Here is a 288,358-nt window from a genome sequence, read left to right on the forward strand (position 1 = left end):
TTCATTCATCTGCTCATACAGCAAAGTTTAATGGATGTTCTGCGAAAATTGTGGTATTATTAAGCCATCGATTAGACTTTCTTTTCTATAATATGGCTTCCACTGAGTCAATATAACAAACTACTGGGCCTTTAGTGGACGAATGCACGTCACAGAAAAAAAAATCTGATTATTGGTGTGATAAGCAAAGGGCAGAAGTAATAATAACAAAACAATTTGAATACTTTTGCATTTATTGGGTATGTATGAGGAACCTTTCTGGTCAACATAAGCTACAACGGGCATTCTCTGTTTACAGTATATTTACAAAATTCAGTATCATATATCATTATATAATTCATAACTAGGTCTAGGGTAATGCTTGGATTAAATTACTGTATATTCACAATAATCAAGACCTAACATCATCTATACACATAGCGTTGTACAAAATACTATTCTATAGCGAAAATAGTCACTCTATCAGCCGGCTATTCCTTCAGTTCATTTCTGCCCGATCCTTTCATAGTCCTTGCATTTATTAACACACATCAGTCGTCAGACATTTTGTTCGGTTCTTTAATTATAAACAGTGAAGCTAGTATTAAATACAGCAATTATTTAACTTATATTTTTAGCTATATTCCGCGTTACATACGTTCGCTATGTCTGTGCACGGACTAAGGAGTTCCCTTACATCACATTCGTTCATATGTACATCATTCCCTACACACGAATCTATTACAACTTGTACTATATACAAACAATTTAATTATTAAAAAAATACATTGTTAAATTGCTATAACTTCTATTTTATTCATCGATATAGGATTGGAATAAAAATAGTTTTTTTTTTCAGTTTCAGCGTGCAAAATTGACTAAAGCCAGCAATCGCACGAGCTCACAATCTCGCAACGATTCTAATCTATATATCATGAGTTTTCAGTAAACGTTAAACATCAACATACATTCTGATGTTATTTATATAAACAATAACATGTAATTAAATGATAAAAACTAAACGAAACATCACACAACACTTTCAGAACAATCAACAGATCATTATTAAATATTTCCAAGGACAAAACTCGCAATTTTATGTTATACAGTATTGAAAATAGATAAATAACTTAATTACATATACAAAGAAATAGAGAAAATAAATTAACACACAGTCATTGTTCAATGCGAAATATTATATTCAACTCTATTACATTCATTTTAATCACACGTCTTACAGAATATATCTTAAATGGAATAATATCTGGATAGCGATACCTAACTTTAAACTGAATAAAAAAATACGACAACGTACATTGAAACGCTAAAAGACTCGTTGCCGAGATGCGTAGCAAAAGCATGGCAGTTAGCACGAAGTTCTGCACCCTAAATTATAATAACAGAATATAGGTATACGTCTATGAATCCGAAGCATAATATAGAAGTCTCGCGCGTCGTCGATCCCGCCCCGCTCCACATTAGAGCGGCAAGTGGAGCGGGAAGCGGCCGGGCGCGGAGCGGTGATACTAACTAGACACTTGTGTGATTTATCGTGCGGTCGCGCGGAGTCCCTCGGCGCTCGACCGTGTACTTTCCACTCGTTCTTGTTAACCTACGAATTAACATAGCACAGCCATAGTGACTCCCTGGGTCCCGCGAGCAGCATGCGGCTGCGGCCAGGGTCGCGCGCCGAGGGGGGAGGCTGTGAACCTCGGGGCCGGCCAGTGCCGGCGGGCGGTATCAGCAGCGCCGGCGCGGCGGTCTACGACACCGGCGGCTGGGGGCCCTGCGTCTGCGGCGGCGGCCGAGCGCCGGCCGCCGGCAGCTGCGCCAGCGTGTCTTGGCTGGCGTGCGCTCGCAGGAATGTGTTCTCTACTTCGAGCTGATTGATCCTCTCCATTAGTTCGGCGATGCGCTCCTTCAGGACTTCTACCTCCTCGCGCACCGCGAACATCAAGTGGCTTTTAACCAGATCCTGAAACAAGGAAAAAATTGCCTTTAAAACCTGACACGCTTCTTAATAATAAGGATAGTTACACTTAAACCTAATTAAAAGTTTAAATTAAAATAATTTAATTTAAACATAATAATATAACATCCGATTTTTACTAAATCATTTACATCTGTATGACACCTAAAATGTTGTCAATTATATTAAAGATAAAATTAATTGGGATTAATGATAAAATATCCTCAATAAATTAAGAAAAACTACAGAAAATTCGATAAACCGCAACGTCGAAACAACATTTACGAAACAGCAACCACATTCAAGAAAAGATAAAATGAGAACAACAAGAAACGTACGTTCGTGTCAGGAACCACAACGTAGCAGGGCTCCTTCTGGCCCTTTTGCCGGATCTCATAAAGGCAGCCATCTCTGGGCTGTTGCACAACGTCAATCATGTTTGAGCGGTGAACTAGTTTTTCAGGGTCACAAATCGTATGTGTATAGCTGGCGGCGACTGAAGCGCGACTGGCGATAACGAGTTACTGGGGACAAGTATCGCTTGTGCGAGCGAACAGGCGACTGATGGTCTGCGCGCGAGCACCGTCCTATTTAAAATGGCGGCGCACACGTCACCGCCACGCATGCCGCCCGTGCACCCTGAACTCAACAACACAACCTACATCGATATCACCAACTCTGCCTTATCAATTTTGTTTGCCAAAAGACATCAAAAACATGCGTACAAATACCTAAAACCTTAACCTATAGGGACAAAAACGAGTCAAACCACTCATCGTTGCATTAGGAATTGTTAAAAGGAAATCGACCAAAAGAAGTTAACGATGCAGTTGGTATAATGATAGAAATTCCTGATTTCAAAATAAGTAATCCACAATTGAACATAATTGCTTTATATACGTTAGTTTCAGCATCATAAAGCATGCGGATGCGCACGAAGTAATTGATTGGCTCTCCGTTAAATTAGAGCAAATAAAAAGTCTACTGCGAGATCTTCATGTAACTCCAATTATCACAGATCTGAGAAGTTCCATAGAAGCCTCACAAAATAAAAAGAACTAACATAGCGATGGAAAAATAAGCTAATAATAAAAAGAACAAACATGGGACTTATATAAATCCAAGGTTCGTCCAAGGTTAAAAACTAATAATGGTTATGATATTTTCATAGATCGGCAGATGTTTACAACATATACCTAACGACTTAAGCTATTGACACATTGTTATAAATTTTAAATATGAGCTTTTTGATGATGATATTATAAGACAAAACAATTAGAACAAAATTCCTTAATGATTTTAAAAAAAATTAAGACGTACCTAGGACACACAATGGAAGTTACAGTTGATCAGAACAAAGAGTAAAGCGAATGCTCACAATTACTATTATGGCATTTATTTATATGAACGCGGATATCAAATCAATAGCAAAACTATTCTAAAAATCTCTATCGACGTCGGCATCGATAAATAACTGCATTCAATAAGGATGGTAACAATTCTTGGATTAATGCATTTTTATTAGAAATTATTGTTACAGCTACTTGTGTATTCGATGTAATAAAACAATAAACAACAAACCATTAAACATTTGACTGTCATTTTCACTCAACGCCTACAAACTGAGCGAAAAAATAGCTAAGATTTTTTAAATTCATATTTTATGACTCAACCTCACAAAAACAGAGCGTCCACTTAGGAGAGTGGCTAAAACTGGTCAGAGAAGATTGTGTGATATATAATTGGTGCAATCTTAAATTAGAATAAGATTTTATTAGCACGCTTAAAAGCGAGTGGGTGTCCCGGCCTTCAATTAGTGGAATCCATTATGGTTTAATCACACCGGTGCACACTGGATCTCGTTGATGGAATTGAGCTGACGCCTGCGTAAAAGCTGCAGATAGATTGACGGGGCGCCAATGAAACACTGAGATATTGATTCTCAATTGAGTATGGTTCTGCGACGCTAGTGATTGCGGCGCTTAGAGACATTTCATCTGTTTACACTGGCATTTGTTAAATTTGACAACGTCATATCAAAACAAACAGTGCATATCAGATGTGCAAATGTTTTCGTGTCAGTGGGTAAATTAGATAACAACAGAGACTGTGTCAAGTTTCGTGAACAATCAAGTGCTGCTAATAAATATGATATATATTTTTTTGTAAATATGAATATTGGGGCGTGGTAACAGGCAGTGCCGTGTGGTTTTCAGCAAAAGAATAGGACCCCTCCATCTCTTTAAGCGATAGGCTTATAAACTTATGATACTTTGAACTTCTTGAACATTATCATTAAGCCTAACAGCTAAACGCTACGCCTATCAGTCTTTTCAGGACTGCTGGCTCTGTCTACCCCGCAAGTGATACATACGTGATTATATGAATGAATGAATGTAACAGGCGTAAAGTTATTGTTATTAATGCAATGGTTTCATTTGAGGTGCAGTGAACCTTAGCAGACGCGACCAAATACAGCGCGGCCGGTGACATAACGCGTACAAGGGCGGCCGATAAAACCTGTCTAATTGTTTTTAACGATAACCAGATAAAACTGGTTGATAATGCGGTATCTACACGTGTTGTTTATTAGTGTAGGTAAGCCTTGTGATACACCGAATCTGTATATCTTGGAAGATCTAACCAGGGTCACATCAACGCCTATGAAAAAAAAATTTAGTCTTATCAAAATAAAAACAGTCCTATCAAGCTGTATATACACTAAAAACAGAACTTATCTCATTAAGATGATTTTTTATAATGTTTATTATAAGGTTCACGTGGTATTGATTTTCATATCAGCAATAGTCATTTGACTGATAATAAACAAAATATTTATATAACTTAATTATATCTCTAAATACATTAAATGCGATCACATCCTGTTGACAACAAAAATAAAAAAACAACAAGAGTGAATATCTACGAGTATCTATATTTATAAAAAACGATTTGCAATTCAAACATTAACTCTCTTGAAAAAAAAAACAAGTCGTAATACTGAATATGTAAATGGCTTGTGATTCAAAACAATGAGCAAAAGGTCCGTAGAATTTAATTATAAAATTTTAGTATGACATCACCCATATATTATGGTTCCATCGTGCCTAGTGTCGTTTTCGCCACGTACTATTAACGTGCCAAAATAAACAAAAAAGTTATTTTTTCATACATTGAGTGAAAAGCAGAAAACTGTATATGTAAATTGATGTTTAAAATTTACTCATTAATTGATAGGAATTTTAAACCCAATTTTATGTCATACTACTAGTGCAGATACTAATACTTATAATTTTATATCTGCACTAAAGAGCATTCTTTATAAGCCAAATTTAAGCTTTCAAAGATTTAGTTACATTATTGCCAACTAGGCACAAAAAAAAAACTTAGTTTCTTTATTTATCAATTTTAGAAGCACGTTATCACTTATTGGCATTTTCTACCTATAGTCCAAAGGTTGTATAGGTCCACAGTTACCAAAATAAAGTATTTTCTCTCAAAAACTACATACATACATAAAGTCACGTCTAATCCCTTGCGGAGTAGACAGAGCCAGTTTCAGCTGTGGGGTTTTATGATGGAATCGAGATTCAAATGGTGATAGCTTGTTTATAAGCCGCCTCTATCCCTCCATAAAATCTCAAACACTACTTTCAATAATATTAATTATTAATGTTTTTAACTTACAGATGTTTTCCTAATCTATGTAAATGTTTTGTAAATATCTATATTTTTTTTACAACACGTGTATTTAACGTACATGTATTTACACTATAATGTGCTACTGCGCATTTTACGTTCTTACTCGAATTTCCTACTTGTAAGTATAACACCAGTGAGGAAACAATAAGTACAAACGATGCAAATAAATTTAAATTAACATTAAACAAACACATCATTCTTTGTACAGTGACTAAAGTAAAAGTTATTTTTTTATATATCGCAATATGTTACCAGCAATGACATTACAGTTATTGGCAAAAGTAAATAAAAGAAGAAGTACTGCGCATCGAATGGATTTGAAAAGCAGCTGTTCTAACATATAACATTGTATTTTTGATGCTTGTGGAATCAATAATTACTCAGGTGAAAACGGCGGGCACACACAACATAATATTTTAAAAATAAACATGATATCATTCCATATAAATGTAATACTGTGAGATGGAAATGTTTTAAATGAGCTCCCTCTTATAATAATTTACCAGTAACTTCATTAAGCTAATAAGAAATATATAGTAGATCCGCATAAAAAATAGCACCTTCGTGTCCAAGATACGTATCGAAGCGGTTTATTTTCTCTATGGCATAATATGAGTAATAAAAATATTTTGAAGGCAGGCTTTCATAAATCAAATGTGGTACAGTATATCGAACAACAGGTAAAACAAATATAATATAATGCGATACTAAAAGCGTCTGGGTTACGTAATAATAGAATATAGAAGGATGTGATCATAGCTAGCGTGTATAGAATGAAATATCCGGGACATTGTTTTGTAAGACTGCTGAGAGAAACTCAAAATTCCCAAATAAGTATAAACAGAAAACGTCACAAAAACAAATGAGAAGAATTACGATAAAACTTCTCATGTTATAAAAAATACATCAGCTCTCCAGACTTTGAGACCTCGAGACGATAATGAGACTGATTAATGTAATAAAAAAAATGAAAATAAATGTAAACACGGATTGACGTAATTGAGTTATCACAGAGATAATGTCAAAACAAAACAAACGTAATCATTAGTTCTCGAAGCACGACCCCAGTGTGATGATGTCACCCCACACATGATGAGTCTACTTAGTGGTTATAAATTTAGATATTATACCGCTGAAGCCTCATAAGTATAGGTAAACAATATGATTCTGAACGATAATTATCCTAACAAGTTTGCGGCTAGCGAGCAAATTTGTCATCGCAGTAAAGTATAAAATATAACAAATTTGTATAAGTGATGGTGAGCTCATAACACGAGCTTACAAATGTATTGAAAACTTAACAGCAAATGCGAAATTTTATTCTTGTTAACATGAGCAACTAAATTATCAAACATTCTTCAGAATCGGAACATTAACTATAAAACAGATGAAAAGTTACTGAAGATGACGACTGATATTTAAAGAGATAAAAATATCAGAAAATAGGAAAAAAACAAAGACATAACACAGACATGACAGCAAATACACGCAAAGTTGGTAGAAGCAAATCAAGTCAAAAATCAGTTTTAAGCAAGAAATCAGGTACATAGGCATCATATATTTCCATTCCAGCAAAGAAGCATTTAAATGAATAAAAACGCTAAAGAGTAACTATAATTGAATCAAGGAAAGAAAATCTTAAGAGTTGATGCACTAAAATTTAATGTGTAACTATAGGCAGCGAAAGCAAGACACTAGGTACTCTACTCCTATCAGTCATACAATATACATAATTCATAAAATATTTAGAGCATATTTTTCTGCTATCTTTGCAGGTCACACATGTTTTGATCGGATGAAATAAAATGGGTGACACAGAAACGTTATCAATGTAAACACCTTTTGTTTTTCGCATCAGCATCTGTCCCATAACTAAGCAAAAATTCAAATTTACATATAACGAGTATCATCGTTATAAAATTACATAAGTTAGCTAGACCTATTGACGCGGTTGAATAATATTTGATATGTATATCTTGACTAATTAAGGACAGCTGTATTAATTGAGATAAATTATGATGTAGATGTTTAAAATCGAATGAAAAATGGACTAAATATTTTAATGTGTTACTACATAAACGCTTCAATAAACCATTAGCCGGATAAAAATAAAGTATTTTTATTTTACGCAAATGAAAGGTGTTATGTGAATTTAATTTTTTCTGAAGTAAGATATTAGGTAGAAACGTTTCGGGAAATCCCATAAAAATAACGTCACTGAAGTGAATTGACGAATTACATTAGTTAACTTGTGTTATGGTGACAGTACATTTATAAATACAATAGGTACCAAAAACATACAAACTGTTGCTGTCGAACAAAGTTCTCGATGCGAAGCAAACAGCAAGAAGTGACATCATGTGCCGTGTATGGACTGCTATTATAATAGCAACACAAAAAATAACAAAGCGTTTTTCATTAAAGATTTTGAATAATATTATGGTAAGTGTAAACACACGCCACACCCGGCTCTGTTTTATCTGGTTCAAAAACATCATCTTGCGACGATAACAAATTTGCATCTGTTCCAAACTAAAAAGAAGGTCGGTTCAAAAGTATCAAAACACCTTCCATAAATAAGCCACCGCCTAGCAATATTCCACAGATAAAGGTGTAATCTCAATTATTCCGGCTTCGGGTAGATTTCCGCCAGCTATCTTGTTATTCGACTTTAAGTACTTACATTGAAAAAATAAACACTGACATTCACAAACATAGTGATAGGTACGCATTTGAAATTCTTGTTTATTTTTACTTTATAGATTTTTATTGATATTTAAGACTGCTTGCCATGTGCAACACGTAGATTTGTTAGATAATTTAACCTTGCGTGAATGACTATAATTACCATAACGTTGGTAAGTACATCCAAAAATCCAAACTAGTATAGGAATACACAAACAAAACTGCACAGTGAATAGACTCCATATAAAGAACGCGACGGCTTCATTACACAGGTTTATATTCCAAGAAAACTTCAGTATTTCCTGGCTTAGAATGGTTTCGTGCTGCGATTTCGATCTGGCGCGTGCGCTCGAGCTACTCTCGGTTGCAAATTAGTTTTACTCGTCGTAAGATCTCGATTCGCGACCAATTCGTGTGACCTCCTGACGTCTCCTGGTATTTATTCCTCGGTGCTTAGAAATACTCTGTGAATCGGCTGTATAATCTGGAGAGCGCGTGTCTCCATGAACCGACTTTCTTTCCGGGTCTATTCTTGGTCAGCCGAGCCCTACGGGTCACGCTTGGCTCACGCCAATCACGTACTCAATGAGGGAATTAGTATTCAGAGGCGCTTGAGGCATAAGAAATTTCAAACAGTTTTCTAACAAGTATCTAAAGACGGCTAAGCTTTTGATCAGTCAAAAAACTGATGTCGTAATGGTCACACCAAAATAACTTCCACAACCAAAGGAATCAAATAAACGAATGTATGAACAGATGCATGAAACTAGGTCAGTAGTGTAAGCCCAGCTGCTTACAACATTTAGTTGTCTGATAAACATATCTACTGTTACGTAAGATTAAGGAATAATAATAATAATCTGGGGAACTCTTGTGATTTAAGTTTTGAACCAAAATCCAGAACTTATTTAATGATAAGTGTAGAAGAAAAATTATCTGGTTATGTTTAACGAAGGGAATCTATAATGAATGTTATTAGATAACGTAGGTTGGGAAATGTAACGAAATAATTTTAGAGTAATTATGACTGAAATTCTGTATTCCAGATATATGTACAATTCGAATAAATAAGAACAAAGCAATCTAAATTGCTACTACTTAAGTCTTAAGCTTTAGATTAAACATCGTAAGTATAGCATTATTATGATTTTAAAAACGATTACGATGATAATACGGGTAGGAATAGAATTGAAGATAATTTCAATGGAAAATATATTTATATCCTAGATAATAAGACAAATACGATGACGATATAGAAAATAAATATGATAGGAAATGATGTGGATATGATAACAATATGTAACGATAATAAATTTGATGTGAAGCTCCCATATAAGGAGCCGCGTGAATTACTCGAGCGTGTAGAGGGAGTGATAAAAATAGTATGATGCGTTGTAGGCATGAGGGCTGAATTGGGGTCAATCGTATGAGGCCATCTGCAGATGCTAATTATAGTTGATGTCGGATGAGCCCAATAGTTCATAGCAAATAACAACAAGAATGAACTCTTTAAGGCAAAAAATGTTATATAACCATGTAAGTGTAATAAAAAAGGCAATGATAATGAAAATACTAACAACATAACCTAATCAGTTGAAACTGGTTTAATATTTATATAAAAGTTTGCACAGTTGTGTTGTTAAGCGCATATGTTTCGTCGGTCGGAATTTTACAAGTTTAGAGGTGCTAGTTTTCCAATAGTAGTAGTTATAAAGAAGATGAGTCTCACCAAAAGCTTTCACTAATTTATGTTTAACGCCTGTAGGACAAAATAGGACGTTTCCTGGTCATTAAAAAGAGGAAGTCGTTACACATTCTACAGTGTCTCTGATCTAAATAACGGTGTTATGTAGCTGACCATTTTATTATTATAATAAGCCTCACGGGATATTGCATCTTCACGCAACTAAAATGTCAGTGTATATATATGCGTTATATATGCCTTATTCTGTATCATGTTCCATGCTCGCTTTTACTGGGGTCCATTGTCTTTTAGAATTATCCGATATTGTCCGAGATGAGTTCTTCCGGCACTATTTTATTTCCTAAATCTCTATAGCTATAATTAAAATATGTCTTAAATCGTGAGAGTTAAGAATTATTATTCTCATAATCAAAACAATATTATATCAGAAATTTTTCAGTATTTGAAATAACATTTGTTGTTATAATTGTTTTCAATAATTTATCAGTCATTGGTATCGTTTGTCCGATATTTAGTGCGGAAACAGTAACAATTTTAATTGAAATCTATCCACAACTAATTTGAGTTCATTGCAATTTGCGTCGTTTTATAAGATCGTTTAATCTCAATATAAGTTATTAAGAAATTGTAAAGAGGATGCGGTCCTTCAAAGAGATATTCAAGTTCGTAGAATTCATCGCATTGAGCACAAGCGGAATCTATGCGGCCGACTGACACGACAGAGATGGTACAGCTGCAAACATCGTTAGTGTTCCATAATTCGAAGTAAAACCTTTACCGAAGACTACCTTTACTTACTTGGAATTATATACTTGAGAAAATGTGATTTGATGTGAAAAGTAAGAAAGAGATTTTAATTCTAGTTAAATTGAAAAGTATGTAACACGACAGTGGATAATTTATTATTCCCCAGGTACTAAGTGGCGGAAGGTGCAACTGGGAACATGAAAAGATAAGACCAGATAGATGGTTGATAATAATTGGAGTAATTATGAAAAAAAAATAGGCTGACCGCTGGCAAGTAGGGCTGTACCTCACTGGACTGGATGGTAGAATGATTGCTAATTGATTCTACATGTCTCTCTGTCGTGGACGTGTTTGATGTTTCTGAAGTAATTTATTACATACGATTTCCTCTATTTACGCTCAATTATGATAATATGTGGCGGCTTACACAAAGGAAGTTTTAGCGCACAAGTCACGTACGCACTCTGAAGCGATAGTGTTAGAAAATATAGTCATTGTGTATTGTTATTTTATTAGAAAGCGGGTCTTTTTAGATGTATTCCAATACTTTAAACGAAAATGAGTTCAAAATGGGAAGAGAAACCAATATTTTGAAGTGGATTAAACTTGGACGGCCGGCCTAATTCAAACAAATGGATATTTTTGAAATAAAACTGTCACTTCAACAAAAAGTAAGCAAAAATACCAGTAGTAAAACACACCAGTGCGTGCTGCACGTTTTGATTTATGGTATAGAAAACACAACCAAGGAAGTGATGATAAGGTTGGTTATGGCGTAGAGGGTGATGGAGAGAAAAATAGTAAATGTCTGTTGTGGACATATAGCAAAGTCACTAAAATAGCACAACCCAGTTGGAGTAGGCATTACATACAGTGAAAAAAGCGGACTCGTACAGAAGACTCAAATGGATACCTTAGGAAAGAAAGCGGTCAGACGTCATTGACAAAATAGAGGGCAGCAGTTGGACCTTAATTGCCAAAATGGGAAAAGTGGTGGGACCTGAAGGACGCCTACCCAAACATTTGAAAAGGAGAAAGAAAATGTGCCATTTCTATTTCAGAACCGTGAACCGGTGAATTAGATATTATAGATAATGAATGTTTGACTAATAAAAGTTTTATTTTATTACAATATAAAAATGATGAAATTCTATTCAAAAAGAATGAAAACAAATGATTACTCACCATAGCTTGCTCGATCTTGTTGTCGATGGCCACCGCGCTTGTGCCCGATGCGCTGTAACAAAAAAATAAGATATTAGATGAATTGTTTATAAATTCGTTAAAATTATAACAGTTATGGGCCAGCATATTTATAAGTGGTGACATAAATTTTACAGTTGCAAGATGTTCCATGTGGTGGTATTTCATGGAGAACCACAAATTGAATTTGAGTTTTTGCTTATAATAAACTAACCTGAAAAGAAACTACTAAGCCCTGGCAAATATTATTACATCATGTAAGTAGTATCACTTGCATGCTGTCTAACAGACCCCGACCTTAGATTTCGACATCTTAAATTATACATTCAGTTAGGTAAAATACAATAACATTGTTTTCCGCAATATTCAAATGTTTGTTCCAATCGAATTAGAAGTCGGAATCAAGGAATAAATCACCTATCGGAAGTGTTCATGTAAAATCGGTCATGAAATATGAACGCTTTTTTAAATTAAATAATGTAATAGTGTCGAAAACGGGTTATATACTTTATGTACAAAGTGAGTTTATGAATAACAATAAACCGGCAATTTTGCCAAAAGCTTCCGTTCGCGGCGGATGATTACGGTAGCACGGCCGTTGTGGATAAATATTGCTGAAATGGCGACCACACCGATAATCGGCCCTTGTAATAGTAACAAAAGGAACAATAGACCGTGTGCTGACCAATAATATATTAGAATCAGTTATATGATACACATTTTTATTATTTATCTACTATTAACAATAATATAACAACTCTGATATATAAAATAAGTCTCTAAAACATTTAGATTATTACCCTACACTTTGGCTAAAGACACCGAATTTTCACGCATGTAGGTTAGAATCTAGAGATGAAATTTTTGGTCATGAACCTTTCATAAGTTTAGATTTATAACATTAGGACTACATAAGGACAAATAAAACAGTTATAAGGCTTCGTACCGCATCAACGAAGTGAATACAATGTGTAAAGATGAGATAAAATCATTTGAGCAGTGAAGTGATCGATGCAGCATCGGATCGATTCGGACCGGTCTTACGCTAACTCGATGCAACAGATCTTCGAGTCTCTGTAGCATTTGCGGCCATTACGCAATGTAAATAATACATGAAGCGCGATGCCTTTATAACATACAAACCAATCTTCATCGGTCATTATACGAGTAACAATGAAATAAAAAAGAAGTTACTTTCTCTAGACGGAACTGGACAAAACAAGTTTAAGAATTCCTTCTATGAACGATTACGCAAGTGAGTTGACAAAATTACACGCGTTGACGAGCATATGAAAATCTTGAAACAGGCCAGCCTACAGTAGAGAAAGTACTTGTCTAAATAATTTACACATTTCGCACTGTAACATGAACAAAAAAAAGTGACAGAAATTAACTATAAAGAGTTTGAAAGTGGATTAAGAATAAATAAGTTACTCGTCAAATGTCTTCTATATTGTGACGATCTGATAATTCTGGCGTCATCAGCCGAGAAGTTACAGGAGATGGTAAACTGTGCGAGTATTATTATCAAGATTTTTCTAAAGTTCATTGCACGGTTTTCAAGCAGGCATTTTTGCGTGATTTTTTTGCAAATAATATCCAAAAGATGAGTTGATGCCAAATATACCAGTTAGATTCACACTTTGAAATTGAAAACCTGGCAACGAAGAAAATTTTGCCAAGTAGACATTCAGTCACCGTTAAAAATAAAATTGTTATTTTCATATTTAAGAATAAGACATTTTAGTTATAACTTGCTTTAAGGAAATTTTACTTTGCAAGCTTTTATAATCTTTTGAATAAAAGGCTACCTTAGTTGAATATTCTTCCAGTATCTACGCGTCTACATCACGGGGTCTTCAACTCAATTCAAAGTACAAAATTCTTACAAACATCTAGGCACTTAAAATTCACAAAAAGAAGGTGAACAGTATTTTCGAGCTTTTTATGTACAAAAAAGCTACTGATGAGATTAAGACTAAGCTATATATATAAGGCCATATTGTTATGCTTGCATTTGAAGAGATGTCAAGTATACACACATACGAGTATGAAGAGAAAATATAAACTTCTCAACGCACATGTTATATATTTGCGTACATGTTTCTTAGGCTTAGGAACAATGATTCAACATAACCAAAGCCTTTTCAAGTTAATAAAGGAAACTAGCTACAACCTCTTTGTTGAAAACAAAAACAAATATACCTATATTGAAGAAGTTTTATTTATTCCGTGGCCGTCATCGTTGTGACAAAAATAGCATCTGCCGAATATACCGATGTAAATTACTAAAGTGAACTCTCAAACCGGTTTTAGATGGAAATCTTTTGTTAAGACACATAGTTCGCATTCATGTAACGTAGCCTCCTTCAAGGCAAGCGAATCATTGAGAAAGAAAAAGCCTTATAAAATTATTATGAAAAAATTATTTGGACACCCACAAAGTTGCACTTAAAACTAGGCGGGTACACAAGGTAACACAATATCAGTAGACAAGTTAATGATTCACGCATTTCCGTATTTCATTGTTTGAATTGAAATTGTAAGACAATAAAGCGTAGAAAACAAAGGTCGCATCGCGGTGAAATGATATGCAGAGACGCATGAAAATTCATGTATTAGTCACAAACTAAAGTGCAGCAACAGCAATTGGCGCCTTCGGCCATCGACAATAACTATTAATTGCAACGATGGAACATTCTGGTCGACAATTATTACACCAAATTGCTTACCAAATGAATTGTAGCTTTTATTAGCTGTTATTGGGATTGTTGCAAACATTAAATTACAGAATGACTCACGTGTTGATTTTAATGCTGTTGTAGCATAGTGACATAGAGTAAATAAGATTAAAGCATGAAAATAGTAGTTTAAAAATCGTGTTGTATTCTGCATTTACAGTGTTGGTATCGTGTGGAGAGTGGTCGGCGTTCATACAAGGTCATTGAAGGGAAATCGACGTGTCATGTCGTCATGGCGGCGGCGGCGCTAGCAGCCCTGCACCGGCGTTATAACTCAATCTCACTACTTATTTTACGCATTTCGTTAAGTGATAAATTTTGAATATAAACAATTTGTTGATCATTGAAAAACAATTAAGGTTACTGTTTTCTATCCATATGTAGAATTCATGGAATAGAACTTGGTTCTTTTATTTGACGACCAGGAATAAGGACAATAAAATAAATCGTACACAAAGGACATTAGTAGGACACTTGGCGAGCATTATTAATAGAAGCAGTTTGTAGTGGTCACGCGAAATCGTCACGCAATGGTGCCTTTCCCTAGGGTTTCACAAAACTGTAGCTTTTATGAATGACCCACGAATCATAATCAAATTCTAACGATATTTAAAGAACGCCTTGTCAGCAATATAATAACATAATCCAGGAAATGAAATAGTTAACAAGAAAGCTACATTTTGAATTCTTTTCCTTTTTATTCAAGAACATAAGGGAATAAGCTGAACGAAAATGGCCATCACAAACATAACAAAGCGATATAAATAACATGATGGGCAAACTGTAATGTAAGTGAATGTTATCAGTGCATCGGATCAATACGTAGCAATTTGACCCTAGACCCAATAGGCGGCGCTGACGTCGGCGAAAAGAAACGGTTTGTTTGGCTGCAGCTGGCCACGTTGCCGAAGAACCTTCACCGACTTAACTAGTCTGTAATTAGTTAAGGAGTGTGGGAACCTTCATACTAAGCACCACGGAGACTTAAACAAATGACGGTTTTAGTGCCTACGACACTGTGGTGTTCGAGACATTGGACTTAAATAGAGTACTCACACTGGATAAAAGTAGTCGATGTACTTGACGACCACTTCTCTCAGAAGATCTTGCTTGTTCATGATGGACGAGTAGTTTGCACTTATTAGTTTAGTTTGCATGGCTCCCACGTCACCCAATGATTCTGGGCAGCGGGACCTTGACGTGCCACCAACAAACTCGAGGTGGTGCCTTGATTTTTGGGAATTTGTGCTGGATTTTTTGTGCGTTTTTGGTGAAAGATGATGTTAAAACAGATGGCGCGCGAGCAACCGGACCGACGCGTTGCGGCAAACTGGGATCGGGGCCGGTCGCAGTGAGGAGTAGAGGGGGGAGAGAGGGACCGGAGCAAGTGGCGCGCGCACCGCTCTACCTACTACGGGCTACGATGATGGTGCTTCGAAACACCTAGGCAACGCTTTTGCGACACACCCGTTGCGCTTCAATATGAGAATGAACTGAAGTGCCGTCGCAGCACCAGGATTTGATTTATGCATTTGATTGAACCGATACAGTCGCTTAGGTTCAAGGCTGACTCGTTTATAGAGTGGGATATTGTTTTTGTGCTTAGCCAAAATTATATAAATACGTAATTGCAAAAAGTAAGGAGCTGAAAATGTACGGTTTAATCACAATTATAACTTAGTAAATTTAAAAGTGGAATTTAGAACAAAAAATCTAGGCAATTAGTATTCAAAATTAACTTTTCGTTAAGTTTATATTAAGATTTTCTATATTCATTGCAACTAAAAACCATAACGGTGTACAAATTTAAAATAAAACCTTTTAGAAAAATGCAATAAACTTATATTTAGATAATTAAGAACTAATAATCAGTTTGTTTATACGCCAATCATTATGGTCACTGATATGATTAGACGTATTCACTTGTCATCCAATAATGAAGGACGAGTGTTTTGATGGAAAGATTTAGTCTTAGTAACTATACGTTTTTATCCCTTTTATCCCAAAATAGTTTTAATTTTCGTCATCGATGGAAAACAATACAAGTAGTAACTTGAATATGAACATATAAACATAATGTAGGTATATAATTTTAAATTCGATAAGAGGTAAACAAAAGGAAATTGTGAAGATATAACTGAGCGTTCATTTGCATAGAGCGAAGGCCACAACAACCTGTGACCAATGAGCACATCCAGAAGTTACAAAGCTTGTCTTGGCGAGGATTCAAAGCACTCCTACATCGGTCACACTATCAATCCTCTAGTAAATCACAAAAACTAATTTTGCAATATTTATTATGACATTACGATTCAAACGCATATTTATTTCGAAACCATTACATGACTTTAAGCTGTAAGATAGTCAATTGCACAATGCGACGGTGAGTTTTTTTAAATAAATAAATCATAATATGGTCATTTCATTGCAGTGAATAGTATTACAGCGGCTACCGTTACAATTAAAAGTTGCACGACGCTATTATTACCAACAATTAAGAGTGCGGGTGGAATTAACACAACTAGATCGTATTTTATTTCAAATGATGTAAACAGATACATTATTAACCTTGAGTTTGTCATTGCAGGTTATGTAATTACCTTAAAATAGTTTCAATATTATTATGCTGTTTTGTTGATGAATATTCATACAACTCGTATGGATACGCTCTGTGATCATATACTGAATATTTTCATAGAGCATGATAGTATTGTTTATGATGCAGTAACAAAAGTGCAATTTTTGTGTCGAGATCGAATGAAAACAAAAAATGAAAGGGACGGCACGAGGAATAGAAAAGCTCCATTGTATAACCGAAAACCATCGTTCATACATGCTACCTACTTAAGAAAAAACTATATAGGAATACTATATTACATGCATACTATGAATATATGTAGAAAGAATTCCACTGCGTCCAAACTTAGTACGTAGCATAATAAGAAACTAAGTCGTGACAAACTTTCGACAAACACATAGACGGTGAAAAGATTTCCTGAAATTCCAACGGATGTAAAGATCCGGGCAATAGCTGCACCAGGGTTTGGCCAGTTTTAACTGTCCAGTGTACCGGTTTAGACTCATTAAGCGATGAGACAGTACAGTGGCCGTGGGCAGTGAGGCGATGTCGACTTTGTTCCCAAACGCCAAAATTCCAATACAACAAGGTTTATGACGTACTAAAGAATATAAGTATCATCTTAGTCATAGGAAGTAAAAAGCCAAAAATAATCGCTGCTCGACTGTTGGTAGTCGCTAAAGGTCGTTATTATGCATTACAAAATCAATATTCTATCTTAAAGCCAAATAGCTGAACGTGGCCTATCAGTCCGCTCAGGACAGTTGGCTCTGTCTACCCCGCAAGGGATATAGACGTGATTATATGTATGTATGTACAAAATCAACATAAGTGAATTAGAAAAATCTAATGGTTTCTTTTATTTGTGTATGTTTGCCTGATGGAAAGCAAGATGTGGAGGCCTGGTCTTATATAAATTCTTAATATTGACCTTGTTTTATAGTGACCAAGGCAAGCGATGCCTTGAAATTTCTAAAGTTCACGATAACGAGAAACAGAACGTAGATTAAAAAAAGAAACACTTTTTTTTTCAAGACTGTTATTCTGATTGGAAAATTGGCGAAGAGCATTAAAAGTGAGCATTTTGGATAGACTTAAAGAGACAGAGAGAGTGCAGAAAGGTTAAAAAAAGTCAAACTAGTAGATATATCTAGCTTCAAACCAGAAAAACTAAAACGTATATCCATCTCATGTACTCAACCTTAATGAATTCAATAATGACAATCAACGACATGTCAGGCAAAACCGCATATTTAAGAGTCTTGCCGTCTACAATAGTGCAATTATAATTATTGAAGTAATCTTCTTTGTTCTATGTTGACAGACATACAATACATATACTGAATATAAAATTACTGCTTCCGTGGCCCAGTAGATACAGGGAATATCTATGAATCGTAGGTCATGGGTTTCAATCCGGAATGGCCAAATCTCAATAGTTGTGGCATCTGATGAAGAATTTGTGAGATATGTCCGAGATATGTGTATCACACACAACCCTTAACAATGCCTACGGCGGAGATCAATGTACAAAGTTTTATAAGGCATGTCTGTTCTACACTTGCTCTATCGTCGGGATGAGTAAACATAAAAATGTTTTGAAAACAGTAAAAGAAACTTCAATGGATAATAAGACCGTAACTAAAGACCATTTCCAAGCACATTGAATGCATAAAATTAAATTATTAATTAAAAATGACCGTCTGTGATATATTATGACGTTAACTGTTATCACTGTTCTCGAATCTAGTCAACAATAATTAAATTCGTATGTAATATCGTAAGGAAACATTGACTTCAGACTAAATATCTAAAATATTGTAACGGGGATTGACAGAGGCAACCTCAAGTGACAGGATCTGATTCATAATAATATCATAGCCTTAATAGGGTTTAAGTTGAACAAATTGAAATTTCCGTTAGTTCCATAACTATTCTACAGATCACAAATACTTACTGTTATGCTTGTGCAATGTGCACTTTACATTATGCAGCATATTGCAAAAATATACAATTAATAATACAAATATAGCAAGAATATATAGATGAAGCAATGCATAAATATTAAGTACGTAGTCTTGCGAATTGATTGTACGACGCACGTATAATAGGTAGTAAGAAGTACATCATTAAGTTATCAAAGACGACGGAATAACTACTTAATAATATGACTTTATTTATTATCTATTACGTAACAAAATAAGGCTGTACAAAAAATCTGATGGATACCAAAATAGGTAGAAGCTGCTTTAAAATTGATGACGTTCATCACATAAATATGATTTTATTAAGCATTAGACCAAGGAGATGATGGACTGTTCATAAGATGTGGCCTAATAACGAGCTCAAGGTCTAGTAATTGGTCGTCGCAATCGATAAGTCAAAGGAAAGTTTCGCAATAAATTTAGAAGATTTTGCTGAATGTTAAGCCATATTGATATATTTTATGTCAACATAACATACAAAAATCATATCAATGAATCGAAAAAGTATGAAATAGAAACAAACATGTTGAAAACACTTGACTTTAAATCATAGAAACAATCACGAACAAAGACCGATAAGAGCAGGTAAAGATAAAACATGAAAATGATAATGAAGCTAAACACGATAACTGCACAAATAAATGTTTCACAAACGAAAATTTAGTTTTATTGACGCGTCTGCCAAAGTATGAAGCGAAAGATTCTGATGATCGTGAATTGCAGAACTATAGCTTTCAATGTCAAACTTACGAGCACCACGTGTTCCGCCGAGCGAACGGTGATCGTGGTTGTTCGGTAGAAGTCGTTTTCGGTTGTACTTCTGGCGCAAGGCTCAATTTGAAGCTCGCAATAGACTTTCGTCGCTTCGCAGCAATCGCACGAGACGCCAGGTCGGAGTCGTGCACCTGTTCCGGTAAGGAAGAGGCGTGGGAGCATGTCTTCATGTGCGCCTGCGCAGTGGCCACCTGAAGCAGTTTGCTCGATAGGCTTCGACGTCCGAGGGCGTCACACGTAGCACAGCGTCCCTCTTCCATTGAGTTCATCGTGCGTCCGAGCCGGCCACGCCGCGGACACTGAGCGCGTATTGTTTCCAACGGACGTGGTGGCTTAACTGATGTCATCCGCCAGCCGATATATGCGCGACCGCTCTCGTTCGCCACACGAAAATTTCAAGCCATCGTTTTACGCCGAGGGCAGAACCGATCGATCCGTCATCGAAATAGGTTTAATGCGATAATGAGAGCACGATAAGGTATACACGCGAATAAGAGTGTTGACCTAATCCAAGCACAAAACGGCTTCTGTGTGGCCTCGGGGCGGCTGTGCGCGGGCGGCTCGGCGCATACGACTGCGGTCAACGACGAAGCACCCCTCGCCGCCCGCCGTAATCCGAACATTAGCGATCATATCGATGTTGCGGTGAATTATACAATTAATACGTGGACGTCGTACTACTAAAAGAATCGAATCGCCACGATTAGACTGACGTGCCACGCCATTCCGGCATTCCTCTGGAAACGATCCAGGTGAGCAATATAAATAATATCTACCATAAGAATATTCCTATAAAACACAGGGTCCATAACTCTTTGTCAAGTGGTACGAGCATGAAGACATTTATAAATTAAAAAAATATATTTTCTTGTGCGAATGTTGGCTCAAAATAATTTTCACTTCGTCTAATTTTTGGTATTGCTTCGTCTATATTTGCTATCATATCATCATTAGCAGCTTTCGACAACCCACTGCTGAGCATGTTTAGTTTTTAGCAATTTTATATTCTTAATTCAGTTTATATCGATTGTGCATCACTCTGTCATGGATAGATTCTATTTAGTGTTACAAAGATTATTTTCATTAACGAATTCATTTTTACTTCTAACCTATTCTATTCCATAAAAGATCTCAACCAAAATTGTAGGTGTTTCATTTGTATACTATTCATGAAAGCCTAATATAATTGTGTGCTTTCTTGGCATATTCTAAAATCACGTATGTGGCAATTATGTGGTGTCGTTTGAGTTTACTAATAATGTACATTAGAGTGGCACTTCATAAATTTTAAATCATTCATTGAGTACAAGGCCAGTCTCTCTTTCTGGATAACTATTAATCATTGAATTCAAAATAAAATGTAAGTATTACAATTTTTTTTACACAATCTTATTTTTAATTTAACACTTATTTTCGTGACATTTTCTAAATAGTATAACGCTTGATAATTTTATACCAAATTCTTATGTTTTTTTTTGACAAAGAGACACTTAAAAAAATAATTAATTTTGACAAATATCTGTCACATACAATATTACAGCGTACTCTATTATCATCGCTTGTACACGCGTCTCAAGAGATATATGGGCCATCTCCCGTACACCAATCAAGGCGAGGTGGCACAGGTATCTTCTGAGCCGACCGTACTGCCTTGTTTAAGGAAGCGTGTAATTATTTCCCTCTCCATTCCCCCCTCTCGAACAGTCGTCGATATAATGATGACATAAACACATCAGCTGCCAACTGTTCGACACATTTCGACATACATCAATCGCAAATAACGCGAATATTGGCCATCGTAACGTTCTCGTGACAATTTTCGATTAATTGGACAAATCACCAAATGTAAACATGTGAATTGGTGTCAATCGATAGTAATAACAAAATAAATATGTCAATTGTATGTTGAGATTTTAAGGAAATATTTATACTAACAAATAGTGAGTACATACGAAGTCTTGACCAAAAAACTTGTAGTTGTTAAATAGATAATGTATTGTCCACAAATAATAAATATTCCACAGGTACAAAATGTAAAAAGCTCTAATTGAACGCTAGTTCGTGCTACCGGCTATTAATTTTGTATAGCACGGACAAAGAGAATCGCTGCGGATATATTGATTTCACAACACTTGCAGTCGAACATAGATTATGAGATTCGATCGCAATGAGCTTTGTTAACGTTAGGACTTACTTTGTTTTGGAGTTTTGCCCGTTTATTATTACATATATATAAAATTAGGTTAAATGTACTTATATGTTTAAATTTAAATAGTTTTGAATCATGTGATTTACTTGGTTCACTTAAATGAAAAAATAAGCTAATTTTTTAATAATACCGAACGTCCAATCACCAGGTAACGTGTACCCTATATTAAACCAAAATACATGAAGGGATTATCCTAAAATAAATTGAGATAAAATATAGCCGGAGCCTTTTATAAAACAACAAGAATAGGTTTTTTAGCTTGCTTATTATTGCTCGTTTTGCCATGCTTAGTAACATCAGCAGTTATATACTACAGTTGTAAAAAAAACAGAATGTTACGCGTCAGCACGCAAGCATTGTAATTTAATTGCAATTGTTAAAATTATGCGTATTCCGAAATATTTTGTGTTATACTTGATGAGCCATTTTATATTACTGATTTACAGAAAATTTATTGGAAAATTGAAAGATTGCGTATTGTATCCATTTGCTGTGCTTCTATCAGATTGCTCTTGCAACATATGATTCACTTTGTAAAGTAAGTAATGTGTATGTAGGAGTCAACTTTGTTATAAAGATTTTAATGTGTTCCAGCAGCATCATAATGTCGTGAGTCGTGAGATATATTTACGTAAATACACACAGTTTGAAAGAATTCTTACAAATCATTAAATCAAAATGTTTCCACAAAAAAAAAAATACTGAAAAGCTAAGCAGAGACATGAGAAAGTTTATACATATTTACATAGTTAGTATTTTTTACAATTGCGGTATAGCCGCAATCCACAATCGCAGTGTTTGTTTCAAGTAGCTTTCGCCCCTTCATGCACATATGTGACCGCAAATAATGACATCGACTATTGTTAGAGATGATTACTTCAGTCGAGTTGTCTCTGCCTTTGGCAACGAGCCCTATTCAAGGATTCGCCATGTCGTAAATTGTCATACAATACTCATTACATCTGTTTGTTTTGAATAGGTATTGTGGATTATAAAGCTTAAAACGTAAATTTTCAACGGCAATCTTTTGTTTCTAATTTTGTATTTTTGTCTTTCCCTACCCCGAATGCGTGACTAAAATGGTAGAGATAAAAATTTACTACATTTTTATATTAATGCTTCAATTATTTTCTTAATAAAAGATCAATAACATCGGAAATTTTTCATCCTATTTTACTGAATATTTACCAATATACCGGCTAAATAAAAACAGCTATTTTTCACTATGTTTCCGCATTGGCGTGAGAAGTTTCCTATCCATCACTCTATCGATGTGGTCATGAACGCTTTCGTCGATGTCAACAGTGACATTGGGCAGCTCATGCCCTTCAATTATAAAGGGCATAGGTATTGGCTATCAACATTCTTGTTGATTTTCATATATACTTATCCAAATTTATGTAAATACAGCTTTATACCCTTGATGGACTAACCACTTTACATTTCAGTTTAGTTAAATTTGAAAGATATAATTAGAAGCTACACATACAATTTCTCATTCATGATTGTTTAAACAAAGTTCATGTTGGCCTGCCTTTATAAATATCTCTAACACAACAGTTTTGCGTCGTCACTGCCGTGCTATAAACATGAGTTAAGAGAATACTTTACTAAGATTAACAGGATCTCTATTACAGCAGCACATAATTTATAACTATCATCATCATCATCTAGCTCAATCATTTCAATCGCCGGAGCGTGGATGACGTAGTAAAGTTAATACGTATAAGTAATGTTGACAGTTCAAAGTTTTGAGCTGCCACATCACAACTAACCTGTCTAATACGATACTCATGTGCCTATGAAGGTTAGCCTTCAGATCCTTGCGTGTGTACTGTTGTTGCTGCAGAAGTGGAGGGGGCGGTGCGGGGGGAGCCGTCACCGGCGGCCCGACCGGCGGCGCTCGCTTCCCTATGAGCACCTTCAACTCCGCCATCAACTTTTGCACCATGCGGACACGACTTTACAACACAGCGCGTGGCAATCTTCTGAAGAATACACCTCAATGAATTGGCGTCGACTTGCCAAGAACCATTGGCTCTGTTGTTGCATCGGAGTTTTACGTCACTGATGCACGTGATAATAAATGAAACATCGATTTCAATAGAGGCGTCGTATCAGGGCGCGTGCGGGCTCCGCACTGTCAGCCCGCGAACGCTTTGACCTCGCCGCTGCTTTTTATAAGTGCCCGATGAGAGCGCAAGGTGCTGTATGTGAGACAGAATAAATTTCATGTTTATATTTAGGCTACAAAGCTAAAAACGTACGATACGTTGTAAACTATGGCTTCCGAAACTTTTGTGTATAAACGAAAGTGGATTAGTAGTTTTCCTTGAAATGATAATGAAATGATAAAAAATTAAAACTTTAGATATCTTCGGATCACAATGGAGAAATGAAATGGGTCACACGAGCATTGTGCTGGTTCAAACGTAGAGTTTGGTTAGATAGAACACGCCTCAGCTTCCAACGCGAAATGGATCAAGGACATGTTCAAGGTAATTTGCATATTTGCGTCACACACATTAGCCTTGGATATTCCTAAACTAGTTTCAGAATAAATATCAGTGATTTTCTGTTTTAAATTTAAAATACCAAACTTTGAACGTGAATTCAAACAAAACAGGTTCATGGAGAGATAGAAATAGAATCACCTGATACTGATGCACACAGGAAGTGCGGCTTTCACACTGCAGCAGATGAACGACTTAAGTATTGTCCATTTCAATGTTGTCAAAGATTGTTTTGGTCTATTGGTTTGACTTATTATTGAAAACCATATAGCAATGGTGTTTGAGAATAAAACTTCTAAAGTCCAGGGTTACTTTAATATTTTCAGTTAATTTTACAGCACGGTACAAAAAGTTATGACCACCATATTCGCTCAACAACTTTCATCATCAAAAGTCGTATTGCAGCCAGTCTGGTTTTTCGACCATAAACTTTGTCCTTCTCTCTCTCACTCGAAAGTGACCGTTTGTAGAATTTTTACGAGTGCGTGTTATGTATTTATTTTCGGAGGGGGCGACAGCTGCCGCGAACATCGAGAGCAGCACGGGTAAAGTATGTGTGGTTTTCGTAACAAACGCACGAGCGGTGCAAGTTACGTCGGCAGAAACAAATGCAAGTATGTTTGTACGTAATAAATGCATCGGTAATGCACTGTTTAGTAATACAACTTGAGACACCATCGTTAAGTATGATCATTGAGAAAATACTGTTGAATTTACAACTGATCAAAATCTGTTGGTCGGTTTGTAAATTGATAGGAAATTACTTCTGGAAGTTACTTGTAAGGAACGTAATGAGTATAGATCCAAAGCCACAATTATAAACTTTCTACACAAGACAAATGAGATTCGATCGATTTATCTGGACGTAATCGACCAACGCACTGTTGTGCTTCCGATTGCACTACAATCGTGAACAGAAAAGAGGAAGTGAAGGAGAAACTACGAAGGCAATAAGCAGTATTGAAGACCAGACCAGAGATCGACGAACTCGATGCAAATTTTTTCACATTTCTTTGCATGAAAAGTGAAGAAAACTTCAATTCATCCAATATCAAAAACTAGAATGACCAATAATTATTCATTCCACATATATCGATAATAGTATTTTTGTGTTGTATTTTGATATATTATGAATGCTTCTAATTTACGCTTAAAATTATTATAAAGATTAATACCTCGCTATGTTTCTCAAAACATAGATGATATTGTGATTGAACAATGAATTAGTCCACATTTCCAACCACGCCCGATAGTGTCAGAAAGTACCTAATGCAGCGTTCAATAACTGCAATGGGTGAGGCTTCTCTCATTCAGATCATTGTTTCATACATTTAAAAGAAACCTTATTACTGTGGATTTTCAATGTTGATACTTTAACTCCTCCAGAAATTAGACCTCCGGGAATTGAATAAGATTTTTTACGATTATAATAATAAAATTCTTCAAGACTCATTGAAGACAATTCGATACCAAAGTCAAGTCTAATATTATTATTTTCAATTATCAATTATATTCTATATAGCCACAGAAATTAAAAAAGAAACAAATGATTTACTTGAAATAGTTACAAAAGTGGAATTACAAACACGAAAACAACACACCCATTCATAAATAAAAAAACCTTGCAAGCCGCGCCGAGGACACGGAAGAGTGACCTAGTTTGTTTAGTGTACAGTTAGAAGCTCAAAAACATATATTAGTACTTACAAGTGATGCTTCAATGAGTCCTCCAGGGCACTTGTTGATATTTTTTATTTAAGGGATAACAATTGTTCAATATCGCGGGTTGGCCTGGATTAAAATGGGGTGCAAATGCGTCCTCCCCGCGCGGTGAATTTGTACACACTGAAAGTGAATAGCAAGCGAGAGTGGTGGGTATGCGCGCGTCCCTATTCCCGACGGCCTTGAGTACAGGGCGTTTTGGTAGGGTGGCACCATGAAACGTCAAGGCGACGTCAATCAATATACGGGATGAGATCCTGGTTTGATGGTTCAAATGATAAACGCTTGGCTAACTATGTTGCTATCATCGAATTTTTATTTATTTTATCATTACGAAAAGAACAATGGCAGATGCCCATACATAAAAATAGTTGAATCTAACCGGCAGCGTCTTAGCATCAAAAATACCTTAAAATATTGTCCGTCACTTACTGAATAAATCTCTTAAAGATATTCGTCTTAAAAAAGCCGGAAAAAAAAAGATTTTTCGATTTGAACTTTTAGATTTTTTGAGGTTATCTGTCATTGTCAACTGTCAATAACAAATACTGGAGGATACTTGTCTTCTATCAGTACCTACGAATCTAGTTTTTTGTAATGAAAATATCTTCGACTAAAGATTATAAGAATGTTTTATTTAGTACTTAATCAATAATTCTATTTAGACGAATCTGGCAAATTGTTCCATACAGCGTGTACTAATACATGTGCGTAAAATACCGAGGAACGACTACGCTCTGCGTCCCCGCAACATTACTTCTTACTATAACAAGCCCTACTTGAGCCGTCATCAATCCTTCTTAATTGTAATTCAAGTGACTCAAACCAACAATTATCTTAACGGGAGTGGAACCCACGGCAATCACAAAACAAAAGACTGCTAGAAACTGAGGGAGTCAAAAAAGAACTGAGATTCTTATCTCAGTTCTTATTATGGGTATTTTTTAAATAAGACATTTCCATATTTTTATCTTTTTTTATTCTTCCTCATCATCTTATCTTATAATTATACGATCTAAGAATTCAGCTGGTGCAGTTATATTGTTTTCATGTCTGGCCCATCCTAAATACCATACCACAGTCATAACATGAGCACAACATCAATTAGCACACCGGATTCGAGTATTTCTATGACGAAATGCCATGTTCATTGATCTAAAACGGCAACAAATTCAAAATCCAAGAAGCGATGGCACAGTCAAACAATTAGGAGGCAAAATCGAAATCCTTAAAGCAAGCACAGGTCACACAAAGAAATATCAGAGTCCATAGGCAATCCAAATCGAAGAAATGAATAAAAACAACACATAAAACAATTCCAAACACAACCGACACAAAAAGCACGGGGGCATTTGTGATTGACACACAGCGACCTTTGAGTGTTGTCATTACAATAAAATCAAACAGCTCGGCAAAAATAGTTTACAGGCATTTTAAAAATGCATAAAAACATAATTATTTTTGACTAAGTAGGTAAGTAGTATATACTTTTTTAATTATTGAATGATTACAAGTATCCAATTAGTTAAAGAAATAGTTTATATTCGTAGTCGCTAAAATAAAACCAGACGAATTTTATTGGGTGGTAACACCATAGTGTACGAAAAATAAGAAAGTACAGGAAATCAAGTTAGATTTTTATTAAATGTGTTGTTTTTTCTACGGGTTCAATAAAAATTGAGTTATTTACGTAAATAAATAAAAAAATATTTTAATAAGTTGTACCTAAGTAACATTTTTAGACGCTCATTTTATTTTCAACTATTTTTCTGCCATTGTTCTTTCTACTAAATACCTAGATGTTATGCTGCAATAATATAATACCAGTAAGATCCCTGAAGACTTTAAGCAAGTCGAGATTTATAGTCCCTGCAATGCTTTGTTATGTAAAATATGAAAAAACTTAATACTAGCAATAAAGTGATATAACGCAGTATTTTGTGCGTTGAAAATCTAAACATCGTCTGTTATGCAACATAAGTTTCATTGCGTGCGTTGCCGTTACACGCACAATCTCTTATCAAATCAAAACGCATGGTTAACTAATCAGACAGGTGACTGACAATGACAACATCAAATGTAATGAAAACATTGAAATAAGGAAAATATTTAAGCAATAAAGAAGAAATTATGAGAAAATAAAAATAAAATATTTTAACAGAAAACCGGAACAGATATCAACGAAGTGTGAAAAGTAGTAAAATGTATTCTGGGGAACAACACAAAATGAAGGATGTCACGAATGAATCAAGATCTAAGCGCGGACCACTAATGAGAACATTTGTTAGATTGTAGAACATTGATAAACAAAGATACGGTTGACACATATTAATTAAGGATAAAGAAAAATAAATGACAAAAGAGCAAATGAGATTTATACCAAACATACTATGAAATGAGCTATATAGTGCATGTTAACCGAGAGATTGATTCTGAGATAAACATTCACGCAATATCGAATCGATTCGAACAATTGTTGCGCAAATTTATATGCTAGTTGAAGTTACATAATTAGTAAGAAAATTTATCGAAAGTTTATAAATTAATAACAAACCACAACAAAAATAGTAAGATTGGAGAAATTTTAAATTGCCTGGTAAGGAGGGAAATCGTTAACTATTAGTGTAAAGCTATAAGTGTGAAATGAAATAAACAAGAAGAATCAGTGCTGCTCAATAAGCTAGTTAATCTGACCACAAGGGACCGGGCCAGGCGCCACACGGACTTTCCCTTTTCTTCTTGTGAAAGTGATGATGCCCAGGCTCAGTGCAACAAAGCAATATCTTGCATATAAATTCAATCAGCAAGTCTTGTTTGAGCATATATCTCGTTACACAACTAAAACATTCGTAGAATATCCATGTTCATAAGCTATGAGGTCGTCTAAGACCACGTGAGTGCGAATAGCAACAAATTCTGTTGAGGAAAAATTGAATTTCATAGCAACGTAGAACACGTGCGCTGATTCAATACAATGCATTCGACCAAGAATGTTTATGGTAAATAGAACATCAATGTGTTTAGTACTGCAAAACAAAAAGTTAAACAATGTGAATTGCAAATGAATTAATAAACTTGAAAAGTAGCAATTAGATATTTAATTTGTAAGTCAAGTACATACTTACATAAGAGATTTAGCGGAACCACAGTGAATTATCGGGCATGCTTATCTAATGGGTTTGGTGTTTATCTAGCAAGTAGGTACCAAGGGCCACAACATCTGGGCATGAAAACAAAACAAAGCGTACTTTCTAAACGAAGACTTTCTCTTAGGTTTTGTAACATTCGCCCTTATTGTTGTCAGTTGCACTAATTACAGTAAACGACTAAAATATTGAAAGAAGACTATTCTACAACATAGCAGGTAATACTTATCAAACGTTAGCCAAGCGTTTCTCATGCGATAAAAGGGGTAAACATAGTTGTGGGCATTTGTATTGGTTTGGAATACTCAAGGTTTAGCTCAGTCAAATTGTTGTGGCTTGATAATAATATGAATTGCATATACACACGAATAATTATTATTACTTATTTAGGTATCGAATTTGATTGTAGATTTAATTAGCACACGTGCATGTATGTTGTACACACTGTATGTGGTGGTATTAATATGGTCCTGACATTGCTAACCTAACAAAAATAATTCATATTTAAAAATGTTCCAGACAGTACGAAGAATACAAAGATACCTTTACTAGCCGACAAAAACAAATAATAACAACAGAGGAAAGATATTCAGCAAAATTTTTGTCATGTTAACTTTAACAAAATTAGGAAAAGGTAAATAAATTAACCGAAAATAAATCTTCAGATAAATTGATAAAACGATGTTAAAGAGTACGGCGCAAATAGGTGATTAATAGACGCACTATGATTCCTAAAGCGTCTGGGAGGCTAGCATGAGTTCCTATGACGGAACTAATATGATTAGGTATAATTATCCAAATTAATGTTTATGGCAAAACAAACATTTGTAATAAATTTTATTTTTGCTCATTACGTAAATTGGCGACACATTAGATTTCGACACAATCACCTTGACCAATTACTAGATAAATTGCCCCTTCCTAATATAAAATCTTAAATCATAAAATAGCCTTGCAATAATTTATTGTGCTGTATTAGTTAAGAGGCTAGGAACCAATTAACGTGTTCTTTAAAATGTCATTATTTGCCCTTGTATAATAGCATGGGGTAGCTCAAATAACTATAAGTATTCATTTTTCTTTATGGTAGAATAGAATCCATTAATAATTATGGTCAAATTGGTCTCATTTAGGACAAAAAGTGGCCAAAGAGTTGATGGATTAAGTGATCTACTATAGTGGCTTTATGTTATTGATGCGTGCTCTTGTTGATGTTGCTCTGGAGCCTGAAAGAGAATCATCCACTACTCACCCAATGAAATTCTTGATGAAGCAATATACTGCAAAAAGCGTCGCATCGTTGAGGCCGAGGTCAGGCTTGATCCTGGGCAAGGCGACATGCAACGAAGCAGCGTCTGGCTGAACGCCGCGGACGTCCGGCGTGGCCGCGCTCATGGCGGGCGCGCCGCGCGGCCGCGTGCCCGACGCGTGCGGAGCGATCGTGGCGGCCGGCTAGGCTGGCTCAGCGGTCCCGGCAGAGGCACTCGCCCCACATAACACCACCGGCGCTCCCGGCACGCGGCACCCCGCTCGCACCGTCGCCGGAGCGCGCCAACACCACCCGCGTGTTAGCTCGCGCGACGCACGGCTCACACCGACCCGCAGGCTGAAACTACGGCGGCGTATCGATCGCGACGCCGCGCCTGCGCTCTCAACAACCGATACTACAGACGATGCCGACGACGCCGGCTCACACGTCCAGCATCAAAAATCCCAAATAGATCACGAGGAAGAACCAAGGGCAGACGAGATACATGCAAACGGACATCATCGGTGTAACAAAAAGGGAAGAGATCGAGTTCCAAAAAATGCAAAGTTCTGTGATGGATTGGATGTGAACGTATATTGCTTGCACGTGCAGGTCGTGCGTGCGTCTGGTGGCGCGGCGGCACTCTGACTGGGCGCGCTCGCGCTGCGGCCGCGTGCTCGCCGCCCGCCCGATATCCGCTCACCGCTATCTATACTATACCTACATAGGCATAGCCTGACAACCTGCACACCTTGATTTGCGTACACCATTTGTGATAGCCATACCATGCCTTAAAGGAAGTCCAAAGCTTTCTTTGCCGTTATGAAACGTCAAAGAAGCAACAACCCTAACGGGAATAGATAAGGATTTTGATTGAAACCAAAGATAAGGTTATCAATCACATATTTTTTAAGTGAAAAATCTAAGTTTAGCGAGATAAAGGTTTGCATCAAAACTAATAAGAGTTGTAACTGATAATATTTATTTTATACACCACAAAGTTACTGATTTACGTAAAAAACCATATATCACTCAATAATGAATTCATATATTTTCGGTATGCAAAAACATTGTTGTTCAGAAATTTCAAACAAAAACTTCGACGAACAATCATCACTCATCTTGTTCTTTGCAAACTTACTAAATCAAGCGACACCAAAATTCTGAATAATGTTTTATTAGAATCGATAAAATTATTGATTCCTCGGTGTAACAGTGTTATAAATACAAAGAAGACAAAATGCAATAAAAAAGTAAATTCATGCGTGTGGTAGAAATACATTTGTAGTAACCAAACACCCTGAATAGTAGAAGCACGGTCAATGTCCGCGTGACGGACCGACGGATAGAGCGTTCCGACAAGTGATCATGAAAAAAATCTCCCACCATCATTGGAGACGTAGCGAAATGCGGAATGAAATGACGCAAACGTTTTTTGCCATAGCTACAAGTTGTGGAAGCTGGAATTCGTCTAATGAACACCCAGTATGTGACCTCTTTAAAGCAGCACTAGGAGCTGATGAGCATCAAAGACCTATCCGATTTCTTTGCGGCGGGTGTTGAGTACGTCGATCCGCAGTTCGATGATCTATTGCTGGCTAACTCCAGCAATGGCTTTGGGTCACAAATTTCTGAACGGCAATGATGCGGCAATATTAGTGTAGGAGTGTTTTAATAATGCCCATTGAAAAAGAACAATTTGTTGGTCGATTGACGAAAATTAGGTACATTTTGTGAACAGGGATCGTGGCAAGTGGAAAGAGGTAGTCTCTGCCTACCCCTCCGGGAAAGAGGCGAGATTTTATGTATGTATGTATGTTTGTGACAATTATAGCGCATTGTGATGTGACCACACTAGTTATTCATTATATTCAGTAGAATCATAATAAACTTATAGTGCATTGTTGACAGTTAAGCCGCAAAAATAACCACATTGAGCTGATTCCCGATGATCTTTTTGTCGAACATGAAGGATAACAACATCTTGCAAAGATTCTGAGAACTGGCTCCCAACTGCCGTCTGTGGAAATCTTCCAAGAAAATGTTGGCTGGGACGAATAGCTATAAGGTATCTTTGTTACTTGTTACAATTTGTCGCATACAAATTATTTAAGTATGTTTTTAATATAGAAATAACATTGGTCTATATATATAAAAAAAAGCATGGCCTGATACTATAATGTCCAAGAAAGTTCTAGTAAATAAAAAATATGTGGATGTATGTAAGGATCGTGGCAGTGTCTCAATTTAGTATCTGCCTACCTCCACTGAAGAGATGTGTGATATGAATAAAATAATATCTATAACACTTTTCTCATCAAATAGATTTGTTAGGCGTTAAGGGTATTATTTTCTGAAAATTGACAATAATCAAGACACGAACAGAAGTGGCATAGCAATAACGAGTAATTGTCTAATCAATAATGTTAGTAGTAGTGAGTTTCTAGTAAACTGCAATGCTGCAGTCAGGATAAATCAAACAGCAACATTTCAATACGTTGCTTGTTTAATTATTATGTCTGCGAACATAAATTATAGAGCGTTCGAGCTACTAAACACATGCAATGGGAAACTTATGCAAGGAAAATTGATGAGGTGCAAATTTTCGCTGCTTTAATGCAATTAATTTAAATTGCCTGTAATTTAGCTTTGCTTTATTAATAAACAAAATATTTGTTTAGTTTAAGAAGTGTAAGTCAATCGAGTTAAGTTTTTGTTCTCACTCAATAATGTCATCTGCTCTATAATTTTTAGACTTGTCCAACATAATCTTCCATTAACAATAATACAAAAATATCTTTCTTATAACAATTAATAACTACTTTAACTATTGGTTCTTAAAATGGTGTCCTCGATTCAGTCTAAGTTTTCAAAGTGCATGCTTCATCGTCATGCGAAGATTACATAGTTGGATTGCGATGCCAACGCCATGCACCATGGTGTCTACATTCGCGTGCACACTTCTATTGATGCAATGCGACCCAATTGATTATTTTATGAAATATTACCTGTACAGTAAAGTAGTTATATTGTGAACCATTGAATTGCATGGATTTCGTATACATAAATAAAACACGCCTCTTTCCCTGGGGGATAGACAGGGACTACATCTATCCACTTGCCAGGATCTCTGCATACTTCTTTCGCTTCATCCACATTCATAAGTCTTTTCGTACAAGCTCGTTCCGGATATTTCTGGGTTGACCTTTTGTCAGGAAATTCCTAATTTGCTCAAGTTACATTCGTCTAGACCTTTCCACACCACGGTTACCATTCACAGTCTTCTTGTACATTTGTTTAATCAAGTTTTCATTCATCCTCTCCACAAGAACAAACCATCTAAGCATTTTCTATTCCTGTCATTATAGCTGTATAAGTACAGTTTGGATATCCTTTTTTTAATATTTTCAAACAGAAGATTTATATATTAATTTGTCGTACATTAGTATTGTTTCAGCGGCAAGATTTAACGTCTGCTACGAAGCTAATTGGCAACATTAAACTATCGAAACGAAGTGATAAAACTTATCATTTGAACGATGTTATATCATGCAACATTTGCAATTGAAATCCTGGAACTGCTTATGTTATATTTCATAACCGACGTGGCTTAGTGGAAGATTATTATAGATAGTGATAAAGTATTACAAAATGTAACATTTATGTCAGAAACATTATTAAACGTGTGATCAAATTATATCACTTGAGGTGAAAGCTGATGCACATTACAAGGCGTCGAGAATAAAATATTAATAGACAAAATTATCGATAAACGTAAAGTTGCGGCCAGTTCTGTACGATCTCAATATAGTAAATCTTATTAGGATAAGATTACCAGTGGCTTTATTTGCGCAAGTAAGCGATTTTCCGCTATCGGCAAGCTGCGCACGCGTTTAGCTTGGATCTATGGCGCAAGCTTCTATCATTATTCTCATTACGAGCGTGTTTGTTGCGGAATACCTTGGCGGCGTGGCAAATGGTGACATGTCAATTTTACTTGTTTCTGAGAACATTTCATTAATTATTTTCATATGTAATCGATGTGCATATTTAAAGAATAAAAATTGCTGGTAATAAAACAACCATGTCTATAATTTTTAGGACTAGCTCCAGCTATAATAAACATATTGTCGGCTAAAATTCGAATGTTTATATATGTATGGGATAAAGACGTGATTATGTAAGAACCAGTACAAAACAACGCGATAACTCATCAATTAAGAACCGTATCAGTCGCGCCGCTGACATCGTGTTATACGGTAATTAGACGCTATTTACACGTAATTCAAACGAAAGCAAATACATATATTAGCAATTATAAAGAATTGAATAAATTACTTACTACCTGTCGGCAAGTAAATTTCATTGCATAATGTTAAAGTCGCGAATACCAAGCGAAAATGTATAATCGTTAAGAAGATACATGGAAAAGTGAACCACAATTACCCAATACTTATAGATATTTGCAATTGTTGTCTACTACTACTCTATCTATTTAAAAAAAAGGCATATCCCAGGCTCCTCTTCATAGTGGTGAGAAGCTTATAAAGAGGAAAAAAATTAGTTTTTGTATGAAAATCTATTAGAAAATAAAATGTACTGGACCAATTACAATGACATAAGGCTATTTTTTTCTGGATATTCCCACAGGAGAGGAAAAGCTAGTATGCTAGAATCCTTGACGATTAAGGTTTGCAAATAAAATTTGGTCCAGTCCAGAATGAATATTTAACAAAATGATTACTTAAATAAACCGAAGACTAGAATATCATAGGAATACACCTACTCTACTTGTTTAATAACAGGAATGAATGCGGATGAAGCGAAAGAAGTATACAGGGATCGTGGCAAGTGGAAAGATGCAGTCTCTACCTAACCCTCCTGGAAAGATGCGTGATTTTATTTATGTGCATGTACGACTTGTGACGATACTTAAGATGAGAAGCAGGACGGGGAATACCCGTGAGAACCTGTCTATGAATTATAACGATTCGTGGGCGAATTCCCACGCCTCACTTCTTATCATTGCAATTATAACAATATCGCCATCACAGAATTCTCAGAAAAGATAATGTCTATGCTATTCTGATGAATTCTAAAGCTCGTCTAAATTCTCGCTTGTGTTTTGACCTTGAGCTGGAAAACATATTAAATGCTTTGAATTCATTTATTGACATTGAATGTGATATTATATCGATAAAAAAGTGACGATAATTTAGGTAAATTATAAATCTGTTTATCTCGCTAACTGATTTTTATAAAAAATAATTCACAATAACGTTTCCTAATTTCTACACTTAAATGCCTGCTGTAATAGATTTCATTTGAAATAAGCTGCACTTTTGTGATATGTTCCTTTTCTTTGCATTTTTGTCATTATTGAAGTTTTTGTGTATCAAGTTAGTATAATTCAAGACTTTATTACCTCAATTTTTTTTGATTAGGCAGATAACATCGGCTTCATTTTCTTCCATTCTTTCCGAGCTAACACAACCAAAATGCATCACGAATAAACGTTAACCTTGCTCATCCATCATAATGTCATCTAATCATCCACGACTTTCCCTTGCACTAGGCCTATTATCTTAATCTTATCTTTGTTCCATCCGGTCTGATTATGTCGGAACTGACATTGAGAAAAAACCACCTCAAACGAGTTATTCATTTTAGTGCAATGAATTTTCAATGCACAGGTAAATGTCGCAAGACTTTATAAATCTACTAGCGTCCCGTAATAGACATCGACTTGTAATATAAACCTTCGATATAACTTTACCTTTTTTGTCAGAAAGCCTTTTTTCCAATATTTCCACATTTTTGTTGGGTCTAAAGACTTGAAATTTTGCATATTGGTTCTTTATGTGGTCTAAGGGTGCACTAAGAGAGGAATACCCAAAATTTTCACGGGATGGAATGGAAGTTAACGGGATTTTTCATTTTACGCCGACGGGGCAGCAGGCGCTTGTGATATCAGAATACTAAAGGCGAGATTGTAAGTGTTAGGGCATTGTTTAAATTTAAACTCTCGTCTCAAATGATTATGTCCGTGGATAATTAATCACAAGACCGCACTCATGTATCGCAGACACCGCGGTCATTAGTTACAATTCGCAACAGTTGCATTGCTATTTCCAGATAATGACTAAGTTTGACCCTTGAGGACTCGAGCAAAAGCAGTTCAAAATATACTTTTATACATATAGTCACGTCTTTATTGCTTACGAGGTAGATATAAGCAACTCAAAGGCACGTTCAACTGTATGGCACAATGATGGCATTGAGATTCAAAATAGTGACAGGTAGCTAGCCCATCGATTAAAAGAATCCAAATTTTATTAGTCTCTGCCTTGATTGGCTTTTAAATCAATCGGGAAGAGAAGCAGCTGGCACACTATGTTTTTTCTTCTCTACAAGACCAGCAATTGCTGCTTGCATTAGATGTAATGTGCGCTTATTTTCTTAGTCGCGACAACCATAGGATAGTTGGGAGTGGTCCTAGTGTGCCTGAAACCACACCGCACTAGCATAAATAAAAAAATAAATAAAAAAACATATTAGTGTTGTCACTAAGAAATGTACATAATCCGCTCTGAAAACACCTACCTGCCAGAAGCAAGCCAAAAATTACAGTTTCGAGTTCGAGTTATCTCTAATAACAGCGACTTCAGTGCCAAAGGGAAAACGCGCTTCGGAGAATTAAGACGGCCGTCATTTACGAAGGAAGCAATTGTAATTGTTGGACGGGGATAACCGGGAGCAAATTGTTACATCTTGATTTCGTAGAACATGTTAGTGTCGCGTACAATGCACAATACATAACAGTGATTTTAAACGGAAATTATTATGAAGTAATTAAAGGAAGCTCGGGGGTTCGCTTCCGTGTGAATTTTGGGATCTAAATATAGTCCATTTTGCGTTAAACAGTTACAAGCCCACATCCACACAAACTTTCCCATTTTTAATATAATTATGAAGTAGGACAATGACATAAAAACAATGCGATAACTATTTCTCGTAGACTGACATTGAAAGTAAACATTGAAAAAAAAATTATATATAACTCGAGTAATGGCTAGGTATTGTTGACTGAAACGCATACATTGAACAGCTGTAATTATAATAATCTAAATATAAAAGCTTATTAAAGTAGTTAAGAAATTAAAGATAACATCTTTCAAAATACAAAATATGACAACTTCTTTCAACCAAAGCTTTTGTTTTTAAACAAAACACAAAGCAAAGATAGCGATGCCGGATATTCATTAATATCCATCCATACAAAACACGACAACGTTACGGTATCGCGTATCTGTCACGGCGGCAGCAACATTTTGCGACAGCCACAGGGCATGGCCCTCTACAGTCCAAGCAATTAGCGGCCATGTCACATGGAGAGAATCCGTCGAGATCTTCTTTGATCAGACGTCGTGCAAAATGAGATTCAATACCGAAATAACAGTTTAGCCGCTCAGGGAGGTTGTTAGCATTGAGAGAAGAAAAAAAAGTAGCTAAGAATACTAGGACTGAATGTGTGTCAACATCTATAAAGACCGTAACTTTAAACCTTAATGCGACAGGAAGTCCCAATTAAACCCAACGAATGCGCGACTATAAACCTCGATTTCTTCAAAATAGACGAATTTCGCAGTAAGCTGTCGTTCAGTTGAGATTATATATCATGCCGTGGTGCAAGCGGCATAAGTAATAAAATAATATAGTAACCATAGTAAGTCCTAAGCAAAATTTGCATGGAAGTTATAATGTACTCGTATACCGTACTTCAGATTTAGATGAATTGTCATTGATTGTGATAAAAGGAATAATTGAAAGATATGTGTAATTTCATTCATTCACTATTACTGCGTTAGATACTCAGTTGTGAGTTATAGAATAGAATGAAATTTTTTTATTCAGAAGTAACAATTGAAGAAGCCGGACTTAATGTAGTTTATTTACCAATACATTTGCGAAAATATGCCACTGATATACCTGAAACAAAATAATAATAAGATAAAAAGATGCTTTGTACGAGAAGTCTCTTGTAAGGAATTGATTCCTAACTTAACCCAGTTACAATAAAAGAAATAAAAAAGAAACACGCAAGACAATCACACCGTTTTTAAAGATTTACGGAGAAGATTGATATAATTTAGGATAAAGTTGATCCAAAATCATATCAAAATGCAATATGCGGCTAAACACTTACTTAGTTATGAGATTTAGATATAAAGATTCTTCTACGAAACTAGTAAACTATTCTGAAACGGCTGGATAAAATAAACAACTGCACTTTAAGCCATACTAAGTACTTAGGTACTTAAAATCTAACTGAATAAAGAGTGTGCTAAAAGGAAATCAGTTTATTAATTTATGCATTCGTTCCATAAAACGTAATGAATTATAGATACAATGATGTCTTGTTCCAAACTTAAGCAGATAAGATTTGCTAGCGATAGCATTTACCGTTGTACACAAAATTAAAATAGTAGATTACAAGATTGCGCATAAATGCAATGCCAATTCAATGAAAGTTTTATGATAAGAGAGATTAAGATTATTGTATCGTTAAAATAACTGTTTTTATTTTAAACCTTAATTTACGTAGAAATGATTATACAAGGAAACATTTTACTTTTGTTTTTTGTTAATTAATTCATAACCAACCAGCGTCTGGATCCGGTTTAGATTGCTGGCAAGCGGGAGATATTTTTTTCCAATCTTACAATTAGATGTAGCACCTGCAAATACATTTTGCAAACTCATTGTAGAAAATTGAAACTGTGACCTTCGCTCTTTGCTAGCTGCAAAATATCTATAAGTCGAATTAAATAAAACAAAAACAATTTCGGGCGTGGCGTAGCAACTACTTTCGTTTCGCATTCAAATCAATGTCGTTCAGTTTGGGGTACTTAAATTGAGAAGAATATAGAACACAAGAGATCTGAATAGGTTCTAGGTAAAACAAAGAAAACCACCATATAATTAATTTCGTAAGCAAAGTGTCTTCCCGCGTGTGTCCCTATGTTTGTATGTATGCTTAGATCTTCAGAACTAAACAACGGATTTTGTTGTAGTTTTTATATGTCTCAATGGTAACAGTGCGAAGCCGCCGAAGATCGCTATGTAACAAATAATCATTTGCTCGCAATTACAATTTTAGAGGAAAATTAACACAGCGAAAGCTGAAGATCGGTGGCATTGGTGGCACAAAAACATTTATAGAAATGAGATAAATTTCCGGGAGAAAAATTAGAAATGTTACTGTCCCGTTTAGGGACTATACGAAATTTTATACGGAGATTAACGGTTCAAACTATGTATACTCCTGGCCCTCGGCTAGACAATCTCGATATTGTAATATATTTGGCTTAACACCTAGGCAAATATCCGAAATAACATGCTATTAGGAGAAAAATACTACTTAGATACCGAGTACTAAATATCCACTATCCGTTAAATGTTTCTCATCAACAAATTACACGAATTAATGTGTCTGAAGGCATGGCGAGGCATCACGGCGCAACGCAAGCTACAATCTCGACGAGCACTGCAATTATCCAACTGAAAAATGCTAATGCCTCTTTTATTACAGAGTCTGGCAATTTGAGAGCTAAAGGCAAAAACCAAATTATACTCAAGTGTTCTTTACGTATATTAACATGAATTTGTGAAAAGACTAACTAATTCATTCACAGATCATGGTCAAAATCTGTTACTAGTATTGTAAAATTATACATTAACAAAACCCACACTGAAAATTCTTCTTAAAAAAAGAAAAAAAAAAAAACGATTTTACTGGGAACAATTAAACGTTAAACATATTATTTGAAAAATGTATAAGGCAATCAATAAAAAAAAATTTAGCAACGCCAGTCGTCACCAAATGCCGATCATATGTCGTAGGTGTTCTGACTAAACATAAAGAAGATTCTTATTTAAGACGAATATGGAAAAGGAAGACGACTGGCATCGTAGGCGTACTTCAAGTACTCAAGGAAGTCATAAAGGCAAAAATTATTGCGGCCAAGAATATGATAGTAACTTGGATTACGTAAAACTTGACCACAATATGTACATTAATGTATACCATCTGCGATTTCTAAAACTGCCTGGTTTAGAGGGGCCGTGTCATTAATCAACTGATTCTCCGGTTTCGATGGCGCCTGCATCTGCATCATATTTGTTAATATCCATTTGTTTTTTTTAATATTCTTTTTTTCATAGATAGGATAGGACCTACAAAAATTTCAGGATGCGCAGCAAGATCGCACAAATGTCGCTCAATTGGGAGTCTGGTCATATAGCAAGAAGACCAATTCTTGGTGCAAACGGTTGCAAGATTGGACCATGGGATCAAAAGCAACCCAGAGGAAGGACGATGGATGGATGACATCAGATTGTGGTGGGCAGCAAATGGACCAATGGATCTACGTACGTTATTACTGTGACTAGTATGTTTGAAATCACCAACAAAAAGATATTGTATTAATTTTTATATTGGAGATCATTTTTTTTTCTTACACTCTTTGAAATCAGCAAGTTGTTATACCTGCACCATTATAAATAATGGTTAAATTTTGCCAGGCGTGTTTCAAAGTAATTTCGGTTCAGCCAAAACTTGATGAGCAATATATTTTGACCAGCAAACATGGCACGGGTAATTTCAATCATTTATTTGATGGATTTCAATTCTTCAAATAATGCAGATGACGGAGAATAATTACAGTCAGGTGGATACACTCAAATTACGCCTCTTAATGACATAATTAGTCTTATGTTTAATTGAGGATTTTTATTAGAAAGAACAGAATAAGACAAATAAATAACAATTAACAGCTTGATTGTTATATTTACATATGAATAAAACAGAAAAATCTTTTAATTTATTCTCGTAAATGAGTTTTTTCCTGAATTTGGTATGCACGTTAATTAAATAAATTACAATACAAATTTGCTAATTCTGCAACATGTATGGGAGGGTAAAACTTAATGATTGGCTCCGAGAGATTCCTCAGGACGCTAACGCATGTGCGTGCCGAATTGCGAAACGACCGGTTCTGTTACGCGATTTCTATAAGGTTGTTTCAATAACTAAACAGCCAGTATTTTACATAGCTCAGAGGAAACCAGAAACGGGGTTAATTACTGCAAGTGCTTATTTGGCTTATACAATCATGTTAATTTGAAATCCTACTATTGCTATGAGAAAAAATAAACAAAAACGTTATATTGATAATGACATCGACAATCTGAATGATTAATTAGCCATTGAATTACAATGTAACAACATGACAAATACAGGTTTCAATTAACGTGAATCTCTCATGAAAAACTGTGCGGCTAAAACATAAACCTTCATTGAATCAAGTCAAAAAATTGTTTGTGCTCGTGAAATGCTGCGGGCAACACAGCGGTCATTAAAGGTCTGACATCATCGCCAGAGTTGGAGCGGGCATTGTTATTGTTGCCTCGCACTGAGCGAAAGGAGATGTGTTATCGTTAGGCGGTGCGAATATTAAAATTATCGCGACGCCATTGTTAAGCGACATAGGTTCTTGCTGAGAATTTGGAAGGTCAATGCTACGGGCGTTCGGTTGCAATTTGATAGTTGATTCAATCGCCGACGTATTTGCACGTATTGTTTTAAGTGATACAATTTTACAATAATTAAATACTGATTTTAACATTTAATCCAGAATGTTAAAATCTGTATATATTAATTTTAATATCGTTTGGTCGACAAAATTAAATTAAAAAAGTCAGATGCTTTGAGAAGTTTGATTTTTCAAATTTTAAAACTCGTTTGGGTTTGCAAAGTAGATAATTACAGGGCTTTTGACTTTAAAATGAAATTCCAGTGAAGGTCATAATTTACTTAAAAACTTAACCGTAGGCTTTAATTTAAAACGCTCTATTCAAAGCATGACGATGGATTAAAGCCGAATCTTCACCATGAAAAATTTCTTACAAAAAACGGACCTGTTTATTCTGTTTCGTTCCACCGTTGTTCGTGCGGGCAAGGAAAAAAGGCAACAAAAAAGTCGCGGGATGAATTGCGCGTTGCTTGTGCGTGAGCAAAAACAGACATTTCTTCTGTTACGTCGCTTTTCCTCACGAATTTCTTAAACAAAGAAATAAAGGAACTAACCTCATTGAAATTGATTACGGATTTCGAACAGCAATGTTCTTACATACTTTTCTCTACAAGTTTGAAGTCGTGTATTTGGTAACGATTACTATAATTTCTGCAAGCTACGTCAGCGTTTCAAAAGAAACGTGACTTGGAAAATTGTAAATTGAATGTGCTGCGGCATCATGTTACATTTGAGCAATTTGACTGATCGTTCCATATAATGACAGAAGCTTTAATAGCCTATTGTCTCAAACAATAACTAAAATTTGTTCTCGAATGTGCTATGACATCAATATCCGCTTGATTTAAATTTAAAGAACGTAAAAAAAAACGCGGTACTACTTATACAAGTAATTGCTCGGCGAATAGAACTAACTTTGACATTTAGGTCGATGTAGTGGTAATTTTAACTGTAGTTACAGCGATTAAATTTGGTATCAATCTGTTGCCTAGCAGACCGGTTGTAGACACGCTGCCGCCTTCTACTTCAAAAATATGTACTTACTATACCGAAGTCAAAATAAGCGCAATGATGTCATTATTTTTTGTCAGCATACCGTGGTATTAATGCGAGATAAATTGCTTTTTTGTTCGCGGTTAAGAGATGGTTAGCCTATATACATTATACATATACGTATACTTGTTTACTTATATACCTACTTTAGAACGGTTCGTTTGCTTTGGAACTTATTTTATATAGAATGCATTAGTATCTTTTACTACATTAAATCAGTAAATTTAACAAGCCCGATAAACTACTGTTTGCTGTTAATAATTTTGAAGTGTATACTAATATATGTATATGTATTATTATAAGATTTGTAAGATATTAATGGAATAGAAAAAGTAGCACGGTGAAATAAGCAGGAAGGCGCTCGTCAATCGACAGAAAATCACACTAAATGGTTGGAGCACGTGCTAGCGTCAAAGTTATAGATGATGACATGAAAATGACATTTACAAGTATAAATAAAGCCATAGCAAAAAGAAAAAAGAAACGAGTATTCAAAAATATACAACCAAACAATGGTGTTACCATATAACAATCAGCATTTCGTAGAATAGTGTAAATCAATCGAAATGATAGACATTGGAAGTAATAAATAATAGCCATAAAAGTGTTCGGTCGTTAAGCAACCTGTGTGACTGGCTGGTTTATTTTTAAGGGAACCCATAAAAACTATGTATAACAAAATAAATGTAAGCGACCACCGCAATGAGTCCACACCGGCGGGAAACAAAACAACATCGCCCGTGCCAACGCGGTGTCCCATAGGCGTTAATAATAATTTTCACGCACATAATCATTAGGAATATAAATCAAATAATAAGAGCAAAAGAAAATTAAAAGAAAAGTACATGGTTTGTTACTCATATGTGTATTTCAGTAAAGAACCAATAATTAATTCGATGTTTGTAAAGAACTTAGTAAAACTTGTAATGTGCATTGGAACCAATTGGTTTCCAGCAAAAAAATAAAATACATTCAGTCAGAAAAGTATCGGGAATGGATTATTTATTTATGGTTCCAAATTCAAATTTTTGTTTTTTTTGTTGTTGTTAGATTGGCACAACTGTTTTCCATTTTGGCGCGGAGTTTGAGTTGCATCTGTTGTTTACATTAAATACAGTGCTATTTTTAGTTATATCATATCTAGTGTGTATTGCTAATTTCATAATGGATAAAAACATCGAACAAAGAGTTTGTCTTAAATTTTGCATTGCCAATGGAATATCGTGTTCGGAGTCACTGAAAATGTTACAGAAGGCTTACGGTGAATCGACTTTATCAAAAACTCGTGCTTATGAGTGGTACAAAGCGTTCAAAAGCGAGTCGAGATGTGATGGAAGATTTGCCTCGCTCTGGTAGGCCATCAACGTCTGCAACTGAAGTTAACATCGCAAAAGTGAAGGAAATAGTGACTGAAAATCCTCATTCAACTTTGAGAGAGATAGCCACCGAACTTTCTGTATCTCACGAGTCGATCCGTACCATTTTAACTAATAATTTGGGTATGAAACATGTTGCCGCTCGGCTAGTCCCAAAAGACCTGAATTTTTTTCAAAAACTCAATCGCATGAGAGTCGCTGAGGACATGCTAGAACGAGTCAATTCCGACCCAACATTCATGAAACGCATTGTTACTGGTGACGAGACGTGGGTTTACGAGTTTGACATGCAAACTAGTCAACAAGCTTCGAAGTGGCGCCTTCCAACTGAACCGAAACCGAAAAAACCACGCCAAAGTCGTTCAAAAGTCAAAGTCATGTTGACTGTTTTCTTTGACTATCGCGGTGTTGTGCACTCGGAATTCTTGCCGGAAGGTCAAACGGTAAATAAGGAATATTATTTGAGTGTTATGCGGCGTTTAAGAGAGCAAATCCGACGAAAAAGGCCAGATTTGTGGAAAGAAAATTCTTGGATTTTGCACCATGATAATGCACCTTCGCACAAGGCCATCATTGTGAACGAATTTTTAACCAAACACTCAACAAATACCATCGAGCAACCACCATATTCACCAGATATGGCTCCAGCCGACTTTTTTCTTTTTCCTAAACTCAAATTACCACTTCGTGGCACCCGTTTTCAATCGGTAGAAGACATAAAAGAGAATTCGCGGCGAGAACTGACCTCAATTCCGGAAACAGCGTTTAAAAAATGTTTTGATGATTGGATTAGTCGTTGGCGTAAGTGTATCGTTTCTAAAGGAGCATATTATGAAGGTGATAAAATAAATTTGGATGAATAACAAACAGTTTGTGTATTATTGATCTTTTCCTGCTACTTTCTTGACAGAGTAGTAAAATTATAGTAAATATAAATTTCATTAGGCTAAGAAAGAATTTCCTAATCGGTAATTTATGTTGGGATGTGATGGGAACCCGGCTCCTGAAATACAGGCATAGCTAGTTAAGGCAACAGTCTGCTACATTTAAAAAAAAGTTACTTCGATGATTTCAAAATCTTCTAAACTTAATGAGTTAGTTGCATTTGATAGAAAAATAATAAACATAAACTTTAGTGCAATTCATATTAATTGAAATATATACTAACTAGTGATTAGAATATGTCCGGAAATATATTCAAGTAAGCATAAGGATCCATTCAGTGATTACAGTTGGTTATTTAATAGTCAACATCCTATTTCGTTACCTTATCAATATCGGTTCGAGCCGGTTTTTTAATTAGGCTAGAGCTAGTTGGACAAGATGTACGATATACATTCTAAGTAAATGAATGTACGTTTTCTCTGTTAGTGAATGTATTGATGGTATCAGTAGTCACGTCTTCCCTTCGATTGTCATTCCCAACTCGCGGAACTGCGGCGCGGTAGCCCATTTGTCACTCCGCCTCATACCTTGGCATGATGCTATCACCAATGAGATGCTAATGTATTACTTGGCACGTTCTCCTGTCGGTAAGTCGACCTATCAGATTTCTGTAACGTTACTACTAACAAAAAGCTCCCATTGTCCAAAACATTTTCATGGTCGCCTTATTTTTCTGAATAAGTTATATGGTTTCACTAGCAGAGTTGTCGTTGACCTTGATGGTTTTGGCGCACGAATCTGTTGTGGAGTTGTAACCACGGGCCTCCGCCTGAATCTTTTGTGACCATGGCCATCAATTGAAGCACAGTAAACATTGTTTCGCTAAATGAATTTTTCGTGATATTTAGTACCGGCAGGCATGGAGGTAGTTGCGTGACTTGACAAACTATATTGATAGTTTGTAGCTAGACAATAAATTTGAAATGAGAACTAGTATCAATAAATTGAGGAATTATATATCCAGTGTCCATGACCTAAGGTTTTGTTTGCTACGCGATGGACGCTCTATAGCCCCAGACGGCTTGTCGCCGCCAGTTTTAGAACGGAACGGATAGATGCACGAAGGGCGTGAGGAAGCGAGTGCGGCAACAACACAACAGACCATGGTGTGGCGCAGATATAAAAAAAACTGAGCGCTGACTGACGTATCGTGAGAGAACATAAAATGTTTTTATGATGATTGTTGGTAAATTAGAGCTCGTTTTAATTATAAAGCAGGTATTTCCATGTGTCCGTCCATCACCAGGTTACATACATATTTGATTACGCAGATTTTTTACTAAATTAAGATCTAACAAAAGTTAGCAGATTGCTAGAAAAGAAATGCCTGATATTATTTGTTTTCCTTGCTCCTAAAGGTGTTTCCGTGAGTTAGAACTCCCTTTTCTCATTATGGGAGGATATATCTGATTCTATTGACATAACTAAGGACAAGCATGAAATTATTGGTGCTTTTGTCCAATACCCATGCCCAATTAAACGTATAAAGTTACAAGGTGTCATCAAACAAATTATGAGCAATTCTGCGGTCATATGCCAAAAGGTAATTTTCATCATTATCAGTGATCAATAAAGACAAGTAATTTACGAACCATGGACTCGTAAACATTTAGCGATAAGTTGTTATAATTAACCGAACAAATGATTGTAGGCACAATACTTTATTTAACTGATAAGTGAACATTTAGTAAACCAGACATTGTAAACAAGGCCACGTTCTGCCCGCCTGATAGTAATTAATCACCATTTTTTTTTGCTAAGAAAACATACACAATGTGTTTAAATAATGACGTTCATGGTGCGATTATTACTAAATGATTAAACAAGTTTAGTAACTATGTTTGATGCAATAGCAAAGTTTTATATCAAACTCGATGTCATATTTTACAAATGGTTTCTGCTTCATCACACCGATCAGATAAACGCTTACAACAAAGAAATTGATAGCTCAACAACTACGTGAAGACATTAACTATGTCACGAGACCTTAATGTGATAACTTTAAGCTTATCCCATAATCTCTTATTATCGTCGCGTGCAGTGAAATCGCTTAAGTGCACGCGTTGCAAATTGCATGTGACGTTGGGGTCTGGCCCGGTAGACTGGACGGCAACGGGTGAATGCTAATCACATTGATTTCATAAGATATGCATATGCACCCATGTTTAGACATGGAGAAAGTTATGTTAACTTCTATTCGATAGCAAACAATCTTCTTTGGGTTCTTTTAAAGCACAAATTTAACTTAGATTTGCATTGAATTCTTCATAAAATGAATCCATGACGACACAGTTGACATCATCAACTGGTTATGCCGACATTTCTGATTCAACGCATGATGCAATTTTAAACCTACAAGTCCGGCTTTTGGATATGCAATGAAATTCTGTGGGTTTAAACTTGTTTTAACTTTCATTCGTTTGTTTTATAGATATGATGTCATGGCCTTATTTAGATGTTATTTTTTGTTTTTGTTATTCTCTTATTTTTTTTATGTGGCCTTTCAATATTTTAGATACTTTCGGCTTTGTCTACCCACTGTACAGTACACTGTAAGTACATTCGTCAGACTAGGACTAAAATATTTATGAAACATTTTTTATCCCCAATATAGAGGTCTCATAGTTGAATTTCAGAATATTGCTGCTAAAGAATACATCTGAAATTCGCAGAAGGGTTCAAGAAATAATAAGAAAAACATAATTAACGTTTATAACCACGCCTCTTTCCCGGACTAGACAGAAACTTCAAGTGTATAAATACACTTTTGGTCTCAGACGCGAATGGCTTAATTATAATTCTAAACAATATTGCAACACATGGACTACAAGCTGAGGGGGCCCAACCGAAAAAGGATGACGTTATGCGCGGATGGCATCATGTTGGTGACATCATCGCAAAACTTAACCGATTGAATTACTGAAATTATGTGTTTACAGCAAAGCTTTGATAATTACGCATTACTTATATGCCCATAAGAAAGAGGTATTTTAACTAAGTACTGGGTATATTAGACGATTAAATATCACTTTAAGTTAAAAACCAAAGGACTGGATTCCTAGTTTGTTTCAAAACCCATTTGTTAACTTTATATTGAGAGAGGAGCGAATATTTTTATATTTCTAGCTGTTTCTAGACAAGACAGTCTTTTCATAAAGATTCCTACAAAAGTTTTAAGTTTTCATCTTGTAAAACTGATCTCAGCACTAGTGGAAATGATGTTAAAACACATACATAACTTTTGTCAGACAATTTTATTACACGACTAAATGACGCGCAGTAGACAAAAATATCTCAAACTGGTTTTGACAGAATTATCCGGCCTACGCTCCTTTATTTAGAGCACTTGCACAAAAATCCAATGTGTTTATTTCTAGTAGTCGCGACTTCGATTCGTAATTACGATCTGGATAAATAAAATTGGAGAATGTCGTAAAAATGGAGCAAGGCGACTGAGCCGGGCAGAAACGTTTCCTACTTTTTCAACGGGTCATATTTGTCACATTGTTCGCAAATCATTTGAGGAAGACTAAACACACTTGTTATTATGCAATCAATGGTGGAATATCTAAAGTCTAGATTGTAAGGAAGTCGCCTGCTCTGTTTCTGACTCACATTGCGACCGAGATAAACATCAGATTGGCGTAGTACACGATTTTAACGCATGATGAATAAGTTAGTCGGTTTATATTATACAACATCGATTGAGTAGGCTGATAAATACTTCAACGGTGGCTGTAACAATTGTAACTGCTATCTTTCTACCTGAACTGAAATTATAATATGGGATAGGTTTCAAAATGGATATTAATAAATTGATTTAATAAATAAAAAAGACCAAACTTGATTTGATTCTTTTATTATTTTTATAGATTAAATATAAATACTTGACCGCCGATATGCTTATCAACTTGGTATAGAAAACGATATCAACAAATAAGTAAATATAATGAAGTCCATAAAACAAGGAAGTTTTGATATTTTTAAATTAATCTTCAAATCTAAAGCAAACAACCGGGTACTACGAAGAACTCTCAATTATTTGTAGGATTACGCAACCAAACTAGAGTGGTAAACAAAATAGTTAACTCGAAGGGCACGCAAACATTATCGATATTTGTTTCTTTGTTTATTGAAGTGAGTTTGTTGTTTACAACTTATTCGCCAAATTTATTAACCAAGCTTATATTCAACCAAGCTCAAATTGTTTGAATTTCCAATTTTTTGTCAGTATCTACTTGTTGCCTACTACAAAAAATTAAAATTAAAGCAAAAACGGCAAACATTTAGAATTTTGGAATATTTAGACTAGAGATTCTTCTGTGATGCATGATGATAAAGGAGGATGAGGTGGCAGTAAAAAGTCAAAACCATTAACATCTGGTATACCTACAGAAAGACTGACATATTACAAACTGCACTAGCTTATATGTTAAGCAAGACGACTTGTTTGTACACGAGGCTCATGATGGATCTGGCTGACAAAAGTAATAGGTGTTATATAATAAGTGTTTTGACAATTAGGTGCTACTGCTTCGAAGTAAACAAGTTTTAGTAATGTAGGTTATCGGCACAAGGCACGATGTTACCAACTGAGATAGCTCTTGACCTGAAACTATTTAAATCTATTTTTCTAGCTGTATGCCACATTATTGAAGAAATAAGTTTTTAAGGGGAAAATTATTTATGAATCGAATAAAATGAAAACTATATCGATTCACGTAACACTGACAAGGATGTTTTCTTCAAAAAGAATAATGTGTTTCACCTTTGCACTATTACATTGAATTCGTTCAACATATGATTTAAAAACCTTCATGTGTAATCTCATCAGCTGTTGAGCAATCAAGTTACAATGTTGTTTACACATAGTAACAAATTTGACGTCAATCTCGACATGACCGACCTGACACCCGCGTTTGCTGCACTTTGATGTGCAATAGGTTGACTTTGATTCATGTTTATCAGTTCCGTTTTATATAAGGGATAGGATTTACAATAATAAAAACTTTCATTAATGATTAAATATGTGGTACTCTTGGAAGATTTTTTATACTTCATGGTATTACTGTGAGGGAAGAAGACGTTCGATCAATCGTTGGCAGAACTCAGAAAAATGTATGGATTCTTCCTATAACAAAACACCCAATCATAGTCTTATGTTGCACAAATATTAGTGCTCTACAAGAATAAGGAAGCAAAGCATACGTATGAAGTTAACTCAAACTCTATTCTTAAAAACAATACCGAACAATAGTATTGCGTCACATAATTGGAAAATACCACTTTAGCTAAAATGTAGGTATACACAGTGTATGTATTAAAACCTTAATGAAGTTTCATTAACTTACACTGTCAGTATAGAGTTCTAATGTTAGTAAAAATAGCCTATACGTTTCTTGTGATTTTCCTCTAAATTGTTATCTTTGTTATATTTTCCAGCAGTTAAACTGACTAATAAATTCAAGTGAACTCTGAATCATCGTATCGTATGATTCTCGTGAATGTCATTTTTTCAGGTAAAAGTTGTGGTGCAAGTCTCATGTTATCGACTTCGGTACTACACAATATGGTGAATATCGATGGACCGGTTCCGAAAAGGCGAAGTGCTCAATCGACTCCTGGAGGTTATCTGGATCGAATGATTTTGAAAATTGGACCAATGCATTTGTTCTTAGTTATTAATATTAGTTTAATTGTTTACGCAGAGAAAACGTATTTAGATATTTAAGCAAATAGATGTGCAGCCATGACCCAAACTAGGTTTGCTCCATGAAATGGCTTTGTGTCATCCGAATTTAGAATTTTTAAGTTTACCGAAATAAGGTTTCATTTTGATTCCACGAATCAAATTTTACATTCCACGTTTATATCACGCTTCTAATCAACCGCATTTATAGCGTCAATAAATATGTACTTACGTCGTCATTCCGCATGTCTGTACGCATACATTACATTAAAATGGTTGTCACATTAAACAGTTTTTTATCTATTGAGAACGATTCTTTCTAGTAAACTAAAGTTCTTTGTCGTTGCAGATTATCACCATTTTTTTTCATTAGTTCATCATTTATATACATTTTTCTTACTCGATCCCCAATTTGCCTGTAAAGTTAGACAGTTTTGGATGATAAAAATTTAATAATGTGCCAAAACATCACATTATTACTGTTACTGGTTCAGGTGGCTTTGGCTCGGTGCCCACACATGGCGTAAACAATCTATTTCAGATCTGCAACTCAAATCATATTCTCCGACATGCCACTTCCCTCAAGACCGGTTCGTTACGGTTTAATTTTGGACATAACAATGTGTTTAATAATTAAACATGGAAAAGAGGACGGTCAAATGCGAAATTAATTCGTTAAGATAGATAGATGAAAGGAAATGAAGCAGTGACAGACAAACAATCACGTATCATCTATTCTTTTAGAATTGTCACCTCTACACCGACTAATTCGCATCATTTTAAACGCATAAGTAATAATGAATCAACACCGCGTCATATTAACCAAACACCACAAAGCCGCGATAGAACCATTAAAGTTTAAAAATCTAACTATTTTCCAAAAGTTGTGTGAACATCATCCACGCCAATATTTGCTTTGACTTGTGAGTAATCCATTCGACATTAAGTAACCGAGGTGGATGACCGGTTGTGTTTGTTCGGAACTGGTGTCCATTATTTGGACGACGTCAAGGCGAAACAAAAGTGTGGACAAATTGACGTTTAACAGACAGCTCCACGTATTTAGCACGTGAGGCCTAGCTTTTTCACGGGACAAAAAATGCGCAAAGCACGCATATCTAAAAAAAGAGTGTAAAATTTTGGAAGTTATAAATTTAGATTGTATTTTACAATAAAGTAATATATTCTATAATTCTACAATTTTAAAGAAAGCTCCGCCCGGAATATCATTCAAATGAAATAGTAAGTGCTTACTTTAAATCTTTTTATCACTATGACTAAAAGAAAACAATCCTTCCATAAAATTAACGAGTATAACTTTGGCTGTTTATTCAAGCATTCTTGGTTGCTTTTTCTGGCACAGTGTCCTCGCGATGACCCGCTGTTACCGACAGCAACTAGCCTGTATTTTTGATAGATTGCCCATATGACGTACCTTCGTCTCGAGTAAGCTGTCACCCGTTTAGAAGACATTGCCTTACCTGAAACAGAAATAAACCGTCTTAACATATTTTCATGAATCATGCTTATTTTTTATTAAGACAACGTGGATAAAATTGAAGAGAAGGTTTTTTTTTGTAACAATAGCTTTTGGATATAAGTGAATTGTAAACATCGAAATTGAATCGAAGACGATCTAGCAAGATTCGAGGAAAATTTATGGATTGCTGCCCATAAAGATCAATTTAGAACCAAAGTGCATTTTAAATATTAAACGAAATTGTTTAATATTGAAAGAGCATTTAACAAAAACCTAGTTTTTTTTTTTGATGTTAGTTAAGCCAATATTTTGAGACTCATATAATGTTCTCTAAAAAGCCGCAATAAGAACCTTAATGAAATTAATACTATAAAAAAATAACACAAATTTACATAGATGAACACAGATAATAGTATGTTGGAACATTTCTGTTTATTAATAATCGAGCACAAAATTTTCCATCGATCGCACAAGGTTGTTACAATCTTGATCGTAAACAGCTGGGACCAAACACGTGGCGTATCAAAATATACATACGTTTTTGAAATCATGAAGAATCGCCATTCGCGGGGCTGAAGGTAAAACCGTTCGTAAATAACCAAGCATTTATCCGATGACAACGTTCATAATTTACCCCATTTTTCATTCGTCTCATTTCAAAAAAATATTTTAAAAAGGTCTTTCGGCGAAAGATATATTGTGGAAATTACAAAATATACAGATCATATTAAAATTTTATGTCAAGGATTAAAAATGTTAAATCGCGAAAAATGTGACAAGGAAATAATTTGTAGGGAATTGCTTGCTGCTATGGACTGATTCGTTTGATTAGGAGTATCGGACTGTTACAGTTAAAAATTAATACAGGACTTTTCTAGAACATCTCCGATTTGACCCACCCTTTAACGTTATTCGGCTACGTACAAAGAAGACAACACCACAATTTATGCTACTAATCATGTTATTTCTTATTCTGCCATTCTCTATCATGTCCGTCTGTTGGGGTAGTATAGGTTGTATCTACTTGTGGAGATTTATGGGCTCCACCTAACTGTTCATTAATTCGTACTTCGCTATATTAATCTTCTAAACATTGTAATCTAAAATTTGTGTCTTTCAACTCCACTCTCTCAGTCAAAAGACAACACGAATGTGTCATTACAAATTTCAATATTTATAGGTATAAATAAAACTGGTATAACTTGTCTATCATTACATAATTTTTTTTTGTACTTTTGGTTTTTGCAGGATGTAATAACACCTGCAGCCCACAATGAGCCCACGTAATTTTTTGTATCGTGCCGTTTTTCTTAGACAGAAACTTGTTTTATGCAGATGATATATTTATATGACACATATTTATATACTCTTCAAGCAAAATTGTCCTATGTATGCATATATTTTTAATTTATTACATTATGTTTATTATTTGAAACCCCATCAAATATTATCAATTGATCTTATTTAAAACATCACTATTCCTAATAAGATTCTGCTCGTAACTAAGTTTTGTATGGCTTTTTAAGATCTCGTTAAAATAAAAATATATTTGTTTATTTATTTATGTACAGGAGCATTTTATACAGTAATTGAAGTAGAAAAGTGCTACTTACATCAATAGAAATCTCTTCCAGTAGACCCATGAGACATATGTTTTAGGCGATCAAAATTTTTATTAGAAGTAATTAGATAACATGCCAATTATTAGCGACCAGTTGATGACATAGAGTAGTAAATATTAACATATATAGTATTGCTATCTATAGCTTATACAACAATACGCAAGCAGACTTACGGCGCATTATAAATAGCACTTACTTTTCCGCAATCAATATAGGGTTGCAATGCCCCTTATACATTACAAGTATTAGCGCATAAAAAATTGTTTAATTGCATTTATATACTGGACGGATTAAAAATTTTATTTATATAAGATTTTGGTAGCATTAACATTTTTTTATTAATATTCATCAAAACTTTTATCTTCATCTAGTGGGTTTCAGGACGAGACGTCGTCCGTCTAGAAATTTAATCTACTGAGTCGATGATGACAATGATGGGGTTTTTTATTAAAAATCGGTAAACCTATGAATATCTAGACAGTGGTTAGATAACTTGAACAATATTGCGCTTGCGATAGTGACACTGCACGATTTTATTTTTTCTGGCCCTTTATCACTTTAATGTTCTAATATTACCATTATTTAATTGCCATGCTGTTGTTGTTTATTTGTATGACTAATTATCCAATGGAGGGTGCGGAACTGCATATACGCATAATATATTTACTACACATGCGGTTTCAAATTGATAACAAAGCATCCCCATTTCGTTTCGAATATAGTCAGAAAGCGCAAGACTGCGCAGTTAGGCGATTGTAAAATGATTTACGCCTATTTACTATTTATTGGTTTTTAGCATGGTTGTAAAGTGGCATGTGGTTGTCAGTCAGTAGGTAGGTGAAGATGTAGTCTCAGTTCACTTCCTTCGGGAAAGAAGCCCCAAGTGACCTTATTAACACCATGAAAAAAAATTAACTTTAAAGATATTTGATATTTACCAGCCCTGATTAATAACATAGCAACATGGTCATTAAAGTACAACAGTGCAAGTTACACAACCGCGTATGTGCGCTTAGAGACCGCAGAAATCACGTTGAGTCGCATGCGTTGTACACGCTACAGTCATACAATACTTCGCTTACATTTGTTATTTTCATCAATTGATGTTGTTGAATTGATTTTAATTATTTATAGGTGTATGCAGTGCAGTCATAATGAATAGGATCGCACTACCCTGTTAAAAAAAACTTTAAATCTACATATTTACATTTATATTCAAAATTTTACCTAATTTATATTCATATTACCTAACATCACACCCAATCAAAAATCAGAGTCTGTTAAAGTTAAGAATAAACCTATTTTCAGTAAACGTATATTATTTTTGAGTAACATCTAGAAGAAACTTAATGTTTCCATTACGCAATACGTATAAGGAATAAAAAACCCACGCTTTGTTCTCTTTGTTATAAACTGTTTCGTTACCATATTGCCATCGTTTGTTGCAAAATACTCTTTCGTAAGACTGACCAAAACAATAATATAAAGAATTATACCTTCCAATTTAAAATAGCTCCTCTTCTCTATATTTCTGTTTATATGGTATAAAAATGTCTGCTGAATTATCTATAGACATCTTTGAACTGAACAGTGCTGCAACTTTGGATATACTTCTTGAAAGAAGAACATACATATATGGAAACAAAAATAACAACACCCTAAATTAAATCATCGCTGCATATAATCGTCATTAGAAAAGAAGAATAGTAATCATATTAAATAGTACAATCCCAAATCAAGCGCAACTTTACGATTCTATCCTGAATCATACTTTTTAACAAGATCCGAAATTTACAATCGTTCAACCTCATACGCCCCCTCGCGATACTATACCGAATATCTAAATAACTGTACCACCCTTACCATTGTATAGAATACCGTTGGTGTCGGCCGTCAATCAGCTCGAGGCCCTGACAGATTGTAACGGTAAAAGGCAAGATCCAATGTGCCAGATATCTTATTAGCGGCCATATCTGTAGTGTGATGTCATGAAAGTAGGCAAATTTATAAATCTAGTGGTTGTCTTCGACCATCGCCCTGTGCGATCTTGAAAGAAAGTTTATTCTGTTGAGCAGAAGAGGCTTGCAGAGGCATATATGTTCTCAACAACAAATAGTAACATATATATACCGTGATTTGGTAAAATGATAGTCACCAAAATAGTTTAATTAGCTGGTTCAAAAGCAAAATGTTGTGTTTGCGTTGAGCAATCAAACTTTGAGCTTACCTTATAATTTTTATTGGTTCAGGTACAACAGTATCTTTATTGAATCAGTATTGACCAGGACGCAAATGGCCATCCTTGATCAAATTGAGGATGGTAAGAATTCTATTTACAATTAAAATCTATACTAATATTATAAAGCTGAAGAGTTTGTTTGTTTGAACGCGCTAATCTCAGGAACTACTGGTTCGAATTGAAAAAATCTTTTTGTGTTGAATAGACCATTTATCGAGGAAGGCTTTAAGCTATATAAAATCACGCTGCAACTATAAGGAGAAATACTAAACTATAAAAAAAATCGGGAAAATTATTCATCCTTGAGGGCTTCAATGATGATCAAAATAACTATTCCACGCGGACGAAGTCGCGGGCACAGCTAGTTTACTTATATTAAAGCAACATGAATGCTATTTGCGTCCCACACAGAGCACTTCATTAAAACCGCTGTCAATCACAATCTGGCCCGATCCCATGACACATTAATTGGTCCTCGTACTTTTCCAGCACGTATCGGATTCCTCCATATAAACGGTGTTGAAGAAAATGAAAATGATGCAATGGAAGTAACACTAAGTATGAGTATTGCTGCACTTTGTATAGATGACGAGCATACGATTCGCTTTTTGCGTTTTGCATCACGTGTAGGCTGAACATTTAAGAAAATTAAAATGTCATTAGCAACAAGACGATCCAGGCAATTCTTGCACTTTGATCAGTCATTAATTAATCATTTATATTTCAGTGGATACGCAAAAAATACAACATGATCAGAATTTACTCGAAGATGCGAGAAGAACATAGTTTTGAAGGGATATCTTTCTTAAGACATATTCTTATTAATTTTCATGATTGTCCAAGATTTAACAAGAACACTTTAAATGTAAAATTTACAAAGCTTGAATAGTTTTGTTTAGATAATGATGTCAAGTTCACTTAATCGCTGTAAGGTATCGTCACAATTATTTATGTCCAACTTGTATTCAATAACAAAATGAGAAATTCATGACATTGTTCAAGATATTAATAAATGTATCATAATAAAAATCAACAATATAAATACTACTGATGGTGCATCATCCCCAAAAGATCATTGAAAAAACATTGACCATAAAAGTTATTAAAGTCTAAATGTTACTTACAGCACCATTTCTCTTATCTATCCTAAGAAGCATTTATTAGTAGAGCAGACAGAACAAAACAAAAGTAACCTTAACATAGTTTCAAGAGCGCGTATTATAAAATTTCGAACGAGTGTTGGTGAATCGGTTAGTGGAATTATCCCTCTCTGGCATGTTGTTCGACAATCGCAAATACTTGGCAAATGACGCTCGAATCATTGGCACGAGAGACAAAGTCGCGCCCCCATTTACAGCACCTATAACAAGTCCTAAATGATAACTAAATGGATTTGAATTGAAAATGAGTGAGACGCATAGTGCATGATAAATGACAATGTGGATTTAAAACTATCTTGTACACTTTTGTGTAAAATTAGACTGTCAATGACTTTGGTTAAAAAAAAATATTTTTTTTTAGGACCTAGTATTTTCTTTTAATTTGGACAAAATTGCGTTTTCTTTTCATGCTTTTGTGTGACAATGCAAAGTGTTTAATTTGTTGAAGTATTACAATTTTATAAATTTACCATAGGAACAAAAATTTTAAAGGCAGTTTATATGAAGTCTGGGATCATATCAGTGAAAACTTGACTGTACTATTCGGCACGCGAGGCAAAATTCCCGGTCACAAAAATGTAATTTATCGCCACCGAAATCATTCACCTACCAGACACAGTGAATGTTAATTAAACACCGGCCTTTCTGCAAGGCTGCCTCGGGAGAGCCGGAAATGTCGCATGTTATATATAGGTCAAGTTTTGTTGCACGCAAATTAATTCCGGATAGAGTGCGAATTTTGATTGTTAATATTGTATCTTTTAATATTAATAGATAACGATAATTTTAAGATCTCTTAATAGATGGTGTTAATGTAAATATTCAACAAACACATCATAACAAATTAGCGAAATAAACGCGACTGACACATTGTAATTGATAGCCAGTATGTATAAGTAAAACACAGAACTCGTGAAAAACACATCAAATAACAAAGAAGTCACGCGCATGGTTGTCAAGTATGTATGACCTAACATCGAATGTTTAGAAAGGCTCTGCGAATCCAGAGCTACAGTATGCTAATCTGTTAGTAAATTAGTTGTATAATGCCTGATACACGTGGGAGGTTCTTGACGGCTCCGACAAACACGATGAAGTCATCGCTAAATTTGAGTAAGCAAGAACATTACTTTTTAATTTCATGCAATACAAATTTTAAATGGCTTGCAAGTTAAAAAGGTTCGCTTGTTTTAAGTCTCCTTTTGTTTTAAATTCACGTAGTAAGTATATAGTGGAGATATAGGGAAGGAATAGAAATCCTTTAGTACCTTTAATTATTCTTAAAGTTTTATTATGAGTAGTTTGCACCGCAACACAATGCGTCCAGTTGGTATCGGGGCGTTGCGTGTGCGAATTTCCTATAAAATTACTCGTTATGTATTACTTATTCAAGCTACACTAATACATTTTGAAACTTAGGCTACATTCAATCTATTTGTAGTATGTCAACTAGTTGGAGAAGAAGAAGAAGAAGAAGAGAAGCACCTCTATTTGACCAGCAAAAAAAAAAATACACGAGAAGCTCACTACATTGCATGGATATATCCATACCATATCAAACGTATGTAAGTATACAAAGTCTGGGTACTAAAGGTATCGAAGCCTTCCAAAGATGAAATGTCATTGTAAATTGAGCTCTAGATCCTCCAGAAAGAGGTGAATAATAACATACAGATGTCTGTGGTGACGTAAGCCCAAGTCCTTGCACGGTTGGGTGCTTGGACGCATCCCGTGGCTGAGGTTACAACCACTCGGGATAAGTTTCAATGTCATGACGTGTATGCGTTGTTGCTAAGGGCAAGGATAAAGCGATTAGACAGAGAACATATGATACACTCGCGTGCGTACGCGAATCTATATTGTATGTTCTGAAGTACGCTGACTGTCAGCATACATTTCAATAGTTCTGACGTAAAAGGAAACAGGAATCGCGGATGTAATATAACAGGCTGAAGTTAGAATGAATTATAATAGAATTATCAACAGAATTGGTGACAACCACATATATTAAGAATTGAAGTCATATTTTAATTCTTAATTTTGATATATCAGTACTCAATAGAGAACGACACGTAATCCGCGTTACAAGAAAAATCAAATTGTGGATAGCTCAATACGCTTATAAAAAGAAGTACACATTACACTAAATATCATTATGAGAATGATTGTATTTGTATTGATTACCCCAAAGAATCAGCGTGCCAAAAAATATATAAAATAGATGCCTAAAATATAAAATGAGGTGAATCGAGTATCTCTGATCTCTCACGATGTCAAGTTCAACAAAACCGAGTCACGCACATCATTTTTTGCGCACCTTTCTCGTACGATTCGCAGAGCCTGATCGATTTCAAAGTAATGACTATGGCCTCTCTTCTAAAATTTGGACACCATTATAGAATATCGTTACTAATAAGCCCATAATATTTATGCTATGGCTATGAATCTGAAACCATTTTTAGAAAAAATAATATTATATAGAAATGGAACAGGTGAGAAAATTTGTCATTCGTGTGACAATTGGGAATAATACACCATTTCCCGAAAAAAGACAAACAATGTTTGATGGCCTCTGTGGCGCAGCGGTAGTGCGCTTGTCTGTGTCACCGGAGGCCCCGGGTTCGAATCCCGGCCAGGGCATGATGAGAAACGAACTTTCTCTGATTGGCGTGGGTATTGGATGTTTATCTATATACGTATTTATTATAAAATATAGTATCGTTAAGTTAGTATCTCGTAACACAAGTTTCGAACTTACTTCGAGGCTAACTCAATCTGTGTAATTTGTCCCAAAAGAAAAAAAAAAAATGATTTCACTCTTACAAACTTTTATATCTAGTAAACATGCAGCGATTTTAATAATTGAAACTTCAAATTCTTTAAAATCAGCAGTCTTGAAAGACTGGAAGGCCACTTTCATGTTAGAATTGAGATTCAAATAGTGACAGCTTACTAGACCATTGCTTAAAGAAAAATCCCAAGTTTATGAGCTTATCCCTTAGTCGCTTTTAACGACATTAGCGGGAAAGAAATTTGAGTGGTCCTATTCTTTTTACATTGGTGCCGGGATCCACGCGGCACTATATTCATTTTCAATATGTATCTTTACAATTAGGAACATCGTCAGTGAATGTACAGATGATGAATTGCGAATCATGAGGTCGCAACATCGAGTGCGAAGCTTTCGCCGGGCGTCGAACCCAGTCGTGGTTGGTTGCTAAGCAGATTATAACGGACCCCAGTTAAAAAAAACCTCTTTACAAGACCCAACTGAGAAAAAGTGCTTCTAATTAGACCCATAACACAACGATGTAGGTACTTACGTAGGCTTGATTGAAAAGATATAAATCTTATGGTACCTACTTGAAATTACTAGCTTGCTAACTCCTCACGACTTCTTTAACAGTTTTTCGGGTCAGATCTTTCGAGACACTTAGTAAAATAAATATTTTGATGTAATTAAAACTAGTCTTCATCGCTGAAGGTAAAATCGCGAAAAAAAGTTAACTTTTTATTTCCGGCGCACAACAATAAGCGCTTTTCTTAAAATCAAAGTTAGAATAAGAACTGAACAAATCATTGATTCAATGAAATTCGGGGCTGAGTTAAAGGAAACGTTATTTGGATGCATTACACTGATAGTTTCCTATTACGGATGACACTGTTTGTTCGCAAAAGTTTCCCAATAAGAAGTTTCAGCTTTAAATCAAGCAATATATAGAAACTTTTTTTCTTATACACGATAAAACTTTAAACAAAAAAAAAATACTATTTCAACCCTTCCTAGTCGGTAGCTGAAGTTATAATTTACTTCTCAGCATGAAACTCTAGCTTCACAGATTTTCATTGTTAGCAACGCGCTACTTAACATCAACCCCTACCCCTTATGGTACGTGAATGGGGTAAGATATAGCGACGACGCTCAACGATCTCTATTTTCTTTGTTTACAAGTCCACAACGTAATGTTAGGAGTACCCGTAATCGTCGAATATGCATGAAAAGAGTTATAGTGAGCGTGGAGCAAGCAGGAGAGGTCTGTAAGGATCGTGGCAAGTGGAGTTTCTGCCTACCCTAATGGGAGGCAGGCGTGATGATATGTATGTGTGTAGAAGTACACAAATTGGATTTGTGATAACACATAGTGTTTTGCATTAAAATAATTGTTGAATCATGTAGGAATCTAACTTTAATATTAATTAATTCGTGCCAAATTCTAACAACAACTCACAGAAAACGTTGGGGCAGATTGCTATCACTGATTATTTCTTTTATAAGTAGATACCGAGTTTTGGCATCGATCAAGTCAAGAGATAGAGTATTGTCCATTCTTTAGTCGTTATTTGATAACTTCGCCGAACATTACCCTTTTAAATCTATTCATTCATTTCCACATGCAATTATTTGAATAATAATGAGTAGAAATTGTAAGGTTGTGTTAGGTTAGACGGTAACATACAAAATTTACAGAACAGTTATCTTTTTTTCATTAGGGTGACTTTCGTAATTGAAAAACTTACAGGACCTATGAGTATTTACGAGAAGAAAAATTAATAAAACTCAGAAATTAGGAACTAAATGTAAAAAAATTATGACAATCAGTATTCCGATGACAAATATTCTAAACTGCAAGTAAAGAGGTGACTGCCTTATCTATCCACTCCACACCCAGCAACAACCACTGAACGCTGAAATTTTGGCATACACAAAATTATAATGACGTCGGCTTTTTGCTAATGAATTTTTGAGTACTCCACACCCACATAAGCTAAACTCCGAGAAAAGCTGGTTCATGAGTATGTGTTTGTAATCCCTAAATAATTGACCACAAAATGTCCTTGCGATGACATCCAAAAAACAAGTCATCAACCTAAACAGCAAAAAATACAATACCTCCCTCCCCATTGAAAGCAACTGCGGTCTATTCTAAGAGCATGACGTAAGCCTGATTCGGGCAAGCAAAATATTAGGCTGAATACTCACTGGATGATCCTACACTAATATTTTAAATGTGAAAGTGTTTGTCAATCCATCCTTCACTACAAACTGAACTCACCAAAAACCACTGAACAGTCTCCATGAAATTTTGCAGAGTATGGAGTACAGAGAAGGACATAGGGTAATTTTGACACGGACGAAAGATAGTATATTAATAAATACATTATTTAAGTATTTTCTGCATGCTGATGTTTCATTACTACTAGTTGCCATCCATGTGAAGCATGACCTGTACTACTCTCAATATTGCGGATTTAAACTATATCGTGCTTGAACCCGCTTTTATAACTAACGTTATGGTTCTTCAAGCAATGAAGATTATCTTCGTCTTCGTGAAAGTAGTCAGTGAAGTCAGATGGAACAATAAATTGGTGTTTTCAGGTGAAGCAGTATGTCTGGCAAAGCGATGATGTATAATAAAATAAAATTCGATAAAATTCAATGTTTCTATAATCAGCCTAGGTGCGGTGATGAAAAAGAATATGATGATGTTTTAGTAACTATGTTTGGTTCTCTCATTAGTGTCTGCTATCGAAAATCTTTGAAGTTTATTAAATCAACAGTTTTGATTTTTTGTGCAACCGCTAGCTAGTCTTATTTACTCTGCCAAGCTCAGGGAACGATATAAAATAAATACTCACTGTACTTGTTAATTATATTGTTTGTCAGCTTCTGTGGAACGTAATCGGATATAATGTATTTTACTTTTCTCCTTTAGACCTTACCTTTTAGTAAAGAATACAAAGCAAAATTAAGACACTCGAAAATAAGGCCACAACACCTCAATTATTATTGGAAACAACATTAAAAAGGATAATGATATCAGCCTGATTAAATTATCAAAAATTAACAAGAAAAATAATTTAAATAATTATTTTTCTTGTTAATTTTTGATTTACGTAGTATATTACGTAGCCTTTTTAACTTTTTTCAGTGTTCATCCTGGGTAAGTGATTTACCTAAGGTATGTTTATGTAGGTTTATAATATTTATAACATATTTATGTATATTGTACGATAGAATAGGTTATAAGTTAACTCAGCGCCATCTGCTAATCTTTTCTCTGGGTGAAGTTTTATGCACAATTTACAGGTTACCTGGAAGAGATCGCTTTAAGTGATAATAAGGTCGTCTTTTGCTGCTATGTTTTTAATACATGATTGTGAATTTGCTGTAGTTAAATGTGGTGCAATAAAAGTTATTGTACTGTATTGTATTCCGGAAATAATATTCATTTGGTAAGGACTCGCAGCGGTCATTGCGCTTCATATCCTTTTAACATTTACAGGCCGCTTTATCTCCAACATTGCCGGTTTAACGAGATAATCAGCCTTATGACAAAAGATAATGAGTCGGTGGTCATTATAATTAATAGCCTCCATAAATAACATGTCAAAAACTATTTCAAAACACATGTTGCAATACTCGCACGTTGATGTTGATTGAAAAGTAAATTAAAATGTGCAAAGCACAATTACAGAAAGAGCAATAAAAAAAACGAAGACCACTGCCACCGAAACAATACAACAAATAAACATGCAAACAACAAAAATATCTTTTATAAAAAATGCACACAGGATCCACATACACAGAACTAAGTACATTTAACCAAATACCCAACACCACCGTAGACACGAAATACAGGCATTGTTTTCGATAAATTTTAAAGAAAACAAAAAAAAAATAAGTATTTCAAGTCGGGAGAAACAAAACAGCCATAGCCACAGAAGCCAAACGGTCCGAGCGTAGAGCTTGTCTACCTGGTATGCTGCTGCCTCTCGGAGGGGGGAGGTGATGCCGCGCGAGAAGAAGTCGCCGTCTGCTCCCTGGTGTCGGCCGCCGAAGGGCTCCCGGCACCGCTGCCTCCAAGCGCCAACGCCAACCCGCTGATGCTGCCGACACATCACCACGTCACCACAGCCCTAGCCTTAGCATTGCACAAATTTGGCATAGCTGCTCCAATCAATACAAAAATGACACTAATAACAATACTAAGATGGTCTTAATAATGATTGTTATGACAACATTGGAGCAGATAAGCCGTACGCCAAAAAGGGAACTCTAAACTAACTGTGTTACTACATCGGTTATCTTTTCAATAATATTATCAATTGCAAGTTACTTCGATGATATCCCGCCAAGTGTAAAGGATTTAGGCTGATTACATGAACGAGTCCGGTTACAAACAGCCGAGCAAAGCAGAGCATTCTCAGCAGGGTGAAGATACATAAGCAGTGATTATTCAGTTAGTGGCAAGGCAACTGGAGTGTCAGTAATTATGGTAAATATATTTCAAGCAAACATTCCTTATTTCAATTAACTGTCCAAGAATAAAACCATCACGTAAAATGTCATAAAAATAGTTGAGTCCAGTAACGTTTATTTTATGTTCGTAATGTGACTATATAGAAGCGTTTCGTTTAAGGTTAAATTAAATAAATCAGTCACAAGCTAGTATAGTAAGTGTAATTGACAATGATGGTTATTCAGATGCCAATCACGCCTTTGACGAAGACAAAGATTGAAGAGGAAACCGTGAGGATCACGTAGACAGTGGGCGAGAAGAAGCAATTAGCCGGGCTCAGCACGTCAACGAACCAGAAATATGTCACGGAACGCATCTAGCTAACGTATGAATGGACTATAACGTCAATAAAACGTCGGCAGTCAACCCAGCCAACTTGTCGCCACAAGATGATACATCAAGGTTGTAAATCATTGTTGAAGAAATCTAGTCAACAATTACTGTTGATTTGTAGTAATTTTCTTTTGTTATTATTCGTTATATGCATTTTGATTGTAATAACGTGGTTGATGATCCTAATTTGTTAAATGAAAAAAAATACAATTAATGTCTAGAATATTCTTTTGTCTAATTACTTGGCAACAGAGTAAATCACGTCAATAAGAAAATTTCTAGACAGTGAGACGTCTTTGAAGAAATTACATAAGTTGAAAACAAAACACACATTTGCCGATTTAGAAGAATACAGGAAAATCGGTTAAATATCTGACATTTATGAGGCTTTAACTACTAGTGAGTTCATTAAATGAGTGTTGCAATGAAACAAATGCCGTAGAAGGTTTTAATTTTAATAGAGGGTGTAAATGTATATTTTAAATGATAACAACTAAAACAATCTCATCTAAACGCCAGTGTGCATTTCCGAGTCAGAAAAGGATATAAAAATAACATATGGTAATAAAATTATGCCAGTTTCCTGGTACGATATTTAAGTAAGTTTTATTTTATTACTTACGGCATTAACCGCAGTTGGAAGATTTTGGCAAGGACAATGACTTAAATTTTAATGTTAGTTGATTAAGGGACCACAGCGATGTGTTTCTCGTCATATTTTTAAACAACACAACACTTAGTCAGAAGATTAACAACAACAGAATTCATCATGTTTTTTCATAAATCATAATCCATTATGTTGGCATTTGGGTCTCCATAGCACTCTGCTTGAGTAGGACCCAGTACGATGATCACGATCCAAGAGTGAAAAGAACACTTGAGTAACTGCAGTTTGACCAAATTCCCTTTGGATAAGAATGTAAACCTAAACTAATTTTGTGTACTTATGAGCGATGCTATTAGGTATGCTACCTCAGTGCGTAAATAAAAAAAGTGAAATGCGGTGTCAATTTAAAAATAACGATTCACTTCTTAGAAAGAAAAAATATGTTATGTCATGCAGGAAATATCCTAGTAATGCAACCTCACCCTTGACGGTCGACAATGCAATAGCGTGAGTGCATACGATCGTATGACCTCGTCAATAGCATGCGATTGATGTGGGCACAGCTTTCCGAAATGATTGCGCCTAAGCCCTCGCAAAACCCTTTCACGGAATGTTTAGAGTTTGTTTTGAAATATCATGCAGCACGCCTTTTCATAAGAGTATCCGCTTGTTCTCTATCTGGCCGTTTTCCGTTGAAATTGTTGGCAAGATGTCATACAGGTGGGATAAGGAGGAAATGTCTGTTTTTGTGATTTAAATAAGTATGTGTCACATTTTGTGTTTGTCTCCGAGTGCGAGAATAACAAAGAAAATCAAAATTTTGTGATGTGGAGCGAAAAGTCTTATGATGATTAATGTATTTCATTCATAGTACAACACTTATTAAGTCTTTATCCTTTACAGAGCATATTTGTATGCTCTGTAAAGGATAAAGATAATAGCAATAAGATTCGAGCTTTAAAGCAAATTCAAGAAATCTTGAAAATAATACACAACCATGAACAACCTCTGCATTAGTATTACTTTGGGTCAACGTGAATTAAGTATAAACGAAGAAAATGGCGTGTTGATGCATTAGCGTTTGCAGTCTCAATTATGAATGACTTCGTATTTACAACCATTATGAGTCGGTGATTATCATTGCCAAGTAAAAAAGGCATTCTTGAATTAAAACATTTTAGAAGAATATGATTGATAGACAAATACATCAAGGGCTCCAAAACGTTTCACTTGGGTTCTTGTATCGATAAGTATTCAGTCAAATTGTGGCTCCATAAGAAGAAGTAAAATTCTAATTTTCTTAATGGTGTTTCAAAAGTGTTAAAATACATTCACACTACGTTTTTATCACAGTAACATTCAACCAATAAAATCTATTTAGGTCGTGACTCTAGTTATGACTAGACCCAAAGGTGCCAATTCTAGTTTTGCCACTTCGAGCTGGCAGGCAACCAAATTGGGCGATACTTCATCGGATCATGGTCTTGAAGTCTGCAAACGATCCGAATATTGTGAAATTGATTAACTCTAATTGGTTTGGTTTAGTTCGAGGGCGTAATTGGCATCTGTGTAATCAACAAGTTGTTCGATCTATAATTTCGATTTACACAGTGTGTGACTAGTGTCTTGAAACAAAATATTTAAGATTGAATCGATAGATTAAACTCTTACTTTATCAATATCCTTATCTTAATTTTTTTAACTTTATAACTTTAACCTAGATCACTACAAGATCTTTTGCATTTCGACATTTAACACAAAATGACATATGAAAATAAAGTAATAATTAAATACAATAGCGATGAATATTACTATAACGTAAGCGAAAATAGAGGAACATTAAAATCTATGTTAGGTTATGTCTTCCTAACGATAAAGGAACTTTACCTGAACTATAAGTATAAATATCAACATTCCACAAACTAAAAACGCCCTCAAATGATTTCTATGCAGACATAGTTCACTGCACTTAATCAGGGGGTAAGTATAACAGTAACTAGAAACAAAGATCAAAAACGTGACATTCCACAACAAAGGCCTGCATTGCCGACAGCGGTAAGCCAGATAACCTTCGACAAGCGTCAAATGATCCGATTGTGTAATCGTCCTGGCACAGCCAACAATGCTAACCCTTCAGAACTATAGTAGTAAATCATACAAGCGGTCGTTTGTGGCGCGTGCGCAATGCGATAATGCCGATAACAATGACGACAGACGACACAGGGTTTAGACTGAACTCTGATCTAATAGAAAAAGCAACTCTACCACAAAGTGGATTAGGTTTCTTTGTGAAAGAAAGAGAACATTCAATGCAATAGACCATGGATCCCGATAAAATAGTTAGCAACAATCGCAGTCTTTAAACACGTTTAGTTTAGAAGCGTTCAAATAAATTCGGAATAATTACTTAATAAAATTAATCTATTTTTCTTTAAAAATAATTTATTTGATAATGATGCGGTAGTTGTAGCAAAACAACCATTATAAATTAACAACATAGTAATAATACCACTATTAATTAAAATAATGTAAACATGGGATTAATCGTTACCAACTAACTTTAACGATATGTTTTCAGTTAATTTTGACCCAGTGATGATAGTAGCATGATATGTTCAGTACCTACAATAACATAATACATGCTACAAAATTGTTTAGAAAAGCAAAAATAACTTGTTATTCACGTAACCTACACTTTCCGGATATGTGTATCGGATATGTGTTTGCGATAGAACAAGAATTTTCAAACGCATTTAAATACTCTGCAATACTATTTTTGAAAAACTAACCATTTAATTGTAGCACCTCAATGTACATGACTTTAAGTAGATTCAAGATGGTTCTTAGTTCCAATTTTTAGATGTAATCAAATGAGTGAATATAGATTTGGTTCATTCTCCAGCTAAAACAAACCTTGATAAAGATGTCCTCAATAATATGTTTGATTCACCTTCACCTGTGATAGCATCCGTACAATATACAAACGTGTATTAAAACATATCGGTTTAAATCGGCTGTTTATTTTGCTCGGCTCCAGTCTGACGCCAATCTCACCTTGACCGTTGCCCGTGCCGAAATAAACCAAATTAGTTGGACCTTCCTACCCCTCTTAATTCACAGTATATATTACAAGAACACAGACAGCTAAGGAAGAACAACAGAGGTCTGAACAAATTGGTTTCCGAAAATACGGATGCCCGTAATCCTGTCGATAATTTTGTGCGAAGCTACCGGTTTTCTTGCTATGGCAGAATTTGAAACAAGTTTGGAATCTTCTATGATTAAGAAAAAATCATTTAAGCGTGTCAGTATAATGACAGCTTTAATACAATTAAACATGAAATGAAAAAAAAAAGTAATCTGTGCCTGATTATAAAAATCACCTGCACTCGAATAGAGAAATTCTAAAAGATAAAACCGCTGATCGCATGATTAAGAAAAGATGTATAGTGGCATTCGGTAAGGAAGAAGCTTTGCAAATTTTCTAGAAGGGGGAAGTTCTGGCCAATACTGTAAATATAAAACAAACCATTGATCGGATAACTTTGCAAATCTAAAAGCAACATTTACTAAAAAACATTTATATCTTGCAAATTTTCCTTGAAGCGAAGTTCTGGGCAAAAAGCAGAAAAGTAAAAGACGTGTATGATACTTCAGCAATTAAGTCGTTAATGTGATTTTAAGCTATAAATTGAGTTTTAGTACGAAAGGTGAACGCTCAAAGAAGGTCGAGTTGGTGTTGAGACCGTCTGGGGTCTAGACAGATTGTTGCACGGTGACAAACTCTGATAACCCCAGACGCAGGCGCTGCTGATTGTAAACAACATTTACACACATAAAATCACGCCGCTATACCTTACGGGGTAGATAGAGCCATCACTTAAACGAAGAATCCCGAGTTTAAAAGCCTATCCCTTAGTCGCCTTATAAGACATCCATTGGAAAGATATGGAGAAGGAGTGGGCCTATTCTTTTTTCTATTTGTGCTGGGAACCACACGGCATTAACCAGATAAGAGGTAAATTATGTTTTTGTATATTTAATTGAATACCAAGTAAAACGTTGTGTTTATGCCGATATTTTCTAGAAAGCCACAGTGAATACAATATGGGTGTTATATAAAGAATACGATGTGGTTTTGTCACTTATTAGTGTTAGACGTGAGAGATGTTTACGTCATTAATACTTTAATTTACCGTATAGATGATAAAATGTTAACAAAAAATAATCAAAAATATAGTTATAAATCAAGATGGCGTAGGTAATACACATAAATATCAAAATCTATATAAGTAAACAAGTACTGGGCAAAGTGCATCAGTTAAATGAAGCAGGTCTTCAGGTTCATCAAATGTTATGTTTAAATTTGATAAGAATATTTACAAACACTCAGATATAATATCTGATACACGAAGAAAATACTAGTAAGATATAAATTTTATTCGATCTACTACCCGGATTCTTCTAGAAAAAAATCGTAATTACATCTAGTTCTTTTCAAGACTGTTAGTTGTGTCTACCCTGCAAGGGATATAGACGTGATTAAATGTTTGTATGTACATCTTGTTAAAATTGTAATGACACCTAGTTCATCTTTCTACCCCGTAAGGGCTATAAACGTGATTATATGTATGTATGTAAATCTAGTAATAGATGATATTATAAAGAGTATTCAAATGAAAGTTAACAGTATTTTTCATATTTAAACAATAATAGCTTTCACGACGTAACAATCACGAATATTAATTCTTTAGAAGTTAATTTCGATATTATAATTTTAATCATAAAAATGAAGCAACGACCATAAACACTTGTAAAGAAAGTGACGGCCACCAAAATGAAAATCGGAATAATGCTTATACGGTAACCAAACACTAATTGAATTGGGAACTTGAGACCTGAAGAGCGCAAGGTCGTGTGTTGAACTCTGAAGGGTGGTAATAGCGGAAGAATTAGGGTAACACCACACACAACTTTTGCAGTAAATCTTTTCGTAGCTTACCCTAATGAAAAGATTTTCACGTCGATGTCAATTTTACGCGAAAAGACTAGGTATGAGAAAATTGGTTCAGAAATATATAGTTCTTAGACTCACGTTGTGACTAAATACTCCTATTATTGACGATAATAAATGTTTGTTTTGTTTGTTTTTAATAATTAAGGACGTCCTGGTAAAGGGTCAGGTCAAAAGTACCCGAAACCGCCGAGCTTGTATGAAGAGAGTTATGAATGTGGACGAAGCGAAAGAAGTATGCAGAGATCGTGGCAAGTGGAAAGAGGTAGTCTCTGCCTACCCCTCCGGGAAAGAGGCGTGATTTTATGTATGTATGTATGTATGTAATAAATGTTTGTTACTAGCTAATGGGTATGAAACCTGTACTTCGAGGCAACTGGATGTGTAACCATAATCCAATGTGGATCTAGGTTTCCCTGCAAAGCTTACGGCGGCGGCCAGATGGGAGTTCGTGTTAAAACCTGACTCACCCAATGTGGGATGCATGGTCAAGGGCGTACTCCGGGCTCCTCCCCAGAGTGGAGGATGTAACTATGATTATAGCCAAAAGCAAATTTTGTCAAAACACAACAGTAGACACAGCTTTACAACTTTAAAGTGCGTGACTAATTTTTTATTCAAAACGCTCGTGGGGTTGTCAAGGGGTCAACCCCTTGGGATTGACGAATACTTTATGTTGACCCCGAAAATTGCAATAAATATTTAATTTATTGCAATTAGATTTCGAAAGATGTGGTCTCTGCGAAGGGGAAGAGGTGCGATTTTATGTATGTGTTATTATGAAAGATTAGATAAAGTGCGTATAGTTTTAGATAAAAAGGTTATGGTTAAACGACTAGGTAAAGATAAAACAGAATTTAGTCTGAAGCGTGAGACGAAAAGAGGTTGTTGCCTAATAAAAGTTTTCTTTTTTTAATACTATCAATTCGTTATAGGTTTACCTCCAAAGCCGTCAACAAAAGTGAGAATTTATGTACCTACTCGTTTCAACAACAACAACAGATATTAAAGCCACCCTCTAACACCCTCCGTAATTTGACACCAAGGTCGGTGGGCTGAGGTCGTACGTCGAACTTTCCAGGCTTCCGGGTATGTTATGATTGATGTAACGTGCCATTAGCGGTCAACGAACTGTGTTATGAATTTTGTACAAAGTCGATAAAGAAAAGTATTTTTCTGATGTATATTGACAGAACTTTATATTGACATAAAATCAGTTTGATGATCATGAATAAAATTGAACCTTTATTTAGTGAAGTAAGAGAGAATTCAAATTAAGAAGCAAAAACTGTGATGCTTATCTCCTGTTACAAAGCTTTGGGGTATTAAAACCCATCTTAGACAAGACTGAGCCGAGTATCGAACTTTCGACACTTCCTCCATTGTGGCAGTAAAAATAGATACGATTTTAACATAGAAATAGAACTATCTGGTGGATGTTTGACGAGTTCGAATAAATATATGAGAAATGTAGAAGAGGGAATGAAAAGTTTATGATAAGGCTGGCATATTTACATACATACATATAGTCACGTTTATACATATATCCCTTGCGGGGTAGACAGAAACAACAGTTTTGAAAAGACTGAAAGGCGACGTTCAGTTGTTTGGCTCAATGATTGTATTGAGATTCAAACAGTTACAGGTTGATAACCTATCGCCTAAAAAAATTATTCCAAGTCCAATCCCTTAGTCGCCTTTTACGACAATCAATGGCAATATTCATAAAATTCTTAAAACTGACAAAGGCGTTTTAAATACAACATTTAATTTAATCAAACAATATTTTAGTTACCTCACATTCTCAAATGACTAAATAGGCCGTATGTTTGTTGCATAGGAAGCAATAAAGATACTTATATTAGCATTACAGTGCAAACAGTCAGGTACATTTTAAATGATTTATAATGGTGATCAACTTATTGTAAGCATTGCTACTGTTATCACTCTATACATATTTGCTAATGTTCCCACAATGATATCAAAATATCCGGAGAAGTGATTCACGTAAGTGGTTGATAAACATAAACAATTATAAAAAATAAAAACCATATGATGATTCAGATTACTCCGGTTAATGTAATATGACAATACAGGCTTGCCTAGTGAGGAAACCATACATTAATTAATTATAAAATGTATTCTGCAATGTATGATACATATATCTACATAAATACCAATGTACTTGTAAGCTTCTGTGTTGTTTTTCACAATTTTTCATTTTCATGATTTTCACAATTGTCGTAAAAAGTTAAAGTAAGAGATGGGCTCATAAAATTAGGATTCTTCTTTTAGGCGATGAGCTAACCACCTGTCATAATTTTAATTTAGCCATAAATCTGAAAGTGGCCTTTTAGTCTTTCCGAGACTGTAAGCTGTCTACCCCTGTAATGGATAAATATTTATATGTATGTATAGATTTTCACAAGGATGGTTTGGAAATTGTGTTAGTAGTTGCGTAGATAAACAACCTTGGACGACTTATAAATCGCCTTTGACAGAGGCTTATCTAAGCCTTAGAACTCTGTTGATAAAATTTAAGCCATCGATGTGAAAACGATTCGATGTTTAATATTTTGCAGAAACTAAAAATCGATAATCCCCTGTTAAAATATTTGAGATGTGACTTTGATATTTTAAACGTTGTATTAAATCCGAATTCCGCTAGAAGTACGTAATACGAGAAGAATACTTTCACCGGCTTTATTTGAAACCTTAGTTAAACCAATCAGGCGTATAATGAAATTAAGCTGTCAATGAGGCTTAAATGATGCGCATGGGAAAAGGTAAATTTATAAAAACAAATAAAAAAAACGTATAAAACAAGATAACAACATGTTTTTTTTTTTTGATGGACTGATATGGTCTGGTCGACATTAAAGTTCAAATCTTTTTATTTCAAAATCTGTGTATATTTTGTTGAGTATGTTTATACGAAATAGTCTGATTTAACCACACCCTTTTTCATCCTTTAGTTAAAAAGGTTCACGACCACAACAACAATTTTCTTAAACATGACATGATTTTGTGGTTTAGATGAGTTATTCCATTTCCGCAAAATGTGACGGAACTATTCGAGAAAATTGCATCCTGAGTGAGACGCAGGGCGTTCGTAACAGACAGTCGTAACGTGAACAGGCTATAAATTTCTCGCACCACGTGTAAATTGCGAACGATTGATGGCTCCGGCGACAATGGGAGTCATTTGCAGATGTCGCAAGATCCCATTTCATCAAATTTAGTTGGTATCTATGATGGGTATAACGTATGATGAGAAAAAGATACACAAATTTAAAAAAAAAAATGTGATTTCGTAGGGACAAAACAAATGAGATTGACAAACTATAAACACCGCTTTTCCAATTGTTGAAGTCTTGCTTACCGCCAACTATACTTCGGAGTCTGGGGTACGGTTTTCTACTTCTTCATTGCCCTAAGTAACCTATTATAACTTTACCCATAGTTCAAAAAGCATAAACAACGCAGGTATAGGGAATAATCAGTCCAAACTAGCAGGCTTCATAACACTATATTATTTGGACATGATTAAAAACCGACTAACATACCTAATGTATACACACCTTAATGCCATGCGTCACACTTAGCAAGTTGATGCAAATCACTTGCGAGTATAACAGTTAAGTTGCTTAGTGTCCAACTAATACTGTTGTGTGAAAATTAACAATTTTGTTCGGACAAATATTGTGAGGCTATCGTGGCAGTGAACTCGGGTGTATGACATTTATCTTGTACTTAAACAGGCGCCTTTATTGACCAAACACAACTAGCATTTATTTATCTTTATCCAACCAATAATACTTTTTTATGACAAATATCATGATTATCATCTAGTAAACATAATGGAGAACGGTCGCCTACGGAAGACCGGTATGTGATTTTCCATAAGCATTAATATATTTATACCATTTTTTTTGTTAAAACCGTTAAGCCCATAAAAAAGATAAAAAGAAACGAACAGACGTGCACAACATTATTTCCATATTGTTTATATTGGACTAGTTTAATTAATGCGCTGTTTAATAAAACATGAGATGAACACAACAATGTTATGGCGAAAAATTATAAAATTTATTAAAAATAGAACCGGTGTGATTTGGTTTAAACTAGTTAAGGATGGACAAAAATAACCAGACGAGAACCAGTGTGCGATCGGGTTTGCATATCGATCAAAAACCAAATGTGATATTAAAGTGAAAACCTGTTATGTGACGTCAATGGACTGGACAAGTCGTGGTGAGATCACCACTGCGCACAATTTGACCTTAATCACACCATGTCGTGTGGGGTAAGTTCAGGGGTAAGGGGTGAAATCATACATAAAAATAGTTATTACAGGTGCTTCCATACAATTGTGTATTTGTTTATGAGGCAACAGGGGATAGGTGTGTACGTGTGTGTACACTATTTTTGTATAGGTAGTAACTATATGAGGCTTTTATATTTTGTAAATTGTTTTTAATAAGAAATATAACGTAATCCAAAATAATTAAAAAATTTCAATATTATTCATGTCCATAATAATAACTAATATTGAAACGTCTCGAATTGTATGGAGGTTCCTCTCTCTTGTGGCCTGACCACCGACAGTAAGGGTCCTTATCTCCTGTCGATATATTAAAATTATATTTAAAAATGTTGTAATAATAAAATATGTTGAATAAAAGACTAAACTTAATTTATTAATGTCCATAATGCTCCTCATGCATTTATATATTAAACAAAACATAACTTCATCATGTACCTACTACACATTAACCAAAATACCGCATTGCGCATATTATAATAATGGAGTGTAGAAAGAAATATTTTCATCACATATCATGACTCGTCAAATATTTCAATAAACGCGGTAGCCATTACCATCAAAAGTTACATTACAATGAACGCTAGCCTAAATCGATTGTTGTGGAAAGTTCGCGAATGCGATTGCTTATATCTATACTAATATTATAAAGCTGAAGAGTTTGTTTGTTTGAACGCGCTAATCTCAGGACCTACTGGTTCAAATTGAAAAATTATTTTTGCGTTGAATAGACCATTTATCGAAGAAGGCTTTAGGCTGTATAACATCACACTGCAACTATTAGGAGAAAAAGTAATGGAAAATGTGAAAAAAAAAACGGGATGAAGTCGCGGGCACAGCTAGTGAGTAGGTACATATATATTTTTTTTCCCGGAGGGGTAGGCTTTCCACTTGCCACAATTTCTGCATACTTCATTCACATTCAAACTCTCTTCATGCAAGCTCGGCGGTTTCGGGTACTCATGACCTTACCTTTTGCCAGGACGTCTTTAATTTGATCAAGATACGTTCGTCTAGGCCTTCCTACTTCGACCTTTCCCTCCACACTCTCATTGTATATTTGCTCAGTCAGTCTGCTTTCATTCATCCTCTCCACATGACCAAACCATCTTTACATACCCTATTCTATTCGTATTACTACATCTTCTGTCACCACAAAATATTCTTTAATGTTTGAAGTTGTAGAACTTAACCAGCATACACCCTTCCTCACGAACGTTGACAAGCAATATGTCTTATCATATCTATGTTTCTATTGTAGCGACGAATAACCAGAAGTGATAGGGAGAATAGATAAGACATATGCCTAATCAAGCTCAGTACGACTACGAGAGGAAACTAGTCCAGTGCACCACACGGCACTGTCTTTAGGATTATAATTCATAACCATTTAGACGATTTTCTAACTGGGCTAGCATCCAACGCTCGGATCGTAACATATTCAAATTCGATAGTAACCTATTCGACTTTAGTATAATTATCAAAATTGACTTCACGTAACTCACTAATTGCGATCTTCAATTCGTCCATTGTAATTGCAGATGATTCACTGTTCCGGATGTTTTTTCAGGTTAAACTATGTGGGACAGCACGAGACAGGTGCCGAGGGCCATATATTATGCCTTTATCTTGTTGATAATCGTTTCATCACAACACCAATGGTTAAATATTTGAATATTGAAGATTGCAGCACACGCCATGCATGTGATTTTTTTTTTACAACCAATCCTTTGATCGGTTCACATGCTTAAACCTTTACTTTTTTTTCTGTTTCAGGGTCTTTTAATTCACGGTACACATGCCATATTTTGCTGACCAGAAAGGTATAAAATAACAAATGCACTGTATAGGTAACTATTTAAAATTATAGACCGTACCAAGTGTTTTTTCATCGTCCCTCATACTATTCCTACCTCGTTAATGCTAGCTAAGTTGTCTACCTTAATACGAAGGCAGTTTCGTTTTGGATGTAATAATAAATCAACATTGTGAAAGCAGCGATAATTCAATCAAAGATGCGTACGTTATCAGCCGTTTGTATTAACTAGTTTTACGCGTGTATTCAACAATTCAGGTCTATTGTATAACAACAGTCTAGGGTCATTTAATATTTTGTGCCACATATCAAACAGATGAAAACAGACAATAAAAAAAAAACAGTTTTAAATGACATTAAATTAATCACCGAACTGGATTTCAGGGTTGACTAAGATCAGCTTAATTTAAAGGAATCTAAATTTCCAACATCTAATAACTAAGATGAAACTTGTGGGCCAAACGATAGATACAATAAAACGAATTGAAAACGGGAGAAAACTCGTAGCAATTCTGAAATTCAATTTACTTTCACAACGATTAGTCTTGGAAAGGCGAAGGTTTAAAAGCGATTGTATTTATATACATTTATCATTTTAATGGCTAATTACGTTCCGTAACAATAAACTTACGAGCTCTAAACCTTTACAAAATCGAGAAAATATATACAGCATTTATTAAATGAGATATTAATATTTGAAATGGTTTCAATTTGTATGTAGGTAGTAAAACAGACCTAATATAAACGGTTAAAAGTATAAGAAATCAACGATCAAAGGAAGTTTCTTCGTAATTCATAGAAGTAAGAACGATTCCAGGAACGGAAATTTAAATATAACTATGTTTCTGTCACGAGGAATCTTGTAAATCCGTCTGCTGAAAGGACAAAAATAAAAACACGTTATTTCCTTTTTGATTGAACAAATTACCTACAGTCGTGTTATATTGCTCCTGACAAAAGATATTATTGATCATTACCTATTTAAAACTATCGATGAAAAATTTAATAATGAGAATGTAATTATTTATCTGATTTGATGATGATGAGAAGATCTGAGACAAATAGAAATACGGTATTTTGCTACAAGTGACGTCATGGCAAGGCATCGGCCACCCGACCTCTTTCACCGCAAACAGTAAATTCCACCGAGGTCGCAACGGGAGTAATTTTCATACTTCTAAATGTCAAAGCGGCACGTGCATTGCAACGCCGGAATTAAATAATTACAATAAATAACAATGACGTGTTTAATTTAAGCTGTTTCCTTCTGGTGGTTTAATTTCCGAATCTCCGAGAGTTCCTCGTTATTTTCCAAATGTAAAATTTTAATTTCTATCCAAGTTTAATAGTTTAGTTAGTTTTTTAATTCACTCTTACTTTAGTTAAGTTAATATTCAATGAAGAATATGCAGCAAATCTCGGCAAAATACATTGGCTTGACTCGAGTTGAAAAAATTCAATAAGTAAAGATGATTTCTTATTTTACTTAGGCTTACTCGCATGTACCGCTCTGGTAGTAAACAGTATTATAGCCTGTATCACTTTTTCAGTACCAAATCAAACTATACTGCTTTGCGAGCTAGATAACAGAAGTGTTTGCACAGGTGCACAGGGCACATATTATAATTACCTTTAAGGCTTGTAAATATAAATGATATATTAAGAAGTGTACCTATTTATAACATGGTTACAGTCAACCCCGTAAATATTATAAAACATACCCCAGGTAACGCCGGGCGTTAGTGCGTGATAAAACTAACAACTTTTTGTAATTATGCGTACAACGAATGCAAAAACGATACGCTCCACTTATCATCAGTTGTTTCACAATGAGTTTAATATTTTAATAGTCCATTTTATTCACGACTGTGCGTTATGAGGACAGGCAGCGACTGCAACGGTATAAGTTACAGAGGCAACTTGATAAGTGTTATTAGCCATTAGTTACTTGCATATCGCATTTATTGCGTGCGAAATTATAAAAACCTGTGCGGCAACCTATTGCAAGTCGGAATCTTGCACGGAAGATTCCGAATTAATCGAATCTATAAATACAGATCTTAGTAATATGATCCCATTTCAATTTAGGTACGGAAACAAAAAAATAATTTGATGCATTCAATTAAAGAACTATTAACATAGGTACGACTGATGCACTAGTTAATTGTAATAAATGGAATATTTTTTTCAAATATAGTTTTGTAGAAATTTGGCATAAAGAAAGTTATACTTGATGAGTTATGATGAAATAGGCAACGGCCTAAGACGGATTTTGGGCAGGAGACCTTCAGTTTGGCGGACCCCGGACCCCGATAACAAGTGTTTCGAAGAAGTTCGAGAGACAGACACGCCAAGAAGACGATATAAAAAGTCAGTGTTTTTATGAAAGTAGAACATAATAAAGTGTCGACTGCAATTCTAAGGGTAGGTTTACAAACTTGCCATTCTATTTTTAGGCGATGGGCTATCAACCTGTCACTATTTGAATCTCAATTCTACCATAAGGCCAAACAGCTGAACGTGGCCTGTCAGTCTTTTCAAGACTGTTGGCTCTGTTGTCTCACGTCTATACCCCGCAAGGGATATAAACGTTACTATATGTATGTATGCAATACTAAGATGTATAAGACCAATAAAGGATGAATGGAACAAATGCAGATAATAATTCACATAAATAAACCGATGGAAGTAACCGCTTATTATCCGTTTCGTGGAAACCTAGGCCGCATAGCAATCAACTTAATGTTGCTAACAACGACATACAACAAATAAATTGTCGACTGATGCAAGGCTGACGCAATTTTATCCTGTGCAGTTGGTTCATCTAGACAATGTTACGTTCTAAAGCTGAACAATACATACGTAGGTATATAAAATCACGCCTCTTTAACGGAAGATTAGATGTAGACTCTGCCAATCCCAGCAGAGACTTCATCTACGATACTTCTTAAGCTTCATCCATACATACATACATATAGTCACGTCTATATCCCTTACGGGGTAGACAGAGTCAATAGTCCCAAAAAGACTAAATGGCCACATTCAGCTGCTCGGCTTAATGATGGAATTGAGATCCAAATAGTGACAGATTGCCAGCCCATCGCCTAAAAAAAGAATCACAAGTATGTAAGCATATCCCTTAGTCGCCTTTTACATCAATGGGAAAGGAATGGAGTGGTCCTATTCTTCTTTGTATTGGTGCCGGGCCGGGAACCACACGGCACCGCTTCATCCCTATGATGATGATGAACATTTTCTTTATTATCGTCTGTTTGAGACATTCTTAACTTGACCTTGATCAACTGATCTATGGTATGCTGTAACTAATATAATATTAGGGTCAGTTCTCACACCGAGACCGAGACGCGATAAGATAGTTATTTTGATATAGCGCCACTCATCTTTAACACGAAGAACTCAACAATACCTACGAAGAAAGACACGGTTCGTTCTTTTTAACCGTCTTTAAAAAACGGAGGATGTTCTCAATTCGACAGTACTTTTTTCCTGTTGTAAATTTTAATTTGATGGCGCTGGGTGTTTCGTCTCGGTATGAATTGATCCTACGGATGGTTTTCGGTAAAGTAATATAGTATCTCTTAATCTATTTTTGTGCATTTTGTAAAAAAGAAAACGGCAATAAGAAAAACAGATAAATAATAAATATATTTAAAAAAATTGATAAGTTCTATTCTAGCTTAACACATCCTAACCATTCCAGTGTAACAATGGTACAACATAGTAACGCCATCTCTCGAATCGGTGTAAAACTAAAATACTGCCATCTTGGGATCGACATCACAATCTTCAAGTAACATTGAGTGACAGCAGCATCAAACAGATTAACACCTGTACATATATGCCAAAAGATGGCGCTTTGCCTAAAAGTAATTTTTCATCAGTTTATAAACTTACAATATAAAGAATTGATTTTTAAAAATATCATTACAAAATTGGCCATAGAAATACATTTATTTTCACAACGTTAGTAAGTAAATACCTCTTCCCGAATAAAAAGAAAATATGTCTTTAAGATTTCGAATATAAATCTTTACTAGTAATATAAGAGTTAGTTTTCTTATTTTTGCCTTTTAAATAATCATGAAAATCATAAAAGGGAATACTTTTTTTTTTAATTTTAGAAAACAAAAATAATTATAGTTAAAAAAAAAGCCGCCCGAACAGGGACTTGAACCCTGGACCCTTGGATTAAAAGTCCAATGCTCTACCGACTGAGCTATCCGGGCTCATGCGGTGAGCGTTGTAAAAGTTCTATAGTTTCCAAGAGACTTATTTATAAACTTATGACGAAAAAACACCGAATTTTTTTTTTCAAATACCGTAATATTTTATTTCTTATGCCAATGGAATGGCATTTGAATGAATGAATGCCTATTCAAATCAAAAATTATTATTTCCCTCATCTGGCATAGTTAATACAAAAATAACATAACCTCAAACTTACGAAAGGTATTTTATATAGGTACCAAATTGACCTTTTACCTATTAAATAAACCTATAAGGCTGACTGCCAGCAAAAGAAGTTATGACGCCATCTATACGCAACTTGCAACATTGTTTAGTTACGCTATTCGTTCACAGATGGCTCTGTTAACAAAAGGTTAAAATGCAGAATAAGAAATAATGTGGACATTATTAGGTCAAATGACATCACAAAACACATTCTGGATAACCTTGCCAACAAACCGTGTTAGAGCTTCGAACCCTGAGGACGATCTGCTGCTCTGGAAACCATCAATCAAAGCGGGCCACACAATGTTTTTCACCTCACATAATACAATTCAATTCAGTTGAGACTTTTGGCTATCAACCGATAGATGGCGACACTTAAATTGACAACTATAAATTGAATAGTACTATGCAAGGTAGAATAAGTACTTACAAAAGTATGAAGATACTTAATTACCTACTGCAATTTACGTTGGTAATACAAAAACTATAAATAAAAGAAATAAAATGAAATCCGCCAACATACAAATTATACCCAAAAATAATAAAGGAAGGTCATTTTCCTAAAATGTCCATACTTTCAGATGCAAGATTACCTACCTAAAAGGAAATTACGTATGCTACCTACATCACTGAAAACATAGGATGATTTGAGATTTTGATTGAAGAGACATTTAGCAGTTTTTAACTTTCCAAACTTGGTTTCATAAGAGAATAAGTAGGTAGGTAGGTTTACATTGTTAATTAGCCAATAAGTCAGTCGACCCCACGGCTAGTTGCTATTGAGGTCTCAAATAAATATTTTATGTATCTTTCTCCCTATCAGTCTTTAATATCATCAAAATATAAAAAGAATATAAAATTTACCTATGATATACCTATATAACTATGACAACGATTTCTGTGGCAGTTGATAGAATTAACACGACGCTTATAGACAACGACGCAATAAAATATAAGAGATTTCTATGTAAAATTTCAACTACGATCAAATTGAATATTTCATCACATTTTTCATAATCAACAAATATGATTTGAACATTCGCATAGATGTCACAAAAAGTATATTGTGTATAGACATAGATGGCTCTTACTTTTCATAAGTTTTATAACTCTGAATGAGAATGGGACACGTCGTATAGCCGATAAGCGTCATTTTAAAGGCGGATGACTCACGGTAACGTGCGTAGTCGCAGAGTGTCATAGTACCTGCAAAAGACGAAAAGTCGGTCAGTTGGTGTGTTAATTAGATTAATACAGTAGTGAACACGCCGGCTTATAAATAATTAGCAATATAAAAGCCGGATGGTTACAGGCAGTGTCACAGAATAGGACTATCCATTCCTTTCTTGTGGAAGTTGAGGCACTTGGGTATCACAGTATCTCTTCTATGCAATGGAATTTGCTGATTCTATATAGGGTAGGGAATAGGGACTTGTCCAGCGCTCTCGAATAGCTGACTCTGGTGACGTTGACATTGAGTGGCGCTCAGCAATTACAACTCAATTTTTTTTATAATGAATGAGAATGATTTTTAGACGTAAATTATTTTTCGAACATTATAAAATATATCAAAATTGAATTTTGTATATAATGTAAATAAGTAAGTTGTACCTATGTAATAAGAATCATATCACACCTCCATCTGGTTTGTGGTCATAAACACATTATGTATGTTTGAGTTATAGTTTGAGTTGTTTTATGTTAGTTAAAGAATATGTTACACTTTCTCGGAGGGTTAGGCAGTGACTACATCTTTCCACTAGCCACTATCCCTGCATACTTCTATCGGTACATCCATATTCTTAACTTTTCGTGCAATACCAGTTTCGGGTACTTTTGACCTGACCTTTCGCCAGGACATCCCTGGTACATACGTTCGTCTAAGCATTTCCACTCCACGGTTCCTATTCACGCTCTTCTTGTATATTTGTTTAGTCAACCTGCTTTCATTCATCCTCTCTACATTTTCAAAGCATCTAAGCATTCCTTTTTTATTTCTGTCATTGTATCTTCTTTCACATCATACAAATCGCAACTTAATAACTCTAAGCGTAAAAACAAATTTTGCTGATGCAAAGGCACTTGCTTTGAAGAAAAATGTTAAATGCAAGCTTTCAACACCAAGTTTCAGAGCATTAAGGATGAAGTAAACATCATACGTTATATTTTAAGCGCCGTAATTAGTGCACTAAATATATCTATACTTACGCAGCTGTCGTTACCTGCAGCTTCCTTTAAAAAAAAAAAATAAAACAAACATTCTCTACGTACGTTTTTTAAACATCAAAATAAATGTGAAGTCGAATACCTTAAATGTACTCAGTGTAAAAAATCGTTATACACCAATTAATTACTAAATCTATTGGTGTTAGATAAATGCTTAATCGCAAAATGTCAATGTGGCTAAGGCATAACTATGTATTACTAGAGGCCGCCCGCGACTTCGTCCGCGTGGAATCGTTCCCGCGGGGACTCCGGGATAAAAAGTAGCCTGTATGTTATTCTGGGTCTTCAGTTACCTACATACCAAATTTCATCGTAATCGGTTCAGTAGTTTTTGCGTGAAAGAGTACCAAACATCCATACTGACATCCTGACATACTCACAAAATTTCGCATTTATAATATTAGTAGGATATCTTCCCTTTCCCTCGATTAACCTCTAGCGTGGAAAGAGTGGGACGACGATATGGCTATTCATTCGTGAATATCCCCGCTGAAACGTCAGTGAAATACTTATCTAATGAATGGCGGCCGTCCCGTCGACTGAATGAACTTATCACTCTCTTATCTTTGTTAAACATATATAGTAGGTCCATAGGGTCGGTAAACCAACAAAATCAAGTTAAATCTACCACAAATCATCTGAGTTTCAAGCAAATAAAAAAAAATCTGTTGGTGGTATCGGTAAATACAATTAATTCTCGCATCGCTCTTTCGACGGAAATTTAATAAGTAAATTCACAAAATAAATATTAATTTTGTTGAGACTGCTTGGCTTGGCATGACTCCTGTTCTTCTGAGAAACACCAATCTGTTTTAAAAGCTATTGCTTGTTATTTTTTCTAGGAAAATATTGCATAAGAACATCATATCTAGTTACGTTAAATATGATTTTTCTTGCAGATCATTGCTGACATTTGGGGGTTTAAAGAACATTCGTAAGCGTCAAGATTGTATGTATGTAAAGAGTGTGGTGACTGTAAACTAAAGAAACAGTAAAACTTGCAACAAAAGGCATCCAGGCAGGTCTCAACCTGACCCCTTAGGATTTAGACGAGATAGTACCTATATATAGATAGATATACCTGCTCGTGACTGAACAACATGAAGAGAAGAGAAATGAGGCATCTGAAGACAAGATGATTGCGATGATTATCATCGGACATGCGCAAGAGAAACCAGTTCAATTTGGTCATAAGCGGTACTCGATTACCATTCGGATACAGAGAAAATTAGCGATTTCATGGCCTTTGCATACTTACATATAGTCACGTCTTTATCCCTTACGGGGTAGATAGAGCGCACAGTAATATAGCAGAATGATGGAATAAAGATTCAACTAGGCTAGAAACCCATCGCTTACACGAAGAGTTCCAAATATATTAGCCTTTCCTACAGCCGTTTTTACGACACCCATAGAGAAGATATGATGTAGTCCAATTCCACAGTGCCGGTAACTACACGGCAAACATAAAATTTCATCAAAAATATTGGTCGAGTGCATTGACACTAGCAATACTTTAATGTAATTCTCTGTTACATAATTTGTAGTAAAACTGAGCACGTATATAACTTATGTAAGAGATATTTAATGTTTATTAAGTCTGATAACAATTCACCGCATGCGGTTTCATATTACATTAGAATTAGACTAGCCACGCCTTCGGACGCGCCTAGGCTAGACTGGAAGGCACTAACACAAATGTGTCTTGTTGTCGGGAATCAATAAGCTTTTAGCAAAATTTTTGTTTGAAATTTTAGAAAATAACTTCAAAAGGCAGGTATGTAACATGTTAAACATCCCATAATTAAATTATTTATGAAGAAAAACGTTTGAAAACATAGTTAAGACTTTTGTTTTCAATTTTAACTCGTACCATCAGCGTATTAGTAGTAATAATAAGGACAATGCGAAGATAAATGAAGTCATTGCATATGAAGTTAATTTGTACCTAGGACCAAAGGAAGCTTTCAAGACCGTCAAATTTTCCGCGTCCGTCCAGTGAAGAGTTTCACTTGTTTGGAGTTAGGAACGCGTCTATAACTCGTAAAACACGATTTATAGCTATATGACCACAACGTGGGCAGCCGGAACCATTACATTTTTCCATAAGGGACAACCTTGACGTCCTGGTTTGTGGTGGTAATGCGGAGGAAGCCTGTCACGGCTAAGTACTAAACAACATAATACTACGTTGCGGGAGCGTCAATTACTCCCAAGAATTTCCACGTGAACAACTACCTAGCCACTTGAACAGGTTTAGTATCACCCACGAGCGGCCTTGGGAATTATATTGACCTTCCAACTAATTACATAATTTTACACGTCACCTTAATAAAATGCGCAACTTTGGAGACGGACGAGGAATGTAAAACTTTATTGAAACTGGTATTTCTCGGAGAACCACATTTTGATTAGGTATTTGAGCCTTCCTCAAATACCAAAAGTTTAGCGGAAATCGTAACCATTAGAAATCTCTAGAAAACAAATGGTCTTTTTGGTTGATTTTATAAAAAGAAAAATCTAAACGTACGCGGAACATTTTTTAAGGAATCTTACATGAATCTTAAAATTTTTACCCTTTTTATTACTTGTATAAATAAAATATGTTAATTTAAAAATCTAATTTTTTTCTATAAATTATAAATATTGTATCTATCATATAAAATTTTCGCGGGAAAATTATGTGGAGCCGGGCGGATCATTACAAAAACAAACGTAGAACCGGATTCAGATATTCCCGGACGAAAAAAAAGTACAGGAATCAAAGCGATTTCCAAATAAAGTGGCACAGTGGAAATCTCAAATGCAGGAAACAATGTAATAACACTAAAAACTACAACGTCTATCATCCATCATGTAAGTGCAAGACAACAGGTGAAAAAAAGGGCAAGCATAACATTAATGTAACGCTCGCAATATTAATTTCATGAATGTTCTTTAAATAGATTATTGTAACAAACACTTTCCTGAAAACCGCGAGATAATTGCAGATAAACATACATGCAGGTCTAAGTGAAAACCACCTTTTTTTTTGAAGGCGGTTAAAAATGAAGCGTAGTTTGAATGGCGGTTAAAAATTAAGAGTAGGGAAAGGTGTGAGATATGAAAGGGGATGACTTGTAGATATTGAAGAGATGCTACTGAATAATAACAAACAGAAAATTTTTGACATTAAATAGTTAATGAAAATCGTAAAGGTCATTACGATATTGTCAAATCGAATAGTTATATACACCAGATTGATATGTAAAATCACGAGAAATCGTCCTGGCATGAACACTCAAAATCGCCGAGCTTGCATGAACAGAATCAGAAAGAGAATGAAGCTAAAAACGTATGCAGAGATCGTGTCAAGTGGAAAGATGTAGTCTCTGCCTACCCCTCCGAGAAAGTGGCGTGATTTTATGTATGCAGGTATGTATGAAATATGCAAATAAAGTCCTTAAAAGGAAAGCAACTATCAATGGAACGTATTAGCGAGTGAAGAAGCAACAATAAAGGCATAATGAACTACGCAACGCCTTCTTGGAAATGGACATGGTAGTGTAAATGCGTTTAATTCTAGAGTGTTTTTTTGCACGATTAAGTGTACAACTCTAGACTGTCTAGGCAATGCGGAGAACAGGTTTGGCTGTTCTTAGCTCAGTGTAAATATGTACGTGCGAGTAATATTGGAAATGTATATAATTGGTAGACAGCGCTTAGCATTCAGGCATACGTTTTGTATAAATCTGTACGATACAAAATTATGTATCACTTATTAACAGTCTACATAGAAATCCACTTCTAGTAACAGACTGCGTGGTATTTGAACGTTTACTCAACGTTAATTAACGTAGGCAATATTGCAAATTGCCTTATTTTAGTTTGTTTATGACTATCATTTCTTGATTGGTAAGAACGCCCACATAAATTTTACTTAATTACATACAGGATATGGCGCAGACTTTAATTAGAAATAGCAGTAAACATCTTTCTATATTCTTCTCTATGGTATCTAAGATTCTCATTTCCATTTTTTAAAGCAGAGATTAGCAAATACAGCTGATAGATAGATACTCTTAGATGATAAAACTACAAATTCAACTTAAATTTCTTCGAGGTGACCAAAGTGGTTAAATTTTTTGTTGCAATGTGAATGTGATTTGGGTCAGGAAAAACAGGTCATGATATCAACTGCAATTTCTCCTACCTATTGAGATAATTTTAACACTTAAATATCGCTCTATGATACAACTGTGTGCCAAAAGTGTCAATGTAATTAAAAGTGACGGCTCTGCGGGTACATGTTTTGGATATGATAATAATATAAATTTTAAATGTAAGTATCACATAAAACTAATACAGAACACAACATAGATTGATGTAGATAGCTTTAGGATTAATGATAGTGCATGAATATAAAATACAACTAAATCCAAGGTTAGTACATGCGCCGGCGCTGTTGCAGACGCCACTGAAAATGAGCGCCATTGGATAAATAAAAGAGCATTCGCTGCTGCCAAGATTTTCAGTCGAGCGCACCGCGAGTGTGAAATGGCGAACCGTCACATACGAAGACAGACCTAATTATTATAAACCATTAGTCGGGAAGCATATTATTATAGTATTAATTACAAAAAAACCACGTCGACATTATTAACGTTCTTTAAAAAATGGCCCCGTTCCAATTGGTATTGTTTCTTTGGTTGTTTCAAAAATAATGATAATGTTTTAAATTTCGCCGCTTTAACTGCATTTACAAATTCAATATCATACAGCGTTTGCAATGCACTTATATTGGGTTAATACAGTAAAGAACATAGAAGCAAAGTGTTACATAAATAAATGCTCATCATCAAATGAGATCAGTTTTAACAATATACGAAGTATCCAAATACGATGTACTGCTCATATACTGTGCATACTTCAACAAATCAACGCTATTATATTAATAGCCATTTTAGATGCAACTCGCAATGAGTAATTGATTATTTCAAGACAGCAAATGGGCTTTTTAAGAAATAAAAGAAGGTAGCATGTTTACTTTTTACACATTTTGCGCATAAAAATGAAAAATTGGAGTGTTGCGGTACGTTCTTATCATTAAAACCGCTTTTGGGTAAGCATATTTAAATTAAGTACTTTTTAGATAAAAAAAACACGAGGAGTAGTAACACTCAAAGATTCTAAATGATTAGTTTTGTTATTAAATAATAAAACTATGTTGAACGCTTTACAAATATGTCTGCTTTTGGCATAAAGTCAGAGTTTAGACGAAGCGAATGCTGTAATTACACGAAATGAATGCCTTCATGATGATTTGGTAAGAATGCCTACAAAATTTTGTATGATGACCATAGCTGATTTTGATAAATTTGGACATGAATTATCAGATAGATATCAGAGACAGAAAAGTAGGTAAAATCTTACAATACCTATTTATAAAATAAACTACAATATTTTAGTCTTTTATGAATTAGGAGAAAAACAGCAAGCAGAACGAAGGTCATCCAACAATCAACGTCTAGTCACTAAAAGATCTTTTATGAAACTTTATGAATAGCGAATGTACAAATAAATCATTTCTGAATAAGTTGCTTTTGTGACAGATTCTCATTGTGTTTTTCTTGTTATAACATCTATGGCAGAAATAGTTAGTGGTATAAGAATTTCAATTTGGTAATACACTTACCGTAGTAAAAAGTGTATTAAAATTAAGGAAATGGTTGATTAATTTCCGCCAAGTACTTCCTATAGCTAGTGCAGTTAAAAAGGGAGAGTAATTGAATCACGTAGTATATATCTGTATCGCGTCAAAAGCTACATTTAATTATTCATTTAGGAATGAGCACTTAGTAGGGCTTTTATTGATCTTAATACAAATTCATCAACAAACGTATCTAACGTTGCGTATTTTGACATGACAACTAACATCGCACTGATAAATGATAATGTACTTACGGCACATGTGTTAGAGCTCAAATAACACCAAAACAAAGCCTCCAGTGGCAGCACTCTCGTTACTTATAGTCATTACGAGGCAGTGGTGGAAAGCAGACACCGGGCAGACTGAACACAATGGCCCGACAAGAAGTGGGTTAATTGAAGACAACAGACAACAGCGCCCATTGCCTCCGGCCGATGCTGAGATTCGATCTCTGTACGGCTCTAAATTAATACTCTAATATACCATTCATTCTACATTATGGCCGTTGGGTGATTGGAATGGTATAAGCGATGTGATTTTCGATATTAAATGTGGTAATATTAAAGTGTATAAATGAGAGAAAACTAAATTAACTTACCTACGTGTCAGCAAAATGTTTGTAGCATATTAAAATGTACAATGTTACTCATGTCGAATCAGATTAAAATTCCAGTTCAAAGACTCGCCAGTATGTTTTTTTGCAATTGAAATAACAATAGGCTTTCCGAGTACGTTTACCTCATAACTTAAAAGTATCTGCAGTGCGACAATTACTTTATTCCGATTTAGAGATATTATAAAAGGACATCACTTTGAACTTTCTTAATCTATGTTAAGCGATTTGTACTGTGACATATAAAACTAATGGTATTTTTTTTTAACATTATCCATATACTGACAAACTTCTTCAGTGAAAGAAATAAAGTTTACATTGCCTTACAGCTTTCAAACGAGAATGAGTCTGGAGAGCTAATGGCATGTCGTATAAAATTCTATATGTTTAGATTTAGAAAACCAGATATAACAGAGAACGCTTATGGCATGTTCAATTTTAATGCAAAGACTTAGTTGTTGAACAATGCATTGTAACAACGGGCAAACGTAATGTAAGGTAAACGGTACAGTGCTTCCTGTTGGGTGTAGAGACATTAAGTGAATACTAAGTACGTGACTTATGGACTAAAAACTTTCATATTTTGAACAGATTTTAAGTTCAAAGATTTTTCTAAACCCGCCTTCACACAGTGAGTGAGTTGTACACCTCGAGCGATCAGTTGTTTTGGAGACGTTGAAAATAAAATCAAGTAAGAACATCAGTTTTTCTGACGTAGATATTTGATGTAAAACTTAATCACACCATTGGAACAAAAGGTACAAAAATCAACATTAAAATGTCGACTGTTAAAATTTCATCCGTCATTGTCATGTCTCATTCACATTTTGACACGCCTACACCATGCCGAAGTAGTCCAAAGTTCAATGACATGTAACTAGTGAAATCTATTCATAAAATATAGTTAGTAGATCAGTGGTGTCTTGAAAGAAAGGTAGACGAGTCACAGACACGTGTGACGTCATCGTATGAAAAGCCAATTAGGACAGAGTGGGGCCATTGCTTTTCGTGTCCATTTAGATTGATGTGTCTATTTGTTTAAAGAGTAACATTTGAGTTCATTCATTGTGATAATGGGAACACGGATAACAGGAAGGCAGTGTGGACAATCGTTCCGGGAAGCGGTCGCGACGGCAGACGTGGCGCAGACGAAGCTGACGTCACGGGTGTGTGACCAGCCAATTGGGGCAGTGGACGTAACATATCAAATTTCAATATAAAAAAACCCCTTTTTTAATAATACTAAGCCTTTAATTATACCACGTTAGCTTTAGAAACTTCGATTATTTAATGACTTTCATTTGCAGTACTCAACACGAAATTTCCTGTGTCAATATGTAAAGAAATAACAAATAAGCGGTGTTTATGAAAGCAGTCTAATCAGCAATTAAAAAAGTTTCGCGTGGCGGGAAATGTAAATGAACGAATATGTAAGCGATTAAAATTTCAAAAGCATTTAGCAGTTAATAACTGGATATTCCGAAGATAAACGAATTAGATAGACATTAAATTCAGAAATAGCAATGGAAACTAAGTCTTATAGAAAAGGAATAAGGATAATATGTAAAAAAAAAGAGTGATTGCCGGCATAACAAGTCACTGGCACTCAAAATAACAGACGAACAAAGTTGTTGACCTTGACAGGAAAAAAAAATTCGCCGCCGATAATACCATAACGCGAATGTAGCGAGCCATTGAAACGCGGGGCACCAAGGTCGTGAAGTCAACGTACAGGACACCACCTGTCTCCGGTTCCAATATGAATATACATTACAATTATGCGACAACACAATTCTCTATACCTAGACGACTTTTTAATTGTTTGCACACACTTGTTCAAAATTCATGGCGGTACTTCATGTATGACTTAGCGAATTAAGATTCAAACAGCACATTCACTTTTTCAAACAGGAATATTTGTGGTTTGTTTGATCAATGGTTTTATGGGTGGAATCAAGCAGCCAATGAAAGTTGAAGAAACAGGTGGTCAACGTATTTCATGATTTCATAAGAATCACAACGCCGAAAATGTCGCGGTGTTAGCTCAGTGCTTGCAATCAAAATGCGGGATCCTTCATACTACACTCTAAGTTTCTTGCTTTAGAAGTCCATTGTCATCCAAACAGTAACCTCTTTTGTCCATATTATCCCGTTGTTAGATATAATTACCATCCAACTGATTTCTAAACATGAATTATAATCTATACTGCATGCATATGGCTTGATAAATTCTTTGAATAGCTTGTTTGTAAGAGTTAACCATTTATATTACAATTACGAGAGACAAATTAACTCAATTTTAAGTATAGAAAAAACATATGTAGTTCGAATATAACAACGTCACAATGTAATAAAAAGCAGTGACGTTACGCCTAAATCAAGAGATGACTAAGTTGGTGAGTCGCTCTGGAGATGTGATTTAGAAAATTATTTCAGTAGGCGTAGCGGGTGAATTCGTATCCTCCAGAAATGGACACTGACTGTACTTTTATTCGATGAGGTTGTTGCACCGACTGGAATGTAAATCTAAATAGAACAAATACCAGCAGAATTCAATTTGCTTACGATGACGAAATTACTACAGAATGTAACTAACAAGATTGTGTTGGTATAATTGTTGGTCATCTTTAGTTTGAATTGATTTGATATAATGAATTCACGACACGAAGATTAAAAGCTAAAGAATAAATACACAACAGAAATTTAAAAAGATACTTCTAATTGTAAGACTACACGATGATTATAACAGATTAGTTCTTTACTACAGGAATTTAGAATATAGTCCTTTGTGTCTGTTTAAGTGTTTGTAGGATCTCTGCAACAATTTGAAATTTCAGATCAACGGTGCACGTCTTACGTAATAACATTTTCTTTAGATTTGCAATGTTTATACCCGTGTGATCTGGCATCCCGCCAATGGTGCCTTTTAATCAGTTTAATTCATTGAGAAACTGCTTATCGTCGAACGAAGCGAATCGACAAAGGCGACCTTCAGAAGGTCAAATAATCAATTTATGTGTATATTAAAAAAAAAAACTTTTAATGATTAGAGTAAACTGCTAAACAGAAAGGTTTCTTCTTATTTTCCTTGCATGTCGTAGATTATGTTGACTGTCATTATGTGAAATTCAAATATAAATAAAGAAAAGTCCAAAAAAAATAATGAGCGAACCCTAGTTACATTAACAAAAAGACGTGATCATGATGATTTTACTTATACATATCATTGTCATCTACAAATTTATTAATCGTCGTTTTTCGACGCAAAAAGGGCTTTGGATGAAGTCATCAATCACAATATAATAGTGGCGTACCTTAAAATCAATATTTTCAAAGCTGTTCCGATTACATTATCTCTACTACGCAGCGGATGATTAGTCCAAACTCATTAAACTGCCAGAAATAACAAGGCGATGCGTAATAACCTCTAACAATGCAGACAATAAGGTCAAAATTGAAGTCTATGCCTAGTTTAGAGAAGTCTAGATATGACCGATTAAAGACAAATGTTTTTTTGTTTTAGTTGACAAGTTTACAATTGAACAGTTGCGAAATTCATTCCTTTTTCGTATTCCAGGGAAAAGTGACCCGCGATAGCACTAATTAGCGACCAATTAGATGGGAACACAGAAAAAAATGATGACCGACCCATTCTGGGATCCATGATCGAAGGCTTACCGCGGGTTCCTCTACACGTGGGTGTAGTGATGAGATTGGAACAGTAACTAACGCCAGGAGGAAGAAGATCTGACAAATAAGATTGTAGTTAACTTAATAAAAGTGTGATTGATGAGTTGAGATGTAGTTCTTTCTCCGAATCGGCGTTTAATCAAAAAAATCCATTTCATGAACATATTTAAATAATAATTTTAAGAATAAAAGCGGTCACCGTCATAGACGAAAAATGAAATCAAAAATCGAAAAGAGAAAGTTTCAGACTAAAAAATAATTACGGGCTATAAAATTGAAAGTATAACAAATCGTCTAACGTTTCGGCACTTTGTTCCTGCAATCAATCATTCGTCAGTCATCAATCTTCTTACTATTGGCAAAACTATTTACCCCTTAACGTAACCAATCCTTTAGTAATTTTTGTAGCTATATTTTTAATTTGAATCTTATGAAACTTATTTATTAGATTCATATAACCAAATAAGAAATCTCCAGGACTAAGATAATCTTTTGTTCCATTATTATTATCCAGGAAAGTTTGGCAATAAACTCTACAGAAAAGCAAACGTGACCTGGCATTAGCAACTTATTAAAATTTTCATCATCGTAGTTTGTAGTGATTGAGTCCTGAGAATAAGGCGAGCAGAGCTGTTCAGTCATAAAATTACTCTGCAGTACTCTGCACCACTTTCCCTTGCGTGTTCCATTTGTCGATTCTAAACGTTAATACAAGTTTATATCTCATTGCATTTAAGTGCAGTATTTCAGTTTAATGTCGCATCTTAAACAAGCCAGCGGTAGGGCATCCGACCACTAAATCATAAGGGCCCACTGAGAGACCAGTCACTTTATTTATTGCTATCCTGCGCCCGCGCCCATTGCCTGAGCTGTGTATTGAATAGCGTAGCAGATTAGGGTTATCAGCGTATGTGACGAATTTTCTCGTTTGATTACTTTGAATCAGGTCAAAATCCGTTAAACCGTTATACATTTGTTTTAAATGATCGCTTGGAATTAAACTAGTGATATTGGAGAGGAACAACAATTATAAGTTAAAGTTTTCCAATTCAAGCCTAACAACCCTAGCTGCGATCAAACGCGTTTACGACAACAATAAAACGGCGTTTTCTTCAAATATTGTACGACGGTTGATTCCCACATTTACTAAGAAATATTAGAATATAAATAAACATCTTTGAATGCCGATGTCAATTTAGTCTATTGTTTTCCATTGTTTATAGTAACTACTTAATATATATCTATCGTAACCTCTTAACTACATATTTATATTCGCAAATAGCTTTGTTAAAATTTGTTGGATTACTTTTGTCATTGTCTCCTGATGGGAGAAAATATGAACGAAAATAAGAAGAATGCGATATTCTATATAAGACAGAGCATTAGTACTTAACACCAAGGTCTTCATCAGTTAATTACATAATACCATCACACTACGTCGAAGCTAGTACGTTAATCAGACGTGCGCCGGCGCAGTGCCCAGCGCCCACTGACCTCACACCGACGAGATAAAGGCTATTTCGAGCGCCGCGATAATATCCGATACCAATGTTCAGATACGACATTGGAGGCGCCGGAAACCAACGGATCTGTCAAAAATAAAGCTTAAACTTCCGTCCGTAGGCTGTATCTGCTTAGGGTTCTATGAATTTGACAGAAATATTTGGGAGTTTCCTTGTACGTTATTGTTATCCATTATCCAGTTCATCAGAAGGATTAATCGAAACAACGTGTTATTGATAAAGCATAGACAACAATTCTTAACAAGTTTAATGAAATGAAAGTATGTAATACCTACACAATTTATTTCAGTTGCGGTTAAGAACACTGATAAAGGAGTAAAGCATTTGCCGGATATTATGAACGTAATTGTAATATTTATATATAACGTAATTATATGTGTGGAGTTGTAGTATAAAGCAAATACTTTAAGCAAAATCATATTAAGTATAACAAAACGCAGATGCAAAGCTTCAAACAAAACTCAGTCAAGTTTGAAAGTGGTATTGACCAATAGCTATGACAAGTTAATCAAACATCTCTCATGTGTCGCTCATTTTCTTAGCTGTCTTCTTGGTCATAAATCGATTAAAATTACTCAATTGTTGACTGATAGAAAATAGTTTTATATTATGTCCGCCAATGGCACAACAGAGTATAAATTTCGTCCAATAAAGGTTTAATAAAATGTATACAGCAAGCGATGATATAAAATTTACATGAGCAATACATCACTTGGTGATGTTGGCTGTGGACTTATTCGTACACTCCTTGAACAGTCAGGTCATTTATAAAATACAGAGCTCGATTGACTGGGAGGCCTCGACCTCAAGAATCCACTTTCATACATCAAAAGGATTATTCGTCAGACAGCGATATCGTGAAAACTGTCTGCTGAATTGGGCTAATCCTCTTTAGTCTACGACGTCAGTTCTATGTGAATGCACGCCACACATACCTGATTAAACAAACATAAATAGACCCTGGCGCAAGAGCATAAAGCATAATGTACAAAGCCGTATTAAATTGAGAGCCAAATCAATAACTCCTCCGCGCGACAGCCGCAGAAAGTTAGGAAGCATAGAGGCGGCAACCGAAAAACTACCTTAACTTGGAGAGATAGAAAATATTTTCGAGTTGTGTGACTCAAATCGCGAGACAAGACGGTGAAAGCCCGTCTGCCCTTGCGATCTCTACTCCACAAGAACATAATTGCACACGTTCAGTAAAACGATTCAATGAATCAGTGACATTAACGGTCAACGAGAACTTAATGTTTTTATAGATAGAGCTTGTAAATCTCGATTAACACGATGACCACACCTGTTGTAACTGAAGCGGCTTTTTCCACGTGTTGATTGTTTCCCGATAAAGAATAGATTTATATTTACATTAGAAGATTAAAAAAAATTAAATTTTGTCAACTTTCACGCAATTATAACAAGAGCACTGCGACTGTACGCTTTACAACGGCCGGTCGTTATGCGCAAGAAACGTAAAACTCTTTAATAGGTAGTAAATTTGACAAGGGGTCATTGACCGAAAACCCTGTTCCGAGGCCTATCCTCTAATCACGAACGTAATGCTGATAAACAATTGATAGTCCTCTTTAATCATTAACATTCCACATACCAACAGATATGTTAGTTCAATGGCGGCAAAGATATGCTACCCATTTACATATATGGGTATGTAAAAAGACCTACTTAAAACTAGAGTGACGAATAATATTAACAGTAAAGAAATGTATATGTGTATACAGAAACAAAGAAAATAAGATCTAAGTAGTTTAAATATGCCTAATGTAGGCCAGCTGATGAAATATTAGAGACATATGAAATGAATGAAAGTCATCTGGCTGTGTTCATTAATCATTAAGAAAAGAAAAGTGGATAAACTAGACGTCCGTCAAATAACAATCAAAAAAATAGAGGCAGGATATTATATTTGAATCCAGCTAATACAACACAAAAGAGCGGTGAGAGTATTTTGTCAAAGATAAAGTGTTGGAAAGAGGTTACTATGTCAAATGTTACTAAATCAAATTTAATGTAACTTTGATCTTTGACATCAAAATAAACTAAAATTAATTTAAAGCTAGTAATAATCGTATCCATCTTCAATAAGCTAAAATCACTCCTTATAGTGTACCTAAAACATATGCTTATAACATTGTACAACGTAACGTTATATTATAAGTCTGGAACCGTTGTAGCAAAAATATAATTAAGCAAGTTAATTAGTATAATTATCAAAGCTGTCATACTGCAGAGACAGTGTATGAAATTAATATTGCCGAATGGAATAAAGAGAGCAGAAAGGAAGTAGGAAGGACGTTCAAGACATACTTTTAATTGGGACATTTTTGGCCCAAATATTTGTTAAGCTGCCTTATAAATTTAAGAATGCTATATATAACTTAACATTATCTAGTTAGCACAGGCAGCAGACTGAGAAAAATGTAATTGACTTTTAATGTACCTAACAAAAATAATCACAGATTAGATAAAGAAAGTACCTACCATTGATAAGCTAGGATACAGTAATGTGTAATTAACAGTACAATCTAAGAAACGCTTTCCACCAAACTCATTATCTCGAGTAATGTAAAGATAAGATTTATGGTTTGTACAACCCTGAAATCTTGTGATCTCGGTGACCTAAGGAACAAACGTATTTTAAGGATGATAAATGCAAAGCTCTTATTCATGAACATGATTGCGAATGATAAAAATACAGAACATGTTATCATATAAACTTACGCGTTGGAAGTTTATCAAACTGAAAAGCAGCGTAAAATTGTTCAAAGGATCCTGACAAAATCACACGCCAATATTATTAAAAAAAAATCTTAAACTAATTCAATCTAAAAGAACTTAATCACACATGCACACATACCACGTTGATCATGCACTTGTAAAGCAGTTCTCATATTCAACGCAGCGAGGATTTGTTTTGAAATTCTCGTTAATGTAACTAGTAGACTTGCAGCCTAATGCTCTGCCTCGGTTCGACTGCTTGCACTTAGAGCAGTGAAGTAAACAGCAATATAATATAAACGATGATCGCGTCAAGACCACCAGCCGAGTAGCGGAGCTTTACTACTATAAAATTTTATTTCTATACAAGTAATCAACTTGTAAGACAATGCATTCGTTCAACACACGTGCATTGTTAAAACAAAACAGGTGTTTTGGTGAGCAACGCTAGAAAATGATAGCGATTAGCGAATAATACGTGCTAAAATTGCAAAAGACAATAAATAATCTGATCGAAATATACCCAAAATATGCGGCAAGCGTATTTCTTAGAATTCAAATGTAAAGAATAACAGGCAAATTTGTATTATTTTTTGCTAAATCGATGCGCTATTTCTCTCTTACATGTATCGTGTAAAAATTACAGAGAAACGATAAATAGGTCAAACCGACGCACCTTGAATATTGTTCAGAAAAACGCACATTTGCAACGTCGGGCCACAGAAATACTCGTCGCTCATTACCTTGTGCTTAATTACAAAAAACTATTTTTGTAAAACTGTATAAAGTAATGGCAGCCAACAAAAACTGGCCGATAGATCAACAGGTGAGCATTTTACGATCTGCAAGCTTCATTTTATAACAAACGCATCGACGTCTAAGTCTGCGTTTTATGACCGTAGATCGGGTTCTTTAGCCGCGACGAAAACTCCCGCAGAAAAGATATTTTTTGTCATGAAAAAGAAAGAAATAAGGAATGCACATAAATCTATATCTAGTTCTGCTAAATCAAGTTACAAATCATTCAATTCAATTATAAATCACAATATTTGAATTTTTCAAAGTGCACTGTATTAGTCTCCTTCAAACGAAACTGGAAACCATATGTATTAAAACAGTAATAACGTAACCTATTTTCTTCAAGTATGCACACTATATGTATGCAAAATTTCATTACGGTCGGTTCAGTGGCATTGACGTGAAAGATAGACAAGCAAACGCACTTTCACATTTATAATATAAATATGAATGTATGGATAACGCTGGGCTAAAGTTGGATAGCTATTTATGCAGCATGCAGCGAAGAAGTTGATTAACACCTTTTGCGTGCCAACCAAAGATGGCGAAGAAATTTATAACAATTTAAACGGATGGGCAGCGTTAGTTGGAGGCATTAAGGTGAGAAATATTAATGTTCAGGAGGTGAAGATCTCTATAATATATAATATTATTTGATAGTTAATTGAAAACAGACCTTTAACTGCATAAAGCTAAAATGAAATTGATATTCGCTGAAATAAAATTATTGACAACCTAAACAGACTGCTCAAATTTTATCTCCGTCGTTTATATCGATTTCAAAGGACTGTATGACAATAAAATTGTATAAACAGCAAAGAAAATTTGCGTGGTACGAACTGGTGCGGTACCATGACCTTGTTGGCTTGTTCGTTTATGGAATGAACCTTAAACTAATCGATGGAAGACTTTTGCGTACTATTTATAAACAAAGAGGTTACGTGCGCCATGGGCCATTTAAGCCAATTTGCACCATTTAGTATTAGTCAGTCATTTTAAGATAGAAAAACTTGGCGCCCGACATGAAACTACAAAAATTGATATAATTAAATCGAGGTATTCAGGTGAAGCCGGCGAAAAAACGATTTATAGGTACTTTAAAGGCAAAATGAAGGATAAAAATGGAAACAAACCAAGTCGGAGAAGAATAAAATGAAACATTTTGCATTCATGAGGCCTCGACTACGATGCTGCATCCTACGGTGACACAGTTTATGGTAATGCTCATTGATTGCAAATAAGATCAGTTCATGTCTAACTGGCCGGATAATGAGGTGCGCCGCGCATTCGATATCAAACTACACTTCTACAAAACGATTCCTCATTGAGTAAAGCCGATGTCGATTTTTGCATTTCGTAGAACGTGGGAAAATCCTTCGTTACAATAGAGCCAAAGATATTGAAAATGTACTTAGATAGTGAAACTAAAATTGTGATAAATCGACATTTCTTATACAGGGCAAATATATTTGAAAACTAGTTTACACCAGTATGCAACGATTGTGGCAACTGGAAAGACGTAAGTATCTGACGAAGTCTTGTCGCTATCTCAGCTAGTTAAATCGCATTAAAACCACATGATTGACACATGCAATAACACAGAAAGCTAAGTGTTTTTCACTTATTCATTAATCGGATTTCATTTTTTGCAATAGCTTTTATTTGTTGAACGTCGCCGTTCATTCGCTAAAAATAGCACCAGTAGCAGACTTTCTATTTACCGAGAGGAATATCATTCACTTTTTAGGCTTGACTAGTGTGAGAGGTCCCATCGATGCCAAGAATGCAAATGAAATGTGCTTGAATGACATAGAACACATAAGGGCCGCCATGAAAAGAACATATCTACACTAGAAACAAAACGACTAAATGTTACCAACTATAAAACTTTATTGAGACCAAAGAGTTAGCCACAACGTAAATGACGGTGTTATTGACCATATGATTAGAATTTTCATTGAGCACGCCGTACAAACAAGCAATAAAGCGTTTGCATTGCTAATGCGTCTGCAAAATGTTAGGATTTAGTAGGTAAATGTGTTCCCACGCCAATTAAGTAGTTGTAATAATACGTAGGTAATGATAATATTAACAAAGATTTTTAAATCGGTGTCATCTCATATTTTATTGACCGACTGCTGGGTCAGTCCTGAAAAAGAGGCTAAATAATTATAATGAAGTCCATGCATTCAGAGATAAATAATCGAGTCTCCATTTCAGCGTCATGGGAAATAATAAATTACTAATATAAGACCGTGAGAGTTCTAGTGCGTTCACAATTGCAACTCTAACCAAAAATATTTAAAGAGAGGTAAGATATAGACATTGCGTCTTATAAATGTACTTAATAACCTTGATTTAGCTACGAATGATAACTACTTTACTTCGATTACCTTCCTTATACTATTATTTTATGCAAACTTTGATATCGTCGAAAAGCATTATGTGAGTAATGTGGATGTCTCAGCTATCAAAATTTGACAAACCAATCGGAAGATTTATTTTAAAGATTTTTTAGGTTAAATGATGTAAAGAAGATACATTCATCACGACTGGCAATGTGCCATTCCAAGGCAGGTTTCCGGCAAGCGCCAGCAAGCACCAATTCGTTCTGGCGTCGCATGAATAACAATTTGCAATTGGGTGGCGTGGCGGACGCGGCTGCACCATGCGTCATCTTGCAACGTATTTTCTATGGCTTCTACGTCACATCTACACAATAGCATACATTTATCATGAATGATATTGTGGCGGAAAGGACGATTAGTAATATTCATAACAGTCACCTTTATTGTGGACGAATTACTGCAGAGTTAACTAAGAATTTACATGTAGGATTAGCAGTATTCTGTTTTTAAATCTTTTTTCCGGTCACAGAGAGAACACTGTGCAAAACCCATGGAGGGTTTGGTTTACCCAGTTACTTGTCCACTTAATGTGACTTCATAAATATTCGTATAGGGTAAAAGTAAAAAAGCATATTTAAAAAAAATAGTCGTTGGCCGATGTGTTAACAATGCGCATAGACTGATAAAATTACGTTGAAATAGATTGCATGGTGTCTAGATTTATTCTATAGTATTCTGAAATAAAAGCAATGCTTTCGGATTGGGACTTTCACATAAGACATCCAATGAACCGAGGGACTTTTATCAAATGCAGTAATTCTATCGATATCAGAGTAGAGAGCTGTGGTAGTTGGCTGCACACGCCAACCTTATCATATCACCTTCCTACGCGTCCCCAAGCGCCATAAACACCAAAATTGAGGTGATAAGTTACATACTGCATTTACATTTCATAACATATTTTTTTGTTCTTATCCCTTACGAAGTAGAGAGAACCAACAGTCTTTTGAAAAACTGAAAGGCCTAGAAGTTAAACTGTTTGGCTTAATAAGGGAATTGAGATCCAAATAGTGACAGGCTGATAGACGCCCTAAATAAAACATTTTTTTTTGTTTCGCCCCAAGTTTTTTTTGGACAAATTACACAGATTGCGAGGCCAATTCCTCGCAGTAAGTTCGAGACTTGTGTTACGAGAACACAGGTCTCGAACTTACTGCGAGGCCTACTCTCAACGATACTATATAATAAATACTTATATAGATAAACATCCAACACCCAGGCCAATCAGAAAAAGTTATTTTCTCATCATGCCCTGGCCGGGATTCGAACCCGGGACCTCCGGTGTCACAGACAAGCGTACTACCGCTGCGCCACAAAGGCCGTCAAAAGTTTATTAGTTTATCCATTGACTTGTACAATCTATACGCGATGACAAGCAGCAGGTTGTTTGTCAGGCAGCAGTCGCTGTATTTTTTTCGCTACCAGGCCAGCATGGAAGCCTTTTCATATTTGGATTTATATTTTTATATTAATACCTAATTTATTCGTATCGTGAAATAATAGCGGATATACAATTTTATCTCAAGTATTGTGTGTTAGAGTAATAATTTTCAGAACTGGTGTGACGCGAAATGATAATCTTGCCCGGAACTGCGCTTCGGGCTTATCTTCTCAGAATAATGTTCGCTTCGAAAATTTAATAGATTCGTTTCGACATAATCATTACACATAATAATTTTTATCCCAACCCAATTTAGATTATAAATGCTTGTTTGTTACTTCTTCACAGTATAATCAATGAACCGATTTCGATAAAACTTGGTACAATTATTTTTAAGATCTGAATTTGAATCTAAATTTATTCAACAAGTGGTGATCAGTCAAGTGATCATGGGCTCATCTTGAGTGGAGATAAGTGCAGAGAGTTAATAAAGTAAACCAGACTAGCGCCAGGTGGATCATGATGATAGGCTTCATGATGATGATAGGACGCCTCGAGAAGAAACTGCACTTATAATAAATGATGTAATATAGAATAATAATTAAGAACATGTACTGGGTGCAATGTTCACAATTGATTACTTTAGGTTGTTAATGCGATAAAAATACTAAATTTGGATTGATTTGTTAACGTTAATAATAACATGTGTTACAGTTGCAGAATGTAAACAAAACAATATTAAGTACAGATGTATCACCTAGCCAATAATATTAAAGATAAATTACCAAAGTTGGTTACTAATACACAGATACATTTTCTGCATAATTCTTTCACTCTATTTTCATGTAAGTACAAAATACAGTCTGTTTAAAGTACTGTGACTACTTAAACAATTTTAAACCGCAAAATGGTACATGTGGTCGTTTTCACTGTCAAGTACGTGTCAATTTCAAACAAAGAACGATAAAGTGGTATTATTAGAAGTATTGTGTGAGTGCAGAGGTCAGTACGCGATGCATTGCAGTACAAATGGTCCTTTCAGTTCCACCGCTATTATCGGATTATTGAACCTCATGTACAAAATAATATTACTACAGAATTGACACTCCAGAGCAACGCTACTTTTGTTATGTTATAAAAGTTTTAAGCAGTGAACTATATGTTTGCATATATGGTTTACCGTTCTGCGCCCTTATTATTTTGCAGCCAAGCAACTCGCACAGGGTATGATAAGATCGCCAGGGTTCACACGTTGCGATACTATTTTTAAAACAAGCGAGATATAAATAGGCCCCTTGTGCAAAATATTTTTTACTGTCGTCCGCGTGCAAATTATCTTTGCTCATTGGACGAGTCGAGTGAAAGAAATGCATCAATAGCGTCTTTTATTTTTATAAATAATGTATTTGGGTTGTAACATTTCCGGAGAAGCTGTTATAAAAGCCGATTCTAACAAATTAGGGTCTTACAAATAAGGGGCAAATTTTAAAATGTTTATTATACGGTTATTTATAGAATCTCTTTATTACTTTGCTAATGAGTTTAACAAGAAATATTTAATTGGTTAAGTTTGTTTTCCACCCATATTTCGAGATATCATCTTATTGGCGTATAACACTACAGTGATAAGTTCTATGTAAATGTTCACTTCACACATGTTTGTCAGATTTGTACGCAATTAAACTATATTGGTGACCACGTCATTTGAAAAGAATCTAGGAAGTTGCCAGACTTTTAAAATAAATTATTTTTTGGATTCATAATTGGAAATGCATTGTAGAAATTAGTAGCTATAGTGAAAAGTAGGCCATGTGCTTGTACTCCATTTAAATTTAATGTTATGGAGATGAATTCTGTAGTTTTAACGTAAAAGGCGTACAAACGCACATATTTCCACATTCATAATATTAGTATGAAGGATTGAGGATATAATAAAGCAAACATATTGAAGCAAATTTGAGACTTACTAACAAGTCATACCAATTGCAATGAAAAGTTAATTATGAATGTATGAAAGATTTATTTGTGCTACAGCTGTCTTGCTTGCAGAATGGAACCAATCATAAAATAAATATACAATTTATGAGTTAAACGTATAAAGCGACGTATAAAATTACTGACACTGTACGTTGATAACATGCGATAAAAATGCTAAAAATATAAATCAAATTTTGTAGTCGTAATTAATGTTTAGACAACCGATAAGATTTTAGGCGTTAAAAGGCCGTTACCATCAAACATTAAACGTAATCTAACTCGATAATGAGATATATTAGTAACTTCCACAAAATACTAACTAATTGGCATTAAACATTCTAGGAATGTACGTGAGATCCTTTGGTAATTCGGCCTCTCGACAAATAGATAATTATTTGCACGAAATAGTGAATCTACAGTTTATTTTTGGCTTATTTGCCCGAAGAAACATAAGACCATTCTGTTCTTTTTAATACTTGTGTGATTCCAAGTTGTATTCCCAGTTTCTATAATATTTTCAAGCTTTCGCCCGCGACTTCGTCCGCCTTGAAATTCTATAAATTTTAATTTATTATGTTATCACAATATTTAATCATTAGTAGGTACTGAAAAGTTACATGAAAGTCCGTTTAGTAGTTTTTGCGTGTAAGAGTAACAAACACACATTCTAATCTATAATATTAGTAGGAAGTTTAACAATTATCTATTGTTTAGTATCCTATTAATTCCATCCTATTAATTTGTAGGATTATTAGGATGATAAAAAAATAACTAGTAGTCATTAAAATTGAATTTGTTAATAGGGAATTAACTAGAATAATTTATGATAAGAGAGAGATTCATCTAGCTTATTCTTACGATTCTTTACATACATATAACCATATGAATTAACTTGTGTGTATTGCACCAAAGCTATGGTTATAATTTACGTCAAATTTAACTTTAGCGATAACAATCACGGAGGCCATAGCAAAAAAAAAAATTGTTCATCTCAAAATATTATAAACAGGTGATTTGACAACTTGATGTGGTTTGGTTATCTTTTTAATAATAAAACGATGCATGCAAAAAAATACGGTCGAATTGAGAACCTCCTCCTTTTTTAAAGTTGGTTAAAAAGAGTTATGAATGTATTAAGCGAAAGACATATGTATGTAGGTATCGTGGTAATATGTAGTCTTTGCCTACCCCTCCGTGTAAGAGGCGTGATTTTATGATGTATGTACAATAACAAGGTGCAACCCACTAGTGTACTGATAATAAACTATTTTAAACCAACAAATTAACCTTTCATTGTTTTTGCAATTTTAACTTAAAGACCTTGTACTTACGTACACAACAAATACAAATTTAACATACTTAGGTACAATCGTGTTTTATCAATGCTGATAAGGCTTTGTTAGTGCACCTTCTTCCAAATAATTTATGATAACGAATAGTGCAGACATTTAGGTCAAAATACTGCATTTATTACTTACAAAGAAGTCAGTGTAGTAAAATGCTAATTTTATTTTTAGAAGAAAATTACCATGGGTACTATGGAAATCTACATGACCAACCACACTGTCAGTCTATTGTGCTTGTTTGTAATATGTGCATTTTATAGTATCGTATCGATGTTTATGTCAACAACATAGTATCTGGGTGTAACCTAGAAGTTACCGGAACAATAAAACCTACAAAGTAAAGTCACGGTTCAAAGGATTTCTTCCTCAGACAATCAATTAAACGGCCATGATTTATACCGGAAGTAGCTTCTACCCGCAGCTTCACCCGCGTGAATTTAGCGTCATCTACAAAAAGCGCAAATCCCACGGGATCTATTGTTTGTACAGGAATGAAAAGTACCCTATGTCCTTCTCAACTCTTAATTATATGTACCTACGTGATATTTCAAGAAGATAAATTCTAAGATAGGATAAATAATTAACCACCAAAGGTTATAAAAACGTTAATAAACATCACTCATAGATCTCTAGTCCGAAATTTTGTACCAAGGTTAGTACGCGTGGATATTGCGTCGTAATTCAATGTTGTCTGGTATATGATCAATAAACGAGACTTACGTCTATGGATGTAATAATGATTTTTTTATCTGTTCGCGAGATGCTTGTCGGTCATCTGACTGGCGTTACGAGTTTTTTTTCAGCCCCCTGCGTCCTTGCAAGGCGCCACTTCGTCACGCAACATCAACCTACAGCTGTTTGTTTGACAACAAACACGACATTCGTTATCACAAATTTAAAAATGGAATAATTCCGTCTCGCTTTACCCCTCATAAAACGTATCGCGCTGTCACAATCTATCACTTACGCAAAAACTAGACAATTCTAAATTTAACTCGAGAATAACACTGCGAAGCAACAATAATAATTAAAAAATAAAAACAACAGTTTCCTAATTGAATTTGGAGTAACGCAATTTGTGCATTTAGGAATTATATGAGGCAAGTGTGGATATGGATTAACTATATTAATTAAATGGCTTTTTTTTATGATCATTAGGGCTTTTGACATGACACTTGAATCTGATCAACACTCACAAGTGAGTTAATTAACATCTTTTTAGGCGCCATTAAAATAGGGTTACCAAATTTAAATCATCAATTCTAAGTATACCTTTAATCAAAGGCGTATTTTTGAAAGGTGAAGCCAATTTCCTAGCAGTGCAAGAAGAAAAATGTATTTTTACTGTAGTTTGTTTTCCACTGCCAAACTGGCAAAAAATGTCGTAGAATTAATACTGTTCAAGCACAAAACACCCTAATAGGTAACCCTAATATAGAAACGGACATAAACAACAGCGTATAGTAATGGAAAAATTCACGGCGACCGTCGTTACAATGACTTCATAACTCGTTATCGGAATGCTTTACGTGTAAGTGCATTGGCGTACGTATCAATTCATGAAAATTGTTATTCGCCCACCACCGATGTGAGACTTTGACGTAAAAGCACCCACATAAAAACGGCCCCCAGTAATAAGTACAGATAAATATACATTATGAGTTTTTCAAGCGGCAGAAAATATGTGATTACAGTGAATGGCATGAAATGTCTTCCGATGCGTTCTTCATAATAAACTTGGAATGCCACTTTACAAGTAATCACTGCGTTATTGAATTAGATTGGAACAAAATAGAAAATGTACAGCCGGTTAAGAGTCTTGTATAGAAACATGAAAACGCATTTAAAAAATGAACATACATACATATGGTCACGTCTATATCCCTTGTGGGAAAGACAGAGCCAATAATCTTGCAAAGACTGATCGGCTACGTTTAGCTATTTGACTTAATGATAGAATTGAGATTCAAATAGTGATTGGGTTGCTAGCCCATCGCCTAAAAAAAGGAATCCAAAGTTTGTAAGCCTATCCCTTAGTCGCCTTTTAGGACAAAAAAATAACTTGCTTTTTTAAAAATAAATGAACTACCAGATAAATCCTGAACTGGAGTTCGAATCTCACGCATGTTTCATAAGCATTGATAAATCGGTCCCCCAACTTGTTCCCAGTTCCTGTTTTATTTCGTCTAATCTTTGCACACTTCTTTAGAAAAAAAAAGTGACATTGGCAAAGACGTTTCGACAAAATTCCGTTGGGAGAATGAGCGGCGAAGCATTTTGTGCATCTACTTTCTCCGATGCAGGCACGCCAATAGAATGTGCGCTTAGAAAATACACGCGTACTCTTCACTTGAATTGTCAACTGTAATCTGGAATAGACAGACATGGTTGATTTCTCTGAGCAATTAATGGTGGCTGTGCTGAAGTAACTGGTTTGATATTTGATAAACTTTCTTGTGATTTTCATATTTGGAACTATAAAGAACATGCTCGTTTCACTCTGTAAGTTTCTCATGAATCTCTTATAGTAAAAAGAGAATCGCCTCCAATCGACATCCTGCTCTTTTTTGAAGTCATTAAAATATTAAAACCTTATTAGTGTATCAAAAATTTTCCTAAAAACCGCATCAAAATCGGTTCAGCAAAACGCGAGGTAATCTCGGATAAACATTCATACAAACAAGCATACAGGTCAAACTGAGAACCACACTTTTTTAAGCGGTTAAAAACAATAAACATTTGATTTTCTAGCATTTGTAACAAGCCTTTGTTCTCATCTTAACTCAATAAGTTATTGAATAAAAGTAAGAACTGGAAAAACTACTTAAAAATTTACATCAATAAACGTATTTCATCGCATAATGAGAATGGCCATTAAGGGCCACTGAAAATCGTACGCTTAATGAAGAAACTGCAGTAGTTACACAATTTAGTAGATTTTAATATCTCTGAAAAGTTTATTAGTTATTTTAATGATTTACTTAGTTAAATGTTGATATACGCAATAATAAACAAAAATTATAGATAATTCGCAGAGCATGATTGTAAAATAATTTGCATCAATATTATTATGTTTCATCCACTTCAAAGAGAGCTTAAACTTTCATCTTTAAACCAATTAGCTAAACGTTTGAGTCTTGCGACTACTAGTACTGGCAGCTGTCACTATTTGAATCTCAATTCTATCATTAAGCATAACAGCTGAGCGAGGCCTTTAAGACTGTTGGCCCTGGGGGGACCGCAAGGGATACAGACGTGACTATATTTATGTATGTGAATATTTAAATTAAATTACAAAAAGAGTGTGAATGGGAACGTTGGAAGGGGAAGGCCTAGGCGTTCTGGCGAAAGGGCAGCTATCAAGAGTTCAATACTATCCTAAACCGACAAGTATACATAGAATTATGAAAGTTAATGAAGTATGCAGGGATCGTGGCAAGTTGAAAGATGTTAGCAGTTTCTACCTTCAGGGAAGGAAGCGATTTTATGGTTGCCTGTGAGAAATCAGTCCTTTATAATTTCTACCAGCTTCACGATTAGTGTGAACATGGGCTTTTCAGCATATGAACAAGCGTATCTTGATCAAATTACGGACGTCCTGGTAAAGGGTCAGGTCAAAAGTACCCGAAACCGCCGAACTTGTATGAAGAGAGTTATGAATGTGGATGAAGCGAAGGAAGTATGCAGAGATCGTGGCAAGTGGAAAGAGGTAGTCTCTGCCTACCGGCGTGATTTTATGTATGAACAAGTGAATGATGCATGTCAGCCAATCAGAAACGGGTGTAAGGGTCAGGTTTCGTGGCCTTCGTGGATAGACTCGATTACCAGCGTCGCCGGTGACGTTGGCGGTGGCGCCAGCTCCTTTGCGGCTTAGTATCATAAATACAGGAAGTGTTTGTAATATTTAACACACCTATGATAAAAAAAAACTACGCGAATTATTCATATTCATACTGATATTATAAATGCGTAGGGAAGTTTGTTTGTTACCTCCATTCACAGTAACACCTCTGAAGCATCTCCATGGAAAATTTGCACACGTGGAGAAGGACATAGGGCATTTGAAACACGTGCGGAGCCGGAGGCGAAAGCCAGTAGAGAATAAAGAAAAATAAATTAAATTGAGAACCTCCTCCTGTTTTGAAGTCGGTTAAAATTTGTGACTAATGCGGTATATGTAGCGGTAAAATACCCCAGTTAAGCAAACGCTAGGCTTCAAAACTTAGTGGCGCAGGATGCAACTGGAAATATGCAAAAATGAGTGAGGGAAGATGCTATATATACATCACGTCCCTACACCTTGCGGGGTAGTCAGAGTCAACAGTCTTGAAAAGACTAGAAGGCCACGTTCAGCTGTTTGGCTTAATGATAGAATTGAGATTCAAATACATAGTGACAGGTTGCTAGCTCAACGCCTAAAAGAATCCTAAGTTTATAAGCCAATCCCTTAGTCGCTTTTAACGACATCCATGGGAAAGAGATGGGAGTGGTCCTTTTCTCTATTCGTGCCGGGAACCACACTTTACATAAACAAAAGAAAATGAACAATTATTACTTCAAATTTAAATTAAGTCAAACATCATCCTAATGTTCGTTCCTTTACTAACATGAACTTGTTTACGAGGGGATCCTAACCTTATTTGGGTCATAGTTTTTCCACTAAGTGAAGGTGCTTATTCCCCACAGTCGCCTCTTACGATATTGACGTAAGAAAGAGATAAAGTTTCAGTACAATACAAATCCACTTACTGCGAATTGTCCTCCTGTTATCATAACAGTGTGGCTTCGCCTTCGTGGAGTATTATAAAGAGGTTTTATATAAATAGCTGAACATTTTTGATAATCTAAGAATATTCCATTGCAATAAAATAACAGCCTGAAATCACCTGGGAATAGAGCATATGCATGATGATCAAGATCCAATTGATAAGATTATGGCATATCAATAACATCTTAATAAAACATATCATCATAAAAATTATTCGTCTATTTCTTAAACGTTTCTTTTAATATCCAGTTATCATAAGAAATATGCATAGATATAACATAACTACATTAGAGAGATAACCCGCCTAGTTGGTGCAGTCGGATAAAAGCAACGGCACTTTATCTTCCGAATCCAGTACAAGGATGAAGTTATAAATGGTATCAAAATGCAAACGTTTTGGACAATGAAGAGTATGTTCGCTTCTGTACATACAAATATAATTTGGATATAATGATATCATATCCAAAGAAAGTCTGATAAGACTGCGGATAAGAGTAAAAAATTCAATTCAAGGCGCCACATCGACTTATCTATCTTACAAATCAAACCGAATCCGTCTTATAAAAATACCTACACAAATAAAATATTCGTCTTGGTATTTTATTGCCAATTGCCATTTTTAACCCGAGGCAACAGTATCTATGTCAAAAAAACGCGCAAGCCAGACGCCGAGGAACGCAGGCTGCGCGTGAGTCACCCGGCGCATACCAGCGCGCACCATGCAGCGTGTCAACCACCTATTTATGTCGCAGGACTAAGCGCAAATAAACAGCTTCAAAGGGACGGCCGGCAATGAGCTAGTGCGAACAAAACGCAACGAAAATAAGTGCCATTGTCTACGGATGAGTTATTTTCGCAAATAGAATCCGGCAGGATCGTCGAGGACGGAGATGTCGGAAGATCGAAGATTGAGACTTGAGATACTATAAATTAGTTACATGCATATAAGTATGGTTAAGAGTTGGATTTGAAAGAGCCTGAAATCTTGCAATAAAGATCCGATGAGCAGTCCCTTTTGCACCGACACGCTACAATTTTGTGTGACTGCTGAGTAGAATATACATTTAGTACTGTAGCAATACCAACGAACTTTCGCTTTTATATCATGGAGTAGGAATTGACGTCAACAAATGCCCCTTCCTTTTGTTGACGTCAATAACTACTTAATTAGGTGTATTAAGCATAATTCATATTTCTTATTCCAAAATACTGCTATCGTTTAAATAATTCCTTCCTATATACTTCAAAATACCGAATTAAAATTTAGAAGCGAAACATAAATAACGCTATCTCCGCCACTAATTATTCGAAGTGCAACACTGTTACTTTAAATAGTCTTTAATTGCCAAATAAATATCAAGATATTCAACAAAACAAGAATTGTTCCAGAGTGGAATAATAATAGAACTCTCTTCACTAATAATTACTCTCACAGGTCTACTAATGGAAGAGTCAGTCCCTTCAAACAAACAAATTCTGGTTTGAAGTCTTGAAAATACTTACAATTGTGAAGAATTGTAGAGCAAACAAAATGGAAAGAGAAAGAAAGGAAATGGGGCCCCAGGTTCTGAAGAATATTGACAGAAACTGGGAAAACACCAAGAAGAGAGTAACCATAGCTTGAAATAAAACTTTGTTGTCGAGATGTAAGAATAATTAACCCTAACTTACATTAAAATGTTATCAAAACAAAACTAAAAAAAAATAATATTGCTGAATCAACTAACTAATGGAAACCCAAATTGAATTGGGAATTTATTTAGGCTGTTATTTCAGTTTCAGTTTTTAATATAAATAGAGAATGAATCAGGGTATAATAATAATCATGGAATTACTTTTTAAAAACTGATTACTTACCTTTCTAATTTTAAATGGATTCTATCTATATGAACAAAAGCACATATCACATTGGATTATGTCAGGACTTCTTAAATGCTTTATCATATCACAATGTTTTTCAATCATGACGTCTTAAGTGAATAATTATGACGTCAAAGCAGATTAAATTTCAGCAGTTGGTGCAATTTTATTAACCTACATTTCTCAGTAACAAGTGGCTCACCTTTCATCCTCAGCTGGTTGTGCCGGCTGCGAGTCCTCCTTCCCGTCTCCAGCATCAATCGCCACTCCGTCAGCTGGCACATCTGGACCACCACTATCACAAGCACTCACATTCACATTGCTCATAACCGCGCTACTAATCACGTGAGACACCACCGCATTCACTGGGCTGCCGAAGCCCTGATTGTCATGTCCCGGTTGCGCCGTGTTGCCCACGTACGCCGTGGTGTTGGCGGGCAAAGAAACCACCGGCGAGTTAGTCCCGGAAACGGTCGCTTCGACCGGAGCGACGCTGCTCTGAGACATCACTGGCACTACATTACCATATCCTATCCCCATATTGGTTTGGGATTGCACAACATTCGCATGCACTCCTCCACCCATACTGACAGGCATAGTCTGCTGCATTGACATGGGAATGTTCTGGTGAGCCAGCGAAACTGGCTGGTTGGCCACATACTGAACGCCGCCCATCTGGCCCTGACCGCTCACTTGCTGTGGTAACATATTCTGCTGCGCCATATGCTGTCCGACAGGCATTTGTTGCCCAACATTTGTAGGCTGCATGTATATTGGATCTGAGGCGGGTATCTGCATACTAGGCTGATTCCCGTCTAGAGTCATCTGCATATTCTGCGGAGGTGCAGCCATCATTTGCATGTTCCCTTGGGGCACATTCCCTTGTTGTTGAGTCATATTGTGCACTTGTGGTTGCTGGCTCAGACTTTGGAGATTCGCAGGTAATGTTGACCCCTGGGGTTGAGAGGCCATCGGTTGAAGATTGGAAGGTAGAGTTGCACCTTGTTGTGATGTAACAATACTCGTAAGCACCTCTTGCGGCAAGGTCTGTCCTTGCTGGCTCATTTGTTGTTGCTGTGTGTGATATTGAGGAACATTGTGTTGTTGTTGGACCATGGTCTGTTGAGAGGAAGGTATATTAGCACTGATCATAGTTTGAGTGTTGGGTTGTTGAGGCACAGCTTGGTTATACTGTGGCTGGACAGCCGACATGCCTTGTTGTGGCATCTGGGGATGCATTCCTGGTACAACTTGCTGCTGGGGCTGTGTGGGAATTTGATGCATTTGTGGTTGCATCTGTGGTATTTGTTGATTAGTTCCAGCTAGTTGTGGTGCCATCTGCATTGTTTGTATGTGATTAGGTAACTGCTGATTTTGGAGAGCTTGTATCTGAAGTTGCTGCTGAGCCCCCATGGTTTGCTGCCCCTGAAGATGCTGGCTCATGTTAGTCATTTGAGCTTGTTGAATATGCATCTGTTGAGGGTTCGGCTGTTGCTGCATCTGCTGCATTTGCATTTGTTGTATCTGTGACTGTTGGTTCGGCACTTGTGTAATCTGACCCTGAACTTGCATTTGGGGGATTTGTTGTTGCATTTGTTGAATAGGCATCTGCGCCTGAGGCATATGTTGGTTCATTTGCTGCATTTGTTGATTTTGAATAGTTTGCATCTGTTGGGGCATTTGCTGATGCATTGGAATTTGTTGCATAGCAATACCTTGTGACTGAGCGATGACTTGTTGTAGCTGATGTTGTGGAAAGCTCTGTGGTATTTGTTGCACTTGCTGTTGCTGGGGAGCTTGAGGATGATTCTGGGGTGCATTCTGCATGGTTATATGTGTCATACTTTGTGGATGTTGTTGGGCCACCTGCTGAGCCTGAGGCATATTCTGGTTTGGCATCTGTTGAGGCATCTCTAGTGGAGGTGACTGCACATTGACAGTTTGATTAACTGGCATCTGCTGCGGCACTACATTTAAAGGCTGGGTCAATGATTGCCCAGGGGAAGCCATTGGAAATTGTTTTTGAAGAGTCTGTTCTAATTGTTGCACAGTTGGAGCATTGCCTTGAATATCTTTAGGCCCTTTGTTTGTCAGATCATTAGAAATTTCATCATGCAGACTATCATTGATGACAACTCCACTATCAGGAGCAGGCAGGGTATTAGTATCTGTTACATCCAAGTTGTTGTTAGGAGGTTGAGTAGTAGTATGATCCAAGTAATCCATACATATCCACCGACCCCGACGAAATGGTTCTGTGCTTTCTATTTTCACGACTTTAAATCGTTCATTTCTAACGTGTTCTTGTATTTCTTTCATACCTTCTTGCGGTTTAGCATTTCCTATTAGATTGATGATGCCTGTTCCGGCATTTGTAACACTGACATGCATGTCCGTCACTTCAGAATTATTACTATTTGGCACTGCTCCTCCTGTTTGGTTGGTGTTAGGGTCCTGGCCGACGATCGCGAGCCCGTACTGAGAACTCGTTGGAATAACAGGCGCACAACCTAATGAAGCACTCGACGCGTTGTAAAATACATCGTCCTTTGAAAAGGTGTCTTCAGAGTAACTTGGTGTCTCATTCTCGATATCAGTCACTCTAGAGATGTCGTCGGTGTGAGATTCGTCTAGATCGTCGGCCGAATCCTCCCCAGCATCAGTGCTCACTCGAGAACCAACGGTCACACTGGTGATCTGAAATGAAGATATTTTCCGTGGGTTATGTGCACCTTGGATTGTCGTCGGATGAGTCACTCCCTTCTCCGATTCGTTCAGACGAAGAGATTCGCTCGTCGTACGATGAACAACGTTGTTATACTTGTTTTTCTCACTAGTTTTATGTGACTTTTGAATCAGATTGTCAGCCATTATGCCGTCCGAATCGAATGACTATCTAAAGAAAATTTCACTGTTTATTGGCTTCAGAGACATTTGATAGACTTTTCAATCACAACAATACATGAAATATAAAACCATTGTACACTCACAATTTCACAAGCACAGTAATTTAACTACTGAAGTCCTTAAAATTCATTAGTAAACACACAAGAGTTGCGAACATCTTTCAGACGGCAGCAACATGGCGGCCATTTATGCGCAATGCATTATGGTTGACAATTTGCAATAGACTATAGACACATCACGTAGATTTATTATGTACGTCGCTAGGTGGCGTGACTGTTTTTATATTACAAAAACATTATTGTAATAAACAGAACTATATAATTCAAATAAAGAAAACTGAAATACTTTGCTCATTCATATAATATATTATTATTTTCAAATTTGTAGATTTATCAACTGCAGTAATATTTTTTTTAAATGCTGTTGACAAGTATTCTGCTATGGAGTGAGGGCGCTGTAGGCGAAGTTTTCATTTGATGGAAAGAAAATAAAAAGTATGTATTATCTGCGATTTCTTCATTTGACTATATATATGCAATAAAAATATCTTCATACGTTTAAAAAACATTCAATGATAGAAAAACCCCGCTTATTAAAAAAAAATTCTTTTTTTGCTCGGCTGTCTGAGAAATATTCAGAAATGCAAATTTTACTTTGTGACACTCTATTAGGTACCTACTATTTAATACTCTTTTTGTTAAATATAGATTTAAATAATTTGTTTATTCATTTATAAAATTGTGTACATCATTATGATTTTATTTTGACCAAATTTTCATCAATATTAGGCTCACTTGTGTTACGGCCACTGGATGCCAGATGGCGCTAATTAATGTTTTGTGTGTTTAAGACTTAAACTGCCCAAGATATTTATTAAAAAATAAAGTAAGGTAGATTCGTTCAATCAAGGGAAGACTGGGTGCGGTCCAAGTCACATTATTACAATAACTGGTAAAGAACTGTGTAATTAGGTACTTTCTCATTACGTTTGTAGTAATGCTATTAGTTCACAGAGGGCGCTCAGCGCTTAAATTCGTTTTATCGGATGGAAAAAATAAAGAGCCAAATTTTTTTTGATTGCTGGCATCATCATAAATAAGTCCTTCACCTTCAGATTGTATCAGGTACAAGTAGCGGAATAAGCATCATGATTTCTTTTATCATTCAAGTAAGTACAAATAGCTATAGGTGGCGCTTGCTATGTAATGAAAATATGAAATAGAATAGGTACATTGTATTTCATCATCACTACAGACATACTTACTTAACCTAGTGTAACAAAGTCCTCCCCTGCTGCTTCTCTCTGTTTACGTACGCAAAAGAAAGTGAAATTTGATACAGTCTCTGTAACATATATTTAATTTTTGAAGGGAGACACGATATGTATACTATGAAGTATTTAATTATGAGGAAAATAAGGGAAGCTTATTATCAATAAAATTGGATTTGATTTAGTTTTTATTTATTCAACCCACATTTAAAATATTGCAAGTAGGTGACAATGTAGTCAATATCAATATAATGTCATATACTTTGTAATATACTCGTAAAACAGTAAAAATGTATGTGTACCTACAGTATCCGACCGACCAATATAAGTAACTACCTATATTGTCAGACTAATATGGAACTTTTTCATTTCGTGAATATAATAGTATACTTGAACTTTATTGGGTTACAATTTATCTTGAAAACTTAATGATTCTTTTTGTAAGGACAACTGCTGATCCACGCATACGAAGTCGCGGGCGACAGTTGGTAGGTTTTTGACAAACTAATATTTTCATGCAATCTGCAAAAACATAAAGATATCATACATGCCTCTATACTGGAGGTGCAGAAAGAGACGACTTTTTCCCTTATCACGATCTCTGCATACTTACTTCTGTGACTCCGTTCATTTTGACTTCTGTCTTTATGCAGGCCCGGTGATTCAAAAACCATTATATTCAGAAATCGATCAATTGATAAAAAGTCGTAATGAAATAGTGAAATACTTACTTACAAGGAGAGGAGTTGTTCGCAGCAATTCGCCAAGCACTTTGGGAACTAGCAGCGTACAGCACCCGAGTCCGACCCCAACCATTAGCGACAAGGTCTTCGAATCGCCAGCCGATTTAGCCAACATCCCCACCAATCGCCGTGACACTTCTTAAACGAAGGTAATTTGCTATTATTTGTAAATTGGTGCCTGCTCGTCCGCGCAATCTTCTCCCGCAGTCGCTCGGGAGCACGGGAACCATCCTCTCCCTCCCGGTGGCTCCAAGGAAATTATCACTCCAAAGCCATCGCGCCTAAACAAACAGCCGACTGCCACAGACGACGCTGACGATCCGCGCGTCAGTCGATAAGATATAGCATACGAATCAACTGTCTGTATGAAAATGTGAGTGTGAGCCAAAGTTATGGCCAAGTTGAACGATTCCAAGAAATACGAAGACGACACAACCATGGATGAAGACAGCGAGGAAGAGATAGGGCGCGTAGGCCGTCTGATGGTCTGGTTGCGCATCAATCCAAACCTCATTATGCTAAAAGTGACTCTCTTTGTGATGTACGGAGCCACCGCATCCCTTTTACCATATTTGACTATACATATGCAAAGCATAGGACTAACTGTTCCTGAAATTTCATTTGTGTATTTAGCGTTACCTTTCACAACCTTCCTAAGCCCTCCGATAACTGGTAAGTAAAATACAATGGCTCGTGTAATATTCTCTACAGTTGTCTGACGGGGCTGTGTTGATTCTAGGGTTTTTAGTTGATCGATTTGGGGAGTACAAGCCTGTCGTAATAACTGCCCTGATTCTAAATGCTGCTTTTCATCATTCCTTGCTCCTGATACCCCACCAGGAGACGCCAGGCGTGATGCCCTCGGCGTACGTGATGCGACATCCGATCACAAACAGCGTAGAGGTAAGTAGCAGAATATTTATAGATTTGTTTCGAAACTGGCCCCTAACGAACGGCCCTCGTTATTTAGTCACGAGATAACCAAGACTCCTCTAAGAATTTGAGCAAATCGGCTTCATCCGGCCTCAGGGCGAATTAACCAATGTCATAACGCCAGTCCGTTTGTTTGAATTAGTTAAGGGAATTAAGTGGTATTTATGCTTATTACGTTATATCTTGGCTGCACCTGAGAAATCTTGTCTAATGTTTAGTCAATTGTCAGTTAAAACAATTTTATTAGAAGTAAAAACATTCTTAACATGCATGTCAATAGTTTTATATCAATTCAAGTAGAAATAATACATTGACGAACCTTACCTGACAAATTGACAAAGAATATAAAATATGTTGTTGTCAGTAGCTACAGCTACTATAAAAGCTAGCAACTGCAATGTTAACAATGCATTACGTTGGATTAAATAATACGAGTGCATGATGTCTGGGTAAACAGTAGATATGTATATCAATCTTCATAGAAGTGTGTTCCATAGATTTGGTGGAGCCCATGTCCGAGCAGGGAATGTCCGGACGAAGATGAAACTGTTGATTTTGTTCTGGATCGTTGTGTAGATCATTGCAAACTTACGAGACCGACCGAAAGCCCTGCTATTGACCCAGCAGATGACAAAGATGACCTAGATTTTCATATAAGCCAAAAGATTCGCCCTCCAAATCTATCAAACAGCAGGTATGTCGCAAATAAAAACATGTTTATTGTTATTTCCATCATGTTTTGAAGTGTTCTAGATAAATTATATCCTGCTACTGATTCTTCAAAGATAAAAGGACCTAGTTGTTTGTATAATGAATCAGTCTAATTGTCATTACACATGCTATTTTCAGTATAATTATGTACTATTTATGCACTACGGTTGAATTTAGTAGATGAAGAGAGAAAGGTTTGAAATCGGATCAGTTGATCCATTTCATACTGCATAGGTTACTCTATGCATCATTCTGTTACGTACTTCTGCAAGGTCGTATACATTTAATTGAATTTCAAATACACAAAGGACCAAGATCCTGCATTGGTTTATCTAGCTCCAGAGGGCTTTGTACTATATTGAATTAAAAGCGAGAAATGTTTACAGCGTTTTATATTTTGAATGACATTTTATCGTGTTTATCCCTCACTTGATGATCATTTATTTTTGTATAAATATCAACCATAGATACTTAGCAATTTTCTTTTAATAGTTTTTAGATCAGGTAATAAGAATTACCTTTCATATCATTTTTAACTGTAGGTATGGATCAAAACATTTAAAAAAATATATTTAACCCAAACGAATTGAATATAATTTTACCCCTAGTGATTGCAAGACGCATATTTTATCTCTATTACAATATAATTTATAGCCATCAAAACATGACGGAGGATGATGAAGATTATAACGATGCAGCATACTTCCTCATCGCGTTACATGATGATTTAGGTGAACCCAAGGAGCAACTTGGAATTGAAATGGAGCGAGTGAGTAGAATACCTAAAAAACATAATTATAATGTGTGATGTACAATTTGTGTAGTATATGGCTGTTTTCATTTTCAAAGAAAACTATTTCTTCTTAACCCACTTTTATATGTAGGTTCAGGACTGTTTCTATGTCAGACTCCTTCTATTGATTCTGTACTAGTGATCTCATGAGATACCTACCTATTTGTTTATTTTAAATTATCCACTTCCTTTTCTAAAGCTTGCCTCTACATCATTCACAATTTCTAAAAATATTTTTTGGTCGTTTAGGATGAAAATGATCCAGTAACAGATTTTAGATCAAGATTTGGCGAGAAACTACTTATAGCTCAGGGCGTGAACATAACCGCTCTCGACAAAGAAGACTTGAGATGCGGAGGGCAAGTAATGCTGCATAATATGACAAAATTGTCGCAACAGCGATTAGAATTATTATCCGCTGATTGCATGGTTCAGAAATGTGATTTCAGGCAAGTATTATTAAAGTTGAATAATTCAAAACGAATAGAAAGCTTGATAATTTATTTTAGTTCTAATTAAATTCGATTTCGATGTTTGTTTTATTGTCTGATTTACATAATACTAGATTTTACCCGCAACTGGGCCTGCGCGTATTTAGCGCCACCTGTACGCGCAGAATTAGCGCCACCTACAAAAGAAAACAGGATTTTTGGAAATTCCATGGGAATCATAGTTTTTACCAGGATAATATGTAATATTTGCATAAATATAGGCAAACATATATGCAAAATTTTAAAAAGATTGGTTCAGTAGATATCGCGTGAAGAGAAAACAAACAAAGAAACTTACTTTCGCATTTATAATATAAGTTGTTAACAACCAGTTTTCTAATTTAAAACCACATTAATACTGAAATTTGTTCAGCATTAACAAATAACATATCCAAGGATAGTATCGTAAGCTATATACGGGCATGGCTTCTACACTGTAGGATATAAATAAGTACGAGTATGAAAAGATTTAAGTAAACCAAAATAACCAACGATAAACTTTATCTTTTATTGATTCAAACGGTCTATCTTAACTCTAAAGATATACTACTGGAATTTTACAGAAGAGGCGGTCCGGATATATGCCCACCAGATTACAAGGAAAGTGACGATAAGACATTTTACATCTACTTTTTCCTACGGTTCATGGGCACGATTATGTTGTCTGCTGGGGTCACTATCATGGATCCTATAGCTCTAACTATGATTCAAAAGTACGGTGGCGATTTCGGCAGAGAAAGATTATTTTCAAGTATTGGCATGGCAATATTCTCTCCTATCACGGGTATGCTTATAGATATGAGGAGCAAACAAGTTAGTAAGTAGTGTTTTCTACTAATCGTTATCTATTATGTCAATAATGTCTTTCCGAAGTTTAACATCATCTTATCGATTGCAGATTACACCGACTATTCAGCTGCCTTTTACACGTACGACGTGTTACTCCTGATATCAGCTATAACTGTAGCGGTCATGCCTCTCGGCGCCAAACTACCTGCTGATAATTTACTACGGGACTTAGTAAACATTATCAAAATGCCCCACATTATAGTTTTCATATTTTTCCTCTTCGCGTTGGGAAATTTTTGGGGATTCATTGAATCGTATTTATTTATATATCTTAAGGAATTAGGAGCGCCAAATTTTTTGCTAGGTAAGTTATTTCAACAGGGTTGAACTAACATACTTTTCAAATTCTTGATTTTCTGACTAAATCGATAATATCTGATTTCACATTAATTTGTAAAGAAAGTAGGTAATATAAGTTGAAACTAAGAATAGCTCAGTATATATTTAGCATGGAATACAGTCGACCTCTGAAATAACTTTATCTTTACTGTAACGTGTATTTAGGTTTAGCAATGACCATGAGTTGACAATGTGCCTCTATATAGAAAAAAGTTTATAGTTCCTAGAAATCATCTGAAGCATTTGATAAAATTATCAAATGGTGTAATATATATCTTTTAAAATTTTACTCCTACGACCAATAAGTCTACAATTTTAATACCGCAAACAAATGCAGTTTGCTATTTAAAGTACTAGGAAGTGGTTTATATTTAGCACTGCATCATTAGGTCCAGTTGTGTTTGCTTTATCTTCATCTTGTGTGCAGGTATAACCGTGACCGTGGGTACTCTGAGCAGCATCCCGTTCCTATACGGAGCGGATGCCATCACCGCCCGCATAGGACATGTCAACGTCATCATTGTAGCATTTTTCTCCCACGCTGCTAGACTGGTTGGCTACTCGTTCATCGAGTGAGTATCAGACTAATTTAGTTTTAACTTTAACGTTACATAGCCGTTATTACTTAAGTACGTGGAATTGGAGTGTAATTTTGCTTATTAACCTTGTGGAACTCTAACTACAGGATGGGATAAGGGACAGTTTTGTTTTCTGATAACTAATTCAAGAGTTGGGAAATTAACATGACCTCCAAATCTGGGCAACCGAAAGTGAGGTCTCTCATGACCCAATCCTGGTCCATAGTTTCTTGTTGCATCTCAAGTCATATATTAATAACTAGCTTTCCGCCCGCGGCTTCGCCCACGTGTAATTCGGTTATATATAGCGTTTTTTAATGATCTCGACAGTACAGACAGTTGAAGTATAGTAGTTAGGAGTTGAAAGAAAATTCTTACGAAGTTATACGTACATGTGAGGCTATTAGGTTGACCTGATAATAAAAAGTAAATCTCATTAACGTTAAGAATTTAGGTGAAAATGGATGCGGACAAATTTCGTAGCTGTTTGTATGGGTAGTGTTAACACAAAATAGGGATTTAAAGGCGTGATGTTATTAATGTTATGCATGTATGTACATAATTATGTATGTTATTATGTATGTTAAAGAGACGACTGAAAGTTGTCATACAAAGTCTTTTTTTTAAGGATGGGAAATCATCAAATGACCTCTCCTGCTCTGGGTGGAACGGAAGGGAGTGTCAGACTTTTACTGACTAAAACCCACCTCGTTCCTTCAGTTGCCCTTTGCGTTCCGGGGCCACGGTATCTCGTTAGAACTTTCCCGCAGCCCCGGCTCAGTTTATCCCGTTTCCCCCCCTTGGGGGTTGACATTTCAAAAATCCCTTCTTAGTGCTCACTTATGTTACTAAAGGAACCTCTGTTCAAAATCTGAGACTCCTATACCGAGCGGTTTCGGCTGTGCGTTAATAAATCAGTCACCCAATCGCATCCCCTAAATCACGATTGGAGGGTAGTTTGAAAAAACTTATAATGTCAAACATATTTACTTGCCTATGTACGTGTTCATGCCAAGTTTCAAGTTTATAAACCCAAGGAATAAGATTTTTCATAGAAACGTTTTTACCCCTTTTCCCCCCCTTGGGGGTTGAATTTCCAAAAATCCTTTCTTAGTGCTCCCCTACATATCCCAAGGAACCTACATTCCAAATTTCAGCTGTCTACGACCAGTAGTTTCGACTGTGCGTTGTCTGTCAGTCAGTCACTCAGTAACGGAAGAGTTTTATATATATAGATTTAGGGAAACGCGTAGGCAATAATTCTATATCTGTGAGGGGAAACGATTTTGATGTTTGTTGAGCTGGTTAATGTAAAAAAATCATAGGTAAGAACATTAAAAGATAATGCTTGCAATAAAATTAATCTGCCTAAGTGCGTTATATCATTGTTATCTAACATAAGAGGTTGGCATTGTGTCATTTTACGCAGCAGAGATGTATCTTGTCCTTTTGAATTAAAATCACATTTGCGACGTATTTACGGCGATAAAGCATTGTCAAGTTTATGAACACAATGATGTGTGTAGGTGGTTCTTATGACCAGTATCACATTGGCCAGCTGGTAATAAGTATAGTACCTAAGCAGTAATGGGTTTTCACAAGTTTAACAAATAATTAAGACAAACAAATAAGTAACATTATATTGATTTAATAACAATTTATTTGATGATAACTTTTCAGGGTCAATATATTTGGCTTCATTTATTGTAAAAAAGTAGATATTATTTAGTTAAATTTTTCTTGGTGAATTTGCGATTCATTCGGAGTGAACAAATCAGATTCATTAAATAAATACCGACCAATTTGGTAATTCAATTCCCCTTGATTATATTTTAATATTCTTCGCCAGAAACTCCTGGTGGTGTTTTCCGTTTGAAGCCATGGAATCTCTGTCAGTGCATCTGATGTGGGTAGCTGCTGCCACATACTGTGCTATGTTGGCGCCGAAGAGTTTACTAGCGACCTTGATTGGAGTCCTCGGAATGGCGCATTTTAGTTTAGGTATGATGATTTGTAGTTTTATAACGTTACTATTTTTCTTTAAAAGGTTTGTGATCAGTTTTAACAATACCATATTAAGGTCTTCATCTTACAAATTCATTGTTGTATTTTAAATTTCGTGTTTTTTACTATGTATGTTTCCCATAAACGGCAATCATTGTTAGGTAAATCAATGAAACTAGCCTTAATACTGGGCACATGTGCGGTAATGTATCGTTGGAGAAAAAACAAGATAATGCTAATGAACTTTCATCTCTGCTCAAACACTAAGAATCTATACGCGCCAGTGCCATTTACATTACGATTAAAAGGAATCCGTCGTATTTACCTGATAGCGGCGATTACGTCACAATACAAGAAATTTTGAAACAAAGTAATGTTTAGTCCTATATTTATAATAATTATAATTATAACACGGTAGATTAATAGTTTGCTCTAAATGTACTTTGACATTTTGTGGAAAACTTGTAATTACAGTGTTGTTTTTGCTATCATTATCCTAAGTCTCAAATTTGCAGAGATAAAGAGAGCATTGGTAAAGGCCAGAATATTTCGGTAATTATCATAGAATTAGGGCATAAAATCTTTATGACGGAAGATGGTGAACGCTAGTGTTATTCAATATCATAGTGATAAACCAGCAAAACAATATTAAATCCTACTGTAAAGTGACTAAGGAACTAGATGAATGGACCATCTTGTGCAGTTTTTAGCATGATCCAAGATGGGTTTGCCTGCAAAAGTTGGGAAGACACATGGGAAGACATTTCTTTTAAAATAAGTAGCACCTTTGTACTATAATAACTGTATTGTATGCTCCTGTATATCATTTTGTGTACATAAATAAATAAATAAATAAATAAAATGGGAGTCGCTTTATATAAAAACCTTACTTACAACATTCTAGGATCATAGCAAACAGGCAACCCCGGGCTTCTCTCCGAAGAAGTGAGAATGATACCGTGATTATCGCCAGGAGGAAGAAGCAGAATACTAAAGCCTATTGTAATTCTCAAGAGCATTCAAACGATTCCTAGCCAACAACTAGTAAATCATCTAGGTAAAATCATTTTCAGGAAGGGGTAGTGGCAGTTTTGGAGGTGGTCTTCTCATCGCCCAGTTAGGAACTAGGGAGGCTTTCCGTTATATGGGGCTCATGGCTTTTCTGGGAGGAGTCTTGTATGGCCTTCTTCACTACTTTTGGCTGAGGAAAATATCTATGACTGGCATTGAAGATGCTTGCGATCCTGACACGGGTGAGAATTGAAATATTTTTAATTTAAAATTAAGGTAGATAGATAGTTATAGCAAAAATAATTTGGTAGACCACTTTGCTAAGTATCTCATATTTGGCGCCCATCTCATAATAGGCATCACCTGTTTTGTTTTGCGTATTTGGTATGTAGTTGAATCACTAAGGTGATGAAATTATTTATGTGTTATCATGAGGAAGTAGCTTTTCATTCGTCGTAAAAAGATAACATCTAGTAAAATGCCAAGTAGTAGGAGATTCTAACAAGATTTTTTTATTGTAGAAAGCGGAGAAGGAGATAAATTAAACGGAGAGCCATTACGCAAAGATGCAGAAACAATGATATCCATAGAAAGACTTCATATGATTACCAGGTTCAATCCTTTGGGCTCTCTTCATTCTTTACCGAGAGGTTCTCGGTCTAGGGTAAGTTTAACGAATTCAGAGATCGACTTATTGCAAATAGATTATCTTTCATTAAGTAGACAAACAATACTTCAAAATCTTGATAAGTTTTTAACGTTATAAATTTGATAAACTAAAGTTGCGCACTTTCTATGGAAATCGTAATAATAGTTGTCTTATACTAATATTATTCCGATGGATATAGTGGAATTATTAGTATTTTTAAAAACCCTTAGGATTCTCAACTCAACCGTAGCCACTCTTACATATTTATGACATCCACAGAGGTACCTAATATAGGAATAATTAGTCTTGAATTACCCCGATTTCTCTAAATTTTCTTCGAAGTCACTTTAATAGGTACTTAAGGTTTATTTGAAGCAAGTAGGGTTAGTTTTCTTTTAATTTTAAATGAAGATATCTGTAAAAAAAATTTCAGTTTTCGCAAGGTGATATAAACGAAATCAGAAGTCGCAGTGGTAGTAACGCTCAAAGAAGAGGTAGCAACTATGAAGGTTCCGCCTCCAAGGTTGATCTGCTGAGGTCTGCGATTGAAATAAGCCATCAGAATACCAAAGGGCATATCTCGAACCCAGTTCTGTCTATAGCTACTAGACCTACAAATTATAAGGTAAGTGAAGCAATGTTTACAGATGATTTTGTATAGTACTTGCCGCAATTTCATAAACGTAGATTAAGATAAACATACACCATTTGTACTTATTTAGAATACATGACAGAATACAGACTAATCAAGTTTAAACAATTTAACTTAAAACACTAAAAAAATTAGAATATTCATCGCCAAACATTAAACCAAATTTAATTATTATTTAAAGTAAAAATTTGCAACAGATAAATGTCCTAGTCACAACAACTGGTATTTCCTCATTAATGAGATAGATATAGAACAATATTTGACTTTCAAAGCCTGCTTTAAATAATAGAACCTTGTACAAATTCCGAAAATTCTTCTATTTGCGTTGAGTATCGTGAGATATGATGACGTATTGATGCAGATTTATGACAGGGATTAAATAATGTTACCTACATCAAGAAAACGTGCAATGTCTGTGTAGATCGCATAATATAACGCAATGATTTTGAATTAATTTACGACTTATTTTGCCCTAACCTTTCTCCACCTATTTATGAAATAAATAAAAAAAAAACATTTATTTATATGTTCTTAGTTTAAAGAAATTACCAACTCAGACCTATTTTTATCAATTTTCAGCAAGCACACAGTGCCCCAAAACTGGCTTTGGTTGGTCTACCTCAAAGAAACAACATATCTCAGCCAGTCCTATCAGAATTTGATCCTCGTCGAAGGGATTCTATTCCTGAAGAAGCTGAAGAGGACCGTTTAGCAGTAACAGCTAAAGCACCAGCTAAAACAAAGAGCTACGATCTCCCACCGCCACCTACTTATGATGAAGCTACTGGTGAACACAGGAAAAGTTGGCATTCAGATGATAGCACCCCAGCTTAAGATGATGGTGATGATTGTATATAAATAGTGACTGGAAATCAAATGCTTAAAAGTATCGTTAATTCGCGCGAGGAGATGTTAAATTATTAGCATGAATGAAGATAAATACTACGATTAAAGATATTTATAAACTTGGAAAATACATTTATATAAACATCAATCCAGTACAAATTGTACAAGAATTTAAAGAATTTTTTTCATCATACACTGTATGTTCATTGGGATTGTCTTGTATCTCTGGAATCTATGCTTAAAATATTTCTACTGCCTGAAACTGATGAATAAAATTTTTGATCGAAAATCATTCTGTAAAGGCTTTAATTTATATAAGGTTAACTTAGATTTAATGAGAATATTGTAATTATTGTTATGGTCCCATTCGTAATTCGTCTTAATTGTGTTAGTTGTAATAAAACATTTGTTATTTCATTAATTTTATTTAAATGATCAAACCCATCGCTTTAACAACTAAAGTAGGGTTTGGGAATTAAAATTTGTTCGCTAATTTCGTATTTATGGCTTTTGCTGTATGCTTTTTTTCTTGTTTATGTCATTGCCATTGATATCGTAAACGGCAACTAAGGGATAGGGTTATAAATTTAGGATTCGTCTTGTAGGCGATGAGCTAGCAACCTTTCACTATTTGAAACTTAATTCCATCATGAAGCCATACAGCTGAACATGGCGTTTCAGTCTTTTCGGGACTGTTGGCTCTGTCTACCCCGCAAGGGATATAGACGTGACTTTATGTATGTTTGTTATAATTTACAAAAATATTTACGTTCTTTTACATCTTCTATTCCTTATGTCATATTTACTGTCTGCAGCGCATTCTGTGCAGGAACATGTCAGTCACCTTTTCCATTAATATAGGTATATATAGATTTTTCACTACCTAATTATACAATTAATCTTGTTTGTCCGCTTTATCTGGACAATCTGATTGGTCAGTTTTGAGGAAGAACACTCTGCTAATATTGTTTTTGTCAGCAGCGGCGTATGCGTTCTCTATCACTGAATACGGAGGCGTCCGTTCTCGAGTCAAGATCCAAGCGTTACCTGAAAAATAAATTTGAATGACGTTTCAATAGGTAAAAGATAAAGAAACATTACAAAGAAGTATGTAGGGATCGTGGCAAGTGAAATTATGTAGTCTTTGCCTGCCACTTTGGGAAATTGGCATCATTTTATGTCTGTAAACGCACATTCTACTTCAATGATTTCAGTATGTGTTTTCGATGTACATAATGGTGTGTGTAAAGTAAAACTAACTTGTGTGGAACAGTCCAAAGTCGTAACAACTCCAGACTAATGCGTAGCTGTCGTAGTCCGTATCCACCACCCAATATGGCGCTGTTATCTTGACAGGAAACGACGGGAATCGAACTGACAGCTTGCCTTCATCAGACCTGCTCACTTGGTTGGCTTCCCCGTCGATCTCAGACTGGATGCCTGTCCTGAAAATAATATGTAACATAACAATAACTATAACATTATAAGCGTAACTATTGATAGGTCAAAGGCATAGAACGGGCTCCTTTCCAGAGAGGTGAGGATGCAACCAGGACTTAAGCCAGAAGGAAGGAGGCTATTGGTAGGCAGTGAAAAGTAGTCATTTTTCTTTCTTTCTCCCTCTTATTTTATGGGATGAGTAGGATACGAATAAATAGAAAATCTCTAACAAAACAAATATCATGTACCTAATGTTGCAAAATTTCAAGTTACACAGTATCACTTACACGCACTAGATACTGATTTTCCTGTCCAGGAAAAATATTATAGAAATCCAATGTATCATTTGAAAATTAAAGTAAACCAACTTCGTGTCAATTACACCTTGTAAGGGACTTAAACTTACTAAATCCAAGAGCCCCCTTTCAAATTTTATTGTACTTATTTGATTTTATGGTTTTCTTTGCATATTTGAACTCACAGGCTGCTCAACTGTTTATTGGTGACTCCAATAACTCCGTTCTCCTTTGCGTCGTACTCAGCCGTTACGCACTTTCCACCAAATTCGAAGATGAAGAAGTATTTTGAATATTCATACCACTTTCCTACGTACTGAAAAAATAAAATAAACAATATAACATAATATTTTTAATAGTTTCAATAAAGAATAAATAAATAAACATATATCTGTGATAAATCAATATAAAAGTATTACAGACTTGAACTGTGCTCCTAGGTAAAAATAACTACCTAATATCCATACTTTCATACAAATAAAAGCAGAACGTATTAAGTAGGCCCAGAAGTAAAAGATTTTTTAGTCAGAGAAACGTGAGAAATGTTGCACATTCTAGCGTCTGGATGTGTACCAGTGTTACTTTAATGCAAACTGGCTAAGATTCCCCTGCAACGTTGTGAAGTTCAGACAGAAGTGGCTTCGTGTAAAAACTTCATTTAGATAGCAAGATAGATAAAACTCTTTATTGCACCATAAGAGTAAAACATACAAAACAGCACAAAGCGAGATGATAGTACAAAGGCGGACATATCGCTAATGCAATCTCTTCCAGTCAACTCTGGGTGGAAGGAAACCAAACAGGAGATTGGCGTTGGCGCAGAGCAAGATAAATAAATGTTTAAACTTAATAAAATACACGTAGAATATATAATATATATATATAATACATATACACCCACTTACCCACTTCTGCCCTTGTAGCGGTGTCCCGTTTCACGTCATAATAAAAAGCGAAACAGCGATAGTTTTACGCGCGATAAAAACGGCGTCGCGCTGGAACGCGACATAGCCGGTCCTCAGGCCCCATGGGGACAAACGCTATGATGATAATGATAAAAGAGTTAAGTTCTTACTCGATTTGGATCAAAATTCGTCATCGCCTGGACGTCTGGGCACGGGCCAGGAAACGCGATCTGCGCCCTGCACATCCTGAGGGAGAAGAAACCACATAGGAATACTGCTATCGCACGGAGAACTGACATCTGAAATCGAAAGAAACTCAATTTTAGTATAGAAATGATTATTTGTAGTTATTCTTCATGGAAAGCGTATGTGTGGCCGTCCCGAGAAGAACTGGCGGAGGTCTATCATTGCGGAGGAGGGAAGCAGGCAGGCAGGACCTGGAGCGAAATAAAGCGAGAAGCTCAAGACCGAACACTCCAGCTAGGAGACACAGGACCTTTATTCAAGTCAATGAATATTTTTCGTCGTTATAAATCCATACACAGATGACAATACCATTTAAAAAGTACATACATACACATATACATACACGGGACAAATTACACAGATTGAGTTAGCCTCGAAGTAAGTTCGAGGCTTGTGTTACGGATACTAACTCAACGATACTATAGTTTATAATAAATACTTAAATGGATAAACATCCAAGACAGATCAGAAAGAGTTCTTTTCTCATCCTGTCCTGGCCGGGATTCGAACCCGGGACCTCCGGTGTCACAGACAAGCGTACTACCGCTGCGGTACAGAGGCCGGCAAAAAATTAAAAAGTACACCACTTTAGTAGACTTATCGAAGATGGAACCTTTTTATACTTTTCTTTGCGGCCTTTTATTAGTCTAGGACTTTTACTCCATAAGTAAAAGTCTTAGACCAGAAATAAGTGTTAACTACAAAAGTCTATCTCAAATTTTGTAAAGATTTACGCAAACAAAGTACCGCATCGCAGAACAATCTAATTTGAAGTCGTTGTTCCCTTTTAATGATCTCTCAGCCCTGAACTATGTAATGAGTCATTATAATTATTCTGTGCAACACAATCTGGGTTTTTGCCCTTTTCTATTCAAATTAAGCATAGGAGTATAATGCAATTAACTTAATTAAAATCAGTAAAACATATCACTTATTGACAGACAAAGCAAAGCTGATCCTTACGAACATCTTTTTCTTCATTTACATTCATCAATCTGTTCATGTAAGCTTATCATTTAGGGTTAGTTTTGAGTCTTGACCGGACCTTTTACCTAAATGTCCCCAATATGATAAAGATACTAGAACAATGCAAAATGAATGAACCTGTATACCTAAAGATAATTCTTTCGTACAATACTTCATAAAATCACGAGTAAATAAGTTTGAAAGTGGATAGTGATGATCCCATTAGTATTCATACCTACGTGAGTATTGGGCCTAAGTAAATCTAGGTCAGGTCGCCAGTAGGCTAGGTCCGGGCTACGGTAAAGTCTAACGGCGTCTATTGAATTTCTATGCGAAGGGCTAGCGCATATTCTTACTTAGATAATACCTATCTGACTTTATACAACCATATGATATGTAAAATACATTTAACATATCATATGGTTTTAAAGTAATATAGATTGAATTCGTAGTGGTTCTTCAAAGCTTATTCGCTTTATCGGGCCCTATGTTGGATTAAGTCATCGTTAATTTGTTGACATGGTTATTTTAGGTAAGTCACTTCATTTGTAAAAAGAGGTTTTATCATTGAATTTATTATTTTTGTAAGTTGTGAAGCCTATAACTGAGACTATAACCGGAATATATTTTTTTTTCGCATAATTATTATTATTTTTGATACTAAGGCTATCCTTTACCCTATGGTAGTGGCTGATTTATTTGTTTTGAAGTATGCCAAATAAAAAATAAAATAGCACCAATCCATCTCGTTCCCATGGATGTCGTAAAAGGCGACTAAGGGATAGGCTTATAAACTTGGGATTCTTATTTAAGGCGATGGGCTAGCAACCTGTCACTATTTGAATCTCAATTCTATCATTAAGCCAAACAGCGTGGCCTTTTCAAGGCTGTTGGCTCGGTCTACCCCGCAAAGGATACAGACGTGATTAGATGTATGTATACTTACGTAAGTTAGTATGCCAAAACATGTTTCTAAATAAATTTTAATTAAATATCAGTGGTCATAGCCGAGTTGTATTACATTTTACTGCACCGAGCAACCTGCGCATGCTTTGCAATGAGTTCACTGACACGGCGGCGGCCGGTCACTGCCAATGTTACAGAGAAATCGTTCAAGTCCTTTCTCTGTTAGGTACTCTTTCAAGTAAATATACATATATCACGTTTTTAACCTAGACAAGGTAAACAGATCCTTAAAAGAGTCTTCAAAAGCCTCAATAACCACGTACAGCTTGTATGGCTTAGTGACATATTGCTAGCTTACCAGATGAAGAATTCCAAGTTATCTGTTCTATTGACTAATGAAATATGTGCATGAAGTACCATTACCATTTTTTTATTCCCATATTTTGTTACCATTCGGGGAATGATAATAAAATATGTGACTCAGTTGGTACAAAACTGATTATACAAGGAACGGTCAAAATGGGGAGAAAAATGAGAACATACATACATACCTACATATGGTCACGTCTACCTATCTATATCCCTTGTGAGGTAGACAGAGCCAACAGTCTTGAAAAGACTGATCGGCCACGTTCAGCTATTTGGCTTGTTAATAGTATTGAGGTCCAAATAGGTTGCCAGCCCATCGCCTAAAAAAGTTTGTAAGCCTATCCCTTAGTCACCTTTTACGACATCCATGGGAAACAGATGGAGGGGTCCTATTCTTTTTTGTATTGGTGCCATGGCTGCACCCGCGTAAACCAAAAAATCCCGTTCTCGCGGGAATATCGTGTTCATCCTAGAACTTAGTTCTCGAGATATCGGGCGTCCTCTAGTCACAATATACCTTCCGCTATATTTCTTCTTTATCGGCGTAGTAGTTTTCGAGATATCGTGATGAGTGAGTTCATGAGTGAGTGATTTTCGCTTTTTTGGTATTGTATATGTAAGCTCGTCTTTAGATGTTGTGTATTGCGCTATACACTATCATCTTCATTTAACTGAAATACAATTAAACTGAGTACATACATTATAACATCAAACACAGCCCTGTCATTGATATCTGCAAACCACAGATGACTTCTTTGTCACCTTGGTTCTTACACCTTGAGAAAAGAAAATTAATAAAATAATCTATGCGATCTAACTGCGACGTTTCAATAATAACACAGCTGAATGCATTATTAAATGCACAAGGTAAGCATAACAATCATACAGTTTATCTCCGGCTGATTGCATTAAATGTAATTATATTAACGTCATAGTAAATAAGGTATTTTGTGAGATCTAGGTCTTCCTTGGACCAAAACCGCGAGACACCTAATTTATTTGGTATTTTTTTTACGATTTGGTAAGTAACGTTTGCGGGGTCAACAGAGCCAAAAGTATTGAAAAGACTGAAGGCCAGGTTCAGCTGTATGACTTTATGATTGAATTGAGATTCATATGTATAGTGAGAGGTTGCTAGCCCGTCGCCTATAAGAGATATACCAAGATTCTTAGCCGCCCTTCCATTAGTCGTCTTTTACGACACCCATGCCGGAAACCACACGGCAAGATGTGAGGTTGATTAATCCAGATTGATTGATCTGGAAACTCAGGCGTCGGGATGTGAAAGATCAATCAATCATCAGGTTTAATCACTCACTGATGATGTGGTAAACAATACAAATAATACAAAGAGTGAACATCTAGTTTTTAAAGATTGGGTCAATACAACTGGCGTTGATAAAAAATATTATTAATCTGGCCTGATGGGGTATGGGATATACTCGTATGTACTTAATCGGAAACAGGGTAAAGTGTTCCCAGGATTTAACCATTAAAATTTGGAACCAACCATTAAAATAAAACCATTAGTGTAATCTCTGAATTACGAAAATATACATACCTATGTATAAACTTACATACATTGTACAGTCAATCGCATTTCAACTCCGGATGATCCGGTAATAGAGGCAAATTCGCAGTGAACTTGGCTAGGTTTATATGCTATTGACTGTACATTGACCATTCGTACTCCATACTCGGGAAATATTACTGACATATTTTTGCATGTGAACGACGTGTCATATATACATTAGTATACCTACCATGTATTATAAAAATGATTTACATCAAATATCCAAGGTCAGTTCAAATTTAATGTTCGGTTATATATTTTTCACGAGTATGTTAGCATACGTCAAGGCTGTATGACCAGTTGTTCTTCCTATTTCGCTTTAATGGCATTCAGTAACCAAAAATAATCAATAATCATATTCTTTTATTAGAATCGTATTGTTTATTCATATAATTAACTGGTAATCTCTTTTAATAAAAATACTATAGGTACATTTAAACTTATTTTCCTAACGTTCGGTAATGTCAGAGATTATTTAAATTATATTTTCTTGTCAGTATAAAACAACACAAACACACACTCCTTGTCTTTTTTCTTTACGACGCAGACAGAGCCGATGGTGCCAAGAATTAAAGCGTTTATATAATTATCACTAATTATAATTATCACTTTAACCCTTGCGGGGTAGACTGAGCCAAAAGTCTCGAAAAGACTGAAACTTCGAACGTTCAGCTGGAGGCTTTATGATTACATCGACTTAATCAGTGGCGATTAGAGCCAAAGGGGTAATATTTGTGATAACTAAGTAACTCTTTAAATCAATTAATATCTTACCTTTAACACTAATTGTCACTAACGGCAAACCAGTCTTGTAGCGACTGCGTCGCCTGCGCCGGTCTCACTGACTGACCATAACAAACGGCTGATCTCACCCAATACTTTGACACGTAAGGCTTCGAAGACGAGATCAAGTAATTCTAGAAGTACCGTTGTCTGGTACCGAACAGGATCATGAACTGAAAAGTTACTAAGGTATTGAAGTTAGCGAAAATACTTCTAAGGCAACTGTTTGATGGTTAAAAATACAGCTAAACGTGGCCTTTCAATGTTTTAAGACTGTTGGCTCTGTATACCCCACAAGAGATATAGACGTGGCTATATGTGTGTATATATGGTTACTACTTTATTTTATTTATGTCATAATTTTATTGTTTTTCAAGACTGTTGGCTCTGTCTACCCCGCAAGGGAGATAGACGTGACCATATGTATGTATGTATGCATAATTTTATTTGAAGATCACAACCTTCTGTTTTATTAATTTAAATTAGGTACGGTTATTATTTACGAAATACGAAAATTTATTATTTACGAAATTTTTAATATAAATAATTTGAATTTCATATAGTAAATTTTGCGTAAATAATATATTGCTCCTGATGGTTTCGTCATACCTACATTTAAAAAGTAATAATAGGAAGGCACCCGATTCGCTACAGGCTTTGTTAAAATGAAGACTAAATTAAGGTTACGACTAAATTATATAAATTCGAAAAATTATATTTTCTTATGTAGTTTGTCAATTAGAAACGTTTTAATAACATTATTTTTTATAGTGCGAGAAAAGATTATTGCAAGGATGAACTATGAGTAAAAGTGTTTGCCATTTTGCTTATAAATTTTATTATTAACTACAAACATTATAACTTAAGAAAAAAATTGAAAACGAATTAAATAAAACCACTTTGTACTTACAAATGAAAGAAATATGTCCAATGCCCTCTCAGCGTTGCTACGCATAATAAGTACAAAAGATTAAGCAACGGCATGCGTCGTTTGCAATGTGGGGTAACAGTAGTTCATAGCAGCGCCGGTAGAGGGCGCGTCCGTTAGTAAAATTATTTTATTTTTATACGAATATTTTAGCTTTATATTGATTTGGACGTATGAAAAACTTTCAGTTCTTTATTCGGACTGTTGCGTGTTAGAGTAAAAAATAATATTTGGAATTTTTATACCTTCAAATATCGTGACTGAATTTGAATGCATGCTTCTTTGTGTCAAGCGATAGTTCATTTCGCCAATCACTTCGACTGGGAGCGTGGCGTCTCCTGTAATCCGGCTACTCGGAGGTCGGAGCTGGAGGATGGTTTGAGGTCGGGAGTCCTGGTGCTGAGTGGCCCATGTTGACTGGACGTCCACACTAAGCCTGGTATTAATATGGTCCCCTCGGAGGAGTCTGAGGGGAGCAGGTTAACTAAGGAGGGGCGAACCGGGCCAGGGGGGAGACCCAGCAGCCAAAAGTCCCCGTATCGGGCAGTAGTGGGATAGCGGCCGGGAGTGGGTGCTTAGTAACAGCCCGACCAATACAACCAGACCCATCTCTTTTGCCATTTTGCACTTAACAAGTCACTTACAAACAAGTATACTTGTGCTGTTGTAGTTAGTCGATTACGTTCGTTTGGGTTTTAAAATGTGTGTTATTTTTTTAAAAACTACAAATTTGCTGTGGTGCTAATTTTTTTGGCCAGACCCATCTCTTTTGCCATTTTGCACTTAACAAGTCACTTACAAACAAGTATACTTGTGCTGTTGTAGTTAGTCGATTACGTTCGTTTGGGTTTTAAAATGTGTGTTATTTTTTTAAAAACTACAAATTTGCTGTGGTGCTAATTTTTTTGGCCAGACCCATCTCTTTTGCCATTTTGCACTTAACAAGTCACTTACAAACAAGTAAACTTGTGCTGTTGTAGTTAGTCGATTACGTTCGTGTGGGTTTTAAAATGTGTGTTATTTTTTTAAAAACTACAAATTTGCTGTGGTGCTAATTTTTTTGGGTTGCATTCATTTTAATCATAATATCTACCTATTACAAACTTTACGCGATTGTAGTAAGTATGCTTATAGTCCATTTCTTTAAATAGGTCTACTGAAATAAATCTAATCTTGATAAAAATTGTAAAATAAAGATTGTTTAATAGCAAAAGTGTGTGTTTACTTATTTTGCTTTTACTACTCTGTCAAGAAAGTAGCAGGAAAAGATCAATAATACACAAACTGTTTGTTATTCATCCAAATTTATTTTATCACCTTCAAAATATGCTCCTTTAGAAACGATACACTTACGCCAACGAATAATCCAATCATCAAAACATTTTTTAAACGCTGTTTCCGGAATTGAGGTCAGTTCTCGCCGCGAATTCTCTTTTATGTCTTCTACCGATTGAAAACGGGTGCCACGAAGTGGTAATTTGAGTTTAGGAAAAAGAAAAAAGTCGGCTGGAGCCATATCTGGTGAATATGGTGGTTGCTCGATGGTATTTGTTGAGTGTTTGGTTAAAAATTCGTTCACAATGATGGCCTTGTGCGAAGGTGCATTATCATGGTGCAAAATCCAAGAATTTTCTTTCCACAAATCTGGCCTTTTTCGTCGGATTTGCTCTCTTAAACGCCGCATAACACTCAAATAATATTCCTTATTTACCGTTTGACCTTCCGGCAAGAATTCCGAGTGCACAACACCGCGATAGTCAAAGAAAACAGTCAACATGACTTTGACTTTTGAACGACTTTGGCGTGGTTTTTTCGGTTTCGGTTCAGTTGGAAGGCGCCACTCCGAAGCTTGTTGACTAGTTTGCATGTCAAACTCGTAAACCCACGTCTCGTCACCAGTAACAATGCGTTTCATGAATGTTGGGTCGGAATTGACTCGTTCTAGCATGTCCTCAGCGACTCTCATGCGATTGAGTTTTTGAAAAAAATTCAGGTCTTTTGGGACTAGCCGAGCGGCAACATGTTTCATACCCAAATTATTAGTTAAAATGGTACGGATCGACTCGTGAGATACAGAAAGTTCGGTGGCTATCTCTCTCAAAGTTGAATGAGGATTTTCAGTCACTATTTCCTTCACTTTTGCGATGTTAACTTCAGTTGCAGACGTTGATGGCCTACCAGAGCGAGGCAAATCTTCCATCACATCTCGACCGCTTTTGAACGCTTTGTACCACTCATAAGCACGAGTTTTTGATAAAGTCGATTCACCGTAAGCCTTCTGTAACATTTTCAGTGACTCCGAACACGATATTCCATTGGCAATGCAAAATTTAAGACAAACTCTTTGTTCGATGTTTTTATCCATTATGAAATTAGCAATACACACTAGTTATGATATAACTAAAAATAGCACTGTATTTAATGTAAACAACAGATGCAACTCAAACTCCGCGCCAAAATGGAAAACAGTTGTGCCAATCTAACAACAACAAAAAAAACAAAAATTTGAATTTGGAACCATAAATAAATAATCCATTCCCGATACTTTTCTGACTGAATGTATTCTCATGGTTATAAATTAATTTAGAAGATTGTTTACTTTTATTTCAGCATCTAAAGAAATGTACTAGGTATATTTGCACATTTTTCCTTAAATTCATCCAGTTAAGGTATTTCCTATGATTTTTTCCTATATCAACGTAAGTACTTAATATAGATTTTTCTAGTAGTAGGTAATATAAGAACTCATTGGTTCAAAAGATATGACCTCCATTCCTTGATGTAAAGGCTCCTTCGCAGTGAATTGTTTTCAGGTTTAGTTCATATGAAAGAGTACCTACAGATGAAACGGTTTTTTTAATGAAACAAATAAAATTTATTTACTTTTTAATTTATTTCCAAGTTGACTTCCCTTTTTAACAATTGTAGTGACTATCGTGCTACATCTAAAAGATACAATACGTCATAAGACATATTAGTATCAAAATTCGACTCGATGTGTGAACTTATTTGGTTGAATAGCCCTATCGTGCACACAGCATCACCTATACAAATCTACGCATATACGATTAACCCTAGGGAATCAGGATAGAGTCGGCTTCTCTGGCTCCGATTCTTTTAATTTCTCTGGCGTTTCAGGCATTTCAATCTTCTCTGGCTCTTTCTCCTTCGCGTCTTCCTTTTTCTCTTCTTTCTTCTCCTCTTCAGCTAGGGGCTCTTTTGCCATGACCTTGGATTTGGGTTCTACGTTTTTCGGATCGACTGGAACTGCTTTCTCGACGGGCACTTTCCCTTGTTCAGGAACGACTTCAGATATTTTCTGTAAATTGAAATTGTGCAAAAATTTGTCTACAAAATGAATAAAAAACATAAAAAATTATACGAAGCCAATTTGAAATTTTTATAAATAAATATTACCGAATAAGTATTTTCTTTACATATACATTAAGTGGGTTCTAACCTTATTTTTAATTGATTTTATTAGTATCGTGTTAAAAATTAAGGGCACGAGTGAAAAGAAAATTTTCCATGACGTATTTAAAGGCGAAGAATTATGTTGTTTGAAGAAAAATGAACGAAATATTAATATAATCAAACCTCAACGCCTGCTTGATTAAGAATCCTATCAGCTATTGGATTAACAACGCTTCCAACAACACTCTTCGCGTCTTCAGGGAGGGCTGCTGGATCAGGTAAGATGGTGCAGTCGGCCTGGCTGGTCTTCACGAAGAAGGCGCGGGAAATCTTGTACTTATCCAGAATAGCGTACGCCATTTGCATCACGTTGGACGGCGCAAGTCTCTCACGGGTGAGCAGCCAGGCACTCTCTGTAATTATAGGAGATCGTCAACTTTCTTTTCTAACAAAATGTTTAAACTGGAAAAATATTTGGATGTGAGGACCGCTGTTGTTATTTTTTTTTAAATAAGTTCGGGTTTTCAAACATCTACAACATATGATCCTTCAAAATGTTTTTAATGTTATAGTCGGTTAGAACCTGTTTTGTTAAAAGGCTTCTGTAAACAATTTAACTTGAACTTATAAATGAATCGGTAAACAAACATAAGGGATTTCATTATCTGCTTTCATAGAAATGAGCAAGTGGAAAGTTGCACTCTGCATGCCTACGTCTTCAGCAAAAAGATGTTTGTGAGAGAAAGTCAAAAGAGTCAAATCAAAATCTTACGGGTATGTACGGGGCCGAGTCCGCTGCATGACCACATGACCGCATAGTTGTCGTAATCGGTGTCCAAGACGCTGAACTCCAAGTCGTAGGGGATAGGCAGAGAGGAGTATTTTACCAGCATGCGACCTTCGCCCTCTCGGCCAATCATCTGCAGGTGACCTTCCATCACACGCTTCACACCCGTTCTGAGAATAAGAAGATTTATATTTACGAAATTGACAGTGCAACCTACTCACTTAACTGCAATACAATAAGTGTATATAGTATCTAAATTAAAATGTCTTTGCTAAGATAAAAAAAATTGTTGAATAGTTACGTCCACGACTACGTTAGTATTCTATAGAGGACTTCACATTGCAAGAAGATTCAGAGTTTAACTTTCGATATTGACATTCTTAATATTTATGCGAGCTTGATATATCTACTGCTCATTAAAAAGTCTACCCTTTCCTTCCAAACACTTTTACTTTCATCCAATTTCTTAACTTACAAATAGTTAGTGATTTCATTGGACACGAGGATCCTTCCTTCGGGAGTGCTGATGTAATTGCTGGTGATGCACCGGCTGGCGAGTTCGCTGACCGTGAAATACCTCTCGGCTTCGTACCACGTGCCGAGGAAGTTCTTCATGTTGAAGTTGGCCATAGGCTACAAAGAGATAAATCGGTTAGAAATGTTTATAAGTACGATGAGAACTTCAAATATTTATCAGATACAGTTGAAGTCTATGATAGTTATCTAAGGTATGATTCCTTTGTGGGCGAAGACCAGGTGTTAATTGTTCTCAATAAAAATATGGATATTAATCCAATACGTACGGAATGATATATGTATATTAAGAATATGTAGATGATAAAAAGTTAATTTATCTCTCTCACACAAAAGTCACAAAACTCATCACAAAAGGTATCGTAAATAATCTAGTTACTAAAAAAACATTCTCTGAAGCAGCGTATTATGTTATCGGTTTTACTAGTCTTCGTTTAACCGTCTACATTTTAGAGCTAAATAATATCACTGTCGAACTTAGCTTTATAATAATGACAACACACACGGCGATCGAAAACGAAAGCCGTGATGTTAGCGTCATTGACCGTTTCGCGACCGGTCCCTTGGCTGTGGTCAGTGTTGGTTATATAAGTAACGGGTACCCAGGGTTCAAGGTTATTGTTATCGTGTGATTGATTGGATTTTGAAATTTACGGGAAATTGAAATTTTAATTTATTTATTTGCTTTTTTGAATTTTTTGTTTTGGTACGTGCCACAACAAACCAATAACCTTTGGGCACAGATTTTTGGTTTTCTGTTAAATTTTGGTATTGTTTTTGCGTCTTCCCCGAACTTTCATAATGCTGGACATAAGCTTCTATTTTGTTAGGCGGATGGGTTAAACTATTACAAAAAACAGTTGCACAATTTCATCCTTACATTATTGAACTATCAAGGCATATAAAAATGGAAGTCCACAAATAGCTATAGCGTCCGGTTGATGACCATTTCGCAACTGGCTTGGCTGTGGTCAGTGATACGCAATTATATAAGCCTTATAACAGGTGAATATTCAAATGTAAGAATGGTTTTTTTAGTGCCGAAGTAAGAATACATCTAACTAATACTCCATTATAGACTTAAAAATAACAAAGGAAGTAATAAAAATTATTTTTGTTTGCTTTGTTTATTTGGTGGTGTAAAGATATTCTGTCTAACATCTCAAGCTATAATAATAGGTAGGTAAGTATTAGGACAAATAATAATGGATATTGATCATAGAGGGATTAACTCCAGTTAGACCGCAGATACATAAAGAGGATGATGATGACTGAATCGGATGAAGTGTTAAAATTTAAGAAAAATCCAGGATATGTCAGCAACATAGAAAAGTTCGCTTTTTATCATACCCTGATTTAAGTTTGAACCAAAATCTTTTGTAATTTAAAAGCAAATTTTCTAATTACTTTATGATACAGAACTGAGATAGCTAAAATTGATGACCATAAACACAAGACACCCTCTTTTACTGGTCAGGTCAAATAAAGCTGCGAAACGCGGAGGGCCAAGATTCCATTTAGCGAAGATTTTGGTCTTCGCCGAAGAAGACTGATCTTCACATCACAAAATCATCAACATAAATAAAATAAATAAAATATAAAAGAAAACTTACCTGATAGTCAGGACACCACCCCAGAGATGGGATTTGGGCCGAAGCCGTCGCCACGAGAGCTAACACCAGGAGTGGCCACATGTTGCTCGTCTGTGCTAGGGTGCTGTCGACACGGGAATGCTCCTAAGAGTCCCGACTCTTGCTTTTAAACCCTCGTTTCGCGAACCGGTCCCGATCTTCAAGATGTCTAATAGAACTCCTTATCTAGCAACCATAGGCTGATTTATCGCACAACGTTGCACTCCTTGTTAGGACTCGCTGTAAGTTTCTTTGTTTGCTTTTGTATCGAAAATAGTCGGGATGCAACTTTTTTATGGTGCCTTGCGCCTGGAAACTCAATAGCTTTATCCACATGCCGATCGGTAATTGAAAACCAGAATGTTGTGGGAACGCAAAAAATTTAAGTTTTCAAATTAATTAAAAGAAATTGGTATTTATTAATGAGCAAAGAGAAAATAAAAATAAAAATTAAAGTACAGGTTCTATTGCAATTTTCAGAGACATGTCATTAAAGTTATCAAATAGGTAGGTATTCGTATGTTTTTCATGCCTTAACATATGTGTAAGTAAATTATTCGGAAAGTATGTAATGTGTATTTAAATAACTGGAAGCATCTAAAAGGGAAAGTTTTTACAAGATTTTCCATAACTCATAGCAAGATAGCTGTTATTTTCCTGTACTAGGTATACAGAGCGTAAAAGGATTTTATCCAATTTTATTATTAGATTCCAAAGTTAATCACAATAAAATTTACTGTAACATCCAAGGAAGATAATTTTAATTAAAACCAAAGATTTGGATTCATGACTTGGCAAATGTAAGGAATTTGCAAAATAGGTATGATCTTATGAATTTTTATTAAAATTTTGAGTATGTTTGACTTCAAGCGGTTAGATGGAGTGCATGCTATTACGAATACTGCCTATTTACTTTTTCCTTGATGTCCCCGAAACAAAGACGGTGAGGAAATTTCGAATTTTCCATAATAATAGATTTAGTAAATTGAAAGATGGGTTGGGTAAAGATAACAACACATGTATGGAATAGTATATATAATATGACGGGGAATCAGATTTTGCAATCGTTGGCATATTCTGCTAAGTGAAGCCTGTGAAAGACACACGCGATGTTCAAGGCTCTGCAGCCATCCAGGCATAATCAGATTTTACCAATTTTGTTTGAATTTTGTTAAAAGAAATAGATAATAACCCTTATTCGAAAATTATTTGGTAGGTATTGAAGTCGCGAACTGTTGGTTTTTGGGATTAAGCAATTAAATTTCAGTTATTTGCCACTCATAGTTAGAAATGTTGTTCGTGAGCTGCAATTGGGATTACGCAAAGTGAGAGAGACGCCATTCTTTACCACAATCTGGCTTTTTCGCCAATTCATAGTAGAATTGGTCACTCCGTCGACGTCCATCGACCCGATCAGACGTGATACCTATGTACACCTATGTTTTCGCACGAAAACCTTACCAATCGCAATTATTTAAGTTGGTAATGATAAAAGACTACAGCAAGAATGTTCCCAGCGTTGTTGAAGCAAAAAGATGTGGCCATCTGCCCTGGCTCCTACCGGTTTCAGAGCCACCATTTTCTATTTTTGCCAGACCTGTCCGCAATTGCCGTCTAGCTCGTTTTTGTAATTCATTTTGCTTGCTATCTAATTATGGGCGAGCGTTCTTACCATAAGTTCTAAATAAATATTATGGTGTATGGCAGCTCTGCACAAACATCTTTAATTTGTTTAAAGTATGAGAACGTAATGTAAGTACTTATTGTAAATAGAAGATCCTTAGAATTGTTCAAATTAATGTGACTGAACTTAGTTTGACATTATTCTGTCACAAACATAAAATTGCGTATCGCGGATTTGGAGTGAAATAGCAAACATATTCATGATTTCTTGTTATAAATCTTTAGAGAATGGGCACAGTCTTTCAGAAATTCATCTTATTACCGAATACAGAGAAAAAGTGAAAAATAAATTAAGATACCTTTAACAAGAAAAGATATCGGATATGATGTTTAGAGATACGTAGCGGGGATGATGTTTCATTGATGATACGAGAACAAAATTTGTTGTTCGTATCCTATGATTTTGGAGTGTTTGCAAAATATTCTGTGTTTAAGTGCACATGACTCGAATAAGCCTTGAACCTTGTAACAGAAACAAAAAAGTATGATGTAAGCATGCCCAACAGAAAACCCTATTCTTGACATACCTATCTAAATATAGGTATATACTTACTAAAGGTTTATCCACACATGTAAGGGCCGTTTCTGGTACGTGGCTCGTCCCGAGCATAGATTTACAGAAAATGTATGTAATTTTCTAGGATTGAAATATATGTTCTGTTGACGGCACGGGCATAGGCGTGTGTTATCGACTCCATAAATAATGTAAGCAACTAAAGTCTAATCCTTATATTGTTAGTTTGTAAGTAACGATATATTTTATTTTAGGCTACGCATGAACCACGTAACGGCTACGTTTTTGAAACGGCTCTTACATGTGTGGATAAACCCTTAGTATAGGTAGGTATGTCAAGAGTAGGGATTTCTATTGGGCTTCGTCTCTGAAACGGTCCTCGTGTGTGGTGATAGACATTTTAAAGACAAAATCATCTTACAATATAGATTCAATAGGCTTTTATACAAGGGCGCTGCGTTAGTATTCCTATTCAATTTAGTCGCTATAGGAGTCATAGAAAATACTTTAGCAAAATTTAAACGCAATAAGGTCTTATAGGACGATAAATTAAAGGCAAGAAACACAGTGAGAATCTTCTAGTTACGAAATGGGTTACGTACAAGTGGAGCACTTACCAGTCGATGAGCGAGTGAATGCAATAGGGTTTCTGGGGTGGTGGAGCGTCACGCCGCGTAATGCGATTTGTGGGGAAATCCTGAAATATTATTATCTACGCTAATGTTATAAAGAGTGCATAAATAGCGAACATAATTTTGTTTATGTAAAAGGTACTTAAAAACTTGTGACTCCATTCTTAACAGCCTCTGTGGCACAGCGGTAGTGCGCTTGTCTGTGACATAGGAGATCACGGGTTCGAATCCCGGCTAGGGTATGATGAGAAACTAACTTTCTCTGATTGCCCTGGGTCTTGGATGTACATCTACATATATAAGTATTTATTATGAATTATAGTATTGTTGGGTTAGTCTCGTGACACAAGTCAAACTTACTTCGAGGCTAACTCAATCTATGTAATGTGTCCCGTGAATATTTATTTTTCTCCTATGTGATGGGCTAGCAACCTACTTAAATCATCACTATTTAAATCGCGATTCCATGGTTAAATCATCTGGCTAAATGTGGCCTTTTAGATTTTTCGAGATCGTTGTCTTTCGCAAAAGGTAGACGAAACTAATGTATGTGTGTATATAAAAGAAGATATTTTGAGTGTCGGCGGAGAAGTAGTTGAGGTATCCACGCTCGAATTCATCTGCTTCCATGTTACGTTGGTGATACAAATCAAAAGCTTAGGGGGTCAGACTTTCCTGCAGCCGACTGTACCAATGATAATATAATAATTTAAAATATCATTGAGTGCCTATTTTGTAATAGTGTGAGGGTCCTAGTCTACTGGGAGCACCGCCACTGATCTTCAATAATAAATTGTTTAATATAATTAAGTTTTACTTTTATTAAATGAATTACTTTTCTAATAACTACACTACGTATACGCGTGAGGACCAGTGCTCAGTAACTGACCACACGCCATTCATTCGTCGCTCTCATACAAAATCGCTGACACAACATTCACACTTACAACGCGTCCCAACTTAAATTTCCGATAATGTATTTTTATTTGAATGCTATCTGATGTTCATACCACGAGGCCTACTCTAGCGATTGGATGTATAATCATAATCCAAGTCTTGTTAAGCTCCCAGTTCGCAATATTAAGAAAGTCAAGCGACTGTCACTCCGTGTAATAAAAGTTACTTATTTCCTCTTGTTATATTGTATGGAGAAAAAACCGCATTTGGAAAAATATAAAAGAATTAAGAATGAATTTTCTAGTGTGTTATCTTCACATACGGGTGTGCACGTGTACATATCACATTAGAAAATATTAAAATTTTAATAAAAACGTTGATTAAATCCTCTTCTTCTCAAGAGAGGAGCCCAGTGTGTGCCTTTTGATTACGATTCTGGATTGAGTAAGTCAAGTTTTTACACGAAGATCTCTCCCGTCCAATCTTCCCTAACTTTGCAGTGTCACCCATGTTAGATCATGATAAAAGCAGCATTAGATGAATAATATGCCTAGCCTTTGTCAAAGTCACCTTGCTTCTAAGTCGTAAGATGCCTATTATGTCATGTACATTCTCATATGAAGAAAAAGTATCATCGCAGTTCAAGAGAATAGTTTTTATTAAGAATTAATTAATATAGGTTGCAAATTAAAAAAAAAACTGAAACCGTTCATAGAAAAACCATGTGTATTGGAGAGCGTTATATTTGATGTTAATTAGAAATGGCGATGTAAATCTGCTTTGCTTTTATAATATGCTTTTATAAAACCATTATTGCCTGGAATATGACAAGGCCTGACTGTCATCGTTAATTTGATTTAGAATATTGTTGGGACCGAAGAAGATCTATAAATTAAGGTGGGCCTTATTATACTAATATCCGTGGTCGTAACAGCATTATTGGAAAAATTAAGTGTGCGAATGAAATAAACAACATGTTGTGTGTAACTAAAATATTCTCATTATTTAATTTACTAGGTAAGAACACATTTTTACAGAATGTTAATGGTCTATCTACAAAAAAAAATTGTACACTATGTGAAAACTTACAAAATAAATTTAATTTACATTAACAGAGAAAAATATTCAAGGTCAACAAGATTAAGTTAAGATTTCTTCATTAAACTTACAAGCTACGTACTTATTTTTTATTTACATTAACTCTTAACAAGGTCATGATTTTTCAAATATAAAATTGAAACAGTATTACGAAAAGCTCATTTTCAATTGCTATAGGTACACAAATTGTCATCAAATTGATAAAGATTGTGTCTTTGTTTGGCGAAAAAACTAAATTATGGTTTCCAAAAAAGATTTGTACACAATTTTGCCACAATATATTTTTGAGTCTAATGACATTTTTCTTTAAATATGATGATTGTGATTGAAAAGATTTTCACAGTTTTATTTTGTTTTATTCTGATGAACAATATATGGGAGGGAAAGTTGGGTGTGGCAGAGGAACCTACAAAAGCAGAATAAACGCGGTGGAAATGAGAGCGCTTAGGAGTATGATCGGTGTAAGATTGAGTGACAGGATAAGGAACAGCGTGAAAAGGGAATGTTGTGATAGAAATAGAGATATAATTGAAGTTAGAAAGCTTAGATGGATCGGTCATGTAGTCATATCATGAATGAAATGAAATGGAAGGGTTTATGGAAACGTTGGAGAGGGAAGGTCTAGACGAAAGTACCTCGATCAAATCGACGCCTTTCTTGCAAAAGGTCAGATGCAAGTACTCTTGTATGCAAGAGTTATGAATATGGATGAAGCTATAGAAGTATACAGGAATCGTGAAAAGTGAAAAGATGTAGTCTCTGCCTATGTATTATCTGATGAACTGATCTACTGACTAATCTGATGAACGACATGATGTACAAAATTACAAAATAGGTTTAGTTTGTTCGAGGTTAAACGTAAACGTTCTTATTTAAAGTGTTTGAGTCGCATTTCAATTTGTCATGCAAAATACTTATAATCTAATTTATTTACACAAAGAGAAAATGGAAAACGCCCCGGAAGACTGCGTCCTCATGTGCCTACTACCAACATTATCACATAAAGTAAAACTAACGATACCGCGAAATCACAATCCTTAACATTAAATTGTTCCCAATTATTAGAAGTCGAATGGACTTCAAACAACAAAAGAAAATCAGGTATAACTCAAGGTAACATTTAGGAAAACTTTAAAGCGATTTGACAATTTCATTGTTTACAGCTACGTTTTGAACAACCGTTGGTAACTTTAGTTATTAAAACTTTAACAAGATTGCATTGATCGATTGGTATCTTTAAATATATATAATTAATACGTATACTCGTAGTAAGATTTACATCCGAAGGAAGAACAGCGATTTTGTATCAAAAATGAGTATTACGGAAAATATAGATAACATCATAAAAATGTTTCAAAAACTTACGATAGTTGCATTGAAAAGTACAAGTTTTATTAAAAGGCACAGAAATATAATGGAATTAAAAAAAAGTATTCACATTTAATCGTTATGCTTAGAAATAAATGAACGTCCAGCCTTCACTAAAATAGCTTTATCATAACTGGCCACAATAATGTGTTCATTAAAAAAGTATTCGAAAATAAGTTTCGAAGGCAACGAAGCTTAATTATTGTTAAGTCATTCAAAAGTAATGCCTGGTAAGATTTTCATTAACACTAAAAAGTAGTAAATTATTCCAAAAATAGAAAGACATTCAAACACCATTCAGTATATAGTGGAATGATGGAAATGGTTATAGAAATATCAAAGTTAGTATGTAGTGCTATAGAGTTGAGATTATAAATTGGTTCCTACATACGTTAAGTTTAACAAATCATAATCATTTCAGGTCCCTTTAATTTCTTAATTGTATACACCAAAATATTTTCAATGCTTTACAAATCTTTGGTGCTCATCGACATTGCAAATCGGCACAAATGAAAGGATTCAAAGGCATAATATAAAAATAATAATAACGAACACATTCATTTTCTATACTTTAGAAGTTACATAAATGATAAAACCTAATATTGAGATTGAAACTGTCTTTAAAAAGCTGCGAAATGCCAAGTCAAAATACTCAATAATGAAACACGATTCAGGTGATTTTGATAAACAAGCAAATTTAGAAACAGCAAGGACGGCGTCAAAATTTATTGGAGTAGTGGATACACGGTTAAGTACGTTTTATAATTAAAATAAATATGGAAAAAATGAATAGTTATTTGTTTATTAACGGCAGTAAAATGTTAAGAATACTGTAAAGTATAACATGTATCTCATATCATTAATAATAATACATTTGTTACAATGACACCAATTTATTAAGACCACTGAGTTTACATTATTTATGTCTTTGTGTCTTGTCCATCCCGACTGATGGGTATGGGTTGTTACCGATTCTTTTATTGTTTTGATAATTACTAATTCGATTTGTGATATTTACGTATGGATACGACACTTGGTTCCACACCTGACTAGAAATATGACCACGCACTTTATTAAATAAAGTACTTAAAAGTCAATGCTACAGCTTTCAGCAACGCCACTGAAGTTTCATCAAGTTACTGATTTAAATAAGGAGGTAGTTTAAGTGACGTTTTCGTTTTAGGCTTCAAGACTTTCGCAACTTTTCATTGACAAACTTGTCTATTTTCTATACTTAAGGAATTAATGTGTCGGTGGCTTTTAAATATTATTTACCCTAATGAAATACATCTTTCAAATAAATACTATCTTGGAAGGTATTGGTCCCGGATTATAATTTTTAAACAAATTATAATAGTTTGGACCCATTCGGCAAACATGTGATTTTTCATATGAGTCGTAAAAACTGCACCCGCAGTGACTTATACTGAATGCCTCACTATGAGTATCGCTCTGCGATATCTCGTGTCTTATATCTAAATACTTATATTTAACTTCGCTTAAACACATATCACAATTGAACTCTCATGTTGAGAGAAAAACTTTCAAAGTCCGAAATTACGCACAGACCTGCGTCAAAGAGGCAGACGTCATTCGTGTATATTTTTGCTGAGGAGCAAACTATTGTGAGGTCCTGACAAGTGTCTTATGAGTTCTGGTAACGCCTCAAAAGTGAGTTGGCAGAAGCAACAATTGAACCTTCCCGGCGTGTTGGTCCGCCCGTCATTTTCGCTGGAAGATATCACATTTCGATGAACAGAACAGAGATGCTTCAACAAATGTGCCTTTTGCTTAAACATTGCGACACAAAGTCTACAAGCAAAAGGTTTCTCGCCTGTATGTACTCGGAGATGCGTCTTGAGATTCCACGACATACCAAATTGTTTTCCGCAGTATTCGCAACGATACTCTCTTACTGGAGTTTGTTTGCTGGAACTTTGATCATGTTCCGTAGATGGGGGATCATCTCCGCCCATTGTGGGTTGGCATAGCCATGGACCCCACGACCCAGCACTCGGCGGTCGATATTTAAGTGCATCTTCATGTGTCGCCGTTGGAGGCGTGGCACTCCTTTCGGGTAAATAAGGTGGCGCTGAGGCACTCAGTGGATGTAAAACTCCCAGTCTCGCACTGGCAGCAACCGCCGCCGCGCCAGCGCTACCTTGTTGATACCGAAGATGTGCTATTTCTTCTAAGTAGCTCGGGGGATATGATACAAATGGAGGATTTTGTGAGGGTGAGTTATGGAAACCGGGTCGTCTTTTCCGGTGAGGTGTGACCACAATATTCTCGGGTGACGAGTGAACGAGTGACATCAGGTCCGCGTCGGGTGGTTTCAAATGTGCGTAGTCTTCTAATTTCACCGTCCGTAAATCTAACTCAGGCGGCTCCAGATAGTGTGATTTTCTTTTGGCTCTTTCGATACCTCGTCCCAACCTGTCACTGAGTAGTTGTCTCCTGTATCCTGTTTCCGGGGGTGGGTCATCTTGACTGGATGATGTCGATCTTCTCCGGGATATGTTCTGAAATAGGAAAAAATAAATGTTTAACATTGTTTTTCATTATTGCTTATTAAAAACAAGTAAATAAATAAACTCCAAGTACCAATTTTTAAAAAGTAATTTGTTTCAATTAAATAAAAATAATGAGATATTATACCTTTGCCGCAACTGTTTCTACATCCACGTCTTGGGAATCGTCATGCTCACTGCCTGTATGTTCTGAGTTTCTTGCGACTGACAAATTGACAGGATTAAGTGAACTTCTCCGTCTCGATGTCAGCCGGCCACATTCCTTGTTTTCCGAATCCTGTTCTTCATCGTCTCTCTCGTCATTACTGCTGGTGGACATGTTCTCTTTCTTTATGCTCATGGATTCAGAATCGCCTTTATCTTTGCTGTAACCTGCACTAGGAGTAACTCGTTCACTTTCTGAATGAGACGAGCCAGAGGGCGCATCATGTTTACTGCTTTCATTGCTGTTGATGTCCGTCTTGAGCACTTTTGCTTTTAATCGTTCACAAGATCTGTTTCGTTCCTCTGCTTGTTGCCGTTCTTTTGTTGATTTCCACACGTCTGATTTAATTTCTAACAATTCAAAAAGCTCTTGCATATCATCGATTTCACCAGACTGAAATTAAAATTATAAAAATTAGTTCATTTCTCTTCCAATATTTTGGTACCAAAGTGATGTTTTAGTTAATAACATTAAAGTCAATATGAATCAAAATGTTTACCTCAATGTATGCTTGGCCGCTGTACAAGAAGACAAGAAGATGTCGCATAAGGGTGCTGCTGATTCCGGACATGTGGATTGTGACGGGGTTCTCAACTGACGGAGTGTCATCGAGTATTTTCCTGGAATCACAGAATGAATTGATTTAGACATAAAATGTATTCACACAGTGACGTTACATGGTTTAGAATGAGCTCTGAGCCCGTAATTAAACAACTCATAAATAAAGTTTCGAAGAAGACATAAAATAAGGCACAGAACAGTTAATGGTTATTGTTAATTAATGAATCACTTGTGTAATAAAATATTTAATATCTATTAGCCGATTCCTTTAAAACAAAAACTCTGAAAGAGTAGTTCTATCCTGTGAAGATTAGACCTGACAACCTCCTTAATAATTTACACGATAAAGGAAGATGCATGATCCTTACAAGTAGGGTTACTGTCGTGAATAGATAATTTACTTCAATAGGTACCAAAATTTTATGGCATTGTTTAACAGATTTTCTATTTAGGGTTTCGATTTGGGCAGATAATAGATTCTAAGGTGCGCGGGGGGTAGGATATCTCTAAAGTACTACAATGGGTTAAGGGCTGCTGAGGTGAGCACAGCGAAGAAGTTACCTGATAAGAGGGCTCGCTGTTGTTCGGAGTACTCTCCCCCCACCTCGTTCAAGATGCAGGCGATTGATCTTTCCATGTAGGAGTAGAACATCATCATCGACATAAAGTACGACAATGGGGGTCCCATATTCTGCTGAGCTGTTCATTTACCTGATGAGAGGGCTCGCTGCAGCCATGACGATGCGATGCGCAGCCAGGGGCACCGCGTCGTCACACACCAGCACCAGGTCGGATTACCCTCCCCCCATCCCGTTCAAGATGCAGGCGATTGATCCTTCCATGAAGGAGTAGGAGATCTATCTAAAGGACGATAGTGGGGTCCCATATTCAGCTGAGCTGTTCATTTACCTGATGAGAGGGCTCGCTGCAGCCATGACGATGCGATGCGCAGCCAGGGGCACCGCGTCGTCACACACCAGCACCAGGTCGGAGTACCGCGCCCCCCGCCACGCCGCCCCCACCTCGTTCAAGATGCAGGCGTGGTGCTTGCCGTACGTGAGTGTCAGCAGCCCTTCGCCCATCATTCCAGCACTGAAAGAAGATAATTGTGGGTCAGTCTGTATCTCGTGGTTCTTAGTCCCACTGCCGATGAAGTTCCACAATCGTGTTGGTCGAGTTTGTAAATATGAATAAAAAAGTATTAAAATATTAATTGGTTCTATGTAAGTTTTAAAGTTGTTTGAAGACTTGAGACATAAGTTTCAAAATCGAAGACATAAGGGAGGTGTTGTATCCCCTATTTTTGCCTAGTTGCACACTCGGTGCCGTGTGGTTCCCGGCACCAATACAAAAAAGAATAGGATCACTCCATCTCTTTCCCATGGATGTCGTAAAAGGCGACTAAGGGATAGGCTTAAAAACTTGTGATTCTTTTTTAGGCGATGGGCTAGCAACCTGTCACTATTTGAATCTAAATTCTATCATTAAGCCAAATAGCTGAACGTGGCCATTCAGTCTATTCGAGACTGTTGGCTCTGTCTACCTCGCAAGGAATATAGACGTGACCATATGTTTGTATGTGCACACTCGGTCTGAGGTGCATCCAGGGATTTGGGCCTTGCTTTCAACTTTTCTCTTTCCAAATTGTCCGGACTACATGCAGCGTCTTAAACAACAATTGCATATAAAGCATGTATGTAATAATATAAAAAATATCTAATATAATTTTTAAAAAAGTAGTAACGTATCAGACCATGAAACTTTATTACGACTATGAGGCCGATGACTTTGGATGTAATTCGTGAACTATGAGTTGAATATAATGTGACTTAAAAGTACAATATTTTAGTGACCTAAAAACGTGTGTACTTGATATGTTCTTAACGATTATGTGGAAATTACGAATTGCGTATAAATAGATCGTGAGTCGTGACAGTTTGTACTAGATTACTTAGACGTGACATAGTTTCTTACGGAATCGAAAAAAAAATTTGGTTATTTTTGACCCAAGTCGATCAGAATGAATAGAAATAGAATGAAATGGAACGGATATCTACCAAAGAGGCATTAAAAGAGCTATTAAGTGTTATTGCTACAAGTTTCGTATTCTAAGCTAGATATCTTAAATATCATATCAATTAACAGCGTAGGATACTTATAGTTAATTGCGTTTTTTACAATTATCTCCACTTATTACATATTTGTAAAATATTGTTGTAAATACTGCAATTTTCAATAGCATTTATATGAATATATTCTCTCCGCGTCAATTTAAACTAACTTAATTTTGATACTTATATGCATACGGCATACGAACGGAGATCGAAAATATTATAAACTAAGAAATTATAAGTTTAGTTCCATCTAAAAACTCTTTCCATTGAACTTACAAAAACAAGTGGCAATGAATTCAGGCAAAAAATAATTAGGTACCCATACATTATTTTTATAAGTCTTAACTAATTATCGTAATAAACTATTTAGAAATTCACCACAGTGCGGCAAATGAGATTTAATGGCACACTAGATGTGATTATTCTCCAGACACGAATATTGTACTACGAATAAAAATTATCTCTAAAAGTACTTAACAACAAAGCCATAAGGAAGTAGGCATAGAAATAGTTTTATATTAATACAGCGATAAAAACATGCCAATTAACTGAATCAATCGAGAACGTATGTCCACTTGTTTTTCTCGATAACATTATTTTCGTGATCCGTACCATGGATGCCTGATATTAATTAATAAAGAGGAGTATTTCATGAAAATCTTAATAAAAACAAACATTGTATGTTTCGTGTTGATAAATTAAGTCAGGACAAACAATTTTATAAGTAAGTAATGTTTAGATAAATTTAGAATTTAACAGTGAATATTCTCGGTTCAGCCCGTAGTCAGACTGAAACCACCGATGTAATGGCAGACAAGGTTGCACCTAGTCAACTGTTACGAAATTCTCAATAGGTATCAATTTATACATAAACGTACTACATACGTTTAGAATCACACAACAATGCTTCAGAATTCCACTTTTAACTAGCATTTCCCAACCAAATTAAAAAGGTTAAAAGGTGAGAAGAATTTAAATGAACTACTACCGAAAACAGATTCAGTAGCCCTATTCGCAGGTGCTAGAAAGCCTGTTGCAATGGAACCTTGGCCTGATAATCCATCGCAACACGTTATTAGAGTTGCTACAAACGCAAGATCGTTTAAAAGACGATCAACAGGCGCTTCTCTCATTGTGTGGTATTTAGCAACAGCGGGGGTCACAATCGCCAGAATAGCGACCATTGTTGTAAACTGTTGCTCTATTGTTGACTGTTTCGCCAAAAGTCATATATAATTGCGGAGACACAAAAGTGCAACGAGATTTGAGAATTCGGTGGAATGTTCCCGCAAAGATGATCTTAATCGCGACTTGTGTCACGATTTTGTAATGGCTTTTTCGTTCTCTTCTCGAGTTTGTGTTTGAAGTTTCGGAATACGAGACACAGAAACAAGTAAATATTTGCAAGCAAAAAAGACGTGTAAGTTTCCACAAACCAGATCCTGATTAGGTCAAGGAAGTGGTTTCGCTCGATGGCGATACTCCTAAAAACGAATTAGCATTTAGATGGATAGTTTTTATGATGCTAATATGTGTGGATAAAAAATTGAACAGAACAAAGAGTTAGCATTTCCTTGAGCGCGGGAAACGTGAAGTCATTCATACATGCATGTTGTGTTTGTACTCGATAAAAAATCTCATCGAGATAAACTAAGGGAACGTGATGTTGAATTTTCCTTGGGCGATGAATGTGGGCCGATCTGAGCCACTAATTGAAGGTCACACGCTAAATGTTCATGCCGTATATAGAGAACAATAAAAAATTCGTTAGTTTAAAAATTTATTATCATTTCGTTTACCATTTATGCCGTGATGAGACTTGTTGAGCGTGTTATTATATTTGTGTGATTGGGGGCGTTGGGGCAACAAGGTTTCTATTGCAATTAAGATGGAACAAAACAGATTACAATTTTTTACATGACTGGGTCTCATAGAATGGAGCAAACCATTTCAAGTGAACAAAGAGTGTTTATCTATATCCAAAAGTTCAGTCATTTAATCTCATTGTCCAAGACACCTACATTGTAGCATGACTTGATTTATATGATATCTCTTGATTTTTTCGTCGTTAACCTTGGTTGTTCTACAGTATAATTAAACTGAGGAGTAGTCAAGGTCAGCACTAAATTTCAAGTTTATCATCAATTTAACTTTCAGGCTAAAATAAGTTTCGTTAGAATTTCGCAAAAATCCTAGCGGAAGAGTGTAAGTAGATTACGACTCCGTGCCTATATAACATATTGTGTTCTAGCTGATAAAATGTCTCTACCTAGGATTTGTAACGTAAACCAAACTATTTATTTTTATGAGCTTGGTAAATTGTTGATTTAAAAACATCTTATCAAAATTTCTTCCGCAAGATTTATACAGAACGTATAGTCATTAAGTGACTATTTCTATCCAGCATTAGAAACGTAGCCTATTGGTAGTGTTCAGAGCAAAATTATAGATAGTATGGTCGCTTTCTCGTCTTTGCACATGTCTTTTGGACACGCAATCTAAAGGTAGTGTTTTAGGTGAGAATACAAAAAGTGATTGGTTGGTGTCTCATCCTTGCATATGTCTATTGAAAACGCAGCCTAAAGGTAGTGTTTCAGGCATTGCCAAGCAGCCGTGCGCATCAGGCTCGCCCGCCATTGTTCGCGTGCAGCCAATCGAGACGCTCTGCAGTTCACATGATTTGCATGCGCCGGACAGGGTTGACTTTTCCATGGCCATTTTCAATACATGTTCTGCTGGGCATAAGAATATGACGTACCATTAATTTGTTTTAATGGAAGCTGATTATGATTAGCATTTTCTACGTTCTTAAAGCAAATAAGTTTACTTGCTTTAGGAACGTATACGTACGTAACGTATTATTATTGTGTCATGTATGAGTATCAGTCTAAATTGTTAAGGGTAAGTAGTTATTAATTATAACAATATAATAGTATCAACTATATGCCAGGCTCTGCCATCTATTGAGGATTTTGTCATTCAATTTGTACTTTCTACTTCTGCTATGAAAAGATAGATGGCTGTTGCTTTCTTACTGCGCTAATCCATAGATCATTCATAGATGGCGCTAGCTGTTCCTGGAACTTACCATCGAATTGAAAGTAATTAATGAAAATCGCAGTTCTTTTTATATTTTTACTGCTGACCTTCGTGGTGTGTTTTACTTTCACCAAGTCTTTCGGTAGGTAAACAAAAATCCGGAAATCTAAGGTAAACAATCTCTTTACCTTTTACTTACCAATTTGGTAACAGAAGGTAACACGGTTGTGCAACCACTCTGAAAGTAATTAGTTACGAAAGTTACAATATAAATTGGAAATGACGATATTAACTGAAAACCATCGTGATTGAAAATTTCGAGAGATTCTTCACGAAGATAAAAATAGATTAAAGAGAATTTCGCAACCTATTTCAAATAAAAATTGTTATTAGCATACAACTAAATTATGTATTAGAAGTTTATGCCTTTCTAGGCAAAAATAAATCACATAATAATATACTAATAAAATGGTCTTATATCTCTGGGATCGTGTCAACCAGTATCATGTATTGATATATAAAACGTAAATATGTGTTTTTTTATTAAAAAGTATTTTTATATGTTAATAAAAAATAATATTTTGCTTGGTAATTCTGAAGAATTGATAAATACGAAAGATGTGTACGACTTAAGTAAAAACAATAAAATTTAATAAACTAGGAAGCGTTGTTGTTCATGAACGATAATAAAAATATCTCAATCAGTCCAAGAATCAAGTGTACAACTCAAGGTTATAAGAAGTACGGCTTACATAATTCAACCTACACTAATTAAAGTACCGACCTAGAATGTGGCTGCATGATTGTCGTTTTCTTTGCCGTTCCGATCAAATACTGCACCCTTTATTGGCTTTATGGCACCCGTGTCACTTTAATGGCGGAATAGTGGTAGCGCATGAAACAAATACTCAACAATTTAATTACTCAACACTATATTAGGAAGGACTGACGGCTACATTGTAGTGAATGTGCGTTTTGACCAGAATAGTCATGTTAGATAGATGATTGATGAAGACATTTAGAATAAACTGAGCAACTTTAATAACAATGAAAGGTTTATTAGAGTTAGCAATAGCTGTATTGACAATTTTGTAAAAAATTAAAACATGTTGTGTATTTTGATTTTCTCAATAAATTAAATGTTAGCTTTAGATAAATTCATTTCATTTCGTAATCTGGCCCCATCTAAATGTGATAGTTAAAAATCATTCGAAATCAATTTGATTTCTTATATAGTCACAAAAAATGACGTCAATTATAAATTGGGCGTATCGCCGGAAACCAAAGGCTATCAGTTAAACAGCGAATAAACCGCGTTTACGAAATATTTCGTGATATCGGTGTTGCAAGGCTAGAAATAGACAGTACCTCTGCCAAACTACTGGAGCGTAGGATTGGGAAAAAAGTTAAACTTTCTACGATTACCAAATAAATTGAAAGTTACGACAATGTCTATGTCAAATTAATTACACACGATATAACTATTAAGAAACAGTTGACTAATGATGATCAATTTAGGTTTTGCAATTTCGGCTCTTCGCAGAATTTTACAAGAATCAATTGAATCGCTTATTAAGACGGTGACACTTTGTTATGAATGTTTAATTTTAGTCACTGAGGTGTATGAGTTTAATTGTAGTTTACTAAGAATTCTTTTCATTCGCAGCTTTCGTAGTTGTGGTGTGTATGGGTTATAGCATAAACGTTGTTTATTAAAAAGGTATATTACTAGATTTTACACCTAATTATAATTTTTTACTTGAAATAAAATACCAATTTGAACTGTTCGATACAATTTTCAGTCATCAAAATGAAAATTATCCAATTAACAGATAAAATTTTAAGTTGCGATGTTTTTGTTTTTAGTCATTATTTAATTACAATGACATTCAATTTTTCTAATGAGTTGTGTAGGACAGTACGAAATAGTCGTCAAACTTGTTAAAATATTGTACTTATTCTAGTTGTAGATGTCGATATCAACATAAACTAAAGGAAAGTTCAGTGCGAAGGAAAAGTTAATGTGAATGAATTCACTGATTTCTTTCATATTCTCCATCAAAACTGGTCCTCACGTTGACATCGAAATAACAAAACCTGATCATAACCATAATTGCAACGTGATTGAAAATACAAAATTTCAAATGAAACGTAACTAATGACGTTATGTTTTTAACGTCATTATAATTTTCGTTTAATTTATAGATACCCCAGATAGATACATTCAACAGTAAGACAGCAAGGTATGCAACACAATCACACTGACATCCAGGCTAGATTACGGTATGCACCGATGCGTTTCGATTGACGTGGCCTATTCGCCCTGTTTGATCACAATCGCAGAAAATCTCATGAACTGCATTTACATGATATGCTCGAGAACTCAACAACAGTTTTCTGCTCTATTTACACAGTTAAAATGATCGTTTAAATTGTCTTTTACAATTTTAATGCTTGTTCAAATAATGCTCGACTGGACAAAGCTTTACGCTTATCAATTACAAAATTGTAATATTAAAATTATCCACGCTGGATGACTTTGTAATAACAGAACAAAAAGTGACGATTAAAATAATTTAATAATAAGGAAGCCTCGAGATTGGGAAGTGGTACACGTAATAATAATGCCGGCAGTCCGAGAGTACATGGTTTCAATGACAAACGCATTTACAAAGGTACTTAGCAACAGTCAGACCCCTTTACAAGTTTCTAACAGTCGCGCAAAGTATGACAGAAAGCGATAGTGATGTAAGTCGATAGTTGTCAAACAGGAAACCGCGGGGCGCGCGTGGCGAACGATACGCCGCACACGCTTTGTGTTGTCGGCCTTCGGACGAAATGTTTAGTGCCAGTACCAGTAACTGACTGCGCCGCACCACATACCGACCATTATGTAACAGCAAATCCACAACAAACGCCAGCTCATTCATGAGAGCCACGGTCAATTTAGTCATCTGTAGACGGGCCCATCCCGACGATTTATGTGGCATAAATGTACTATCCAAGTATTTTTCCGCGCAATTCTTTCTTCAGAGAACTTCTAGGAAGTCGTGTCTGCAGCATCTTATTTACAATAAGATACTACGTTTCATTAGGAATTTTACGTTTGTATCGATAAGCTTATCGAGTGATTATTATTTTCTTTTGCGTTGTTAAACAAGGAACTATCGAAAATTGTTGTTTTAATCAATGTCGGATTGAGTCGAATGAGATCATTGCCATTATGATAATTTATCAAAACTTCGATTTTATTAATATAATTACTGTTACGTAAAATTTTATTAACGATGGTTCCTTCTTTGTCAGAATTTAATATAAAGACACACTTAAATTGGTTGCCAGTTTCAGCTGGGCTCTGTTCTAAAGCGATTAGCTTTCAAACAGATATGGCTTTGTACGTTATGACCTACTTCTAAGCATTCATTAATAACTGCATCTTCAGATTAGACATAAACATTTCGCTTCGTTGGCAACTGACAGATGTGCTTATTTATAAACGGCATTGTACCCTTGTGCGTGAGAGTCTTGGGCTGAAAGCGCGAATGGGTTTTACCTTCGATGATGCTAAAATAGCTCCCCACTCTCACCTTGCGTTTGATTGACGATCGATCCCTTGTGCCAGATACTTGTTAACTATTACTGCAAACATATAGAACTAACGTCACCAATCACAATCTTGTTCATGACTGTAATTGGCAATGTGATCTTCTTATTGTGTACTATGAATAGTGATTTCTCCTTCATCTATTATTTGAGAAGGTAGTGATGAGAACGCAGTATAAACGGACAATTATTTTATTGTATCATCAACTGACATGAAATTATTTTCACTCAAGTAACATTCAAATTACCAGGTAATATGAAGATTTGTACGTAGTGGCATTTCCATTGAGGATCGGTATAAAATCTACGAAACGCCTCCAGCATATTTCTATATTTTCGCAACAGTTTATGTTCGGAAACAAATCGAGTTCGTGTTCGACATTTTGCGATCACTGTGGCAGTTAGATGAATATTTATAAAGAACGTGTATAAGAAAAGGTCGAATTTGATTGTTGGCAGTCATTTGAATATCTCTGGGTGCTATTACAGCAAATTATGATAAATTAAGTCGTCTATATAGAGGCAGTTCTCACGCCGCGAAATTAGTTGACCTTGACGCGCTTGGTACTTTGAACCAAACGTATGTTTAAATACCATTACTTATAATATTTTTGTTTTCGTTTAAGTACTCTATCTCTTTAAACATTATACCATTGTTTGTGACTAGAGGCGAATTATATAGCAGCAATACATCTTCATTAAATTTATATCTATTAACACCGATCTCTTCCGTTTACTCGACTGTTCTCAGCGAGCCGAGGTAAACCAGACTCGACCAAGGTCCATTTTGAAATAGGATGGCACTTGACCTTCAGGATGAAAGTCAACACTGTTGCGCAACGTATCGGCGCGCGCATACAACTCTATGCTAATAGTAATAACCAACTACGAGACATATTAGAACCTGATCATGACCCACATAGGTACTCATGTTCAAGGATTTCACATATTTGGAAGGCGATGATTTCAAAACTGTCAGAATTTTAACGTCTGTTTTAGTAGAGTGGGTCGAAGGTGAGGCGTTGAATGAAAAAGCGTAGACTTGTGTTATTCAAGATGAAGCATTTCATTTTTCTTTTGGTTTTTCCACGAAACATAGACGTTGACCGCATAAAAGGATCGGTCGTTTCGTGACTCACTGTTGTTCTGTAGAGATTCATCATCGCGTAATTTTGCCTTTGCACTTTCTGTTAGGTAAGAAAATTATCGTATTAGTCGTCTATCAATCGAAAGGCTGTAAGACCGGACTAGATTTTTCACCACTCCTTTCTACACATTCGACTGGTTCACTCACACTTGTCCGTTGTTAGTGTTAGTTCGCGGGTGTGTGCGCAGACGCACACAGAAACATGATGAGCGCGCTTGTATTGGTGGAGCGTGCGTAGATCCGAGTTGTGGTGCATAGAGGGGGAGGCAGCTCTAGCGAGCGGCTCGCGGTTTTGTAATAGCGCTTTATTTCAAGGTCACTCGAGTAGTTTTAGAAAGTTACCTCATATACTATTAACTATTAGATAAAAAGATTAGCGAGACTTTTCTTTTATTCGTTTCTAACTAAATCCAGTATTCTTTAAAGGTTTTTGATGTAATTTCCACTTTAGACGTATATATTATTCAAAAATGTATACATTAGTTAATGCCTTATTATTTATGTAGGTTATTGTAAAATGGTAAATAAACTCAAAAAAGCGTTAAAATTAGATCTAAACCAAGTCGTTAGGAAAAATGCATTTATTCAACACCTGCATAATGAGTGCGACTATAAAAGTATGAATGGCTAATATAACATTTCCCGTACATAGAGACGCAGGTTGTAATTAAATAGACCGGTTCCTAGTTTTGTTGTCTCTAAGACATTATTAATTGTCATAGTTTTACATAATTATCCTTAGCTGGTAGCAATAAATATACTAGCTATTCGTACTGAATATTTCAAGAGCACAATTAAATTAGTTCTCTTACAAGCTGTTATTAATACCTAGTAGTTACTAGAACAAGATTCGAATAAGTAAATTTTAATATTGGGTTTCATCTTTAAATTTTACCGCCAAATGATGTTTTGAATTGAAAGGCAGAATATACATTAACACTATTTTTAGCGGCATTAAACAAATCTTTATTTTTGTGAGCAATTTCAAAGCAAAACATTTCGACAATTATATAGCAAGACATGGAAGCACAGTCACATTTCTTATTTCGACATCCGCGCTCACTTCCATATACGAAGCCACGATCTTCTCTGCGTTGTCGAAATGATGAAATTTAGTCGTTGCCATTTCGTGTTGCGCAATGGTGGACGCTAAATTTTGCCCACAGAGAAAGTATACGAAAGGTTTTACGTAACTTAACTACGTAACGTGTAGCGACTCAGTTTTGATTTCCTCGCTTTTATGTCCATCACTGTTACGTGATATTTTGGTTATTTTGACTTATAACACTTCAGACGCTGGGTTGGAAAAGAAGATTCTCCTTGCTCATTAGTATTTTAGAAAACAAACGCTCCAATATGTCAGTTGTTTATTGTTTGTCACACTTCTATTTTTACTCCCACAGTTAACTTTTGAGGCGTCATATTTTTGACCTGTTTTATTTGGACTGTATCATCACGTAAATTTGAATCAATTTCTCAGAAATCATCGAACTAGTCTTTAATTTTACAAACAACATTATTACAGAATATTAAATCATTTATGGTGATCACGGAAACATTGTTGGATTCTTAAAAATGTAAAATGTCGAGACTGGTTCTCATAGACAGTGTTTATTTAGACATTTCGAGTCAGTTCAAGGCTGATGGAAAACTTCGTTGTTCGAAAACATAGCATAAGTGTAAATCATAAAGCACATTGAGGAAAACAGCATGACGTGCCTTGTGTGAATTACCGCGGTGCTAACAACGTAGTTTTCTAAAGAAACTTTCGCACATATGTTCAAGTATTTTGACTAAGGTTTTGCTATATCATGCTACGGTGAGACTTCGATTTTTGAAAATATTAAGTACATTTCCTCGAAGATTCGCTTTGATGTAAATTTGGTCCATAATAGGTAGCATGTTATTTGGAACGCAGCTACTTCTGTTGATGCTTCTAAAAGAGGTCATTATCTCATTTTGATTAATCCTCTTGATTGATATCAAATCAGTACAGTTTTCAATTTCATGACGTCTTTTTCTTAGTCAACAGTTATATTCATCTGGTAACAACAAAATTTTTCAAAAATAATATTACATTGTATTTTACACATTTCTTTTCATTACGCAAGATATTTAAGTACCTAGCAAATAAATATAAATTCAATAATTTTTAGGTCCGAGAATGGTTTAAATGTAAAAAGACAGATTTCAAGTTTGGACTAAATATCTTGTTAAACAGTAATTTTTCCACACATTCTCCACGAATTTCATCATGCATTTATTGCTTCCTCTAAAGAAATTATAAATGCAATATAATTTTATTATTGCATAAACTCACCGTATGTTTTATCTCCCAAATTATGTTTACATGTCATTAACTTTGCAAACATATGTTTCGAGAAAAAGGTCTTATTTAAAACAGCACTTTTACTTCCTCATCTTTACCAAGGTACTGCCTGGAGGTTTTTTTTCTGCGTTATATGGATGACTTTCAACCATTATTGTAGTTTTTCAATTAACTTTTTAGTTGGTTTCTAAATAAGGATTTAGTGTTGAGTCATACTTTGCGAACATTCCGTGTAAATACCAATCAAGAAAACATGTTTGTTATTTGGTTATGACGATTCGTCGAGTAGTTTTCGGAAGAGTATAATGATACATCTCCTCCTGGAGATGACGTAGTAAAAGCATTGATGACAGTAATAATTTCAGCAGGTTACAGATGGTACACAAATAATGTATGTAAATTCTGTGCTCTAAACAAGGCTTGAAAAAAAAAAACAAATAAACCGATATTGATAATATTTGGTACAGACCTATGTGTGGTCTATTCTATAATAGACCTTTAGGAATAACATAGGCCTTCTGGAAATTCACACGGGAGCGAAGCACCGCATAAAGCTACTACATTATAAAACAGAACCGATAACAACAGTATAAGACAAATTAAACGTGTTTGGTACTTTGCCTCTTGCAAATTGCATTTTGTAAGACAACAGGCTGGTTTTATAAGGTAGAACTTGCAACAACACAATCTTTGTCCCAATTGTTGTGTTATCAGCAAGCAAATACAGCGTCGGGACGGGTGTAAGAGATAAGCCTAGATTTATTTCTTGTTAGATCTCACTATCAAAATGCTTCCGGCAACGTCAATATCGTTTTTCAACGCGGAAGCAAAAAAAATCACAAATTATATATAAAATTCAGATATCACAAGAGAAACTCTTTGTTTATAGCGAGAAACGACTAAGAAAGAAATCATACATTTTTGCTTAACCCAAGAACGGTTAAAAAATAGAGTTTCATTTTAAATTATGATAAAAGCATTATAGTATTTTTTAGGCACACTACACACACTTTTACATCACATAACGGTCTAGAAAGAGTGTAATTACGAAGTTTTAGTCTCATTTCTCAGATACACAATTAGGCTTAATTAATTAATACCGGACACTCGTTATGTGAAAATTTTACGCGATTGTTATATTTTCCTTAATTAAGGCAAACGTGAGAGATTTCATAAGTGAGATGTTCATAATTTGAAGAGATAACGCATTCTTGCTCAACTGCGGTAAACGGGTCGAGGATTTGCATAGGCGCGGATTGCGCACACGCACGTATCACTTCTTTATTCCTTACGGGGTAGGCACAACTTATCATAGAAAATTGAATAGTAAATGCAACCTATACCTTCCTGAATTAATCATATCTTACATTTATCAAAATTTTCAGCTGAAAGTGGCATTTTAGTGTTTTTAAGATTGTGATTATATCTATGAATTTGTGAGCCAATTGACGTGGCTGAGTAAAAAAATCATAGAAGAGATAATAATTATGTAAGGCGCAAGCAGTTTCAGTACTTAGCATCCAGTAATAATTTCCAAATTTTCCTATTTATAAAATTATGTGTGAAGACGGCCAACGAACTGCTTGAACTCCTGCCTACAGGAAGCTGAAATATGGCATAGAAATATTGGAGGAGATTCAATGGGAAATCCAGAGAAGATTGATGAATATGAAATTACACGAGTGAGAAATGACCCTGCGATCAACTTGTTTTTGAAAAACAAAAGGTGTGTTATTGCTTAATATATTTTTTGTGTTTTTTTGCAAACAATCTTATGATCGCAGGGTCATACATATCTTACACGTGTGGATTTTTTATGAAATAACCTCCTTTGTAAATTTAAATAATTAAATGTGGAATGCGTTTTCTGATGTTTTGAAGAATAAAAAGTGATATTTTTATAACACCATTTTATAAAAGTTGAAAGTAAAAATTTACAAGCAAAAAAGTCTGCAATTATGAGAGTTTTACATGAACAGTGTAATTTAAATAAATATGTTATAATAAAAAACACGCTTTAAAAAGATCATATCGTATATACTTGTATATCTTAATTATTGTAGACGCTGATATTATAAATTTAATATAAAAATTATTAAGTATGTAATATAATAAAACGGAATTGTTTATGTAAATAGAAATACCTCTAATATATTATATATATTTATATATCCAGTGTTGTGCACATATATTATTTCAGAGCAAATGCAATAAGGAAACAAGTAGAAATAAAGAGAATTTATGGTATTATTAACTTGTTAAGATCGATTGAGTAGGTATGCAGGAAAGGTACATCGTTTTAAAGTGATTATTTCTATGTGTATGTAAGTATGGGCTATGTGGTTCCTGGCACCAATAGTAAAAAAATACGACTACTTCATCTCTTTCCCATGGATGTCGTGAAAGGCGACTAAGGAATTGGCTTATAAACTTAGGATTTTTCTTTTAGGCGATGGGCTAGCAACCTGTCACTATTTGAATCGCAATTCTATCATTGAGCCACACAGCTGAACGTGGCCTTTTCAGTCTTTTTAAGACTGTTGGCTCTGTCTACCCCGCAAGGGATATAGACGTGATGATATGTAGTAGAGCACAGTTTACATCGTAGTACAAAAAGATTAACAATTGATTTACATACACATATCATAGTATGTTTGTTTGTTTGTAAACTCTTTACTGCACATTATAAAGAAATAAAACAAATTACAAACAAGCCATTGCATTAAGAAGAATATTTTGTGAAGAATGGCGGACTTATCCTATTCAGGATTTCTTCCAGACAACCAAAATTGCTTATTTGGTATTAAGAGCCAAGAATCTAAGGCCACATTTAGCTTAACAAAAATCAATTTGAGTTCTGTGGCGTATATCATAATTATAAGTGAGAAAGTTTATAAGGATGTGTGTTTATTGCTTTTTCACGCGAAACCTTTGGGACAGATTAAGATGAAACAATTGATTGGTACAAGGGTAGAATATAACTTGGAATAACATAATAAGTACATTTTATCCCGAAATTCCCACGGGAGTCTAACACTGGGACTCCTTCTTTCACACACCCCATTTTACACGCTAACAAAGCCGCCGGTTGGTAATACCATATGCTACATCTACCGATAAACTTTTATGATAACTAAGTCCTTCATCAACTTCTTAATAGAAGTTGATACAAGTTAGTAATGAAACTGTCATGTCAAGAAAAACCTGAGATATGACACATATGTAACTAATAAATACTAAATTCTTGGTAATGTAAAATTTTCAGAGTAAATATTGTGATTCATGAAAATGGAAGAAGTAAGACCACTATCTTTTTGCGTAATAAATTTCTTAAATCTAATCGGACAACAAGTTAGCTTTTTTAATTCCTAATGATTATTGGAAATTTTCATGGGAGTGAAAGGAAAGCCTTATACATATATGTTTATTATGAAAGTATATACTGAATGTTTATAACATGAACGAACACTATCACGTTTTTATCCTTTACGGAGTTGACATAGTGAGAATATGAGATATAAGTCGGCTGCTTGCTTGTTGCCTAAAAGATGAATCTCAAGGTTATATAGTCCTTGATCGGCTTTTAATGTGCGGAAATTATTAAATTAAAATACGAAGACTACAATAACTTCGACAACACAAGCCCATTAGAACAGCCTAAAGATCATCGGTGGAAGTTCTATAACTAATTCAGGTTAAAACATTAAATAACATAACAAAATAGACAATGATCATCTTTCACTAACTTTGAGACAATTGAATCATTCTATCAATGTTAATTCGGGCTGATTCACAAACCTCATTTAGAAATCTACAAATATTGCACCTTAATATGTAAGAAGTTCCCTTCAATTTAAAAAAAAAAAAGATTCCATTTTTTATTTTGGAAAATGTTATTAGCTTATTCTGATATTTAAAGGCGCAAAGGACAAAGAGAGAGATGGAAAATGCCGAAAAAGCCAGATGAAATTGATGATAATAGTCAAACGTTACATCGTTAAGAATATAATTTGAAAGTATATGACGCAACCGCATCATTTCTGTGTAATCAACACTACATAGTATAGAATTAATTTGGTAACAATGTGTGTAGTAGTACTGACCTATCCGTGCAAAGCAATTCGCTAAAAATACATCGGAGTAAACGTGCTTCTAGTACTATTTTATATTCTGTGGTAAACATGCGATTTCGTTCACCATTGAGTTTGGCACAGCATACTCGTACATACACACCTACATAAATATCATTATGAAATAGATATTTTTTTTACTTTCTTTGAGATAAGAATAAATGCGAAGTTTGCATTTAATATAGTAGTTTTAAATAAACGGAAAATTGTTTCATAAATTAAAAATATTGCATTTTCTGAAATTTTATTTAAAACAGAAATTACATATCAAAATACATCGTTATTTTCAGTACCTAAGTAACGTAGGATATTATGAAATATTTGAATCCAAATTGTGAGATCGGAAGGTGTGGATTGCGTCGTAGGGCTTGCATGTGTTGTTCACACGTGCGCAAGAGTTCAATACGGAGGAGGGGTTTGCTGGAAATTCGCGAGAGTGTGCGTGACTCACACTACCGCCGCACTCCGGATGTGAACGCAGATTTGTTCGCTGTGAATGTGCTAGACCAAATTGATAATTCTTTGCGTTATCTAGTAACTACAACTATTCATTGTTTGTGTTCATGTGTGCGCTATTGTTTGGAAGCCTTGAGGTCTGTAACTTATTTTACAACTTGTTGCCTGCAATTGCCTATAAAATGCCGAACAATCACAATTTATAGATGACTATTTTATTACGCGTGACAATTGACTATAAATTAATTTACTAGCTCGGTCAAGGTAACCTGACATGTGAGATTCGAATAAAGTTAATCATAAACAAATTCCTAAAGGATTTAGATTGAAGAAGAATTATTTATCTGTAAATCAAGTTACTATGAGGTCGTCTCGTGAGAAATAAGGGCTATCGAAAGTGAAATAGACATATTAGACATTCAACGCAAGGGTAACTGCGTAATAAAACTAATAGTCCGAAACATTCGGCCTTTGAATCTAGTAAGGACATTAAATTTATATTATAAAAAGATTAAATCTGACGACTTTTCAATTTTATTGACTTGGCGGCCTTAGGAAAGTATGTTCATGATTTTTTGGTGCGAGAGCGGAAGTCGTTAGAAGATACACCGCACCCATCGATCGAGTGGGTTCGTGTGTTCTGAAGGTGAACTGGTACGGACGAGGAATCCAGTGAGCCGTAAAGGATGATCCCTAATTGAATCGAGCTCTCGTGTGCGTGAGCGTTTGAAAACACTATGTGTGTATGCAGGGCGTGTGTTCGAGTTGCGTGTACGCCGACTAGCCGATAACAATAAACTATTTCCGAAGTGACCCAGTTCGAACGTCCTTCGGCAATTTGTGCCGTGAACGGGAACAAGAAAGGGCTTAGAGTCATACAACTTTTATTGACGAGGTTTACAACAAACATTCATTTGTTGAGGGTTTTTTTTCTACAATCCTTTTCGTCATTTTATGACACTTCTAAAATATCAAGGCAAGCCCAACCTTGAAAAAAAATCACTTTCTATATTGGTCGTAAAATTATTACCTCCGTATTTTTCTTAAAGGTAGTTAACCTTTTGCAGATAAATATAAAAATTGAATGTCACTAAAGAAACCGCAGAATCTACTGATTCCTAATTGAATTGGAAATCGTTAAGTATGTTAATAGCCAAGCACCGGCCATCATATTCGGGTAGCAAGGATACATTAAAATGCAATTAAATAATAATTACAAATTTAGGGAAAAGATGTTAATACTTTTCATGTTGTTCGGATAGATGTTCCCGATGCTTCTGTACTTCTGCATCTTTCACACAAACTTAATATCTTAATTTATTTGTTTCATTAGAGGCTGCCCGTGACTTCGTCCGCATGGAAACCCTATCAATCCCGCGGGAACTCTGGGATTAAAAGTAGCCTATATGTTAATCTGGGTTTTCAACTACCCACATACCAAATTTTATCGTAATCGGTTCAGTAGTTTTTGCGTAAAAGAGTAACAAACATCCATACTGAGATCCTGACATACAAACTTTCGCATTCGTAATATTAGTAGGATATTAAGTTAGTATTAATAGTACTTTATTTCAATGTCAAATGTCATGGAGTTATGAAAAAATGTCGCTGATATTGGATACGCTGCACTTTTTGCACTGCTGACTGCTAAATTAGTTTTTCCGAGAACCGTTCGAAAGGAGTAAGCGGTTGTGATTGCGACAGCGCACTTACGTTTAGGAATTAGTTGTTATGTTTGTTTCTATGTTGTAAACCTAGTTTCCAAGTCTTTGTACGAATCACGTATTTGAGTACTGTTATCTTAAGCAGGGTTCATACTTCATGCAATGATTAATATGTTTGTAGAAAACATTCTAAAGTTGTAACTACGCTGTCAATGAAAATCATTGGTAAAAAGAAACATACATATTCAGCTGAGCCTTTAATCATTAATATTTTAGAAATAACCAAAATTTAATTTATTGAAATGTAAAATAAAGTGAAATTTCCTACGAAGGCTTTTATATCCCTAACTTTCTGTCGGAGCGAAGCTAAATTTCCAATAAGACTTTCAAGCTTTACATATTTTAGATAGTATATACCTCAATCGAATCATATAATACAAAATAACTAGTAAAACAATTGGAAACGCCCAAAAATCAACAGTTCTCGGAATGGCAAAGATGGTGGTAGAAAAAGATATGAACGACAAAATAAAAAGTCGCCCAGGTAATAAAGTCCACTCTGACACAAAAACAAGTAGGTATCTCGTTTTGTATTGTTTATAATAAGAGTCAAATTTAAATTCAAATAAGACTAAATCGACGTTTTCGATGATTTCTCATTTGACGTTAGTGGTTATTATAAGTATTTTTATTATTACAGAAGACAATTCTTATTAGTTTATTATAGTGTCTACCTTAAATTCAAATTTCTAATAAGATTTGAAAATCGTTTTTTAGCTATTGGTATCATATCAATTTTAATGTCAATATAACATTATTAAAACTAACTTATAAACGTGGAATTCTTCTTTTAGGCGATGGCCAAGCAACTTCTATTGTTAAGCCGAACAGCTGAACGTGGCTTATTAGTCTTTTCAAGACTGTTGGCTCTGTCTACCTCGCAAGGGATATAGACGTGATTATATGTATGTATTACATTTTTTTTTGGAAATTCTCAATAATATTAAAACCAAAACATATTTCATAAAAGAAAAATGCATCGAAAGACATTTGCAGATATTGACATGGCGGATGATTCTCTCGAACATTGATTTCCTAACAAATTAATTTCATCTCTTTTCATTGTAATTGCCTTGCAAAACAATGATGCTTGATTTGCCGCCACAACACAGAATTATTGATGACAAATTCATGGTAACAGCATAATTTTTCCTGGAAATGGACGCCGTTGACGTAGCAAGGAATAATTATACTTAGTCGCAACTATGGATCATCATAATTGTGTAATAGAATATTCTGCTGAACTTGTATACAACACGGATTAGCAAAGTAAGAAAATAAGACATCATGAGTGGTATTTACTATATATTAATCTAAATATACATACATATAATCACTTCTACATCCCTTATGGGTTAGACAGAGTCAACGTTCGTGAAAGTCTGATAGGCCACATTCAGCTGTTTGGTTTTATGATGGAATTGAGATTCTAATAGTGACAGGTTGCTAGCCCATCGCTCAAAAGAAAAATCCCTAATTTACAAGCCTATCCCTTAGTTGCCTTTTACGACACCCATGGGAAAGAGATATATAAAACGCTAATGTGACATAAAAGCACAGCCAAACCCGTTGGGTCTAGAAATTTCTCATGTAGGTTCTTAAATAGGGCGTAAAGTGCGCTAGGAGAGGACTTTGAACTTCATAATTGGTTCTTTACGCAGTCTAGGGGTGCACTAAGAGCCGTTTTCCCGGGGACGGAAATTAAAAGGATTTTCCTTTTTCACGGGCGTAGTATATGTCTAAAAATAAGGAGGTATCGTTGTGTGAGTAATTGAGAGTTTTGAATATTTTTTTATTAAGTAATATTTTCTTATTAGTTATGCCGCTCAAAAGCTAAAAAGAATTCACTACAAAATTTTCTCCCTAATCGTGTTGTTACAGACTGGAACAAGCTTCCTACGAGTGTCATAACTGCTCCTTCAGTCAATTGTTTTAAGAATCGGCTAGACAAACTTTAAAAATCTCCAAGCATCAAAATTCACACGCATCAGCTTAATGAGCTGCTAGTGTGTTTAAAGTATATAATAATAATAATAATCGAAATTAATGTAAAAAAGATATTCAAACTGTTATTTCTTAAAGGATGAAATTCAAGTAAACTGAAGTAACACTTTCACAAGTCATAAGCGCTGTTGTCAACTTGTTACAAAGGTACTCCTAACTTCTTTTTTAAATTTTCTTCAATATTTAGATCTAAAATTTTTTAAATAAGCATCTATAATGAGTAATTCTTTGAAATAATGTAACTACTTTATTTATTATACTTACTTGTTATTATTTCACTTATAAGTGTTAATAAATATGTGGTATTATTCCAAGTATAACGCACTATATCCTAGTTTGGGAAGAATTGGGTTCGCGACGCGTGTAAGCGATAAAGAGACGCTTGTTCTGGCACTAATCAAAGTTTATTGTGCTTATAATGCGAAAAGGATTAATAGGGACACAATATTTGTAGCCGATACAGAAGGTAAATAATTTTTAATAATAACGACTAGTTGGAACTGATATTATATTAAGGTAAACACAATTTTTTCCTAAGTTTAAACTAAACTTAAACGAAAATGTATGTTTTTGAAAAATTATATTTGTTTTTAGAATTAATTGTTGTATCTTAATTGCACAGAAGAACAAGAAATATTTCACACTACTTGTGAGTAAGTACTTACACTTACTCACAAGTAATTTGAAATAGTTCGAAATTACCTACTACAACAAAATGAGCTTGCGAGAGAGAAAAAAAGAGAAAAAAAGGAAAAAGAAGAATATTATAGACAGATCTAAAAATGTCTTAATACCTCTATTTGGTACCTAAGTACCTATTTCATTATTATGTTGGACACCTCTCAGTGTTTGTTTTCTGGGATTAAGATAATCGGGTGTTACAACTGGAGAAATGATAAAATAGATAAAGTGTAGTTTACACTTATCGTAAAAATCAAAATCTTATCAAAGCAGAGTAACTTGTTATCGGCGTATAGAATTCGTGTTGTTAATCAGTGAGTGAAGGTTATTACACATTTTGTGATAAAGCTGAAAATTGTTTGATTAATTTGTTAGATATTAACTATTGATATCTAGGTTGACTGCTGTTATATTTTGAGAGTATGGGTCTTTATATTAGCTATAAGAATTGTTTTGAATCCTTAATGGTTTTGCTGAATTAATATCGCATGTTATGTTACATTGCAAATGTAACTGGCATTACGGCTTCTAAAAATTTTTGTAAATATTTGAATCTAAAAGTTCTAAATGAAACGACTGATTTCGACACGAAGGTATCCTTTAATAATAATACAGAAAATTTAATAATTGAACTGTTTAAGCTTATAAAATTGTCAATTTAAAATATTTAACACCTGATTAACATTGATTCCCCAATAATGCCAGGCCAAGAAGAAAAATAAATAACCATACTTTTAGACCTTATAACTTAAATGTTATGTTTCGATTTAAGTGCTAAAATAATTCTTTATTGTATCAATTAAAAAGTATAGTATCTTATGTTTCTAAAATACTTCGGTTTAATAATAAAATTCCTATAATAAAGTTCCTATAAAGAGGTTGCATTTTTGATTACAAAGATTAAAAATATGACAATTGACACAATTCCTTTTATCTCCGCTCATAATCTAGCGATATTGTGTAATTTATCTTTTGTCATTTTTTTATCTACCAAAGTTAACTTTTTAGTGTTTTCTCCTCAATATCTCGATTGCTATTGGTTAGTTTAATAGTAACTAGGCGACCTTATTCTTTTATTGGTTTGCTGTTTTATCGGTTTTTTCTTATGTTATTTTTGGAGTAATTATCAATTTACATAAAAAACAAATATATATTAAGACAACTTGAATAAGTTTACAATTATTTTTATTGTTATCGTTTAACTCTTGTTAGTGATCAATTCTTAATATGAATTTAAATATTTCTAAGGCAACAAACAATATTTCGACTCATTTTACGAAATATGAATATTTAAGATTGATTTAATTTTTTTACTACATATGTTAAATGTGAATGAATGAAGTAGTTATATATATAAATTTCCTATTTGCGTATAAGTTTAAATTTTATAATTGACAAACAGGAAGTGGTCCTAAAAGTACCTATACTTATTATTTGGAGATAAATATTTTATTACCAAATAGTAGGTATCGCCTTATCACTTTAAAGTAAAACTAGACAAACAATATTCAAGAGGTGCTACACATTTTATTTTTTATTTCCAATACAGTCATCATCATATCATATGCGCAAAAATGCTGATATTTTTATTTTCACGGTTATCAATAATATTGTACTTAATTCGTGTGATTGTGTTAATTGCGCGCGAAACGATGCGTGGAAAAGCGCGCCCGCGCCCAGGCGCATTTCATACGCCGAGCTCGGTCGATTTCGCAAACCACCATCTAATGTGAACCTATTAACCTCTTCGAGCGAGGCCCAGAGGCGAAGGCGACAGGCGGATGAAGCGGCGAATAGTGCGTTCATTAGATACAAGGTTGGCCGGCCATCCCGCCGAACCTACACCGACCGACCTCCCACGCCACAAGAAAGGGTACAAACCAACAAAATCAAAAGTAAACAAACAACCCAACTTACCTTGCCAACTGTAGTGCACTTCTATTAGCAATCTCATTGTAGAAATTCAAAAAAACGTTGGTGTCGAACATATTAGCACTATATCACAGCCATGTTTCGCACAAAATATCTCAAGTAAACAAACAATCTGGCACCAACGATCACAGGATAATCACAACGTCCCGCCGTTCCTAGGCACGTCCGTGCGCCAGCGACGTCAAATCAAACTGGCCCGGTCAAATGACGAAAGTGAAAACATCGCACGCACAGAAAAAAAAGGTTGGCGGCGCGGTACAGTCCTTGCAGGCCAGGCCACCTCTCGCGGCGGCAGCGGCTCTAGTGACACACTGACTGCGAGGCGCGCGGATCGCCTGTCGCCTATATAATGAAGCGCTCAGAGGCTCAAACATCAAATGCCCGTGGACGGCACAAAAAGAAGATGCCTCGGTTCGGCACGGTAGCTAGGAAAGATTGAACACAAAGAATAGCGACACGTGGGCGCGTGTGCGTGCACGTGCGAATGTCGGTGTTCGCCGAGAGATAGGCGGCCGCAGGAAACTCCGTTCTCTTCCACTAGGAAAGACCTTGGATATGAATCGGCACGTTGCAATGTGTACCGCCATCGCCTACGCCGCTGTTACCTACTTGACGACTTCAACAGATTAAACGATGATTCCATACAGTATGCTTATGTTACATTCGCTCCTTGTTCAGGATGCGGCGCAAGAGGTTGCCATTGGTAGGTTGTAAACAAATTGGTTTTGTTAATTACTAAAGCAGATAACTTTTATAGTACCATGCGGTAGTCACTCGGACAATAGTATGATTACAGTGGCAACGATGATGCAACGAAAGTTGATAATGGAATTAGCAATTTGACACGTATTTAGTGTGGGTGGCCAGTGAGAAATGAAAATTATGGCGCAATTTCGGCAGCTGAAGTAGTTTGAGATAGTGTCGGAAACTAGGCCATTAGTGGGTACATTAATGGTCTATTTCTTCATCGATGAAGCAGGCCCAGAGGAATGGTAAAACATAATGGCACTGCTATAATAATCATTGTTTTGGTCGTAAAAGTTTATATGGCTGGTTCATGTTAAGTGATTTTGTTTTTAAGATTGCGAGTTTAATTTGCGTAGTTACAATATGTATAAAATAAACACAATATAAAAAACCAAACTGGTTTTATATTAAGCGAATTCAAATTGAACATTAGAACGAAATTTTTGCAAATAATAAAGTTTCAAGATGTTCTCGTTAATGAAAAAATTTTTTCGACAATTTACCAAGTACCACATACTCGTATAACAGGTTATTTGCACACACGTCACAATTCCAAGAAAAAGGAACTATTGGCTTCCTAACATTGAAAGATTAACAGTTAATTACAGAAGGGAATGGTACACATGAAAAGTTGATCATGTTGCTCAATGTAGAGTGTTTCATCTTGTTAAGCGACGCCAGCCCGTTCCGTTTCCATAACGTAACAGCATTTCACTTTCATTTCCTCAATGGCATTGTCTAATGAATGCGTTGGATAACTTGCGAATTTCATCTGAACGCCTTCTTCTCGCTTACGTAAACCAATCTGCTGTGAGAATAAGTTTATTTGCACCCTCGAACTTTAATTTAATATTTGTTATTGACACAATTTTCTGCCGTGCGGTTGATAACTCTTTTCTCAATCTTTTTTGCCTAAAGGTGATGGATAGGTTTATAAACTTGGGATTCTTCTTTTAGGCGACGGGCTAGCAACCTGTCACTATTTGAATCTAAATTTTATCACTAAGCCAAACAGCTAATCGTGGCCCTTCAGTCTTTTGATGGCACTGTCTACCCCGTAAGGGATATAGACATGATTATATGTTATGTTATGTGCCAAAACACAAAATGATATCAGTAGGAACAAGTTTATGTTTATTTTACACTACAAAGCTTCCATTTTAGGTGTCATAGAATGTAATTGTCCATTCATTATGTATAATAGTTAGCTTTTCACATTTATTGCAAAACAATGGACTGTTTAGTGCGGTAGGAGTTCGTAGTGTCGAGAAACATTTGTCAATAGGCCGATTAGATGAACACAAATCAGCAAGGAAATAATAAATTGTCTTCTTCCTACTGGCTTTAGTCCGGGTTGCATCCTCACCACTCTGGAGAGGAGCTCAAGGTATGCCTTTGACCATGGATCCTGGATTGGATGAGTCAGGTTTTTACACGAAGCCGACTTCCGTCTGATCTCCGCAACTTATGCAGGGCAACCTAACCTGTTTTGGATTGATCATGGTTACACATCCAGTTGCCTGAATGTGCAGGTTGTGGACAACCCTTATCACTAAGGGGTATGAAAAATAGATGTTGGCCGATTCTCAGACCAACTCAATATACTCACAAAATTTCATGAGAATCGGTCAAGCCGTTTCGGAGGAGTACTAATGTAATATAAGATTTGTGCGCATAAATGATTTTTTTTTTCACATGACTAATTTCTTTAGTGTAGAAATGGTGGTTGGAATGTAATGAACTAGATTTTACTACAGGATTTTTGCAGATCACACGATTATATTTACCGAGATAAAAGATAACCTTCTCAGGCTTTTATTAATATTATTATTTTATATAAAATTTCTATCAGATTGCTTCATTAAATAACGCGTGATGAGGTAATAAACGAACAAACAAATTTACTTTGGCATTTATAATATTAGTATGGATTGGGATAGAATTGGTTTTTCATTTCGGTGAGGTTACAAAGTCCGATCAAATTGTTTAATATCTTTAACCTTGATTTTTGTAGCTTCTTTCGAATGGACTTAACGTTAGTAAAAACGTTTAAGACTTAAGTTAGTAGTTAGTTTGAGCGTGAAATCAGGATGAAGTCATAAGTAAGATTTCTCATTTCTCCGCCGAAACTTTCGACTCATTTCTCTCGGTGAAAGTTATGTATGCATTGTACTTTTGTCACTACCTAATCTGTATCTTTATCATATATCATTTATCCTGACATTTAGTACGCCCACTTAAATTTTTGAGAGGTGAAACTAGATAACAACCTTATCTTGGCGAATAAGTCGACCAATCAATACCTACTTCCTAAAAGTGCGAATATATTTCTAAAGGAACACTTCACCCATACGATATAAATTTTTACCATTCATTTTTAGACTCACGAAAAGTTTTTATTGTTCTTTAAACTCGATGTTATAATCGGATCAACTAGTAAAATTTAAATGCTGGATCAATAAAAATGTTAGCAGCGATTAAATCATCGATATAGCTTCGTGTACCATTACGATTGGTCTCGGCTATCTAAATTACGTATCCGAAATTGCGTGAAAGTGTTTTGGTGGAGCGAAGGTAGATGGCAATGCATCCGCATCTGGCGTCATTGGAGCCGTCACGATCGACCGTGGCTGCCATTTATTAATATTAAACGAAAATTCGTTATCCAACTGGCCTTGGGCCATGCGCCTTTCAGTTCTACTTCTAATGATGACAGTTGCGTGAAACGTGCTGGTTGTAATGGTACCAACTCAATGACCGTAGAGCTGTGGTCACGGAGGCTGCAAGGTTCCAGCTAATACTGTGAACGCTCTCCAGGCCACTTCAACCTAAGGTTACTAACATAAAACAAAGGTTCCAGCTAATACTGTGAACGCTCTCCAGGCCACTTCAACCTAAGGTTACTAACATAAAACAAACAACTGTCTTTCAGCCAAATAGTGTTACGGAAATAATAAATGACTCTTCAAGATTTCGCAGTCTTCGTCTTCCGCCAAATCAAATCTCTATCAAACTTTCGAAAGAAAATTCGACATGCCGAAGGTTTTGTAATAACAGCGTTGAAAGCGCTCGACGAGCCTCGCTCGGCGCGCAGACGTCGAAAGTGAGACCGAGAGGTTGCGCAGGCGTTACGAAGTTTTTATTGTCGGCAGCGCGCGAAATCACTTGAAAGTTGTATTGTCCTTGGATATTTCACTTCTTTATTTGTTGCGTTTCCGACACCCGAAGCGAGCTCAGTTGCCGGTGACGCCAATTGTGCGCTATGAATGTGTTGGAAACGATAGTCCCCTTCACCGCGATATCCCTATGATTAGATTCGCACAGGATGGAATAACTGCTTGTTTGTCGTTCCCAAGCCGCAGTCCTAATTGTAGGCCGTAGCTCGAGGAAGCACTGTAATGAGAATAGAATCGGGAGCGTCCTGGAGTGAAACGCGTCTTACCACGGGGCAACGGGAGAAGAGAATCCGCTAGTCTCGCTAGGGCAATCCAGGGTGTAGGTGTGCGCAGAGGCGCACGCTCGGGCTTCCCGGCGCTTGCGCCACTTCCCCGCTTGCGACACGCTTCCTCCGGGAGAGTGCGAGGCCGCGCGCGAGTTCCGCGCGTCAGTTGCACAACGCTTATCGTTGACCCGGTTTCGACTTTCGCCGCGTTCACTGAAACTCTGTAACTCAATCCAGGGATGCACTAATAGCACTGTAATCCGGGCACAGTCACTGGCGCGGTGGTTCGCGTTGAGAGCACGGCGGGCTTCGGCGCGACGGCGCTGCGGGCCGCGGGCGCCGGGCAAGTGGCGCGCGCGTTCGCGGCGCCGCCGTCGGTTGCGCCACACTGGAAAGTAAAAGTGAGCGGCGGGCGCGGGGCGCGGCACATTTCTCCCACTTTCGCTGCAGTGATTCACTCCTCGCAACACGTCAAGGTCGCTTCCCGCCACTCCCGCGGCGTCCTCCCCGGCGCTAGCCTGCACACGTGGGCTCACATACGCCACGCTCCATTTCCGATTTTCTTTGTCAAAATTCGAAGCCCAACATTCACCAAGCATTTATCGACATAAGCGACATGCTCAAGTGTTCGATCCAACGCCATCTGTATATGGTTCTTTCACTCACCTTGTAATCTTAATAACAGTGAGAACTTCCTGAACAAACAAACAGGGTTAACATGAAACAACTTTTATAACTCCGATCGACAAGAATAACCTCCAGTCAGTATGAAATGAAAATGAAAGTGTTAAATGCAAATACACTCTCTTTCGCTCACTTATAGCTATTAATTTTATTGTTCGTGAAACAAAATTGAGTAATTAGAGCAAATTACCATTGACGTATTCAATATGCAAGAATTTGGACTTAACTTTCACAGTTAACAATCGAATAAAATGAGTGTTAATGTTGTGCTCGGGCGGTTTGTTACGTGACCGATTGGATCTAACTGCTTTGAACTGGAACACATTCCTTGGAGAATGTTTTTCTTGTTAATTACGACAACAGTGTTCTTGTCTCAAAGGAAAGGTTCTTCATTGAAAGTAACTAGTTTTTAGTTGTTTTAATTAAATTTATAATTAGCGTGAGCCAATACCTTAATATTAATTTATTTAAAACATTATTGCACACAAAATAAATTTACAAATAGCTGACTTAATGCCGTTTGGCATTCTCTACCAATCTACCAGCTGACCAAACAGAAAAACTTAAAGTTGGTGATGCGATAAAATGCACTGCACATACTTACATAATATGATTTGATAATACCCTTATATTATAGGGCATTATCAAATATAAATGAGTATGAGTTTGCTACGTTTGTAAGTAGGTATTTTTCTTCAGCGCATGATCATAGGTTTGAATCGTTATTCAAACTTGTAGCAAGTTTAAAATCGGTGGTCCTAGCATAAAAAACATCTCGCTTTCGATCAACATCCCCCTAGCTTTGATCCTGGTTACTGGATCTCCCTGGAGCCCAGGATCCTCAGGACCATCCAGCTTTTGTTTTTCCTCACCGTAACCCTCAGAACTCAGAACAGAAAGAATCATTTCCGCATGTTCGTGGTAGTCTTCCAGTCTGTGTACCTTCGAACGAGCAAGATTTTTGGCTCGGATACTCAACCACTCATTCACCGATCCACTTTCTTTATTTGTTAAGTAATTAATACTTTCTTATTCATGTAACTCCAAGTCACAATTTGACACTAGGCCTCTCCCAGGCACTTTCGCCAAGCAACACAATTGTTTATGTAACACTTCTGTAAGACTTACGTTGCTGTTGTAAGAAGAAATACAATGTTGAGCGATGAATTTCATCTTAAGAGATCGCTTTTTCATAGGCTGTGCAATTTATATGGGGATAAAAAAGAAAACATTTCAATGTGCAAAGTACTTGTATAATATTAGAAATGTTCATGTTTTTCTAAACTTCGGTTACCTATAATAACTTATTTATTAAACTCCAACCTAGGATTCTCCAATCGTGAAGAAAACTAGGAAAACTAAGCATTTAGATAACTTTACGAGTAGGTACATATTATGTGTAACCATTACACTTGTTACATACATATGGTCACGTCTATATCCCTTGCGGGGTAGACAGAGCCAACAGTTTTGAAAAGACTGAATGGCCACGTTCAGCTATTTGGCTTAATGATAGAATTATACTTGTTATGTGGGGCTATTCACAAAATTTATAACAAGCATGTTCAAGCTGCTGAATTTGTATCCGTGAGTGACTATTAGATGCCCTTGAAAAAGTTGAGGAGGTCAGACGAGAGTTGCTTCTTTTAAAAGTCTGACTTATCAAAGGTGTCAGGTCAAAGGCGCACTTCAGAGAAAAGAGGATGTAACCAGGACTTTGAAAATGAGCGGAGCTCCGGCTGAGTATTAACGTGTTTGTAGTGGCAAATTGAATGTTGAAGATATGCCATTCTAAGAAAGAGGCGTGATCATAATTCATTTCAATATAATAATGTTCATATACTTATGTTTAAAAAATATGAAAAAATAAATAAAAAGCAGCTAATAGGATGCAAAATCTGATAGAAAAATATTGTTAGTGTGCAATTAAAAAATATACATGTATATGTAGTGCAAAAAGTACATAGTATTATGCGATGATACAATCTGACGTCATTATATCCACTAGTAGTGTTTCTGCTTATACACGGTTCATTTCATCCTTTAAATATGCGGTTTAGTCAGAGCTTAGTCATGTAGTGGGCGGGTCATGACTGACAGAAGGATGGACACTCTTTTATGATAGAAATTTAATCAAATAAAATTTAATAAGCAATTTAAAATTCGTAGCATATTTTTCTGCTTCTTTTAGATTGAGTTATAAGGTGTTCTTAGTTTAAAAATTAAAATTGTTGTTATTGTCATTGGCGTTATTGGTAGGCGTTATGCCTATGTGCATATATTATTAGTAAGTAATAATATATGTAAGAACACAAGTTTCTAACTTATGTGAAGTTAGAAACTTGCGTTCTTATATTTGGTTGCTGTACCTACTGTTGATATGTTTATATTGTTGTATGTCAAATAAATAAATTGGAAATTAAAATGAAGAATTGAATGGCGTATTTTGTGAAGGTTACATTATCAAAATTTAAAAACAAATTACGTATATAAATAATGAAGTTGCCTTGCTACATTTAAAAATTATATCAATCAATATCGTTTCGTATCGATGATACATTACAGACAAACTTTTGATGATGTTCTTTTCACAATGGGGGTTAAAATAGCTGTTCTAGTGAAAACCCGATAGCTATCAGCGAATCGATCACAGCGACTAGCAGTGTAGCTAGGGTTGCCAACAGGCAGGTAAAGCTCCTAAATAGGACTTTTAATTTGTCAGCCCGGATGAAATTATAATTAAATTTTGAAATTGTTGGCTCTGTTAACCCCGTATGGGATGAAAACGTAATTGAATGCATATTAATAATTTAGCGAGCAAATAAATTAAATTATATAAAAAAAAGCGCGTTCGCAAGCTAGCGCGAATGGTAGTTTAATAAAAAAAGCATTGTTTTTTTGTTTTTATACTAAGACATACAATTCTCAACAGCTGTGGCATGTAATACAAATGCAATAAGTCGACGATTTGATGATTACTATGTTATTAATAATTAATAATGAAAAACATTTTATGTTTATTTTTAAGTTTTTCAATTATTCTTCTTACTGACGTTCAATAGGATCTCATTAGTCCCAAATCTTTAATTATTTGGACCAGATGGCAAAAAATTATTTTACTAAGTGGCAAATGGTCTCGGGTCCAGTTTTACGTTCGTGCGAGTAGTCCCGTAACCCCTGTTAGATCAATCAAACTCGCAGGTCTATCTGGCTACTAGTTTTTGACGCCTTGTCAACCCTAGTTCTAGCGACATTGAAAGTTGGCATTGTGTTACGTAACCCAAGACTGGCAGGCGAGAGTATTAAATATCTTGTGCACGTGGTCGCATGTGTGAATGTTAGTACCTATAAATATTCATTGATGTCGATTAACCGCCGGGCCCACTGAGAAATGCGACTGTATGATGTCAACTTTGTTGTGATATTCACAAGTTGGTGTTTACGTCGTAAAAAGATAATGCTGTGAAGTTCAGTTAATTAAACTTTGTTGCCCCGAAAATAAAGTTCAAAAACTTATGTTTAAACTGTGGTGTAGGTTCCACGCTGGTCGAGTGGCTTAGAAAGACATAGTTTGTTTGTTTGTTTACTATTTATTGCACATCAAAAGAAATATAACAAATTACAAATCAGCTATTGGATTTAGAAGAATATGTGCAATGGCGGAATTATCCCAATTGGGATTTCTTTCAGTCAGCCACGATATAAAGGGAAATCTGTAATCAAAAAGGCAGAGGACATAAAAAGCATTAAGGACGCTATATAATATACAAACATTAATAAAATTTATATAAACTTACATAAATATGAGTACACTCATGCTACATAGTATATACCAGCTGCTTTTCACTCCGCGTAGATCGAAGGTAAAACGGAATTAATACCTAATCACATTTGTTATTATTTTTTCTTTTTTTTTGCTCTACAATGCATACTATTTCATAAGATTGATTTTAGTAAAGGAAAAAAAAAGAAAAATTATATACATTCTGTGGAAATTTGCCTAACGAACAGAAATCACCCTGTATGTATTCGCTTCTTCCGATATCGCCAGAAATTTACAAGGAGTATATTTAGCGCTGTGTTGCCAACCACATAAATACTATTAACCTCGCTTAATTTGCCTCTTTTTAGTTAGAAGAAGATAGGCAAGTGATATTTAAATGTGGACAGAAATTTATGCCAGGACCAAATTTTGCAACATTTGCAATCTTATCAACTCATCTTTATGTGACCGCTCCAAAACGGGTTGTTTGCACTCATTTCAATGTAATACTTTAATATAAATAAATGCATGATGAAATTGTGCAAAAACTTGCAAATTTTCATATTGTAAAAGTCACATCGAAAGGATTGTTTTGCAACGAAGTCGATGAAATGTTCTCCTAAGTTATTATGTATATTAGAGATTAATTACTTAAACTTAACATAAATCAATAATATTAAATTCTACTTCATTCCTAATAACATTTTGTGAAAAGTTTGGGCCAAGTTTTTAAGGTCGACTAAACTAACCCGGCTCAGGATTTTTTGGTGGACGAAATAGCCGTGCTTTTGCCTCATATTGGCCTCCTAATTATGATAACAACTCATTTAAAAAACAATCTACGTCGTAGTGTATTAAAATTTTACTGTTTAAAACTAAATATTCAGTGACCTTTGATATTGTTCTTGTTGGTATTCCGTCCTTATCAGCGATTGCCGAATTTCAATTTCTGTGGCGACACTACGAAATTGGAGCAATAAGTTATTCCGATAACCTCTAGTATAGACTGTTTATCGCGCGCACTCTCTTTCTAATGTAGGGTAACCTAATTAGGAGTTGGTGTAAGCCGGATCAGTCGTCAAGTGGGTAAATGAGACTATTATATTCAGCAGGTCAAAGAGGTCAGGGATAAAAGAAAATACAAAGTTCAATTCACCGACGTTTAAAAGATTTCTATGTAGTTTTATATAATTAAGTTCTTTTTCTGTCTTCTGTTATGTTAGGACCATAATACGCATTAAGTGTAGGTATATCATGATTCTGATTTTATATATAAAACTACGCACCTATTTAAGTAGCATTTTAAGTACTGAATTAACTGGATTCAAAACTAAACATACCAAACGACCAGAAAAACATTTAAATATAAATATTAATAATTCGAAATCTATACATATAATAAAATTGTAGAAAAGTGCTGTCTGTACATTGAAAATAAAAATAAAAAAAATAGCAGGGGTTATTGTTATGTCGATGTCGAACCCAAAAACGTAATTAACTTTTTTTTTGTCTGTTTGTCGGTTTGTCTGTTTGTCGGTTTGTCTGTTTGTCTGTTTGTCTGTTCACGCTAATCTCAGAAACGGCTGAACCGAGTTGGATGCGGTTTTCACGAATATATTGTGGTATGCTTCAGTTATGCTTTAGTGTTTGTTTCATGTCAATCGGTTCATAAATAAAAAAGTTATGTCAAATTAAAGAATCACGTCGAACACTATTCTATGCTTATACATAGGCACCATTAATCTCCGCAACTATTTGACGGATTTGATTGAAATTTTGTACCGACATATTTTAGAGCCTGGCGCAACATAAAGACTACTTTTTACCGCGGGAAAACATCCGTTTCCCATGGGAATCGGTAGTATATTGTTTTTTTTAACGCCTGTTCCGGTCAACGAACGACGTCGATCATTGTTACTAGATAGGTAAATTACAATCTATATCTATACATCTATACATATAATAAAATTGTAGAAAAGTGCTGTCTGTACATTGAAAATAAAAATAAAAAAAATAGCAGGGGTTATTGTTATGTCGATGTCGAACCCAAAAACGTAATTAACTTTTTTTTTGTCTGTTTGTCGGTTTGTCTGTTTGTCGGTTTGTCTGTTTGTCTGTTCACGCTAATCTCAGAAACGGCTGAACCGAGTTGGATGCTGTTTTCACGAATATATTGTGGTATGCTTCAGTTATGCTTTAGTGTTTGTTTCATGTCAATCGGTTCATAAATAAAAAAGTTATGTCAAATTAAAGAATCACGTCGAACACTATTCTATGCTTATACATAGGCACCATTAATCTCCGCAACTATTTGACGGATTTGATTGAAATTTTGTACCGACATATTTTAGAGCCTGGCGCAACATAAAGACTACTTTTTACCGCGGGAAAACATCCGTTTCCCATGGGAATCGGTAGTATATTGTTTTTTTTAACGCCTGTTCCGGTCAACGAACGACGTCGATCATTGTTACTAGATAGGTAAATTACAATCTATACATATAATAAAATTGTAGAAAAGTGCTGTCTGTACATTGAAAATAAAAATAAAAAAAATAGCAGGGGTTATTGTTATGTCGATGTCGAACCCAAAAATGTAATTAACTTTTTTTTTGTCTGTTTGTCGGTTTGTCTGTTTGTCTGTTTGTCTGTTCACGCTAATCTCAGAAACGGCTGAACCGAGTTGGATGCGGTTTTCACGAGTATATTGTGGTATGCTTCAGTTATGCTTTAGTGTTTGTTTCATGTCAATCGATTCATAAATAAAAAAGTAATGTCAAATTAAAGAATCACGTCGAACACTATTCTATGCTTATACATAGGCACCATTAATCTCCGCAACTATTTGACGGATTTGGTTGAAATTTTGTACCGACATATTTTAGAGCCTGGCGCAACATAAAGACTACTTTTTACCGCGGGAAAACATCCGTTTCCCATGGGAATCGGTAGTATATTGTTTTTTTAACGCCTGTTCCGGTCAACGAACGACGTCGATCATTGTTACTAGATAGGTAAATTACAATCATTAATAGAATATGTTATAGTTACTTATTACCTTGGAATTGACTGGATTACCATGGGAAAAAAATTAAAAGGGCTCATCTAAATTCTTTCTACTTAAGTTAGTTTAGGCTGATATCTAAACTATAAGAATAATTTACCGAGGGAAATCATAGTACTCCCATGGGAATGAAAAAACATTGTTCTTTTACGGCTGAAGGTAGTTTGTAAGCTGTTGAATTTTAAGAATAATGTCGAACAGATTCCTTCCAGTTTCCCGTGGGTCTGAGATGTTATCCCGCGGTAAAAAGTAACATAAGTGTTGTTATTTCCAAGCCTAAACTAACTGTTTGCCAAATTTCATCCATATCTGTTCAGTAGTTTTTGCGAGAAAGACTAACAAATATGCGTCTATACAAAGTTTCGCGTTTATATTATTAGTAAGAGTTAATTCTATTACGAATAACTACTTTTTTTCTCTGTTAGTAGAATTTACTGAAACTTTATAATAATTTTTATTTATAATAAATATCTTTATAGAGAAGTTAAATAAAAATTATCGGTTTAGGAATCGCGGTTCAGCTTAGGATGGACGTTTGTCGGTTGCATACGACGACTGCGCGCGCGGGTAGGTATATAAAGCGCGCCGAGAACCGCGCCGCGCCATTAAAGTAGGTTTTTTAGCTACCCAAAATGACTGTGATTATCTATACATATAATAAAATTGTAGAAAAGTGCTGTCTGTACATTGAAAATAAAAATAAAAAAAATAGCAGGGGTTATTGTTATGTCGATGTCGAACCCAAAAACGTAATTAACTTTTTTTTTGTCTGTTTGTCGGTTTGTCTGTTTGTCGGTTTGTCTGTTTGTCTGTTTGTCTGTTCACGCTAATCTCAGAAACGGCTGAACCGAGTTGGATGCGGTTTTCACGAATATATTGTGGTATGCTTCAGTTATGCTTTAGTGTTTGTTTCATGTCAATCGGTTCATAAATAAAAAAGTTATGTCAAATTAAAGAATCACGTCGAACACTATTCTATGCTTATACATAGGCACCATTAATCTCCGCAACTATTTGACGGATTTGATTGAAATTTTGTACCGACATATTTTAGAGCCTGGCGCAACATAAAGACTACTTTTTACCGCGGGAAAACATCCGTTTCCCATGGGAATCGGTAGTATATTGTTTTTTTTAACGCCTGTTCCGGTCAACGAACGACGTCGATCATTGTTACTAGATAGGTAAATTACAATCTATATCTATACATCTATACATATAATAAAATTGTAGAAAAGTGCTGTCTGTACATTGAAAATAAAAATAAAAAAAATAGCAGGGGTTATTGTTATGTCGATGTCGAACCCAAAAACGTAATTAACTTTTTTTTTGTCTGTTTGTCGGTTTGTCTGTTTGTCGGTTTGTCTGTTTGTCTGTTTGTCTGTTCACGCTAATCTCAGAAACGGCTGAACCGAGTTGGATGCGGTTTTCACGAATATATTGTGGTATGCTTCAGTTATGCTTTAGTGTTTGTTTCATGTCAATCGGTTCATAAATAAAAAAGTTATGTCAAATTAAAGAATCACGTCGAACACTATTCTATGCTTATACATAGGCACCATTAATCTCCGCAACTATTTGACGGATTTGATTGAAATTTTGTACCGACATATTTTAGAGCCTGGCGCAACATAAAGACTACTTTTTACCGCGGGAAAACATCCGTTTCCCATGGGAATCGGTAGTATATTGTTTTTTTTAACGCCTGTTCCGGTCAACGAACGACGTCGATCATTGTTACTAGATAGGTAAATTACAATCTATATCTATACATCTATACATATAATAAAATTGTAGAAAAGTGCTGTCTGTACATTGAAAATAAAAATAAAAAAAATAGCAGGGGTTATTGTTATGTCGATGTCGAACCCAAAAACGTAATTAACTTTTTTTTTGTCTGTTTGTCGGTTTGTCTGTTTGTCGGTTTGTCTGTTTGTCTGTTCACGCTAATCTCAGAAACGGCTGAACCGAGTTGGATGCTGTTTTCACGAATATATTGTGGTATGCTTCAGTTATGCTTTAGTGTTTGTTTCATGTCAATCGGTTCATAAATAAAAAAGTTATGTCAAATTAAAGAATCACGTCGAACACTATTCTATGCTTATACATAGGCACCATTAATCTCCGCAACTATTTGACGGATTTGATTGAAATTTTGTACCGACATATTTTAGAGCCTGGCGCAACATAAAGACTACTTTTTACCGCGGGAAAACATCCGTTTCCCATGGGAATCGGTAGTATATTGTTTTTTTTAACGCCTGTTCCGGTCAACGAACGACGTCGATCATTGTTACTAGATAGGTAAATTACAATCTATACATATAATAAAATTGTAGAAAAGTGCTGTCTGTACATTGAAAATAAAAATAAAAAAAATAGCAGGGGTTATTGTTATGTCGATGTCGAACCCAAAAACGTAATTAACTTTTTTTTTGTCTGTTTGTCGGTTTGTCTGTTTGTCGGTTTGTCTGTTTGTCTGTTCACGCTAATCTCAGAAACGGCTGAACCGAGTTGGATGCTGTTTTCACGAATATATTGTGGTATGCTTCAGTTATGCTTCAGTTATGCTTTAGTGTTTGTTTCATGTCATCTATACATATAATAAAATTGTAGAAAAGTGCTGTCTGTACATTGAAAATAAAAATAAAAAAAATAGCAGGGGTTATTGTTATGTCGATGTCGAACCCAAAAACGTAATTAACTTTTTTTTTGTCTGTTTGTCGGTTTGTCTGTTTGTCGGTTTGTCTGTTTGTCTGTTCACGCTAATCTCAGAAACGGCTGAACCGAGTTGGATGCTGTTTTCACGAATATATTGTGGTATGCTTCAGTTATGCTTTAGTGTTTGTTTCATGTCAATCGGTTCATAAATAAAAAAGTTATGTCAAATTAAAGAATCACGTCGAACACTATTCTATGCTTATACATAGGCACCATTAATCTCCGCAACTATTTGACGGATTTGATTGAAATTTTGTACCGACATATTTTAGAGCCTGGCGCAACATAAAGACTACTTTTTACCGCGGGAAAACATCCGTTTCCCATGGGAATCGGTAGTATATTGTTTTTTTTAACGCCTGTTCCGGTCAACGAACGACGTCGATCATTGTTACTAGATAGGTAAATTACAATCTATATCTATACATCTATACATATAATAAAATTGTAGAAAAGTGCTGTCTGTACATTGAAAATAAAAATAAAAAAAATAGCAGGGGTTATTGTTATGTCGATGTCGAACCCAAAAACGTAATTAACTTTTTTTTTGTCTGTTTGTCGGTTTGTCTGTTTGTCGGTTTGTCTGTTTGTCTGTTCACGCTAATCTCAGAAACGGCTGAACCGAGTTGGATGCTGTTTTCACGAATATATTGTGGTATGCTTCAGTTATGCTTTAGTGTTTGTTTCATGTCAATCGGTTCATAAATAAAAAAGTTATGTCAAATTAAAGAATCACGTCGAACACTATTCTATGCTTATACATAGGCACCATTAATCTCCGCAACTATTTGACGGATTTGATTGAAATTTTGTACCGACATATTTTAGAGCCTGGCGCAACATAAAGACTACTTTTTACCGCGGGAAAACATCCGTTTCCCATGGGAATCGGTAGTATATTGTTTTTTTTAACGCCTGTTCCGGTCAACGAACGACGTCGATCATTGTTACTAGATAGGTAAATTACAATCTATACATATAATAAAATTGTAGAAAAGTGCTGTCTGTACATTGAAAATAAAAATAAAAAAAAATAGCAGGGGTTATTGTTATGTCGATGTCGAACCCAAAAATGTAATTAACTTTTTTTTTGTCTGTTTGTCGGTTTGTCTGTTTGTCTGTTTGTCTGTTCACGCTAATCTCAGAAACGGCTGAACCGAGTTGGATGCGGTTTTCACGAGTATATTGTGGTATGCTTCAGTTATGCTTTAGTGTTTGTTTCATGTCAATCGATTCATAAATAAAAAAGTAATGTCAAATTAAAGAATCACGTCGAACACTATTCTATGCTTATACATAGGCACCATTAATCTCCGCAACTATTTGACGGATTTGGTTGAAATTTTGTACCGACATATTTTAGAGCCTGGCGCAACATAAAGACTACTTTTTACCGCGGGAAAACATCCGTTTCCCATGGGAATCGGTAGTATATTGTTTTTTTAACGCCTGTTCCGGTCAACGAACGACGTCGATCATTGTTACTAGATAGGTAAATTACAATCATTAATAGAATATGTTATAGTTACTTATTACCTTGGAATTGACTGGATTACCATGGGAAAAAAATTAAAAGGGCTCATCTAAATTCTTTCTACTTAAGTTAGTTTAGGCTGATATCTAAACTATAAGAATAATTTACCGAGGGAAATCATAGTACTCCCATGGGAATGAAAAAACATTGTTCTTTTACGGCTGAAGGTAGTTTGTAAGCTGTTGAATTTTAAGAATAATGTCGAACAGATTCCTTCCAGTTTCCCGTGGGTCTGAGATGTTATCCCGCGGTAAAAAGTAACATAAGTGTTGTTATTTCCAAGCCTAAACTAACTGTTTGCCAAATTTCATCCATATCTGTTCAGTAGTTTTTGCGAGAAAGACTAACAAATATGCGTCTATACAAAGTTTCGCGTTTATATTATTAGTAAGAGTTAATTCTATTACGAATAACTACTTTTTTTCTCTGTTAGTAGAATTTACTGAAACTTTATAATAATTTTTATTTATAATAAATATCTTTATAGAGAAGTTAAATAAAAATTATCGGTTTAGGAATCGCGGTTCAGCTTAGGATGGACGTTTGTCGGTTGCATACGACGACTGCGCGCGCGGGTAGGTATATAAAGCGCGCCGAGAACCGCGCCGCGCCATTAAAGTAGGTTTTTTAGCTACCCAAAATGACTGTGATTATGATCCAAAATAAAAATAAGTATATATTTAAAAAAAAACGCTGCTCATAGTCACTATTCCACGCGAACGAAGTCGCGGGCACAGCTATCTATACATATAATAAAATTGTAGAAAAGTGCTGTCTGTACATTGAAAATAAAAATAAAAAAAATAGCAGGGGTTATTGTTATGTCGATGTCGAACCCAAAAACGTAATTAACTTTTTTTTTGTCTGTTTGTCGGTTTGTCTGTTTGTCGGTTTGTCTGTTTGTCTGTTCACGCTAATCTCAGAAACGGCTGAACCGAGTTGGATGCGGTTTTCACGAATATATTGTGGTATGCTTCAGTTATGCTTTAGTGTTTGTTTCATGTCAATCGGTTCATAAATAAAAAAGTTATGTCAAATTAAAGAATCACGTCGAACACTATTCTATGCTTATACATAGGCACCATTAATCTCCGCAACTATTTGACGGATTTGATTGAAATTTTGTACCGACATATTTTAGAGCCTGGCGCAACATAAAGACTACTTTTTACCGCGGGAAAACATCCGTTTCCCATGGGAATCGGTAGTATATTGTTTTTTTTAACGCCTGTTCCTGTCGACGAACGACGTCGATCATTGTTACTAGATAGGTAAATTACAATCTATATCTATCTATACATATAATAAAATTGTAGAAAAGTGCTGTCTGTACATTGAAAATAAAAATAAAAAAAATAGCAGGGGTTATTGTTATGTCGATGTCGAACCCAAAAACGTAATTAACTTTTTTTTGTCTGTTTGTCGGTTTGTCTGTTTGTCGGTTTGTCTGTTTGTCTGTTCACGCTAATTTCAGAAACGGCTGAACCGAGTTGGATGCGGTTTTCACGAATATATTGTGGTATGCTTCAGTTATGCTTTAGTGTTTGTTTCATGTCAATCGGTTCATAAATAAAAAAGTTATGTCAAATTAAAGAATCACGTCGAACACTATTCTATGCTTATACATAGGCACCATTAATCTCCGCAACTATTTGACGGATTTGATTGAAATTTTGTACCGACATATTTTAGAGCCTGGCGCAACATAAAGACTACTTTTTACCGCGGGAAAACATCCGTTTCCCATGGGAATCGGTAGTATATTGTTTTTTTTAACGCCTGTTCCGGTCAACGAACGACGTCGATCATTGTTACTAGATAGGTAAATTACAATCTATATCTATCTATACATATAATAAAATTGTAGAAAAGTGCTGTCTGTACATTGAAAATAAAAATAAAAAAAATAGCAGGGGTTATTGTTATGTCGATGTCGAACCCAAAAACGTAATTAACTTTTTTTTTGTCTGTTTGTCGGTTTGTCTGTTTGTCGGTTTGTCTGTTTGTCTGTTCACGCTAATCTCAGAAACGGCTGAACCGAGTTGGATGCTGTTTTCACGAATATATTGTGGTATGCTTCAGTTATGCTTTAGTGTTTGTTTCATGTCAATCGGTTCATAAATAAAAAAGTTATGTCAAATTAAAGAATCACGTCGAACACTATTCTATGCTTATACATAGGCACCATTAATCTCCGCAACTATTTGACGGATTTGATTGAAATTTTGTACCGACATATTTTAGAGCCTGGCGCAACATAAAGACTACTTTTTACCGCGGGAAAACATCCGTTTCCCATGGGAATCGGTAGTATATTGTTTTTTTTAACGCCTGTTCCGGTCAACGAACGACGTCGATCATTGTTACTAGATAGGTAAATTACAATCTATACATATAATAAAATTGTAGAAAAGTGCTGTCTGTACATTGAAAATAAAAATAAAAAAAATAGCAGGGGTTATTGTTATGTCGACGTCGAACCCAAAAATGTAATTAACTTTTTTTTTGTCTGTTTGTCGGTTTGTCTGTTTGTCTGTTTGTCTGTTCACGCTAATCTCAGAAACGGCTGAACCGAGTTGGATGCGGTTTTCACGAGTATATTGTGGTATGCTTCAGTTATGCTTTAGTGTTTGTTTCATGTCAATCGATTCATAAATAAAAAAGTAATGTCAAATTAAAGAATCACGTCGAACACTATTCTATGCTTATACATAGGCACCATTAATCTCCGCAACTATTTGACGGATTTGGTTGAAATTTTGTACCGACATATTTTAGAGCCTGGCGCAACATAAAGACTACTTTTTACCGCGGGAAAACATCCGTTTCCCATGGGAATCGGTAGTATATTGTTTTTTTAACGCCTGTTCCGGTCAACGAACGACGTCGATCATTGTTACTAGATAGGTAAATTACAATCATTAATAGAATATGTTATAGTTACTTATTACCTTGGAATTGACTGGATTACCATGGGAAAAAAATTAAAAGGGCTCATCTAAATTCTTTCTACTTAAGTTAGTTTAGGCTGATATCATAAACTATAAGAATAATTTACCGAGGGAAATCATAGTACTCCCATGGGAATGAAAAAACATTGTTCTTTTACGGCTGAAGGTAGTTTGTAAGCTGTTGAATTTTAAGAATAATGTCGAACAGATTCCTTCCAGTTTCCCGTGGGTCTGAGATGTTATCCCGCGGTAAAAAGTAACATAAGTGTTGTTATTTCCAAGCCTAAACTAACTGTTTGCCAAATTTCATCCATATCTGTTCAGTAGTTTTTGCGAGAAAGACTAACAAATATGCGTCTATACAAAGTTTCGCGTTTATATTATTAGTAAGAGTTAATTCTATTACGAATAACTACTTTTTTTCTCTGTTAGTAGAATTTACTGAAACTTTATAATAATTTTTATTTATAATAAATATCTTTATAGAGAAGTTAAATAAAAATTATCGGTTTAGGAATCGCGGTTCAGCTTAGGATGGACGTTTGTCGGTTGCATACGACGACTGCGCGCGCGGGTAGGTATATAAAGCGCGCCGAGAACCGCGCCGCGCCATTAAAGTAGGTTTTTTAGCTACCCAAAATGACTGTGATTATGATCCAAAATAAAAATAAGTATATATTTAAAAAAAAACGCTGCTCATAGTCACTATTCCACGCGAACGAAGTCGCGGGCACAGCTAGTAATACCTATAACCAGTTGTCAGAATCGACAACCCAAGACTTGGCGCAGAAAAGTGAGGTCTCGACCTCAAATAATGGGACCATGGACGGAAGAAGAAGATATATATTTGGATCAAAGTGGTCATTTTCATTGTACGTCTTGACTTTGTTACCTACAATCCAGTTGACTACGTCTAGAACAAATTATAAACCAAATGAAATGTTTTCCCATAGAAAAATTGCAAATAAATTAACATAAATCTATATTAAGACATCATACATTGAACAAAAAGCTCCTTGGCGGGCCGGAATAAATGATTCACATGTCAGGGACGAATAACAAATATGTTTTTCTCATAAATATTGGAGAAATATTGAGAAAAACTATAAACAAAAATGCATGGGCACGTGGGATGTGAGGTGTCAATGGTTTTGATGGCAGATCATTTGTTTTTTGATAAAAAATTATTTCATGTTGTCGTAATTTATATTTGTTTAATTGTTACTGTCTTAAACTAACATAGTTGTATTGCATTTCTCAAAATCTCTATTTGTTCAAATGATGCATACAATTTTTTCGATAAAGTTACTCCCTCGAGGGGTACCTAAGCTTCCCAAAGTGTAAAGATTAGTCAAAAAGGGAAAGCAGAAGTACGTTATGACTTTTGATTGATTTAATTTTGTCGTTATTGATTTCGACATAACAGACATCATACTTCACTTAATTATCTAGTTCCTTTATTGTTTGCCGGTTGACTGGAAGAGAATGGAAGAAATCTTCATGGGATAAGTGCGCCATTGCAAATAATTTATTTCTTTTATAACTATGTACTATTTCTTGTAACTGTATCAATTTCTGTGCAATTAAGATATAACAAACAAAGCATACTTTAGAGGATTGTCCTATTTTTAAAGCTGAGCGACTCACCCTATAGCCCGAACAAATAAAAATAATACCTATACTGAAAAAAGTCAGTGGAAAGTTTTCGATTTTCGACACTGACGTATAAAAGTTGTGTAAAAATAGTATGTCATTTTTTTAACTTTACATATAAAGTCCGTGTTTGCCTTACCACAAAAAAAGATATGTAGAAAAACCGAAATTGAAATAGGTAGTGTCATACAAATATTCCTATGAGTAATATATAAAATAAATTTACGTGCGGGATATCTTAATTATTTAAGCCAATTAAATCAAAAAAAGATTGTTGTACGCGCCTAAATTTCGATAAAGATAATATAGACTGAAGAAAAGTGTGTCACAACCTTGATGAGTTACAAATGGTTACAAAACTTTGATAACCCGGGAACAAATGGCTATCACCGACGAGATTGGGTTGCGTAACCGGAAAACGTGATACGTGAATGTACATATACATATATTGTAGTTCAAATTATTTATATACATATATGGGCGGACATTTTTACATGAATATATGAAATGTTATTTTTATTTATAACAACGTGACGCCTAGCGTGGAGACAAGAGTAGACGTCAAATAATGCTGTATAAACAAATGTCTCAGTCTGGCTCTAGTAATATAGTTGTATCATCAATTGATTCATCTTTTCTTCTCGATTGAGTGCCGTGTGATTTCCGGCACTTTAGAATACAACCACTCAATATCTTTCCTATGGATGTCGTAAAAGGCGAGTAAGGGACTCTTTTGTAAACTTGGGATTCCTCTTAAAGGCGATGGGCTAGCAACTTTTGCAGCGGATACCACGATTCTAACCTTATTGGATAATGGTATTACATCCAGTTACAATTTAGTATATAACTTAGATAATAGTCATGGTTGTTGTAGGATTTGAACCTGCATATCTAGCTTTTTAGTCGGACGGAGAGGATTTCTTCTTACAAATGAAGTCCTATTGTAAGGTTAATTTCATTAATTAAGATTAACCTATCAATGATATTCCCAAGTAGGTGACGTCCCGGGCATAAGGCTTGTTAAAACATAGGTGTTTAATTTTATTATTAACATTTAAGTGCTTCCAATCATCAATCAACTTTGTAATTTATGGTCGTAAGAGGTGTATGTCCACGTGATCAATATTTATAAGGCATTTTATAATGGGCAGTAAAGGAAAATTGTTCGCGGAGTATTTTCCTAACGGCAAAGAAAATATTGAATATTATTATTTATCTTGTATTGGTGCCGTGTGGTTCCCGGCACCAATACAAAAAAGAATGGGACCACTCCATCTCTTTCCCATGGATGTCGTAAAAGGCGACTAAGGGATAGGCTTACAAACTTGGGATTCTGACCTGTCACTATTTGAATCTCAATTCTATCATTAAGCCAAATAGCCTATGTCTACCCCGTAAGGGATATAGACGTGATGATATGTATGTATGTATCTTTATTATTATATATATATTTAATTTTGATTTTCCGGGCTCCTCTAAAGAGAGGTGAGGATGTAAACTGGAATAAACCAAGTAACAAAATTTGGTAATATACAAGATCAAAGAGTGTATGGAACGTGAATTCCAACGTGGAAAGTGATTCTAATCTATTTAAGAAAAACTTGAAGAATGTGCACATCGCGCATATGGCACCTAGAATCGACCACTCTGGCATCAATAAGGAGACCCGACTGCACGCATGTGGGATAAAAAAAAACCCTTCCTTATTATCGAAAAAGATAATACTCGTAATTACTTATCTAAGCATTTTCCCTACACGGGCTATCTTCTAGCAGATGATCTTCAGGCGACAGATCGATATCAAAAGTTGGGATTCTTCTTTCACGTAATGGGCTATAGCTTTTTTAAATCATTCCATCATAAAGTTTTTAGCAAAAATCAGGCCTTCAATTGTTATAACCCTTAGGGTAGACAGAGCCAGTAGTCATCAGTCATTGGTTAAACCAATCCGAAGCAACGGGTGTCACAAGTTTAAAACCAACTCAACACACACACATATCCGTTATATTCCTTTATAGGGTAGACAGAGTCAGAAAACATTCCGGAAGTGTGTGTGTAAGCATGTTGAGTAGGTTTCAAACTTGTGACACCCGTTGCTTCGGCTTAACGGTCGGTTTAACCACTGCGTCATGGAAGTCGTCAAAAATCTTGACAACATAATGAAAGTGAATGGCAACAATCTATACAAGGAACACATGAGAAATCCGTATTCAGGTGAACTTTATGTCAAGCGGTAACAGGAAAACTGACTACCCGATGAAGAAAGTTGGGTCTACGTGCTTCGTAGCACATATTGAAAGATTCATACAACAATTCGAAAATCAATAAGTAGTTGGGTGTATGGTTAAGTTAATGTAAGGATGTGTGCTTGTTAAAATAATATACCAAAATTCGTACGCGAGCGAAGCCCCGGGACCCAGCATGTATTGTGCTTTACTTTACACGCGCTTAGCTAGCTTTAACCAGAGGGGGTTAAAACTAGTTATTTAATATTTAATATACTTAATAAAATTACATTCAATATAAAATAATTATATTTTATATAATTGATGATGTATATATAATGTATGATATGATGTATATTTTATACAGGATTCGAGTGCTTTTAATTATTACCACACACATGTTTTTGTTTTTATAAATAACTTTCATCATTTTTATTGAGAAATAACACATGAAATTATAAAAAAAACAGAAAAATATTGGCTGACTAAAATAGTACTCCAAGGGCCTGTTCACATTAAGTAGAAGACATGTAACGTAACATTTCTTAAGAAGCGACTTACAAAACTACTTCTATGTATATCAAAATCTTTTTACATTAAAAAGGTATAAGGTATATCGATGTAAACTCACCCTAAATCTTTTATATACAGAGTGACTAAGTATGTAAGATTCGAACTGATTGCATACTTAGTAGCTTAGGATTGTTCTGACAAACATATATTTTGATAAAATGAAATATTTTTATATTGAATTAAATATCAATCAAATTCACCTGAATTGAATAGTCCTGAATAAAAAAGGGAATTCAGAAAACTTCCCGCCCAATTTTAGGGAGTATTTTTTAAATATTTTGCAGATGTATATAAATTACACGAGGTAGGTATGTACCTACTTGAAATAATATAATAGTTAATTATTGCTTTTGTGTCGGTCGTACAGGAAACGAGGCATTATCGTCAATTTCATATTACCAAATGAGGATAAAATTGCTTAGGACTTTATGCATGTAGGAATATTTATACCAACGCTTTAAACATTCATCCCTTCATTAAAGGATTTGTTAAAAGTAATAACTATTTTTAATGATAACTAAGTAGAAATGGAAAAATTCTTGGCTGTTCTGAAATAAGGCTCAAATGGTGATAGTTCGGGTGTAATAAGCTTTTTATAAATTAGATTACGATTTAAAAAAAATGTTCTCTTGCAGCGACTTCCCGGTTAAATCCTGACATGTTGGCTTAAAATCTCGGAGTCATCTCAAAATTTTACAAACCTTTTGCTGTCCAAGCAATGGTCTGTACTTTCTGGTGCTCCCAGCTCTTGACTGTAGCTTAGTACCTATATTAAAACTATATTTTTCTTTTCAACGAAAAGGTTTCGAGTCATAAATGAATTTAGAAAAAAACTTATCTTCAAAAACAGTGGCTAATTCAAGCCGCACTTACCGACCGTCGCGGTCTCAAGGTTGCGCTGATCTCACCATTTTTTTCATCAAAGTTATTACGTGACCGGTTCTAAACGTACTCGCCGATTCTCCAGACCAGGAAAAGTGATGGTTCTCAATTTGTCCGGGTAACCTCGGTCGCACGCCATCTATTGTAACATCTGATGACCAAATTTATTTTTTGATTGTTTTTTTGCGCTGTTTTTTTGTTGGCGTCACATTTTCGCGGGCGCCATTTTTCACAGGTAGGTACAGTGTACCCGAAAGGCCTCAAGGTGGATAACCGTGGGAGTATTTGATGCTTGTACTAAGTTGTTGCGTCTTACTTCTATGCTAGGCGTGACTGTGTTTATGTTACTTTGTAGCGGGTAAGTATAAGTAATTGCCTCTCACACACACTCAGGATGATAGAATAATATGTTGGGATTTGGATCTTTATCCAAGTCATAAAAAAAAAAATTTGACCAGAAACTATATTATCGTAAAATTTGATGTGATGATTACTTTTCCTTCAAAAATATTTACAGCGCTGAATTTACATAAATAAGAACTAATATAAAAAAAATATAGTCATAATTATTCATATTGATATTATTTTTTAAAGAGGTTTTAAAGGATTTATTTATATATACTTTATTGTCCAAAATAACATATTTTTTTTGATATTAAACTGTAATATGTTTTTATTGTCGGACATCGAAGAGTCGTTGGATTTAGCGTAGTGATTATATTCTTTATCTTATAAAAAACTTATCGAAAATAGTCATGATAGGCGATACCAAGGACATTAACTTTTCGTTTTTATTTATAAAAGATAAAAGAATTATATTACGATAAAAAAGTTCCATTATATCTTATATTAATAAGTATAAGCTTTTCTTTTATATATGGTATTTGTATGAAAAATCCATACAAATTTTATGTTATTGCATATTTAAAATATATTATGTATAACTCTAGATTTATATAAATTCATTGGTAAAGCAAAATTTCATGGAAATCCGACACAAAAAGCGAAAAAATATAAAATGAAAATTTTCGTTTGCATTCAATTTTAAGGAACCCTAAAATCGATGTACGGATTAACTATCAAGAAACAAGACAAAATACTTTCACAATGCCTCTACACCGGCTATCTTATCAGGCGCGATAACGCATAGTAAACATCGTAGTAAGATATTTTTACATTACTTTTGTTCAAAAGGTATTTTGTTTACGGTACAAGGTAAATGCACTATGATCGATTAGTTTAATCTATTTTAATACAACTTAGTGTAAAAAACTTTTGTTTTGTTAAGCTAGCTAGACTGTTGGCTCTGTGTAGACCGCAAGGGATATAGACGTGACCATATGTATGTATGTAACTCAGCTACCTAGCTAAATGTGATCATAGATGTGCATATTGCTGTCAACCTATTTATACCTATTTTTCATGACTGTGTCCACTACCTTTATTTAGAAAGTACTTATATAATAATAAATATAATATTTCATAGACAAAATATTACAACAGAGTACCAGATTAAGATTTTTTCACTGGCCTTTTTTTTAAACAAGAAATATGGCGACAAAAAATTAATGTGAAACGTTAATTTTTGAATTGGATTTTTACTAAAACTATTTTGACGTCAAAAAATTATGTCAGTAAATACTTACTTCGAAGTAATTAATTGTAAGTGCAGACAGACTTCGTGCGATCTTAGCTTGTTCTATAGACAAATGTAGAGATTGCAAAACATAAACTTATCAGTAGCTATTTTTTTAAGAAAATAATATTTACTTTTATACTGAATAAATTGATTCAGAAAAGTTCCAGCATATTAAACTATTTGGTTATTAGCTTTTTGCTATTTGGTTATTAGCGTTATTTCAGTTTGGTAAAATTGCTGACATTTATTTTGTGATTGGTAGATTATTTTTAAGTTTAGTTTGAGTATTTTTCGGTTAATTATTTGTTAATTAAATAAAAATATGTTTAAGACTTCGTAAGGCAAATCATTTATTGGTTTCTGCCACCATCTAGCGGTCGTGATCGTGATGTGATTGAAAAATTGTTGTGTGTAGTAATAATTAGTTGAATCTGAAATCTAAAGAAAAATACATACATTAAAGTCGTTAAAAAAATAACTGAGTGTGTTCGGCATTTTCATCATAGAAAATCGATAGTTAGTCGATCCCGTGTAATGTGTAAATAAATTATATCAACATATATAAGTAAATAAATTAAATCAATTTTCAGTTTGATCGGACGGGGATCAAATCCGGGAACTTGATAATCAGAAAACAAGTACTGCAGAGTTTGTCAATACAAGGGTGCGTAAATGTATTTAGTTTATACCTTATTAATAAGAATCACGAAATTGTTTGAGTAGGTATCGGTTAATGTCAATCCATATAAATTTAATAACTCCATAATTTCCTGTTTACACTACACCAAGTTAATTATATGGTTTTGATGATAAAATATTATTAATATCCGTTTGTAATGATACTTATAATTTTATTAAAATAATATAATGGAATGAAATGAAAACGACTTTCCTGTTGTATCCGATATGATGTTATTTTCCTGTAGCATTTTTTCAGTATTTAAATAATAATATTGTCACGAAATATTTTGTGAATATATTTTTGTGAAATATGCTATATAGAATAAAAAAATGAAAAAAAAAAATAAAAGTTCTATTTTTTTTATTATTTTACACTAGTATGCTGACGCTACGCAGTCAGGAACAAGTGCGCGCAGATTGTTTATGGTCCATACTGAATATTTATTTTGTTAAGTCGTTTTATCGCACGACGCGGTGGGAACCGGCGGGCCGTGGTAAACAGAGTAAACAATAGTGTTTAATTTGTAATGTTGATGGGATAGGAAGTTGTTGGTCGATCTCGTAGGCTCCACGAAGTCTCAATGGGTATTATATCTACGCGCATCCCCGTGTATGGGGTATTGTGCATATACTTGAAAACTGCTTGTAAGGTGTAGGTAAAACGTCGCAGGTAAGAGACATAATTTAAAGATCCATAGAATAACTACAAGCTTTATTAGCGTCCGCTAGTAAGTAGCTAGTATTAGTAAATAATATTAAAGAGGTTGTGGGTTTAGTTATAGACACAAGATCAGCAAGTAGCCGCTAGAGGATATAGCGCTTCTTAATTTGGTGAGCGCTGAAGTAGTCCAAAGGAGTCCGGGGCGCGTGCGCGCGCTTTTATAGGGTCCTGGGCTGTCCACAGGGGAGCATGGGACACCGCAGTGGCACGAGGTAACATACTGCTTTGCAGAAGCAGACGTCCCCGAAGCAGCCATGTCTGGTCAAGATCTGTGAGGTTTCATAGTCCGGCTCGATCCAAGCGAACTTGCATATTTTCTTTGATCATTACCTCACTTTTAGCCCGAAAATGGGGAGGCTTGAAGTTAAGGTTCTATTATAGCCGATGCAGGTATCATCCAACGAAATTCTCGAATTTTTCACTGTAACTGCTGATTCTCAAATGGCCATCAATTTGTCGATTATACAGCTTCTTAACACTTGTAATTTGGACTGCACATAAAACATCTTTACTCATGTAGTGACGTCACGATTTCATCACTCCGTTCTACATACAGAAGTCTATCACGACCGAGGCCCGCCAACCTTGCGTGGTGACCACATGTTGTCTAAAATTGTTAGTTTTTGTGACTTTGTATTGTGGGAACGTTCTTGCGTCTATTACTTTTCAAGACAAGGGAAGTCATGAATCACTGTAAGGTCATAGATTCGATTATTAAGTTATATTAGTTTAATGATATCATTATTTTGCAAGCTTATCGTGATATTGTAAGAATTGTTTGGTCGTCGTCGTCAGTCGCTAAGTATTGAAACTTATATGCATGCATATAATCGCGTACCTACCTATATATCCCTTGGGATGTTGACAGAGCCAAAAGTCTTGAAAAGACTGACAGGTTACATCCAGCTGTTTAGTTTAATGATAGAGTTGGGATTAAAATAGTGATAGGTTTTTAGCTGGCCTACCTAAAAGAAGAATACCAAGTTTATAAGACCAAGTATATAAATATCATAATAATTTGCGTTGCAGAATAACATTTCCATTTCGACCATATGTTTGCAATTTATAGATGTAACAGCTGTGTCTATACGGCTTACAGCTGAAATTTGATGATATAAATAAAAAAAAAATACTATTTTAAGGGTCAAGTGCAGTTGACAATAATTATTATTAATTTTATTAATTGCGTATAAGATATATTTGACGGCCTCTGTGGTGCAGCGGTAGTACGCTTGTCTGTGACACCGGAGGTCCCGGGTTCGAATCTCGGTCAGGGAATGATGAGAAAAGAACATTTTCTGATTGACCTGTCTTGGATGATTATCTATGTAAGTATTTATTATAAAATATAGTATCGTTGAGTTAGTATCTCGTAACACTCACACAAGTCTCAAACTTACTTCGAGGCTAACTCAATCAGTGTAATTTTTTCCGTTTATATTTATTTATTTATTTAACCGTGGAAAAGAAAGATTATAAAACTGACTTAACGGAAGAAAATTACATAATAATCATCACGAATAAATCTTTTTTTAGTTTGTTATTTAGAATAGTTTTTCTTTTATTCACATACATATAACACGACTTTGTTACGTACGGTGTATACTGACTCAATAGTGAAAGACCACGTTATTTATTTTTATGATTAAGTAATTAATTTAGATAAATATTTTTTTTATAATAATTATTTTTATTGTGTGATACCTACTTCCATATACAAACAAACATGATGTAGGTTTTGTTACAGGATTCTGTTATATGACCAAGGTGATTTAAGAGGCCTCTTGGTTAAGTCTCTTGTAAAAAAAAATATGAACCGATAATAAAACATTTATTCGAATGTAAATTAATTCATACGTCTCACGATTATTGCCGACTATTCGAAATGATTTATTGATAAGTTCATTATGAATAAATATATATTTTGTTTGATTGAATAATAACTGGCTGGATCAATTAGTAATAATGTCTCTGCTTGACTCCGTATGAAAATAATACATGAATAAATAAAGTGAGTATCTATTAAAAGTCAGGAAATGACAGTTTGTTCCACGGGCTTGCATGAAAAGTGTTATGAATGTGAATGAGGCAAAAGAAGGATCAAAGTAAATGGAAAAATGTCGTTTTTTTGCTCTCATGTGTGTATTGTATTCGTGTACGTGCTCCGCTCGCGTGAAAATTGATGCAAAAATTACATGGTTTGACGTGAAAGATGGACAAACAAACAGACTTTCACAGTTGAGTTAGTATCTTGTAATATAAGTTTTGAACTTAACTTCGAGGCTAACTCAGTCTGCGTAATCTGTCCCGTATTTATTAATTTATAATACATATGTTATATATTCACACGATATATCTTAAAAAAATAAAAGAAAATGGTTAGATGGTTCGATTATGTAGAAAAAAGTAATGAAAGTAGGTTGAACGTGGCTTTTCGAGACTGTTGGCTCTATGTAGGAACCCCGTAAAGCATAAAATTATAGCAAAATTGTCGTTAAAAATATATTTTATTATACTTTAGCGTTGAACTATGTTGTAACTAAGAAATACATTTTACGCAATTTAATATAATGTAAGTACCACATTAATGCCCTTCGTTGCCAAATTGTGCTTTTTCTAACACAAAGAAGACCGTACAGAAATGAAGGTCTGCAATAAAAAACCGCAAGCCGTTTTACCTAATGGCATTTCTGTTGTGTTATATTACAAACATATATACATAAATACACATATACATACAAACATACACACATATATATAAAAACACGACTTTTTCCCGAAGTGGTAGGCAGAGACTATATCATTCATAACTCTCCTCATGCAAGCTCGTCGGTTTCGGGTACTCTTGACCTGACCCTTTGCCTGAACGTCCTTAATTTGATCAAGATATTTTTGTGAGGCCTTCCCACTCCGACATTTCCCTCCACACTCTCCTTGTATATAGGTTGCTAGCCCATCGCCTAAAAGAAGAATCCCAAGTTTATAAGCCTACCCCTTAGTCGCCTTTTAAGACATCCATGGGAGTTAAATGGAGTGGTTCTATTCTTTTTTCTATTGGTGCCGGGTACCGCACGGCCCGAGGTCCAATCTTAAAATATTTCTCTTGCCACTTTAGCTTACCTTCGGTGTCCTTAGTAAGAATACATTCTTATACAAATGACATCCGTTCAAAGTGGGAAAAACAGTTTATATAATATACAAGGTGTTTATTATTATAATGACGCAAATTAAAGACGACAATGAAAAAATGAAAGTAAATCGAATTATAAAAAGGTGTATTGAAAAGGTGTAAAATAACATCTGATGCAACAAACTGTTATGAGAGAAAAATAATTAGCTAAAGTAGATTAGGACGTGTTCACATGGCGAGGTAAGAAGCGATTTGTATAAAATTTTATGTTAAAAATCTGGTATTGGTTTGAGTTTAGAAGATATTATTGGCAAATTATGTTTTTTTCATATTTGCGAATAGAATGCGAAATTTATCATTTGAATCTGGGTTCGAATCCCGGCCAGGGTATGATGCGAAACGAACTTTTAGCCTGGGTCAAGGATGTTTATTTATATAATAAGTATTTATTATAAAATGTAAGATCGCTAAGTTCGTATCTCGTAACATAAGTTTCGAACTTACTTTGAGGTTAACTTTATCTGTAAATACTCTTATTTATTTTATATTTATTAAAGATAAAATGACATGACTATTTCAGGAGAGCTTGAATTTGAAGTCAATAGAATGCAATGCAGGTTTTATTTGGAGTCTTTGGGACCTTTTTACTAAAGAGGTAACAACATAATCACATACTAAAAATGACATAAAATATTATTATTATATTTTATTTATGTATTATTAATAATATAATCTTATTTAATTGTAATTTTTTTAATGGTAACACAGTACTTTTGTATCATTGTCATACTCGTATAAGTTAAAATTTATAATTTATATGCCATTGTAGAATCACCCTAATAACTGATGAGACCTTTCTTTCTCGACGCCTCTCCAAATGAAAGGCAAGACAGTTCTCTGAACAGATTAGTTTTTGATACTCTTTTTGTTCGTTCAACAATAACACTTTCGACTACACTCGCTCCCGGAATATGGCACGCGCGACGCCTCTTATACCGTGCGAAAAACTATCGCTGTCCTGTTTCAAGCCATACAAAAAAGTGAAACAGCGTTTTTTGCACGATGAAATGGCGTCGCGCGTGCCTTGCTATGGGTATCCTCTGTTCTCTGTAGTAATAAGGATGGTATTGTATTATTTTTAAATGCCATAAAGTTTTAACAAAATCTTGTAACTATTAGTACCTACGGTAAACCGGTACTTCTTACCTGTCACAGTCCATTATTGCAGTAATTTGCAATGATTTTTTTTAGTTTTTAGTTTGTCGTCGTGGCGCTTGGGGTATTCCCTACCCCTCTCTTCACCACTCGGGGACCTTTAGTAAGCGCTGATCCTCACCTTTGGACTACTTCAGCGCTCACCAAGTTTAGTAGCTGCCGGCTACTTGCTGGATGTCGCGTCTATAACTAAAACCACACCCTCTTTAAAATATTAAAACTGGTCCTAATATAGTTTGTTATTATTCTATAGATTTTTGAATTAGCTCTCATCCCTCTTACCTGCGACGTTTTATCTAATAAGCCAAATAGCTGAACTATCAGTCTTTTCATACTGTTGGCTCTGTCTACCCCACAAGGCATATAGACGTGACTATATGTATGTATGTATGTTTTAATATGTACTGCTACTAGATATAAAATACGGGAATTATAATGTAGATACAATCGAGATTAATATATTACTGACAAACTGCCTTGTAGTTTTTGAAAAACGAAAAACTTTTTTGACGTAAAAACAATAGTAGTATAAGAAAAAACATATATGTTTGTACGTCTTTACGGATTCGAATGAAATTGCTTTCGTTGTCATATAAAAGGAGTGTGATTTTTTTCCTTTATGGTGACATCATAGTGTAAGAAGTTATCAGTTTTGCACTTCATCCATTCTAGTCTTTAATCGATTGTAACATTTCGGATAAACAATATTAGCGGTAAGAATATTCACTTCAAAATTTAGATTTCCCAGTCGCCCATCTGTTAGCGACGGTGAGGCAACATTGGCCAATGTAGCGAAATTGTCGGCGCTTGCAACACCGCCACCCGCTGCGCCTGAGAAATATACGTAGGTTTGTAGTTAGGCGAAAACGCCATTAATGCTTACAAATGAACTGTAATACTGTATTTTTTTTGTGCCGTGTAGTTCCCAGCACGCTATTATAGGATTACTTCGGTTCAAGCTCATGGATGTCGTAAAAGGCGACTTAGGGAGCTGTCGAAAACGCCATTAATGCTTACAAATAAACTGTAATACTGTATTTTTGTGCCGTGTTGTTTATAGTACGATTTAATAAGATTACTTCGTTTCTAGCTCATGGATGTCGTAAAAGGAGACTGAGGGAGCTGTCCAAAACGCCATTAACGCTTACAAATGAACTGTAATACTGTATTTTTTGTGCCGTGTTGTTTATAGGACGATTTAATAAGATTACTTCGTTTCTATCTCATGGATTTCGTAAAAGGCGACTTAGGGAGCTGTCGAAAACGCCATTAATGCTTACAAATGAACTGTAATACTGTGTTTTTAGGACGCTATAATAAGAATACTTCGTTTCTATCTCATGGATGTCGTAAAAGGCGACTTAGGGAGCTGTCAAATAATGCAGCGCTTGCCATGATATAATACGGGTTAGGTTCCCATGTTTGCAGGTTGCGGAGGTCAGACGGGAGTCGCTTTGTGTAAAACCTGACTTGGCCAATTCAGGATCATAGTCTAAAGATGCATCTGGGCACCTATTCAGGGAGGTGTGTTCGTGACCTGGATTTACCCCAGGAGGAAGACAAGCCTTCATTTTTATGGTTTTATACGAATTGTCATAAGACTACTGTTGTTAAGTTTGTATCCCATATGCAAGTCTCAAAGTAATATTAGGGTTTACTCAATCTCTCAGGTAGCTGGTATATATGAGTATGGAACTAAGTATCTATGTATTTACTAACATATTTTAATGTTTATGCATAACGCAATCTATTTCAAAGATTCAGGTATATAGTCAAGTAATTCTTCACCGAATTAGATAATATTCAAATATTTATAGTCATAACGCGAAATTGGTATTTTGCGTATAGGTGTGCTCCACGTAAAAGTATTTTTTTAGGGGTCGAAAGTCACCATGGGGGAAATTCTAGCGAGACAACGCATAAGAAGTAACTAAAGAATATTTTCCCTATGAAAGAATGAACTTTAAGAACTATTGTTTGAGTCTCAGTAAAGTTTTAAATAAATAAATTTATCAATAAAATAAAAAGTCTTAGTGAGTTACTCAAAATACCAGCCAGAAAGGGACTTTGCCCTCTCGGGTCAGGTTGCAGTGCTTTGAATGGGAGGCGAGAAAGAGGAGTGGCGCTATTTTAGTATGTAGGTGTTTCTAAGCTTTACAACTAAGACTGCGGCGTGTCTAATCAACTAGGTTAAATGAGGATTTTAATCATAAAACTTAATCTATCCATTCTTTTTTTGTAAACACAAATCTACAGCATTACATACAATATGCTTATAAAACGTGATTATAGTTGTGAACCGCCATTACAGAATTCCTTCAAATATATTCTAAAAAAATCAAACTATACATATAGGGGGTGCTGTTTAAGAATGAAACATTTGAAAGGGATGAAAAAAGAATTGGACCACTCCATCTCGTTCCCGTGGATGTCGTAAAAGGCGACAAGAAGATTGATTTGGCTTATAAACTTGGGATTCTTCTTTTAGGCGATGGTCTAGCTAGCTAGAATCTCAATTATATTATTAAGCCAAACAGCTGAACGTGGCCTATCAGTCTTTTCAAGACTGTTGGCTCAATCTTCCCCGCAAAGGATATAGACGGAACTATATGTATCCCACTGATACAAAATTATGTACATATGTTTGTATTAATGGGATACTTTTCTGGGGCAGTACTCTATACAAACATCCTTTTTGATTAAAGCAACCAGAAAGAAATTTAAAGAAGAAAAAACAAATGGTTTGCCGAGGTTTCAGTAGTCTAAAGTAGGGCATAATTAATTTGGGGAGTTCCTACTGATGTTCTCTCGGTATTCTTTAGCTGGTTTCTCGTCTTCTCATGTGTAAAATACCACACCGGCACAAACGGATTGAGAATAAATTGCGACTTCCCTCTTCGTGTAGCTACAATTATTTCCTCGAGGAAACAGTTAACATTTTACCCAGTGGGTACTCGTAACCATTTTCAGTAAATCCTTTAAATGTATGATTTCATCAGCCCAGATAAGCGTAAGTATTCTATTTTTGTTTATTTTAGTTGTGTGTAGCTAATTGTTTAGTTAAATATAATTATATACGGGACAAATTACACTGATTGAGTTAGCCTCGAAGTGAATTCGAGAGTTGTGTTACGAGATACTAACTCAACCATACTATATTTAATAATAAATACTTTTATAGATAAACATCCAAGACCCAGGCCAATCAGGAAAAGTTATTTTCTCATCATGCCCTGGATGGGATTTGTGACCGGGACCTCTGGTGTCACAGACAAGCGTACTACCGCTGCGCCATAGAGGCCGTTCTCTCATCGTACTTATTTTATTATCAGCTGTTAGCTTGAAATGCTGGTTCAGCAACGTTTTTTTTTTGTAAAATATGTATATTTTCACCAGGTTTATTTCTCAACATCTTGAATATTAAAATGAAATTCAGACACTATTGTAAACTTTGGCATAATAAATTTAATTTAATTTAATTAAGTCCTAACAGAAAAATCTGTAAGACCAGCCTTCGAATAAGAAAAGATTTGCCCAGTATTTTAACCGATAGGATTTTCCTAAGAAAAAAAGGCGAATAAGGGATAGTCTTATAAACTTGGAATTCTTCATTTAGGCGATGGGATAGCAACCTGTCTTTTTTTTAATCTTAATACTATCATTATGCCAAACAGCTGAACGTGGCCTATCAGTCTTTTCAAGACTGTTGGCTCTGTCTGTCTGTTTGTATCTATCTATCTCGTAATAAATAGATAGATAGCAGAATACCCTTTATTGCGCATAAAATAGTCACTTTACACATGACAGGGGCAATTGTTACTTTCCTAAATGGACTTGTGCACTGTGACTCAGTTCTTTAACGAGGGAAACGTTCCGTTGTGACTAACCGTTTTTGTTCTTAGTTCTTATCATCGCCATTGGTCCACTTTTGTATGGGACGCGAACGAAATATGCGATTTAGATTTTCACGTTGTTCGCGACCTAGTTAACGCTAATCGTGTTAACGTTCATAACTGATAAAGCTTTGCCATCATTACTGATTTGTCTAGATTGGATTTTTTCGTACATATACATACATATCTTTCCCATGGATGTCGTGAAATACGACTAAGGGATAGGGTTTATATACCTTGAGGGTTAGACAGATCGAATAGTTTTAAAAAGATTGATAATCCTCGTTCAGCTGTTTGATTTAGGGTTTGATAAATTCGTACATGCATACATAATATAATCACGTCTTTATCCCTTGCGGGGTAGACAGAGCGAATAGTCTTAAAAATACTGATAGGCCACGTTCAGCTGTTTGGCTTAATGATAGAGTTCAGATTCAAATAGTGACAGGTTGCTAGTCCATCGCCTGAAAGAAGAATCTCAAGTTTAAAAGCCTATATTTAAGTCGCCTTTTACGACATCCATGGGAAAGAGATGAAGTGTCCTCGTCTCATTTTTATTAGTGCCAGGAACCACACGGCATGCTATATGACATCTAGAAGGCCAGAAAGTAGCTTGAATGCAGAAGGTGACTAAAGTAAAGAGAGAGGCTGGATTTTGGTCAATTACAAGTATTAAAATAAATTTTACTTAGTTTTGAAGTGTGCTTTTTATAAATACGAGGTACAGAAGAAAACGCTGTTAATGAGTATCTGAAGGGCTCCGATTTGACAATAATGACACCGTATTGTCAGTAAATATTTTCCTCATTCACGAATCCACATGTGAAGAGTGAAATGACTAAAAAGAACACAAGAAATAATAAGTCAATAAAATATTAACTTAGCCAATTCTAGGCGAACTCAACCTTTGGTTGTAACCAAACCACAACTGAGTCGCCAACCTTTGGCTCCAAGTTAGTTATAGTCGCTCTAAATACACGATGTTGATGAATTTGTAATTAAGTGAACACATTTGTTTTACGACCACTGCTAAAGATAATTCAGTTCGTTATCATTTAAAATATCATTGCTCTGCGAACTGTTGAAATTCCTGTTTCAATAAATACTTACAATAAAATGTTTAGTAGTATTATCTATTGGGTCAGTATTGATTTGAATAAATCTTATTATTGGTGTTACAAAACTGGATAGCTTGTTGTAACCGATTTAAAATAGAAATTTATTCAAATAATCACGTCTATATCCCTTGCAGTCTCAGAAGACTGGCCACGCTGTTAGGATTTATGATACGTAGAATGGAGATTCAAATAGTGACAAGATGATAGCCCATGGCCTAAAGAAGAATTCCATAAAAGCCTGTCCCTTAAAATAGAAATTTTTGGATAAAATATTCTTAGCTAAGCTCCCTCACCTATCGTCAGTTTCCAAATTTTAATGTTTTTTTACAATGAGTAGTAGTCATTGTCAAACTACGGTCGAATTCAGACTCGTTATTTATTTGCACAACCGCAAATCGTGGTATTTCAGACACCATTATTTTGATATACTATGAGTTTAGGTATCATGAAAAAAACATATCTGTGGTCTAAAGGTTTGAAAGAACAGAATTCGAAACAAATGTTATACAATCCACCAGTTAATGATAAGCGAATTTTTGTATGGTGTGTATATGTAAGAGTAAAGTTTAATACAAAAATCTTGTTCATAAAAATATTAACAGAATTGACCGTTGACATAAATTCACGAAAAAGTATAAGATTTCAGGAAGATTGTTTGTTGTAATTTTGTATGTCAAGTTCAAACAAGTAATTAAATAACGTAACATACTTACTAGGAGAAAGGAGCAAGTCCATTTACATAAATTGGGTCAGTTTTAATAGCACAATTAACAAGAAAAAAAATGTTGTTTTTGCAATTTGAAACCACTATGAAATTATGTGAAAAGTTGCATCAGCTAGAAAGGATTTCCTTGCGCAAATTTTTGTCTGTCGAACATTTACCTAATAACCCATTTACAAGGGAAAACTTTAACTTCTCTTTTATCATAATTTAACGATATTCCTGTACCTTGATACGTGTTTATGCACGTTGAGAAAATACTCTTTTTCAATGAAATTAAGAATTGTTAGTATTTTAATTTCGGCATCTCTAGCGTTGTACTTATACTTACTTTTATCAAATTTTTAACGAATACTCTCAGTCCCATTCCGTTCCTATTTCGTCCATGGAAAGCTTATATAGCTAACACTTGGTTACAATAACATCATGCACTTCTCCGAAGGGGTAGGCAGACAATGCAAAGATGTGTAGTCTTGCCACGGTCTCTGCATACTTCTTTCGTTACATCCACGTTTAGTTTCGTTTTAAGCGGTAAATACATTTTTATTTTTGCTAATCTAAAGATCTACATTTCCTACATCACATCATCATGCTGTGTACTTGCATTTCGACCATTGTGTACGGACCTTAACAGACGCTTGATCGCAATCACTGGACAATAATTGTGCGTTTCCTTCTATTATTTGGCGTGCGTGGCGAAGGTCTGAGAAATCTGAAATTATTTCTGGTAGCGCGATCTTGAAGTTTGAGAGATATTTAAATGTCAATGAAATTGAAATTAAAAATTTACTTAATACACTTAGGTAAGGTAAATGCGGATATTTTAATGTAAATGAAATTGAAATTAAAAATTAACTTAACACACTTAGGTTAGGTAATTGCGGAATGACTGTTTCACTTTTACTCAATACGGTTGTAACTTTTCTCTTTTGTCACAAAAATTGTGACAAACAGTTATAAATCATTATTTTCGTCTTAATACGACATCGGGAGAAAAACTACTGAAAATATAAAAATTTAATAAATAGTCACAGGCATGTTAAGGTATATATGATGTCATAACCTAGAGGTCAAATCAATAAAATTAATCATTAGAGCCTAAGATTACAAATATTTATTTCACCTTTACGCTTTTTGTCACTTTTAAACGTGATAATAGTTCCCGTGTTATCACGCCAAGACCTTGCATGCCGTTCACGATCAGCCATTTTTCTATAAACAGGACCTAGAAATACTTTGAATATATTTATAAACTTACGTTACATAACGAGATGAATAGCCGTAACACAATCAATTTATGTAAAACCCATGATTTACTGACTGATACATACATACCATACATACATATAATCACGTCTATATCCCTTGCGAGTTAGACAGAGCCAACAGTATTAAAAATACTTATAGGCCACGTTCAGCTGTTTGGCTTAATGATAGAATTCAGATTCAAATAGTGACAGGTTGCTAGCCTGTAAACAAACAAACTCTTCAGCTTTATAATATTAGTATAGATGAAATTAGGTATAAATGTTGTCGTACAATGATAAATAACTTTGAATTTTAAATTTCGTAACTTAGATATTTGCAGGCAAACTCATGCCTTGAGTTCATTCAAATGACGATAACTTGTTTTTTAGTGAACCAATTTTAATGAAACAAACTTTAAATGTTTTTCTAAGTTACTAACTACTACTAAGCTTTGTTTTACAAAGCAATTGTTGAAAGTTTTTAGTAAATTGGTTCAGCACTTTCGGAGATAAGAGTGATCATACATACAGACAGACAGACAAAAAAAAATTTTTTTTGCTTTCTATTATTCATTCTAAGTGTCCCATCTATCCATTTCATTCAAAAATACTAAATGTACAGACCCAATATTTTTACTGTTTTATTATATGTTTAGATAAACTTCATGACGAATAATAAGTTTTAATTATTAAAATCATAAAGACGTCTAGATAATAATAAGTCATTGTGTTAAATTACACTAACTTAAATATAGACGGTCGTGAAATATGGACCTATTAAATATATAAAGGATCTATTTGCGAAATGCCAATGTTATCCTAATATGGAAGCAACCTAAGTATAATCTAAGTAATAAGGGTTTGAGTAATATTCTAAAGGTTCCTCTTCAAGTAAATATGGATATGAATAATGATACTTACAAGTTTTGAAATTTGGGGACACAGGAGTGCCCTCGCCAAGATGAGCCAAGCGTAATACCTACCTTTTCTCGACAGGTTTCGATATTTTTTATAAAATGTAGATGATTAATAAATTGTGCCGTGTACACCATGATCAAATATGAGTTAGGTTGCCTGCAAAGGTTGCGGTGGTCAGATAAGAATCGCTTCGTGTATAAACCTGACTCACCCAATCCAGGATCAGGTCGTAAAGGCGAACCCCGGGCTCCTAACAGGAAGGCAATGATGTAACTGGGCCTTACGCCAAGAAGAAGATTAAGTGTCATATTTCTATATCAAGTATACATTTTTGCAAACGGCATTACTTGTGGATGCCGGAAGCGACAGTAGAACTATCGCTTTATTTTTTTAAATCGGTATCAAGCATTTTGACTGACAAATTTAATAAAAAAAAAGAAATGTTCAAAATTGTATTATGATAATTAAAATGGTCATAATTAGATAGAGTCTTTATGCACTGCTTATTTAAAATATGTGTATGTATATAATTCCGACGCCTTCACAAAAACTGAACCTAAATAATTAAGACCTACATATATTGTAACCATATTCCAGGAATAAATGATTATGATAATATAGAAATAAAGTATCGGTCATCGTCTCTAACATGCACAGGAACTTTGCGAATTGCACCCTTCAGTTCTAACTTAATATATTGACTCATACGTACCTAAATCACACCTTTATCCCGGAGGGCTAGGCAGAGACTACATCTTTCAACTATAGTATATTGACTCATATACCTATGGATTGCAAAATAACCGATGACAACCTATTTCTATGAAGACAATTATGCGTCAATAGTAACAATATCCCAAGCTCAATATCAAGATCAGGCCAGTACTTATAATCACGCTTCGCGCTACACCCTTAGACCACTTACCTTATAGATGAAAGATACATACTGAAAAATCTTATTTTGAATTATTTTTATAATAAAATAATTGAAATTAAGATTTTTACTGTTATGGAGGAAAATGCTGCAGTGTAGTTTGTTACCACTTCTTCTGCACTGACGTTTTGGAAGCGGGAGTAAATTTAGTTTTAAGTTATTTATTCGACGTCAACCCATGTTGTGAAAAAAAAAAGAAATGACAATTATTGAATGAAGTTGTAATGTCCCACATTAATGAATAAAAACTTTGAATTTGAATTACTACTATCTACATTTAGACTTCACCTGCATATTTCAATTTCAAAAGAACAGTACCTAGTTATTTCTGGGATGAAAGATTTTTATTTCTCATAACTCTGAACGATGTGTGTCAAATTTCAATTGATTTGTCAAGTAGATAAAGCGTCAAGATGAAAAAATCGAATTCTATAGGACATACTGATCACGTTCTGAGACGTATATTAAAAATTCATATACACTAAGAGTTTATGTTACCTTTCCTGAAAATATAGCAAAACAAGTACTAACGACGTCCTGATCGGATGCAAATCAAGTATAAGACATCAACGCGTTCTATTTTTAAATTTTTGGTAGTTTTAATATTCTCACCATTTATAAAGTCTATAAGCTACATTATCATTGGATGGCTCCGCAACCATCAGATCAGTTATTTACATATTATTGCCTAGAACCAATCGTTTCCTATAGTGCTATAATGATTGGTTGTCTATGGTCACGTGGAATCGTGTACTATGTGCATTAGTTTATGATTGAGCGATTCAAGTTTTAATAGGTAAAGGATTATCGGTACAAATGTATATGAAAATCTATATGTATATACCTACAAGCCATTGCCCGTGACTTTGTTCGCCGTAAAAATTCACTGAAAAATTGGCCCCCTGTATTGCCCCTTAGTGGGGTGGGGAAAATTGTATGTTTACCAGTTTTTAAGTTGGGACCAGCCAAACACATCTAAGAAAACACCATTGAAATCGGAGATATAGTTATCACGGCTTGCAAGTACAAACTTACATACAGACAGAAATTCTAAAAGTCAAATTTTTGGATTCTGCTGGTCTTATATATACATATATCGATATTTTGCCAATATGTTTTAAGTACAAACATCGCACAGTTATTATTTTATTATATGCATGGATATGGATGTAAAACTCTTACGTTACAGAGTCACAGACAGACAGACAAGGCGGTGGGTCTAGAAATAATAAATGTAGGTGTGCATCCCGAGAGGGTTCCCATCGAAATTCCCGCGGGAACGTTAATTAACGGGATTTTTCATTTTACGCGAGCGGAGCTGCATGCATAATCTAGCGTTAATATATTCTGTATTCTACCTGTAGATTTACACTTCATAAGGTACATTTGAAACAAAATTTTTCAAAAAAAAAAGTAAACAAAAACGGCCATTGACGTATATTATACTCGTATTGAACCAGTTGGTAGACTCCTCACAAAATCAAAATGACAACGTAATGACGAAATTGCAAAGAAAATAACCTGACTAAATTTGTTTCAGGAAAGACAATTCTATTTTTGAACAAGTGTCGTTTTATTTTTTATAACATTATTATGTTATAAACATTTAATATATATTTTCTAATACAAATTTTCATACCATCATGTCACTGCGTGAGTCATTTTCGTTAAATCACTGCTATTTGAACGATGATTAGTTTTTGCCAAAGAGATTAGAATCAAGTGGAATTTGTTTTCTAGCTGACTTTAACCATGCATTGCATTGGTATGTTACTCTTTTTAACATACTGTTCATGAGATAAATAATTACAACAACAACTTATAGACAGATAAGACGAACTTTAGTCATTCATCATTCATTCACATAACCATGTCTATATCCCTTGCGGGGTAGACAGAGTTAGCAGTCTTGAAAAACTGACAGGCCACGTTTAGCTGTTAGGCGTAATGATACAATTGAGATTCAAACAATAATAGGTTGCTAGCCAATCGCCTTAAAGAAAAATCCCAAGTTTATAAGCCTATCCCTTAGTCGCCTTATACGCCATCTATGAGAAAAAGATGGGGTGGTCCTATTTTATATTGGTGCCGGAACCACACAGCATACAGACTTAACTGAATTTACGGCACTAAAAATTTTAGTCTTAGAAAAGATGGATTCTCCATTACTATCTAAGTTACTTGGTTTCTTACTCACAAAGAGTAAAGTTCAATGCAATGTTTTAAGTACAATATAATAACTTTACTGTCCCTATTATACATCTAAAGAAGTCATGAAGTTTATTATTACCATGTAATCATCATTAGAATTATGACTATTTTATAGCATTGGCTTTAAAAAGATCTTAATTTAACGTATACGTTATCGAAGGTTTAAGATTTTACGCTGTGGTTCAATGGTTTAGTCGTTGCTTAAGGCTCGTCTTCAATCAGAGTAAGTCTTTATTTTTTAAACATACAATTATATAGTCACGCCTATATCCCTTACGGGGCAAACAGAGCCAACAGTCTTGAAAAGACTACAAGGCCCTGTTTAGCTTATGATGATATTGATAATTGTATGGCTTTATGATGATTTATAGATTTCATTCTTCATTTATTCTCTAAATGATTGACCTCACTCCAATTTACAACGTCGCATCAATTTTCTACCTATTATACAGATTCTGAAAAGATTCAGGGAGTTAATGTAAATCTTTTATATCTTTCGGTACACAAACATAAGTCGGTAAGTCCGCCATTGTATGTGATTTGTTTCTTTTATAACTATGTACTATTTTCTTGTTACTGTGTAAATTTCTATGCAATAAAGATATAAAAAACAAACAAACAATCGGTAGTTGTAACCTTTCTATATATCTGTATCGATACTTCATCATTAAGCCATCCAATTGAACATGACTTTAGATGCCTAGTGACTATTGGCTCTGTCTACCTCGTAAGGGATATGTGCGCGTTGTTGTAACAAATATTATGTCGACGGATTAATTTAATGCATTACGTAATTTCATGAAGTGAATAACCTTGACTTTTATACGTCGTGATGGTAGGTACAGACATACATACATACAGACAAATACATAGGGAAGTGCAAAAAATCAGAGTATGACTCATGTGTTGTGGAAATTTTGCATCAAGTTCTAATCAAGTTTAATTATTTTATCTAATAGCTTCCGTTTGGACTGAAAATAAGCTTAAATTCGCCTAATATTTAGTAAATAGATAAATTGAAAGGAAATTCTCTCCATCCATCCATCCATCTCTTTCCCATGGATGTCGTAAAAGGCGACTAAGTGTTAGGTTTATACTTGACATTCCCTTTTTAGGCGATGGGCTAGCAATCTGTCACTATTTGAATCTCAATTTTATCATTATGCCAAACAGCTGAACGTGGCCCTCCAGTCTTTTCAAGACTATTGGCTCTGTCTACCCCGCAAGGGATATAGACGTGACCATATGTATGTTAGTATGTATATATGTTTTCTCTCACCGTAAAATGATCCTTTCAGTCTTTTCGAGATTTGTTAGCTTTGTTCACCCCATAAGGAATTAAGTCGTAATTATATTAAAAGCCTAGTCATATCAAGTCTGTAGTCCTTGCGGGATAGACAATACAATGCGTACGCATAAATGACTCTTATATATCCGCGGTAGGATCTGAACCGGTGCATCATGCTTTTCAGTCGGGTTTCTTAACCGCTCGACCATTAACACCATAATAAAACTGCGACGCGTTCATGTAACATAATTATTCGTGTTTTTTCTCATATTCTACTTAGTTTCTAATTACAGGCGATACAGTATCAATAGGCGATCGGGCGAGATCGTGTCGACTCATTTCCACCGGTATCAGAGGAAATCCGTCGGATTGTATGAACAGATAGATATAACGCTATGTAGCTATATAATATACTGGTACTTTGGTTAATATTATATAAAATATATCACTCGTCAGAGGGATAAACAGAGTAGTTATGCTGCAGTGCGGTTTGTTACCGCTTCTTTTGCACTCACGCTATGGAAGCGGTAGTAAACTAAGTTTTAAGTAATTTATTTGACGTCAACCAATGTTGTGAAACCAAAAGGTATGACAATACCTATAAGATATTACAAACAAACAATTATCAAATGATATTGAAACGTCCCACAATAATGAATTTGATTATGTTTTTTGACATATTACCATTTTGACTTCTTTTTACCTATTAGACTTTCTTATTACCATTTTGACATAATACCATGTTGAATTTTTTTTTGTAAGTTTATTCACGATATTTTCCCTCACCGTAATACAGACGTGATAATGGCAAGTCTTTGCGTGAAATGAATTTAAAGTTATAAAAAATAACTCTATAACAGTCCCAGTAATGATCAAATCCCATTATCAATATAATAGGCTAATAAGCTTACAACAATTTCTCGCTTGTTTATCTTGGCAACCAATCAAATAATAGATTAGCACTGAATGCAAACGCGGCGAGTACTATGTATTTGAGCAATTAAAGCGTATCAAATCTTTGGGAGATTAACTCCCACGCAGTCGTGATACTGTTAAATACTAATGATCTGTTTTGAAAGTCGACCGGTTGGTGGTTGGTCTAATTAAAAAGAGAATATGTATCCCCAGACTAACCAATCATACATATGTATAATCACGTCAATATTCCTTGCGAGGTGGACAGAGTCTTAAATAGATTGAAAGGCCACGTTCAGTTGTATAGCTTTACAATGGAATTGAAATTCAAATAATGACAGATTGTTGGCTACATGAAGAATATCGTTTAACATACATACATACCTATGTATGTGTATTTGATCACGTCTATATCCCTTGCGGGGTAGACAGAGCCAACAGTCTTGAAAAGACTGAATGGCCACATTCAGTTTATATCGTTTAAGTTATACTTACTATATTGGTTTATCTGGCGAAAACATATCTTTTCCGCTCTTATATTTTTTTTTGTAAGCCTCTGTGGCGCAACGATAGTATGCTTGTCTGTGACACCGGAGGTCTCGGTTTCGAATCTCGGCCATGATGAGGCTATGTCTCGATAAAGCAAAACCCATGATTTGCTTGTACTAACAAATTACCCTAGTCTCACTTACTACTTATTTAACTTTACTTATAAGCTCTTTAGAGGCAGAAATCTAAAATGGCGTTCAGACACAGGCTTACAATATCGTAAACATTCTATTAGGAAAGTTCGACAGACGGTTTTAAGAAGTTGTTGGCAGGTGCAAACCTTTGGGAGTGCATTTGGAATTTAATACGAGCTGATTAGATAAACGCTTCAGCTTATGATTTAACATGCATAACAAAATACGTTAAAATGATATTATAATCTCTTGTAAGGTGACGCATCTTTGAGGCTCTGACCATATCGCCATCCTCAGACCAGGAAATGAGGATTACTTTGAAGGGTTTAGGTAAGACATTATGTCTAAAGTATGATTTTGCTAATAAAGTTACAATGAGATTGATCTAGCAACAATTTTAAGCAAAAAGGCACAGGTTTATGTTCCACCTCGGTCATTACCAATGACTATTTTCGAAGTTATATTAGTTTGAATACTAACCGATTCTCTTACGGTGAGTTCGCAACTGGATGTGTAACCAAAAAATAGGCTCTTAATGTATTAGATAAAAAAATATCTTTTTCATTTAACTAATTTTTATTACTCATTTACTATAGAATTTTTATAATGACGCACTACAAAGGAGGTGTGTTTCATAAACAATATAAAAGCAAGTCATTGTTTGCTGAAGAAAAACACATGCCGCCAATTATAAAATAAAAATGTTATAAGTCTCATCCGTAATGATAAGCTCAAGACAATAAAATAATATCGAGTTTGTCTATTACCGGAAATGTATCAAACTCAAAAATGGTTTTCAATAATGGAATGCAGATAATATTATGACATTGGTAGACTAAGAGATAGGCTTAAAAACTTGAGATTCTTCTTTTAGGCGATGGGCTAGCAACCTGTCACTATTTGAATCTCAATTCTATCATAAAGCCGTACAGCTGAACGTGGCCTATCAGTCTCTTCAAGACTATTGGCTCTGTCTAACCCGCAAGGGGATATGGATGTGATTATATGTAAGTACTTACATACATATAATCTATATATACAAATGTTTTATTAGTTATGTTTGTAATTTGTAAAAAAAAAACAGCTAGATGTAATCGAATCTTTGAAAAATCTAAATTTTACCAAAATCTAAGCTGATTTTGTGATCTTATTTTCAGATTATAAATTAATCTGTACGCAGGATGTTTTGTCACTTAGCTTTATTTTGACGGACACCTTTCAAAGCGTAATCCAAAGCGAGATTTTTACAACATCATCTTTTAAGCCACGTTTTGTTTTCTCGACCCGAAACAGCCTAATCCTATAAAACCAAGTTTAGATAATTTTTGGAATATAAATCATCTCGCATCCGGTTTGACAAATAAATTTCTAAAAAATTAGATCATGTTACTTGGAATGAAAGAAAATGAGTCATTTTTAATTTTTGAGGAAACGCGAATGACTTATATCTATTTTGGATTCGCGGTAATGATTAATGATTACACACATACCTTCTGTGTGTATTGAAATTTTACGGTACCGGACGGACGTCCTTTCTTGTGTAAATAAAGAAGAGTACTCATACGAATGTGATAAAGAAAAACTAGTTTTAAGGGACATTTTATGAAAAGGAATACGCCTAGACGAAATTTAGAAAGATCTGTGTGAAAGCAGACTCTAAAGAAAGAATAGAACATAAGAAAGTTAATGTATTCCTTATTTTGCAATTCCTTAATTGCAACTTTTCGATTGCATGAGAACTCAAATATTTTTTTTAATCCCTTAAAAAACACGTCAGAATCCAAAAATTGTACCTCAAAAAAACGTAGGTATTTATTATTTGCTCCCGACATACATTTTTTATCAACCGAAAGACACCGCCTTTAATTACGCTCACAAAACACCGATAGAAAACGAAAGTTCATACATAGAATAATAGGTAGCAAAGAATAAAAGATTTACTACTGCAATTCTCACTTTCGCCGGTTAAAAAAAAACATAGATTCTTGTGCAATGAGAACAATGGTCAGGTAACATTTGTGACGTCGCCTTTTTTAATTTTTGGTCAATTTGAGTAAAACTAATTCAAATAGTTGTTCGTTTAGTCGGCACGCACGACTATGTTTTTTTTTTTGTAAAATTTTAAAATAACCCGCCCAATTTTAGTAAAACGTTTATTGTTGGTGTTAAAAGCTAGGTGAGAAATTTAATTGTTTAGGTAATTTTACATGAGCTAGTAGCTCAAGTGAATGGAATGCTGAATTTATTTTCCTTCTTATCAAGCTTGCTTACTTAAAATAGGCTGGGTCTCCTTCACTTCTTCCTATTTTTGCTGGTGAAATCTAGCCTTTTGAAATAGTATCAACATAGGGTTTCCGTCTAGTTGTTGACATTCATTTTAGAGGAAACATATAATGTCATATATTTTCCTCCCTAATTATCTTATACATTAAGAGAATCCATACATGCGTTATTTATTTGAGACTTTTGTCCAGGACTTCAGAATATACAGCCCATCCTGAGGCTCTATTTATCCTAATTTTGATAAAAAAATGTATCTAATTTATTAAATTGATTCATCATGATGAAAAATGTGGCTTGACAGTCTTTCCAAGACTGTCGGTATACCCCAAGGGATATAGACGTGATTATATGTATGTTTATTATTGTGTCAGGTTAAGTCATAGAATTATTTATTAAAACAACCTATGCAGTGTGAGTAAGCGGACTGTTTGAGTCGCTATTACTTATTCAAAGACACTTAAGAAATGTCTTATTGTTATTAGTAATTTTTTATCCTTGTTACAATTTGTCTGATTTATTGGTCGCAAAAAAATTAAAAAAAAAACAAATCTTAAAAAATCGAACTTTAGTCGTTTCAAATTTTGTACAACTTTCCGGATTCTTTTTATAAAAACGAAAGTGACATTTGAGCAATGCATTTAGCCATTTATTTGTTTACAATGTTTCTGAATGGTCGGCGTCGACTTTATGAGCCTTTGGGACCCAAACACAAGCATTGTTTAAACATTACGACATAATTTGTCTATTGTCGTTCTACAATGGCGATAAAAAAATTGGATCGACCGACACAAAAATTCTCGACATTTTATTGGGGCAAATAGAAGTCGAGTTTATTTAGTACTGTCCAATGCCCGCGGCTTCGCACGAGTGAAGTTTACCCAAAATCTATGTAGGTATGCATTTGTCGTGATAGACGAGTAACTCCTTTAAAGTAATATTATTTCATTGAAATAATAATAATAACTTTTGTTAATGAACCGATTTTGATGAAATAAATAAAAAAAAATGTTGTCAAAATTTATAAATATCTTATATAGCTTAAAGAGTTAAAATAAATCTATTGCTGAAACTTACTGGAAAATCGTTTTAGTACTTTCAGAGGTAAGCTTGATAACATACAGAAAATTAAATAAAAAAAAAATGCATCCTATTTTATTTTTATGTCCCTCTATTAATTTCAATTTAAAAATGCCTACAAAATGTACAGACAAAATAGTCTTCCTATTTTATTATACAAAAAAATCCTATATTTTAAGACGAAAGTGGCAAAGACCGGCGTCGCCGGCGCAATCGCCTTTTTTATGCTAATTAGTTGCAATGAACTCGAGCCAAAAACGTGTCCCATGTGTTTCAATGTCAACATTTTTTTTTTTCATTGGTCAGTTTTGTTCGGATAAATAATTTATGCAATCGTTAGGCTAACAATAGTTCGGGTTTGTTGTGTGAAAACATTGTATTTTTATGATTTCTGAAAAGTATCGGTTGGTTCCGAATTCGCTTTTAGTGAATTATGAGACGCTTTTTATTGTATTTTCCAAACAAAACTTTTTAGGTGTTAATAAGTGTGTTATTTAGGTTATTGTCAAATGAATAACGACTTTGCGCATTTGTGTGACTGTGCGATTATTTTATAGTTGTTTTTTTTTCTTCTTCTAAAAATACAAAAACCATAGATAAGAGTTATAAACTATCTGTCTCATAAAAGGGAGATTTCAACCCTTACCTACCCTTATGAAGAGTAAAAAAAAAAACTAAATAGTTTTGTTAAGGAGTAACAAAAGCGTCCGTATATCATTGTGGCGAACTGTCCTTTTAATCACTACGCCACTGAGGTCTTCAAATCTGTAATTACATGCTATGGCACACCATCAATACCGGAACTAGCTCATCTGAGTGACCTTTGCTAACAATACTGCGCACACGCCGCTCACTTTTGCTACACTTTTTTTGGCTTTCGAACGTCCTCGATAGGATCCGCCTTAGCGAAGAGAAGATTTTGGACATAGCGTGAGCGTGGGTGGTTAAATCGGTAAGGCAAAGGTTCAAATCCCACTTTGGACCATGTGCAAATGACTATTTTCGAAGTTATGTGCATTAGTTTGATAACCACCAGATGCTCTTACAGTGAAGGAAAACATCGTGAGGAAACTATGGAATTTTATCATTAAGCTATAATAATTGTGTCAATATACCTACTTAGTAAAAGGCCTGTGCCAGCCTAAGCCACTTCTCATATTTTCTATTCTACATAGTAAATGGGCAACGTCGGTAAAATGTATAGTAAAAAAATTACAGTCACTTAAAAACACAAACTAATTAGATCGGTCTACCTTTTAAAGGATATGGAACATGTATTTAGATATATATATATGTATGTGTGTGTGTGTGTGTGTGTGTGTGTGCAAAGCCTGTCATTTAACTCATATCACAAATATAAATTTATGGATTTGTTGGCATTGAGTGCCTGAAGGTAAATGTTCCAAATTGAGACAGAACAATTCGTCTAAAGACATCTAGACCGTATTACATACCGGTCTGACATGCCCCCCGGACTAAATGTTCAAACAATGCAAATTAAAATAAATACACCAAAATAGTTAACTAATTTACGATGAATGAATTTACAAAAGCAAGATACGATGTGAGATTTGTCTCGCAAACTGAGTAATGTAATGTAGTCAACCGAAAAAGTCCTGCCTTCGTAGTATGGCGCCGTTTTTACCATGCGAAAAACTATCTCTGTCCCGTTTCACGTCATAATAAATAGCGAAACAACGATAGTAATACGCGCGATGAAAATGGCGTAACAGAAGAACAGAAGCGCGACAGAAAACAGCAAAAGGCTGTACTCTGAGATGAAAGATGTCTTTCTCAATACTCTTTATGGCTATAGGCGTGCTTATAGTAAGGCTTTTGCCGGCCATTTCATGCGCACAATGATCTGTTTTCCCGTTCTCGTGGGAATTGGGTGAAATCACAAAGGGGATTAGGATTAGGATGGGGGGCCCTTAAATTGTCTAAGTCAAATTAAAGTGGCTTCCTTGAAAATTTAAGAAAATTTACTGCGTGTTTGACGTTGGGTAATTAACTACCTATTTCTCCAAAAAAATTCTTGTAGATCACCTATTTAGCAATTAAAGCATAAAAGGCGTAAAACAGACCGACGGTATTTTTTTTAAAATTTTGGATGATAAAAGGAAAGAAGATAAGTATTGAGTAATGTTCTCAAATTGATTCATTAAAATTTATAAGGTCCAGTGAAGGTTTATTAATATTAAATTATGTTTATTTTTGCGGTCTAATCCAGACCGCAAAAATAAACATAATTTAATATTAATAAATCATTTATTTATTGGAATAAAAAAACAAATTGTATATGTATATTTTATGTTAATAAGGCCTATTACAAATTATAATACACAGTAAATAAAATATTAATTATTTTTTATGAAGTTAATGAACGGTCTTTCGAAATTTGGTGACTATTCGATCTCTGTCTATCCTGTAGGGAATTATGGCGTTAGTACGTGTGTGAGATACTTAAATTCGGAGGTTAATATAAGGTTAATATTAATTTGCTGGATAGACTATATTTTTGGTATTCACTTAATTGATTGCCATTTTTGCATGTGTCGTTATATTATAACCTTCATAAAAGTCATCATTCACATATCTTGCATCAAACATACGGAGAAGAATATATTTTATCTTAACAGTAAAGTTAACTCATAACATACCACGCGATTAAGTACTCATCCAGTTATTTAATTACCAGTTATTTGCATGTCTTGCTCGATGCAGATGCCGAACTAGACGTTATAATTATCAAAAGTTTATTAGAACATAAACAACATTGTTAGTACGTATAATCTCTTGGGTGATTGTCAAGTGTAATCATGCTTCATGCCAGTAATTATTGGTTTAAGAAAATGGCGGAGGGAACAGTCATATGCTACAATGAGCGATGAAAAGGATTTGATACGGCAAACATATAAAACTCTTCCTTTACTGAATGAGTTCGCCGTGTGCCTAAAAAAGAATAGGACCGCTCCATCTCTTTCCCATGGATGGCATAAATGGCGACTAAGTGATCGGTTTATAAACTTGGGATGCTTCTTTTAGGCGATGGGTTAGCAACCTGTAAGTATTAGAATCTCAATACTATATCTAGACCACCTAAGAGTCCAATAAAATTTCCCGCAATTTTCACGGGAATGGGAATTATCGGAATTTTTTGCTTTGTGGGCGGAGCCGTAGGCGTGTTCTTGTATCATTGAAAAGAATATGTTTACTGAATCAAATTTACATCGTTACAATATTTTTTTGTATAATCTGTTAACCAACCAGTTTCTCAATCGATTTTATAAAAAAAAAATATGTAATTTTGTACTAACAAGGCTTGTTTTCAAAGCCACGCCTGTTTTTAGCTTAGAAAATAAGTAAGACAAAAGCTATTTGAATTTAGATATACCTGTTAGTACCTTAGAAGGTAAGTAGGTCCTAACAGGTAGGTATGTGCAGTGAACCCCTAGCCGCGAATCATTGGAGAGAATTCTGGAGTGTGTGAGAGAGATAGACTTATGTACAGGTAAAATTCAATTAAGCAATAGTTTAAGAATTTACCAATGACAAACAAACTTTAAGAACAATCATTGTATCTTAAGAACTAGTGACATTTTCTTAGCTCGATGGCGCTCCGCGACCTGCCCTCGACTGCAACAGCTAACCTTACTGTTGCGATCGGATTTACTTACCGCACGATTGCCTAGGCACAAATACGCACTTTTTTAACATTATAATGGCAATTACTTTGTCTTTTTGTATAGAATTTATTATATATAAGATATAAGTATCTAACAATAATTTAAAATATAAGTATGCATCTAAATTTTTTAAGTTTAGATGTATACTTATATCAAGATTTACTAGCCCATCACCTAGAAGATATAAGTACTTAATTAAATTATGAAATTTTCTTTTTTTATGTACTTTGAAACATTTTCTATATCATTTTAATTTTATGGACAGAAGATATCGCATACCTTTAGCATGTTAAATTTCGTATGTATCGATGTTATTATAAAAATATAAAATGTGCCTTCCTAAGGGAAAGGCTTATAAATTTGAGATTTTTCTTTTCAAGACTGTGCCTGTGACTGTCTACCCCGCAAGGGATATAGACGTGATTATAAGTATGTACACGTAACAAGTGTTATTGTTCTTACCGTACTTGCAATGTCATGGCTGAATCATTTAGGTAATCTTAATCACAAACTTCTGTTCCATACATATAAACAATACAAGAGTCCAGATCGTTTTCATTGACAAAAAACCAGACGATCCGGGGGCCCGCAAAAACTAATGCGAACTCGTTCAAAATCTCATATCCGTTTTACATTACGTGGTGAGTATGCGGTAATTAAAATAAAGTATGCGAGCACACAGTAATGAACGGTGAGTTGTTGAAAATTGTTGCAATTTACGGTAGAAGCATGATCATAACAATTTTGGAGGTTATCATGGTTAACTTTTATTTTCATTTGTGCTTTTATTATGTGCGATGTACAAGTTTTTTAATATTGAGAAAATAATTATAATCACTAATAATCAATTAAAATAATAAAATAATAGGACCACTACATCTCTTTCACGATGTCGTAAAAAACGGCTAAGGAATAGGCTTATAAACTTGGGATTCTTCTTTTAGGCGATGGACCAACAACCTATCACTATTTGAAACTCATATCCATCATTATTTTCGGGACGGTTAGCTCTCTCTTTAATATGAGCCAAACTCAGAAGAAGATTAAAAACAATTCATACTAATATTATAAATGCGAAAAGCTGTCTTTCTTTTTGCCTTTTGGATTTTGATAAAACTTTGAATGAATGTAATTCTTTAATTATAGGAGATCGAACTACTTTTTTCTTTCTGGAAATTCCCAACGGAACGGAACCTTAAGCTAACGTAGTATTGTGTTTTTAATATTTATATTGTATTCATATAAATGACTAATCATACTTACCATTCTGATCTTTTTTGATTTTTTTTTGAAGAGGAAACAAATAAACTTAATTACTATTTTTTATCTTTGCATCCAAGGACTTCGTTTGTTCAAAATTAACTTTTTACTTTGCATCAAACAAAAAGATAATTTTCGCATGATAAATGAAATTAGCATTTGAAAATCCTAGACGTTATAATTATTTCCTTGCGTTTTTAAATTTGAAACTGAATGCTCATATGAAGCAAAAAATATGACCTTAATGCTTGCAAATATGTTTTTATATAATATGTTGTTTGTGAGGTAGACAGATTTTCAGTTTATTATATACTTGATACAAACAAACAAATTTATGTAAACATTTATTTATACACTTCTCATTAAGATCTTAATAAATATAATTTTATTCAGAATACAACAATCAAAATAGTCAAGTTATTGGTTGAACATAACATTATGCCAACAGTTAATGACAGGTCTCAGAGTACTGCCCTGAGGCGTACCACTTTGTTGTCGGTTATTAGAATATTGTTTTGTATTGTTTTCAAATACATTATGATTTTTGAACATTAAACCAGCGAATGAACCAAAAAGTAGTACAAATATACTTACATACAAACAATCACGCCTGTCTCTAATGGGGGTAGTACAAAGATGCTTTCTTAAATGAAAGAAGAAGTTTATAGTTATTTCAGATTAGAATAAATTCCATATTAATGAACTCACAATTCGCACTTATCTGGTACTTAGCGGAGAAAAAAAACAAAGTGTGTACCAGTTGCTACCTTTTCCTAATCGTAACAGTCAGTCAAGGAAATGCTTAAAACTTTAGATCCAAACCTTGTTAATGCAACCTGACACTTAAGTTAATTCTATAACTAAGACACTCATCCTCACTGAATTGAAATTCAGATAAACAGGTTGCTAGCCCATCGCTTAAAAGAAGCATTTGCAGTTTATAACTCGTAAACAATAAAATGCAAATGACCGGTCTCAATACACGGAATGAGTTCAAAACTCAAGTGCATTAGACCAGTACAATGCGATGGTATCAATACAAAAGATCCTGTATGCGAAATTAACATAACTTTACCTGCCGAAATTTCCTCGCCTACGCAGCTAAAAGTAAGGTGGGGTGCTAATTAAGGCGTTTTAAAGTTTATTTATTTTTCCTTACATGTAAACTATGTTTTGTTCGGCGCTTCGCTCCCATGGAATATGTTATTCCTGAGATATTTTTGGTTTTGTGCCAAATACATAGATATAATCAAAATCATTCCAGTAGTTTTTGAGTTTATTTTTGATTATTTTTTTAAAAATGTGTAAACAATCTTTTTTCACTTAGTTTGGAAGTATGATAACTACCTTATCGGTGGAGTTAAGAGCGTCCTCCATTATTTTCCTTTACCTGTTAAGGTTTTATTGTTTTTCAATGACTTAGTTTATGCTAAGTGTAAACTTCAAAATAATTTATTTTTTCTTATAACCAATTTTATTAGTTTAACCAATTGCACGTACTACCCTAATCTCATATTGTTAAAGAACATCTACATTACTCGTAGTCAGCATATTAATCGTAAAAGAAATTACGAGTAATACATACATAAACAAAATCACACCTTTTTCCCGGAGGGGTAGGAAGAGATCATACCTTCCCACTTTCCACGATTTCTGCACACTTCCTTCGCTTCATCCACATTCATAACTCTCTTATGCAAGCACGGCGGTTTCGGGTACTCTTGACCTGATTCTTTGCAAGGACGTCCTTAATTTGATCAAGATATGAATCACTAATTTTAAAATTTAATCCCGAACAGTCTCACGGAAAAAAATCATGACGTTCGTAGTAGGACCCCACATTTTTCAAGACGTGTGGGCTGGAGCAATTGGCCAGCCGTCATTTGAACAAACAATAAATGTTACAAAGTCCTACATGGTCTAAACGTACATTAGACGTTAGAACCATGTCATAGTAGACTGTAGCAATGTCATAGGATAGTTTTTGCGCCACCCACTCAACGGCACATCTTAAGAATTTGACTTAGCTGCCAAGGTCATCGATGCATTGTTTTATTTCTCTTTGAACACGACTAATTTGTATTATAATAAGTTTTTATTTATTGAGCCGTAGGTATAACATTATATCAATTGTAAACCTTCTTAAGTTTATCTATTGTATAAAGTTTTAATTATTTTTTAAGGACGTGACTTACAATTATAAAAGACACAAAAACAATTTAAGAAGACTCGTTCCCATTCCACTGGACAAATGACAAGAAAATAAGTAAAATCCGTGGTTTGATCGCACAAACTTTTTATTTTTATATATTTTATCATTTGTATGAGGGGTAAGTAAAACCAAGGTTTCCATTTTGTCACATGACCTCATTTTCGTTTAAGATCTATTTGTTTATTTATAAAAAAATCTCTAAGCTTGGGTTTCACCGAAATTTGATTTTAGGCGTATTAATAAGAAAATATTGTTAATACCTGCAAAAGCAAAAACATTAAATTATGCGAAACTTAATTAAGTGTTACTTATTGATATAATTACAGTCACTACAATGTTGCATATTCTAAACTCGGCTCATTTTCTATTAAAATTCCAACTCAACTGTCATGTAAAAACACAAGTCAGTCTTCACAATATTTTAGCTATAATGTTACGTGTCTTAATAGGCCACTGTAATGCTAAGTAAATTTAATGACCCCTTAAAGTATTCATTCATTTACACTTGCCGTTTGTAACAAAAGGCTGTAAATCTTGTGGCCTTCCTCTCCATTGCATTCTGCATAGATCATGGAACACTTAGTGGAACACACAGGAGGTATTATCAAAATAATCTATACTAATACTATAAATTGTTTGAACGCGCTAATTTCAGGAACAACTGGTTCGAATTCAAAAATTCTTTTCGTGTTTTTTTCCATTATTTTCGAAACTGTTGGCTCTATCTACCCCGTAAGGGATAAAGACGTGATTATATGTATGGGATGTATCGAGCAAAATCATGTTGATGTTGATCGGCCCCACGGCATATTATTATGTTCAGTTCTTTTATTAATTTCAGTTCAATCTATTTCTTAAATAAGACAATGCAAAATAGTTCTAGTACAACGCTTATTAATGAATTCTCACTTCACATGTAAGCATAGTCTCACATATTTCAAGGACCCTTCATATCAGACGGGTGCTAAAAGCTGGCGTACATTTTCTAATCACAGACCAAGGTTCACTTTTTGTGGGTAACAAAGATCTTTGTTGTAGTTTCATCATAGTGATTATACACAGACAGATCTCAAGGCATCAGACGGTTTCGTTAATTTCTTTAGTTTGTTACAATCTGATTAGATTGTCTATTACATACATACATACATAAAATCACACCTCTTTCCCGGAGGGGTAGGCAGAGACTACCTCTTTCCACTTGCCACGATCTCTGCATACTTCGCTTCATCCACATTCATAACTCTCTTCATGCAAGCTCGGCGGTTTCGGGTACTTTTGACCTGACCCTTTACCAGGACGTCTTTAATTTGATCAAGATACGTTCGTCTATTATTTTACTACAATTATGAATTCATTAGATATTTGTTATAAATGCCGTGTGGTTCCCGGCACTAATATAAAAAACAATAGGACTAATCCATCTCTTTCCGATGGATGTCGTAACAGGCGACTAAGGGATACGCTTATAAACATGGGATTCTTCTTATAGGCGATGGGCTAGCAAACTGTCACTATTTGTCACTATTGACGACCTCTGTGGCGCAGCGGCAGTACGCTTGTCTGTGACACCGGAGGTCCCGGGTTCGAATCCCGGTCAGGGCATGATGAGAAAATAACTTTTTCTGATTGACCTGGGTCTTGGATGTTTATCTATATAAGTATTTATTATATAGGTAATATAGTATCGTTGAGTTAGTATCTCGTAACACAAGTCTCGAACTTACTTCGAGGCTAACTCAATCTGTGTAATTTGTCCCGTTTATATTTATTTATTATTTAAATCGCAATTGTATCATTAGGTCAAACAGCTGAACATGGCCTATCAGACTCTCAAGGCAGTTGGCTCTGTCTACCCCGCTATGTGGTTGGATGGATTGTTTCTTATAGAAGTATTTTCATTATCACTATTTTCGATATCATTCTTAATCTTGTAATAAGGTTAAGCTTACTCCGTTCTCTCTAGAGTGAAACGCAAAATCAGTAAGTGGGTGACAGATTTTTCAGGAATCGACCCCCACCCCACCCCATGTGATCCTATGCCATATAGGATCCATGTTAACACATCCAGTTGCCGAAGCGTGTATCATACATACATACATAAAATCACTCCTCTTTCCCGGAGGGGTAGGCAGAGACTACCTCTTTCCACTTGCCACGATCTCTGCATACTTCCTTTGCTTCATCCACATTCATAACTCTCTTCATATATCATTCCTCACTATATTTTCCATTACCGTTCAAATACGAACAGATATGTACTATTAACGTAACAGTACTCGTAAAACGGTGTGAATTGTGCCTTACGGCTTCACACTGCGCGGCCTTGCGGATATTGAGCGACATAATGGTGTAATTGCGGAATGAATGCAGGAATGTTACCTATCAATACTATTCTACTGCCGAGTCGCAACACTGTAAGTAAAAGATTGATAAAGTACTCGTACAAACTTAAGATTGTATTCAATTTATAATTATAAAGAACAAGTACGGATAAGGACGTTGTCAAAGATTAATATAACTTGCCCTACGCTTCTCTCTCTACGAAAGGCTGTAAGACTATCTAAAGAAAAACTCATAGAAGATACAGGCTGAAGAAATCCCGACTAGACGTCCCTAAAAATGATATACGAGCTAAAGTTAGCCATAGAATATATAGATTTAAAACTGAGAATGCCGTAAATCCGGAATATTGGAGAGAAGTCAGAAAGTGGACTCCTGGCCTCAAATCGTAGCAGTGAAGAGTGCAAACGAACACATGTGAAAGAAAGAGGGGAAGAATAATTCTCTCAGTTGCAGGCAGGAATACGCTTAATAATAAGGTAACCTTTCTTTTTAATTAGCTGTTGCCCGCCATTTCGTTCACCGTAAAAGTAAACTGATAATCATTCATCCTTTTTTTTAAAGTTATCAAGAAGCCGAACGTTCTTCCACAGGGGTCAACTATGAGTCTGTGCAAAAATGTAAACTGTACAAAATTTCATCAAAATCAGTTCAGTGGTAAAGGCGTGAATAGACAGACAGAGTTACTTTCGCATTCTTAATATTAGTACGGATTTCTTTGAGCAACGCAAAGCTGGAGTCAGTATTATGCTAAATGTCACCTTAATTGTTTATTAACTCATTTGAATCAATACACAATAGACTTGTCATGTTTGCTTCTATTATTTGGTTAGTATCCGAAAGATGACACTCGACCCTGGCCTGCCCAGTGACCTCTGGTTAAGGTCATACTGTTCAAATTGAACTAAGAGGATCAAATCAAAATGCATTGACCAATTCGTCGTGAACTGGAAAAGGGAAATTGAAGAGTATACTCGTACAACACGTCTTTATATGTCACTTGGACAGAGCCGAAAGTTCTCAATTTCGATGGAGAGATAGTGACAGGTTATAAGCCTATAAATTAAAAAAGGATTGAGTTTAATAAACTCAGCCTTTTTTAAGATATAGAAACTAAAAAAAATTAAATTTAATTATTTGCCTTTTAGTGACAATTTTTTTATTCTTTATTTAAACGATAGGCTGGCAAGCGGACACTATTTGAAGCTCAATTCTATCATTAAACCTAACAGCTGAACGTGGCCTTTCAGTCTTTCAAGACTGCGTACCCCGCAAGGGATATAGGCGTGATTATATGAATGAATTCAAAAACATAATTTATAATTGTTACGAATATTCATCATCTAAGTTTATTTCATCCCTATAGTACAATCACACAGGTCTTATTAAATTGTGACATTCCAAATTGAGTTAAAATTCCTTAATTCTCGCCTAACTAAATTTTACTTAATCCTTACAAACGCATTATAATTCCTCTAATAGTGTTTACGACTTCAATGCTGTTAACCTATGAGTGCGATATCACGAATCCAATCTTTACATACATCTCCAACGTTTTGCACGGTCGGTTAATCACCGGTACAATGGAACAGCGTTGAAATTAGAAGGTGTATAAAGATCCATGATTATGCCTTAATAACTTGCGGACCCTTGACATTTCATAGAACATCGCGACCTTGCTTACAAACATAGGTATATAGTCATACCACCGTACTTACAACCATCGGCCATTCGTGTTTACTTCATGCAATTAAATGCTACGCGGCAAAATGAAGAAGCACATTGTTGAGATGTGGATCTGTTTGTTCGTAATGAGTTTTTATTTGGCGAACTTGCTTTGAGTATGTCACATCCTCTCTTTCACCTTATCTTCATGGACTATATGGACATATTGGTTCTTTACTGTTGAAATCTATTTATTTTGCTTTTACGTTGTCATTTTATCGCGTCGTTAATGAGTCTGTTCTACTTTTACCTATACAGACGTGGTTTTTACGTACCTATATATTTGGATTTTGCACAGAATATTTTTGTATAATTAATATTTTGTCATTATCCAACTGAGCTAATTTTGCTCAGTTTTACTGTTGACCACTAAATGGATTGGCACAATCAAATTAGACCAAATTAAAAAAGTATACAAGCTCCAGTACGTCTACTTTATATACGAAAGTACAAAGCTGAAGCTGTTTTGTTATTTTGGTCTTCAGTGTGGTTGCAGTGTTTGTAAACCATGACAGAAGTTGTAGAAAAAGAAAGTTGTAAAAAGCTTACTAGAGCGTCTTTAAGGTACAATACCATCACTCTTTATTGCACCACAATTAATAACAGCAAATTCACAATTATGTATTAAAAACAAGCAGCAAAAGGCGACCTTATCACTTAAAGCGATCTCTTCCAGGTAACCTGTCAATTCTGTATAAAACTTCACTCGGAGAAAAGATTAGCATGTGGCACTGAGTTAACTTATAGCGTATTCTATTGTCAATATACCTATATAAATATATTATAAATATTAGAAACCTACATAAATATAGGACCTAAGACTACTGTGACCTGTAACTGGGGTTTAAAAAATATGGTCCAGTTAAGTTAAAGAAGAGGCTCTCATGCCCTTTCTTCCACCTTAGCTGCCTGTCTTCAAGACGGGGATCGCATATTTGATTAGTCATTATTATGCTACGGTTCCTCGCCTCTTCAAGGTCGAGTTTATGCAGATTTGCCAATTCTGCATTGAATTTTCAACCATAACCCTCTCAATTTAAAGTTTTTAATGAAAGTAAATCGGTATGACGGCAGGGACGTGATTTGAGTAATGTCAACGCCATCTCATGTTTTTAATTGATAACGACAGTTGGTGACATATACTTCCGTGTTTTGGCGATGTTTTTTAAGTGCTCAAAAATTCACCTTTTTGTCATGTATATAGACTCTTTATTGCACCATAGGAAAAAAAATAGAAAAAAAGAACACAGGTAATGAGGTACAAAGGCGGATTGCTTAATCAATCTCTTCCAGTCAACCTTATGTACTATGGTACTTGACATTATTCTGGGGATAATATCTCAGGAAAGTATGATCCCATGTATCATGATATGGCGTCCAGCGTCTACTGAAGAGCTATGATAAGCCGGTAGTTTTTTAGGTAGATTGGTAGTACTAACTTATATTTACATAGGTACATATTTAAAAAAATTGCCGGTACTTACATACACGAGGCATGTAAATATCGGCAATTTTTTTTGAATAAGGTGTCTAGTTTAGTTTTTTTTTTCTTATAATCGTCGTAGGGAAGACCACAAAGTCGAATAACACTAATATCTAGTGACAAAATTTAAAGCAATTACTCACCTTATAATTGGTAGCCAAATGTACGAGTATTGAGATCAATTTACTCTTTCTAAAAGCTATGTTCAGCAGAGAGAGTTTTTGGAGTATAGTTGACAATACAAATGAAACCTAATGATAAAGAATTATCGTGAGTCAAGCTTATTAGACTACCAAGAAATGATAATTTCAGATTAAGTTAACCTAGAAAGATATGAAGTGCTAAAGTACCTAAAAGTCTAGTCCTACCATTTTTAAAGCACAGACGCATGTCTGGCTCAACAAAGGAAGACCTTGTGTAACTACTAGACTAAATTTAGGCGTGTATGTCTGCTTAGCATACCAAATTCTCTCCGTCGAATTTTGGTCAAGAATTTTACTGCCGTGAACATAAATGTAGGGTGTTAATCAAGGACGTATTATAATAAGAAAATTGTAATCGACTACTTAAATAAACCAAGCTTGATAAGTCATTTAAATAAAAATTTGATATACTTTATCCGTACACAAATAACCATCAAAATTTGGTTGAAGAAAAGAAGTATGCAGAGATCGTTGCAAGTGGAAACCTGAAATCTCTGCTTACTCCACCATGAAAGAAGCATGATCATATAATATATATGTATGTGAGACATCTATCTATGCATAGAACTATCTGAGAAATTAATATCTTTCCCATGGATGTCGTAAAACGACTAAGGGAATGGCAATAAACTTTGGATTCTTCTTGTAGGCGATGCACTAGCAACTTGCCACTATTTGAATCTCAATTCCATCATTTAGCCATACAGCTGAACGTGGCTTTTCAGGATTTTCAAGACTGTTGGCTCTGTCTTTCCCGCAAGGGATATAGACGTGATTGTGTGTATGTGTGTAATACCAAGGTTCAAATTGAAATAACCAAAAAGTAGCCAGTAAGTATTTTCTGCGGATGTGGAATCGGTCTTACAATCTATGACTGTAAACTTCTAAGACAGTTACCAAAATAAACAGTTCATGACAAACATTGGGTTACATTACATTTGGTTCTTTGTTATTTCTATTCTCTTCTGCAAAAATAAAATTAATAATTGCCATACCAAAAACTTTATAAGCTTAACTACAATAAGGTACATTGTCTAAATATAGATTTATATTTTAACCACAAATCATACAATTGTGGTTAAGCTGATAGAAATTTAAAGCTTACTGTTTTGTCATTGTATTGTATGTGTCTATTAGTCACGGTTTCAATTTATAAGTTTATGCCTACAGTATTTATGTTTGTAGTTTTCTATTATATCAAATAGTTTATTAACAATACTTATATACAAATAAAAATATAGGTACTTATATCTTACTTTGGTCTTTATTTGACCTTCAGTCTTGAAAAGAATTTTAGTCTTGAAAAGACTGTAAGGCCACGTTCAGCTGATTGGCTTTAAATCGAATTAAGATTCAAATAATGACAGGTTGCTCTCCCATCGCCTACAAGAAAAATCCCAACTTTATTAGCATGTCCTTTAGTTGCGTTTTACGATATCCATGGGAATGATATGGAGTGGTCCTATTCTACACGTGTGTGAATAAAAATATTGATGTATAAGTTACATATTACTGTACTGTGTATGACAGCATACTAAATAGTTAAACATTTTTTCAATTTCCTTTGTAATAGATACAAGCCATAAAGCATGTAATTAGCAAGTTATGCCCATTATCGCATCCGCCGCTTCCTATCTGGTTAGAAAACAAGTTTTCCTTTTTTGAGACACAAGAATTTTTCAAGTATTTACAAAATTTATTATTATTTACTGCATAAGGGCACGTATCTCACTCTCGCCATATACGAGTACGTATATGAGCGACAGATCTTTCGTATTTTTATTAAACGGCGTTTATATGAAACGATTGAATCAGTTCGGATTTTGGTACAAGCTCTAGCGACTTATTTACGAATTTTTACATGGCCTCCCTTATCTCTTTCTCTTTTTTCGACTAATCGAAATGACATAAACATTCTAGTATATCTTAACCTGTATTATCTAACTACGTGTATGTGATCACATGTCATCTTATATTGGTTCTTAGTATAGATAGACAGGTAGAGGATTGAGGAAATTTGTTACGACATCGATTTTGTCTCTCTGAAGCTGTAATAATTATTTTTAAAAATAATTAAGATAAATTACGCTCGGATAGCTGTGGGCAGAGAAGCGACAGAACTTCAGTACGATGAAAAAAAATCTCTACAAATATTATATAGCTGAAGAGTTTGTTTGTTTGATAGCGCTAATCTCAGGATCTACTAGTTCGTATTAAAAAAATATTTTTGCATTGAATTGAATAGACCATTTATCGGTTTTAGGCCATATAACATCACGCTGGAACTATAAGGAGCCAAAAAACAATGGAAAATGAAAAAAAAAACGGGGAAAATTATTCATCCCTTAAGGCTTCATGACGCCCAAAATAACTATTCCACGCGGACAAAGTCGCGGGCACAGCTAGTAAATAATAAAATAAACCTGCCTGAACTCGTGCCGTATGAACCCCCCTTTGCGTATAAGCAAGCACACGGTATGCGCGGCGGCGGTCTGAATCTAATTAATTGCTTCAAGGCCCTGGCTTTGTCTCCGACGATTTGTTACTATCGTTATGAACGACGGTGTCAATTTATAAGAAACAGCAGATTTTTCAGTAGAAAATACGAGCAATATAAATCTTGCAAGTTTGATTGGAGCGATATCCCGATATATGTATGTATAGCTCTTGTAATCTTTAATATCACGAAGACGTACCCTTGTTTCGGGAGAGGTGATGAGGTTGTAACCGGGTCTAGGAAGAAGAAGAATCTTTAAATCATCATGAGTATATAAGACAATACTCAGTTGTGATATTTCATTATGATTTAACTCATTAATATTTCAGTATCCGCAAATTTGATTTATCAGAAGAAAGTTTTTAACTGATTTAAAAAAAATGCAATAAAATCAATGCAATTTTTTTTGCACTACAACCGACTGTTATCAGATTATTTTATTAATAAAAAGCTGTAAAAAAACATACACAATAATACGGACAACATACGGTAGCCCTAATTTTAAGTGGAATATAAAATAAACACTCACACAAACGTAACATTTACAAACGGATGATTCTTTTAATTTTTAAAAGCAATCACATTTTAAATTGATTGATTGCATTGCTATGACAGGCCAAGGAGTTTCATTCAATTTACCTCTCTATTAAACCTTGTTAAATAAACTCTATGCCAACTTTTATGATAACGAATAAGCCTAGGATACAATAAAAAAAAAAACAGATTATGACTGGATGCCGCAAAAGTTGACATGCGAGCCAATGGTCTGAAATCCGAAGACGCCATGAACTGGACCAAGTCGAAAGAGTAAAGCGGGAAGGCGGACCCCGGGCCCGGAACACTTTTGTGGAGGGTGCAACCGGGAACAAGTAAAGATGAGGGAGAGAGACAATTAAAAAAAACAGCATAAGCTTATAAATTAAACCAATTTCTAATGATTACATTACTCAAATGGGCTTTGGCGTAATTTGAATGCATAAGTTATATTGAACGTCTTTTTTATTTTACGGAGCAAACAGAGTCCCGGGTCGAATATGTTCCATGTTTTATTAAGAAAGAAAGATGTCATAAAATTATTTTACTTTAATTGGCAAGTTTAATGCACATCATGTGGAGAGGATGAATGAAAACAGGTTGACTAAGCAGATATACAAGGAGAGTGTGGAAGGAAAGGTCGGAGTGGGAAGACCTAGACGAATGTATCTTGATCAAATTAAGGACGTCCTGATAAAGGGTCAGGTCAAAAGTACCCGAAACCGCCGAGCTTGCATGAAGAGAGTTAGGAATGTAGATGAAGCGAAGGAAATATGCAGAGATCGTGGCAAGTGGAAAGAGGTAGTCTCTGTCTACCCCTCCGGGAAAGTGGCGTGATTTTATGTATGTATGTATTTAATGCACAAAGTGGACGAAGAAGTAGCGAGTTTAGTCTCTCTCTCTCCGGACCATTTGTGACCTGAAGGTATCGTATATATGGGGTCTGGAAGACGATAAAAATGGTTATATGGCCTCCAGAGAGATCACCTAATGGAAATCCTCCTGAAAGCCGAGAGCCAGGTGGATGATGACCTGATGATAGCACGAGAAGGTAAAGATTATAGATAAATTTAGACTTTCCCATAAGTTGACTTATGAACTAATTTCCCTAATACATATCAGAGATTTTCAATAATCTAGAACACGAACCATGGAATTCCTCTTGTAGTCTATGGGCTTGCAACCTATCCCTATTTGAATCTTAATTCCATCATAAAAGTGAACGTGGCTTTTAAGTATTTTCAAGACTGTTGACTCTGTCTACCCCGCACGGGATATAGACGTAAATATATGTTTGTATGTAGAAGTGGATGAATGTGGATGAAGCGAAAGAAGTATGCAGAGATCGTGGCAAGTGGAAAGAGGTAGTCTCTGCCTACCCCTCCGGGAAAGAGGCGTGATTTTATGTATGTATGTATGTATATATGTAGAAGTGGAACTATTAAATTATATTGGCAATAAAGTAAACAAGCTACAATGAAGCTTATCTAGAACAACGTAGAATAAACAATAAACGCGGTAATCGCAAATCAAAGTGAAATTTGCATATAATCGCCTTGTATCAATCTTAATAAACTATAGACATTAAAACGATGATTAGCACTCTAAGAGCTACCGATCGCAATAAAGTCCTACGCTTGATTGCATAACTTTAAATTATTAGAAAATATCATAAGGTAAATGCCGTGTGGTTCCCGGCATTCTTATTTTAGTCGATTCGCTAGCAACCTGTCACTCTTTGAATCTCAATTCTATCATTAAGCCAACTAGCTGAACGTGGCCATTCAGTCTTTTCAAGCCTGTTGGCTTTGCTACCCCGCAAGGGATATATACGTGACCATATGTATGTATGTCTTTTAGTCCAGATTGCATCCTCACTATTCTGGAGAGTAGTCCGGGGCCCTTGACCATGGACCCTGGATTGGGTGAGTCAGGTTTTTACACGAAGCGACTCCCATCTGACCTCCGCAACCCTTGCAGGAAAACTAACAGGTATTGGCTCCATGGTTGATACCAAGGATTTGACATTGACGTCAGTTAATGTTATGGGTCTGTATCTGAAAAAAAATACAGGAATGTGACAATTTGCATGTAGTGTCTTGTTGACGCGAGGCATTGTAGAGAGGTTTTCCAAATTGCCCGGAATATCCAATTTTTCGAAAATTTTGAGACTGCAGTTCGACATACATACATATATACCTATGGTCACGTCTATATCCCTTGCGGGGTAGATAGAGCGAACAGCCTTGAATAGCTTGATTATGGAAAATAATAATTTTAGGCATTGGGACTATAAATAGAGTGTGTGCTTGGAAAAAGTTCTTATTAAACTTTACTTAAACATAAACTTTGATACCTATATTAAAATGTATAAATATTAACATACCATCATATTGTATCGGCGTTTAGTTATTTGTAATTATTCACTAACATACAAAACAATTATGACAGACATATGACATAGCAATTATTAATATTGCAATCACGACTGAATTCATAATGCTGTCGGCAGGTTATGGTAATAGTATGTTTTATTAACTGACTGACTAGCCCCGGATTCAATAAAATTTTATAAGATTAAAGAAAAATGTCTACAATACTTTTTTCTCTCTCACACATCTCTCTCATCTTTCCGTGTTCTGAAGAGAAAGAAGTAGAAGAAAGCTCTTTCGTTTGTTCGGTCTTCGATATCCTGAGTTTTAAGTCAATTGGCCAGTACCCAGTACCCGTACGCCAGTATTTTTCTTTCGCTATCAATATATATTGTACATACATACATACATAAAATCACGCCTCTTTCCCGGAGGGGTAGGCAGTGACTACCTCTTTCCACTTGCCACGATCTCTGCATACTTCCTTCGCTTCATCCACATTCATTACTCTCTTTGCATGAAGAGAGTAATGAATGTGCTCGACGGTTTCGGGTACTCTTGACCTGACCCTTTACCAGGACGTCCTTAATTTGATCAAGATACGTTCGTCTAGGTCTTCCCACTTCGACCTTTCCCTCCACACTCTCCTTGTATATCTGCTTAGTCAACCTGCTTTCATTTATCCTCTCCTCATGACCAAACTTTCAGTCTTTTTAAGACTGTTGATTATTGTTGCCAGTAACTCTGAAAAATAATTTGTTTTTCACTAATTTAATTTTAAATGTACTACCCACACCTGCGCACGAGTATTTTTGAAAAGGTTAATAAAAAATGGGAGAAAGATAAATATTTTGAAGAATTTGCAACTTCGTTTCACAGCTGTACACGAGGTGAACCTTACACGTGGAGAGTACTTTTATGAAATTAGACACGTGGAGAGATGTATTATAAAATTAGACAAAGCAATAAAACACAAGAATAAAAGAAATATACTCGTTATAGTAGATTTTGTGAGCTGACAATTTTTGACTTATCCAAGCTCCATCAATCTCGGCCAAGGAAGGCATCTCAGAATGTATAAAAAGCCTATCTTTATTTATGTATATATACATAATCATCCAATATACACACATATATACATACATCTATATCCCTTGCGAGGTAGACAGAGCCGACAGTCTTGAAGAGACAGAGGCCACGTTCAGCTGTTCGGCTTACTGATAGAATTGAGATTAAAATAGTGACAGGTTGCTAGCCCATCGCCTAAAAGAAGAATGACTGCGGCTGGATTTAAACCTGAGTAACCCTATGTGTCATGGTTTTCTTTCGGACCTCTTCATAACGGACCATAAAGCCGTAATAACATTTATAAAAAAGTATACCCTAACAAGGGAGTATTAAAAATTGAATCGATTAATTTTCCCGAGATGACGTCAATAAAGGCTCCAGGGCCGGCTCGCCGTCAATAGAGGCAGTGGGTGGACAATTACAGAGTGTGCAAACATTTGAGCCCACCTGAATACCTACCAGTAATTAATGATTGTTGCCACAAAAACAATGTACGAACACTTAGCGTAAGGACTTGTCCTTTATGGTGTAACCATGGTTCTTGGTTTTAGAATATATGCCAACTTTTAAAACCATAGCTGGCAGAATAAAGAGCGAAGGATGCTCCACCGCTGCCGCATGAAGCTGTGAACGGAATATGTTAATGGTATGTGCTTTTTATACTATGGCGGTTTGTTAAGATTTTGACTATTTCATGGTGTCAATTGACTATAAAGTCGGTAGCCTATTAATACGTAAGTCCTAGTAGGCCAGGTCCTTCGTGTAAAATCTAACTTACTCCACTACGATACTAGAATTTTATAAGTCAGGTTTTTACATGATGCAACTCTCGTTTCTCCTTCTTAATCTTGGGGGGGTACCTAACCAAGCTAGAATAAAAATAATAACCTTACTTATAGTATTAATTTAAAAAAAAATACTTGTTAGGAAAAAAATAAATTAAATGCATTTCCTCAGAAAAAAGATTAAGATATATGTTTTATCGGTGACCCCACCTGAAAGTTCTATGTATCGGGTAAGGCGTATAACATAAACTATTACGCAGAATGAGCAAGCCATTGGTATTCACAACGCAAGTGTTCGTTTCAAGTCTGGCTACTGATGTCATTGGCGCGAGCGAAGAATGGTGATAAGTTAGTCCATTTAAAATTATTGCGCGCCAAATCGATATAATATTAGAGAGAAAAAATAATGGATCTTATCTTGCAATTAGTCGCATATTTGATAAGTAGCTATACTGTAATATATTTAGTCGACCTCTTATATCCTACTAATATTATAAATGCGAAAGTTTGTGTGTATCAGGATGTCAGTATGGATATTTGTTACTCTTTCATGTAAAAACTACTGAAACGATTACGATGAAATTTAGATTTAGATTTTTGTAGGTAGCTGAAGACCCAGAACAACATGTATGCTACTTTTTATCCCGGAGTCCCCGCGGGAATGATTCCACGCGGACGAAGTTCCGGGCGGCCTCTTGTTTTACATAAATTTATTACATCACAGCTTGTCGAAGGGACAGATAGTACCTGCCATCTCTACAATTCTACAAATTGATTACTCTTGATTCACATTTGTTTTCCTGCACTTTAGAATAGAACCACTCCATATCCTTTTCATGGATGCCGTAAAAGGCGACTCCTCAAGGTCTATAGATTTGCGACTATATGTATCTGTTTATCCATATTTGAAAATACTTTCCTGCGTGCTCGTCTGTTTATATATCACTGCTGAATATACAGTACTTGAGTTGATTTATTTTATTTTTCTTTAATTGGAGATAAATTTTTATATTTTAAAAATCAAAACGGCCAGTTTTTGTTTCACAATTAGGTAACAAAAACTTCCATCTAGGAAAAATAAGTTAATAAACATTTTTTATTTTTATCGTTGAAACGGTCATACATAATATAAGATTTAAAAAAAATAATGGCATTAGAAGCACGCACGAGGAAAATATCTCGGCTCAAGGCCCCATGAAATTTGTCATTCAATCGGTCTGTGCGCTGCGTGTGCGCATAGGTTTGCTAACTGAGAGTTTCCTTCTGAGGCACACTGGGGGATAAGTTATTATGATAAACATTATTAATGTTCAAAGGCAGAATTGAACCTATAACACTTAAAGACCCTTAGCTTGAGAAACAAAAAAAGAAAAGAGAATTATTTAACAATTATGAAAGAGAATTTTAGTTGACCACAGACGGAGTAAGAGACAAAGGCTTGTTTAGATACATTCGAACTTCACTCATATTTTCTTTTGTACATCTTTTAAAGAATTATATTTGGGAAAATAACAATTTATCATAATCAGTATCTGAAATATATATCCAGCTTGACATATAATTTAAGTCGAGGACATTTTTATAAAAAATAGATATTTAATAACTATGTCACGTCACATTGTTAAAGTAACAGACGGCAACACATTAATAATAGGATTTAGACGTCTGAGAATTGCATTTAGTGCAGTTAGTTTAAATAAATCAGTCTTAAAAGTAATTAATCTTGATTTCAATGTTTCTTTAAAAAAAAAAGTAATTGAAAGCAATTATTATTTTACATACATACATATAGTCACGTCTATATCCCTTGCGGGGTAGACAGAGCCAACAGCCTTGAAAAGACTGAATGGCCACGTTCAGCTATTTGGCTTAATGATAGAATTGAGATTCAAATAGTGACAGGTTGATAGCTCATCGCCTAAAAAAGAATCCCAAGTTTGTCCCTTAGTCGCCTTTTACGACATCCATGGGAAAGAAATGGAGTGGTCCCATTCTTTTTTGTATTGGTGCCGGGAACCACACGGCATTATTATTTTATTGGAATTAATATTAAATGATACGGAGATGAATCGTATAACTTAGGATGGAAATGGAAGAAGCCTGTGTCCAAGACTGGCAAAAGTAGCTTAATTATTGACGATTAAAGATGTTGCACTGATAGAAGAGAAAAAATTAGTTCATTTTACTAATCTTCGTATGAAATAAAAGAGAGGTTACAACAAATAGTGTTCTCAGTGTGCCCCCAGCCTAAACAAGGAAGGACTAACAGCACGTCGACAACCGAAAATTGCTGGCGCATTCTGTGTGTCGTGAATTTTTAGAAGCGGTTCCTAGTTCCTTGTAGGGACGTGTGATGGCCACTGAACTGCTAAATATAGAAGAGTAATGCGAAAACTAGGATTTCGGAGAGGTCTCATAATAATTTATTAATATTAAGCAAATAATGAGGAATGATGCCTTTAAAAAAATTGGTTATAGTTGGTAATATCGAAGAAAGCAAATCATCGGGTCCGTCACTAACATAGTAAGATCAGACAGATACTTATTTTTAATTTTCTTTTATCTTAGGAAGGTTCACGTCCGTTTCTCTTTTTTTTTTAAATGAAAACCTCAGTTTATAAATATGTATATATTAAATGATTATGATACAATATGTGGTTGTTTATACTATTATTATAAATGGATAAAGTTTTCACCTTTGTTTGTTTCTAAGGGATCTTAAGAAACACTGAAGCGATCATGATAATTTTTTCACCATTAAAAAGGTAATTTTCTGATGGTGTAACAAGGTATGTGTGTACCACGGACAAAACCGTGGGAGGGGCGAAAGTTATACAAAAATTGAATAGATTAATCCTTTAAAAAAACTGTAAAAGCCAAAACTTGTTATTTTTTCCGGCTAAGGCTAACCATGACGTAAACTCTATTTTTACACTAATCGTTTTGAAAGCGGCTAATTAGTCTATTTACGTTACCAAATGGCTTTTTAATTTGACACTTGAATTAATTCCACTGCCCGTGAAATAGGGAAAAATACTCGACACTCTCATTATATACGGTGATCGGAAAATTCTTTGTTAATTTTGTTATTATAGATGTAAGATTGTTAATTTGTTTATTTCGATTTTAATATCTTTGGAAGTGTTAATTCTTCACACCAATCCGTAAATTAATTAAGAGTTATTGATATCTCGAAGCTACAATTATGTTCCGGCAAAAGTGTTGTTGAATATGTACTCACTCCTTTGTTACCCCGAGTGAATACTGCCTACAACTTTTTCATGAAGTTCTCTGAAGAACTTTTTCAAGAACTTCATGAAAAAGTTGTACGTGACGTGACCTGTACCGAAACTCTTTGAGACTGTCTGCCTCATAAGGCGTGTATATAAATGAATAACACGATTTTATTTAAATGCCGTGTTGTTCCCGGCACGAATATATATACGACCACTCCATCTCATTTCCCGTGGATGTCGTAAGAGGCGACTGAGGAATAGGCTTTTAAACTTGGGATTCTTATTTTAGGCGATGATGGGCTAGCAACCTTTGCTAGCACTATTTGAATCTCAATTCTATTGTAAAGCCAAACAGCTGAACGTGTTCTGTCAGTCTCTTCAGGACTGTGGGCCCTGTCTACCCCGTAAGGGATACAGACGTGACTATTTGTATCATTATTTTAATCGCACACACACAGTTTTTTACTTTATAGTGTAGACTGAGCCAATAAATGCAAGACATGAAATTAAGAGACCAAAAATAACAAGTTTGCTGTTCCTAATAAAATAATTGTCAGTATTTAACTAATCAATGTACCTAAGGATAGAATATTGGTGTACGATTTGCCCTAAGGTCAAGCGGGAACTGGCAATCTTCGGAGTTCAACTGGGGTGAAGACGGCTTGGCTGTTGTGAAATATCTTTATTATTTTAACAGTGCTTCAGGTACAATGTTTATTTCATTTATGTTTCACTTTATGTTGGACAATTTAGATACTCGTATTTTAGAGAGGTGAGGACGCAACAGGGATTAAAACTAATATCATGGGAAATATATGATGAGAGCGTCTGTGGGTTAAGTCTATTAATGAATTTTGATAAGATTTATGTAGTATCTTCTCTCTTTCTTATCTTAAGATCAAAAAGAGAGAAAAAAGAGACGGTTCGCTGATTAATTTGGCACTTACTATAAAAGCGAATAGAGAAATGTTATAAGACCACTAATAATAGGGACTTTCTGATACAACAAATTTACACATAAAAGTTAAATAAATATATATATAAGAAAACAGGCCTTTTATTAAATAAGTTAAATGAGGGAACTGAAATATATTCTTTGTAACGTATACGACATATTTTTTATTTTTAATAGTCCCATGAATTGATACCAAAGTAAGTACTAATCTTATTATATTGTTTAACATTTTATTTTTTAACAAATTCATATTTACAACCCGGGACACTTGCAAAAATATAATTTACCATCATGATCGACGGACAATCGAACCTAGACCTCAGGTTCATAGGCAAAAAAATTTTATCTGCTCTAAAGAGTCCATGTATGTTCGTTGTTATTGTTAGGAGTAATGACTACGTACATTAATCCTTATACAGTATCATGATGACATGAACAATTCCATGCTGGTCTGAGAGTTGACACAATCACCTGCCTTTCTTTTTACGCAGATCTATAAATTATAATAAGTTATTCGCATCCAAATATGCAATAGCTACGTGTCATGATTTTATAATATTTTCTGTAAAAACGAACGGGAAAGATGTCTGACATAATCTATCAACCCCTTTTTTTTTTTTTTTTTTTTTTTTTCTCCGGAGGGGAAATCCTTTTAACGGACTGCCTCCCGGGTATTCACCCGGGAGAGTGTGGGACTCCTGGCATCTAATGTGTCAGCCTACCCACTAAAACCCCTCCGGTGCGCCCTTTTCGCCATTTTGAGGACATCATGGGATCGCATGGCATTTCACCACAATGCCCTCCAGCTCCCCTGTGCGACTTGCCAGAGACTCTTACCGTTTAGGCGACCAGTAAGTTGCTGGCCGCCCTTTTTACTTTAGGGTCAAAATTTGCCCCTAATGAGGCAGTAAGCGCGCGCGATATCGCGCACGCCTTCTGCCCCCCCGTCCCCGACGATGTAGGGGCGCGTTAGGATCTTGTTCACGCGCCCTCTCAGCGGCCTCCTTCTGCGAGATGACGTGCTCGCAGAAACAGACAACTGCCATCCATTTGATCTCGCTACACAGCATCGCTGCTATGACGCTGTGCAGCGAGAGATCTCTGGTCCCTAGGACGTCTATAAGATCAGCCCGCTCGTCTGACCACCTCGAACACTCTGCCAGAGTGTGTTGAGCCGTATCATCTGGCTCCCCACACTCATGGCAGGCCTCTGTGGCCTCCCTTCCGATTCTATGCAGGTAATGACCGAAGCAGCCATGCCCGGTCATTACCTGCGTCAGTCTAAAAGTCACCTGGCCGTGGCGTCGGTCCAACCAGTTGTCAAACGATGGAAGGAGTGCCTCAATTGTACGCTGTCCAAACTCAGAGTTCTCGAGGGCGTTCCTCCATCGCTCCCGCAATGCCACAGCCAGGTTTTCGCCAGCCGCTCCCGCCATCTCAGGTGTCTCCGCCCGCCTCCTCCTTTCCCAGTATGACTCGCTTTGGGCCAGTGCGTCTAGTTCCCAGGGTGGGGTACAAGCCAATGCACAAGCTGCGGCCCACGCTATAGTGCTATAGGCCCTGCAAATGCGAATGGCCACCACACGCTGAGGCCTCCGCAGCAAGACCTTATTAGCTCTAGTGAGCCTGTCGGCCCATATCGGCGCCCCATACAGTGCCATGCTGCGTGTCACAGCTGCATATAGGCGCCGACACGTGGCACCAGGCCCGCCAACGTTGGGCAGAAGCCGGCTGAGCGCCGATGCTGTTCCCACTACACGAGGAGCCAACTGTTTGAAGTGCTCCCCGAAATTCCACCGAGGATCCAGTGTGATGCCAAGGTATTTTATATGTGGCATCACAGGGACCCTATCCCCATCCACCATTATGTACGCACCAGCTGGAGTCGTCCAACCTCGACCGCCAAAGGCGATGGCCTCTGTTTTGCTCAAGGCCACCCTTAACCCTAGCATGCCGATGCGGCGGATCATCACTTCCGCCGCAACAGCAGCCCGGTGCAGAGTCTCCTCAAGTTCGTGACCCCAGGCTGCAACAAGTGTGTCATCTGCATAGCATAATACTTGCACCTGGGGTCCGAGATCCCCGCGGATAGCCCAATCATACGCAATGTTCCACAACAGAGGTCCCAATACGGAACCCTGGGGAACACCACAGGCCATCGCCCTGGACGTTATGGCCCCATCTCTCTTTTCGTAGAGTACTACCCTCCCCGTGAGGTAGTGCCCTACAATCTTCCTCAGATAAGGAGGTATGCCATGATATCGGAGCGCCTCGCCTATTACCTCGAATGGGATGGAGCCGAAGGCGTTTGCAATATCAAGGGATACTGCCACGGCCCCGCCCCCATTCGCCTTTGCCCTCTCCGAGAATGTTCTCAGCGACCCGATAGCATCCATCGTAGACCGCCCAGTTCGAAAACCAAACTGGTGGGTCGAGATGTTGGGTCCCTCCCCTTCTAGATGCTGGATGATCCGGGACGCTATAATGCGCTCTAGCGTTTTCCCGACCTCATCCAGCATGACCAGGGGCCTCCAACCACTGGGGGAGTCCTCAGGTCGACTCTCTTTCCTCAGGAGGCAGAGCCGACCCTCCTTCCAAATTCCGGGGAACCGCCCTGTTCGAAGACAGTCTTCGAACAGATGCCGCAGACGGTCTCCAAGGTGTGTCAGCGCCACTAGTAGGACGCGGCCCGGGACCCCGTCTGGGCCTGGAGCTTTTCTGCGTCCCCGTAGGCGAGTGATGGCCCGGTCCATCTCCGTGTCGCTGACTGGAGGTACTTCTTCTTCCACTGAGGACTCTCTCTCGGGGGCCATTCTTGGCGGGGCAAACTCCGGAACTGTGGGGAACAGTCCCTCTACTACGGTGCACAGAAGCTCCGGTTCAAGGGAGGCCGTTGGGGGGGCGCATTGCATTTTGTTGCGCACTATTTTGTATGGCCGCCCCCAGGGGTCCCTGTCCAGCGTAGCCAAAAATTCATTGTGTGCTCGGTCCTTAGCCTGCACTATGGCGGAGGACAGGGCCATTTTGGCCTCACCTAGTGCTGCGTACAGGAGCTCCGCCTCACCTGGCAACCTGTTCCTTCGCCGCCTGCATCGGGTGTATTTCCGTCGGGCGCTATTACAGGTACTGCGGAGAATCGCAATCTCTTCTGACCACCAATAAACTTGTTTTTTCGCAGGCAGCGGACCCGACCTCCTCATGGAAGCGTCGCAAATATTCTGCAGGGATTCCCGAAACTGACAGGCCCTTTCTTCCACGTCGAGGGACCTGTCCGGCGTAGGCGTTTGCCAATTTTCCCACAAGGCCGCCTCTTCTGCTGCATCAGTATTGAGACTGACCAGGCTCCATTTCCGGAATCGGTTTCGCAGACGACTGTCTCTTCGGTTGAGTGGTTGCGCCAAACCCGTTTTGGAGACCGACATTCTGATGTACAAGTGGTCAGAGAGGGTCTCCACATCCTCCAGGACACGCCAACCCGTGACTCGTGTTGCGACGGATGGGGTTGCGAACGACAGGTCAACTATTGACCCTCCATTCCATCGCACACAGGTGTTGGCAGTACCCCGGTTTAAGACACACAATCCCGATGCAACCACCCAGTCGGCAAGGATCCTGCCGCGTATGTCGGTGACAGGTGAACCCCACATCTGCGATTTGGCGTTAAAGTCTCCCGCCACTATGACAGGTACGGGTGCCGCGCCAGCAACAATACGTCCCACCTCAATGAGCAGGGAATCGAAGTCGCTTCGCGGCTTCGATGGGGCAAAATACACCGCTATCAGTATAATTTCTCCCCATCTGGCCGCGACATACCCCGGTCCAGCACTAAGCTTTACTAAGGGCGGTCTGTCTCCCATTCGGGGAATGGTAATAGCGACCACCCCCTCAGTGTCCGAGACCCAACTGGGATGCGGGGGGACAAAGTAAGGTTCCGATACGATGGTAGCACTGATGCACCACTGCGCCATATGCTGTAAGAGAAGATCCTGAGCACGGGCGCAGTGATTGATGTTACACTGCAACACCTCTAGGGTAAGTTGTTGCTGCCTAGGCATCATTGCTCCATTTCACCACCTATCTCTGGCGCCGTTGTAGGCGCAGTTGGAGGCGCCGCTGTCGCCAGCCGTCCTTTGGTACGAGGGGGGTTGCAGACTTTACCCCCCATTACGTGATTTGCCGGCTTTTTTGCCAGATGACACACCGCACACCAGGGTTCTTTAACACCACACGCCGAGGTGAGGTGCCCCGCTTTGCTGCAGCGGTGGCACAAGTCCGATCTGTCCACTGGGGAAGGACATAAGGCTCGAGTATGACCCATACCCATACACCTAAAGCAGCGCATTGGCAAAGCCTTTAGGCCAATTACTCTGGCGGCTGACCATCCTACTAGGAGGCGGCCAGCCGTGATCAGGGTATTAGCCGCGGCGACGGGGCAGGTAACTATGACAGCCCCAGTCTGATTTGGTGCAAGCCGAATTTGCCCTAGTTTTACCTGTCCTAGTGGACAATTCCCGACCTTGGATACCTCGGCTTGAAGGGCCTCCGGCGTAACAGCTTCATTGAAGCCTGCAATTTTTATTTGCGCTGTTTTATATGGCCGAGATACCACGGCGACATCCCCCACCAATTCTCTTATTTTGTCGGCAAGGTTGTCAGCCGCGGCGCCACTGTCCCCACCTGGAATCTCTATAATACGAGCCCCCGTAGCGGTTCTGCGCACCGCAGCGTGCTCCACCCCTATGGACGATAATTGAAGAGTTGTCACCCTACTCATTACTGACTTGTAGTCGGTAGAAGACTCCGGCTTCAGTGTCACTACCACCGCTGATGATTTGGGCAGGGTGAAACTCTTTGGGGCTTTCCTACTAGTTTGCTTTCCTTTGCCTAATCCCTTGCCTTGTCCCCTGCGGACGACCATCGTCCAGGGTCCCTCAACGACCGCTAAAGGTTCAAGGGTGTCAAGGGCGTGAGCAGGATCCTGAGAAGCGGCGTCAGGAGCAAGCCCGGATTTCTTTTTCTTTCTTTTTCTTTTCTTTTTGCCCTTGGGAGCTGGGCCCGCTCTTGCAGGTGAAATCAGGGTGGATCCTGTTGTACCGGCCGTCACCGGCACCGTGGGCACCGGATTAGACTTTGATGTGTCCGCTCCCTGGTTACCTACGGCTTCTTTAGCCTCGAGTCGCCTTTGGTCCGCTGCTAGTGGAGGGCGTAATATCTCCTTAGGAGCAATAATGCGCCTCCTTTCAGCATCCTTGAGGCGGTCATTGACCATGCCTCCCAAAGACACGAACAGGTCCCGAGTAATGGTCTCCCTGAACTCGGTTAGGGCTTGCTCAACCCGGGCCATGAACGTCGAGTCCGAGGTGTTCTCCTGAAGCGCTTTTCGCTCTGAAAAAGCAGAGCGGAGAGCCTTCGTCTCCTGTCTCAGGAGAGCCAGTTCTTCACTCATCCGCTTATTGTCCGCCTTTAATTTACGAATCACCTCGGCCTCGGCCGTCTCCTCCTGCAATTTGCTTGCAGTGCCTAGCAGCTGCTGGCAGTTATCCCTCAGATTGGCCCAAATCGAGCTGTCCAAAGGTCCCGACCTTGTAGCATTATCCAAGATGGACTGGGCAGCCTTTCGGATAGTCTCTGCGTGACTCGCAATTTCAAGCGGTCCCCCAGCGGTCTCCTGATGAGAGTTGCGAAGGTATTGCGTCCCATGGTTGATATCTTCCTCGGAGTTGGAGGGAATCGTCCTGGGTTTCACTCTACCAGAGTGGGACTTGGCAGGTCCTCGCCCTCTTGCTGCGGTTCCGACCTTGGACCCCCTGTCGGGGGACAATTCCTCTTCCTCTATTTCGTCCGACCTGCGCTTAAGTTTCGGCCTGGTAGGGGGCGCTTCCGTCAAATAAACTTCAGGAAGGTCCTCCTCCGGGTCTGAAACATCGCTCGCGAATAGCGAACCGCCCGGCGTGCTGTACGGCGATCTCTCGCGCTCACATTCCCCTTTTGGGGTAGATGATCGCCCGCGGCTTCTACATCTGGCCACATTGCGGCCTGCAATTTTGGGGCAACGGCCCCGTTGTCGACTTTTGCCCCCCCCAGATACGGTGGGGCTGCCCACATCCAAGGACGTGGGGAGGGATTCTCCAACCGCAGAGCGGCCGGTACCCTCCTGGGGTAGTAATGTTTTGGAAGACGACATGTTCATTTTTTATCCTTTTTTACAAGGGTTTGGTCCCTGATGTTGGACGCTCGAGACGGGGTTCCCCCCCGCCACTCATCCCTTCGGCGCGCCCGTCCTTATTGGGATTGGGGTTATTTTTTATTGAGGTTTTCTTCCTCGTAGCATTGGCCATGACAGCCCCATCAGTAGGGGCGAAGATTTGCACTGCATCCACTCTGGTCTGATAAGAGCAGACGAGAGGGAGCGACATCCAACCCTCGGTAGCCCGTCTGCCGACCAACAAGGCCCAGAAGGGCGGCCCTGCTCTTGCGGGATATTAGCCAACAACAAATAAGACCCTGAATATCAGGGAGTTATTTGCTGTTGCCCAGGGTGCACCGTCCGTGGCTCTTGTCGGCCCACCGCTGTCACCGGATTCATTTGAATCAAGCAACAGAAGCAAAGCCTTCAAGAGCCAGGGCACTCGAGGAGGTTTCCCGCAGATCTTAGCACCCCAATCTATCAACCCCTAGTGGAACACCATCATTTTTAGTACCTCTCGATGTGATGACCATTGGTTTCTCTAGCTTTCTTTTTTTTTTTTCTTTCTAAGGTAAAGGCTAAAAAGCTTGGAACTCTTGAAAACAACCCTTCATTATTTTGATCTCAATTCCATTACTAAGCCATACAGCTGATCGTGACATTTCAGTCTAATTGATTGAAATGGATTTTTGTTTGTTTGTTTTGTTTGGCAATGGGCTAGCAATCTGTTACTTTTTGAATCTCAATTCCTTCATACAGCCACAGAGCTAAACGTGACCTTTTAGTCTTTTCAAAACTATTGGCTCTGTCTACCTCGCAAGGGATATAGACGTGACGTATATGTATATTTATATAAAGAGAGTGTCTTATCTCTTCATACAGGTCGAACATTCGGTATAACGAAACTGTTTGCCATTCCCTATTTGCATAGATAGTAAACCAAACTGACAAAGGATATGTTCATCGCATCACGAGTTGCCTCAGGTTTCGCAAACTATGGGCGAGCCATGGTCCCTTGGTTACAACACGGTGTTATGAAATACTGTCACATTGTTAGTTATCTTAATGTTTGTGTTTACTGGCCGGCAGTGCGGTATTGGTTTTGGTGGCGCTGGCGAGACTTTATGCTGTGCGAAATTGGAATAGATTTGTGCCGTGTGGTTACCGACACCAATAAATAAAAAGAATAGGACCACTCCATCTCGTTCCCATGGATGTCGTAAAAGGCGACGAAGGGATGTTTATAAACTTGGGAATCTTCTTTTAGGCGATGGGCTAGCAACCTGTCACTATTTGAATCTCAATTCTATCATCAAGCCAAAAAACTGAACGTGGCCTATCAGTCTTTTCAAGACTGTAGGCACTGTCTACCCCGCAAGGGATATAGACGTGATTATATGTAAGTATGTATGTATGTGTAAAATTAGAATACGTAGCATATGTTTATTTTTATTTAAAAATAGTTAAATTTTTATCTTACTACTTTATTTTTTTCATTCTATCATTAATCCAAAAAGCTGAACGTGGCATATCCGTCTTTTCAAGACTGTAGGCGCTGTCTACCCTGCAATGGATATAGACGTGATTATATGTATGTTTGTATGTGTGTAAGTTTGTTGTGTCAAAAAGTCCCTATAGTCGGTAGTCTTTTAGATACATACATACATATGGTCACGTCTATATCCCTTGCGGGATAGTCTTTCAATATATCTCTATTTGCTTTCATAATAAGTGTCAAATAAATCAACGAATCGTCGAGGCCAGAAAACAATATTGCAAAGTAATTTAACTGTGTTTATTAGATAGTTGATTGGCTTACCTTACTTGAAGGCTGCGAAGCGAACTTTGACTCTGAAGATGAGCGCATGTAGGTCACAGACCACAAAGGTGTAATAAAACATAATTTGAGTGTTCGTTATTAACGGAATTAAATAAAAGTAAGTATTTATACCTTAAAAACATACACACGCATTTATCACGTCCTTAAATTTTACAGATAGATACGAAAATCGTAATACTTATTTAGGTCCTCTTAATTATATATATGCGAATTTCATGAACATTGGTTCAGTAGATAACGCGTGAAGAGACAACGAACAGACTTACTTTCGCATTCATAATATGTATTAGGATTGTGTCTCAACCGAAATTCCTAGAAAAGAATTCGCCGCGAAAAAGTTTCGTAGTAATTCGTTGAAGGCGAACTGTTAACAAATATTTATAAATGGATAAATGTTAACAAATATTTATGTGCCCTATTTTTCCTTATGATCAATTCCACGAATTTCATTTCTAAATTATGATTTATGTATTTTGTTTGATTTACTGTTATTGTTTGATAATAAGAATTAATTGAAGTTGTCTCTTAATGCTAAATGTTGTCATCAAATATGCCTTTCCGTCTTTTCAAGACTATTGGCCGTGTCAACCCCGCAAGGGACATAGATGTGATTATATGTATGTCTCCGGTTCCTGGCACAAAAAAAGGACCTTTCCCTCTTTCTCCCATGGAGTCGTTTGGGAGACTAAGGGATAGGCTTATAAACTTGGGATTCTTCTTTTAGGCGATGGGCTATCAACCTGTCACTACTAATTTGAATCTCAATTCTATCATTAAGTAGAACAATTGAACGTGGCGTATCAGTGTTTTCAAGATTGCTGGCTCTGTTTACCCCGCAAGGAATATGGACTCGATTATATCTGTGTGTCAAATACTAATACTACCAATGTTGATAAACCTTTATTATTTGTTGTTGGTATAAATTGTTTAATATTCTTGAGATAGGTTAATATCAGGCGCATTTGGGAGTATTCTTCCTCTGATTTAAAAGGTCCTGGTTTCAAACTGCGGCCTGTTCATGGTGAAATCTTTTTGTGGCGGTCTTGAATTTTGGATTTTTGATAAAACAATCAGACATTAAAAAAAGTCCGCCTCAATAAATGACGAATTGAACAAGAAAACAACTTTTAAATCGTATACAAAAAGTAAATTACTAAAAAGAGCACTCAGGAATCCTGATTAGGAACTTCCGCCGTTTTTTTTTTTACCAAAATAAGGAGGAAAGGTCGCGGTGACCGCGTGACTCACAGGCCGCAAGGTGACTCTAATACCTAAAGTGGAGAGTGCTATTGTTTTACCGACTGTGTAAGAAAAAAGGTATTCACTTATAATATTGCTATACTATTTTTACGTATGCCTCTGATGTAATAGTTTACAGTGAACTGCTGGAGGGATAGTAAGAGGATGAATGAAAGCAGGTTGAATAAGCAATTATAGAAGTGTGGATAGGAAACGTGGTGTGGGAAGGCCTAGACGAACGCTTGATTAAATCGGGGATGTCCTGCAAAAGGTCAGGCCAAGAGTATTCTTAGCCGATGAGCTAGCACGAAGACTTTATAATCCTATCCCTTAGTCGCCTTTTACGACATCCATGGGAAAGAGATGGAGTGGTCCTATTTTTTTTATTTGTATTGGTGCCGGGAACCACACGGTTTAAATTGTTATATTTTTTTATGTGCAATAAAGAGTTTACAGACAAACTAAATAAAATAAACTTCGCATTCTTAGTTCAAGCGAAATACGAAGAGTTTAAATAAACCTAGGCTTGGAAAACGTCAAATCTTTTATGTCCAATTCAGATCAACCGAGCTTGCCATACAACTTTTACGAGGAAAAATCATGCAAATTCTTTGTAGAGGTTGGTTTTATTTCAAGCCTTGACTTTGACTGTGTTTTGGACTGTAAACAGAATAAGCGTTAATTAATTATTTAATAATATTAGCAACAAGTTTAAGAGTAAAGTGGCTTTATGATGGAATTGAGATTCATATAGTGACAGGTTGCTAGCCCATCGCCTAAAAGAAGAATCCCAAGTTTATGAGCCCTATCCCTTAGTCACCTTTTATGACAACCATGGGAACGAGATGGAGTGGTCCTATTCTTTTTGGTATTGGTGCCGGGAACCACACGGCACATTTTACACTCTCTGTAAAATCTAGGTAAAATCTTACGTTATAGAATATATAAAACTCGTATAATATATGCATGCGTGGCATAACTGTAAACCATATGTATGCAACGATGCGAAATTATTTTCATTGTTGTGGGACATTCCCGAATATGTTATGCCAATCACTATGCAAACAGATTATATCTCCTATTCAATGCAAATACTTTTAGATCGATGACCGTAAATTGAAAGTATACATGCGTGCACTTATAATTGAAAGTATAAGATATTTACAGGGATACATATGGAATGATGAAACTTACATACGAAGCAAAATAGAATTACATTGAACACAGATTCAATCCTACTTCGGCCATGGACCAATCACTATTTTTGAAGTTATGCTGTACATTAGATTGAATACTAACCAACGCTCTTACGACGATAGAAAATATGGTGAGGAAACTTGCACATTCAGGCAACTGCATGTATAACCATGTTAGGTTTACCTGCAAACGTTGTGGAGGTCAGATGGGAGTCGCTTTGTGTAAAAACCTGACTCTTTTAATACAAGATCCATGGTCAAAGGCATACCCCCGACGCCTCTCCACAGTGATGAGGAAGCAACCAGGACTAAAATTACAAACACATTTACAACAATTGAATACTGGCTCCATTAATAACTTAAAAGAAATCATAGAATCATGCGCATCCACTCGCAGCCTTGCCGGACGAAAGCGTAAGTACTTGTATACCTACGTTTACTTTCCAGCAACCTTGGACGGCCGCCGATCACCCGAAACCAGCAAATCGAGTGCCTTAACTTTAAGCCGCGATTCCGATGCTGCGTACGATGTGCATTCTGCGGTGCAGAATCGATATTTGTGTCCATTTATTTCATTAATGTGGAAGAAATGTAGATTTTATGTCTGGGAATACCTATAACTTGTTCATTTTATATCTGGAAATTCTACAATATTTGTTTAAAAATTTCATGAGAAACAATTATTTGTATAATCATTGCAGTAAAATTACTGAAGTACAAATATTTTCTATTTTAACACAAGTAAAGAAGTTTTTAGTTTTACGTCTTTACCTTTAGACGGAGCGAACGGTTTGACAGTTTTTAGTTTTGTATTGAACAAAATACAGATTTTAACGGTACAAGAGATCGTTTACTTACAATATTTGAAAAAACATGTGTGATGTTAATATCAATTTTACAGAAATCTGAGCAGGGTACCTACTCACACTGTGCAAACGCTCTTTGTATTATTATCCGTGCGCATTAATGGAACGGTACTTTAAACACAAAATTTTATTTATTTTCCGCGCATACCTTAAACTAGTTCTAGATTGTTTGGTTTCAGTTCAGATAAGTAGTGTAACTACTTCTGTCCAGTTTGGCAGGATCAGTTGTCGCACATGAATGGAAAGGAATGTTAATATTGCAATTTGTTTTTGTTATTGAGCTAAGGGTTATCAGACGGAACATAAATTTCAAGTTAGCCAAAAAGGAAGGAGATTCTCATACAGACATAAAAATCACATCTTTTTCCATAGGGGTAGGCAAGTACTACATCTTACTTACTACGATCTCTGCATACCTACTTCTTTCCCTTCATCCACATTCATAACTTTCCCTCTCTCTGTAAGTGGTACTCATTTTTTGTTTTAATTTCATATTAGGTTATCTTTTATCCTCTTTCTCAAAACAACGTGAAAATTATATAAAATTAGTGTAAACTTTTCAAAATACAACAGGAACTACAAAACCTTACTCACTTTTTCACCTGTAATGCCGTTTTAATTAATACGACCAAAATTAATTTCACATACTTAAATCTATTTCAACGGCTAATTGTAGTTATTAACGTCGACATGGATATATATAATAATGGCGGCTATTAACAGCTAAATGGCAAAAACTTGGAGTGTTCGAAGTGGCTAAACAAGCGCGAAAACAATTGATTACGCAGTAACGCCTGCTGCGCGTGCGAAACCAGAAAAAAATGATCCATGCCACTGATCTGAATTAAATGCGCAGGTGCAAACAAAAATAGAAAGTTATTTATAATTATTTTTAGAATTTACTGAATTACGAAATCTAGCTTGGAGTTGTGGACACAATTTTTTCTAAACTTTCTTTCTTACTTTTTTCTTTTTTAATATTATATGGTTACTATGGATTCCTCGACATGATTGAAAATGGAACGTAAGACAAAACTTGAATTATAAATGTACCTAAAAAGTAAAAGCAAACTAAATCATCTTACACTAACAACCTAAAATTTATTAATATTGCCATTTTCACTCTGAAATAAACTGTATCATAATCAATCTAATTGTTTATTTGAAAGTAAATCTTCGAGCGCATTTATTTTATTTCATGTCAGCTATAGTAATCGTTATGATGTATGAACATAGAGATGGTTATACTCAATGTAATAAGTATGAGAGAGATAGGATTGATATGGAAGCGAAAGGCCTAAATTGAGAGTGTGAAAGGGATAGTTATTAAACCAGGTTTTAACTAAAGATTACTTACATGATAAGTGTGTTTTATTCTTTATTTTACTTTTACCGCCAACATAAATGCCATCACCGCGATCAAGGGCCTGTGACCTATAACATGACCTATGTTGGTTCAAATTTTATGGAAGGACAAGCCTTGCATGATGGTGTTTTCGTTAATTATTATGAACCAAAATACGTTAATTCTTATTGAGAATACTTGTAAGCCGACCAAGTCGAAGTACAAAAATATAATTATGATAAATAATGTAAGTATATCATCTATACAATTTTTACCACAAACAATTTCCCGCTCATAACATCGTGGGAGGAGAGTGAAATTGGCGTGGCAACTTTCGCTGAGCCCGTTTCTGTTACGTCACCGTTGCTCGATGCGCTTGCGCAACCCGTGAAAAGATTATGACTATTTGTATGACACTGATTTGATGCCCGCTGGAAGCTATCAATTTCTTTAGCTTCCGGTGAGTTTTTGGGAAAACAGCTAAGTTATTTTAATTATTGATCAATTATTACGCGTACTGAGTATGAAAAAAATAAACAATTTATTTGTGTTTGTTTATGTTGCCCTATGATCAGGCTTGAGCATGTATGATTTCATTTGCAATTCGGTACTCAATACTGTGTATATTTTATATCTATGTGTATATTTTATTTCTATACTAGCTTTTAGGATCTTAGCTACTGTGGGAGTCTGAAAAAATCAAGCCTATGTTACTTCTGAAGGTTAAGTCACTCAGGTTTAGTCTCTGTGTCAAATAACAAAATGGGTCAAGGTTAAGATTTCAACCAAATTATTGGTACTTATGTTTTTTACGACATCCATGGGAACGTGATGGAGTGGTCCAATTCTTTTCTTTTATTGGTGCCGGGAACCACACGGCACTTTTACTTTAGACTGTTACTAAAATATGGTTACAAAAAAACGTCCAACAATGTAAGAGTACGAGTTGTGTTATGCTCATTTTCCAATTCGCCTAATCGTCTTTTGATGGTTTGTCATTGTGTCGCCGTAACTATAAATGTTATACAATTTCTCTGCGTTTCCCTTTCCTATAGAGATTAGATATAGTACAATATTGATCTATATACTGTTTAAGATTTGCTATAAGTCTAGTTCGGTCTTGCTTAGTCAATGTTTTAATGAAATTTTGTATTCTGTAGTAGGATTATAATCGACAAGATATAAGAATTAGGAAATGTCATTGATAACATATGTATACAATTTCGGTTAATAGTTAGATTTACTTAATTTCTTTAAATTTTCTTGTATCTTGCGACTTAAAGAAAAAATCTCAAATTAAAGTTGTGATCTGCTGCTTAGGAAAACACCTTTCACTACACATTTATGCCAATGTGATAATTTCATTTCATCGCTTCTCAAATAGATTTTAGTTTCTAAATCAGTTCTAATCAATTCATTCCCATAGTTAATTAGAACCAGACTGGAATGGTGCCCTAGTTCTTAAATGATACATTATACGCATCTCCTCGCTCTAATGCCGAAGCACAATACGATTCTGTAACTAACACATTTACAAATGCAAGAGCGGTATACATTTTGTATCTATGGCCGTATTAAATTCTAGTTCAGCCCATAGGTACACCATTAATGCAACGTTCTCAAAAGCAAGTATAGTAGGACTTTGTCCAGTAGCAAATTCATTTTAAAGTATGCAAATGTCTTTCACGCATTCATCTATTGCTACACAGAGTTTATGTGTGCTAGTAGCCATACTCATATTGTGTTCAACTTGGTTTAGTGTGCGTTTCCTTTCACACGCGTTTGTGTATTGTGTATTCATGTATTAGTTAGTGTGTGTATGTAATGCAAGTGTGAGTTGTTTAGCGTTTACAATGAAAGTACTCGACGGTTGCATGAATTTGGGTCAGAGCTCCAACTTTGATTATAAAGATTACTAGTACCGTGTGAATCATAGAACATCTTCTAGGTCCATGAGTTAAGGCGCTGTTAACTGCTGATTTTGTATAATGCGACTGAAATTATTAGCAAGGGTTAGTATTTATGAGATGTTAATGTGTGATTCGCCAAAAAATTTGCGACTAGGAAATATGGAATGGCCAGTGTTGAAAGACCTTATTTTTTGTGGATAATTATAGAATCATATGAAAAATAATAACGACTATAATTAAATATACATAATTTAGCCGTATAGGTAATCAACCATACATTATATTCATAGGTCTATCCTTGAATAACAGAAGCCTTGTTCTTTTTCATTCCCATAGGAATATAGTTGTATCTTCTCCTAGAATTTCTTTATATTTTCCAAGGTACTTACTTGCTAAATTGCACCTTCTTCAACCGAAATTTCTGTTTATAGGAACATGAAATTTAGCAAGTGTACGATATCTGTCAGTCAGTCAAAAACTCAAGATTTTTACGTATATTGATGATCAATTCTTTGAGGAATGAATATTATCAATAGGAGTAAAGTAGCGGGCAGAAGTTGTTGATGAAAGGTTTATACCCTTCAACGTTATGAAATGCAATGTGAAAGCTTTTCGGTAAGGTATTGTTAGTATCGCTTACATTTTGTTACATCACAAAAGGTCAGGCATCTTGATTAATAGAATGTATAGGTAAACAAAATTTTTCTTCGTCATTTTAACCCAATGAAACCAATTGATGAAGTGTGTGTATATTTTGTTTAATTAATGGGTAATCATTTATTATTTTAGATTGGATGCTGTTAAATCAATAATGACGAATTAAGTGATGATCATATGATTATTAATGCTATCAATTATTTTCTCATGTTACATCAAAATAAACATTCCATTGACTTTTACAACTGTGCGAAAAGAAAAGTTGGCACACAGTATATTTGAAAGAAAGAATGAAAGAAAAATTGTTAATAAATAATTTTATTTTTCTTCGCTACAAGATGAACCTGGTCTTGCTTTACTAAAAACTTGCTGTAAAGTCGAGATAACTCCGCCAGATATATCTGGTGAATTTATATCGTTACACGTCGTGTCGTTTCTGGCACCAAAAGAATCCCAAGTTTGCAAGCCTATCCCTTAGTCGTCTTTTACGACATCAATGGAAAAGAGATGGAGTGGTCACTAAACTTTTTTGTATTGGTGCCTGGAACCACACGGCACTTTTTATATAGTAACATATCTAGTTCTATCTTGCTGGTTCGCCTGCTCTGGTGCAAGCTGTTTCGTCATAATCAAGCTATCAGTTGCTTTCCTTTCTCCTCCATTTTCATAACTTAAACATATTTTGACATTTATCTGTAATTGTTGATAATTTACATTGTGCTTTGGGGCTTGTATTAAATTTCTCTTTATTTAATTGTTACAAGGAACTGTTTCTAATTTCATAGCTATAAAATTTATTTGATTATTTCCTTACAAGCAAGCATATTGTAACTTTTATAAAGGAATATCCTTAAATATTATTGTCGATTTCGGAATTATCAAACGAAATGATTTCGTTGTCACGTTTGAAGCCGTATCAGACGGGCGACTTTTAGTTGCCGATTGAAGGTTACTCTGCATTAATCTTTCGCATTGCATCTTTACCTCTTCAACTATGGTAATTAAGTTTAATATTACAGTTAAAAAAAATATGGACTATTAATTAAAATATTTTCAAAAATCAAAAAAAAAGTGCACCAATATTGGTTTTGCGCTTTAGTTAAAAATACTTCTACATTCAATAATTATAAACCTCTTGTTAAAACCATGTAATTATGTTCTTATCTTGACACTTTAAATACAGACTGTAAAATTATGTTTTGCTACCGTCATATTTTGTAAAAATCCTTCTTCACCTAATGGCTTAAAGCATGATAAGTGGTTCAATGTTATTGAATTGCATTGAGCTTTCAAATTGTAGTTTTGTTAAGTAATATACTCCTGTTATTGTTATCCAACTGAGGAATTTTGTAATGTTAATACATATAATTATATCTCTATTCCTAACGGGGAAGACAGAGCCAACAGACTTGAAAAAGCTTCAAACCGAAATTCATCTGTATAGCTTAATGATTGAATTGAGATTCAGATAGTGAGTGACATGTTGTTAGTCCATCGCTTAACAGAAGAATCCTAAGTTTATTAGACATTCCCTTAATTGACCTTACCAATCTGTTTTTTCTTCGATACTAGGACAGCAGATTAATAAAACTTAATGTTCAGAAATAAAAAATCATGTCCAGAAATAGAAATTCATGTTTAGAAAAAGAAATTCATGTTCAGGAAAATTTTATGTAGTTGCTACAAATTGTATCACGTGTGCCGCGTCTAAAGTCCAGTCCCTCTATCAGCGCGACCTTCGACATTCGTCGGCCTTCACACATTCTATTCGGTGTGAACGCGGCGTTTGTGCCTTCTTGAGTAAATAACTTATGGTAAACAGCGATATTGCGTGAAAACGTTTACCGATTTAGTACCTACCTATGGTAAGTAAGCAACCATTTTCGGTGGTAAGTAATATTGCTTTAAGTTGTTAAATATTTTTATAGTTAGTACAGACAACATATATGATGGTTGACATATAAACGTATATATTTTTTAAATTGAAGAAACGATCTCGAAACATGCAGCTCAACGTGGCCTTTCTGTGTTTTTGAGCCTGTTGGCTATGTTTGCCCCGTAAGGGATAGAGACGTGACTATATTTATGTATGAAACGAAGATTTATTTAACGAAATTTGTGCGCACTATAATTATCATCATTCTGATGAAGAACCCCTGAGGCCTTCCTTATCAAACACACACGTACACAAAACAATCAGACTAGATGCATAAAAAAACTTTATAAAACAAGAAATTAATTAAATTCATACCGTAGAAAGAATAAGTATGAAACACAAGTGTGTTGTAAAAATACAAATACATATGTATCTATATTTTACCCAAACAAAAGAATCATGGCTAAAACATGCTCCCACGAAACTATGACCTCACATTTTTGGAGTGTCACATCACAAGGCACGGTTACCATTTTTTGTCTCACCTACCTGGCTCTAGGGAAAGTTATGTGAAAGAGGGAGCAAAAAATATGATTTCTCCTTTTTTTTCTATCCTTAAGAATTCCGATTTAGATCAGCCGATAGTTTTTGTGAGCTCACGTTCGTTTTGAATAGAATAGGGACTGAATCGCGTTTTTTTTTAAATTGCAGGTTACGCGTGGCTATGGATAGAAAATAGGTATTGTGTTTATTGTACGGTAAAAGGGCACCGGTTTAGTTAAAAAAAAATGGATTATGTTTTATTAATGTTTAGTACCTGAGCGATAAAACTCAAACGGATTTCTCGTTAATCTTGTTTTTCGTAAATTTTATTTCTGAGTCTCTTTCTTCACAAAAACAAAAAATCACGCATCTAACTTGTCTTTAACTTTTAAAATAACGCTATTTTAAAGTAATACTATATATCTAAATATTTCTCGCTAGTTACTTACTATTATTACTTAAGTAAGGGGATACCCCAGATACAACTGGGAAACAAGAGAGAGAAACCGTAAGGCCACCTTGAGAAAATTAATAATAATAAATCCAATTATTATATTAAATAAAGAAAAAGGTATTTTTAAAGGCATCATTTACGATGGTAAAGATTTCCCCTCACCGAGGCATATACAAAATGATGATTCTATTTAGAAGAATAACTTTTATGTCGAAATTAAAAGTTAAACAATTACCCTTTAAAATCAATTTTCGGCGTTCTAATCGAGGGAAAGCTATAACAAAAGATTTTCACTCGGATCGTTAGATGGTTAAACTGAAGAAAAACTGCGCATCAGTCGTTGACGTCGAAAGTGTGCGTGTGACGACAAACTCTCACTCTTTCACTGATTAATTGGTGGTAGGGTTGCCAAAATATGATCCAAGCCAGGTTAGAACCTTGCTGTGGGTACGCTAGGGTCTAATTAAAAGTTCTCTTGGGAAGTTAAGCTGATATCAGACAGAAGCTGCTTCATGTAATAACTTGACTTACCCTACTCTAGGATTTTGTTAACAGGCAGATGTGGCTTTTTTTTCCAGAGAAATGAGAACACAATCGTGACTACTGCCAAGAAAATTTTGGGGAGCAGCAAAATTTATTATTTTTTCATTCAGTTACGCCGTTGCAACTGCAGCGGACATTAATTTTTTAAACCAACGGTATAATTAATGTCTATGGCAGTTTTCTGCGAAACTGAATTATTGTGTATACCATGTATTCTATGCTCATACTTTAGACTTGTGTATATTGAAATGGAAAGTATGAGAATTAACAATACAGTCATTAATTCGCATGTGTCAGCCCTAATTGAAGTCAACGATTTGACGCAAAAACTGGAAGAAAGTTGTTACGATGGAATATCATTGTTGGGCATAAAAACGCCAGCGTCATTGTTTGTAATGCCATCTCGCTCTAATGCATGTAAATTTGATGAAGCCCTCCCTTTCTGAAGAAAGTGCGCGGGAGCATCCAGCTGAATCGGCTTACGTCACGCATTGTAGTATAGTGAAAGGAAGCAGATAAAATGAACAGTTTCTCATTTGGTTGGGCTGTTTATGTTACCATTTTAGTCATTTTCCGTCTTGCATGTTCCAGTTGTGTCCTCAACTTTCTGGAGAGGAGTATGGGTTAGGTTCTCTCTGCAAAGTTTGCGGAGTTCAGACATTTCGTCTAAAGCCCTGACACCAATCTAGGATTATCGTATCGTCGAACGTGCATACCAGGCTCCTCAATGTCAGATATTAAAGATCCGTCCTTTTTTAACCGAATTTGAAGTATAATAATGTCTCTTTCCAGGAGGGGTAGGCAGAGAACACAAAGTTGAATTTGCCACGATTCATTTATATGTACTTTTTTCTGCCCCACCATTCTCATTGTGGTAACAATTTTAGTTTAGAGTATTTTTCTTATACTTTATTTTTTTTACTTAAAGTATTTTCATGTGAAACCTTTAGATATACTGTAAACGACAGTGAGAGTGAAAGATGACGTCGAAAGTGGATTCATCTGAGCGAGACGATTATATTTTTTCGTGGGTAAGAGGGAGATAGACTCATAAGATAAAGTGTGGGAATGCATGCAGGTATATGCAATCTGTTTACGATGAACATGCATTCTAAGCTCAGTATTTTATTTTCATCTTTAATTGTGTAACTCAATCAAAGGTTTCGATATCAATGTTTCTAGGGAAAGGCATATAAAGTTTTAGGTGATGTGATTACAACCTGTAATTTTTTTGTCTAATTAATATGTTACCCTTTAAGCCTAAAATGACTTGAATTTTGGTTTTTAAAACCTGAGGGATGAGACTTGAACATTTTCTTTTACTTTTCTCTAAATCACACCGATCAAGCTATCCTATCCAAGGTGATAGATATTACCCATTTTAGTTTTAAAAATACAAACAGTAAAAGTGTAATATTAATATTATATTACACATGCATGTGAATTTATAAACATTCTCAAAAAAAAATTTAAGAAACACACATATAACATATTCACTTTACAACGAACGTCCCACTCTCAGCAAAAAATCTGAAGAAAGTAAGACATTCTCTTTGTGTTTTTGTGTGGACACAAAAAAACCTTTTTTGTGCATTATGCAACGTGCACAATAGACGATGCACGTGTGGCGCAGGTCATTTTGCAATGGGATCTTTTATACCGAATGGTTGTTATGTAAAATTAATTATGTATTAAATATTGCAAAATCATATATCATCGTCATCGTATATGTTATTAATTTAAGAATGTTACGGTAATTATTTTTTTTAATTAATATTTCAACTGCCACTCTCTTTGCTAGATGCAGTAGAAGAAATCTTATGAAAGTCAAGTAGTTGTAACCATTTGAACCAACAATATGAGAAAAATGAACTTCACATTTGAAATAGTTTTTAATGTTATACTTTTATCTTAAATACATTACAAATACACATAATAACTACGTCTTTATTTCTAAAGGTATATAATACAAACAATATATACCCATAAAAAGACAACGTTTAGTAACAGGGTGGCTGCATGTTAAAAAGAGTATCAGATATAGTGAAATCGTTGCTAGCTCATATCGCCTCAAAGAAGAATCCTTAGTTCATAAATAAATAAATATATATACGGGACAAATTACACAAATTAAGTTAGCCTCAAAGTAAGTTCGAGACTTGTGTTACGAGATACTAACTTAACGATGCTATATTTGGTAGTGGTAGTGGTAGACAAAAATCTTGAAAAGATTGATAGACCACGTTCAGCTGTTTGGCTTAATGACAGAATTGAGGTTCAAATAGTGACAGGTTGCTAGCACATCGTCTAAAAGGAGAATCCCAAGTTGAAAAACCTATCACTTCGCCGCCTTTTATGACATCCATGGGTTAGAGATGGTGCGGTCCTATTCTTTTTTTCTTTTCGTGCCTGTAAACACACGGCACCGTTTACGTTATATTATTACAAAACACGTTGTCGAAGGGCCAAAATCGGCCATTATTCTTTCCATATCCGCTCGAATAAAACCCACTCAAAGCGACCTTCTCAGCGACATTGGCTAGTTTAGGTTTTGTCAGTATCCCACCTAACTCCGTCCCTTTCACTCCCAGATACAATATATTTAGTAAAATATGGCATACTAATGAAGCTGTAAGAGTGAGCGATAAGTCTACAGCATTCCAGCTTTAAAATAATTAACTAGGTAGCTTTAATCTAGGAGGCTTGGCTCCCAAAGAAATCCTATAATATATATATCCTATCCTAATAAATGCGAAAGTTTGTGAGTATGTATGTCAGTATGGATGTTTGTTACTCTTTCACGCAAAAACTACTGAACCGATTACGATGAAATTTGGTATGTAGGTAGCTGAAGACCCAGAATAATTTATAGGCTACTTTTTATCCCGGTGTTCCCACGGGATTGATTGTTAAGCTTGTTTTCAATAAATCCTTTAGCTTCATTCTTATTATATCCAGTTAGATTTTTTTCTTACAAGAGAACTTCAATTTCACATTTATGCATTTTAACTTGAAAATTCTAATAAGATATTTTTTAATTCCCGTTTGTGAAATAGCTTTTAGGAATTCGATTTCAAATCTCTCATTTGTTACGAGTACCTACTTAATCCTACTACTATTATAAAGGCGAAAGTTTGTATGGATGTATGGATGTTTGTTACTCTTTCACGCAAAAACTACTGAACCGATTACCATGAAATTTGGTATGTAGGTAGCTGAAGACCCAGAATAACACATAGGCTACTTTTTATCCCAGAGTTCCCGCGGGATTGATAGGGTTTCCATGCGGACGAAGTCGCGGGCGGCCTCTAGTTTACAATAAAATTAAATCATTTATGACTTTTCTCTAACAAACAATGTCATAGCAGCCGTTACTATTGAAAACTATGACACGTTTTACTGCATAGGTACGACAGCTGGCTTTGTTCACGAATAAATAATTAATACATACATACATACATTTTGTCACGTCTATATCCCTTGCGGGGAAGACAGAGCCAACAGTCTTGAAAAGACTGAATGGCCACATTCACCTATTTGGCTTTATGATAGAATTGAGATTCAAATAGTGACAGGTTGCTAGCCCATCGCCTAAAAGAAGAATCCCAAGTTTATAAGCCTATCCCTTAGTCGCCTTTTACGACATCCATGGGAAAGAGATGGAGTGGTCCTATTCTTTTTTCATTGGTGCCGGGAACCACACGGCATAAATTCAAATAATATTCTGTAAAAAATAATAAAACAAAATGTGTTAATATGAGAGGAGGTGGCTTACAAGTGTAAATATTCATTTAGTTATACCCACACATGCATATAACATGTATGTAGTTGTATTTATCTATGTGTGCGTGAGTCTGGAATACAAGAGTGCCTTTGTACAGGATTTTATAGGTCAACGTGTTTTCCCCTCGGTAAATAGACCACAAGATAGTACTGGGTTGTTCGGACTTAGATTATGTAGATTAGGATGATCACATGTTTAGACAAGGTTTCCGAAAAAGTAACTTTTTTTGCCTGCGATTGTCGTAGATGTGCCGTGTGGTTTCCCGCACTTTACGTAGAATAGGACCAATCCATATCTTTCCCATGGATGTTCTTAAAGGCGATTAAGGGATAGGCTTACAAATTTGGGATTCCTCTTGTTGGCGTTGGGCTAGCAACCTGTCACTATATGAATCTCACTTCCATCACAAAGCCATACAGCTGAACGTGGCCTTTCAGACTTTTCTAGACTGTTGACTCTGTCTACCCCGCAAGGGATATAGACATGTCTATATGTATGTATGTTTTTATTATTTATTAAACAAATCTTTGTTATAACTTTAAAAACAAATGAAAACGATCGGCATTCTTCTCCATAATGACCTTTTTGTGCCCTATCTCTAATTAACTTAGGTCTTTGGCCTGACAAACAGACTGACTTTCAAACGTTCTCTCGCGATGTGAAATATTTCTCAATGTGTTTTTTTTTTCATTGTAAAGGACCATTTTTGCACGGGTAATAAATCCCTTTTGCATGACTTCGGTGGTCAATTTGGTGGTAGGTATAAAATAAGAAAGAAATACAATTTTCCTCAATCAAATATTCTAATCAATATTTTTGTAATCTACAGCCATACTAATACGAGTATTTGGCTACTACTGGCTACTGATATGGAACAGACCTTCGGAAGTAACATATGCAAATTTTTTTTATAGATTTTCTCACTGGTGCAAAGCCGCAAAAGCGTGCAAAAGCTAGTAAGTTTGTGACGCTTTCATTTGCCATAGAAATTTTCTATAAATATAGTTAATTATCCCAAGTATGCAGAGATCGTGGCAAGTGGAAAGAGGTAGTCTCTGCCTACCCCTCCGGCAAAGAGGCGTGATTTTATGTATGTATGTAATTTTCCCAAGTCAAACAAACATTTCATCAACTAAACACAAATTCACTGATAAAAACAAAAAATAGAAACAAACTTCCGAACTCACAACCGCCATTTTAAAGATATTTTCCTTCAAACACCTACCAAAAATATTTCTCGTAAGGCCCGACGAATTCGGATACCTTCTAAGCGGATTTGTGAGTCTACAGATATGACGTCAATGTGATGATCAGACCAAGTTTCTAATCAGTGTAAATAACAAAGATCGTGAACCCTAATTCTGTATCCAAAGGCGATGACGTCACAAACGGATCCTTGTAAGGATGACCTAATTCTCAGCCCGATGTGGTAACAGTTACCACGGAATGGGGCCGGGCGGGCGAAACTAGTGAACTGGGACTGTTTATACTATAGTTTCTTGTTGGTGATACGTTTAACTTGTAATGAGAGTAAGAATAATTTTTGTCGTGTAATCTGTGCCGTGTGGTTCCCGGCACCAATACAAAAAAGAATAGGGCCACTCCATCTCTTTCCTATGGATGTCGCAAAAGGCGACTAAGGGATAGGCTTACAAACTTGGGATTCTTTTTTAGGCGATGGGCTAGCAACCTGTCACTATTTGAATCTCAATTCTATCTTAAAGCCAAATAGCTGAACGTGGCTTATAAGTCTTACAATACTGTTGGCTCTGTCTACCCCGCAAGGGATATAGACGTGACCATATGTATGTAGGTATGTATGTATGTAACAGTGACACCTCATTTGTTCTCTTTTACCAAACATTGACTAAGAGCAATAAAATTGAATAGACCTGGTGTGGTAAAATAATTGATAATTCTGAAAAGCAATTTAGTACGTAATCACTAGTAAAGATAATAAATAATTTGACATGTTGTTCTAGAAATTATTTAAAATTCTTTAAATAAACCATAATGTTGCGTCCTTAACCCTTTACAATTTGGTCGGTTTATCTGTGACCATAATCACGGAGAGTGCAAGTCAGTTAATACGAGGCGACTCCTATCTGACCACCGTTACTTTGCAGGGTAACCTAAACCAAATTAGATCATGGTTACACATCCATTTACCTAAACGTGCAGGATTCCTCACGATATTTTCCTTCACCGTAAAAGCATCGGTTAGGACTTAAGCTACTATTAATTACTTATCTCGAAAAAGAGTCAATGGTACAAGTTCATAGTTTATCTATACTAGTATTATAAAGCTGAAGAGTTTGTTTGTTTGTTTGAACGCACTAATCTCAGGAACTACTGGTTCGAATTGAAAAATTTGTTTTGTGTTAAATAGACCATTTATCGAGGAAGGCTTAAGGCTATATAACATCACGCTGCAACGTTATAAGATAATTAGAAGCGAAGAAATAATGGAAAATGTGAAAAAAAAAACGGAGTAAATTATTCATCCTTGAGGGCTTCAATGATGTCCAAAATAACTATTCCACGCGGACAAAGTCGCAGGCACATCTAGTTATGTTTATATCTGAAGTCAAGATTGCATCTGATCTCATTGAAATAAAATTGCATCCAAAATCCAAAACAATGTGCAACAAGGATTTATTTACTTCTCTGTCAGCTAACAATAGTGTGACGTGTAACTAATGTGTGCCATTCTGAATTTTGTCGTGATTGACACTGCCCTACAGCCAGCGGTTCAGGTACCATGGTGACATTAAACGCAGTTTTGGCTTTGACAGGGTTGCTCAGACCATTTTCTATATTAACAGAAGAACCTTATAGTGGGAAGACCTAGACGAACGTATCTTGATCAAATTAAGGACGTCCTGGTAAAGGGTCAGGTCAAAAGTACCCGAAACCGCTGAGCTTGCATGAAGAGAGTTATGAATGTGGATGAAGCGAAGGAAGTATGCAGAGATCGTGGCAAGTGGAAAGAGGTAGTCTCTGCCTACCCCTCCGGGAAAGAGGCGTGATTTTATGTATGTATGTAAAACAGAAACATACATATAGTCATGGCTATATTCTTGCGGGGTAGACAAAGTCAACAGTCTCGAAATGACTTTAAGGCCACGTTCAGCTGTATTGCTTCACGATGGAATTGTGATTCAAATAGTGACAGGTTGCTAGCACATCGCCTATAAGAGGAATCACAATTTTATAAGTATATTCTTTGGTCGCATTTTACGAAATCCATATAAAAGATATGGAGTTGTTCTATTTTATCTAAGTGCCAGAAACCACACGGGCTAGATTATTCAGGATAATTCAAGCGTATTCTATCGTCTAAAAGAAGAATCTAAGTATTTATATATTACCAACCTGTCACGATTTGAATTTCAAATTCACCAATAAGCTGAACCTGGTCTATCAGACTTTACAAGACAATTGGCTCTGTCTATCCCGCAAGGGATATAGACGTGGATATGTGAACATATGTTTTGCTCAGCCCTGGTACTATTTAGCAAATAGGCTTGACTCTATTGTTCTGAGACATGGCCTACACGCAACTCATTACAAAAGTTGTCTTGTTTTAACTTCGGGACCTTTAGTGAGATGTTTGATAATGCTAACTAATGTTTGGAATCGGGCAAGCAGTAATGTTGTTGGAGATTGATAAATCTAAAAACATAACATATAATCACGTCTATGCCCCTTGCGGAGTAGACAGAGTCAACAGTCTTCAAAAGACTGAAAGGCCACGTTCAGCTGTTTGGCTTAGTTATACGAGTAGAATTGAGATTCAAATAGTGACAGGTTGCTAGCCCATCGCCTAAAAGAAGAATCCAAAGTATATAAGCCTACCCCTTAGTCGCCTTTTACGACATCCATGGGAGAGAGATGGAGTGGTCCTATTATTTTTTCTATAAGTGCCGGGAACCACACGGCATCCTCTTAAGTTAATGACCCGGATATTTGGTAAATCAGGAAATTCTTAATTTCTTTGTAAGTACCTAAATTAATTAAAGTGTCACTTTATACTTACATCGATCTGGGTCATTACCCTTTCAAACTAAACTTGCAAGTGACATTTAGAATGATTTGCATACACAGGCACTTAGTGCTTGGAAAAGCTGCCACGAATTTTGATTTTACTACTTATCTTCCCTCCTTAAAAAAAGCGACTAAGGGAAAGGTTTATAAACTCGGGATTCTTCTTTTAGGCGCTGGGCTAGCAACCTGTCATTATTCGAATCTCAATTCTATCATTAAGCCCAACAGCTGACTGTGGCCTGTCTTTCAAGACTGCTGGCTCTGCCCACAACGCAAGTGTTATAGACGTGATTATATGAATGAATTAATGAATAGACGTCCTCTTGTTAATTTGTCCGTTCGCCCCATAATTTTAGAAGGCAAATTATAAGGTGGCTCAAGGTATATTACAAAATAACTCCAACCCTCAAGGTTATGTGAATGAGATACATACAATATGAAGCGTGTATGTAAATGAGCTGGTATGTATTAACCTTTACAATTAAGCTAGGTGCATCTGCCTTCTATTTTAGGGCCTGTATTAGACACGCAAATGCTCAGTCAATTTATGAACAAATTAATACAAAATTGATTGAAGTTATGTTAATTAAAATGTATTACATGAGAAAATTGATTATATTTAGTAGGTAGTTTGCAAAAATTGTATACCTAAGAGTATATTGTTACGCTTAGTGTTTTGTTACCATGCATTAAATAATTAAACTACTTTTAAGAAATATCTTTTCCCAAACCTTTAAAAAGGGATGACATGCGTAGAAAAAAATGCTTACGTACATATAGTCACGTCTTTATCTCTTACAAGGTAGACAGACCCAACAATCTTGAAAAGACTGGAGGGCTATGTCATACATTGTCAAAGACATATCGGGCTAGCAGCTTATCATAAAACTTTGCAAACTCACATACTTTGCAGTTACGAACTTAACTTCTTCTTCCTGGCTTTAATCTCGGTTGCATCCTCATCACTCTGGAGAGGAGCCCAGGATATGCCATTGGTCATGGTTCCTGGATTGGGTGAGTCGGGTTTTTACATGAAGCGAATCCCATCCTATCTGACCTCCGCAACCTTTGCCATAACCAGTATGCCTGGGATCATAACCAGTATTGGATCGATCATGGTTACATATCCAATTGCCTGAGCGTGAAGGTTTCCTCACAATGTTTACCCTTACCGTAAGAGCATCGCTTAGTTTTCAAACTAATGTAGGTACTTAACTTCGAAAATAGTAATTGGTACATGGCCGAGCTGGGATTCGAACCTGTGCCCTATTGCGCCACACGCATTTGAACCGGGCAATTTTGATTTTACTACTTCCCTACTTAAAAAAATCGACTAAGGGATAGGCTTTCAAACTTGGGATTCTTTTTTAGGCGATGGGCTAGCAACCTGTCACTAGTTGAATCTCAATTCTATCGGTAAATCAAATAGCTGAACGTGGCCTGTCAGTCTTTTCAAGACTGTTGGCTCTGTCTACCCCGCAAGGGATATAGACGTGACCATATGTATTTATGAATGTATGTTTGTATGTATTTTGATTAGAGGAGCCCGGGGTGCGCCTTTGACTATTATCCTGGATTGGATAGTCAGGAAAATAGTCAAAAGCGATTTCCACAAATGGACTCCCTCTGACCTCCGCAACCTTTTTTGGGGAACCTAACCCATTTTGGATCATCGATACACTACAATCCATTTTCACGATATTTTTTCCGCACTCTAAGCTTTAGTTGTCATTCAAACTAATGTACATGGCTCAGTAGGCACCGGCAGGAATTGAACCTGTATCTCCTTTGCATCACACTTTCATTACGGGCACCATATCTAGAACAGATATCGACGCTCTTAAACAGATCACGTACAATTTGGTACTCTAGAACAGTTAAAAACATTCGTTATGTGTGGCCCAATAAGTCACTACAAAAATGTTAAGTTAAAGCTAAATGTTAAGCATTTTAAATATTCTGATTAAAATATTTGCGCTTGCGCTGAATATGTAGCCGCAAGTCGCCTTTGGCCTGGTCAATCAATTTCGCTGTCTATATGCAAAAAGCCATCTGGCGCAAAGGGTTAATCTACGCATTAAAACTGCATTGCACTGCATTTTACGCGTGCATTTTAATTGCTGTAGGTACCTCTTGTTTTCGTATAGAAAAAGTCGACTTGGTATTAAGACGCAAAATACTGAGAGACAGAAATCTTCTCTTATTATATACATATGTATATAGTTCATCTGAACTATTTCGTTTTGATACTCATTTCATTCCTTTATTATTATTGCCGTGTGGTTCCCGGCACCAATAGGACCACTCCATCTCTTTTCCATGGATGTCGTAAAAGGCGACTAAGGGGTAGGCTTATAAACTTGAGATTCATCTTTTAGGCGATGGGCTAGCAACCTGTCAATATTTGAATCTGAATTCTATCTTAAAGCCAAACAGCTGAACGTAGCCTAGCAGTCTTTACAAGACTGTTGGCTCTGTCTACCCTGCAAGGAATAAAGACGTGATTATATGTAAGTATGTATTATTATATCCGCATCTTTTCCCGAGTTCAACTTTACTTCGCTTTTCTACAGTCCTCTCTCTTTATTCCGGTTTTTGATACCTACGCAGTATTTCTTTTTATCGTCAGTCTGTGGGGCAAGAACAAGAACATTTTTATGTCGATAGATGGTGCTAAATAATAGCTTTTTTACAATAATGTCTTCGAAATTTCTCTGTTACTATTCTTTACACTTTAAACCATACATTGACGTTATGTACATACCTTTTATAATATGCCTTAAACAATACACCTAAAAAAGAAATCATGTTTGAGTAAGTTTGAATCAAGTTTGAAAAGTTTTGACGCAAAGACGTGCTGTCTCAGATCGCAATTCTTATCTCCTACTGTCTTGGTAAAAGAAATGAAATGCTAGTCGATGTAATCATAGCATAGCCTTACCTCTGTACTCTCATTAATTTCTGATTAAGTACAGGTTCGATGTCCCGTCAAGGCTGCATTTCTCGGCCCGAAGGAAACAGTCCGTGATCATTTCTCCGAGAGTAGAATAAAAAAGATTTTAAATGTCAAAAGCCGACGATGAGTTCAACGAAGTTTAATTTCCAGATATAACATCATGTAGATGTTAAAAGATTGTTTTATGCCCAGGAGTATGTCTTATAAGTCACTGATTAAAAGTGGTTGGTCAAGCACCTAGTGGCGCCTAGTGGCGCCTAGCGCCTGAACAGATATAATAATATTATCTCTAGTTCTCTATGAGTTAAGTATTGTAAGCACGTTATTCTAAGAAAAAAAAGTTTGGCCTAGATTATACTTATTTAATATAATCTAGGCCATACATATAATTTAAGTAAGTTATTGTACTAAAATTAATTATTTTTTCAAAATAAAAACATAACACATGTATAAAGAAAATATTTATTATTACTTATTTTTCAGGTGGATGCATAGATTTTCCAGGATAGCATAAGAATAGTATGAGCATCAAGTTGTTGTATCCAGATGTGCATATTAACCTTTTGTCTGCCTATTAAGGATATTATAAAATACTGACAGATCCAACACTATGAGAAATATCCTAATTAGATCATTGTTTCTTCACAGATAGTCGTGAAACATTCACAAAGTATTCTTTAATTGGTTGTAATTTATTTAAACTGGCCACCCAACCACCCGTTTAATTATCTATTTCTTTGTTCACAGGTGTCGATATCAAAAACTTCTTCAATACATTGAAAAGCTATATTGTAGGCCTTTTAACAGGTGTGTCCGGTCTCGGAAAACCGCTATGGTGAGCAATTATAGTCAACAGTCTTTTTGGTTTTAGTTGACATCTTAGGCGCTTGTTAAAACTAGAAACAAATAAAGGTAAGGACACTGTGGTGACCGTAGGAATTTATCATATATGCAATCGTTCAGTCGGTATTCTATACACGCCTCAAAATTACTTTGGGGCTGGCTAAATCTATATGTCTTATCCCGTATGATTGTTTTTATTAAAATTAAGCATACAATTCGAAGCAATTGACACAGCATAGACAACTGCAACACTTAGTGTTGTTGTATAAATGCGATGGTAAGTCAGAAAAAACTTACACTATATTTCCGGCTCGGAGTTTCGGTATCTATGGTTTCAGGCTCTAAATGTGGGTACTCACTTACCCGCTACGCTTCTCATTCCCATAATCCTAACCTGTACCATCTCTAACTCCGTTATTTTCAGAAAATGTTTTATTTTTAAAAACGCTCCCGCTACTCGCGCCTCTCATCCCCTTACCACTAGCCTTATTCCATCTCCATCCCTGTCAATCCTGTCATCGTCGAGGCCGGATGTGATCCATCTGCGGTTCCGGTCTAAAAATATCGCACACTCGCCCCTACTGAGCAATGGACTACGTTATCGCACCTTGGGTCAGCTATCATGTTCACCTTACCAATCAGCATTAAGGATTATCACTAACTATTCCTTTTAGAGCGTAGCTATACTTACTATAAAGGGCCTACTATAAAAGGAGCTTTTTTTTTATTTAATATTGGATTAGGCATTTGTCTCCCACTCACCTGATGGTATGTGACGATGAAGACGAAGATGTTACATGCCTATTAAAATTCTACTTTTGAATTTCCCGGACAGTACTTGCCTGGAAATATAGTCGCAGACGGTTCATTTTACACCTTAGCTACTAGAACCGAAAGCTTGAACCATTTTAATTTTTCATTTCTCTGCCATGTATTAATGACTACATATTCTGAGTTCTGATTACACGTAGTTTGATTGCTAAGTCTTTATAAGGTTAGACAAATATCATGAGGACCACATGCAGGTAACTCCACGGTGTAACAATTATTAACCTTACCAATATTTCCCTGCAAATGTTATGGAAGTCAGACGAGTAAAACCTGACTTCAAGCTTGCAATCCATGATCGTGGTCATAGACCTTACTCGGAAAAGAGTCATTAGTAAATGATTCAGGTAATATTAACCACCTTTTTTTTCGGCGCACTTTAACCGTAAACTTATATTACAAGTTTATAACCGTAAGCTATAAACTTGTAATATAAGCATAAACTTGGGATTCCTCTTTTAGGCGATAGACTAGCAACCTGTCACTATTTGAATCTCAATTCTATCATTAAGCCCAACAGCTGAACGTAGCCTATCAATCTTCTCAATACTGTTAGCTCTGTCTACCCCACAAGGAATATAGACGTGATTATATGTATTATTTACCTTAACAGTTTGACCAACGACATTCTTGCTTGATTACATGAAAAAATAAGTTTTGTCAAAAAAATTTAAAATTATTTTACAATTTGGTCATACATGCATACATACTATCACGCCTGTTTCCCATAAGGGTAGGCAGATACTAGAGATTCCCATATTTCAGTTGTTTTGTCACCAATGTGTAATAAGCCTTATGCGACTGTTTCTATATTTTCATAATTTATCTTGTCCATACATAGCGAGCTTAAAGGCTTACAACAAACATTGTTTTCGTGTCTTTAAATACCTAAAAATACACGCGTTCCCTTGATGTATGAGTATTGGTAAGCAAATTGCTATACCAAGTACTCATGAATAAATATTGGTAAATAAAGATGCAATAAATACAAATGACAAATAAAAAGAAATTTAATAGGTGCTTAATAATACGTGCATCCATCGGTTTATTCCACTTTGATCACCCAGGTGCTATTATCTGGGTGATCAAAGGGTTCAAATTCCAAATTTTTATGTCCAGAAATCACCTAATGGCAAATCACCAGGGTGATAAAATTCAACAAGGGTTTGAATCCACTGTTGTTTCGACTAGGTTAATAATATATACTGGTAACAGGTATATCTTTGGAAAGTTATACTAAAAACTAAGAAAAATCTGATCACGTACACTATAAAGTTTGTATTGTCAATTTCCCATAAAACCTTATTATCTATATTTAATTTTTCACTATACTCCCAACAATGAACTATAATTAAGAGTTAATTCCACAGGTGAAACTAACATGGCAAAGTAGAACTATATTTTTTAATTATAGAATATTAATTGGCATGCTTAACACTGGCTGGCTAATATTTTTCATTACAATGTAAATAAAAAAAAATTGCCAGGTGTAAAGGACTAGTTGTGCGTAATTGGTGAGGGACAACAGAATCTACATAATCTGGTTTGGCTATAATAAGATTATTATTAGAATGGATACGGCATCTGGGGAAGAAATGTTTTAACCGTCAAAAACCTTATTTAACTTTTTACTTGTACTTGACAAAGCGATCGTTAAGACCTAAATTTGATAAAGAAAACAGAAAGTGCGACAGTATCAATATTTTTCACCAAACTTGGTAATTGTATACTGAAACAGATCTTGTCCGAAACTCGGAAAGATTTCTAATCTGCGAACAAAATCTAGATTAGAAATTTTAGAGAGCGGTTGAACACAGCGGCCTTACTTACTGAAAGCAAGATGAGAATTAGGTTGGTACACGTTAACTCAAAGTATAAGATATAGGGCACAGAGCAGATTTTAAATACCTTAATTAATGTTTATATTAATACATCGTGTAAACCGCTAAAATGTGAAATACCCCAAGTATTTAAAAAAAATTTAACTGTTCACACGATAAATCATGAAACGACTTGAAAATTATCTTTATATCTATATTTATACATACATACATACATATTATCACGACTATATCCCTTGCGGGGTAGACAGAGCCAACAGTCTTGTAAAGACTGATAGGCCACGTTAAGCTATTTGGCTTTAAGATAGAATTGAGATTCAAATAGTGACAGGTTGCTAGCCCATCGCCTAAAAAAAGAATCACAAGTATGTAAGCCTATCACTTAGTCGCCTTTTACGACATCCATGGGAAAGAAATGGAGTGGTCCTATTCTTTTTTTGAATGAAAGTTTTCATACATCCATGTTCATAACGGGCCCAGCGGATGCGGCGCGGCCGTAATCTTCATAGAATGCAAAAATAAATGCATGCATTTGTTACTTACTGCGCTTGAGTTTACGCCTGTCGATGTTATTAACGGTTGTGGATTTGTTCCCTTTGGTCTCCCTCCTTGTTTTTAAAACTTTTCTGTTTATTCTAATTTTTATTAAATCTGTAAAATTTATGCAAACATTTGAAAAACTTACTCAAGGCCATCAGCCTATCACTATCTAAATTTCAATTCTAACATTAAGCCATTCAGTTGAATGTCAATAATACGAATTATTACTGCCAGGTACAATTTGAAAACCATACTGAAGAATTTACTAACGACTGTTATTTTTAGAAGTCGTTGCAGTCGCTTCATACATATCACGTCTTTACGGGGGTAGATAAAGTCAACAGTCTTCAAAACAATGATAATGAGCTTATTGTTGGAATTGAGATTAAATTCATTCCTATGAATGTCGTAAAAGGTGAATAAAGGAAGAAACTTGTATGAATCTCAATATTTCTCAATATTACTAAGCCAAACATGAACATTGGCTATCAGCCTTTTCAAGACTGTTGGATCTGTATGCACTGCATGGGACATAGACGTGATTATATGCATGTATGTATGTCAAATAGTGGCAGATCGCTAACCAATCACCTAAAATTTTATCCCTAAGTTTATGAGCTTTAACCTTGTCGGACGTTTATAAAATCTTCACAAGAAGAAAGGCAGCTGACACATACTATGCTTTTTATTCCCTACCAGACCAGTATGAAAGCTGCAATGGACGGTGCAAATGTAAACAAATTCGTTTAGGCCACAGTGTTATCCAATTCAGTGAAATAATTGGTCGATCTTTCATTTAGAATACTTCAAACATCCCTTATCGATGTAAGTCAGAAGTTGATGACGAGACTATCTCACGGTGTTCAGTACTTTGATCCAAATACGTGTTAATTATCGTATGTTCACGTCGAACATCATGACATGACTGATCTTGATAATTACTCAGTTATAAAGGTCAATAGGTAACAAGAAGCATAAATTTAATTAGTTTACTTGTTGAAGCATCAAAATATACAGCTGAATGTGGCCTTTCATAGTCTTTTTGAGATTGTTGTCTTTCCCGTGAGAGATGGAGGCGTGGTGATTATATGGATATCGTAAAAGACGACTAAGGGATAGGCTTTTAAACTTGGGATTCCTTTTGTAGGCGATGGGCTAGCAACCTGACACTATTTGAATCTTAATTATCATGAAGCCATACACCTGAATGTTGCCTTTCTTTTTTTTCGACACTGTTGGCTCTGTTTACTCCGCAAGGGATATAAACGCGACTATATGTATGTTTGTATGTATTCGGGGTACAGAGAGCCAAGAGACACGCGATGGCCTGGAAATTCCGATTCAGAGATTCAATTTATTGATAAGTTAATTTTTAATTCCTTTTACCGCTTCGATAGGCTAGTAAATTGCTTTTTACCTACATACATTCCCATATAGGAATACAAATAACAACGACCATTTTACAAGCTCCAAACAGCTCTACAATTTCCAGCGATCCATTTAAAATGGCGGCAAAAACCATCAATATATTTGGAGAAGACATCGCAGTATCTTCGGAGGAAAGTGCTTGCCTTATAAGTCCTGTGCGTGGAGAAAAAGAGCAATCAATAGCTATCGCAGTTCAAGTGCAAGGTAGGCTCCCACGGTTGCCCACCTGTGTCCTGGCCGGCTGTGAGTTGGTAAAGCCTGTTCGGATAAAACATGTGCGCCACTATGCGTAGTTTCTTTGAAACATACATACATATAATCACGTCTATATTCCTTGCGGAGTAGACAGAGCCAACAGTCTTGAAAAGACTGATAGGCCACGTCCAGCTACTTGGCTTTAAGAAAGAATTGACATTCAAATAGTGACAGGTTGCTAGCCCATCGCCTAAAAGAAGAATCCCAAGTTTATAAGCCTACCCCTTTGTCGCCTTTTACGACATCCATGTGGGAGAGATGGAGTGGTTCTATTCTTTTTCTTTTTCGTGCTGGGAACCATACGGCGCAGTTTCTTTGACTTCGTAAAAAACACATGAAAAAATTTTAGACCCTAGATCTTTTCATTATTGTTGTTATCTTTTATGGGATATTTATTTGTAAGATTATGAATACAAAGCTTATTCTTCTTCATCCTGACGTTAGTCATTCATCTCTTAAAAGAGCTGATCATTTGACCATGATCCTAGATTAAGGTTTTTATACGAAGCGACTCTCGTCTCATTTCCGCAACGTTGGCAGAGGAACCTAGCCATATTGGATCATGATTTATCATCTAGTTGTCAGGATATGCAGGTTTCCTCATGATGTTTTTCCTCACCGTGAGAACATTGATTAGCACTCAGAACATAACTTAGAAAAGAGTAATTGGTTCATGGTAAGGGTAAAATTTTAACCTGATGCATCGTGTGTATCAAGACCCTCTGAATTACGTCGCAGTGTAGTTTGTCATACAGATATTATCATCTAGTCCAGGTTGGCTCGGCTAGCGGCCGATACCGCGGAATTAACTGCAATTACAAGAACAGTACGCCGTCCAGCCGACTAACGGGACTTCTCAGGGACGAGCGGAAACTGGGATGACATGGGGGCCAAGTCACAAGAGCTTTGACTTAGAATGGATCCAATCTGTCTTATCTTTAAGCATTCCCAGTGTAACCCTTAATCATAGAGCTTTCTTAATCTTTTCACTTTGTCTGTTCGGTGGCATCTTCAGTTTTTAGGTCATTGGCACGCATATCATAAGCTAGACTAGACATCTCAGATAGCTCGCAGAACGTGATCAAAGCGGTACAGGTGGTTCCTGCATTTGGTCCGTTATGGATGAAATAAAGAATCGAAATACTTACGGGACAGATTGAGCATTTGAAAAAGATTGGGCTTTCCGAGAGGACTCATTCCACCTTGTCTTATTTGGGGCTTCTTCAATTTTGTTAGTTTCTTCAAGTGAAGTTTTTCTCTGGCCCACCTCTTCCACCTAGCCCCGACTGACGCAGATATTTGTTTCTCCGATGACCTACAGTTATTACAAAACTACTTTGTATCAAGGAAACAATATTTTCCGTCGGTTGAGCAGTGATTAATGTTACGTTATTAATACCAAAATTAATCAATACTTCTCTCACTTGGACCACAGGTTAAAAGCTGGAATAAAAACTAGATTTTGTCACGCAAGCGATCATTAAGCTTTTCGAACGGATGCAGTGTGCCTAGTTGCTTTTAATTGGGTTGCTTCTTTTGCTCTTTTGCTCGTAATTTTATAAGCCTCATCGAATCTTGTAGAATGTATGGCTCAGATAAAGCCGTTTAATGCGCAAACGAGATAAAAAGTATTTCAGTTATAATAACTGTTTTAATAATCATAAATTGCGTACTTGGTTTCTTTGTAAATTGCTTAGCTAGTTCGGCGTATTGGAAGCAATTAAAATCTAAAGATATGGTTTAATTAGAGCTGGAAAATATATTAGATTTTATTTTATCTGCAACATTTTATTAGCGTATTCGCAAATTAATTAGTTTTCAGGAGAAATTATGATGTACTGCATGATGCATGCAGTTATAAGAGCCTTTCAGCACATAAATAGGGATGGAATGATTGAATGATTACAGTAATGCATTGACGGAAATGTAACTAAAGACTTAATGTTTATAAAAAGACGTCTTGTATTCATGAAATAATATATTTAATGACATATCCGTGTGAAAATCTAGGTTTCATTTTGAATAAATCAAAGCTAAAAATCTACAGAAAACACGATTCTAGTTTTAGATTTATGGCTAAGGATGAACAATATACTAAAAAATATTGCAATTAAAAAAAAAAACGTTATATCTTGTTAAAGGAAAAGATTTTTGTCGATAGCAATTAACAAATTGGTATTAACAGGTACTAATTGTATAGGAAATTAATAATCCGACCGAACTAATTAGACACTTCTAAATCACTCACAAATGAAGCGAAGTTCCTAGACTTGTAACATTTTTCAGCGGTCTCCTTACACTGGTTAGAAAATGATTTATGGCACATTTGACGTCTCAAATTGAAAATGAAATATAATAGTACCTAGGAAGTTTCAGTCTCTTCAAGCCAGACATTGCTTTGTGTTAATTTTAAGATGACAGTTCCTTATTGCTTATGTTGAATATTCAATGAGAATAGTAACATGTTTAGATATGTCTTCCTTGATGTGATGGAGGGGACTGTAAGTTGTTTTTTATTCGCGGCAGTTATTTATTGTACCATAAGATTAATATACAAATCTACCTGACATAGATGTCGTGTGTTAGAAAAAGTTCTTCATATATACTGGCTAAATATGGATTGATAATCTGGAAGAAGATGTATGCAAAAGGTATTCACAATAAAAGAATGGACCACTCCATCTCTTTCCCGTGTATATTGTAAAAAGCAACTAATGGAAAATGCACATTCATCTAGTGAAGATTGTTATATTCATTTAAAAACATTGAGTTCATGTCCAAGCTATTCTGTGGTTTTATTGCATGAATACTAACTTATACGTGATCCTCTCCAGATACATACATACATACATAAAATCACGCCTATTTCCCGGAGGGGTAGGCAGAGACTACCTCTTTCCACTTGCCACGATCTCTGCATACTTTCTTCGCTTCATCTACATTCATAACTCTCTTCATACAAGCTCGGCGGTTTCGGGTACTCTACCTCTCCAGATGTTTGGATGTAACCGGGTTCAATGCCAGGAGAAAGAAGAAGTCTTGAAAACGTCCAATCTTTACAATTATAGTTCAAATAAACTACCTATTATCACATTATATGTATATATGTTTATTCAAGATGTAATTACATTGATCGATCGGACCGCCACCGATGTGCATCGGAATTCGCTAAAGGAGCCGACATCTTGTTGGCCTCGGGTCTAATATGAGTGACACTTGTTTGGTGACATCACGGCCCATTTGGCGGAGTGGTATTGTTCCTCTGAACAACAGGTCCCGGGTTCGATCCTCAGTCAGGTCATTATGAAAAACGATTGACCTGGGTCTTGAATGTTTATCTAAAGATGTATTTTTGAAAACTATTGAGAACTAATCTCAAACACATAATTAACATTCATTTTAGTTTGTGCTTTTTATACAATACTTTTTAAATGTACCTTTCACTTATAATATTGTCTAATAATTTAATGTAATTTAAAATTTTGTACTTTGTTTCATAAAAAGCGTTTATTTTTTCCAAATGTAAAAAACGCTGCGCCGTCGAAAAATGTGAAATGGTTCTAAATTAAACAGCCGATATAATTTTTCTTCCAGATGCTAGAATAGCATCTCGTAGCTATTGCACACGTAATGCCACAATTAATGTTATTACACGCTAACCTTGCGCCTCGATTTCTATCATAGTAACAAAGATTGCATTAATGACATGCAAATAGGAACAATGAGATGGGCTTCCGCGGTATTGAAAGTGTGAACGCGAGAAAACTGATGCAGTTGGACAATTAGAAGGAACAATGGCTAAAATACTCGAGTAATTGACGTAGAATTATTGTATGTAAGTACTTGTGTTTTATTCGAAATTATACGTTTTTGTTATGGAAATTAAATGTATGTACTTACATACTAGTGATGATAAGTTAAGGTTGTTTTTTATACCGTGTGGTTCCCGGCACCAGCACAAAAAGGAATAGGAGCACTCCATCTTTTTCCCATGGATGTCGTAAAAGGCGACTAAGGGATGGGCTTAAAAACTTGGGATTCTTTTTTTAGGCGATGGGCTAGCAACCTGTCACTATTTGAATCTCAATTCTATCATTAAGCCAAATAACTGACTATTAATAAAATACGATATTGACTAATTCTCATTTTTCATCATGATTTTTTTGTTTCGCTCATAAATCAGAAATTCTTATGTTATAGCGATAATGACAGTTAATTTATTAATAGTTTTAGCATATTTCTTTGTTTTAATTTAAATATTATATTTTCGTGTTTTTTCGAACCAGCCAGAAGCCAGAAGGTCCAAAGACTATTCAACCTTCTTTTGGTTAAGAATTAAAAATTATAGGTTATCTTTTGACTAGTATTTTTCCCTACATTTCTTATGTAGTAGTTAAGAACATTATCTCTAAGTACAAAATGTGAATACATAATCATTCTCATTCTGTGGATTTCCCGCACTTACCGAGTCAATAAATTATTTAATCAAGTGGAATAGTTTTAGTAAATAATGATGCCAGGAAGAGTTTGAAATGCGTCATCTGTTTGTGGAAGTGACTGCCCGATTAAGAGAGTCATGTAATGAATAGACTATTAACTATGTAAATTAATGGCTTTGATGTATACGGCTTTTTGCAAAGTAACTGAAATATCAGGGAACAGTTTTTTGATAAGGCTATGAATAAAAATGTGATGTCTGTGTGAAATTATTTTTAAAATATTATTATTTTATATTATAATTATTTTCTGTGCATTAAAACC

At 35.6% G+C, this 288,358-nt stretch overlaps 5 protein-coding genes and 1 non-coding gene across 8 annotated transcripts; 1 reads left to right on the plus strand and 5 right to left on the minus strand.

The window, feature by feature from the left end:
* Positions 1-215: 215 nt before the first annotated feature.
* LOC106133511 (protein bunched, class 2/F/G isoform) lies at positions 216-116,053 on the minus strand. Of its 2 annotated transcripts, XM_013333259.2 has the most exons (4): positions 113,151-116,053; positions 64,822-64,953; positions 11,973-12,024; positions 216-1,954 (listed from the first exon to the last, which is right to left on the minus strand). In XM_013333259.2, exons 1-4 carry the CDS (start codon positions 115,817-115,819, stop codon positions 1,742-1,744), a joined length of 3,066 nt encoding a protein of 1,021 aa, XP_013188713.2. In that variant the 5' UTR covers positions 115,820-116,053; the 3' UTR covers positions 216-1,741. The 2 variants fall into 2 exon arrangements, with proteins under 2 accessions (XP_013188713.2, XP_013188714.2); XM_013333260.2 differs by lacking the exon at positions 64,822-64,953.
* On the minus strand, positions 81,635-81,707 carry Trnak-uuu (transfer RNA lysine (anticodon UUU)). The gene has a single exon. It is a non-coding gene; the product is annotated as a tRNA-Lys (tRNA).
* A 2,014-nt stretch (positions 116,054-118,067) lies between the features above and the next one.
* LOC106133542 (uncharacterized) lies at positions 118,068-128,145 on the plus strand. The gene is made up of 13 exons (XM_013333313.2): positions 118,068-118,540; positions 118,608-118,771; positions 119,299-119,495; positions 120,167-120,281; positions 120,555-120,754; positions 121,360-121,613; positions 121,695-121,949; positions 122,412-122,556; positions 124,412-124,563; positions 125,640-125,819; positions 126,099-126,241; positions 126,660-126,851; positions 127,458-128,145. Exons 1-13 carry the CDS (start codon positions 118,261-118,263, stop codon positions 127,710-127,712), a joined length of 2,532 nt encoding a protein of 843 aa, XP_013188767.1. The 5' UTR covers positions 118,068-118,260; the 3' UTR covers positions 127,713-128,145.
* Positions 128,093-144,282, minus strand: LOC106133483 (uncharacterized). The gene is made up of 9 exons (XM_060950490.1): positions 144,175-144,282; positions 142,485-142,811; positions 140,813-140,970; positions 140,323-140,507; positions 139,734-139,963; positions 130,536-130,664; positions 129,646-129,776; positions 128,985-129,169; positions 128,093-128,771 (listed from the first exon to the last, which is right to left on the minus strand). The coding sequence occupies exons 2-9, from the start codon at positions 142,563-142,565 to the stop codon at positions 128,620-128,622; spliced, it is 1,251 nt and encodes a 416-aa protein (XP_060806473.1). The 5' UTR covers positions 142,566-142,811; positions 144,175-144,282; the 3' UTR covers positions 128,093-128,619.
* A 4,441-nt stretch (positions 144,283-148,723) lies between these two features.
* Positions 148,724-175,509, minus strand: LOC106133536 (transcription factor Ken). 2 transcript variants are annotated; one of them, XM_013333307.2, is made up of 5 exons: positions 175,136-175,509; positions 152,901-153,083; positions 151,930-152,050; positions 151,353-151,823; positions 148,724-151,216 (listed from the first exon to the last, which is right to left on the minus strand). In XM_013333307.2, the coding sequence occupies exons 1-5, from the start codon at positions 175,204-175,206 to the stop codon at positions 150,284-150,286; spliced, it is 1,779 nt and encodes a 592-aa protein (XP_013188761.1). In that variant the 5' UTR covers positions 175,207-175,509; the 3' UTR covers positions 148,724-150,283. The 2 variants fall into 2 exon arrangements, with proteins under 2 accessions (XP_013188761.1, XP_060806336.1); XM_060950353.1 differs by lacking the exons at positions 152,901-153,083; positions 175,136-175,509 and adding an exon at positions 152,703-152,798.
* A 76,964-nt stretch (positions 175,510-252,473) lies between these two features.
* LOC106133446 (uncharacterized) lies at positions 252,474-254,603 on the minus strand. Its single transcript, XM_013333176.2, has one exon. It carries the CDS (start codon positions 254,601-254,603, stop codon positions 252,474-252,476), a length of 2,130 nt encoding a protein of 709 aa, XP_013188630.2.
* Between the last annotated feature and the right edge of the window lie 33,755 nt (positions 254,604-288,358).

Source organism: Amyelois transitella, chromosome 3 (assembly GCF_032362555.1).
Source record: "Amyelois transitella isolate CPQ chromosome 3, ilAmyTran1.1, whole genome shotgun sequence".
Taxonomy (NCBI): domain Eukaryota; kingdom Metazoa; phylum Arthropoda; class Insecta; order Lepidoptera; family Pyralidae; genus Amyelois; species Amyelois transitella.

What these genes read in the sequence shown, in the direction of transcription:
- LOC106133536 (XM_013333307.2), bottom strand. Translation starts at nt 175,206, where the DNA reads ATGTTCGACACCAACGTTTTTTTGAATTTCTACAATGAGATTGCTAAT. An exon ending in GCGGCCAAGCATACATTGAG is followed by an intron (nt 151,824 to 151,929) that starts GTAAACATTTTG and finishes TTTTAATTTCAG; the next exon opens with TCTGGTGAAATCGATGATAT. An exon ending in TAGAAACAGTTGCGGCAAAG is followed by an intron (nt 151,217 to 151,352) that starts GTATAATATCTC and finishes TTCCTATTTCAG; the next exon opens with AACATATCCCGGAGAAGATC.
- LOC106133483 (XM_060950490.1), bottom strand. Translation starts at nt 142,565, where the DNA reads ATGTGGCCACTCCTGGTGTTAGCTCTCGTGGCGACGGCTTCGGCCCAA. An exon ending in AATGAAATCACTAACTATTT is followed by an intron (nt 140,508 to 140,812) that starts GTAAGTTAAGAA and finishes TCTTATTCTCAG; the next exon opens with AACGGGTGTGAAGCGTGTGA. An exon ending in CGAATTTTGATCCAAATCGA is followed by an intron (nt 129,777 to 130,535) that starts GTAAGAACTTAA and finishes TTATTTTTTCAG; the next exon opens with TACGTAGGAAAGTGGTATGA.
- LOC106133542 (XM_013333313.2), top strand. Translation starts at nt 118,261, where the DNA reads ATGGCCAAGTTGAACGATTCCAAGAAATACGAAGACGACACAACCATG. An exon ending in CCTAAGCCCTCCGATAACTG is followed by an intron (nt 118,541 to 118,607) that starts GTAAGTAAAATA and finishes TGTTGATTCTAG; the next exon opens with GGTTTTTAGTTGATCGATTT. An exon ending in GTTGGCTACTCGTTCATCGA is followed by an intron (nt 122,557 to 124,411) that starts GTGAGTATCAGA and finishes ATTCTTCGCCAG; the next exon opens with AAACTCCTGGTGGTGTTTTC.
- LOC106133446 (XM_013333176.2), bottom strand. Translation starts at nt 254,603, where the DNA reads ATGTCGTCTTCCAAAACATTACTACCCCAGGAGGGTACCGGCCGCTCT.
- LOC106133511 (XM_013333259.2), bottom strand. Translation starts at nt 115,819, where the DNA reads ATGGCTGACAATCTGATTCAAAAGTCACATAAAACTAGTGAGAAAAAC. An exon ending in CAACCAGCTGAGGATGAAAG is followed by an intron (nt 64,954 to 113,150) that starts GTGAGCCACTTG and finishes ATGTGTCGGCAG; the next exon opens with CATCAGCGGGTTGGCGTTGG. An exon ending in GAGAGGCAGCAGCATACCAG is followed by an intron (nt 12,025 to 64,821) that starts GTAGACAAGCTC and finishes TTTTTGTTACAG; the next exon opens with CGCATCGGGCACAAGCGCGG.